At 38.2% G+C, this 288358-nt stretch overlaps 12 protein-coding genes and 1 long non-coding RNA gene across 24 annotated transcripts in view; 4 read left to right on the top strand and 9 right to left on the bottom strand.

The window, feature by feature from the left end:
- The first annotated feature begins 2709 nt into the window (after window positions 1–2709).
- Window positions 2710–27849, top strand: mcf2b (MCF.2 cell line derived transforming sequence b). The gene is made up of 26 exons (XM_084400495.1): window positions 2710–3093; window positions 4041–4160; window positions 4495–4611; window positions 4894–5043; window positions 5249–5373; window positions 5679–5793; window positions 14548–14667; window positions 14910–15101; window positions 15191–15382; window positions 15522–15693; window positions 15773–15861; window positions 15964–16049; window positions 16218–16284; window positions 17596–17711; window positions 17781–17850; window positions 18850–18942; window positions 19129–19221; window positions 19309–19434; window positions 21525–21746; window positions 22138–22230; window positions 22837–22915; window positions 23016–23067; window positions 24884–25086; window positions 25324–25430; window positions 25585–25697; window positions 27522–27849. Exons 1-26 carry the CDS (start codon window positions 3043–3045, stop codon window positions 27736–27738), a joined length of 3180 nt encoding a protein of 1059 aa, XP_084256621.1. The 5' UTR covers window positions 2710–3042; the 3' UTR covers window positions 27739–27849.
- Window positions 27850–31695: 3846 nt separating this feature from the next.
- Window positions 31696–35545, bottom strand: f9b (coagulation factor IXb). Its single transcript, XM_084400496.1, has 8 exons — window positions 35352–35545; window positions 34829–34998; window positions 34715–34739; window positions 34453–34566; window positions 33722–33856; window positions 33056–33363; window positions 32766–32889; window positions 31696–32431 (listed from the first exon to the last, which is right to left on the bottom strand). Exons 1-8 carry the CDS (start codon window positions 35416–35418, stop codon window positions 31842–31844), a joined length of 1533 nt encoding a protein of 510 aa, XP_084256622.1. The 5' UTR covers window positions 35419–35545; the 3' UTR covers window positions 31696–31841.
- Window positions 35546–36870: 1325 nt separating this feature from the next.
- fgf13b (fibroblast growth factor 13b) lies at window positions 36871–52026 on the top strand. 2 transcript variants are annotated; one of them, XM_084400756.1, is made up of 7 exons: window positions 36899–37170; window positions 37393–37535; window positions 40044–40211; window positions 45472–45582; window positions 45679–45782; window positions 46971–47169; window positions 50519–52015. In XM_084400756.1, the coding sequence occupies exons 2-7, from the start codon at window positions 37484–37486 to the stop codon at window positions 50653–50655; spliced, it is 771 nt and encodes a 256-aa protein (XP_084256882.1). In that variant the 5' UTR covers window positions 36899–37170; window positions 37393–37483; the 3' UTR covers window positions 50656–52015. The 2 variants fall into 2 exon arrangements, with proteins under 2 accessions (XP_084256883.1, XP_084256882.1); XM_084400757.1 differs by lacking the exon at window positions 40044–40211 and having other exon boundaries at window positions 36871–37170; window positions 50519–52026.
- A 12253-nt stretch (window positions 52027–64279) lies between these two features.
- Window positions 64280–67835, bottom strand: tmtops3b (teleost multiple tissue opsin 3b). Its single transcript, XM_084401243.1, has 4 exons — window positions 67279–67835; window positions 66010–66338; window positions 64780–65010; window positions 64280–64698 (listed from the first exon to the last, which is right to left on the bottom strand). The coding sequence occupies exons 1-4, from the start codon at window positions 67631–67633 to the stop codon at window positions 64468–64470; spliced, it is 1146 nt and encodes a 381-aa protein (XP_084257369.1). The 5' UTR covers window positions 67634–67835; the 3' UTR covers window positions 64280–64467.
- A 2543-nt stretch (window positions 67836–70378) lies between these two features.
- On the bottom strand, window positions 70379–74647 carry LOC311285069 (uncharacterized protein). Its single transcript, XM_084400498.1, has 4 exons — window positions 74615–74647; window positions 73236–73424; window positions 72750–73151; window positions 70379–71240 (listed from the first exon to the last, which is right to left on the bottom strand). Exons 2-4 carry the CDS (start codon window positions 73417–73419, stop codon window positions 71197–71199), a joined length of 630 nt encoding a protein of 209 aa, XP_084256624.1. The 5' UTR covers window positions 73420–73424; window positions 74615–74647; the 3' UTR covers window positions 70379–71196.
- Window positions 74648–74875: 228 nt separating this feature from the next.
- On the bottom strand, window positions 74876–81681 carry htatsf1 (HIV-1 Tat specific factor 1). Its single transcript, XM_084400497.1, has 10 exons — window positions 81583–81681; window positions 79829–79993; window positions 79529–79712; window positions 79230–79277; window positions 78889–79043; window positions 78104–78267; window positions 77701–77797; window positions 76319–76408; window positions 76096–76233; window positions 74876–75403 (listed from the first exon to the last, which is right to left on the bottom strand). The coding sequence occupies exons 2-10, from the start codon at window positions 79991–79993 to the stop codon at window positions 75137–75139; spliced, it is 1308 nt and encodes a 435-aa protein (XP_084256623.1). The 5' UTR covers window positions 81583–81681; the 3' UTR covers window positions 74876–75136.
- Window positions 81682–81981: 300 nt separating this feature from the next.
- Window positions 81982–91470, bottom strand: adgrg4b (adhesion G protein-coupled receptor G4b; the record flags this gene model as incomplete). Its single annotated transcript, XM_084400018.1, has 17 exons — window positions 81982–82133; window positions 82222–82386; window positions 82462–82563; window positions 82642–82922; window positions 83031–83136; window positions 83223–83491; window positions 83686–83807; window positions 83972–84075; window positions 84184–84229; window positions 84307–84432; window positions 84586–84666; window positions 86607–86775; window positions 87240–87444; window positions 87805–87914; window positions 90531–90654; window positions 90749–90872; window positions 91453–91470. 17 exons carry the CDS (start codon window positions 91468–91470, stop codon window positions 81982–81984), a joined length of 2304 nt encoding a protein of 767 aa, XP_084256144.1.
- Window positions 91471–91685: 215 nt separating this feature from the next.
- LOC311284584 lies at window positions 91686–92379 on the bottom strand. The gene is made up of 3 exons (XR_014626247.1): window positions 92245–92379; window positions 91913–92104; window positions 91686–91822 (listed from the first exon to the last, which is right to left on the bottom strand). It is a non-coding gene; the product is annotated as an uncharacterized lncRNA (long non-coding RNA).
- A 5292-nt stretch (window positions 92380–97671) lies between these two features.
- fhl1b (four and a half LIM domains 1b) lies at window positions 97672–107072 on the bottom strand. Of its 2 annotated transcripts, XM_084401055.1 has the most exons (6): window positions 106973–107072; window positions 101111–101285; window positions 99234–99408; window positions 98830–98999; window positions 98524–98710; window positions 97672–98422 (listed from the first exon to the last, which is right to left on the bottom strand). In XM_084401055.1, exons 2-6 carry the CDS (start codon window positions 101264–101266, stop codon window positions 98268–98270), a joined length of 843 nt encoding a protein of 280 aa, XP_084257181.1. In that variant the 5' UTR covers window positions 101267–101285; window positions 106973–107072; the 3' UTR covers window positions 97672–98267. The 2 variants fall into 2 exon arrangements, with proteins under 2 accessions (XP_084257181.1, XP_084257180.1); XM_084401054.1 differs by lacking the exon at window positions 106973–107072 and having other exon boundaries at window positions 101111–101422.
- Window positions 107073–107509: 437 nt separating this feature from the next.
- On the bottom strand, window positions 107510–118761 carry slc9a6b (solute carrier family 9 member 6b). The gene is made up of 16 exons (XM_084401307.1): window positions 118412–118761; window positions 114380–114579; window positions 114206–114283; window positions 113964–114040; window positions 113487–113599; window positions 113271–113376; window positions 112190–112331; window positions 111989–112094; window positions 110761–110849; window positions 110550–110663; window positions 110344–110455; window positions 110114–110267; window positions 109996–110026; window positions 109771–109856; window positions 108463–108568; window positions 107510–108334 (listed from the first exon to the last, which is right to left on the bottom strand). Exons 1-16 carry the CDS (start codon window positions 118683–118685, stop codon window positions 108041–108043), a joined length of 2082 nt encoding a protein of 693 aa, XP_084257433.1. The 5' UTR covers window positions 118686–118761; the 3' UTR covers window positions 107510–108040.
- Window positions 118762–119513: 752 nt separating this feature from the next.
- Window positions 119514–146667, bottom strand: synj1 (synaptojanin 1). Of its 10 annotated transcripts, XM_084401404.1 has the most exons (32): window positions 146555–146667; window positions 145510–145657; window positions 145187–145273; window positions 144526–144793; window positions 144126–144351; window positions 143362–143445; window positions 141174–141235; window positions 138805–138901; window positions 138479–138654; window positions 137677–137758; window positions 137437–137589; window positions 135425–135590; window positions 134685–134708; window positions 134141–134332; window positions 133421–133505; window positions 133071–133211; window positions 132795–132987; window positions 131535–131693; window positions 131302–131458; window positions 131059–131176; window positions 130615–130827; window positions 129743–129821; window positions 128646–128808; window positions 128362–128547; window positions 127889–127927; window positions 127514–127645; window positions 126563–126601; window positions 126196–126242; window positions 125925–126111; window positions 125013–125293; window positions 124566–124589; window positions 121678–123005 (listed from the first exon to the last, which is right to left on the bottom strand). In XM_084401404.1, the coding sequence occupies exons 2-31, from the start codon at window positions 145631–145633 to the stop codon at window positions 124569–124571; spliced, it is 3981 nt and encodes a 1326-aa protein (XP_084257530.1). In that variant the 5' UTR covers window positions 145634–145657; window positions 146555–146667; the 3' UTR covers window positions 121678–123005; window positions 124566–124568. The 10 variants fall into 10 exon arrangements, with proteins under 10 accessions (XP_084257524.1, XP_084257522.1, XP_084257525.1 ...); XM_084401398.1 differs by lacking the exon at window positions 124566–124589 and having other exon boundaries at window positions 119514–123005; window positions 135425–135581; XM_084401396.1 differs by lacking the exon at window positions 124566–124589 and having other exon boundaries at window positions 119514–123005.
- Window positions 146668–148650: 1983 nt separating this feature from the next.
- LOC311285003 (lysosomal proton-coupled steroid conjugate and bile acid symporter SLC46A3) lies at window positions 148651–158613 on the top strand. The gene is made up of 6 exons (XM_084400378.1): window positions 148651–148771; window positions 148950–149155; window positions 151653–152517; window positions 155268–155351; window positions 155614–155770; window positions 157367–158613. Exons 2-6 carry the CDS (start codon window positions 148967–148969, stop codon window positions 157461–157463), a joined length of 1392 nt encoding a protein of 463 aa, XP_084256504.1. The 5' UTR covers window positions 148651–148771; window positions 148950–148966; the 3' UTR covers window positions 157464–158613.
- A 44609-nt stretch (window positions 158614–203222) lies between these two features.
- Window positions 203223–288358, top strand: part of dchs1b (dachsous cadherin-related 1b) — a 93128-nt gene continuing 7992 nt past the window's right edge. The window contains exons 1-14 of the mRNA XM_084400623.1: window positions 203223–203562; window positions 214330–216153; window positions 273908–274096; window positions 275232–275463; window positions 275984–276220; window positions 277100–278146; window positions 279019–279206; window positions 279439–279535; window positions 279730–279887; window positions 282047–282896; window positions 284853–285092; window positions 286764–286889; window positions 287376–287585; window positions 287821–288358. The exon at window positions 287821–288358 is cut by the window's right edge and continues 329 nt beyond it. Coding sequence (XP_084256749.1) covers window positions 214351–216153; window positions 273908–274096; window positions 275232–275463; window positions 275984–276220; window positions 277100–278146; window positions 279019–279206; window positions 279439–279535; window positions 279730–279887; window positions 282047–282896; window positions 284853–285092; window positions 286764–286889; window positions 287376–287585; window positions 287821–288358 — 5915 coding nt within the window. The 5' untranslated portion in view covers window positions 203223–203562; window positions 214330–214350. The remainder of the gene's footprint in view (window positions 203563–214329; window positions 216154–273907; window positions 274097–275231; window positions 275464–275983; window positions 276221–277099; window positions 278147–279018; window positions 279207–279438; window positions 279536–279729; window positions 279888–282046; window positions 282897–284852; window positions 285093–286763; window positions 286890–287375; window positions 287586–287820) is intronic.

Genomic DNA, 288358 nt, shown 5'->3' on the forward strand with positions numbered 1-288358 from the left:
GCTTCGTACATTCCTTTTTTATCAACACTTGAATATGGGTAAGTTTAATAAAAAAAAGCAACACTGAGCAAATTTTTATGTCAAAGCCTACATCCAGATCGGATTCAGAACAAGGATCAAAACATAGATGAAGTAGATTGAATCCATCAACACCCCCAAAACTTCACAGTCCTGTAGCTCGTCCTGGGTTGGCATTTCATTCAGTAACATTAGGCAGTGATTTGCTATTTAATGTTGATGGTCGCGTTAGTTCACCTGTGTTTTTATCAGGAGAGTCTGTACTCTTTCAGAAGATGCTTAATAGCGTCAGAAGAGCAGGAGACCTCCAAGACGGAACAGAAGAGGAGGAGCTGACGGAATTGAGGAGCACCAGGGTGGAGCAGAGGAGCACCATGGTGGAGCAGAAGCAGGTGGAGCAGAAGTCCCCTAAGGTGGGACTGAAGGAGTCCCCTAAGGTGGGACTGAAGAATTCCCCCATGGCTGTTCTAAAGACCATGTTGGAGCCTGGACCATGACGGTACTGTCAGTGCTGGATACTACGGCAACACTGAAACAGAGCACAGAGAGATTATTGACGGCCTCAGTGGCCGTAACAGATAGGATAGATAGTCCATAATCAGTCTGCTTGGTCGTGACTAGGCAGACAAATAGTTCAAGAACAGCCTTCTTGGCAGATAGTGGACAAGCAAAGAGTTTATGGATGGCGTCCTTAACAGGGCCGACTGAGAGTTCAGATTCGGGCTCCTTGGCCTTGAAAGGGCAGACAGAGTTCACGAGCGGGCGCCACTACCTCAGGAGGAGCTGTAGCGGTTGCCATCGCCACCGCCTACTGGGGAGGAGCTGTAGAAAGTATGTGTTGCCCAAACACACAATATGGTGGTAGCCATCACAAACAGTGCAGAAGACAGTGGAAGTAACTTTGGGACCATCTGACTCGAGATGAGACCACCGGACTTGAGTGCGCTGAGACCACTGTGTTCTGTGACCACTTTCACTCTCATTCTGAAAGTCCAGAACAAAGATTTAAAAGCTTAATCACAGTGGCAATAAAGCCATGGCCCATGGAACATGCCAGGAACGTGCTGAGCACCATCCAGATCTTTGGGATCCTTAACATTTACTAAGGTCAAACTTCATAGGCCTGTCCTTAATTTCAATGACTGCACTTTCTAATGTACAAGTAAGTGTAGTGTATGGCTTTCTGTCTTCTCCATTTTAATGGCTATATGGTTATCAATCTCATCAGAGACATTCACACTTCTCACTCTAAAACATTAAAAATGGAAGTGGATCCGTGGACCATAGATCTATCAGGTATAGTGATCCGCTCCTGGCTCTGAGATGGACTGGGCAGCTTGCTTTGGCTCGGGGGAAGCTGGTTATATGTAACTATAACTATAATTATTTTATATATAACTGTAGAAACAAACAAGGAGATAATCAGTAACGGAGTAGGCAAAACAGGAACAGAATAACAGAATAGAAGTCCGCAATCGTGACAGTAACATGTATGTTTTGTTTTGTTCTGTTTTATTATTATGGTGTTTTGGTTACCCTGTTTGCCTGTCTGCCTGCCTGTGTTTCCTGTTTTGCTCTGCCTTGGTCAGACGTTGCTCTGCCTGCGCCACGGACTTACGGGCCTTCAGCTATGTTTCGTTCCTCTGCCCCTTCGGCTCCGTTGGGCTCCACCTTGCTCCTCAGTCCCACCAGCTCCACGTCAGTCCTCTGGCACCCTGGCTCCACTTCAGATGCTCGTCTCTGCGGCCCCGCCTTGGCCTTCATTGCCATTGGTGGCTCCCGGTCTCGTTGGCCCTCCGTCTGCAGCCTGGTCTCCTCTTCCATCAGCTCCATCTCCGTCAGTCATCCCCTTGGTGTCATCAGCCAAATCTTCACCATGGCTCCTCCCTCCCTCGACTTCACCGTGGGTCATCGTCCTGGCTGCGCTTTGGGTCCCCACCTGACTCCTCCTGCTCCTAGCTCCTCCAAACAACACAATGCACCGCCCTGGTCTCTTGCCACCAGCGCAACTTGGTTCTAGCCTTTTGCCTGCTCGACGTCCCCCTCCAGAGCCCCTACCCTCCCTCCTCAGTTAGACTGTTACGGTGCAAGGACCTACCTTCCTGGAGGAACGTGTATGTTCTGTTTTGCACTTCACTGCAGCAATGCGTGACACACAGGAATAAATTACATTTTAAAATATATTAAAATATTCACATTTATTTGTATAGAAATCTGTTGTTTTCATTTTCAATAATATTTTGCAATATTACTGTTTTTACTGTTTTTGATCAAATAAATGCAGCCTTGGTGAGCATGAGAGGCTTTGAAAAATAAAATGTTTTAATGTTTCCAAACTTTTGACTGGTACTATTATGGACATCTAAACCATGAATATGTTATATTACTACTATAATTAGGTTGATTTAGTCATATTAAATGGGATTTTAACCAAATAAGATAAAATCAGTTCATTTATAAATTATGTTAAATGTGTAATTGATTCATTTCTTATATTTGTATTAATTTTATTATTTATATTTATTCTATATTTATTAATTTATTATAAATGTAACATAATATCACACACACACAGTATTCATAATTTATTTATATATTTTTATTATTTATTTATCATTTTTGTATCACATTTTTAAAACAGGCCTATATTTTTATAATTATCGTTTGTGAGTGAGGTAATGATGAGGTGTTAGGTAGGAAGAAGGTATTTGGCCGAGTGCTTATCGACCTCTGTCCATGGTGCTGGATTTGATAACTCTGATTTGACTTACTCTTACTCTGATTCGAGTAAATCACACAAAAATGTGGTTTCATGGATTGATTTTGTTACGTGTCATTTTATAGGTGTGACAGTAATGAGCAGATAAGTGCGGTCAAGGTGTCGTCGCCACTGCAGCATCCGCTCTGCGACTGCTCGCTGCTTCTGCTGCTGCTCACAGTCCCGCAGACAAAGTGATGGAGGGAGGGAAGTTGTGAGGCTAAAAAGTGGGTCTACAGCCCCACGAAACGCGCAAATTAGAAACAATGGCGGAGGCTAATCCACTCAGGGGACTGCCCCGGATCCAGAGGGCTGCGGTAAGATGGATTCTTCTCTGTTTTGGACCGGGTTTTTACTGCAGAACTGACACACGCTATGCGGGCGCTGGGTGGGAGTCGTATGCTTTATATAGAAACTATAAATTAGATCACGCGCGCGTTTGTAATGTTAACTGTTAGTTATTAGCCTACTGTGATCATTATTGCAGTCAGCATTGGTTTGGTTTACATTTGAATAGTTATGTGCAATGATCGCCACGTTTTTAAACACCTGACCACGCTTTTAACTCCAATGTGGATTATGACTAACGCAATAATAATAGGCTACATTATAGACTTTTTTGGCTGTGCATATGTTTTATTGCAACATTGTTAACATATAAGTGGACATTTTAACCTCTGATGATTATGGGAGTCTAGCACAGCAATTTGAGTGAAAAGTGTGAGTGTCTCTGATGAAGTTTATTGATCATCAGTCTGTCAAAAAGGGAGAAGACAGAAAGCCTACACTTTCTTGTCAGCATTAGTAGGGTAACAGTCAACAAATTCAGCCTTGGATTTCCATTGACATTGATTGTCTTCATAGGGTCTGAAAAAAGTGCATAGTAGTTGCTTGTAGTCAGACTGAATTTCCTGCTTTAATCAGCAAGAAATGTGTTACAAAAAGCAATTGTTTTTTGCTTTGTAAAGGCTTTAAAAAACACACATTTTAATTCTAAATTGAGCTCTGTTCTTATTACTGTAACTTTTCTGTGATTACTTAATTACAATTTAAATATGTGCATCCACAGGGACATGTGGGTGTCTGACCTAGATTTCTATACATCTATGAACACATTAGAAGTGGGAAGATGATATACAAGCAGCCACATTGCTGTTTATGATTATATTACCATATTATTACTCTTTAAATCATCCTGAATTATGTGATAGGAAAGAAGTTGAACATGTACTGAAATTGATGAAATATCACATCTCTTCTTCAGATGTCATTCCCTGGACATTTGCATTTAGTTCTAGTGCTGAGGCCCAAAACCCATCTTCAGACCACTGGAACAGACCTCGGTTTCCGCTTCAGTCAGGACGACTTTGCGCTCAAGATGCCGGTAAGAGCTGATGAGAATCCTCTGTGGTACAAAACAATAGGTTTTTTTTTATGTATAGTGATGAGATGCATACCTGAAGTCTTGAACAGCAAAACAAACATCAAGTTGTAACTATAATATTGAGACCAGTCATTCGTTTTAATCCCCACTCATAATGTGGGAAAACATTTGCATCCATTTTTATTCAATCTTTATTTAACAAGGCTGTTAAAAGGCCATTCCACCCTTACGAGGTTAGTCTGCTTAACGAATGGATTATTAATCGCATTTAATTTAATTTTAATTAAATATAATGTGCTTAATTAATTCCCTAGCTATTTTCTGCCTTATTCAGATGATTATGCTGAGCTCCTTGTCAGACCTGCTTCGCTTCATTGATGAAAATCAGCTGAATACTGAGTTTGGTGGTAACCTGGAGCAATGCCATAGTGACTGGATAGTTCTGCGAACGGTAAGCTTTCTGATTTCAAGAAAGGAATGCTGTAACAAGAAATGCCATTATATGCTCACAAAATGGAATTAAATTGCAAAATATATGCATAGTATGTGTCATTATTTAATGCTGATAAGAGAAATAAATCAATTGCTAAAGGATATCTGTTTACTTCCTATTAATTCATTTAGATTTGCAACTATAAATATATTTATATCTGATTTTAGATAAGGAGGCTTTGAACTGTGTTTGCAATAACTGCTGAGTAATGCATATTTCTGTCTGTGCTGCCTCCTCCAGGCCATAGAGAGTTTTGCAGTGACAGTGAAGGAGATCGCTCAACTACTGCAGACATTCGGCACAGAGCTGTCTGAGATTGAGCTGCCTGATGACGCCAGTGGCATTGAGTACCTACTCAGATCACACACTGACAAATACAGACAGATGAAGGTATGGAGATGAGTCTCACAATTGAGTGGGCCTATTGTGCACATAAACAGTGGGGTGAATCCCAGACTTTCAATGTGGTTTCAGAATTGGGAAATATATTAAATATAAAACACAATGACTGTGTTTGGGGGAAAAAAAAGTAACATTTTTTAATAATTATTTAAGTTATGATTGAATAAGACATATGATTTGAAAACTACTACAGGATGACATTAGGTCAGTTATGAGGGATGGACGTCAGCTGCTCTCAAACCTCGAGGCCTCAAAAGCAATGGAAGGTGCTGCAGCAGAAGACAGAGACATCAGCCAAGACAAAGAAAGAGTGCAGAGGTAGCCTTCATACAGTATTACTCACCACCAGCAGAGTAAATCATTGTCAGCTCTTTCGGGTTGCTGAATAACTCTCCAAGGAGTCTTTATGTTTTTCGGGTAATCAAAATCATACAGTCTTTATTGCCTCTTTTAATTTTTATCCTCCTAGTATTGGATTGGTTGAGGCCCATTCAACTTCCTCTAGTTCACAATGTATTTTTGTGCCAATCATCAAAATGAACTTCAGCTTAGGCTCTTTGTGTAAAATTCAGGTAGGCTCTTTGTGTAAAAAAAAATCATCATGTTCCATTTGTTTATTGCAGGCTTGTGGCACAGTTACGGGACATGGAAATGGCTTTTGATGGCTTTTTTGAGAAGCACCACCTAAAGCTTCAACAATACCTTCAACTCCTCCAATACGAGCTGAGCTTCCATGAGGTACAGACCAGTGTTGGAGTAATGAGCTAAAAGTGTACTAACTTAACTACTTTAACAACACTGCTTTTGTAGTAACAAGCTTTTCCAACTATTCACAGTAATGCACAACCAAATGCTACATCGCTGTTTTGAATGTCATTGTACTTCGCATGCTACTTTGATCAAGTCTGCTACTGAGAGCTGAGGTTTAACACGATCTTTCGGGTCTCTCTATCATACTGTATGTAACGCTGGAAAGTTACTGTTAGTGAAAGTTAGCGATTCTGTTGGTCCTAAAGTCAGTGTACTCGCTGCTTTCATAAGATGCGCTGGAAGTCATTCTAGTAAACTGGTTTGTCTGAAATGGTCTACTTTCTCATTTGCAGCAATGGAAAGTCTGATTCATTCTACTGAATCGGTTAGTCTTAAATGATCCTTGGATAGTGTGTAATGTTGCTGTTTGAGCATAAACAACATCTGCAAAGTTAAAAGTTCAAAGCAAAGGGAGAAATAGTTCTCTTACGAGAGGTTCTCTCGTATTGCGTAAGCTAGCTTACGCTGCGGGAAAGTCTCCTTTCACGAGATACTGAAGCCAAAAATTATCCTAATTTTTTAAACTTTGTCAACGCAGTGCGGCAGCCTGCAGACCTAGGGCAAGCGAGTCGCGTGCCCATTGGCTGCTCTGCGGCAACTGCAGCAGCCTATGGCTGAGCCTTGCGCGTGACGTCACGTCCAATGAGCGCGCTTGGCGCGCTTAGTGCGTCACAGCCCGTCATTAGGGGTGTGGCTTAGAGTATATAAGCAAGGAACAGAGGCTGCTTCGCTGATTTCTGTCTCTTCAGCGAAGCTCTTCGCATCGCTGATCTCCGAGGAAGCCGCCGTTGAATCCAGCGACCAGCACGCCGAGGATCTCAGCCTGAGGACGCCGGCCGCTCGCCGCCTTCAGCCTTCCCTGCCTGCTGCGCCATCCGGCCTTATATCCTTTTCTGCTCTGTTTTGTGTGTGTGTGTGTGTCCGCCGCGACACACTTGCATCTAAAAGAGCGCGAGGCGTTGTTTCAAATGCCTCGCACATCCTGTGGCTCGTGCAGAGCCTCGCTCAGCGACGGAGACCGCCACGTGCTGTGCGCTCTCTGCCTGGGTTTTGACCACGCTGTTCGCGCTCTCTCCGAGGGCGGCTGCGAACAGTGTGAAGATTTACCGATGTCGACCCTACGGGCTCGACTCGCTAAATTCGAAGACACTCCATCTTCTCCGGCCGCTTCTTCCGGGCCACGAAAGAAAAAACGTCGCTCTCAAAGGCCGCCGGAACTGGACGCTACAGCTGAGCGCTCGCCGGAACCTCTCCCGCGAGCCTCGCTCTCTCCTTCCCCCCCACCCTTCTCCGACGCGCAGCGGCCGGCCACTGCCCGCACTGCCGTCGCCCTGGGGGATGATGCAGATGATGCCGCTGACAGCTGCTCTCTGCTCGCGTCTGACAGCGAGGAGTGGTCGGGCTCTCACCGCTCCGCCCCCTCTACTATGGAGTCTTCTCGAACCCGCGCTAGTGTTGACGCAGAGCTTCTCCGCCTCCTCACTTTAGCGGTCGAGAGAATGGGACTGGATTGGTCTCCACCTAAGGAGCCGGAGCCCAATCGCCTTGACGGGTTTTTTCTGCCTAGCCGCCGCCCTGCGCCTGCCTCTAGGTCAGCACCCTTCCTGCCTGAGCTCCACGCCGAGCTCTCTAAGTCCTGGAACGCTCCGTTCTCCACCAGACTCCGCTCGCCAGTCTCCTCGGCTCTCTCCCAGGTGGACGGAGCCGCCGAGAACGGCTATAACGGCATCCCCGCCGTTGAGGATGCTGTGGCAACGCACCTTTGCCCGCCGTCTGCTAGATGGCGCTCAAAGTCTGCCCTGCCGTCTAAAGCCTGCAGGACCACCTCAGCTCTCGCCGGCCGCGCTTTCGCCGCCTCCGGCCAGGCTGCTTCCGCCCTGCACTCAATGGCTATTCTTCAGATCCTTCAAGCCGACCTCCTCCGTGAACTGGACGAGAAGGGCTCGGATCAGTCTGCCTTTACCGATCTCCGCAGCGCTACGGATCTCGCGCTGCGCGCTACCAAGACCGCTGCTCAAGCCATCGGCAGATCCATGGCCGCGCTCACCGTCATCGACAGACATCTATGGTTGACGCTCGCGGACATGAGTGAGTCAGAGCGCGCTGTGTTTCTGAACGCACCACTCTCGCCCACCGGCCTCTTTGGCCCTGCGGTCAGCGGAATTGTGGATCGGTTCTCTGAGGTACAGAAGGCGTCGCAGGCGATGGACCTCTTCCTGCCCCGCCGTTCGAGCTCAGCCACAGGCCGCCCTCAAACTCAGCCTCCTGTGCGCAGCTCTAACCAGCGCTCTTCCAGGCCCCCCAACGCTTCGCAGCGGCGCCAGGGCAATCGCCCCAGGTCGCGCTCGACCAGCCGTCACAGACCGCCGCCCCCACGGGGCCCGCGGTCCAAGATCGCGTTGAAGCCCGAGCCCGCGAAGTCCTCCTAGCATCCGCAAGGAGGAAAAGATGGTTGAGTCCCGCTACGGCCGGACCGCCATCAAAACGCACAGCTCTGTCAGTCCCCTATGTTCAGGCTACTGCAGCAGCACACACCGCAGCCAACGAGCCAGTAATTACACTCGCTCGCCTGCACACAAACGCCGTTTTCACGGCGACCCAGATAAATCTCAAAAAGAGTATAAGTGCTTTAAGTGTAGAAAATGTGCCCACACCCATGTGCTCACTGCTTCACACAAGTGCAATCCCCATGGTAACGCGCCCAGAGCGCTCTCTCATAAAGCGGCCTCACACCGCTCGAGCACTAAATGTAGTAAAAGTGCCCACACTTCCGTGCTCACAACTACTCGCTGCTCGCTCTGTCACTCAGTTACCTCAAATTGCTACGGCTCAAGCCGCAGGGGTTTTAAGTGTAGAAAAAGTGCCCACTCCCGTGTGCTCACTGCCTCACACAGACCAGGTTCCCATGGCAACGCGTCCAGAGCGCTATCTCTTAAAGCGGAAACTTTCCGCTCGAGCATCAAGTGTAGGAAATGTGCCCACAGCCCTGTGCTCACACCTGCCCACTGCCCGCTCTGCCAGACAGGTTGCAAACCTCATAAAGCCCCCAAACACTGGCCGTGTCATAAGTGCATATCCCGCGCCAGCTCACGAGCACGCGCGCCCACTTTCAGACACCATAATCCCCACGCCGCCCTCGCGCCTGGGTTGTTTGACAGCAGTTCACGCTCCATCGTCCAAGATCGAGCTACTAAATTCTGCACAGTCGGCCAGCCCTGTTCTTCTGCCCTCGTGTCCGAGCATCGGCGGCGCGCGCGCCGCCCCGTCTTCTCTGATACAGGTTCCCCATCCCGCGCAACGCGGCGATCTGAACCCAGAGACCATTCGACCCCTAGCTATGCATGCAAAAGCATGGGAGGCTATTCAGGGCGCGTCAGAATGGGTGCTCAACACCATAAGACACGGTTATTCGCTCCAATTTGCTCGTCGCCCTCCGCGCTTTCTAGCGCAGACGGAAACGAAAGTGAGTTTGGAAACAGCACATCTGCTTCAAGCAGAGATAACAAAGCTGCTGCGAAAAGGGGCCATAGAACAGGTGCATCCTTCTCTGAGCGAGTCAGGCTTTTACAGCCGTTACTTCCTCGTTCCCAAGAAGGACGGAGCATTAAGACCTATTTTAGATCTGAGACATCTGAACAAAGCCCTCATGAGACGGCCGTTCAGGATGATTACAACCAGACAGATCCTCGCGCAAATTCGCCCAGGAGACTGGTTTATCTCTCTCGATCTGAAGGACGCTTATTTCCAGATCCAGATAACTCCCCGTCACAGGCCATTTTTGAGATTCGCCTTCGACGGTCGAGCTTATCAATACACAGTCCTGCCGTTCGGCCTGTCTTTAGCACCCCGTACATTTACGAAATGCATGGACACGGCTCTCGCTCCCCTGAGGAGTCAGGGAATGCGAATTCTGAACTACTTGGACGATTGGCTCGTTCTAGCGCAGTCAGAGACAGAACTTGTGTCTCACAGAACAGCGCTACTCGACCACCTGGAGGTTTTGGGTCTAGCGGTCAACTGGACAAAGAGCTCGCTCTCGCCCCGGCAGTCGATTTCCTTTCTCGGAATAGAACTGGACTCGGTGGCGATGACGGCCAGATTGACGGAGCAGCGCGCGCGCCGCATCCAGCGCCTCGCTGCATCCTTCAAAGAAGGCAACCGGGTTCCCCTGAAGGCATTTCAGCGCATTCTGGGGCATATGGCCTCAGCTGCAGCAGTGCTTCAGTTGGGTTTACTGCGCATGCGCCCGCTTCAACGCTGGCTGAGAACGCGCGTATCCCATCGAGCCTGGGCGACCGGCGGCTCGCTAATCAGAGTGACTCAGGTCTGTGTCTCAGCCCTGCAGCCCTGGCTAGCAGCCGAATGGTATCACACGGGAGTGAATATGGGAGTGGTCTCACACCGGAAAGTTGTCTCTACAGATGCGTCCAACCTAGGTTGGGGAGCGCTCTTCGAAGGCAGACCGGTCTTTGGCCACTGGTCAGACCAGGAGAATCTCCTACACATAAACTGTCTAGAGATGCTCGCGGTCGAGAAAGCGCTCATGCACTTCCTCCCTTTCCTCCGTGGTCACCATGTTCTAGTCCGCACGGACAACACTTCAGTAGTGGCCTATGTGAACCGCCAGGGCGGTGTCAGATCAAAGCAACTCTGCGCCCTGACGGAACGCCTCCTCGTATGGGCTCAGCACTCTCTGCGCTCTCTGAGAGCATCGCATGTGCCTGGCCATCTGAACGAGGGCCCCGACAGACTGTCCAGGGACAACGTTCCCCCTGGGGAGTGGTCTCTACACCCTCAAACAGTCCAGTCGCTGTGGCGCCGCTTTGGCAGAGCGAAAGTCGACCTCTTTGCGTCAATAGACAACGCACACTGCCCAGCGTTCTTTTCAAAGAGCGAGGACGCGCTGGCCCAGTCTTGGCCCAGCGGCCCGCTATATGCGTTTCCGCCAGTCTCTCTGCTGCCTCAGGTCATCGAGAGAGTCAGGAAAGCGCGCCACACAGTGCTCCTCATAGCCCCGTTCTGGGAGAACCAAGCTTGGTTCCCGGAACTCATACAATTGGCAGACTCAGCCCCCTGGCCGATTCCGGTGCGGAGAGACCTTCTCTCTCAAGCCCGCGGCTCGATTTGGCATCCCCACCCAGAGCACTGGTCTCTGCATGCGTGGAGCCTCAACAACTACATGCTGATCTACCAGAAGGGGTGATGAACACGATCATACAATCTAGAGCCCCCTCCACGAGGCGGCTCTACACGTCTAAATGGTCTGTGTTTAACAAATGGTGCACTACCAAAGGGCTCAATCCACAGACATGTGGGGTCTCACAAGTATTGTGTTTCCTTCAAGAGCTACTGGACGCGGGCAGGTCCCCCTCCACGCTCAAAGTCTATGTCGCGGCCATTTCAGCGCTCTCTGTGTCAGAGCCGGGCCGCGCATTAGGAAGGAACGAGTTGGTCATCCGCTTCCTTAGAGGAGCGAGGAGGATGAACCCCCCGCGACCCCCTTCGGTTCCTATGTGGGATCTTTCACTGGTCTTAGACGCACTGAAAGCACATCCCTTTGAACCCTTAGAAACTGTGGATATGAAATACCTCACGCTCAAAACCGTTTTTCTGATAGCACTGTCTTCAGTAAAACGTGTGGGAGACCTTCACGCGTTATCCACTAACGCTGCGTGCCTCGAGTTCGGACCTAATGACTCTAAAGTTATTCTCAGACCGAGGCATGGGTACGTCCCAAAAATTTTGGGCACTCCCTTCAGAGCGCAGGTCATTTCCCTTTCAGCCCTGCCGATTACTGGCTGCGAGGCAGATAGTCACCTCCTCTGCCCAGTTAGGGCGCTGAGAAGCTATATTTCGCGCTCCGCCGCCTTCAGGCGTTCAGAGCAGCTTTTTGTTTCGTTTGGTGGGCGCACCAAGGGTCTCGCCGCCTCGAAGCACACTCTGTCCAGATGGATAGTCGATGCTATCGCAGCTGCTTACGCATCTAAAACCTGCAGTGCCCCTTGGGCATTCGGGCACACTCCACCAGAGGCATGGCCTCATCGTGGGCGTGGTCCAGTGGGATTCCCATTCATGACATTTGTGCAGCGGCGGGCTGGGCCTCCCCCTCCACATTTGTTAGGTTTTACAACCTGGATGTTCCCGCTTTGCAGGCCAAAGTGCTATCAGTCTAAGTCTCGCGTAAGCCAGCCCACTGTCTGTGCGCGGGCTACGCTGCTGATTTAGCTCTACTGGTTGAGCTACACTGTATGGAAGTGTTAGTTGGACCGGCTGTGCCGCTCCCTGCCCCATATTATGTGCTTGTGTACTGTGGTATCTGGCCGCCCAGCTCCGTTTCGCGTTCCCTGGGCTTCCCACGGGATTCATTCAGGATGCTGGGCGCGCGCACGGCGTTGACAAAGGTGTTCCCGCAGCGTAAGCTAGCTTACGCAATACGAGAGAACCTCTCGTAAGAGAACGTACTCGGTTACTAACGTAACCTCTGTTCTCTCTAGAGAGGGAACGAGTATTGCGTAACCCGCCGTGCTCTCGCCACGAGCTCATTTTCGCTTCATGCGACAGAAACCAGCGAAGCAGCCTCTGTTCCTTGCTTATATACTCTAAGCCACACCCCTAATGACGGGCTGTGACGCACTAAGCGCGCCAAGCGCGCTCATTGGACGTGACGTCACGCGCAAGGCTCAGCCATAGGCTGCTGCAGTTGCCGCAGAGCAGCCAATGGGCACGCGACTCGTTTGCCCTAGGTCTGCAGGCTGCCGCACTGCGTTGACAAAGTTTAAAAAATTAGGATAATTTTTGGCTTCAGTATCTCGTGAAAGGAGACTTTCCCGCAGCGTAAGCTAGCTTACGCAATACTCGTTCCCTCTCTAGAGAGAACAGAGGTTACGTTAGTAACCGAGTACGTTTTTTTAAGGACTACAACAAAAGGCTGGTAGGGATTACTCAACATTCCTCCTGGGTTAGTGACATCACTAACCCTAAAATTTACATAAACCCCGCCCCCGGGAACACACAGTCCATGTTGAGAAGAGGAAGAGTTGTTGTAGTAGAGCACTTTTGTGAGTCTGCTCAAGCTGTCGCATTCGTCTTTTCACATTTATTGCAATACAGTACGTTACACAAATGCAATAGCATGTCACTCTTACAACAGTTCCCACACGAGCGATTTATAGATTATCATGACAGAATATGCTAACTAAAGACTTGAAGATAGTTAACTCGACATCAGCAACATAAATTCATCAACTAACCATTCAGAAACGTCCTGTTGCATTCTACATGTTGTCACTTCTTCTTGAGTCTCTCCATCATTGTCCGACTCCGGTTTGAACATAAAAGGCAGAACAGTTTTCTGTCATTTTAGTGCTTGTCTGCGTGAGGTAATCGGAGCTGCTAACACACATGAGATGTTGAAGCTCCGCCCTCTGTGCCAGGAGCAGCAGCTCATTTGCATTTAAAGGGACACACGAAACGATGCGTTTTTACTGACCCTCAAAAAGGGACAATTTTAGCATGCTGTAAAAAATTATCTGTGGGGTATTTTGAGATAAAACTTAACATACACTCTCTGGGGACAACAGAGACTTATTTTACATATTGTAAAAAGGGGCATTATACCACCCCTTTAATACTCATCATCAGACATCCAGCTGTCTGTGCTCGTGCTTCGGATGTGTGCACTCAGAAAAACATATATCAGAAGTTTAGACTGAGATGGCTTTAAAGGTGAACTAAGTAACTTTTTTTACCTTAACTGAACAGCTTCGGAGTCATTGGAATGGTTATATTACTTATTTCGGGTTGAATGGTGGTCGTTTCGCACCCCCCTGGTGCCCGTGAGCGGAAAAAACGCACTTGCAACTTTGAGCCGGCGGGCCACCGGCCGCCGCGTCAGGAAGTCTTGCGTGATATCAGGTCTCGCGATGTAAACAATTGCTTTACGGCCAAAAGAAATCTGCTATAATGCTGTCATTATTGCGCTCCCTCACGCTGTTCGAACCCGAATGAAGAAGACGTTTTAAAGAATGTCCCATCTGCTTTGATGACGTTGATCTACTAGCCTCTGGTGTTTGAGAATCACCAACGAGTTTTTACAACAGTGTTGTTAAATATCTATTCCGAAGCTGTGGGGGGAGCTCTAGAGAGAAACCTGCGAGCAAAAAGCGAGAATACAGCGAAGAAATCCCGAAGCTACTGAGTGCTGCTTTTAAATGCATGCAGATAATAAACTGTCATGATGATGAAGAACTGCAATGTCTTTGAGCGTGACCGTGATAGAGATGATAATCAAAAGCAAACAGATGTTTTAGTTTTTGGCAGAGTATTGAGGCAAGAGTTATACAGGCTCCGCCCTCTTCTTCTGCAGCTCATTTGCATTTAAAGATACATGCACGAAAACAGCATGTTTTTCCTTCCTCTCAAAAATGAAAATGATCTGTGGGGTAGTTTGAGCTGAAACTTCACAGACACATTCTGGGGACAACTGAGACTTATATTACATCTTGTAAAAAGGGCATAATAAGTCCCCTTTAACAGCTGTGGAAAAAAACACTTTTGAAATTTTACCAATGCCAAAATCCTCTATAATATTGTTGTGAAATCTTGAAATCTTGAATGAATGCAATATGAAATATCTGTCTTAAATGCATTTTAAAAAAAAAAATATTTTGTCTTTGGGCATAGATGGAGGCCATTCTGGAGAAACTCAGTACGCAGGAGAAAGCAATTGCATCTGTGGGGACAACAGTGGCCCAGACGGAGCAGCTGCTCAAAGACCTCGAGATGCTGGAGACCACAGCAGAGGTTTAACATTTTAATGATTAAACTATTTGACCTCTTCTTTTCTTTTTTTTCCTTTTTTTTTTTACTAGTAATCATTCATAGAAAATGAAACCTTTTTGAAACTGTGCTTCAGTTTAAATGCATCGCACACCACAAATGTTGACTGATGCTGATGTTGAGAGCTGATAAGGTGAAACATCTTTTGACCTGTATTTTAACTGATATACACAAGTGTCTGATTAATAGCTCTGCTGTTCTTGCAGGATGAAATGGGCCATGCTCAGATTATCATTCTACATGGGCACCAGCTTGCAACAAGTCATCACTACGCTCTTGCCCTAATAGTTCAGCGCTGCAATGAACTGAGGCATCACTGTGACACTCTCACAACAGCTCTGCGTGCCAAGCGGGCATCTCTCACACGCATACGGGACCTGCTGTTGCGGTTGGAGGAGGTATTAAATGCAAATGCAAGAACCTTGTAATACTGTATATGCATTTTATGCAAAGCACATACAGACTTTGCATATCTCTGTATGGGCAGACTGTGCGTTGGTGTGATGAGGGGGCCTATTTGATGGCTAACCAGCTGCTGGATAAGTTTCAATCCAAAGAGGGGGCGCAGGTAGCCCTGCGGGATATTGAGAAACTGATGGAGACAGCGCCCTCAGTCCTGCAGTCTAACCCGGGCTTCCTCAGTCTGGAGTTTGAGGCAATACTCACACCACAGCTGCAGGTACTGACACACATAGAGCACAAATATACCCTTTGAGACCAGTAGTGAAAATGCCCCTCTTATTCTACAGTATGTCCTTAATAATTTTCTATTGATCAAGTGCCTATTTTAAGTTCACCCCCTTTTGCTTTCATGCTAGTCTCAGATAGAGGCTGTCACAGAGAAGGTATCAACAGTACAGGGAATGATCCAGAGCAGACAGGCCTGTCTGAGAAAACTGGCTGATATTCAGGTCAGACCCATCCAGCTTGTCGCTCCAAGGCCTGAGAACTCGCCACGCTGCAAATCCCCTCTGTTCTCTCCTAAACACAGTATGTTTATCGATTTCAACTGCATTTGCTCATGGTGAACAATTGCCATCGGTCTGACTGTATCCTGTCTTTTTCTAAGGTTTTGATGTGAACTCCAGTTTAAGGTTTTCTTTTGATCTTGCACTCCCTGGTAAAAGGGCCTCACGGAAAGGTCCCAGCACAAAGAAGGTTTGGCTGACCGTCCTTGTTCGTCTCAAAATCATACAAAGCGCACCGGTTCTACTCGTTGCTGACAGCTTTAGGAACTTTTTCCTGGTTCTTGTACTGTAGATAGAGGTGATGCACGACTACGAGGAGAACCGCAGCTGTCTGTCCTACGGCCCCGATGGAGTTGAGAACCCTGACCAGCACAAACGGTGAGCATTTATGCAATATCTTGACAAAAAATATATGTTCACGAATCATGAATTCCTTCTGAAGCTCCTCTTTTTGTCTGTCTCTCACCAGTCTCTTTCCCTTTCTGTCCTCATCTCTTTCTTCCCCTCTCTCCTTTGTTACTGCCCATGCATCCCTCGCCTCTACAGTCACGTAATGAAGGAGTTGATTGAGACGGAGAGAATCTACGTGGAGGAGCTGCTGTCTGTTTTGCTGGTAATGTCTTGACCAAATGACCTTTAAATAATTGGTCTGTGCTTTGTTCTCCCACATCCCATTTCCATAACAGCTGTGATATAGCTGATGATCTTTGGATGCAATCATTTTGAATTCACATCTTTCCTTTCACACTGTAGTTTATAGTGTCACGGTGAGTCAGAGCCGGGTCACGTACATGCACGTTTTCTGATGTTTTCTGTACAACCATTGGTAGAGACTGCCATATAAAAAGAAAGTAAACTGTGATGGCTCTGATCACTTGGCACAATGATTAAGGGTGCAACAGAAATGAAAAGTGTACTATTATAGTGTAAGGGGATTTACAGTCAAAGACCAAGAACCAAAAATTATTAATTAAGACAAGAGTCAGAATTATAATAAATTAAAGATAAGTTTTACTAAAGATAGTTTGCAGTTTCATCAGCAGAAGTCAGCTTCAAGACTCAATGGAGTTCATAGGCCGCCCCGCTTACAGTTACAAAGATCACAGCAGTTATACCCTTCACCAAGGTCTAAGCTACGTCCTTGCTTCAGGTTGAATGATTCTGATTGGCTAAGAAATAGATAAACGTAGTAATTTCCACACATATACAGATAGACTGAGGTATATCTCCATGTATTATGCAGCTGACACTCGGACCCTGAAGTTAGGCACGTCGTGACCTTCCAGGTCGCAGATTTGGGTTGCTGGGCACCAGCCTGTCCAGAACAACAACTCAGTCAATCTCCAATAATGCCAGTGGTTCCTTAACCTGTAAACATAAAGTCTAACACACGCACCGACACACAGCTTTTCCAAGGTTGGATTTGGCCAGGCTCTAACTATGAACAGGAGAGTCTTCTCAAAACATCAAGATAATACGTTCTTTCTCTCAAAGAGAGGACACTTTAATTTAACTGGAAAGTAAGGCTTTAACTGAGAAATGGTCCCTTAAACTATAGACTTCAATGACCATAGTTGTCAGGGTACCCACGAAAAACAGATGTATGTATTGACATGTTAAAGACCTTTCTCAAACAAAACATCTTTCCCTATTTGATTTCTGGAAGCCAGACATACAGACATTAGAGAATACATGAAAAGAACATTTCAGCAATCACACTGGTAACTTTTATAACAAAGTAAAATCTCACAAGCCAGTCATTCAACTCATTTGATATTTAGAAGGAAAAATACTGATTAATACCTTGATTATAATCACTCATTAGATATACCTTTAAGCAGCAGTAGATTCCAGATTTTCACCTTCAAGAGCTAATAAATAATTATTTGAAATTCATATATTTTTTCCTGTTCCTGGGTGAAAGGGTTATAGGGCGGAGATGGATAACCCATCTCTCTCTAATATACTGCCATCTGTACTGCGAAACAAGAAAGAAGAGCTGTTTGGAAATCTGCCTGAGATCTATAAATTCCACAGCAGGTGAGAAATATGCCCACACACATGGATAAATAAACACACATTCATGCTGATCCTGTCTTCGTTGTGCAGGATATTCCTGCAGGACCTCGAGAGCTGCTTACAGTCCCCAGAGAGAGTGGGAGCACGCTTTCTGGAAAGGGTGAGAAATTCTGTGTCATACCTATGTAAAGGCATTTCAACTAAGTGCTTTTTCTTTGACATTTCTATTCATCAAAGAATCCTGAAGAAAAAAGTATCAAATTGTTCACAAAAATATTAAGCAGTGCAACATTGATAATAATAAGAACGATTTCTTGAGCAACAAATCAGCATATTAGAATGATTTCTGAAGGATCATGTGACACCGAAGACTGGAGTTATGATGCTGAACATCACAGGAATAAATTACATTTTGAAATATATTGAAACTTTTATTAAAAACTTAAAACTGTAACAATATTACAATGTTATTTCACAATATTACTGATTACTGTTTTTACTGTACTTTGATCAAATACATGCAGGCATTAGACTATACACACACACACACACACACACTGTAAATATAATTCAACAAACCTATGTATCTTTAATGACATATCATAAAGTATGAACAATTGTTCAGTAATGATACTGACACAAAACACATTCATTTTGATATGGACATGACTGAAAATAATGATAACTTGCTGTTTAGTAAGTGACTTATACAGTACGTTGATTCAGTCACACTGACTGAAACGTTTTTTTTTAGTTTTTTTTAGTTTATTAAAATAACCTGCTCAAAAGAGTAATTCACGGTGGACTTAAACTACACCAGTCATGTTGTATATCTTTGATTCACTAAAAAGAACTGACTCGTAAGAATCATTGGTTCGCAAATTGTTTGTTCGTGACTAGACTTGTCACGTTGGACGTTGTTTTTGCATGCAGGCTCTGATGACATCTCAACAGAAAGACATTTTTTGCCATCAATTTTTGGTACACTGCCTTTTATTTCATCTCATTCAATAGACTGTGAACTCACATTCACAATTCAGGTAAATATGATTTATTCTGCTGCGGTGCTGAAGATTCAGTAGTGACGCCTTAGAAAAGTAGTATAGGAACCACTGATCTATACCCTATAACAGTTCTCTTGTAATGATTTTTTTTGCAGAAAGAATATTTTCAGGTCTACGAGCGCTACTGCCATAACAAACCTCGCTCGGATGCCCTCTGGAGGCAGTGTTCTGATTCAGTCTTCATCCAGGTATTGATATGGATATTCTTTTTGGAATGCACACAACCATTCAATAACAATTGATTAAAATTATTACAATAAACAGCACTCACAGATATCTATAGGCATGGATAGTAAGTAGTGGGATGGTTTAAATCCTGTTATGAATTTTAAATCTTTTATTTTACTAATTTTATTTTCTGTTTTCTTATTTAGGAGTGCAAAAGGAAGTTGGATCATAAACTAGGGCTGGACTCATATTTGCTGAAACCTGTTCAACGTTTAACCAAGTACCAGCTTCTTCTGAAGGTGCTTAACCAAACCAAAACAAACCAAATCCAAAATTCCACATTTCCCCCAGTATTTTCACTAAGTGCTTCCTTTCTCTTTGATTAGGAACTACTAAAGCACAGCTCAAACTCACAGTATGCATCTGAGCTGCAGGGGGCGCTAAATGCCATGCTGGATCTCCTCAAGTCCGTCAATGACTCCATGCATCAAATTGCCATCACAGGTTATGAGGTGTGGCCAACAAATGAGAATGGAGACAGGCGGATTATTAAAGTGTGCCTATTATGCTATTTTAAAGGTTCCTAATTTTGTTTTGAAGGTCTCCAACAATATGTTTACATGCATCCAAGGTCAAAAAACAGCATCACCTTTTTTCTCACAGTGTCTGAAACGGTTTGATCAAGGATTCTGTCTTTGTACTCCCTGGCTTTCTGTGAGCCTACTCTGCTCACCCTTTGATTGGTCAGATGGCTCAGTCTGTTGTGACTGGTCTTCCGCTTAAAGGGATACTCCACTTTTTTTGGAAATAGGCTCCCGCGGAGTTAAACAGTTGAGTTTTACCATTTTCGAATCCATTCAGCCGATCTCCGGGTCTGGCAGTACCACTTTTAGCATAGCTTAGCATAGATCATCCGTCCTTCGGATGAGACGTTAAACCGAGGTCCTGACTCTCTGTGGTCATTAAAAATCCCATGGCACTTCTCGTAAAGAGTAGGGGTGTAACCCCGGTGTCCTGGCCACATTCCACCCATTGGCCCTTACCAATCATGGCCTCCTAATAATCCCCTTCCATTGAATTGGCTCTATCACTCTCTCTCCTCTCCACCTATAGCTGGTGTGTGGTGAGCGCACTGGCGCCGTTGTACTGTGGCTGCCGTCGCATCATCCAAGTGGATGCTACACACTGGTGGTGGTTGAGGAGAGATTCCCTGATATGATTGTAAAGCGCTTTGGGTGTACAGTAGTACATATGAAAGCGCTATATAAATGCCTCATTCTATTCTATTCTATTCTATTCTATCATTGTATCGGACCATTAGCATCTTTCTAAAAAAAATGACCAAAGAGTTTCGATATTTTTCCTATTTAAAACTTGACTCTTCTGTAGTTACATCGTGTACTAAGACCGACTGAAAATGTAAAGTTGCGGTTTTCTAGGCTGATATGGCTAGGAACTATACTCTCATTCTTGCGTAATAATCAAGAAACGTTGCTGCCGTACTATGAGTGCAGCAGGCGTAATGATATGACGCAGCACCTGAAAATAGGTCTAATAGGGTTAATAGGTTAGACAAACTTAGTCCCGGTCACGTTGGAAGTTACCGAGCTGGGGACTATTTTCAGGCGCTGCGTCATATCATTACGCCTGCTGCACTCATAGTACGGCAGCAACGTTTCTTGATTATTACGCAGGAATGAGAGAACTTTTCATTTTCCGTCGGTCTTAGTACACGATGTAACTACAGAAGAGTCAAGTTTTAAATAGGAAAAATATTGAAACTCTTTGGTCATTTTTTTGAGAGAGATGCTAATGGTCTTGTCCGATTCAATGATCTATGCTAAGCTATGCTAAAAGTGGTACCGCCAGACCCGGAGTTCGGCTGAATGGATTCGAAAACGGTAAAACTCAACTGTTTAACTCTGGGGGAGTTGTAAAATGAGCCTATTTCCAAAAAAAGTGGAGTATCCCTTTAAAGCGCGTGTCAGAAACGAAACGCCCATTACCATATATGAATTTCAGCTCCGGAGGCTTCCTCAGCACTGCATACTCAGTGATAGAAACAGTAACGATGCTGTCGGTTTTACTGTAACAGTCTCATCCTTTGGAAGTGCATGCAAAGTTGATTAGCACTCACAGTGCAGAAAGCAGCGTCTTCACGTCATGTCAACAACCCGAACCAAACTCTTTCAGGCCTCTGCTACAACTAGTGTTTGAGGTCGGGTCAAAGTAGACGTTGTTCGCAGACGGCCATTGAAGACAACATGCTGGCATTATGCTCAGTTGTTACAAAACTACGTAGGTTCAGGTTCATTCCTGACGACTCATTTCAGGCAGTTCAGAAGCGGTTCTTTCTGTTGGGAGACAATAACTCAATTTATCGTGCGCTTTGGTCTTTGAAACATTCAGACCTTTTACATTCACAAACAGCTACATGAAAGGTATCCGAAAAAGCATAATGGGGCATTTTAATGTTTAATGTTATCGTGACCGACAGTTGATGCAATATGTTTTTGTTATTAGAATATGGCCTGCAGTTAACTTTCAAACGTGTTTCTATTTGCATTCCCTCATTTGTCTTTTACGTGTTCTTTGAATCCAGGGTGAATTGAGTGACCTGGGCCGCGTCCTTATGCAGGGCTCCTTCAACGTCTGGATCAACCATAGGAAAGGCCCAACGCGCATGAAGGACATAGCTCGCTTTAAACCCATGCAAAGGCATCTATTCCTTCATGAAAGAGCTCTGCTTTTCTGCAAGAAGAGAGAGGAGAATGGAGAGGGACATGATCGGACAGCCTCGTACAGCTTCAAACACTGCCTGATGGTGAGAGAGAGTGAGAGGCCGTCCTATTTGGCATTTAAATATTTAATTGGACAGAATGCATGACTACTTTTGAATGACCATTAGTGTAGAAAGATGATTTTGGCAGCCAGATGGTGCAGTTACAACATCCACCATGCAGCTAACCAGCCAACTTTGACCTACTTTCTACACTTAAACCCATTTTTGAGCTTGTTGTGTTGCACTGATGTTGGAGTTAAGCACCTATTTGTTTATTCCAGCCCTATTTTAAGTGTGCTCAAAAAGATTTTTATGAAAGGGATTTTAGGCTTAACTCAAATTTCATTGGCAGTTTAAAAACCCACAAGGTTATTAAAATACTCCATTACTGAATTTCCAAGTGAGGTCTTTGACTCCTCTGTTTCATTTGCAGATGAGTGCTGTTGGTATCACAGAAAACGTCAAAGGGGATGTAAAGAAGTTTGAAATTTGGTACAACGGAAAAGAGGAGGTGTATGTTGTTCAGGTGAGTCATTTTATCAAGGTTAAAACTCCACAGAATGCAATGGATAAAAAGTTACAAGGGCCTCTGTCATCACTTATTAACGCCTCCTCAATACCTCCTCACAGTGAATGTTAATGTCAAGTCCTGAACGCAAATTTGTTTGTAGAACTTGCAAAACTAAATAATACTGTATGTGGGTTTTTAGATATACTGTACTTGAGAATAACTAATTAGCCATTTTTTATTCAGATTTCACATACGCTGCAGTCCAGAAGTTGTGAAATTACATTTAAAGTATGGGATTCAAAAGAAATTTGAAAACTGGAAATAAGTAAAAAGTTTTTGGTTTTAATAAAAGGGAAAAAAGAAAGAAAAGAAATGTATGATGTGTTTAGTTAATTACTGAAATCGTTGTGATGATTATATAGCTTGTAATAAAAAATAAATAAATAATAGAATAAAGTATTTAAAATGTTATATTAAAAAATCAGAAAAGATATATAAATAATATAGCATTATATAAATAAATACATATATATACAGTATTTAAAATAATTTTTTTTAAATAAATATATATATATAAAAAAAAGTATCTATATTTTGTAGCCTAATTGTTTTATTTTGCAGGCTCCAACAGTAGATGTGAAGATTGCATGGCTCACTGAGATTAGAAAAATTCTCAACAATCAGCAAAAGATTGACAAAGGTTCCTACTTTGCATCTTCGTTTATGTTAATATCAGTTAATATTGGTCTTGATTAAATCAGTCGTGCTTGGTGGGTCAAACTCTGCCTTCTCTTTCTCAGGTGATGCTCACCTGGATAGTGAGCAGTCATTATTTTCACCCTTGGGCGACAGGTGATCCTCACTGTATTCCCATAACCCCTCACATTGTTTTTGCAATCTCTTCCATAGCATGGATGTAAAATGTGTAAATCAACATTTGCATATGAAAGGATCTGAAACTTAGCACTTTAAACTTAGGTTTTATCTTCATAATTCATAATTCATAATTTATCATCACCTTCATAAATACTGTTTGCTTTGAGCCCATTTGCATGATGGATATAGTAATCTGTATCATACTGGCATGAAAAACACTCTTGATCTCCTCATTTTTGAAAACTACTCGATGGAAACATTGGGCTTGGACTTTGGAGAACCAAATGTAAAATGCTATTAGCAAATGACTGTTTAATAAGCATTATGAACTATTTTCAAACATTTAGGGCCCTATTTTAACGATCTGAAACGCAAGTATCAAGTGCGAAACGCAAGTAACTTTGTGGGCGGGTCTTGGGCGCTGTTGCTATTATACCGGCGGGATAAATGACTCTTGCGCCCAACGCAAATCTAAAATGGGTTGGTCTGAAGTAGCTTCATTATTCATAGGTGTGGTTTGGGCGTAACGTGAAATAAACCAATCAGATCGTCATCTCACATTCCCTTTAAGAGCAGGCGCGCTTGTTCCATGGCGGATTGCTATTATAACGGCGGATTTGCCAGGCGCACGCCAGGAGCGGTTCACAGCCGAGGAGACCGACGTTCTCGTCAGGGCCGTAAAACACAGAGAAGTGACATTGTATGGGATGGAAGAAACCCACCCAAAAAAGCTACGGTTAAACAGGCGTATAATAATTTGGGTAAATGTGTAAGCTAGATTTATGCCTATTTTTTCACATCTTCATGGACACAACAATGATTTCCCTCGTGTGTTAATATTTTTCCTTGTAATAATGTATGGTTTTCTAAAAATGAGAACTGCTGCGTCTGTGTGTAGATGAGATAAGCAAAGTGCATGCGCACTTTACATTGCATGCGCACATGCTACATTGATTATGGCCAAGCATGCGCCCTTAAAATAGCATACGAATAACATGCGCAACGCGCCATGTTTTTCCTGGTCAGTGGCGGAATTGTTTTCTAAACCTGGAAAATAGCACCAGGGAACGTTTGCGCCGGAAAACGCCTCCTCTTTGCGCTGAACCGCCCTGGGAGCGCAAGTTCATTTAATAATTTACCGACATGCGTCTGTCGAGGGAAAAGTCCGCTGTGCGCGGGTGCAAAATAGGAATGATACATGCGTCGAAGTACAAAGTCAATTGCGCTGGGTGCAAGATAGGGCCCTTAGTGTGAAGTTGAAGAAGTTCTAAGAAGCATTGAATCCTATTAATTTATCTAAATCCAGTTTAAATGTAATGTTAGTCTAGTCATGGGCTAATTAATTGGCTAATGTGCAAGTTTTGATTATTTTGATGTAACATTTAGGATACATTTTTGATGTGACAGACATATACTTCACCCTAAATGAATGCAATGTATATTTGTAATAAATAATAATTGTGTATTTATATAAATAAGTTATTTGCAGCACATGGTACTTTATATTTGGTTTTTCAAAACAATTTATTTGAATGTCATGTTGTTCAACAGAACAGGATTGGAGTCAATATCATGTCAACTCAGCTATTATTGAATATTTACTGAAATTTAATTGACTGACTTGAAATTACTCACACCATTAAAACCGAGTTTACTTGCCATTTATTTTTACATGTTGGCAACTGACCGCAGTCCTGTTCAAGAGTATCCTGTTTGTGACGACGTTTGATGGTTGTTGTTGTGTTTTTTTGATGCCCTTGTTTCTGTTCGGTTCATCGGTTGGTGGGGTCAGTGTGAGGCATATGTCCGTGTGCATGCCCTGGAGTTCCACACAGATCACTGGCTGCTCAGGTTGTTTTGATGTCCTTCCTCACAGCAAGCTCCAGGGGGCGTCCGTCAGCTCAGAAGAGGCCGATTCAGGCCGCGTGAGTCCGGTTCTGACAGACCCAGTCCTCGTTTCTCCACGTCCACGTCCCCCTCACAACAACCGTCGCAGTGAGTCAGAGGCCGTGGGAAGGCCATTTTCATTGGAATTATATCTGGTTGATAAGGCGCAGAAAAATTTACTATGCTATCGAACTCAATGGGTTTTTGGAATGGGATTTTTAATGTAATATGTAAATTGTGGCACATTTATATGTATGAAATTGAATCACGTAATTGCAATGCATGAAAGATTTACAATCCATATGGTGGGAATGTCATTATGGTTTGGCTGGTTGTGGGTTGCAGGCTGGCCTGGGACTTCTCAGTCAGTGGACATCTGTGAGGGTCTGGAAGACTGGACCACTGACATCTCAAACATCTCCGACTCTGATGAAGATGACGATGTGCTGCTGGTGAGCTTTGACCTTAAGATCTCGCTCAGATTCACAGTTATTTGGGGGGAACTTTTAATTGTCTAATCAAGTTTCAGCAATGAAGGATTTTGGGTTTATATTGTCTAAATGATTTGCTTTAACCTTATTTTATGCTGGCTTGCATGTTTTTTAGGTTCCTGGAAGGTATAGAGCAATGGTGGATCACTTAAAGTGCGGCAAGGATGACGTTATCGTCAAATGTGGTGATGTCATTCACGTGCTGCAGGAGAGTGCTATGGGGCTTTGGTGAGAGTCATTTTCCATTTTTAATTTATGCTTAAGTTGCGATTAGTCTTTTCTTTCCTATTGTGACGTAAATCTGAGTTAAATGGCTTCTCAAACAAGAAAAAATGTAGGTCAGAGTAAGCCAGATAAGGTTGACGATTTCCAGCCCAAAAGCTCTGCAAAAATATTCACAGCCAAAAGAATGTGATATAATTCAATTGTCATGGCAACCAAGGTTTATGAGGACCATTTACCTCCTTGAAAACTAAATAATGATGACAAAATAAAATTATAAAAATTAATCAATTTCCCTGCCAGGAGAACAATACAACAGGAACACGGATTAAGAAACTAACAAACTTTAACCCCTGCACACACCATAAAAGCCGAAAATGTGTCATTTGTGTTAAAAAAATTAACAACAATAATAATAATGCACTTTCCTTTGTGATCCGCTTTGACTTCAAAAAGAACTACAGTGCATCTCTCTTGAAGTGCACATTGTAGAACATAAAGCAGAGCTTTGAACAGTCAAAATGTATTAATCGTTGATTTAAATCTCTTTCAGCTTACGAGTCTAGACAGTTTAAAAGTTGCAGATGTCCAAAACTAGTCCCATATTCAATTTCTCTCAGAGTTATGGTTATATTTACGAAGAGCGTTCGAGTCATCTCCCACCACAGGTGTAATCCATATTTTTAGAGGGTCACTCTCCCACTCTTTACTGTAGCTACAACTTATGCAACTTTGAAATAGCAATTACTTGAATATACAGCTACAAGTTCAAAATCTGACCTCTTATTGAGCTAAAAACCCGTCACTCATGAATCATCACATCTGCCTGCTATCGCTCTTGATTGGCTAAAAGTGCAGGCTCAGCCGCAACATCAACACCAACCCAGATTTTGTCCTCCTGCTTAAACCAATTTTTACCCACATAATCAAATACAAAACTGCCCGGTTGGGTGGAAATCTGCCCTATGTAGCAACGCTGAGAGGGTGGGACTTGATTCTGTCCATCGTGAATTGATTGGATGGTTGTGGTTTGCTATTGCTGTGATGTCATGTGAGTGACAGGTTGTCCCACCCTTATGCATCATCAGAGAAGAGAAGAGATGTTGCTGCAAGAGGGAAGGAAGTTATTTGGTTAAAAAATTACAGAGGCACATGAATTTAAACAAATTTAATGATGTGCATGGATAAATAATTTTGAATAAATACTGTAATATTCAAAAAAAACAAGATTTGTCCCTTTTGATTTCATGGTGACTTTAAGTGCACCAAAAAATATAAGCCATGGTCTGATGTTACAGTTCTGGTCGATGTTGATAAGCTGATAATTTTCATGTTATTGTTTATAACTATTAAATGGCCAATATTAAAATACTATTTTGTCTAAATAAATAAAAACTAAATAAAAAACTAAACTTAAAATCAGTAGTTTTAAATGCTACTTGTGAATTTAGGCATCACAACATTATATGATTAGTATAAAATGGATATTCATTTTGAGATTACACTTAACAGTCTATATACATAAATTGGACAATATATTCAAATCTTTTAATATCTTCCATTAACCGATATGGTACCAAATACTGATATATTGCGCATACAACGCCACCAACACGTTCTTGCCTACTTAAGACTTAATAATTATTAACCCCCATTTATTTGGCTCCAAAATGCTGACATCATTTTGCATTATCTTCTGGAATATATATAACATTGATTCATTGCCCTCAGGACGAGAACATATTAAATAATTCTGGATCAATAGTTACGCAACAAGCATCACTCTAATTAACAAGTTAATGATTAATATCATGCTGTAATTCCCCACAGGCATGTTAAGAATTTGACTCGTGGAGGTGAAGGAAAACTCCCTGTAGATACACTTCTGAGAATGCTGGAAGATGCAGGCAGAAGTCCCTCCATTAGGTCGGGCAGTGGACTTGTGGTGAGTGAACTGTACAGGCCTAATGATTTTTGTCTCCTCCTGCTTAGTGTAAGTGTAATTGATGTTGGAAACAGTACCTTTATCATTAAGACTATACTCTAAAATGCAGCTTATACATAAATTAACGTTCATTAAAAATATGTTGAATATTTTATTTTAAAGGGGTCATGACATGCATTTTAATATTTTAATGTTTTTTGAGGTTCACTTGTAATGTTAAAGTTTTTTGGCAAAATTACTAAAACAAACAAATATATATGTGGAAAACCAATTATATTCGACCTTCATTCTGAACCTCTTTCTGAAATTACCTGTTTTAAAGCGGCGGCTCCTTTAAAGGGATAGTTCACCCAAAAATGAAAATGCTGTCCTCATTTACTCACTCTCGTGTTGTTCCAAACCTGTATGATTTCCTTTCTTCTGCTGAACACAAAAGAAGATATTTTAAAGAAGGTTGACAATTAAACATTTGCTGGTCCCCATTGACTTCCATAGTATTTTTTTTTCCTACTATGGAAGTCAATGGGGTCCATCAGTCGTTTGGTTACCGACTTTCTTCAAAATATCTTCTTTTGTGTTCAGCAGAAGAAAGAAAGTCATACAGGTTTGGAACAACATGAGGGTGAGTAAATGAGGACAGCATTTTCATTTTTGGGTGAACTATCCCTTTAAGGCTTATCAGTAAACGGCAACTGTTATGATTGGCTAACGTCATTGCATAGGAAACAATACAAACGCCCAATCGCTATTGTATGTGAGTAAATGTTTTGAAAACATAACTGTCATCAAAGCATTATAAAATCATTTACTTATGGATGGTTTGTGATGCAGCTGCTGTCAGATCCAATACAGTTAGCTGCTTCATCTTTCAACAAAAGTTTCTTTGCGAACTCTCCATTACACTGGTGCCTCGTTTACAAAACAAATAGCTACAAACAAACATATAAGTCTCCGACGTGATCCAGTATGCCATTAAAATAAACCATCCAATTGTTTCCGATGCTGGTATCCATCTGAAGTCTGCATAGAGACGCAAATGAGCTGTTTACTGCTGTTTGACTGGACGCGTCAAAGCGAACTTTCTTTCACTTTTCAAATTGCTTTCACTTTTCGTCTGTATACTGTATCCAGTGTAGACAGCATCAGTAATTACAATGGGTTCTATTTGACACAACATGACACTCACATCCAGTGTAAGCAAATGTCAGCCGTTAAAAGGGGTGGTTGATTATGATTTCACTTATCTAACTTTAGTTAGTGTGTAATGTTGCTGTTTGAGCATAAACAACATCTGCAAAGTTATGATGCTCAAAGTTCAAAACAAAGGGAGATATTTTCTTTTAAAGAAATCGTTTTTTAAGGACTACAACAAACGGCTGGTAGGGACTACACGATATTCCTCCCGTGTTAGTGACATCACAAACCCTACAATTTACATAAACCCCACCCCCAGGAATGCAATTTATAGATTATCAAGACAGAATATGCTAATCAATGACTAGAAGATAACTACACATAAGCTACATAAATTCATCAACTAACCATTCAGAAATGCTGTCTTCATGTTGTCACTTCTTCTCGGGTCTCTCCATCACTGTCTGACTCCGGTTTGAACATAAAAAGCTAAACGTTTTTGAAATTTTCAGTGCATGTCAGTGTGAGGTAAAAGGACACGAGCTGTTAAAGCTCCGCCCCCTGTGCCAGGAGCAGCAGCTCATTTGCATTTAAAGGGACAGACACAAAAACAGTGGTATTTTGAGCTAAAACTTCACATACACACTCTGGGGACATCAAAAACTTATTTTACATCTTGAGAAAAGGGCATTATACCACCCCTTTAAGTGACTGAATGCCAGTAGGCATGGTGTGATGATGTATAACTATTTGTCAATGTCTTGCTCTTGAGACAGTCATATGTATTTGCCCATGTGACGTCACAGATCTCCCAATATCAAAACAAGCCGTTTTTTGCTTAATTAAATAAATGCTTTGTTTATAATGAGGAGGATGTTTTAAGCTATGAAACTTGCATGATGTATTACTGGTACAAAGACCTCTTATATTTCAAAAGATGGAAGGTGAATTTCTCATGTCATGACCCCTTTAAAGAGACAAACTGATTCTTTTTATCAGACTTGAGCATACTGTGCTGTACTGCAGTAGAATTTTTTCTTTCTCTGAAACACTTTGGTGTTGTCTCATAGATACAGGAGATATAAACAGCAGGAAGCCCAGCAACACCTAAGTACATAAACCACATGTACAAAAAGCTCCCACCATGTGACAACCCTAAAGGCCATTACTGTCATTCAAGACTGAGCCCAGTCACGCCAGAACGACGCACACAAACAAACACAAAGTCAGGAGAACAGAGCCGCCTAGTCAAGAGAAAGTTTCCATCTGCCATCAGTGGGGATTGTGGATTATGTCGGATTTAAAGACAAAAAGAGACACCACCTACAACAATACAGTGTGGAAATAAAAGGAGCTTTGCGAAGCACAAACGTTACACTGATCCACTTCATCCCTGGAAGGTACCATCACCATACTGTGCCATAACACATGATATGAAACATGTATTTGTGTAGGTAGCACAGTATTTAAGTGTATTTTAAAACAGGAAGGTTTATAGCATGGCGTGTACACTTGACCTGTGAGAATAGCAAACTTTTTATCTCTCTCCTCAGATGGGTACAGTGGTTAGACACTTGTTTCAAAAAAGCCATTTAATGCTGGAATAGATACCAGCGCTAGTGAATGAAAGATGAAAGCTCACATCAGTAACTAGTCTATGTGCCAAAACCTAACATTCCTTTTTCAAAGAGTATTAGGTTCTTTTTTTATTATTCTGACTTTGCTTTTGGCATCAGTATTTCAGAAATATCTCAGAGAAACGTGCAGGAGATTATGTGAGGTGAAAACTTATAAATCACTATTCAGCAATGTGATTGCTTTATTGCTTCACTGTTATGCTCCAAAACATGCTGCTCATCTTCAGATGATCCTGCGTTTATATTCATATTTACTTTAAGTCAGATTAAATACGGCTGTTCTGGGCTATTTAGCACATCTTTTTAGTTTTCAAAGTAGTTTTACTGTAGAAATGGCATAACTCATTTGTTGATCTTTTGTTTTTCAGCACATTCACCATATTTGAGTTTTTGTCATTGAAATAAAAAATGTGCTTGGTGGTATTCATCAAAATGCCCACTGTAAGCTTGTCCATTCCATTATAATTTTTTTACTTTCTCCCTGTCCCTTCCTGCATTTACAATGTGCACTTAACTTTGTTACCCGCTTAGAAACCATTGAGGTGAATATGCAATATGTCATCTATTAGTTAGCCTCATTAAAAACTACAGTGAATAAATACACAACCGTTCAAAAGCTTGGGGTTTTAAATATTAACTTCATCCAATTCAACTGATTAAAAGTGGCAGTCAGGACACTGATAATGATTTATATTGTAAATAAATGTTGTTCTTTTGAACTTTCTATTCATCAAAGAATGTATCCATATATCAGAGTTTACGGTTTCCACAAAGATATTAAGCAACCAGCACAACTGTTTTTAATACTGATAATAATAAGTAATGTTTCTTGAACACCAAATCAGCATATTAGAATAATTTCAGAAGGATATCTGAAGACTGGAATAATGATGCTGTAAATTCAGTTTGGCCATCACAGGAATAAATTACATTATAAAATATATTAAAACAGTTGTTTTAAATTATAACAATATTTTACAATGTTGCTATTTGTATGGTATTGACCAAATAAAAAAACAGCCCTGGTGAGCTTTCAAAAAAATCTATCAAAATATTTTACCGACCCCACACTTTTGAAAGGTAGTGTACACGTGCATGTCATAAAGTTAAAAGGGGGAAGAAGAAAAACAGATGTGGTCTGAATGAGTTTCATGTGTACTTCAGTTTGAAGGACACGTCTTAAAGCCATACAGCAATAGGTGTATAATATGTACAGAGTTAGTAAGAAGAAAGTGGTACTGTATATCATGTATGAAAATAATTTCACTAGATGTACAAGCACAAAGTATAAGATGGTAAACTATATATTTTCTTGATTGTTACAGTATGTTTGTTGAATGATGACTAGTAAATATTATCTGTAGAAATGACTGTGAGCTCTAAATGATTCCAATGTGTATTTTTCTTCCAAACAAACCTGGAAAATGGCCTCATCTAATTCAAACTGTGTTGACCAACACTGGACATTTGTCCTGTTCTGATCCCAGTAATGTTACTTATCCAGTACATATATCTTGAGATGCGGGTGTAGATGCCATACTTTCCCTTTTTGGCGCACTCTTCACCCCAGCTGACGATGCCCGTGAGAAACCATGTGTTCTGATAGCGGGTGGCATGGGGTCCTCCGCTGTCTCCCTGACAGGAATCCTTGTGTACCGTACTGTAACCGGCACAGAACATGAAGCGGGAGATGGCGTCAGTGCTGCTGCTTTTGCACTCTGTCCGGTCCACGTAGGGGAGCTCTACTTTCTGAAGTGTTTTGGATTCGATGCCCCCGAACTGTAGCCTTCCCCAGCCGCTCACCAGGGAGTTTTGCGCGCTCCTGAGCAGGTTCTCTGTGAAGTCTTTAGAGCCCAGGCAGATGGGCAGGACGTAGTCTGAGAATTTAACGGGTCCCTTGAGCTTTAACAGGGCGATGTCATGATTGTAAAGACTGTGTTGGGAGTTGTAACGTGGGTGGATATGGTACTCCGCTATGCCGTGGTCACTCTCTTTTCCCTCCTTCTTTGAGAAGTCATGTTCCCCTAAAGAAATATAGCAAATCATTTACAAGATGCATGACGTCAGATTTGCCCTGAAAGACAAAACTGTTGATTGTTAAGAGTCTCTTAAATTAAATAAAAAGCAATGATAATAAATTAAATAATTATTGTTTTATATATATATATATATGAAATAAAACAATAATAAATGAATAATAATAAAACAAATAATATATAAACAGATAACATAGTAGTAGTAGTAGTAGTAAAAACAATAATGATTTTCTTGCTTTATATGTACAACTGCATATAAAAAATAAATAACATTATATAACCAAATAGCAATAACAACTTTGTGACAGTGTAGTTCTCTCACCCACTCTGATGAAGAAAGATCCCACCTTTCCTTCAACACAGTGGGCAGCTGTAATGACCCATTCTTCACTGAGAAGAGAGCCTCCACAAAATACAATCTTATTCACCTTTGCCAAAAAAACCACCTGTCAGAGAAAAAGAAAGATTGATATTAACATTTTTCCTCTATAAGGTTTTGTTCTGTGGATTTTTCGACACAAACCAGTAATTATGCCAGCCCTGCTTCATAAGACGAGGAGCAATCTCATGAATGTTTTATCTACACACACACACAATTCATCTCTTCAATACCTGCCAGGGAATCTCCCCTGGTGTTGCCTCATTGCCTCCTACAATGCGATGGCCAATGTTTGTTGCATTTTTGATAGTTGGTTGAGTGGGAAAGAAAGCCCAGGAGGAGTTGTTGTCCAGTGTAGGTTGAAGTGTGCCAGTGCTGTTCACTTCAGGGGCATCTGTAGGACTGGACTCTGTCATATTGTGTTCGGTTGTATTGACGTGATTGATGGATTGATTTTGATTTTCATTCTCAGCACTGATAAGGGATCTTGAGTTAAGAGTTTCAGCAATAATCTTACTGAGACGTCCACATGGGTATTGCCCTATAAAAATGCAAGTAGATGAATCAAGAGCCAGATTTAAAAACAAAGATCATGACTTTACAATGAAGTTTTCTCCAAACTTTTATAATGGATCCCCATTCACCTCTTCTGCTTCTCAGCGCAGACATGCATTAATCCACTTTCTAATCAACAAACCAACCCAAGCGTCTGCTAAAACATGCAATCAAATTCCTTTGAATGTAAATGGTATTCAAAATACACTACTGTAGTAGATGAAAGGTCATACTGCACAGTATAAGTAAAGCTTTGAGCTTGAAATACAGTATATGTCCCAGTGACAATACAGTGGCTTAATGCAGATAAATGGCATGTCATAATTGGGAATAGATTCCAGTACCTGTAGGTTCACATGTCCTGCTGTCCAGAGCCAATCTGTAACCCGCGGCACAGTCACACACTGCTCCATAAATTTTATCCACAGTGCAGAAGTGCATGCAGCCTCCATTATTTACATTACACTGTTTTGCCATCTCTGCACCAGACCAACCCATGAAAAACAACATAAGGTTTAGCAGAGGAAGACCTTAAGATTAACTATAGCAGGTTAAGAATTTCTACTAACGAGATAAAAAGGTGTATATTTGTATACATTTTATGATGCTTTCTTTTAAATATATATCTGAATGTGTGTGTGTGTGTATATATATATATATATATATATATATATATATATATATATATATATATATATACACATATATATATATTCACTTTTTTAATATATATATATTTTTTTATTATAAATTTTTTTTATCATATATATACACATTTATATATAGGCTATACAGTATACTGTATGTATTATTCATATATATAAAAAACAAAATAAATGTAATTTATTTTAATAAACAAAATATCTAATTTTTTTTTTTTTTTTTATATATATTAACACATACGTATGTATATATATATATATATATATATTTTTTTTTTTATCAAAATAAACACTATAACTAAAACTATAAAATAAGACAAAATATTTTGGCATATTTGTTTATAAATTATGTTGTCTGAACTAGAAGATACAATGTCAAATCTTGTAGATTATGAGCTCATCACGGATCTTACCTAACTCACAGTTCTTCCCACTAAAGCGTGCTGGACACCAGCAGGTGTATGTGCTCATACCATCATCACATTTCCCACCGTTCTGACAGGGATTCGACTCACACTGGTCTCCATCTGAAAGAGGAGAGGCCATGATCATTATATTATCAATACATTCTGTTATGTTAATGTAATGTAAAATTAACACACACTATGGACAAAATAAAGGATAGAAAGATACAAAAACGTTTTACACAGCACATACATCAACATTCGTACTCACCTATATAATTCCTCCAGAATTTCATCTGAAACAGAGTTTGGAAAGGTTTAAACTCATAAAGAGAGAGTCCTAAAAAAAAAATTCTTAGGAGATAAATGTGTTTATGCTACTCACGGTTTGCTCCTGGTCTTCAAAGACCTCTCTGACCTCCTCTAGATCGCAGCGCTCTTCATAACATTCCCTTTCCAAGTTAGCCTTCATCACTAACTCCTCCAATCCTGTGTTATAGCGTTTTTGTCTCTTCAGAAGAGACCCCGCCAGCTCCCTCGGCAGAAACACTGAAGCTACATACGCAACAGAGACACACTGAGAAATCACAAACGCCAAGGTCTGTTTCTAGGGCACAGATGAAGTAGTCTACAAGCAAGTCTACAGAAGATTTGGCAAGAGAATGTTGTTTTACTTTGAAAGGCTTTTTATGCTGAATTTGAACAGCTATTGAAGTCTGAGGCAAATACTTCATTTCAGTTCCACCATGATAGGAATGATGTCACAATTCATTTTTGGTTTCTTTTATGTTTTCTCACAACACAAAACATTAGAAGGCGTATGTTATATGATATATATATATAGCCTATATATATATATATGATTTTCAGGAACATACATAAACAAGATTATAATAATGTTAACATACCTTCAGACATTAGCCATGTTTCAAGCAGCAAAGTGCATATCAAAATAATGTGATAAATCTTCACCATTTTCTCTTTGATGATTTCCCTTCAGGCAGAAATCTTTCTCAGCATTCAAAATACTTTCATGATCTATTCCAAAGTTCAGGACATATCTGTTTGCACTTCATGCAAACAGATATCTCATCCGGTGGGTGTTTTTTTTTTTTTTTTTTTGTCTGCACCTGTAGTTTTCCTTGCATTTTACCATATATGCAGTTTGTAGTGTCATGAGAAAGCATCCCAGTGTTTGAATAATGCATTTTGTCACACTTCAGATTTCATAACATAAAAGTATGAAAACATAATATGTGGATTATATAGCCTAATCCCTGTGGATGATTATATTTGTATGGATAACCAATCACATTCCTGAGTCATTTCTGTCCCCACCCCCCGCCTGCTGATTCAAAGAACTCGGTTCAGACTTGGGACCCAGCAAATATTGACAAGATTTGGCTGACTAACACTGGCCTCATAACTGATGTCCATGGCTGCTATTAAGAAACAACAAACACCGACATTATGTGCTAAGAGTTGAGATGTACTATTTTGGCATGCAACTACACCTTCTATGACATAAACTCTTTAGTCGAAAAAATATACAGTCTGTATAGCATGTTTGTGCAACGTGTTCTCCTTTAGTGATTTATAGTGAATAAGCCAAAATAAATTTCCCAACAGAAACTAGGCCTACATGAATTTTTGTGTGACAGTATCTTGTGCTAAACATATAAGAAACCGGACAGACCTAGTTTAAAAGTTTTAAATATTTATAGTGCTCATATCCGACAATCCAACTTTAAAAAAAAAAGAGCCTCATCTTTTTTATGTAACAGGATTTGTGACTTCTCTCTGGCAGTCAAACAGGAAGTTTAAACTACATAATTAATGCTGCTCTTGGATGGGTGAATGAAATGGGAATTAAGGCTTTCTGGAGGTCAACTTTTTCTTTGGCATCTTAATAGATCATTCTAGGTATTCAATATGTAAAGATTTGATCTCAAACAATATTTTCACTCCATAGTTAGCCTACCTTTTCAGGCGAAAACGATTTAGAAAATTAAACAGGATGCCTTACTGAACATCCAGTGGGCTACTAATGTAAGTTATTTATTTAGAAAATGAATGAATGAAATTAACTAACAGCCTACTTGGTAGCCTAATGCCTCCACAATAACTGCATATTTTAACAACGACTTTTTGCCAAATTAAGCAAGTATAGCGTAAATGATAGCGAGCTAACGATAGGCCTAACGTTACCTGTTCAACTAATATAGGCATTTTCGTTTGTTTGTTTTTTAAATCATAGGTTAGGGTTAGGACCGACCTGTAGCTGCTCTTTAAACAAAACCAGCATGTCAATCAAAGAATGCGGTGAGTTCAATTAATGAATGGTCTTGCGTAAATCTACGTAATGTTTGTCAACTCGAGAGCATTCTGACTCTTCTGACTGAAGGGCGACGTCATGCGTCACGTGGTGAAGTTTGGGGACTGGGCTTCACAACGCGACCTCAATAGTTGCGTAGCGAGGGTGATACACCGCCATGTGGTCTGATTAATGATGTGTCAAAGCACATCATGAGCGCACGAATTGTAATATTGCAGACTGCAAACTGAACGACACTAAAACAGCTTGGGAAGTGGCCTTTCACGTCTTAATTTTATCTGAAGACTGTTGTGACAGTTTTTCCACGCCTTGCTTTTGCTGCCTTGTCTTTTGTCATAAGGAACAAAGCGTTATGCACTCCTGCCAGAAAATATAATAACGACCAGCAAACGGTAAGGATTCAGCAACATTACAATGCACTGACTAAATTGTTCATTAAATAGGCTTACATTAAATTAATGTAATTATCTGATGAGTGTGATTGTAAAAACATACAGAATTGATTTATTCTGGATAATGTAGAGTATTCTTGGATTGAAAATAAATTAAAAACATAATTAAAAAGACATTATACAATGGGAAATCGTTATGAACTGAGCTCTGGTTCCTTTAAGGAGGGGTTGGCCACTGTTAAATAGAAGAGCCAGTTTTAAATGATCGGACCGATTTGGTATCATCTGGAATTCTTCATCAAAACTGGGATCTATGAGCGGGAAAGCATTACTAAAGACGAAAGAAGATAAGGATGCAAACAAGGGTAAGACATCGCATTATTTTACTTAAGCCTTTTTTCCTCTCCATGTATTGACATAAATTTGGTTGTTTATAATTACGCGGAAAAGGCGCACGTTGGAAGCCATTGATAGTTCTGGTTATGCAGACGGTTACAATTAATGGGCCGCTGAAAGCATATTACACTGAAAATCATTAAAAATTGATTCCCTCGTCGCTATAACCGATCTATTAGGCATCTACAAAGAGAGTAACTTAACATTAAATTATAAAAAAAATAAATGTTAGCGATTAAGCTTAAGGATACGCATAACCAACAAGTGTGATGTTTATTTTGCGATCATATTTGCGGTGATGCGGTCACTTTAAATCTACTTTAACAGCTGAGCGCGCGCGCTTCACGAGAAGCAAAAATAGCTTTCCAGTCCTCTCACGGTTTGCCTAAAAACAACAAACGCTTCTTTTGATAGCAAGAAAACAATTATATATGTATTTATTTATTTTTTCTAGAGCGTGAAATACTATCCGCGCTTCAGTTCACGGATGTAGGCTGGGTACCTATTGCCATGGAGACAAAGAGGCGCAGAGGCTGCCTCATAAAAAATACATAACAAGCTGTATAAAGCAGATGTATTCTGTTTTTAGTGTCTACAGTGGTTCTTTCACTGGACATACATTGCATAACATTTTATATAAGGTCAACAAGCATTAAAGTGCATGCCTGATTTTTTGCGTAAATATGTGTGTTGTGTGGTTGGGTCATAAGTAATAAAGCTTCACAAACCCCTAGGAGGGAGCTGTAAATGCCAGTGCCGAGGATTATGTTTGATTAAACTGTTATGAAAAACTCATTAAAGTTTATTAAGTCATGGAAAAGCGAGGACCAATCTACACATCTACACTGAGGCCATGTTAAATGAGGGGTCATTAAAAGACACTGCTTTTAATTATATTTAATAGACCTTTGGGGATCCAGCCTAAATGAGAGATTAATCTTGTGTTGAGTTTTAATTGAACACACCGTTCATTTAGAACACCTTCATTAATTCTGGTCACTGTATGTCACCACTTGCGTCCATGTTTTTAGTTTTACTTCAAAGATACATTTTTACACTTAACAATAACGTTCCATTTATGAGCATTAGTTAGAAAAATACTAATACTATACTACACCCAGTTTCACAGATAAATCTTAAGCTATAGTCCCAGACTAAAATGCATGTTTGAGCTGTTTTAACTGAAAGCAGCTTGCACATCTTAAAATATGTCAGTGTAATTGTTTTGTCTCAAGATGCACACCAGTAATGTTTTTTTTCTAAGGCACGTTTATAAAACCTACTTAAATGTCCTAATTGAACTAAGGACTAAAGCATTTATTAATCTAACTTAATGTTAATTTGATCATTTACTAATATATTACGAAAATCAAAAGTTGTATTCATTAATATTATTATTATTTTATTATTATTATTAATGGACCTGAGCATGAACAAACAATGAACAGTTGTATTGTCATTAATTGATGTTATCAAAGATTAATAAATACGGTAACAAATGGATTGCTCATTTTTAGTTAATGTTAGTCAATCCATTAACTAATTTTAACCAAGTGTTACCGATGCATCATATGCTGTGTTAAAACTAACAACATTGATTTTCTATGTTGAAGCCTCAGTGATTTACACTTTGCAACCTCATAAAAGTGTCAGTGACAAGAATTCATCATACCTGATCTACTATATATACCCACATGTGTAAACAAATAATAATAAAAACATAAACATTTTCTAAAATGTAATTACAGGTAGGCTATATGTGACCCTGAATCACAAAACCAGTCATAAGTCGCGCGGGTATATTTGTGGCAATAGCCAACAATACACTGTATGGGTCAAAATTATCAATTTTAATTGTATGCCAAAGATCATAAGGATATTAAGTAAAGATCATGTTCCATGAAGACATTTAGTAAATATATAAAACATTTATTTTTGTGAGTGAATGCAGCAAAATCGCGAACATGAATGGACAACTTTAAAGGCAATTTTCTCAATGTTTAGATTTTTTTGTACCTTCAGATTCCAGATTTACTAATAGTTGTATCTCAGCCAAATATTGTCATATCCTAACAAACCATACATCAATGGAAAGATTATTTATTCAGCTTTCAGATGATGTATCTATTTCAAAAAAGTGAGAAAATACATTATTTTGGACCATTTGAAAAATATGTATTTTTTAGATACTGTGATGTGTTTAGCTTAGTAACTAATTTGTTTGTATATTTGTCATTATTGAAAACACTACAGTTTAAGTTAATAGTTTAAGAAATAGTGAAGAAGATATAGTGTGGTTATCACTAAGTCCAAGGCTTTACCACCAGATGTCAGTATCATCTTTCCAAATGATTTGGTCTCTTTCGGCCTGTGTTGTACGTGCACTGCTGCATGCGTCAGTATAGTGTAAATATGATTTCTATATTTTATCCTACCAGAATTTTTTCTAATACTTGTCGTTCTGTCACTTGTTGAAGTATACACAGTTCAAGATGGCAAGGAGTACATTCTGTTGCGGGCGGAGTCAACTCAGTCTCTTGCTGTAGATCAGAAAGAAAACTCACCCTTTCATAGTAAATGTCAAGAGCTCTTTTGCTGTCCATTCTGGAAAATCTTCGCTCTAAAGAAAAAAGAAAACGATGAAGGTTTGTCGAGATGAGAGGTGTATCGGTTCTGCCTGCCTAGCACCTTCAATGTTAATTTCACGAAAAAATAACCACAGACTATAGCCATAATATTGTTTTTATTATCAAATCCCACCAACATACAACCTAACCCACCGGAAGTAGCATGCGTTGTAAACGTTTAACATCGCAACGCATGCTATTATTTCAGTGCACGACGTACCAGTGCTGAATTAACTGTTTTATGTTCTTTCGGTTGGACTTTCTGTCTCTGAATAGTAAGGGAATGTTTTCACGTCTAGGCCAGCACAAGTTCTTGTTACTCCTGCATGTATACACTGACCCGACTGTATTTCAGACCCAGGTCTGATTTATTGTGCACTTAAGGAACGCTTGGGTATGATGATGAGCCCAATGTTCTCTCTCAGCCCATTTCACATGTTTTAGCGCCATCTTGTGGTGTATTTTAAGATCAGCTTCATCGGGGTGGGGTTGTTTTCGCCTTCTCGTCTGAAATGTGGCTGAAAATATAAGCACATCCAGTCATTAAAAAATAACCCAAAGAGATTTTTATGCCTTTGTGCCATACAAAGACTACAACTTTGTTTTCTCATCATAACAAGATCTGCTTAAACTACGAGGTTACTTATAGCCCTAATAAATTAGTTTGAGGCTTTATGGTTATGTTATTGCCAGGCTAATTCAATTCAGTTCCTAGATACAGAAACAACTGCAGTATATGTGTTAATAGCAGCACAGAAAATATAGAATGTAGATAAAAAGTGCTCCAGCTCAGGGTCCCTTAACTGTAAAGACATCAAGAATAGATAGAAGTCACTATCACCAGAGATTTGATGTGCATGAGTAATATAGAGACTGCATAAACATAATAGGATTACATAAAACACTTGTGTATGACAGTGACTTTGATATGATCTTAAACTCACATTGGATTAGTTGCATTTGATGAGCAGGAAAATATGCTTGGTTGTGTCACATGTTGGCCCAACACACAACAGGAAGGAAGGCCAGACTAATTCGATTCCCCTTGTTTGAGAAAAAAATTCTGTTTCCTCATTACCCTGATATCTCATTAGTCTCTCTCTCTCTCTCTCTCTCTGCTGTTCTGGACTGTTCCTAAACTCTGCATGGTTTTCAGAGCTTGTAAGCCAGCCAGATCTCTGACACTTTTATTTATCAAGAATAATATTTAGAAGTTCTGCTTTGTTTCCAAATGGGTTTTATTCATTGGCCATTGGAATCAATATACTGCAATCTGTTATTGACTATAAGATGAATATATAGAGCATATAGGGCTACATTTAAGTAAGTCCTCAGGTTTGTGATTAGGATTCATTCACAAAGGTTTGAGGGTGTTTGCTCGCTCTACCCTCTTCTCTCCTCCTCTTCTTGCTGTGAATGACCCTGAAGAGAATATTAGAGTTGGCATTATCTCCAGTGCATCTGATGAATCATTGATAAGGCGCCCTAAACACATAGTGGTCTGTGTAATAGGCGATAATGATCTGCTATGATCGCCGGGCTGTGCTCTTTTAATGGACAGAATACTCATGAGAATTAGTTGAAAGTTCGCAACGCCCTTTTTCTTGCTTTGAACACTGTGAAGAAGTGCGAAAGAATAAAAGTCATCCCTGGATGCCTCTGAGAGTAGGATGGCATTTCCCTTGAGAAGATCTGTATCAGGTACACTTTTAGATATCTGAAGATATCCAGTCTGGGGGCTTTCTTTAAAAGGAGTTTGACAAATGAATGAGATATGCATTTATGTGGATGGTGTGTTTGGGGTTTATTTGCTTGGCGTGGGTCTTCGGTGCTGTCCATGGTGCTGAAATCCACCAGTTCAACTGAACATCAGCTTGAGTGGCTCGGAAGAGCTTTCGAGTTGTTTCATCAAAGGAGGATTGCTGTTTTAAAAAACAAACCATTTTGAAAACTTGTATATTCGCTCTGGAAAATAATGTATTTTTCTGTTGTTCTTCAATGTAGTTGGCACCATCCATCCTTATACACTGTAATGTTTTGTTAGGTAATTTAAAAATGTGTTTGATGGGGTAACATCATCTTCATTGAAAAATATTATATAACCTATTATTTAACCTTATTTAACTTTACCTTATACAGTAAGAGTATTTTATGTAATATTATATATATATGTGTAAGATAAGTTGCTGAGGAGTTTTTGATATTTTATAAGTACAAAGCATGAATTTCCTTTAGTTAAATTTATATTTAAAAAGAAAAAAATAGTTACATATTAGTGAAATAGTTTTTTATGAATAAAAAGAATCTCATTTAATTAATGAGGAAAGATACATTCCCAGAATTCCCCGTTCGAACAATCTTTTGTTTATTATTTAAAAAACAGTTTTACTGCATTATTTTAATGACACGTAGGCTGTGTCGCACTGATGGTGTATGTTATTATTAGTTGCTGCAGAGGACAATTTTTATTAATTTTAAGTCGTTATGCGGCCTTATCAGTGTATTTTGCAGTAACAAACATATCGGAATACCACAAATTAGTTGATAAATTAACATTATAAATGATGCAGTTGTCATTGTAATGCTTCATTTAAATAATTGTATTTTACGGTAAAGTTCTAGCAACCACAGTTTTTTTTTTTGTAAACTCTTTAAAATAAAGGTTCCAAAAATGGGTTTTCGCAGCAATGCCATAAAAGAACCGTATTTGGTTCCCCAAATTAAACTTTCAGTGAGCAGTTCTTAAAAGAACAATTGTTTTTCTGACTTTTTTTCCCTATAAAGAACCTTTTTTTTTGCAATGGAAAGGTTCCACGGCTGTTTAAGGTTCTTTATGAAACCATCAGTGCCAATAGAGAACCTTTATTTTTAAGAGTGTATAAATGGTATAAATAAAACCTATTAATGAGTTGGATTAAATGTGGCACAAAGGCCACTCCTCATTTCAGGAGGCTCTAATGTTGCCTGTTTATACACGGCGGCTTGTTGAAGACCACAGTCACGTCTCTGGGGCCGTGCTGAAGCTGTGCTGCTGCAGGAGAACGAGCTGCTGCTGCTGCTGCAATACAACCCACTGTTGAAAAGAGAGCAGGCAGTCTGAAATCTCCGCAATACTGGATGTGGATATTTTTCTTTCATGGATCATTTTCCTGACACCAGAGTTTAGATGCCGTTTCCTACGCCTTTGAAATTCTATATTTTGGGCGGTCTTTGGGGAACGGGGACGGGGAATCTGTTGAGTACCTATGCAGATCTCCACTGCTGAAAACGAGAGCGCATCTGCAGGGGAAGACGATTAATCTACTCAACTTCAATTAAAGGCTGCATTATTGAAAGGCGGGGACCTCTTGCTGACAATTTTTCAGCACAATCCCCCACCCACCTCCTCGTTCTCACATAAAGACACTATTTAATTATTTCCTCAGACGCGGTGTGTTAACAGGTGCCCATTTTTCTGAATAAGCGCATGGCTTAGTAAAGCTTTGGATCATGGCACAATGGCACGCGTTTTTCTCTCAAACAAACGCGCAACAAAAAGGCAACATTTTCTAGAAGACAGCTTTTTTCCCCGGAGAGAAGAAGAGGAGCTGCCGTCCGGGATCTGCTGCACCATGGCAGGGCACAACAGCCGACGCTGAATGAAGCGGCTGTACAGGCTTCAAACCAAGTGATTTGTCAATAAAAAAAAAATGCTCTTTCTTCTGGAATGACCATTACGCAGTCCGTCATGGAGTATTGATTTTTCTTCCTCAGTGACAATGTTCTGAGCACACAGGACTTTAATATACACAACATATGGTCATTTTTAATCTGGGACGCGTCGCTACAACAAAACGCCAAACTGGCTACAGCCGCAGCGATCGCCAGCTCCCTCATTCGGCAGAAGAGGCAAGCGAGGGAGCGGGAGAAAGCCAATGCCAACCGATGCGCCAGCAGCCCCAACAAGAGCATAGGCAACTGCGAGAAGCCCAGCAGGCTCAACTTATTCTCACGCGTCAAACTCTTCGGCTCAAAGAAACGCAAGAGAAGACGGCCAGGTCTGATGTTATGTGTGTTCTTTTTATCAGACTTTACCCATGTCCATCAATCATCGTCATCATCCTCATCATAGTTAATACACTGCTCTATATTTAACTCCTTTACTGTACTAAGATCCGCTGCGCAGAGTAACAAGACAAGGATTTCACAGTCCACTGCTTTTGAACACTGGCTTCTCTCTGAGCTAGAGCTGATGTTGCAATATCACCAGGTCACACTGCTCCTCACTTCTTCTAATCTACACTATATCATGCAGTCTGAATCAGATTGGGCTAAACAGAGATCTGTGGCACTCTTTGGGTTATGCTGACTTTCATTTGATGGATTGCTATTGCCGATATTGAACATTTGTTGTTAATATGCTGTTGATATGATCACTGGCTGGTCTTTTACTATATTCAGCGTTTTATACTTTTTATTCAGCAATAAATAATAAATGATCTTCTTTATGAATTAATATAGTGGGTTTTTGGTTGGTAGGTTGGGTTTTTTGTTGGGTCACAGAAAATGTGCTTCATGAGGTAACATGCAGATTAACTAAAAATAAACCTTTTATTTTTATTTCAAAAATGATATACTCTGTTGAGATATTAATGCTCAAAGCATTGAAGATACAACCACTTTCAAGAGAAATCAGTACAAAACTAAATTAGAAATGCAATTTATTGTTAATAATAAATAGTAACAGACATAACAGAAACAAATAAACAGTAACTACTTACTTGACTACTATTGGTTTAAGTGTCAGATCAATTAGATATATATCTTAAATGTAACTGGTTAGGTGGGGAAATGGGAATTACTATAATTAATTGTCTAGAAAATTGTGACTAAAATGAAGTATTTTACAGCATCATCAAATATCAATAGCACAGAATTGGTCAACATTAATGGGATTTGTGCTCTCGTTGCTCTTTTTTTGTTGCATTTTCTCTTGTATACAATGAGGAAATAAAGTTTTGTAACTCATACATTAGCCAGAATCAGAATATTACAGAAATGCATGTTATATAAGCCATAGTTATCTATCACCTGAACACCGAGGCATGCTTGGCAAATCCCTGGGTCCTGTTGGCACCAGCACTCACTATGTTTTCACAATTCCCATTTTATGGTTTTCCAACAGTAATTTCTTGGATTTCACTTTCTTGGATGTTCTCTTCTTCTTCTCATGTAATGTGCTGTTGCATGTCCTCCCTTTCCCCCCTTCCTCCTAATATGTGTTGTATCAATTTTACAGAGCCTCAGCTCAAGGGGATAGTCACCAAGCTCTACAGTCGACAAGGCTTTCATTTACAACTCCAAGCTGATGGGACCATCAATGGTACAAAGGAGGAAGATAATAGCTATGGTCTGTTCACTACGCGAAACATGTTAAAACACGACCAAGCCTACACGCTTCTTTCCCATGGGTTCAATTCTGTTTTGTTGTACTGTAACTTCACAGCTATTTTCAACCTCATCCCTGTTGGGCTGCGGGTGGTGGCTATACAAGGCGTTCAGACCAAGCTCTACCTGGCCATGAACAACGAAGGCTACCTGTACACCTCTGTAAGTATGATGATCCCTTCATACTGCATCTTTGTGAGTCCCTCCTACACATTGTGGGCTCTTCTGAGTTCAGGGCAGTAGTAAACATCCCACATTTCGTCTCTGCCGCTCTTATTGGAGTTAAATCTATGTCTTAGACAGCATCATGGATGCCTGAGGACCCGAGCTGTTAACTTAAAGGTTGCAGGTTGGATTCCAGACAGCGGGCGATCGATAGACTGAAGAGATAATGAGATCCAACTCCTGCCCAAACACCATCTGCCTCTCTTATTTATCGCAGCACTGTATCGTGATCATATTCAAAGAAGAGATGGTGGCATATTTAGACATTCTTGTTAGCACCTCGCATCCACACAAAGATAATTCACACTTCGTATAATTGCTTTGTATTTGGACTAGAATAGAACGCTCTTGGGAGATGATGCATCATCATACTCAAGGTTTTCTGCCCGATATCTACTCCGCAGTTTTTAAATATGGAGAAATCACTATAATGCTCTAATGGATATTCTGTTTTGCGAGTGCCTCCCTCGCCTCTTTTTCTTTTGATTAAATGTGCTGTGGCGACATGAATAATTTAGTGCCGTGCCAATAAGTGCTTCTGTCAATTCAAAATGGACATTTTGCGCATACATTGCTGGCATTAAAATGCTAAAGATTTGGGTTTGTGTTTTCATTGTGCAGGAACAGTTTACTCTGTACCTTTGCATTTCAACTGTGTGTGGGTTCACATCTGACTGCCCACAGGAATAACTCAAACTCGCACCTATGGTCATGCTGGTATACACGTATCTCCTTGTTGATTTTGAGTGGTTGTTTTCCCCTGGATGAATGTATTGATCTGCAGGAATGAGTTTCGGGCCTCAGGAGCTTAATCGTAATCAATCTGAACCGCAAACTGGACGGGGCGGCGTGCTACCATGTTTAGACCACTTATTACAGTTCCAATCAGTGGAATTTACCTCCAGGTTTACAGACAAATCATGATGAGGTGTTGTGTGGATTTTGATGGAGGCTGGTCTGGACCATCTTCAGCTAAAATTTGTCTGCTCTCGCTTTCTTTATCTCCCTTGCACACTATTTTTTTTTCCCTCTCTCTTATGCAAATACTCCTCCACAAACATGTAAGAATAATTCTCTCTGTCTCTTATATCTCTGTTGTCTTCTCTGCCTGTTTCACTCTCACAGGAACACTTCACGCCAGAGTGCAAATTTAAAGAGTCAGTGTTTGAGAACTATTACGTGACCTACTCATCAATGATCTATCGGCAGCAGCAGTCGGGCCGAGGCTGGTACCTGGGTCTCAACAAAGAGGGTCAAGTCATGAAGGGCAATCATGTTAAGAAGACCAAGCCGGCTGCACACTTCATCCCCAAACCTCTCAAAGGTTCGTTTAAGTGTCCCCTGCACCGATCGCCAGGCTGATAGCTTTCTAAAAATATCTTCTTTAGATTGAGGATATATTGGCTGATTGTAGCACAAGCATTCAAGTAGATTTTCAGGTCGTATCTGCAGTCGTTTGGTGTTATTGCTTTATGAAAAGATGAAAATGCATGTGTGTTGGAAGCGCATGCTTGTATTGTACAGTTATATGGCATAACCTTGGTGTGCATAAGGGATGTCTGTGCTATTAAACTGGTTAAACCAGTATAAGCGCTGTAAACATGTTGACAGTTTAACAAACTTTATCTAACTTGCTCAGCAAATTCTGTTTAGGGTGCATGATAGTTACCATATGTTTTATCAGACATTTTATCGGACGCTGACTTAAAGTTAATCTTTAAAAACATCATGGGCTGGTTTCACAGACAGGGCTTAGCCTTAGACTATGCCAGGATAGCATAGGACATTTAAGTAGCTTTTATAAATGTGCCTTAGAAAAAACACATTACTGGTGAGCATCTTTAGACAAAACAATGGCACTGACATATTTTAAGATACGTCAGTGCAAGTTGCTTTCAGTTAAACAGCTCAAACAGTTTAGTCTGGGACAAAATTTTAGTCTGCATTTTAGTCTAGGGCTAGGCTTAAACCTTGATTCAGATAATCCGGTAACACTTTACAATACGGGTGCACTAATATGCATTCATTCATGCTTATGCACAGATAATCATGTGTTAGTGTATGACTCATGAAGAACTAAAACATTAATTAATGATTACTGCATCAGTAACTAATAAAGATTCTAATTGATTACTAGATTGAGTAATATATGAATTGTTATTAATTAAATGTGTCATAATGTATTAATTCCAACTAATAGTGTAAATTAATGCGTTAATTACCACAGTCATGTACTTCAACTTCGAATTGTCTTCTTTAATTAATCATTAGCTAATGATTTGCAAATGTATCATTATGTTATGACTTTACTTGTTGAGGCACATTAACTAATTGTTAAGTAATATGCCATTTTGGTTTTGACATCCACGCTAAGCCATGGATTTCAATTTCTAACCATCTACAACCATTAACTATTTATTAGTTATTGGCCAAAATAAGAAAATAATTATTGCATTAACTAGAATCTTAATATCAATCCCTTAATCTTAAAACATCGCTCTCCCATTGAGCTAATAGAGTAAACAGACCATAAAATTAGTAGTATAGCATAGTTAAGTATAGGCACAGTGGCACACCTTATTTTACTCCTTGAAGAAATCATTTTTCCTCCCTAAATTAAAGTGGTGCCTTTCTTTCTCAGAACTGGCTAAATCTGAGGGGAAATCAAAACCTGCAGCTGCTTGTGCACAGTCAGAAGTGAAGCTAAGATGACTAGACATTAGTCTGCTTGAAATGAGCACGGGTGCTCCATGCAGTTGGATTTAAAACAAAGTTATGTTATGTTATATTAGGAAAATGTTCAGAGCAAAATTATTCTTTTACTGCAATCAGGTGTTTTTGTGCTGAATAGGGTACTTACCTGGAACTTGTCAAATGATGATTTTCCGTTCCGACAAACAGACCGGAAGTCATTCATTTCTAATTGAGAGTATAATATGGGAGCTGAGTGAGTTTCCGATCATATATGGGTATGTGGAATTTTCGGTTCCGTTTTGATCTTGTTGAAATATTTGGACTTTTGCGGCTAGACCGTATGTGACCACCCAATCAGAATTCTAATTCTAATCAAAACTATGAGCACAAATGAGAATTACCAATATTTCTCCACCAAAACGTATTTCTTTAAAACGCCATTTCTTTTAAATGAGCGGTTATGAATAATTATGTCAGAAATAATTATATTATAATCATTAAATAATTATTTACATTGCTAACATATTTTTCTTTCAAACATATTGACGGTCAGTTGTTTTGTGTGGATTTATTCATACAATATTTATTCATACATTTATTCATTCATTCATTTTACCATGGTGAATAAGTGGAGGACGCAGGACGGCTACTTCACAGCCAGTTTGAAAGTTCCGTGTGACTGCCAAAAATGCGACAAACTTATGCAAATATCAGAGATGGGGTAGGAAATACTCTGAAAGTGTTCAACGTTACATTGCTGTTCAGCGCGGAACATACAGACTGCAAACAATTGTGAATCAGCAGTTTTTATGTTCTTATAAAGAGGTATATATACTGTATATACACTCACCTAAAGGAGTATTAGGAACACCATACTAATACTGTGTTTGACCCCCTTTTTTTGGCATTTAAACGATGCCCAATTGGCACTAAGGGGCCTAAAGTGTGCCAAGAAAACATCCCCCACACCATTACACCACCACCACCAGCCTGCACAGTGGTAACAAGGCATGATGGATCCATGTTCTCATTCTGTTTACGCCAAATTCTGACTCTACCATCTGAATGTCTGAACAGAAATCGAGACTCATCAGACCAGGCAACATTTTTCCAGTCTTCAACTGTCCAATTTTGGTGAGCTCGTGCAAATTGTAGCCTCTTTTTCCTATTTGTAGTGGAGATGAGTGGTACCCGGTGGGGTCTTCTGCTGTTGTAGCCCATCCGCCTCAAGGCTGTGCGTGTTGTGGCTTCACAAATGCTTTGCTGCATACCTCGGTTGTAACGAGTGGTTATTTCAGTCAAAGTTGCTCTTCTATCAGCTTGAATCAGTCGGCCCATTCTCTTCTGACCTCTAGCATCAACAAGGCATTTTCGCCCACAGGACTGCCGCATACTGGATGTTTTTCCCTTTTCACACCATTCTTTGTAAACCCTAGAAATGGTTGTGCGTGAAAATCCCAGTAACTGAGCAGATTGTGAAATACTCAGACCGGCCCGTCTGGCACCAACAACCATGCCACGCTCAAAATTGCTTAAATCACCTTTCTTTCCCATTCTGACATTCAGTTTGGAGTTCAGGAGATTGTCTTGACCAGGACCACACCCCTAAATGCATTGGTTGATTAGATAATTGCATTAATGAGAAATTGAACAGGTGTTCCTAATAATCCTTTAGGTGAGTGTATGTGTGTGTGTGTGTGTGTGTGTGTGTGTGAAGTATGTTCCAACATTTTATGTTATTTGTTGTTTTTCATTTTATTCTTTTTATTATATTCTGTTTTCAAAATATTTCTTCCTCAACTTAAAGGTAAAAGTAAAGGAACCCTTAAGGATTTTGAACCCTTACATTTCTTGTGATTCCCATCCCTAGTGCTGTGTAGACACTAATAGAAGGTATTGATTTACTAATAAAGAGACAAGCTTGCTAGAACCTGAACATGAGATTCATGAGGCCTGTTACTTGTGTCTCCCCATTATAGTTGCTATGTACAGAGAGCCGTCGCTCCATGAACTGACTGAGTTCTCCCGCTCCGGAAGTGGTACTCCGACCAAGAGCCGCAGCGCCTCGGCCATGCTCAACGGTGGCAAGACTCTGAGCCAGAATGAGTCGACATAACCTGCTGCTGTACAGCTGCTGGACTCTACCATCAACTAAACAGCACAAATGCGTTTACAAGAGTGCGGTGAAACCCTTAGCTGGTCGCTAGCTAGTGTTTCCTGAAATCACTGTGATGAGAACTGAAGTGCAAACCTACACTGTACAATCTTCTGCAGGTCAACCTCCTGAGACAAACAAACCAAGCCATCTTACTGATGTAGGGGTCTGCCTCCATTTGCGGTCGATCCCCGTTTCCGTGTGTAGCATAAAGAGCTGTGGTTCTCCCCCGTGGCGTTGTCGCAGAATCTTCTAGAACACCTACTTTTGTGTTTTGCTCCATTTCTTCTAGGGATGCCAACTCCATAGTGCTGAGTCAACTACAATATGACAATAGCAGCTTTTGCGACCCATTTATCGGTATATAGAGGCAGAAATCCCAAAGGTTTTGGACATATGATACAAGTATTTCAGCTCAGCTTTTTTGAGGCAGCGGTTCATTGTTGTGAGCTTTTTAGACAAGCCGGTTTGCTCCTCTCTTCTCTTTTTCTGTCTTATCAGCTCCCCCCCCCCCCCCCCCCCCACACCCCACACCCCCACCCACACATTGTTATTCTGCAAATTAAACAGATTTAGGGTTCGGTCTGTCTGCACACCAAAGATGCCATTAGTCTCTTTGTATTGAGGTAAGTCAATCTGTGTAATTTCAGCTCCCTCAGACTGCTGGTTGAGAAAACCACTGGAGTGAATGTCATTTAGTTAGAGGAAATGTATTCAGGATAGATAAAAGCTACTCGCTGTGCGTCCCTGCTTTTTTTTTTTTTGTCTGTTTATGCCTTCCTTTACTTCCCTTCTAATTTAAGAACCCAGCATCTTGGAGAAGTGTCAAATCAGAAAATGTTTAAATTATTGATTAACATCAACCCGGTAAGATTTCCGTTACGTAAAAACAGGGCAAGCTTTTTTCCACTCCTCTTTTTGCTAAACAAAAATGTAATGAAAACCAAGCAAGAGGAAGCTTCCATTGCTTCAACAGGGCTAAATCAGCATAAGGAAATAACTTGTGTATGAAACTTAATTCCTATAGTTCTTCTTTCTTGTCTTCAGTGGTCAGGCAGTAGCCCCTGGTTATAATTTTGATCAAAATCCTCTTCTGTTATATGTATGTATGTATGTATGTGTGTATGAAGCATATTTAATGCATGGGGGACAATGGACGCTGCATGTTGTGTAGCTATGTATATTAACTACAATATGGAACCATGTGCTCTAATGGATACTGGAGTCAAATACAAATGTATATAAGTGCATTTTATCCTGCTACTGCTACGTTTATTATATGTTGTACATTTAAGAAGCTGCACTGAATAAAATGTTTTGTATGTTCAGAGCACTCATGACGTTTCATAATAATGATAATAATTTGTTAGATTTATATAGCGCTTTACATATGGAGGGGGGGGGGGGGGGGGGTATCCTCAACCACCACCAATGTGCAGCATCCGCCTGATGATGCGACGGCAGCCATATTGTCCCAGAATGCCCACCACACACCAGCTTAATAGTAGAGAGAATTATGGTGTTAAGTGACTCTTCTTCAAAACAATATTAACAAAGTAAATATAAGAGTAACTGTATGTCGTGACAACCCTACATTAAAAAGCAAAACATTTACATATACAGATCCTCAGAAATCTTTGAATGAAGCATATTCATACTGAAATGAAATATAAATATGGAAATATGCATTAAATATGTAATATAAAAAAATGAAAGAAATACAAATTTAAGTATAAAATAAATACAAATTATCTTGGCATACTAAACCTGATATTTGTGTTTATGAGTGTTAGGAACAAAAGAGGTATCTCTTTTATGGCAGATATAATAACCCCAAAAATCTTAAATAAAATATATTTTCTCTTAATATTTTGCTTATACCTCGAATGTGACCAATATATCCCATTGCAAACTAATGTTAAAATGATCAAGGGTGACCTTAGTTTTAAACATATGGTACAAAAAGTGCAATTATAAGACGGCTCTCTTAAATACTTGATTCTGATTGGCTAATCACTGCAGATCATAAAGACTGGCTGACTGTATATTATTGTTTGCATTTATAATAACATAATTTAGTTAAAGTAACATACTGGGCTGAAGTTATCAGTAATATTAACTGAACAATATAATGACAACAGTAGCAAATGACAAAAAGTGTCTTTAATTACATGATGAATTCGTAGTTATGTACCAGTTTGTCAGTGCAAATCACACCCTTTACATATGCAGACTGTGACATTCAGAACTCCTCAGGAATGTACTCAATGTTCATTTTGGCACTGCACTGCATAAATAGTCTGAATTTAAACCATAGGCTAAGTCGTGAATAAACATCAGGTCAGCAAGCACAGTTTGATTTTTAAGTAGATAGTTCTACCTGTATTTATATTCATGAATTCATATTGATGAAGTCACCATGAATGAAGAAATTGATTTTGTTGTGCGTTGCTGGAGTCACTGGAGTGGTGTAATGAAACCTTGATAACCTATGAGGAGGCCATTGGAAAACCATCTACTGTTGTTTAATGTACTATAAATGGCCATCCAATTCAACTCTATTTAATTCAAATAATATGATCAAACCATTAAATAATGTATATAGGGATATTTTAATGGAAAAGCACTGAAAATAAAGAAGGCAAATTGGCCTTGCTTGATTGTGTTTTCGAGACGTTTAAAACGCAATCGAGCATTTGAGACAGACCAATAGTTTAAAGCAGCAGAGGAAAATGAAATGACAGAAAATAGCTTCAACTTTAATTGTTTTTGGCTGTTAAATACTAAAGGAAAAAAAAAAACCCATCAAAACAAATGTGATTCATTGACTCCAAAATATAGGAAAACTGATACACTCATTCAAGCACACAGGCCGGTCACTTCAAGAATACATAATGTGCCTCAATAAGCTCCTTGGGCAAATCTGGGATGGTTACATCATCACTAAGGCCATCAAGTCCTACTTTAATATTTCATAACCTGAAATGAATTTTTAATGAACTGGGCTTTCGTTCCCAATAAACCCAGTGAGATGGGATTATTTGCCCCTGGGAAAGGTGCTAAAGACTTTACATTCATTAACAGTCTTATGATTAAAATAGCATTACATGTGGTGGAGGGGATGTGACATCACCTGATTGGTAGCCAGATGGTGCCTGAACGAGAAGCACAAACTGACTGATATGGAAGAGTGATGTGGGATGGATAGATGTGTAGATACTGATGAAAGGAAATGAGATGGAGGAGTAAAGTTATGATGGACAGCTCAGTGCTGATCTGCCGTTTTAAAATCTGATTCCGAGAGCAGCACTCAGGAAATTGTGCTCGGTGTTGCACCAGTATGCAAATAATGAACGGAGGGAGACCAGACAAAGGTGAGTATAGGCTGAATTGCATGTATGGCTGAGCAGCCCCAGCTTTGTGCAGTCATGCATGGTCACTCTAACTCTACCACAGTCAACCTGGACTCTATAAAGGAAAGGCACGGCTCAGTGAGCATCAACTTCTTAAAATAATTGTATCGGCTATACTGTGGGAAATATCAAGTTCTACGGACTTCTTACATAATACTGGCAAACCTGCAGATACTAGAAAGTATAGTTGCAGGTCTGTGTTTATAGTTACAGTATAGCAGTGTGCTGGAGCAGATTTAAGCGTGAAGTTCCCATCTGTTTTGGTGTGTGCTCTGATGTTTGGTGCAAGTACTCTGATGTTGATGGAGTGCAGAAGAAAGGTGGGGCTGACAGCCTGTATCATCACTGGTTGCCATGGAACCAGGGAGGATTGGCCTTTTAAAGGTTATGGGACTCTTTAAAACCCATACACACACACACACACACACACATATATATATATATATATATATTATTTTTTGCTGATGAATGAGTGCATCTATGCTTTAGATTCAATATAGTCATATTTTATTCTGTCATAAAAGCTTTGAGCCAGGCCATCAGGAGAATCTGAAGGCTTAGGGCTTCTATCTTATAAATGGAGAGAGCAGGTTAAAAATGCATGTAAGCTCTGTAAAAAAAAACAACAACCTTGCATTGTTTGTGGGTTTGCTTTATGCATCTTTTAAAGTGTCCCTATTATGCTATTTAAAGTTTCCTAATGTTGTTTTGGAGTCTCCTACAACAGGTTTACATGCATCAAAGTAAAAAAAAACTGTTTCATTTTCTCATTTGCACATCACCACATTTTCAATGACTCAATCTCTCTAAATCCCTCCTTTCCGCGAGTTACTCTGCTCTGATTGGCCAGACAGCTCAGTCTGTTGTGATTCGTCTACTGTGTACAGCGCGCGTCGAAAACAAAAACGGCCATTGCCATAACAACGTCAGCTCTGCTTGTCCTGAGGCTTCGTACACCGCAAACTAAACATAGTAGCAAACTATGACGTCGATTTTACCATATCAATCCGAGCGCGAGTGCGATGATGAAACATTGAAAGAACTAGTAATTCAACCCGAACCTCCATCACAAGGACAACTGGAGCAGGACGTTTCTCAGTGACACACTAACGTTACTCAGTTTGAGGTACATTATGAGATGTTGCAACTGTAATTTCTAACCATCAGCATTATGAGCAAAACTATGTCCATCAACAAACCGATTATTTTACTTGTAAGTTACTTAATTATTTATCAATTTTTTTGCGTGAACATGTGGAAACTGTATCAATAACAGTGCTTATTAGCCAACGTGAATGACTGATGTAACAGTGGTAAGACAAATCTTGCTCCATGCTTAATCTTTCCTCAAAGTAGTGAGAACGATAAACAATCTGCATTAATAGACACAGTTTTGATTAGCAGAAGTATTTCAGTAAGACAGTAATAATGTGAGTTAACCAGTAAGCAGGATACCCACACAGTATAAAACTCAAAACTAAGTATTTTGAACACCATCTTTCAAGAGCAAGCGGTTTGCGAATCCTGCATTGAACATCCCGCCAGCAAAATAAAGGAAACACAGCAAGAGTTTAGGATTATATTGTTGTGCATCGTTGTAATGATGAACATGCTCGTCCTTGGGCAGTGAAAAACACTGGCTTTACCGTCACATTGTAGAGCACAGCGTCTTCTCGACATGATGCTATCCAGTATCCACAGGAATCAGCTGCAGGTTTGAGGTTCAAGTTTTCCCTTGTGTCTGCGCACGCAATAAGTGGGCGGGCAATATGCTAATGTTTCGTCTTGACTTCACAACGAAACGGCTTATGACTCGTTTGAAAAATGATTCATTTCATTGACTCAGAGTTGACTCTTACTTTTGAAAGACAATAACTATATATGGTGCACTTTCAGATTTTAAACTTGCAGGATGTTTTCATTCACTTAAAGCTGTGTTACACTACATGAAAGGTCATTTTCAAAAATCCATAATAAGGGCACTTTAAAAGCTTGGCAATGTACAGCTTCTTGTCTCAAACTCTTCTCTTGGGATTTATACACGCATACATACAATCATGCACATATGGTGGAAGACACCTCAATGTTAGCCTGGCTCCGCCCTCCTGCGTACTTCCACTCAATTTTATTTCCGGTCAAAATTTTTATTTTTGGCGGTCCAATCAGCGAACAGAGGGAGTGGCTGAGAACGATGACGTTGAGGTCGTGCGCTAGTTTGAGTTGTAGGGTTACGTCACGACCAAAGGTTAGCGATTGGTTATGGCAGATCCAGAGTGACTCTGGGCAGATCCAATAGTTTTAAACTTCAACAGAGTACCCACCTACAAGGAAGTTAACGCTTGTCAATGGAGAGAGGCCAGACTCTCTGTACAAATGAAATGTACGAGAGTCTGGTAGAACCAGGCTACCTCAATGTAGCCCCGTCGCCAGTATCTTTTTTTCCCAAGGTGAAAAAAAGCTTACAATGGACTATCAGTGCAAATATGACAACAACATTTTGTGACAATTTAATATCTAAACAGTTGGGAATACTCTATCTAGGTCCATACAGGGTTTAAAGTAGACATGAAACAGAAGTTGCGATAGTCTTTTCTTCCTTATTGTTATGAAGCGGCTTCACACATGAGAAAAATGTAGGGCGAGACTTTATTTTGTCCATCGGGAATTGATTGGATGGTTGGATTGTTGGATGGTTGTTTGCTTTTGCAGTGATCTCAAGTGAATGATGTCTTGTTGTCTTGCCCTTGCACCAGTAAACAAGTAATCAGAGAAGAGAAGAGTATGTGAGTACTTCTAGCACGCCACAATGAACATAGCGCAAGCCACGCTGTCTGATTCAAACGGCTCATTTGAACTGGTTTCTTCTTAATGAGTCAGTAGCAGTAATAACATTAAATGGCATGGCATCTTATGCACAAAAAAACATGGAACATGTCATTTTGTCATGTCATGCATGAGCCCCAGTGAAATACCGATGTACCCTAGCAAAAAACTTGTCTGACAACGGAGATTATCATATATTGACCTGATAATGACTTTCCAAGATAATATTTTAGCAATAATGTCATGCAACTCAATGAAGCAACTCTTTACTGCGCATGCAGCTTGTGAACAAGCAACACATTTTGTACTGCTTGTAAAGAAAATTTATCCAAAACAGTTAAAAATCTAAATATGGGGACACTTTTAATGGGTTTCCTACTTATGAAAGGCTAGAAACGCTTCTTGTAAAAATGATTGACGTAACGATCTTGAACTTGTTTAAAATAGTGAAAATCAACACAACATCTGTAGTGATAAAAGCAAACCAAACACCCATGCACGTATAATTCACACATACAACACTTTTTACTGCATGGGCTTGTGTAATATCACCATATCTTTCATAAATAGAATCCAAGGACACCTCCATAAGACTGACAGTGATTTATAGATTTCTCAGACTCTGTGTTTGGCTCAAGGTTTGAGCGCTGATGTGTGTATGAGCTCGGCTTTGGCACTCATTTCAACTTGATCGATCAGAAAACAGTCTGATTTCAAGGATAATACTGATCTCTAGAGCAAAGATGACAGTTTGATGATGCCATTTGACTTGATGATGTCATTCTATCAAAATTGGAACAGAGTGAACTAGAGACCAAATGGAAAGCAGTTGAACATGAATACAAATGGGAGAATGCAAAAGCCTTTTAAAGAAATATAGACAGGAACCTCCTATTCATTAAACCACAGGGTTGCGGTTTGTAATTATAAGAGGTCCATGCATCATTTTCTGCCTAAGCCGTGTTTACCACTGTGCTGAGATTGAAATACTGCCATAGATTATCTGACATGACAGGCCAAATTAATGTCTGTCGGTAATCATGCATGTGAACCTTTGCCTTGCCCTGTATAATTAATGACAATGAGGTTCATGAAATTTGCGTCGGGATAATGATGTCCAGAGATATAGGATATAATTTGATATAATACACAAATCACTCACATTATTGATTTAATTATGGCAAATACACCGATTGCTTTGTGATGCATTGAATGTAGATGTTAGGGAAAAACCTAGGACCACCTAATTTTGCCATTCATTTGGTGACCTGATTGCACTCGCTATGTGCGAATACAATGCAGGCTCACTCTAGCTCGTATCCAAGGTAAATCATCAACAATATCCTCCCTTACGTGTGTTTTAATTAACTAAAGACATCGTAATTGGCTAAAACGCATGCGCAGGTTACTTTGCTTCCTGAAAAAGCGTGCACCCGAGTCCGTGTTGCTTTCACATTCACGCGAATCGCGCCACAGTTCGAGTGCAGCTGAACTCAGACCAACTCCTTCAGGAGGTCTCGGGGTTCAGTACCCGGGTCCGCATGACAGCGTTCACATAAGCAATTTTTTATGCGAACTGTGCCCCATTCCGAATTAAACTACCAGTGTGAGAACGCCCTTATAGTTCTCTTGTTAGTTTCCCTGGTTGTTTTCCCTCTCCCCCTCACAAATTAACCTGCCTGCTGTCCAACTACTATGTCTGGAGCAGGAGGAGGACCACGCAATTCTCTGGAGGACCACACGAGAATTTTGGGATTTGACGTGCCTAACGGTCCAAGGCACGCCTCCCAAGAAACGGTCCTCGAGAGGATTTGCCGCTATTGTGGTGGGCGCTGGTGAATAATGGATCGGCTTTCACCACCTGCCCAGCGGAAGACATCACCAGCCCCACTCTGGACCCAGAGCCCAGCCAACCATCACCACACTGCATGGCTAGAGACTGCAGCGGTGCACGAGCCAGCACCAGTAACGAGGACTGAGCCAATCGCCCCGGAGCCCGAGGCTCATGAAATGTCTGACCAGTTGCGTGAACCGGCAACATCATGTGCTGCCGTGGGAGTATTAGTGGAGTACGAGGGAATGGGGGAGGGTGAGCTGAAGCTGGCTTCCACCCATTTGGCTCCATCTGGCTCCTCCTTCCCTCCAGCTCCGCCTCAGTCCTCTGGCTCCACCTCGGACTCTTGTCATCGCCGCACGTGGTCTCGCTGGCTCTTCGTCTGTGCCCAGGACTCTACTTCCATCGGCCTCGTCTCAGTCAGTTGTCCCCCTGGAGTCGTCTGCCGAGACTCCACCCAGCCTAGACTCCGCCGTGGGCCATCATCCAGGCTGTACTTTGGGTCCCCGCCTGGCTACTCCTTCTCCTGATTCCTCCCTGGCTCCTCCTACCATTATCACCACCCTGGTCTCTACTTCTGTCATTTTCCCTGGTTTTCTGCTCTCCACCTACTCTGCACCCTACTCCAGAGTCCCCTCATTCCCTCCTCAGTTGGACTTTTATGGCGCAAGGATGCGTTTTTCTCCTATGATCACCTGAGTGTTCCTTGTGGATTTATTAAAGCCTATTTCTGTCCTTTTTCGTGTGCTTCATTACAGCTACTCATTACAATGTTATTCTCACAGTGGCAGTAAATTATTTATAGTTCATTGATTCTCCCAACTACTTTTTTTTTTTTTTTTTTCCTATCTAAAAAAAAGCCTCCTGCTTACATAAATTCAGAAGGTCATCCAGGTTTGTGCAATTGCACAAACAGATCAGCCACTAGGCATGTACCTGTCACTGAAAACTGAGACCCACACAGAATTTGATCATTTGTCAGCAATTTTTTGTCAGCTGAACCTCTTTGATCTAATGTATTTACTTGAAGTAGCCCCTGAGATTTTAAGTTAATAAGTTTGATCAATGATAAAATTAAGTCAATTATAATAACAACAACAACAACAACAACAATACAATTAAGTTCACCAAACCTTGTCAGCACAGATGGGTTTTTCAGATCAACGTGCCATTCTCAGAGCTGAAGATCTTTTCTCATCAACTGGATTGCTGGCTAATTAGAGAGTGTGATGTGCAGTTCTATCTCTGTCAGGTACAAGCCAATTTCAGAGCCAGTCATACTGTGATGAGAACCAGGAGCACTATTAATGAAAGCCTTCCTCACATATATCCTGTGAACTTAATCAGCCAAGGCTAATCATAGAACCTGCACCATCTATCCTGACGAGCAGTTAAAAAAAGTTTGAACCTTTTAAAATAGTCTCGATAGCTTCCATCTAAGTCAATATTAATTCAATTCTGTCATTTGACAATATTTTACAGTGCCACAAAGGTTTTATGTGAATATTACTTATATTTAGTACATTTTGGGACCCCAATTGCTGTCAAATTCGTCCTATTGCTGACCTGCACAGGAGGTATTTTGGTCCTTTCCTCTATACAAGCTGTATCATAAATATTTTTGGATATCTTGCATATTTTTGGGATGCCTCAAATGGCCTTGAATAGAAATCATGCCACAGAATATCAATGAGATTGAGGTCAGGACTCTGACCTGACCATTCTAATATATGGAATTTCCTCTGTTTGGACCAACTCTGATGGTGATTTATTCCTTTGTTTAGGAACAGACACGTTGCATGACCCACTTTCTTTAAAGTTTCAGATCACAAACATCCTGGCAATGTGCTATACAATTGGAACAATTATATTCAAATGCCTGCAGATTCATTCAGTCATACAATGCTCTCTCGCGGTACATTGCCATTTAAAGAATCCTTTGACATGTCTTTACACTGACCTTTGAAAGGATAGCCAAGGCATGACTGGTGCTAAATTTTTTCTATTTGTGATCAATCTGCTTCAATTGAGACTGATGAAGCCCCAAGTCTTCAGACATCCTCTTGTAACCTTTTCCAGACAAATGAGCCTGTACAATTATTCCTATGTGGTTTTCTGAAATCTCTTTAGGTCATGCCACATTTCACTTGAATAAAATTCAGTGGTAACCAACTCTTTCATAGGGCAGGATGACATTTTAAAATATTTCATCAACATTTTCTCATAATTGTTAATATTTAAGTTCATGGGGCAGATATAAATTTAAAGGGATCCTATTATGTCCTTTTACAAAGTATTGATTTTGTGTTTGGGGTGTACTAGAATATGTTTACATGCTTGATTGTTCAAAAAACACATTCTTTTTCACACATTTTATATGATTACAGCACCTCTCTCCCCAGTCTTTCTTGAACGTGCTGTATAGTTCTGGTTTCGATGAAGCCCCTCCTTCCGAAATACGAAATGAGCTGTGATTGGTTAGGTGGCCCAGTGTGTCGTGATCGGCACAGATTGTTCAGGAAATGTCCCGCCCCTCCATAACTGCGAGTTATGCTCTAGTGTAAATATTAAGGATATGGCATTTCTTATGCATTATAGATACGATTTTTGTCGGAAAACTAAGGTAATACAAAGAATAGCCTAATCGTTAACAAAACCATAGTTAATTTTCCTAAGGAGCAGTGAACCATAAGCTCAACCAGAGCTTACAAAAGCAACAGAAAACAAGTTCTCCATAAAATGTGCAGCGCAGAGATAAATGTTAGGGTTATAAAGCTCAGGAACAGTGTTAAAAATCTATGTTAACCCCTCTAAGTTTGTCCGCCTTAAGAAGGCCAAACAAAGGTGTTTTAGAACCGGGGTGGGGTAAAAAAGGCATCTCTTTGACATAGTGGCAACATCTTTTCTAATCAGCTCAGCCAGGCCTCCGCCTCCTTTTTTTTGTGTATTCCGTGGGCGCGGATTATTTAAATGAGTAACATTGTGACTTCATAAGATCCGAAAAAAATAATTTAAAAAATCGCATTGTAGTCCAAACAAGCCGTTCGTTGTAGTTCTTGAAAAGTGGATTCTGTTAAAGGGATACTTCACCTCTGGGAAGATGAATGTGTATTTAAAATAGGTCATTTAAGTAGAAGAAATGTGAAGAAATTTTTGAATTTGGAGCTTTCTAGACTGAGAAAAGCCAGAAAATGTATTTTTGGCTTATGTGGATGAAAGACAACAAATCCCAGAATGCACTTGCTTCGCTGTCTTAGGAGGCCACGCCTACCGGTAAGACTACCGGAGACTACCGGTGAGTGCGCACTGCGCAGTTTAAAACAACAAAGCTAGCCTACGTGATGAGTTTGCGAGGGATTTAGAGATAGCCCAAAATGTCCGGGATTCGGCTTTTGCGTTCTACAGTCGCCATTCATTCATCATGTTTACTGTGGCGAGCAGGACGAGGCTGACGGCCGCGGGAGAACAGCGCGAGGCCGGTGGCATGATTACTGAGACGCGCCGGGTCTCCCATCTCTCACGGAGGAGCGGGAATTTTTCTTAGCAATGGTAAAACGCACATCAACCGATCACTTGTTTAGCGTTCATGTAAACACTACATTCAAATTCACCAATCGGAATGAATTCAGTTAGATTGAAACAAAAGGTGTGCATGTAAACAAGGAATAGCGACCGCAGAAAGCAAAAGCTGAATCCCGTACATTTTGAACGAAGTCCGGGAAAAGGAGGATGGTTACTTACTCAGCTTTCTCCTACTATTCAGCTTTCTCCACAGAACAAGAGCCTGCTAGCTTAGCTTCCAAAGAAAGACGGCTGACACTGTGTACATTCTGTGAGTGAGATCAAAGTCCTTTTAGGCAAGTCGTGCCACTCGGCCGCCATCTTGGCAACGCCTCTGGGCAGCTATTTCGGACTAACAAGACTAGGCTCCTATCTAAATGAATGGGCAGAGAGTCAGAACTGCACTTTAACTGGTCACCGGGACATAAAAACTGCATGTATAGAAACAGCAGTAAAATATGATAAAAATCGCTGAAAAAGTTTGATGACTTTGCCCCAAAATAAGGTTTAAAATGCCTTTTTCCCCACAGGTTATACTTTATACGCATGCGCAAGAGTTTACGACACCAACTTCATTTACGTCTCTATCCAGAATGCCGGTGTTGTGCAATAATCAATGTCAATGTTAAAAAGTTGTTTTAACTATTCATTTACATGAATCGGTTCAAAAGAGTCATTAGTTCGCGAATTGGACGTGTCATACGGTTGTGTGATTATCCCAGCAGTTAGGACATGGACATCCCACAAGGTTAGTGTCAACACAGAAAACATTAACGTTACATCACTGGATAGGTTTTTTCGTTTATTTAGAGAGTAATTTTATGTCAGCTGAATGTGCGGAATGCATTTCAGAGAAGATAAGGCAACGTATTTTAGCACAAATCACACCCAGCGGTAATTCAGGAAAAAAAAATCTCAGAATGCTTCACATGAAACTTCGGTCTTCCGACCTTTTACCATAATGTTGTTTTATTTTGATTAATACGCGTGCGGGAGAGAGAGCAAGACAGCGCTTAATTTGGAGACGGTGAAGTCTTGTTTACACTTTTGCCTGGCTCTGAGAGAGAGAGAGAGAGAGAGAGAGCGCGCGCGACCGGGGCGCTCTCTCTCTCTCCGCTGTCGCAAAACCTCAACTGTGCGCATGCGCCAGTGGAACCAGACGATAGGCTTAAATGTTTCCTGGCTTGACTTTTAAAAGCAGATGATTGGCTTACCAGCGGGAGGGGCGGGACATGTGCACACAACCGCCATCTTTGCCGTTACGGGTTTTCCTTATATAGTTGTATTGAGGATTGAGGAAGTGGCATGTCTCATAATAAATAGTCTCTGGTGAGATCCCACCCTGTATGGGCGGGCTGAAAACATGCGGAACAACGCCTTCTACTGCCTGTAGTCTTTAGCCTCTGTCCAGAAAATCCTCCGATGACGCAAAATGACGATTTTTGCGTCATCGGAGGATTTTTTCCAGACAAAAAATACATAAATCTCTTGTCTCAGGGGGATATGAGGGTGGAAAGCATGGTAATTCGAAAATACTACAGGTTTTCTACTAATACAAAGCTTAATGCTAAATCCTGAAGTAACCCTTTAAATAAAATATCTCACGTTGGAGTGGACTTTGAGCTTTGTAACCTTGCAGATCTTTTTTATGCTCTAACAGCAACATTACTCAATAGCTAAAGTTGAAAAAGTGGAAAAGCATAATAGGATCCCTTTAAAAACATTGAGAAGTCAATGATAAGAGATCACTGAAAGCAATGGAACATAAAATGAAAGCTTCAGACCTTTAGATTAATTAAAGTCATTTGCCAAGTTAAAATACTCTGTTCAGATAGTATGAACGAAAGATCCTAATACTTCTATTTTTTCATACCTTTGCACACCATAGGCATGACCTTTAGATGCTGCCAAGCCCAAGTTACATTGTTTCACGTTTGAACAAATACTGACACCTGGTGGCAATACCTTCATGCAACATTTACAAGAAATTTAAACAAATTAAATAATATCATCATTGCACAAAAACAAAACTTTGATATAATATATTTCTTATAAAACACACATTGAGTTATGTATATGGCAGTAAAAATGCACATAATGTTATTTCCTGTCTCTTAATATGCTTTTGCATGTCCAGCACTTTCAGGGAGAACATTGCACCACACAAACCAAAGTCTTATTACCTCTCTGTAGTGAAGCCCTTTGGGTCATTGTGGGGGTCCCAAACTTGTCTGGGCTATCAGGTGGAGAAGTAACACCATATGACCCCATAGGGATGCAGTCCTGTTGAGCACCACCTTCTTCAGTGTGAAGGGTGAGATGGGCTGGAGGCTCTGGACCGCATCTTACTAAAGCTATAAAGCACCTGTAGAACTGGCAATGAATTCAGAATTGATAGTAATACAAGTCTATAAGGATAATGAGGAAACAAATACACCTATAAGAGGCACATACCTGATTATTGAACAGAACGTAGACGATGGGATTCAAAACAGTGCTGCTCTTTGCAAGTATGGACGACACGACGCTGGCTGTGGGGCTGACAGTGCCAACGCTGAACGTGCCAAGCAATGCCATGACCCCATACGGCATCCAACAGAGCAGGTAACAGGACACCATGGAAACCACCATCACCAGCACGTGTGTTTCCCTCCTCTGCGCAGCTGTCTGATTGATCTTAGCAACCTGTGGGGTGAGGAGACATGCTTTGAGGTTTGCTTTTCAAGAACAACAGCATCAAGCTGTACATTTGCGTCTGGTTTGAAACACCACATGGTGTCTATGACCCAGAATGTTTGACAGAATTTAAAGCGTTTTTTTTTTTTATGTTTTGATTTAAAAAAAAAAAAAAAGCATTTGTTAAGGCCTACAAGAATTTGCTAAAATGCTCAAATCTGATCCAGCTGTGCATAGCCATTTAAAGGGATAGTTCACCCAAAAATGAGAATTCTGACATCATATACTAACCCTCACGTCATTCCAAACCCATAAGCCTTTGGTTAATCCTCGAAACACAAATTAAGAGAGAGGTTTCTGTTCCCACCATTGAAAGTCCAGGTAACCAAAACTTAAGACGATCCAAAAAAGTTCATAAAGGCGTCGCAAAATGAATCTATATGAATCAAGTGGTTTAATCCAAGTGTTGTGAAGATATATGATCACTTTATATGATGAACAGATTTAATTTAGGCTTTTCACATGACACAGGCACAAGCTCCTGTTTACAATGTGTGATGCACTCTATGTAAGTGTGTTTATATTTGAATAGAAGCCTAAATTAAATCTGTTCATCATATAAAGCAATAATATCTCCTCACAAGACTTTGATTAAACCATTCAATTTAAATTGATTTATTTTACGACTCCTTTCCATTTTGGATCTTTTAGGTTTTGGTTATGTAGACTTTCATTGGAGGGACAGAAACTTCTCAGATTTCATTTAAAAAGTCTTGTGGATAGTGAATCCATGGAATGACATGAGGGTAAGTCAATGATGACACAATTGTTTTATTTTTGGATGAACTAACCCTGTGAAAAGGACTTTGGTTCTGGACAGTAGCATGAAAAATGCTTAATTTATGAACAAACATTTGGCTAGAAAGATCGATAAGTCTTACTCGAAGAGAGCTCTTTATCAAAATCACTGCTCTCTTTCAACCTTTTCCACTTTCACTCTTCCCTCACCCCATGAATGGCAATGAGGATCTTCCCGTAGCAGTAGACCATGAGAAGAAGAGGCAGGAGCAGGCAAAAGACAAAGAGGCAGATGACGTAAGAAGTCGTTTCTGGGGAGCGATGGTTCCACTGGACTGAACAGATGGTGCCGGGACCCTCAAGACCATAACTGCTCCAGCCGAAGAGTGGTGGCGATGTCCAAGCGAGAGAGTACAGCCAGCAGCCTGTGATGAAGAGCCAGGCCTTCCTATAGTCAGACACATCCACCTTTGTGCAGCAGAGGATGGTACTGTAACGCTCGTATGACAGTACAGCGAGGGATACCAGTGAAACAATACCTGTTGATGTTGGATAAAGGTGGCCTATATGATTATCAACTAAATGTTTATTTTACCTTAATTTACCTTGATAACCATAGTTGCTGCCAAATTCTCTTTTTGAACTTTTATTAAACCATGTACAAATCTATACATCTCACAACAGAACAGAAAACATTTACACAAATATACTAGTGTAATCTGATCCCCGAACGAAATACTCTTATGAAGTGGTTCTTTTTAGTGGATTAAAAACACATAGACTAATCATGTCAAGACCCCTTAAAGGAATAGTTCACCCAAAAATGAAAATTCTGTCATAATTTACTCGCCCTCATGTTGTTTCAAACCTGTATAAATTTCTTTCTTTTGCTGAACACAAAATAAAATATTTTGAAGAATATGGGTAACCAAACAGTTGTGGGGCACCATTGACTTCCATAATGTTTTTTTTTTTTTTTTTTTTTTTTCATTCTATGGAAGTCAATTCTGCCCCACAACTATTTGGTTACAAACATTATTCAAAATACCTTATTTTGTGTTCAGCAGAAGAGAGACATTTATAGAGGTTTGGAACAACTTTAGGGTGAGTAAATGATGACAGAATTTTACATTTTTGGGTGAAGGGAGGCTCATTCCTTTAATATATATATATATATATATATATATATATATATATATATATATATTATAAAATACGGTTTTAAAACAACTTCACAGTATAATAAACAGGATAATATAACAACAATCAATGATGCAAACTCCAATTAACCAATTATTTGTAATAATTAATCAATCTGACTTAGCCTACTAAACCATGCTAGGCTAACGTTACTACTGAAATGAACCGACACCATTTCAATGTAATAACGTACAGTTATAGAAAGGATAATCATTACGATTTTTTTTTTTATTATCAGTAGAATGTAGAATATATTAGTTAATTAAATCTCAGTCTTACCGAACATTGCATTGGCAAAACCATACCACCTGCAGCCGTGAACTCCCGTCAGCCACCGGCCGTTTACAGACGCGGCGAAACTTAAAGGTGTGCCAAAAATACAAACAAGCATGTCGCTCACACAGATGTTCAGCAGTATCAGATTGATAGGAGTCCTCAGGACATGAAATCGGGCGAAGACCAAAAGAACAAGAAAGTTGTTTAGGAAACCGAAAACGAAGATTATTCCCAAACACACTGCCACTACAGTGTGTCCCGTGCGGCTGAATCCGGGCTGATCTGGAGTCGGTGTGTCCAGCTGGCTGCCGTTCTCTGAGGACTCTCTGAGGAACATACAATAGCGGACAGTAACCATAATAATAGACTGAATAGAGCACACCTGTATGCTGGAATGGAGAAGTTTGAGAATGGGAAAGTTAGTTGCACTCTCAGGCTGTTTAAATACCCCGTAGACCCACAGATCCCGTTCATTATCGCCTCTCTAGTGCCCCCCTCCTCAGGAGAAGAACGCGACCCTCCCGTCTTTAATCTCTCAGCTTTCAGCATAAACGCCACTCAAGCGCGCGTATCCTCAAAGTAGGCTATGGCAAGCCATTTATTCCTTAAAACGAATAATTTTTTTTTACTCTACTATATTTTTTTAATTATTGGTAAGAAATCCAGTAGTGACCAGGCCTTTTATTGTTGAATTTCGCTATTAAATTCTACACTGTAAAAAAATAGAAACGGAAAATGTAGCCTGGTAGGCCTAATTTTCTGCCAGGACATTATCCCGTAATTATACAGAAATGGCTGTTAACGCTAAAACACAACACTGAAATGCGTAATTCAAGATACAGGTAAAACACCTGTATATATATAAAATTAAAAAATAATAATAATAAAAAAAAATCCTTCATATTTATATAGTAGCCTACACTGTGCCCTATTTTTTACATAGCCTACTTTTTTTTAACAGTGTAGTAAGATTTGCAGTTGAACTATAGGTCGCCATTCAATCATTACACATAACAAGTAAAAAGGCAAATGTAATTAGTGAGATAAGAAATGTGACAAGTAACAAATGAGATATATATAAGTGTCATAAATACCTGCAGTGTTCAATAGGCTATTCATTTGGAGTAGATAAGAAAGTAACTTTTAGAATATTTTATTTAATTTGGTGAAACTGAAAAATACACAATTTACTACTGCATTTTATAAATTAGCCTATTTAAAAAATAAATACTAGTAGTATAAAAATATTCTAGTTAGTTTAAAGAAATAAAGGTAAACATGGCTTGCCACAATACCCGTGCATGGCCTACCTATATAGGTCTAGGGTCTTCTGTCTAAAACGGGAACTATTAATAAGGACTGACATACTGTATGAGAATGTCTCACATCTCTTAGGTTTCAGACATTATCTAGTCATTGGGATATTTAGTTTCATAGTCCATTTATTAGAGGAAAAACTAGTTTTTCTCGGTTGTTTCTCAAATGTGTTGAATACATGACAGATTTAGATTTCATGTGCCCCTGGCCTGTGTCCTCTTGGTTAGGCATCAGCCTGATTTATTTACTTCATAAGAGAGCAGGAAAATTAGGGCAGATGGGAGAGAACTTAAAATGTGCCAAGGCATCAATAATCGAATAGTGAGCATGCCGAAATGAAAAGTTCACCATCTGGTCCACTATAATGTACCCATTTTTGCTGTGAGATGAGCATTGCTTTCCACATTTTTCAGTCAAAATTAAACTAATTTACTTTCTAAATCTAATTTCCATTGCTTAAATGTACATTCTGTTTCATTTGTACTTGCGTCACATTATGCTAGTAAAATGGGTTACAAATGTTGCATGCTTACTAAAAAACAAGCTTCCTATAGCATGGTTGAGATTACTGCTAACAGTTAAATCAAATGATAAGATCATTAATTTAGTGTTCATTTAAATCTTTATTGAACTAGGGTAAATGCTTTGAGAACATCTCAAATTGTATTTTCTCATTCATTAACACACTCTGGGGATGTGAGAGGATGATGGGAAAGAGAAAAGCACACGAAGCAAGAATATAGTGCACTCACTGTAAAAAAATAATTCCCATGTTGGGGTTATAAACCACTGATTGAACCCAAGAGAGTTAAAAAGCCTTCAGTTCTTATTCAGATTCTCATTCTCAAACCATACAGTAGAGTTAAATGTTATAGTAGTGAATATTTCTTAATGATTTATATTTATGTATAGTCACATATCTTAAAGTCTTGGTTACAAAATAAGCTATTGAACATTTCCACCATTGTTGCTCAAAAAAAAAAAAAAAAAAACATACTCATTGAACACACATAGATTTTTTTGACAATATTGTCACACTATGAGAATAAAAATTGCCTCTATAGTATCTAGTATGTTTTCCAGTGTGTTCAAAGCTATTAATATGCTGACCTAAGATACATTATTTATCATTTTGCTCTAATTCTTGAAAAATTAGCAAAGTTGCATTCAGTGGCTCTCTATAGTTATAACCCCTTTAAGTTTTGTGGACAGGCAAACGAATGACTCTGTTCTCCTAGAGTCTCCCAATGTGTTATTAGCAGTAATTGCAGTTTTACAGAGATGTGGGAGTAAGTGAGCGTGAAAGCCTGTCCTCGTGCATGTCCATACCCCACATCCCCTGAATACACGCAGAGCAGAGAGCACTGCAGCCCTCTCCTGCTGAAGCTGGTGTATTTATGAATGAGTGGAAGACTAATGGCCCATTGGCACCTTTGCTCAGCAGACATTGTCTCCCACTTCTGGACCAACTGAAACAGCAGCACGTGAGCTCACAAAGATGTGTGGGTGGCCTTGAGTCTTTATCCTCAAAGAAATGTCTCCTTACACTGCAAATCAATGCTTTAAACAGGAGAGACAGAATGCAGTTGACTTTGAAAATCAGTAAATTGCCTTTAAAAAAGTAAATATAAAGTAAACATATAAGTCTAATTTACTAATAAACAACAGACTGTCAACATTTTTAAATCATTCATAATTCTGACAGGTCATTCTGACCTGCAAAAAATCAAACGTCTCGTTTAAAAAGTATGTAAATGTGTAAAGTAGATACAAAAGGACTATATTTATGTGGGATTTATTAAACAAAGGGTCACATGTCTAATCGGTCTGAAAATAGACTACTGTATACTATTCTTGGAAATATTTGAGGAAATTCATCAAAAAAGCTTTTAGCTGTTTTGTCATACTCATTTATCAAAAGTGAGGGACTGTGTGGCAGGGAAATACATCATTGCCTGAGGAAAAAAAGTGTGAAACGGTTTTAAGAAAACAGGTTTGTAAAGATGAAATTCAAGAACATTTGAACAATTTAGAGGAAATTTATTTTTGGTTTGCTCATGTCACATTCAGCATTGCATGAACCATGCTTTGCTTTCTGTGTAACCTGCTCTAAAGAGTTGAAACAATTGTACATGCAGTTTTGAAGGGTCCCCGAAAGTATGAGGAACTTTTCAGAGAGAAAAGTAACTATATTAAATATATTTTTTCAAATGACAACAGTTTTTTTTACGGCTTACAGTAAAAATATGAACTTTCAAAACAGCATATAATACAAAAAGAAAGTTTAGTAAAACTATGATTGTGTTACAAATCATATAAATAGACTTTACTTCCTCATTCATCCAGCTAAGAGAAGTGAACTATTTCCAATCAGGTTTTTTCACTTATGTCCTATTATAAGATGGCGTATTCACATGCACACGGCTATAAGAAGCAATTAACTGCCATTCATCTCTGAGGAATGTCTGACACCATGAATATAATGGTTTGAGTCACTTTACCGAATGTCCGAAAGCATTTTTAAGCTTACATAATAAAGTAAACACAGGCAGTCTTATGCTGAAAATGTATTTTCGTCATACTGTACAGCCAGAAATCTCTTCTTCAATACCAGTACAAATCCTTATTGATTTCTGAGACAGGCACACCTGAAAAACACAAAATAATACAAATAATCTATCCACATAAACAGACAGAGTAAACAAATGCACTGCATGTTAAGCTGCATCCGAATATGCATAAATCCCTACTATATAGCTGGCAATAGTGTTTCTTTACAAAGGGACACCGCCAACTACTGGCCTGGCATACATAATACAGTACAACAGTATGTGTAATATATAGAACATACTTTTTTAACAGTCATGAAATTAGAATAAGTAATTACTTATCCAAAGAAGCTACTCAGAGATTCAGAAGTGACAATCACATTTAAAGCAACTGTAAATTTTTCATCAATATATATCAGTTTCAAAATCATTCTTATGGTACACCGACTTCTTTCACACGATACCCCCCAAAAGTCTGGTGAGAGGGTACAAAATTCTGTGAAACGGGGGACTGATTTACGGCAGTAACGTTACCTCACGTCACACCAACATATCAATACGAACATCGTGGCAGAGGCTAAGGGCACGTTTACACGACAACTATGTATAAAAACGGAAAGGTTTTTCCTTTGCATCCTTCGCATACAGACGACAACATTGTCAAAACTATCCTTTTTCACACGGATCTGTGAAAACGACGAAAAATGCTGTATTATGTATGCCAGGCCAGTAGTTGGCGATGTCACTCTGTAAAGAAACACTATGCACCTATTGACTGAACACAATACAAATGTGCATGATGTCACCGTTTTCGCAAATACGCATTTTTGTAGTTTACACAGAGACGATAACTGAATAGTTTTTAAAAACTTGCACTTTGAAACCCATTCTGAAACTCTAATGGGCCATTTACACTACAGTTTTCAACTAAAAACAGATTGTTTTTCTTTTGTGCGTTTTGGCCATTCATTTACACGACAACAACGTTTTGGGTCCTGAAAACACAAACTTTTGAAACCGATACAGTTATCTTTTACATGTAAACTACAAAAACACAAATTTGTGAAAACGGTGACGTCATGCGCATGCCTATTAGGTGTTCAGTATATAGGTGTTTAGTGTTTCTTTACAAAGTGACATCGCCAACTACTGGCCTGACATACATATATAGCATTTTTAGTCGCTTTCACAGATCAGGGATCTTTACTTTACTTTATTGTTTATTTTTACAGGGAAAATGCACAATTAAGAGTAATTGCACAGTGAGAGCACATGGATTTAAAAAAAACAAATAATGAAGTGCACAGATAAATCATTTACAGTACTGCAAAAATTCATTAAAAAAGAAATAAATATTTCGTGCCTATATAGGCAGGCCTATTTATACATTTTTGGTGAGTAGCCATTTAACACCGATAATGTATATTTAGCATTGCATTATCACAAAACAAACCCCTTCAGGGTTATAAAGGCTGATCTAATCATCTGTCTTAGTTTATTTTGCGCTCAAGAACGGCAGACTTTTCATTATCCCTTACTTTACAATGTATACCCTTGCATTAGATGCATCTGTGAACGAACAGTTAGCAATGGCATAAGTCGCAGTACCTGAATCTAGGCCGATCCTGCTTCCAGACACATCTTTAAAGGCCGTCCCAGAATTCCACTCTGGTCTGGTCTCTGATTTTGAGAAGGGAGAGATCATGTTGCCCCCTGTTGGGCGATCCATTTGTAACAGATTCAGGTAAGAGCTGGCGCTGCCCTCAGCAGCCATGGGCGGTTGGTAGAGTATTTGAGGCAGTTCAAAGGCTGTGCTCTGTCTGGGTGGACAGGGCCAGAGGGAGGATGAGGATGATAGTCCTGAGGGATTCACGATAACTCCCTGGGATGGAGATGTGGCGTCCATGGATGTCAATTGGGTCAACTTTGAGGAGCCAGAAGAGTGTGTGTACTTAGATGTTAGACCAGGAAAAGCCCATGGTGATGGTGATGATGATGATAGGCGGGCATCTGACATAAGAAAAGCATATATTTAGATGATTGATTTAGATAGATAGATAGACTGATTGATTGATTTACTGGCATTTAACACACCAGATTTGGGAGTCCTATTGCTTTCCTTGGCTTTAGTGCTGAGGTCTTTTGGTGTGGTGGCTTTGTTCAGGGCACGGAAGAAGTGCTCATCCACGGCAGTGTTGATATCACCTTGATAGTATGTAAACAGCTGAGGAGAATCTTTACACTCCTCTGAGTGCTCTAACAGTCTGTCCTCCATCATCCTGACTTAGGGATACATCATTTATTATTTTACAAAATGGGTTTCATTTATGTCCCCCATATACATATGTGTAGAGTACTTAACATTGAAATAAATCTAGCATTTTGTCTTTATTCTCTCTAATTTATTAATCATAAAAAGAATGAAGTTGTGCATCAACCCTATTGTATTTCCCCTTTTAAAGCAATTTACTGTCCCATACATTAAAATAAATAAATGGTTAACACTGTAATAACATCAATCTTTCAAAAATAAACTCTACAGTTAAAATCTTACGACGTCAACCCTGTTACAATGATTTTGTATAGGAAAATTAAGTGGATATTAATGGATGTAAATATCAGCATTTAACTGATAATGTGTTATTCTTCATTGAGCACAACGCTTATACTGTTAAATGAAACTGTAAATCTGTCGACCCTGGTACCTTTCTAAAGGCATGACTTTGATCCAATATTACGGTCGTTTGAAAGTTTGGGGTCAATAAGATTTTTTTTTAGAATCATCAAAAGTGATGGTAAAAACATTTACAATGTTACAAAAGATTTCTATTTTATATAAATGCTGTTCTTTTGAACTTTCTATTCATCAAAATTCCTGAAAAACAATGTATCATGTTTTGCACAAAAATAAAACCATGATAGCACAACTGATTTCAACATTGATAACAAGAAATGTTTTGTGAGCACCAAATCAGCATATTAGAACGAATTCTGAAGGATCAAGTGACACTGAAGACTGGAGTAATGATGCTGAAAAGTCATCTTTGCCAGAATAAATGTCATTTTAAATTATATTAAAATCAAAAATTTAATTAAATAAATGTGAGCCCTCTTTCAACAACATAAAAAAAATCTACCAACCCCAAACTTTTGAAAAGTAGTGTATATTAAATTGTATGAATGTAGCTTGAGATGGCAAAGTACAGTTTATTAATATGTTAACATTACTTATTTGATAGAAATCTGGACAGTGCAACAAAATAGTTGAGGAAAAACAAACGAAATGACCCATTTCATATAAATAATCTCTTATTTAGACTAGTTATAAACAGAGAACAGCAAAAGATTTAAAAAAGACAAAGATGAAACCCACATTTCTAAATAGGTCGGCACTCCTTCCTCAAACTGAAACAGGACTTCAACAGCATTCAGAAAACAAATCAAATCCTCGAAACATTCAACACGCTGCTTACCGAACTGAATCCAGCGCACATCTAGCCACCGATCGCACTAAAACAAAACCAATGTGAGACTTTGTGCGGGAGGTTGTGCGCTGAGAAATGTGCCCGAGCGAGTTGAACAAGGTCATCTCAAACAGATAACATCACAGCTGTCATTACGCTTACACGGAATTACACTGGGCTTGTTTTTTTTTTTGTTCCCATATAAACCAAAAACTTTTTCTGTGGCAAAGTTGATAAGAAACGTCTTTTTCACAAAAGCAAGAAACAATGAAGAGGTCACAAAATGTGTTTTTACTATAAAACTATTAACAGAAGTTCAAAATGATTCGGACGGTGACACACATTAGCATGAAGGAAAGTGATAATCACACAAATGATTATTTGCAGTTACATTTCCATCATTGTCCCCCAAATTTTGAAATGGTGAAATGCACTGGCATGTCGTGGGGACAATTAAAAGGAAACCACTGTATATTGGTGTTGAGATGTTTGAGCAAGAGACATTAAACAAGTTCTGTTTTCTCTCCACATCTACGCATCTTCATCATCACTTCCTGCTAAACTGCTATCGGTCGACAGCATTCCTCCTTCCTCCTTGTCCTCCTCCTCATCTTTCCCCTCCTGCGGTTTTGCGGTGCTTTCGTTTGTACCCTCCTCCTGTTGAGTCGGTTCTGCTGCTTCTTGTGTGCTGGAATTCTGTTGTTCTGCTGCTTTTGAAGGGTCCGCTTTAGATCCGTCACCCAGGAAAGAGGACCAGCTTTTCAGTCTCTCTTCTCGTTCTCGTGAGGTTTCCTCAACCTGTGTGACCAGAGCCAAAAAGTGAGGCAAAAAAGCAGAAGAAAATAGAACCGATTTGAACATTTAAGTTTACATTTTATAAATAATAATATTTTATTTCACTAAACATTTATTTGATCTCAAGTAACAATTTATGGTTTAAGTTTTCATTAGTATTTATTCATATTTTGAACCATTTTATTTTAAATGTAAAGTTTTAGTATTTTTGTTGTGTATTTTTGATGTCTATATAGTTTTTAATAACTTTTATTTCAGTTTTAGTGCGAGTCATTTTAGTGCATGCAGTTAAACTAAATGACACTTAAATTTATTCATTTTTTTTTTATCATTTTTTTTATTTCAAGAAACACGCTTTTCTTTTAAATGGTTTTAGTTTTAGTCAACTATACTGACCCTGAAACTGACTCTTTTAACTTTCTTAATATACATCTCTGGTCTAATTGTGCATGTGATTACAAAATAAAAAATGTTTGTGTTGGTTTAGTCCATGTAATAACTTTCCTTTTCTGATGACATCATGTAGGCCGTGCAGACTGTAATGTTAAGCCAAACAGCCAAATAGCTATTTAGAGACTGTTTTAGCAAACCCACATTGGGTTTGTATGCAATGCCCACTTCTCGTGATTCAGCAAATTCCTGAATCAGATCGAGGAAGTAAATTCTGTAGCCTTAAAACAGGCTGAGTATTTTACCTGGTAGTCAGTTACACCGTCCCACGGCTGTGCTGATAGTTTCCTCCCTCCAAACCAGCGTCCATTCAGAGCCGCCTGACACATGTCCGCCTCGTCAGGTTCCTTAAAAGCCACGGATGCCACTCCATCGGGGTGCCTCTGTTTCCAATGGAAGAAAGCAAAGAGTTGAGCATAAAAAAAAGTTGTGTAAGACATAAATGTTAAAAAGTAAAAAAGGACTTACGTCAAAGATAATGACCTTCTTCACTATCCCGAATTTCTCACATTCTGTCCGCAGATCATCTCTGTACTCATTCAGAACCAAAGGATCCTCCTGCATGACACATATGGTGCAGCTCTTCAACACATTTTTTTGTTAAATGTTTGGACATTTGATTACATTTATATTCTTCATTATTTAAAAAAAAAAAAAAACCATTTGATCTAAAGGCTTAAAAGAGGCTTTGTAGACAAATATAAATGGTTGGACTGAATAATGAAGGAAAAGCAACCAAACAAGTTTCTAAAATACATGTGACCCCTTTTCAAATATTTAAAAAGCATCCCAGGATGCACTTCATGATGTTTGTTGAAGTTTTAAATGTCCAGAATGTGCAGAGCTGGAATCTAGTACACTCTTGAAGAAGCTACAATTTAACATGGCTTTGATTTGTTTAACATTTGCAGTCAATTCCTATTAATCTAACTTCATATGTTTTGATCCCTTGCTATTATTTTAAAAATGTGAAAATAGTAATAATAAAGAGTGATTAGGAGTTTCTAAATGATTAATGGGATAGTATACACTACTGCTCAAAAGATTGGGGTTGGTAAGTTTGCTTTTGCTCTCCAAGGCTGCATTTATTTGATAAAACACAGTAAAACAGTAGTAGTGACATAATATTACAATTTAAAATAACTTAATTAAAAAAAATGTTAATTAATTTAAAATGTAATTTATTCCTGTGATGGAAAAGCAGAATTTTCAGCATCATTACAGAAATTAAATTAACGATGTAAAAGTATTCACTGAGACTTTTAATCAGCTGAATAAAGGTATCCATTTCTTTTAAAAAAAAATCTTACTGATTCCAAACTTTTGAATGGTAGCTCAATGAAACTTTTCAAATGGTAGAAAATTAGCCATAATTGAGGCCTATATTATTTATAGCTGAATCACAAACATAGTTTTAGTTCAATCTTAGTATCAGTCTCATTTCTTAAACACAATTAAAAGATGTAGAAAGCATGAGGATCCTAGATTTGCGGATCCACACCTTCATTCCTGGCTGCACCTACTTCAGGAATGCAGACAAACCTGCCTTGAGCTCTGATGCAGAGACGTTTCACGGGTACAGAGAAACTCAACAATGCCGTAGCTCTAAACTGTTCCTAACCAAAAGCATTTCTTGAATACCGGTGCAAGGCTAAACATATTCTGTGCTGTAAAAAGACAATTCTGTAGATCTGGTTTGAGCTGCAGCAATTTTACAAATGCTCGTTTCCATGCAGATGTCACTCAATGTAAAGTGTTGCCAACAAAATGTTCTATTCAATAACATCTACAATATGTTCAAGTGTTTCTTCTGGGTGTGTCGGTATGTTCAATCTGAGATTGACTCTTACCTCAAAGTCACTGGGATGAAACATGTTTTGAATGATGAGAACTTTCTCATGCCTTTTGCGAGCGTCCAGGGCCTTCTCCGGCCTCCAGTCCAGCTGCCTGATAATCATAAATGACAAGTGTCAGTCGTGTCTACAGCAACACAAAAAATATTATGCTGATTAAGAAGAGCATTGTCACACTATGTGTCAGAATTGACTACATAGAGCAGGGGTGTCCAATCCTGCTCCTGGAGGGCCACTGTCCTGCAGAGTTTAGTTTAGGCCTAGTAAGACCTTGATTATCTGGTTCAGGTGTGTTTAATTGGGGTTGGAGCTAAACTCTGCAGGACAGTGGCCCTCCAGGACCGAGTTTGGACACCCCTGACATAGAGCCACACAGGATTCAGCTAGAAAAGGTTTGTACTTTTGTTGCATCTGGAGCTTTTTGCGGTACTCTTTGTTCTTTTTCTTCTTCTTGTTGGCGTCATATTGTCCTTTGAGCTCGAATCGCGCTGCCTCCACGTGCAGTCGGTAGCCCCGAATCTCAGACTCATCCAAGAGCCGCTCGGCAAGAGCCACAGACTCTTTCTGCAGGGAATAATCAAATTAAAATGTTTGTCTACAAATGATATAAATACACATGATGTAAAGCATGTTAAACCGTTTTAAAACTAAAACTATTCAAAATAGTATTTGTTCTTAGAAATCAAGCTGAGATCAAATTAAATATAAATATTAGATGAGAAAAAAATCTAACAACTTAATCTAACAACTAACTAAAGTAATATAGGTCGAAGATGAAGTGCTAAAATGACAACAACTACAAATAAAAATAAATACATACATACACACACACACATATATATATATGAAGACTTCAGATGCAAAAGCCTCTAAGTGCCATCTGAAATTTCTTCTAAAATGAGTATTTTTATCAAGCTCGTAATTATATATATATAATTAATGCCAAATCGAAAGAGTAAAAAAATAAAATAATAATAATAAAAATGACAAAAGCACATAACAGAATTGCTTAAACTAAAATCTAATTGTATAAATGAAATTATACAAATAAAGGCTAATTCAAAATAATAATAAATACTATAAATAATACTAAAATAACACTGCACGTCAAACGTGTATGTGTTTTTATTTGAAATATATATAGAATATTTACATGCACATGATCATAATGTTATAATGACCAACCTTCAAGTAGCAGCAAAGTCCATCTCCTTTTTGGTTCCCATCCTTGTCCTTGTAGAGCTTGATTTTATATTCTTCTGTGACAGGATCACGCATGATAATTCCACATTTGGACATAATCTCCACAAACTCATCAGGAGTTATGTCTAGAGGAAGACCTAGCAGAAAGACACATGCACTGAAAAACACTTCATGAACTGAATAGCTGATTATCAGTTCTTATTTAAACCAACCAACTGATTTAAAAAGTAGATATGGCCACTAGAGGGAGTCATACCAGTATTTACAACATGTAAAAAACATGTAGTAATCTAATCGAATCTAATAATGAGGACATTATTTACCTGTCACATAAACATTTGTGTTTTTGTCCTTTTCAACTTCAAACCAGCCTGTAAAATACAATACATATTTGTTAATATAGTTAGAATACAAAACATTTATGTCAATTCACCTTGTTTTATATAGAGCTTTATACAATACAGATTGTGTCAAAGCAGCTTAACAGTAATAACAGGAAAATAATGCATTTCGGCTGATCAGCTGAAGTAAATTCAGTGTTGACATTGTAAAGATCATCAATTATTAAATTAGTTACTCTATAAAGCAGTTATTAGGTAAATGATTATGAATATCTTCTAACCTGGGTCTGCTTTTCTTTTCTCTCCTTTCTGAGCGCCTTCCTTAGTTTTGTCCAGGTCCGAGCCCTCCTCCGTCTTCTTGGGCTCCTCTGGTTCGGCGGGAGGGGCCGCAGCAGACGGATCAGGGGCCCCTTCCTCGTTGAATCCATAGTTTGCTTGATATGCAGCGATGAAATCATCATTTATCTATAAAGAAAGCAAATAACATGAACTTTAATGCGGAACTTACAGCGAATCAGCTCTGATCGGGTTATTAAAACAGACATTGTGTAAATGTAGTATTTTGTTTGGTAATGGGAGACCTTTGGAAACCATGCTCTCTTTTCATGGTCCCAGTCGTACGCAGTGCCGTCTTCTGGGTCGACGTACGTGAATGGATCATCTCCACCCGCTTTCTTCTGTTCATACAGCTGCTGTAAACGGAGCTGCTCGTGGAACTCTTTATTACCATCCGAGTCCCCGCTCATCTACAGAAACAAAGACAAGATGGAGATACTTCACTGAAGTGTGCCATTTGGGACAGGGCCATACTGATGGGTTCATATGAGGATTGCTTTGAACTTAAAAACTTCAGTTTATCCTTCCAAAGAGATGCATTTTGTAGCTTTAGTTTCACCAGGTCATCCTAAAGTTTTTAACTTGCTGTAACTCCAAATAGGAAATCAGTCAGTTTTTAGTTTAGAAACAAAACTTCACTAAACATTTTGTAGCGCCTGACATCCAATAATCACAATGCACTTTGCTACTTTTACTGTAGAAATTATAGTACAAATAATGATTCATGTAATCGCTCAAGCGGTGACTTTCAAACACCGGAATAAAATAAAACAGATGGTAAACAATGTTAACGTTACAGTTACATCAGGAAATCTATTCACTGATCATAACTCGTTAGTTAACAAGAAAGAAAAAAACTCTAGAGGGGAGCATTTTAATAAATATATGCATTAGATTACATATTGATTATTTTTTTACTTAACCTATTCATTCATTTTTACATATTTATCATTCATCATTTGAATATTTAATGTAGGTTATTTTTAAATAGGCCTAAATCTGTCATGAAAATAAGTTAGGCTATTACTACCATCGTTTAAATCACCAACAAATTGTAGAAACATCATTCTGTTATTAAAAAGTTGATATATAAAAAATGCCTTACGTGTAGTTTTAATGTTTTTACAACTCTGTATTATTTGAGTGTTGGTTATTAAATACATTTGATGTATCACTTGATTATTATTAAAACTGTATTTTCATTTTTGGTGTCGGTTTTCAGACATGTGAATCCTGAATTTTCATGTCGGTGCATCACTCGTATAAATGTATTTACACAGGAATTTATAAATGTATTTTACAGTTCATTGCTAAACAATGTGATTCATGTGCATACTACCAGTACCTAGTTTTATGAATGTAATTTAATCTGCAAATCAACCTGACAAATTACATAAAATAAACTTAAGTAGTATAGAAAAAGAAATAGATATTGAAATCAATGCAGGTTACCCCTTTCCCCCGGTTGTTTTAGTGTGCCAGCCTAGGATTTTTACTGTCCCCCTTTGGCCACCCCATTAAAATGTCCGGAAGGCGCCACTGTCCACTACATCTGGCCGCTTCTTCTCCATCCTCGAGCCCTTCGCATTGATTACTCTGATCGAAACCGTTTGACGGAGGCACAAAGCGGACGTGAGCCGAACCGTAGTGTTGCCAGTAGAGACTAGTAGATTCATGTTTTATTATCGAATGCCGGATTCGCTGTGGTACAATGAGCAGGCAATAATATAAAATAATAATATATTTTTTAAATAATATAAAATAAATACAGGGCAGCGGGAATTCTCCCGGTACTCGCGGTGGCCAGTCCGGGCCTGGATGAGACAGAACTAACGTTAACCCACATAAATCCGCTTATGCCGATCTGACGGGTGAACAACACAACTGTTCCTAGGCTTATTTAGAAAAACAGCACGGTCTACTTTTAATATATGAGGCGAACAGCAAAAATGCACACCGTTTTAATGTTCAAATTAAGAAAATATAAAAGACAACCCACCTTTTCCAATGCTGTGCCTACAAAACATAAATGTTGCACTTCCGAGGGTAACGCGCATGTCCAACACTGTACGTCTTCCGGAATGCAATTGTCGCGCTTGTGTGTAGTTCCGCCTTAAGGTTTCTCTCAGTACTAAGCTTACGATTTTCATTCATATACCATTTTTAGACTTTATTGCAGATTTATTATGGAAACTTACAGGTCATTCCACATTTTTACAAACAAATCATACATTTACATAATTTCCGTTTAAGATAGTACAGCATATGATAGGATATAGTTTTCAACATGTTTATTTGTTTATTTATTTTTCTGAAGAGCCAAATGTCACTTTAAAACTGAAAGTTTCTAGAAAAATGCGTGCTTTAGTACAGAGCAACAAACAAAAAACAGTCACATTTATTTGGAATAGATATCTGTGTTGAATCCATTCTTCCATGGCCTTGAAGGAAACTCAAGCCCACTTCCTGTGGCAGGAGATGCATCACGGGGAAGAACCGACAGTCCCGCCCTGGCTCTTGGTATTACCAAACTGTTTTCATATACTAATCCTACCACAGGAAAGGTTAAGACAAGCAAATGTAAAAGATTTGAACATTATAGCATCAACAATATATCTTATTGGTAACAACATCTTACCCAGGTCAGGTCTTGTGATGGTCACCTGACGTTGGCTGGATTCTGAGGAAACCGTTGAGCTCTGAGTTGAATTAGACTTGATGGATCTCACGGATGCCATGAAGGGAAACGTATTTGGTGGATTGGGTTTGTGTTTGGGAACCACAGTTGCAGTTTGGCTCCATTCTGAAAACAATCACAAAGTTAGTGCTTGTGCTTTCCATGATGATTAATATTGCGAGGAAGAAATTTGTGCTTTACCAGAGTATTCCTGCAGCTTGAAAGCTCCGCAACATAAATGTATTCTCCATTGCTTCCGTACGTTTTCCTTCATGAGACAGTGGAACACAAAAATGAAGAATCCTGGAACAAATCACAACATAGAATATTAGATTGGATCGTAAAGCTGAATCTAAATCAATTTGATGTGCTCTTTCTCACCTTGAAGGCTGTTCAGTATGGAGAACAGGTAGAGGAGGAACACTTTGACAGGACCCCAAGCGAGAAAAGCCACAGACCAGGTGAGACCCAATAAAAAGGTAAGGCTCGCCACAGCCCGCAGGTCTTTCCATATCCCACTTCGGGTGCCAGCAGGTTGATTGACTTGCATATTTCGGATCTGGATCAAAACCACTAAGAAGATGGAGCCATTGCACAGTAGTATGAAGGCTATGTAGCTCACTACTGACATGTAAAAAACCACATCATTTTGTATCCAGCAGCTGAAAAAGAAAGGCATGACAATTATTAACTTACATTTGACACTATAGTAAATTTGAAATGTTGTTCTGTTACGATTTTCATGCTAAAACCCATCCAACTTCACTTACAACATTTCAGAATCATCCAGTGTCATTTGGGAATCACTTATGGTGTTCATGCCATATGCATCTCTCTTTATAGCCAGCACCATGCCACATATAAAAAGTGGAATCCCTGTGCAAAGACATAATGGCTGTTAAATGAATGAATTGAAAACATAAATCTGTCTCTGAATGTTTTAATAAGCTTAAATCTCTCACCCCAGCCAAGCAGGCAGAATTTCAAGATGTATGAGGGCACATACACATTGAAAACTTTGACCAAAGCAAAGTACATATTCACAGCCCCCAAACCCATCCAGGTAAAGGAAGTCAGTAAGAAATAGTGTAAGGTCACCGCCACAGCAATGCATAGGCCATAGATGTCAAAAGAAGAAATCCAGGAATTCAGTAGGAACACCAGGTTCAGTCCCAGCAATGCAATGGACAGGTTCAACAGAATTTTGGCTGGGTAGTCTCTTCTTAACTTCCTGTATTAAGATGCAATGCATCCAAAGTCAATGGCAAAGAAATGTGACATGAAAAATGACTTTTAAAATATAAAGTTTATTGTAAAACTGTTTGAATAGACATGACAATATGGCATATCCATTGTGGCAAATATTATAGCAATGCATGTATGCTGCAATGCCATTTATTAACATAAAGTATTAAAGCATCTTACTCTAAGAGGGTGTATGTTAGCACTGTGATCCCAAGAAAGCATGAAGACACTCCACAGCCCATGTATGTAATAATAGTGAGGATTCTTTCATTATTTTTATCAATAGGAGTTCTGGACACGTCCTTAAAAAAAAAACAAAACAAACTTGGCTTAATACATAAAATATTCAAATGCTATTTGAATCATTATTATTTATAAAGCCAACATATTTTATATATTTATTGTATTATTATTGTATTTATATACTATTTTTCAAACTAATAAAGTAATTGTAATTGTGTCGCACCAGCAGCACTCCAAAGTGGGTCATGTGGTCACAAAGACAGGTTGTGTAATATTTGCTGATATTATACGTCCAGCACCCCTTTGGACTCCATCCTCCATATCCATCTAAAACAGTACATTCATAAATCCACCGACACAAATACACTTATGAGACATAGCACCCAATGTGTGAAGAATTATAATGTATTCATTCATTTAGTACAAGTGACTTGCCATTCTTATTGAAATCCCAGTAGACACACTGGACATTCTGGTCCTTCTGTCAAAGGTAAAGACAGTTGATTTTTTTCTGCCAGTGTTTTTTAATTTCTGGACATTTCTAAGAACTCCACTTACTTTCTTAGTTGTTAGATGGCGCAGAGTGACTGCAACATACTCTTTTAGGTTTTCAATGGGTCCTGTGGCATTAGTCACACTTGCAGACACCACATAAGTGTTCAGTTTTTTCATATCTGGGTCTTTCTGTGGGAAATTCACAAAAAGTAGCGTGTCAAAATAGTGTCACAAACACACTGTAAAATGAACATCTGCCTCAGTAACTGAACTCACCTTTGTTTGAAAGAGAGTTGGAACACCATAAAATTGAAACTGAATACGGGGGCTGGTATCGTTTACGATTGGGAATTTGTCTTGTATTTCAGAGGGAAGAGAAATGAAGGCCACTGTACCATGAAAAGGCTCCTGGTTGATATAAATCTATAGAAGAAAAACATAAGATTTGATCATTGTGTGACTTTTAAGATGTCTTACATATATTATTCATTATATTTGGTAGGAAAAAGTATAAAATAGAAGCATCTCAATGCTTGTGATGATGATTAATATATTATTTTACATAACGTATTATATTATATTATGTATTATGTAAAGTTGTTTTCAATTTTAATATATTTTAAAATCAGGGTTTCTGCAGGGTTTGGTCAGTCAAATTTAAGACTTTTTAAGACCTTTTTATGACCATTATGATTTAAATTTATGACCTACATGAATTATGAAAAATTAATTAAAATTCTTTTCAAAAGTTTTTTTTTTAATTGACTTTCATTGAAAGTAACAAGATGTATTATTTAAATGCCTAAAGACAGCTCCAACGCCTTCTTACCCAGTGTGCAATATGCTTGATACTGATTATTTGCAATGGGCTTGAGCCAACTACTAAACACACCATCATTGAGCCATGGCTCGTTAAATGTACACTTTCCCATTGTGATAGACCGGGAGATTTCAGTTCGGGCTGGGCAATATGGCCAAAAACAATTAACACGATAATTGTTTTATATTAGTCAATATCGATAATTATCACGATAAATGTCAAATCTTTATTTCTTTCAAGTTTAAAGGCAGACTGTTGCTTCTAAGTGAAAGTTGTAGAAACCAGAGCCTTAATTGTGGTTTTAAACTAACTTTACTCTTTATTGTCAGAAAATATAATGACAAACACTTGCTAAAACAGGTGAACATTTCACAAATCTGAGGTAGGACATTCAAACATTTGTCATTTGTCCTTAACAAAATAAATATCTTTATTGGGAAAATAATTACTTAGTTTCTGCATGTGCTAATAGGGGTCAAGTCTTGAAACTTGTCTTGGTTTGTGTTGCCTAACTTTGATGGCACGTATCTTCAGGAAATGTATGAAAAACAGCAGCCTAAATACATTATTAAATACTGTAAATATTCCATTAGTCCTTTAATACATTATCAGCACTAATAATATAATAAAATTCAATATGTATATCCCACATGGTGCAGTTAATATCACTAGGCTAACGTGACAGTAAATCCATGGTAAATGACGGGAGATTGTAGACGGAAAAGCCTTCTGACAGTTGTGCAGAGTTTCTCCTGTTGGTCAGCGCTGTTTCATCTGCCTTTAAACTGGTTTAAATCACTGAGACAGTGTGTTCTTCGCTGAATTCAAGCGCTTCTCACTGGATCTTGTGACTGAGACCGATCAGAGTAAACGCATCAGTTCTATTGAGCTCGCGCTGCGCTGCCGTTTGGACTTTGAGCCGAGCGGGTAAATGGTCCGTGTGGCGCGCGTTTCAAATGAGCGTTCCGCTTTTAGCGCATTTAACCTGTGCATTTAACATTATGCCGCCAGCGCATTTTCAGGGGGAAAAGGCAATGGTAGAACCAACGAATGAACGAGCATATCAATTTATGACGTGGCTAAATTAAATTTATGACCTTGTATGGAAAATCCGGACGTTTTTATGACTTTTTATGGCCTAAAATTCTTATTATTAAATTTAAGACGTTTTATGACTTTTTATGACTCCGCGGAAACCCTGTAAAATGTAATGTATTCCTCTGATGGCAAAGCTGATTTTTCAGCATCATCGCTCCAGTTTTTAGTGTCTTATGATGATCCTTCAGAAATCATTCTAATATGCTATTTCTTATTATTATTAATGTTAAAAACAGTTGTGCTGCTTAATACTTTTGGGGAAAGTTCAAAAGATTTATTTAAAATTGAAATCTTTTGTAACATTATAAATGGCCTTACAGTCACTTTTGATCAATTTAATGCACCCCTGCTAAATAAAAGTATTAATTTATTTAAAAAAAAAAAAAATATATATATATATATATATATATACTGACCTGCAACTATTAAATGTAATTGTGCTCACCTCAGGGTTAAAGCCTTTGTTTGCGGATGAGACTCCAAAGGTGAGGTTATGGAAATTTTCTTGGTCAATATTGACCACTGATATTGCCATGGTAGAAGCTGTTAAACTGACTGTGTCTCCATTGAGCCCTACCATCTGGTCTCCAACAGCCTCTGTGATGTTCAGAATACTACACAAAAACAGGAAAGGATTTTCTGTTTAAATGGAAAGTATAAAATATCCCTGTAAAATCCTCACATAAAACATCAGACCTAATTGAATTAATATGTAGTTACGCACGACACATTTCACGGCCAACCACATCAATGAAATAATTTACTATATTTGTTTTATTACTTTTACTGTGTAATAAAAATCAAGCAAATATATTAAATAAACATTCAATGTCACACACACCCACTGATTTTTTATAATGTACAAACTGTATATTCTATCTTACACTATCCCTACCCCTAAACCCAACCTTTTGCTTTTCAAAAAACATCACTTAGTATGATTTATAAGCTGTTATCTTCATGGGGACCAAACAATGTCCCAACAAGGACAAGGATTTCGAATATCGCAATCTTTGTGGGGACATTTTGTCCCTATAATGTAGAGTTTACCAGGACACACACACAAACACACACACACCTGTTGGTAAAAGGTAGCAGGTCGCTTTTAGACTCCAGGATGTCAGATGTGATGTTGAGGATGACTCCTCCCAGCGGAGGTGTGATCATGCTAACTTTAATCACATCGGCTAGTTTATTCAGTATCGTTGAGAGCTCGTGCTCATCCAGATATTTGCTCTCATGTATCAAGTCCTTAATAATGATCAGAATATCTTCTGCATTGACTAATAGGGAAAAGCATAAGGGAGTGTTTTGAAGAAATGCGCATATAACATAATATATCAGGATGATATAGCGGCTAATGTGTTAAAATAGATTTCTACACTCTTAAAATTTACTTATTGGCATTAATGGTTCCATGAAGAACCTTTAACAGCAACAGAACCTTTCCATTGTACAGAAGGTTCTTTATAGTGGAAAACAATTCTTTAGATTATTAAAATGTACTTCACACATTTTGGTTCTGGAAATTTTGGGAAATGGTTCTTTTAAAAAATGTGGAACCCAAAATGATTCTTCTTCTTCCTTCTATTTACTTTAACAAGAAGCTTGTGTATCTAATGTGAATTCTAAGAAGGGTTTACCATTAGTGACTGTAATGTTCTCCAGATCTGACACACTGTTGACCACAACCTGACACTGGCCCAGGTCTGGAGACTTCCAATGAGCATTGTTAGAGTTTGCATCCAGAAAACTAGGGAGACGGGTGAAACAGTCACAATCAATAAACATATCAAACCATGAATTATTTCATTTCATCAAATTCCTCTAATAATTAGTTCAGAGCTGCCTGACTCCAAGATACACAACATTATATGATGCTCTTCAGGATCAGGGTACCTGTCTATCTGTTTTATGGCTGTAAATAAACCTGAAACGACTGGAACATTGTTGAAATGCAAGAGATTGTTTAACCTCTGCAAATGAAATCGATCATACAAACAGTTCTGACGTTAATGATACCACCATATGGAACATACATATGTGATTAATTGGTTTACAGCAGCCCCTGTAAATATTAAATCAAATGGCTTCCTCTTTTTAGAGTTGGTGATTAGGAGCAACAACCCTGACAGTGGATTTATAGACAGATCATAATCTGTAATCAAGGTTTCATTAAGCAGAAAGGCAACCATGAACTGGCAATGTTATAATGATTTAATGCAATTATTGCAATATGATCAAAGATTAAGTTGCTGTGCCTCTAGTGGCACCAAATGAAACCGCATTCGGTTGTTAGAGACAATGGACCCTATTTTAAAGGAACACGCCGACTTTTTGGGACTTTAGCTTATTCATCGTATCCCCCAGAGTTAGATAAGTCCATACATACCCTTTTCATCTCCGTGCGTGCCGTAACTCTGTCTGACGCACCCACCGCTAGCCTAGCTTAGCACAAAGACTGGAGGTAAACGGCTCCAGCTAGCATACTGCTCCCAATAAGTGACAAAATAACGCCAACATTTTCCTATTTACATGTTGTGATTTGTATAGTCACAGCGTGTACAAATAACAAGGTCACATGAGACACAGCCATCTTCTAACCGTATACATACTGGGAACTATATTCTCAGAAGGTGAAGCACTGCTACTTCTGCGGAGTGATTTACTCCAACTCTCTGCTCCTCACCACAGGGCTTCTCAGGTGCTGCGAGCAAATCACTCCGCCCAAGTTATTTAGTCACTTATTGGTAGCAGTATGCTTGCTGGAGCCGTTTACCTCCAGTCTTTGTGCTAAGCTAGGCTAATGGTGGGTGCGTCAGACAGAGTTACGGGATGCACAGAGAAGTGTATGTATGGACTTATCTAACTCTGGGGAATGCGGTGAATAAGCTAAAGTCCCAAAAAGTCGGCGTGTTCCTTTAACTATCTAAGCACATGGTCTAAAACGCACGGCGCAAGTGCACATAGGGCATGTCCGAATCCACTTTTGCTAGTTTAACAATGGGAAAAATGGTCGGTGCGCCCAGCACATGGTCTAAAAGGGTTGTCTCTATATTCTCTTAATGAGTAATGGGTGTGTTTTGGGCGTAATGTGCAAAAAACAATCAGAGTGTAATTTCCCATTCCCTTTAAAAGCCAGTTGCGCTCGCGCCATGGCGGATTCGCTATTTACATGGCGCATTTTACAAATGGAAAGACTGAACGCGTCTCCAGAGCACAAACGGATTGCTCGTGTGTGTATTTGTCTCAAACAGGAACCCCTTCACTGCAGACAAGCTGAAATGGGCTAAAATCTTCGATTTCAGTTTTTCTCTCTATGGATCTCAGCATTTTTTTGATCTCAGAACTTTGGAGAAGTTCATTTATTCACAAAGGTGGACAAATGTGAATGTGTTGGGTTTTTAAAGATTATTTTGATGATGACTTTTACTCCTATGCTTTGGAAAAGATGGAGGAGTAGACAGTCAGACATTGATAATAATAAGAAATGTTTCTTGAGCAAAGAGACTTTAACATTAAGACACTTAAATACTTCTTTTGGCCACCAGTGTACATGAATCCAACAAATTTTTGGAAATAAGTGAAATTATTTTGAAGGTGGGGTTATGTGTCATGTATTGTGAAAACTGTGTTTTGCCCTGTGTTGGACATTTCCTTTTTGACTGCTTAATGTATTTATATTCTGCAGTTTTATGAATGTAATGGTTGATATTTCATTATAATAATTGTATAAGCTAAACAACCAATGCCTCTACAATCATTTTGTCAAATGCTAACGTTTTGTTTAGGATTTTATGTAGGCCTACTTTTTTTTTAACAAGGTGTGCAGTGAAGGACAGCACATAATGTGTTAATTTAACATGTTTACACATCTTTGTGCTAACCTTTCTGACATATTTACTTTGTTAAAATCATTAACACAATGAATGAGTTAAAATTAACACAAAACCCTAAACTCACCCATTAATGTGTAAAAATTGAACACATCATTTCCAGCATTGGCAGACTGTTTATTTTGTGATGTATATGAAATGTTTTAAATAAAAAAAATGGTATTTTGTAATAATTTTGTCTAATTGATTGATTTGAATGTCAGTAGTACTTATGTAGGATAATTTCAAAATTATGAAATCTAATTTATATTTAGTACAAATAAAAATAATTACAGTAGTGTACTGATTAGCTTGATTTTTACAGTAATGCACAGTAATACTGTAAGTACCATGTAGTTACTGTAAAACTGAAATACGGTTATGGTACTGTAAATCAGTGTTGCCAGTAAGTTACTGTAAAAAAAACCTTGAAAAGTCTAACAGTGTAGTGCTGCAGAAATTACACACTTTACCATTAAGCTTCATGCTCTTACCATTCCCTATATGCTGTCTTTTCAGGGTTTCCTTTACAGGGGAGTGAGCTGATGCGCTGAACCCCAACTTGGGGCCATTTAAAAAGCCCATGTCTGGTGTGATGGTTGTGTTCAGGACATGGCCCTGTTTTTGGAGATGAAGAGAGTTGTACTGAGAATGAATCATGATCTGATTCCCTCATCATCAGATTTTTTTTTTCTTCAGATATAGCACATACCAATATAAGAAATTACAATTTCCTGAGGTTGGGCATCCAAGCATACTGATCCACTGGTGTATGGTTGCTCCAGAAGCCAGTGAATCTGTTTTTGTGTGTCTACGATGTTTGAGGAAGTTGTTACCTGAGCATGAAAGACACAGCTATGGCTGGGAACAAGCCATATCAGATAACCACATTAAATCATGTTGTACGTTCATAACAATTATTATTCACTATTGTTTACTTTTCTTAAGTTGCTGTTGAGATCTTGTAATAAAGATCTCACCTTGTTTTTGATACCTGGGTATGCTGTGAAACAAATGAACAAGATAATAGGAAATATAGTTATTTTGTGTATCTAAGAGAAAGATTTTCAATTTCCATTTATTTGCATAGTGTATATTAGATAGATAGATAGATAGATAGACAGACAGACAGACAGACAGACAGACAGATAGATAGCATGTACCTTTCTAACCACTTTGGATGATTTTGTTTCCACACTGCAAACACAAATCAGACATGCATGTTTAAAATAAAATCAATAATGTGTCTTGGGATTGGGTCTGTTCTCTGCAATATAACAACAAGACTGACTAACCTTCGTTTTCGTGCACGTTTTGAGGAGGTCACGAGTTTGAAGTGCAACACAGATATTCCTTTACTAGAAAGAGTTTCATTAAGCTGTAATAATGATAAAAAACACAACTGAGATATGTTACCTGTTTCCAGTTTGACATGTCTGGATAAATTCAGGTTTATTTTGTTGAGATCTTACCCAGGTTTCAATTATATTCTTAGGTTCACCAGAGCCATTTATAGTCACATTGACGATGACATTGAAATAACTATCTATTTACAGGACAGAGACATTATTAAACATGCCACACTTCACAAGAGCAGTAATTGTAAAAAAAACTAAAACTAAATGATATTGTAATTCTTTACCTGATATTATTCCATCAGGTGAAACTGTAGAAGAGCATGTAGTTGTATTTAATGTAAGGCTTGTGGAGGATAAAACTGTTGTGTCTTTAATTGTCGAGGAACTTTCTGCCAGCGTCGTTTCCATGAATGGTGTGGAGATAGTGACTGTTGAAGACATGTAGTGAAAAACAGTCAGAGAATCCTGTGTCTATCTAGAATTGCATATGCATATTACTGTTCTGTTTCTGTACAGACTTGTTTCAGTGGAGGATGAAACAACTGCTGTTGTTGTTTCCACTTGTATGGGTGTTGTACGTATTGTTTTTGCAGTAGTCAAGATTTGAGTAGTCACAGGCATCGGCTGAGGAGTTGTGGTTTTTAGTGTTTCAGTTGTACGAGGCAAAGATGACGTCGCTTTTATTGTAGTTGTGTCTGGTAAGAGATCCTCTAAAGAGAGATCAGATCATTGAAAACATGCATGCCTGCACTGGTACTTGTTAGATACATCAGAAACATGCTTGACCATGGAAAATTGTTGATTTGAATGGAGATTATGCTTTATTTTCTTGGAGTACTATCTGATTTACCAATAGGGTATATGAAGATGGCATCAGGACTTGTGATTATTTCGTAGTGGTCTATTTTGTAACGCTTGGCAAGGATCTCAGAGAGTTCATCCTGAATTTTTCCTACATCAACGCTAGGAATCACATTCAGGTGAGCCAAACAGTCAAACCTATGAAGAAACACAAGAATGACATTATCAGTAGTCAGTCCGCTTGTGCTATAGGGCGACATTTTTCAGGTGTTTACTTAAAGATAATTGTTAAATGCGTGATAATTTCAATATACAAAAATAAATGTACGAAAAGCACAAATGGTATTTAGAAAACTCTTTCAGATTGTGAATATCATTTAGAGGTGAAAAAGATGAGGTAGATAAAATCCTCACTGGCTGACTCCAGGACTTGTCGCCAACAAGTTCATGGTTCCCTCCTGAAGAGAGAAATCTCTTAGTTAGTTTGATGAGCATGCAGATTTTTATTTTGTACAGATAGTCTTAATGCTACTGACGCACCTCTGCATTTCTACTGGAAAGTGTGTGTAAGCTGTAGAAAGACAACAAGAGTAATTTTAGATTCAGGCCTGAAAACTTTTGTACTGTGTTTAGAGAGATATTACAAGATCTCACCCTACTAAAGGATGCACTATGACTCTGTGCAAATATATAGTCCTCCGCAATTTTACCTCTCCCATTACATGTGTCAACTTGGAGAGAGGATAATATACAAATATTACTGACATTTTGTTATGTACTAATAGCAGTAAAAATTCAATATGCGTTTTGTTGTTGCTCACCCACTGATGTGCAACTTCTCTAGCATCCTCAGTGCTTGTTTTGCTTCCGTCTTCACGAAGGATGATAAACACTAATTTTACTTCATAATAATGGCAGTCTGAAACATAGGAAATTGTGTGAGGCATAAAAAAGACCAATAAAGGTGGCATGGCGTATATACGACTGTAAATATTGAATAAGACACAATTTAGCAAACATAATTTAATTTTGTTTGTATGGACATAATTGAATTACTTCAGCCAATACGTACTAGCACTTTTCATAAATAGGGAACTCTGTTGTACTCCATTACTTTTGAAAACATTTTTCGTGGCCCTATTTTGATAATCTGTTGCTTAACATAAAACTAACCTACTATCATAAAAAAGTAGCGAAGAGACAATCAAGTAATATTAATCCATTTTCTCATTTTACACAAACTGGACTGTTGATTTCGTAATACACGAGCGTTCAACCTTGTCCCCAGAAAAACACAGAACGTTCCCCTAACGTTCCCATTTGGTAATTGTTTTTGGGAACCAAATAAGAACGTTCTAGGAACGCTCTCAGGTTCTCTTTTTATAACCTAAAGAGGACGTTCCCAGAACATCCCCTGCAGGTTTTTTTTTTTATTTTTTTTTATGACCAAACGCTCCACGTTAGAGACCTCAAGGCTGTGACCTCTTCACAAATACAGGGCATCTTATCAGAGCAGACGGACAAATAAATGACCGTTTCTTTGTTTTTTACAACCAGTAAAGTAGAGTAAAAACATAGTTTGGAAGATTTCTTTTTTGGACATTCCCATCAATTATTATTTTATTTCATATATATTTCAATATTTTTCACAGGGTACCCTATTTGTGGAAAGGGCCATACAGTATATATCCTATCAATAACAAATTTGGTGTGTGCATTTTTGCCTCTTACCACACTGTTGCGTATTGTCTTCTATAGGCTTGCAGTGCATGACATTGTCCCAGATTTGTTCATCCCAATGCAGAACATCCCCATCAGTGCAGGTCAAATTTGAAATGTCCTCAGCGCTGCGTTCACGTTTCCACACCCTGAACAAACTTAAACTGCCCTTCAGTTCTTTTCCTGTTTCAATGTTCATCTCGCCATTCGAAAAATTGTGGGCCACAGCTAAAGTCAAAGTGCCACCTGCGGCCACACTATGGTAGTCAGGGTACAGAGCCGTTTCTGTAGACTGTGCCTTTAAGTCCACCTTGGATCCATTAACATAGACTTTTGGCTCAGTCATAGACTTGGACCAGGTCATGCAAACCGAATGCCAGTCTTCAAAGGACACCACGGAAGATTTGGTCCAGACTCTTCCAAACATTATGATATTTAGGTCTGATCCAGAGCCCTTCATCCCTAGCTCTATGCGTGTCTTATCAGGGTGCAGGTACGTGAATGCGGTCCACTGCGCGCTGTTGATCTTCCTCTTTATGTTCACACACACGCTGAGCTCTTTCAGGTCAGGGATTTTGTGTTCATTTTTCAGCAGCCAGTATTTACAGTCCTTCTTCATGAAATCCACCTTCTTCCCCCACAGACTGTCATATTTTACTGAACCTCGGGTGTAAAATGAAATTATGTAAATCACAACAAATCAACAAAACATCACAAATTGTGAATGTTAAAATATTTTGCGCAACAATAATACCTCCATTCTTGATTGTTATTATACATAGAATGAGGACGATGAATAAAGCCTTAACCTGTTTATTGCGTTTTTCCATTCTCCACCTGACAAAAGGCGAGAAATAAAATTACACATAAAGATAAAACAAGGAAGCAGAAATGGTTTATTTCTAAGACAGTATCAAACTCCACTGCAAACGGTCTAAAAGAGTTTTGTCAGCATTTTCCATACAAACCATTTATCATTTATTGAACATATTTCAATTAGATAGATACATACATAGATATTTCAGTTACAAATATCAATTATTCAATCATTCTTGTATCTTTATGAAGGCAAAATAAAATTTAGATGTGACAGAATGCAAGCAAAATGAAACAATAGTTACTCACCACATTCAATATGTGCTAGTGTCAAATTTCCATGTAGGTAATTTCTTCATTCAAGAGAGTAACTGTACATCAACATATATGTTGATTGATGCGAAAGGTATGACCATGAGAGAGATCTTGTGTTCATCTTTACAAGTTCCCCTGTCGTTCTATTGAGTTATTCATTAAGCTCATCGATCATCCACTTATTCAGATTATGACCATCTTCATAAAGCCAAGTGCAGCTAAATGATCAGTACGTATAGTTGTTATATGATTAGCAAACAACAGCTGCAACTTTGAGGTTAAGTCTATTTGTACAATTTCTCTCTCATATTTGCAAAATTTCATAGCATCGATGTAAACATATGCAATAAACCTAGAAGTACTTGTTTTTGCCAGCCAATAAATCACTTATGATAACGTCAAAATTCAGAGAACTTTATCCATGACGGTACTAATTGTAATACCAATGCTCTTGAGCTCACCACTGTATACCCTTACGAAAAAGAAGTATACTTAAAGTTCATTTTATGAAGTATATTAAGTAATGTTCAAGTATATTTTTAAGTATACATTATGTAGCAAGTATACTAATGTCAATATGTACAAGTAGTAAACTTGTAAGTGTACTATTTTAATACCGCTTGGGACTAAATTGGCCCACTTTTAGTATATAAAAGTATATGTTTAAGTGTACTATAAGTGTAACAGTAGTAAACTTTAAGTGCACAATTAGTTCATAATTACGTTTCTCATTTGTACTGCAAGTGAACTTATGGGTATACTAGTAGTTTACTATTTTAATACTTGTAGCAACTTTGACGTATACTCTCAGTAAACTACTTGTTTAGTAGTTTTATACTGCAAGTATACTTGCAAGTTTTCTTTTAGTGTACTCTCAGTAAACTACTAGTTTAGTAGTTTTATACTACAAGTTTTCTTTAAGTGAACTTAACATTATACTTATAGTTTACTATTTATATATCATTTTTGCACTTGCAGTAGGCCTATACTGTTCAAATGTTATTTTTTATACTTGAAAAATACCTTTAACTGTACTTTAATTTTAAAAACATTTTATTAGCTTCATGCATCCTTTTTTATCAACACTTGAATGCTGGTAAGTTTCATAAATAAAGGCAACATTTTAAACAAAAAAGATGAGAAAATCTCATTTTTGTCAAAGACTACGTGCCTTGATAAGATTCAGAAACGTGATCAAACACAGATGGAGTAGATCGAGTCGAACACCCCCAAAGCCTCACAGTCGTTTTCTCTTCATGGGTTACGCTTCATTTCATTTGGAAACATTAAGCAGTTTGGATTTACAAGCTGTTTAATGTTTGATGATCACGTTATTTTACATTTGAGTGGGCAATCTTCTATCACTTGTTTCAGCTTCTTCTTCTCCTGAGTTATGATCCGGAGATTCTGTACTAGAAGATGTGCCATAGATAGCGCCCCCTCCCGTATAACAGTGAAAACATGGATAGCTGGAAAATTCAGTCAATGGAGGGGAAAGAGTAAAGTAGAATTAAAGTAAATTCCTATGTGCACGACCAGTGGACTAGCCCAGTGGTTCCCAACCTTTTTCCTTGCCCCTATTCTAGGACCCTAGGTTATTAGTGACAACGCCACCACCTTTCCCATACTATGGACATCAATGAGAAGTCATACAGGGTGAGGGTGAGTAAATGATGACAGAATTTTCTCGTTTGGGCGAACTATCCATTTAACTGAGATTTGAGTGTTTGCAGACGTTAAGAGGCTGTTCTGTCGACCTTGATTCATTTGTGATTTTGAGGTGTTCAGTTTTATTTCGGCTTAGAAAAATAAACATGTCATTTCTCTCCTCACACATCAACTTTTTCTTGTTTTTCACTGGCATGTCTCTTATACTGTAGGTGTTGAGGACTAGTGCGTATGTCAGTGCAAGTTGCTTTCAGTTGAGACAGCTCAAACAAGCATTTTAGTCTAGGGCTAGGCTTAAACCTTGTCTGTAAAACCGGGCATAAGACTTTTACTCAAGTAGAATTGGAATTTGTGACTTGTAACATAGGCTAACATCTATCCAACAGCGCTGAAACCATGATGTCTGATCTGAGTTAGGCTTACAAAACACATGAAATTTTGACACCATTAATATAACTTAATATAATTTATTTAGCTAAACTGGTAACATTGGTGTTCTATTGTAATTCAAAACAATATAAAGTAAAATGAACATTTGATTCTATAGCATGTTTAAAAGGTACACTCTCAGATAAAAAGGTACAAAAGCTGTCACTGTGGCGGTACCTTTTCAAAAGGTACACCTTTGTACCTAAAGAGTGCATTTAAGTCCCTCAAAGGTACATATTGGTACCAAACGTGTACATATTGGTACCAAACATGTACATATTAGTACCTAAATGGTACATATTAGAACCCTTTTGAAGGGTACTGTCCCAGTGACAGCTTTTGTACCTTTTTTTCTGAGAGTGTACAGTTAAATTAACAAAAGACTTTTATCTAAAAACAAAGCATATTTTTGAGGTTTTTAAAGCCTGCATACTGATTTATCATTTACTAATTCTAAGCTACATAATGCCACTAGATGTCGCTGTTTTGAAAAAAACATGATTAATACAAATGACATAAGCAGTTTTTTCAGAATCTCAACTTTATTTATTTTTTCTCAGATGATACAAAGGTAAAATATGTATTTTTTGAATGTTAGTCTACAGTAAGGAGAATGTGTAAGTAACGAGAGTGACAAAAGCTATGCATTTTCATTTTTCCAGTATTGGTTTTTATGACAATTACAAAAAAGATATAAAATCACAAGGAAGCAATCTAAAAGATACAGAAACCCATAGTACTGACAAGTTCAGCAGCCACGATTACAAGCTGTTACAGATTTAAAAGTTATCAACACAAAGCTTCATTTGATACAATGAAACAAGTCGTTCTGAAACACAGATATACCGGTCATATGTCTCAAACATCCTATCTCACAATCCTTCCTGAGACAAATGGGCCTTCGGAAAGAGAAAGGATAAGTTTTCCCATCAAAGCCTCTAGGTAAACGTAACATTTCTCACAGGAAATATCAAACTCCCCTCATAAAGAAGCCAGAACCAACATAACAGAAGCCTTTGTCAATACTTCAACATATTTATGTGGGATTTCTGTATAAATTCAAATGAATGCTGAATTTTTTTTTCTGAATTGATCTCTCTTTTTGTCTCCACGGTGAGCAGGCGCTTACAGTTTCTTGGAGCAGTCAGAGCAGTAAATGTCTCCATCGCGAGCTACAAAGCGCTTGTCTGCCAGGTTAAGAGAGCACTTCTTACAGTTAAAGCAGTAATCGTGCCAAGAGCCGCCCTCGTAGTTCACTACGTTCGTAGCCTTGCCAAATCCTGTGGGATGATTTATCTGTCACTTTAGTTCAAGTCAAATACACAACTTTCAAGAAGAATGCATAACGTGGAGAATTGTGTGTCTGTGTGTGGATTCAAACCTGTAATGGGATTCTGGCAGCTGCTGCATTTCTTCGCCACTGTGCTTTTGTAGCAGTCCACACAGTAGACCTTTTCCTCGTGGGAGGTGAAGCGGGTGCCAGCCAAAGGCTTTCGGCAGGAGGAGCACACAAAACACTCCGAATGCCACGGCTGGTCCTGGTAATTCACACCTCCTGTGGTAATGGGCTGGAGGACAAAACATGTGGAAGCAATAAAAGAACATGTTTTGTGTTTACAGAATATCAAGAAATCAACCACTTTAAAAGTGATCCTTAAAAATACATTCATTCTACTAAATCTTTCACCTTCTTGCAGCAAGCGCATTGTTTGGCAAATTTCTTCTCGTGGCAAGGGCTGCAGTAGATGTTGTTGTTCTTTGTAATGAAACTTTTGGAGCCGATTGGCTTTTGACACTGATAGCAGGTGAAACACTCATCATGCCAGGAGTTGCCTTTGTATTCCACATTCTCAGTGCCTGTATCAAACACATTAGAGAGAAAAACGGAAAGTACAGTCGGTTACACATGAATATATTATGCATACAAAGGAAATGAATTAAACAAGAAATATAATGTCAGTTTATGTCTTTATTTTATGTTTTAGTTTATTTAATTAAAGCAACGTGTGCTGAGGCCCTGTCTTTCAGTTTGCCACAGTGAAAATAAATATTTGACAATGATTTATTGATTTATATACTTTTATATTATACCTGCCAGGATGGGCTTGTAGCAGCCATGGCAGCGAGGGGCGTCCTCACGTGAGCTACACGTCCCACACAGGACCCTGTCATCCTTGGAGGTGAAAGACTCCTTGGCCAGGTTCTTATAGCACTTGGCACATCGGAAACAATCCGAGTGCCAGTACCGCCCTTTATGGTGAAGCTCCTACACAGAAAGGACTGAGACTGAGAGATGTACACACATATACAGTGCAATGCATAAGTGAATACACCCATGCTAAAGTTGACTAAAAAGAGGAATAAAAAATCATATTTTGGAAATTGAACTTAATGCCTTAATTTAAAAAATGAGGAAAAATCCAACCTTTAAGGACACCAATTTTCTTTGTGAATGAATAATGTATCGTAAATAAATAAATGTTCTTCCTTAAAATACATGGTGCATAAGTGAGTACACCCCTATGTTAAATTCCCATAGAGGCAGGCAGATTTTTATTTTTAAGTATTTTTTTTTTTTTTTTTTTAGGATACTATGCATCCTGATAAAGTTCCCTTGGCCTTTGGAATTAAAATAGCCCCACATCATCACATAGCCTTCACCATACCTAGAGATTGGCATGATTTTATTTCAGTTAGCCTAATAGCTAGTTTGATTTGCATTGAGAGATGATCTTATGGAAAGTACTCCATGCCAATCTCTAGGTATGGTGAAGGCTATGTGATGATGTGGGGCTATTTTAATTCCAAAGGCCAAGGGAACTTTATTAGGATGCATAGTATCCTAATTTTTTTTTCTAAAAAATACTTAAAAATAAAAATCTTCCTGCCTCTATGGGAATTTAACATAGGGGTGTACTCACTTATGCACCATGTATTTTAAGGAAGAACATTTATTTATTTACGATACATTATTCATTCACAAAGAAAATTGGTGTCCTTAAAGGTTGGATTTTTCCTAATTTTTTTAATTAAGGCATTAAGTTCAATTTCCAAAATATGATTTTTTATTCCTCTTTTTAGTCAACTTTAGCATGGGTGTATTCACTTATGCATTGCACTGTAATATAACATGATATAATAATATTTTGTGAAAGTATATTTATATATAAATATACATTATCGTTCAAAAGTTTGGGGTCAGTACGTTTTTTTTGTTTCAGCAAGGATGCATTAATTAATCACAAAGTGACAGTAAATAGTGACAGTCTATTTCATCAAAAAATCCGGAAAAAGTTTCCAAAAAAATATTAAGCAGCACAACTGTTTCCAACATTGAGAATAAGAAATGTTTCATGTGACACTGAAGACTGGAGTAATGATGCTGAAAATTCTGCTTTGCTGTTAGAGAAATAAATTACATTTTAAGATATACTAAAATAGAAAACAGTTTTTAAAAAAAAAAGATTGTAATAATATTTCACAATGTTACTGATTTTACTGTATTTTCTTAAATCAAATAAATGCAGCCAAAAAATTCAAACATCTTACCGACCCCAACATTTTATAACGGTAGAGCATATATTATATTATAATATATATATATATATTAAAAAAAAAAATTTCAGTTGATTAATTAAAAATATTATATAAAAAATAAAAATTTAAAACATGAGAAATACAAAACATGTATGTATACAGTAGCCTATTTCTACTTTTATCTTGACTTCAAAGCCTAATTTATATAGCTTATTTAAGTTTTTCTAAACTATTACATTAGTAGCCTATGATAAGTGCTCTTATCCGACATTGACAGATATGGGTGAGAGCTATAAAGCATATGTCAAGTTTAATGTCAAGTGCACAAAACACATCAGACCAAGATTTCAGCCTTTTGTGGAATTTTAACAACAGAACCACCCATAGAAAAAACAAACACACACACACACACAGATCATATCACGCGTTACCTTAGACTCGGTGCTGATTGGCCGTCGACACTCTGTGCAAGTGTTGGCGCAGAACTTGTCAAAGCATCGCACGCAAACTGGTTTCTCGTCTTTCCTCACGAACTTCTTTCCACTGAGGTCCTCGCGACAGTAAAAACAGCTGGAACGATCTGCCATAGTCCCCCAATAAACCCAGCTGTGAGAAATAATAACAGCGGTTACCTCATTGTTAGCATAAAATTTGGTCATAAAAATACATCATGATGAATAAATGTAGAAAAAAAGAAAAGGAAAAAAGAAAAAAAAGTTCAACACGTCCCACGCCCCCTCATGTAACTAACAGTGTGCAGAGTTTCCTCAGGAAACTGAGGTAATTTATTGATAAGATAGTGTTTGTTCCGTTTTCCCTTTGGCGGAGGGGCCAAATTGTTTTGAGCTGTTATGTAACCATAGGCAACAACACACAGCACATGTTTTTTATTGTCTTCAGTTCTTATCTTGATCTGATAGCAGGTTCAGTTCAGTTGTAAAGCAGGTTAGCAGACAGGCACACAGGCTGAAAGTAAGACAGATCCTTCTTTCAGTATGATAGGCCTACATCTCTTCAGTAATGATGATGAAGCAGTGCACTCGTTACACACATTCATACCTAAATCAAATGATCTAGTGAACCAGCCAAGGAAATACAATACAAATTGAATTCGTTATGAGATATTCGATTATAAACGAATGCCTGGTTTGAATTACATATTATTTCACTCGCCAAAACAAACGTCATTGGGAACTTTCCCATGTAGTCATTAAAAATGAGGGCAGAACACTTCCTGGGAATGAAATATTAACTTTTGTGCAAACGCTTCAAGCGAATATGTGCATGTTTTAGTATGCGGGCACACATTTGATCGCTTTGGTTTATACGTGCTGAAGTATGTCTGGTATGCATGTGGTGAGATGAGGAATGTTAACAGTTCTTTAACAAAGTTTGAAGAGGGAACCTCTCATTCACTTTGCAGTCAGCTCACATATCTGGTTAATTATTTAGCATGCATCAGTTATGAGTAACTTCTAGGTGGGTTGTCTGTCAAATAACTAAAGGCTGTGGTATGACATATTTGACTGATCTCTACTGAGTCCCAAAAGCGGAGGAAAAAAATAACACGTTTACTTTCCTGTCTCCTTTGCAAATGTAAACTCTAACTAACATCCTTAATGGGTATGGAGCCGGAAAATCCCAAAGTTTCAAATTAAACTGGGAAAATTGTACTGCACAGTCCATAAATATGTTTTGCTCAAGTTCTAACATCACTGCCAAAACCAGAATAAACTCTATGCCAATTTCTATCTCACTGACTTTTTCTGACCAGTGGTCCTGCTAACACATCTAAAACCAAATATCCCGTCCATGTCTGTTTTAGACTAGCAGAAGTATTTTTTAATGGACACAGGAGAAGTATCTGAACTGTAATGAGGCTTAAATATGTTGGATACTGTTACAGGACTTGGCAAAAGTGGTCTTGTTTTTCCAGAAAGTTCCAAGACTTCCGAAATCTGCTGTTCTTCATGATACCTTTTCCAGTTCTGTGCTTCCTGGTCAGTTAACTTTAACGACAGACCAGATAGACATTTGGAGATAACATTTTAGCTCAGTTCTAACAGCCACTCAGCAAAGCTCATATGTTTTCAAATGGGATTTATGGGAGAGTCAAGTAAGGACAGAAATGAGGAGGAGAACAATGTGAACCAGGGGCTGGATACACAAAACATTTTTAAGGATAACATTTCTCAACTATTATTTTCTTTGTATTTTCCAGCTCAAGATTAAGAACATTTGTTTTTCTGAAAAGATCTTTTTTAAATATTATTTTTAGATTATTATAGATTATTATTTTATTACAAAAATATGTATTTTTATTTATTCATTTTTCAAATGTTCCTTAAAAAATGAAAGTGAGACATTATTATGCGTCATCATTTTTAGTAACATTTTTATTATTTTTAAGAATTGTTTATCATTAAAAATAACAACTTTCATTATTTTTCCTTCAGATTTTCACATCGCCCACATAAGAACGCCACAGCACATGTGCTAACCACTAGGCCACAACTTAATTTACTTGTTAGAATTAATAGCAAACAGCTCAATTCAAACAAATAATGAGCAAAGAAGGGAACCCGCTAAATGGGTCACAGATAAGTGTGAAAGGGGGCATTTTTACAGACGCTGATGTAATGGCGAACGGACAGACTCTTGTTTTAGTCAAATATTTAATGTGATCTCCAGGGAGATGGCAGACTGTTGAGACTGGAATCTGGTTTCAGGATGACCTCATGCACCAGCATCTGGAACACAGTCGGGCGAGCGTAGCAGCCAAAGCAAACGAGGGGAAGAATTGGAACAGTCACGCTGCTCGCGACCCATTGGTTGATGCGATATGAGGGAACTTGAGAGCCTGTGAGACTTCAGCTGAAGAGAAAAATAATATGGTGATACGGACCGTGTTTTTTCCTCCTTTATGCTGCTTTTGCATGCATTTAACGAGTTATTTTTCTTTGCAGGCCCACAACGGGGTGCGGTGCATACGATGAAGGCGACCAAATTAGAAGTTGGGCAATGACATCACCTGCTGGTTAGCTCAAAAATATCACTTTTACAGTAATTACTGCATTCGCAAACCACACACATGAGCGCACTTGTGCATATGCTCTAACCCAAACAGAGAAAAATATGTTGGATGAATTGGTTTTTTAAATGCATTTTAAGGCACAAATGGTCCTGATTAGCAAATGTTGGTCATCTGAAATATGGTAATGGAATCAACCCTGTTTTACAGCTGGTAAAATTGAGGGGGTCTTGGTAGAGTGCTATTGTGTTGGCATGATCTACTTGCTGAAGAATGTGGCAAACGCTTGGAAACAGGAAGCCAGTGAAGTGGCGGTAAGAAGAACAGGCGAGACGGCTGGCCAACTGTGTAACCCTAGTCCTCTTGATCTGCAGTCCTAAATACACTAAGAGGAAACTCAAACAAGACTACCGTCCTTCTATAGGGTTAATCTGGGGCCACATGTAAACCACCATATAATTACACTGATGCCTTCATAAATTCATTATAATTTATAATGTTTCTCTTAAAGGGATCTGGCTGTAACAATAGGCTATGTATTACATGGCGTGCTGGAATACTTTCTGATTGGCCAGTCACTGGATTTTGCAGTCAAAAGTACAATTTAGTGCAACAGTCGTGTTCGGGAAGTAAAAATCCTATTAATTTTCTCCATAAGGGAATTGATTTTTTACAATAACTTATAGGACCTACTGTGAGCTATGAGGTTGTTAATCAATGGTATATGCTTTTATAATGGTATAGTGGAACTCTGGGTAAAAACTACATTACCCATGATTCTGTAAAGAAATCTCCACCAATCAGAGAATCAAAAGCAAATTTCTCGTCCTCTCCCATGAAGCACAAGTCAATCTCACTATTCTCTCAAAATACTTTGTATATATACAGGACATAATCAACATCTTTAAATCAGTTATTTTATATTTCTCCATTGTTTTTAATTCGATTGTCATTTGCAATGCTTCATGGGATTGTAGTTCTTTCCCCCACTCAAGCCGTTAAAGGGATAGTTCACCCAAAAATTTAAACTAACCCATGATTTACTCACCCTCAAGTCATCCTAGGTGAATATGACATTCTTCTTTCAGACGAATACAATCGGAGTTATATAAAAAAATGTCCTGGCGCTTCCAAGCTTTATTATGGCAGTGAATGGCCGTTTCTGTTTAAGTCCATAAAAGTTATTCTATCCATCATAAAAGTGCTCCACACTGCTCCGGGGGGTTAATAAAGGCCTTCTGAAGCGAAGTGATGCGCTTGTGTAAGAAAAATATTCATACTTAAAACTTTGTAAAGTAAAATAACTAGCTTCCGGCCAAACGGACATACAGATTCCACTTAACGCCTATTCGTTATTTTACGTTTCCAGAGAATAATAATAAAAGCTGTTTATTATCAATTTTAAAATCAGCCCTGTGGTGTAAATATCACCCTTTACACTCTACGCAAACAGTTTGTAATATTTGTTGTAGGCAGCGCTCACTGATATTCATCTGCCTTTATATGCATAGTCAAATACACAGAACAGAGGGATATGAAAAACAGAGTATCAATCCACTGAGTTCTTACCTAAATGTTTCGACATTTGCAAAAATGGGGAGGAAATGAATCACTTTTCATCTGACATTAAAGGGATAGTTCACCAAAAAAATTTAAATTCATTATTTACAGTACTCACCCTCAAGTTGTTCCAAACCTGTATGAATTTATTTCTTCTGCTGAACACAAAAGAAGATATTTCGAAGAATGTCGGTAATCAAACAGTTTAGACGGTAGCCATTTACTTCCATAGTATCTTTTTTCCATACTATGGAGGTCAATGGGGTCCATCAACTGTTTGGTTACCGACATTCTTCAAAATATCTTCTTTTGTGTTCAGCAGAAGAGAGAAATTCATACAGTTTTGGGTGACAGAATTCAAATTTTTGGGTGAACTATCCCTTTAAGGGAATGTCAAATGCTTCACAGGTCCCCACTGTGTTTTTAGTAGCAGGAGAACACAAGATCATTTCACGGACGTTAAACTAGATCTGCATGGATCAGACGTAAATTAGGAACAGAAAGATCTGTTGATGGTGATGTCAAATGTTTTTGATTATCATTGTGTACTCTTTAAGAAAACCCTTTGTTATACAGTAATTGCAAAGGATTTATTACATTTTTTAGGAAGTTTGTTGCAACTGGCTCCTGAATCATAATCAGTCATGAGGCAGTGACTCAAACACATGAGATCGTCCATTCACCCTTGATACAATACAATACTTGTCTTGGGATAAACAGGGAGTTTGGCTCCAATTTTAAATGTATGTTATGTCAATACTTACTGTTATTAATTTATGGACTATTCATAAGGTATGCGACCAAACTTTTTAAAATATTAAATACCTTAGTAATAACACGCTTAATTCAGTGTCTGTAAAGACACATCATTTCAGCCAGCAAAAGGTGTCAGAATGGGAAAATGGTCTGATATGATTTTCCTGTGCATTTTACTTCTTCGGAATGTGCAAAAGATAATGATAGAATTATGGACATCAAAGACAGATATCAGATATTTATATCGCTCTCATGGGGTGAATTCCTTTCTGCAGACAATTTAGACAAACTGTCCAGCAGAGTCTCTCAGCCCATCAGTCCATACCTTAGACATGTGGCTAGATCTCTGGAGTGAAAATCTTTAATAAGAAACAGATTTCAGAGGCTGAAAGAACATGCAGAAAATCCCAGCAGCCAACGCCCCATTACTGTACTTACATTAGTGCACTTCATTTTCAGACTCACTGGTAGATCATAGGTTAATCAAAACAGCATACTGCACATGTAAGGGTAGGTTTTGTCTTGGACAGGTAAAATATTAAACAGCGAAACCATTTTGAAAATGTGAACTTTTTTCAAGAGTATAATGATGGATGTTTGTTATAAGTCTTGGTGGCAGGTGAAATAAATTCCTAAACACTAAACTGATTAGAATATTTTTTGAAATCACGAAAATTATTTTTACATTAGGCCTATATATATATATTGAAAATATATATTTGATTATTTATTTATTTATTTAAATATGAAAACATTATTTTGCTAAAATTAATAAATCTGCCTCTATTATTTGATGTTTTTCTTAGCATAGGTCTTTGCATGTAGGCAGAATAGCACGTTCTTGTGACTCTTGATTAAGAAAACGTTCTTGTGGTCCTATTAAGAAAACGTAAATTTTGCTGCTTTGTTATCCTCAGTTTTTAACCGTTGAGAAAGTTAAACTTACCTCTTTCTGTGGGACACGGTGCTCTAAGTGTCTTGTCCACTGCAGCCACAGTAAAAGTTTCAATGTGTTTTGCACTTGGTTCGGTTTTGCGTTGGTGGGTTGTCGAGAAGTCTTAGCTCATAAATATTAATTAGGCCATGCTAACGTTCATTGGTAGACGTCCAATGGCGAAATCTTTCTTCTTAATATTAATTAGGTAAAACTGGCGCTGCGCAATTACCATCTAATGACGAAGATTTGGCTCATGAATATTAAGATATTTTAAGATAAATCACAGGGTGTGCGGGTTTTTATTTATTCGCTGCAAAAAACAATCAAATTAAGATCCAACAGTTTCATTCTATGAAAAACGAGCCTTTTCCATTATCAAAAATGGATTTAAAAGCCAATTTCTGAAATATCTTCAAAATTCCATCGGGCAGTATGTCTAGCAATTTCTAGAAAGCTACGTTTAGCAATATGTACCTGTTAAAATACGAAATCGATGGCAGTATATCTTTTTAGTAAATGAATCAATAAAGATGACTGCACTCAAATAATTTGCAACACTGGCTTAAAAAGTACATAAATCCTCATTTATTATAGGGTCAAAGGTTACGGAAACACTTTGAAATAAATCACTTTTTCACAAATATGAACCTCTTTTTTGTAAATGTTAATGAGGTAAAGATGAGCCACAGGAAACACCAGGAAACAGGACGGAGGCACTTATTAAAATAGATTTATCCACAATTGACCCACAAGTTATGTATGGCTTTGAAATGATCCATCAAGACACATCAATGCATTCACAATAGAAGCAGACGTTCAGTCTGAGCTACATACTACTAAACACAAAATTTATTTAGAATCTTTTATGGCACTTTTTTGTTTTTCTTGAGAAATTAGGAAGAAAACAGAAGGATTAGCCAACACAACCATAGTAGAACAGTGTCTAGACAAATAAATAAATATTAATGGCACAAAATTATGAACCAATAAAAGCATAAATAAACATTTAACTTAATATCTCAGAAAGAAAAAAAAGCATCACTTAGAGAGCAAGAGGTCAGCAGCTGTCCGGCAGGCTCAGACTCTGTGGCGCAGAGGGTCCGACAGAGGCGGGGATGGTGGAGGAGGAGGAAATGATATCAGCGGGTCTGGATGCTCTTCTGTGGGGAGGACCAGACGGGTGCCTCCGAACGCAAGCTCCCTGTCGAGAGGATCATCTGACGTTCCTGCTAGTGAGTAAAGACCAGCCTGGCCTGTGGAGGTGGTGGGCATGCCATGGGCGTCCGTGCTGATCGTCATGTCACTGTACATAAAACCATCTCCGTCATTTAGAATCAGCTCTGTGTCCTCATCATGCAACTGACCGGCGTTCTAGAGGTGGGGGAGGGGGGAAGAAAATCCATGATTTGCACAATTCAGAATACACTCATGTGCTCATATGATTTACACATTACTACACTGTAGCATGAGCCAAAAGCAGCTATGGTTCAATGGTTTACCTCATAGGCTTGTGAGCTGGTAAGACAGCGCGCTATTGGACCACAGCAGGCCGGCAGAGTGGTAGTGAGAGGAGGCCCGCTGTGTGTGAGGAAGGGTTTTAAATAACTGCACCACTTCATTAAGGAGTAAATGTGATTTAAAATGACTTAAATAATTATACTACTACTAGTTTTTATTAGTTATACTGTTACATATACAGGCTGCAATCATTTGATCAAAAATACAGTAAAAACAGTAATATTATGAGATATTATTTCAACTTAAAGTAAATGTTTTCTATTTGAATATACGTTAAAAATTTAATTTATTCCTGTAATGGCAAAGCTGAATTTTCAGCATAATTACTCCAGTCTTCTCATGATCCTTCAGAAAGCATAATAATATGCTGCTCAAGAAACATTTATTATTATCATAACTATCAATGTTTAAAACAGCTGTGCTGCTTATTTTTTTATAAATAGAAATGACAAAAGAACAGCATTTAGTAGATTTTTTTGTAACATTATAAATGTCTTTACTGTCACTTTTGATCAATTTATTTGCATAATTTATATACTTTTTTTTTACCATTTCATCCACACTGACATTTATTTCTATTTTGTTCACAAGTTATTTATATATTGTATACCAATTTGCACTTCTGGTAGGATATCTCAAATTATAATAATTATACAATAATCATTATTGTGAAAAATGAAAATTCTAGGGCAGTGTGTTCATGAGTGAATTACAGGGGGGTCATGAGTTGATGAAAAGCTAGTAATTGATCACAAAAATGTAACCTTATAAATCAAAACACTTCCTAAAAAGAAAACATTATTCGTTTACCTGAATGTCATGTGACTACAACTGTAGAGAATGTGTCATTAGTGAATCCCAGATGGAAAAATGAAACCTCGATTTACATTTTACAGTTGATCATGAGCGCCCTCTACTGTTTAACATGCTGTACTGAAGACATCCCCCTTTCACACAGAGCCTTGATCCCAGAAAATTGCCATAGAATTGTTAAGAGTGTGCCCTGTGTGAACAAAAGGCAGGACCAATGCCATAAGGGTTGTAGTAGTGATGACGCTTGTGTTGTCGCAATGACGCAGTTATCATGTGATTCTTTGACCGGGGGTTTTAACACTAGCATTTTCACATTATAAGTGTATTTTCTGGACTTTCTGTGTGAAAGGGGCTATACTATTGGAGATGTACAGTGCATTATGGTTGCCTAAGATTGTCAAATCTAATATGTAGGGTGCAAGCAAGGGTGTAACAATTAAACGTTGATAGAACTCGGCAGAACAACTGAAGGATACTTGTGGTCAAAAGTGTACCACAGTCTGAACGGCCAGGCGCTTTCGTGCTTGGTACTTCTTTGTGTCATCCCATCTGGTGCTGTGACCTATGTGAGCAAAGAGAAAAAGACAAGAAAGTTAATACAGCCTGTTATATTACCCTTATGGTACAGATTTGTACAGTAAATATTTGAATGTTAAACAGCGTTTTTTCTGGCATTTCCAGCAGACATGAGTAGAACTTACAGTATTATCTTGATCTGTGTCCACTCCCACTCTGTGGAAAGATAATGTCATTTAAGCAACAAAAAACAAAAAAACAAACAAAAAGACAGTTTGCTTCCAGAATGGAAGTAAGACTCACCGAATATGCATGAGTGACAGCATGGGGGTCGTCCCGCCCCCACAGACCCACACGGTGAAGAAAACGATCAGCAGGGTTGTAGAAAACATCATCTGCCTGGCGTATGTCGCAGTGTCTCTAATTGAGAGGGCAAAGGTCATAGCCCCTCGGAGACCTGTGAGGTCAGCATGACATCATGAGCAACAGAAAACAGAAACAGAAAGTATGCACATTAAAAAGTAAGGTATTACCTGAAAACATCATGACGTGTTGGAAATTGGAGGCGATTTTGTTCTTGCGGCCCAAGTTTACCAGGAAAGACAAGGGGTAGATGTTGGCCGCCCTGCCAAGAAATATAGCCAACTGGCAATGAAAGCCACGGTCAAGGATAATGTGTGAATGTTTATCCATACACAATTCATGAGTACAGCACAAATACACTGCTTCAAAAGGATACAAATGCACCTATGATGAACAAGGGATTGAACACATGGTGCTGGAAGGAGAAAAGTGTCAAGCCCATGTAAGAAAAGATGAAGTTTTCAGCCAGGAAATTCAGCAGCTCAAACAACTATTGGGGGAAATGGAGGACAACACTATCAGTATACCAATCTTCAAAGATGTAACACGTTTGTACAGTTGTTTGAGGGCTTTCGAACGCATGTTACCTGTTTGGTTCTAGTTTTGGATTCAGCAGAAAGGTTGTTGTATGTATAGTGAGCCTGAGTCATGCCACAGAAGAGCACTGCAACCACACCTAAACACAGAAACAACGAAGATCCTTTTAGTATTATTAATACTATCTACTATTATAGTATTTATTAATATGCTGAATGTTCATTTTAACTTTAGTTTAAGTTTTAGCAATTTTCTTGTGCTTTTGTCATTTTTAGTTCTTATTTAGCTTTAATTCATTTTGATTTCAGTTTTAGTTTTAGTAATTTTAGTACTCTAGTTTAAGTTTTCATCAAGTATTTATTTTTTGGAACTATTTTCAATAGTTTTAGTTAACAATAACACAATTGATTCAAAATATAGGTAACACTTTAGTTTAGGGTCCAATTCTCACTATTAACTATGCATTATTAACGCTTATTACATGGCTTGGTTGAATTCTAATGTAGAATGCTAATGTAGAATGCCGCTAAGTATAACACACCGTTGCCATGAAAAACAGAGCGTTGCTATGGATGCAGGATTCTAACCGTAGAGACGGAACGGACTATTTTCTTTAGCGGAAGCAATACAATCGTTTTTAAATCAATAAACTCCTTATAAATCAATATTTTGTGTCAAATTATTGATTTATTTGGTGGGTAGCCATGTAATAAGCGTGATAATGTAGAGCGAGGCGGTTGTTATAGCGAATACAACCCCTTCAGGCTGATTCAAGATTCAAGGTCCTGATCAGCCTGTCGGGGTTGTATTTGCTATAACAACCGCCTCGCTCTACATTATCCCTTACTTATTGCATATTACTAGGATATTGGCTGTTTATTAGTACTTATAAAGCTCATTTTAATGCCTTATTCTGCATCCCTTAATACCTAAAAATTAATAACTACCTTACAAACTATTAATAAGCAGTAATTTGGAGTTCATTGAGGCAAAAGTCGTAGTTTATAGTTAGTTAATAGTGCGAATTGGACCCTAATCTAAAGTGTGACCAAAATATAGTTTATGATGTTTATAAATGCTAATGTATAGTCAGCCGATCATTATATTGCAAAACAGAGATATTAGAGCACTGATTGATTAGAATCAAGTATTCCTGTAACAAAGCAATTTTAGAGAAGTCACCTGTCTGCATAAACCAACAGTATTAACTTTATGTCATTATGTCATATGCAGCATGTGGCTAAACAAAGATTTCTATCATAGGGTTGCCATAGTTACCTGTGAAGCCGCAGGCTTCGGCCAATAGGAACGTACTCCAGGACATCAGGAAGAAAAGGGCCGTTTCCAGCAAGGGGAAATCTCTCAGCCTGGTGAACTTTGTGACCTAAGTAACAGCACATATTAATACATCAACTACCTTAGATGGGTTTAGACTGATTATTTTGGCTAGTTATGTAAATGACGCAGATATAAAGATACCAGAGCAGTCATGACTCCAGTTGCAGCCCCCATTGCAAAAGACCCACTGAAAAACCCTAGAAAGACACCCAGAGACTTGAGCAGGGCACTGCCATCAAATGTGTGACGATTGTCTCCTTCAGGCTGGTATGCCACTATTGATCTGTTAGAAGGTGTGAAAGATACTTTTTCATATTAAAACAAGACATAGCCTATCATGATTGACTGAACATGTTTACAATACATAGAAAAGCTTGTGTGCTTGACATAACTCAAAACATGGAAATTAATACTTTTATTTAGCAAGGAAGCATTAAACTGATATAAAGTGACAGTAAAACATGTCACAAAAGAATACTATTTAAAAAAATAAAAAAATTCATCAAACAATTCTGAAAAAATGTATCACGATTTCCATGAAAATATTAAGCAGCAACTCTTTTTAACATTGAAAATAATGATAAACATTTTTTTAAGCAGGAAATCAGCATATTAGAATGATTTCTGAAGGATCATGTGACACTAAAGACTGGAGCAATGATGCTGAAAATTCAGATTTGCCGTCCCATTTCTGAATATATTAAAATAGGACACACTTATTTTAAATTTCACATTACTGTTTTAACCATAACCAAAAACCTCTGAATGGTGGTGCAAACAACCTGTTTATTCTTGATCTATTAAAAATTAATAATTTACCTTAAAGAAACAGAAGTACGGCTACGTTCAGACCAAAAGTGGCCCATTTTTTGCTCATATGCGACTTGAATCAGTTTTTTCATGACAGTGTGAAGAGCACAAACCACATGGAATCTGATCTTTTCTAAATCAGATACAGGTCAAATGTTTTGCAATGCAACCTCAATCTGAACAGTAATATCGGACTTCATGAGACTTTTATGTCAATCTAGATTCGTCACAATTCTACGCTGATGAGAGTCACTCCAAAGATTTTACATACCAGAAGTTCTTTGCTCACTCAATGAATATGGAAGACGGCAGTGAAGTTGAGCTGTTACACTGACTAACTAACTTATATCTGTGTAATTTAGATTTTCTGAACGCAAGAATATATAGCCCTGATGAGTGTGCGTGCACTCACGACGACAGGACGATGGCCACAGCATCATTGAGGACGCTCTCGCCGAACATCAGCGCATAGAGATCCACGTCAACTTTCAGCTCATTGAAAATGGCCAGAACAGTCACTGTAAGAAATTAAAAACTCGGTTATGAAATCATTCAAAGTGAATTTTAATATAGCTAAATATATTAAATATAAGAGCTCAGTGTACTAATTTTAAAGCAAAAACAATACCTGGATCTGTAGCAGATACAATAGCACCGAAGAAAAGGCAGTCAGTGAAAAAGAAATCCCCTCCAAGCTGACCGATGGCTTTCATAAACACCACACAGCCGTACATCACCAACCTGCACAGAGGACATTTGACAAAACCAACATAAATTATATAATATTATCTTTTTTCAGTCACATTTTAGTTTAGGGTCCACTTCTCACTATTAACTACGACTTTTGCCTCAATTAACTCCTAATTACTGCTTATTAATAGTTAGTAAGGTAGTTGTTAAATTTAGGTATAGGGTTAAGGGATGCAGAATATGGTTAATGCAGAATAAGGCATAAATATGTGTTTTATAAGTACTAATAAACAGCCAATATCCTAGTAATATGCATGTTAATAAGCAACTGGTTAATAGTGAGAATTGGACCCTAAACTAGTGTTACCCTTTTTTCATAGCAAAGCTCTTTTATTTTTAAAATATCATCACTCACCCTGTTACAAAGCATGATGTCAGTGTGCCCACAAAGGCGTAGGAGAGGATAGACCCCAAATTTCTGAAAAAATGCCTCTGATAGTTAAGATGAATAAAAAAAAAAAAGATTACTAAAAATGAAACAAGCTAATCCACATCAGTCATTGATAAAAGAGACAGAATTACTGATTAAACAAGCTTTTTTTTCCCTGATTATTTATGTATTTTGTGATTTTTTCATTAGGATAATCATATTCTTACTCGTTTGAGACTGTATCCCGCATGAAAGATGATGGGTGGAAGCAAAATGTTGAAGAAAACCTCAGGATCAAAAGTAACCTAGAAGTGTGAAAACAAAATCCCGTATACAATATTATACATTCACATCCAGTAGAAGGAACAAACAATATAAAAAATTGCAGGTAACATCAGTACCTTCCTGAGCATCTCTGCATTTGGCACATCATGGCCCTTGCTGTCCCGCACCTCTCCTTTCAGGCTGTACTCGTATAATCGTCCACTCACGTTCACCAGGATGGTGGTGGGACTGCTGTTCACGGCACAACTCAAGGTGACGTCATTGAAGTCCTGTGGCGAATGGACCGCAAAGCGCAGAATCACACCCACAAACAAACCTGGAGATGAAAAACATATACATCAAATAGTGTTTTAATACTCATTATGTTAAGCAAAGCACATACAGAGAAATAACAAAAGCAATTATTTATCATGGTGATCATATTTTCTACAAGAATACCTATTATTACAATTGAAGTAAACCGGCGACAATCAGAAAAATTCGGAAAGCTTTACCATGTATTAAATGTATTAAAATATAGAAATTAAGTCTTATATTTAAGATTACATTCAGATTTAAATATTACACAATAATTGCATTAAAGCTGCAGTCCGTAGTTTTTCCTCTTTGTCGCCATCTATGTTCGAAATCTGCAATTGCAGTTATTCGCGGAAGTATAAACTGTACGTGGGTTGTGCCGAGTCGGCACGGCGCGCATGAATCCAATGTTTTGAGGAGAATGTGCGGCTGTCAGTCGCCGCGCCGATGTGGATCCTGTCATTCGCAATCACAGATTCTACTTTTTTAAGTATGACCAACATAAGAATTTTCACCGGAAAATGTCATCTGAACAAGTGAGTAACATCCACTTTTTTTCTTACCAAACTAAGGGAAAAAAGCATTGCAGTAAATTGCGCTGATTAACGATCGCTTATCATATCACGTCAAACCGTGCAAATTATACTTTGTTCTCAAATTGTTAATGTTAACAACATCAGCATTGAGTGACTACATTTAATGCCCTTCCGATATTTATCCTTGTTTTCGCATGGGACCGGTTGCAGTCTCTTTTTTTTTCCAAAGTCCGAAGTCTTTTGCGTTTTTCAACGGGTGAATCTCCAGTTGTCACTGGTGATTGTCATTTGAACCTTTCTGGACCCGCCATCAAATTTATAAGTTTAATTACATCAAGTGCTGTGAGAAAAGGCTATAAATCTCAACCTCCAACATCCTCACACTCATTAGCCTATTAGCCAAGACACCTTCTTTATGTGTACAGATGTGACGTAATGACGCAACGACATGCTCGAATTTCCCGTGGAAATCCACCAGGGGCCCGTTTCAATAAGGAGGTTTAACCAACTCTGAGTTAAAACTTGAACTCTGAGCTGACTTACCCTGAGATGGGAAACTCTGAGTTTTTGGTTACAGAACAGCTGAAATGAGTTAGTTCAATTAACTCTGAGTTAACTGACTCTGAGTTAAGCGCGTGCACCACAACTATAAAAAGCCATTATCAATGGAGCGCAGATATTATGAGTCACCATGGCAACAGCGCCAGACAAAAAGAGGAATTACTGTTATACAGTGTTGGGTGTAATTAATTACCAAGTAATCTAAATATTGTGATTTAATTAAAGGGATAACTCTTAATTCTTCTGTAGTTTAAAATAAAATCTGATGTAATTACATTAAATAGGTTACTGCATAGACTAACAATTCTGTATAAAACAATAGTGGATTTAACATACATTTTTAAAAGGTATATTTTTTATGTAACCTTCTCCCTCTACACACTTTGGTCAATTCAAGAATAGTTCATGCAATTGTATATTGTTTATTTGAAAGCATTAAAAGTGCAGTTTCTTGTCTCTCCTTGTATTGTTCAAGTGGTTGAGGTTGATATGGGATTTAGTAATTAATTAGTAATAAGTAGACCAATACTTTCTAAAGATAGTAATTATTACATTAATCTAATTACATTGTTGAAAATAACATTAATAACTATTTTAGAGTAACTTGCCCAACTGTTATAATATCTGAGGTGAAACTGGAAGAACAGTATGTTATTCAACCTAATTTTAATTTTCATGTGGAGCAATCCTGCAGGCATTAAAAGAACATGGCAGCAGCTGAAAATTAAATATAAAAACATAATTCAATCAGGTAAGGCTTGAGCATATCATGGGTGAAGGCTACCTGACTTCACAAACATTTGACTTATTAAATAACTAAATAGCATCCAGTGTCTAGCAGTGCAGCAGCATTTTTGGTTGAGGGAATTCCTGGACGGACTTCAGAGCCAGTCACTCCCGAAGATCCAAGGGCCTTCATAAAATGTAAGAGGTTTACATATGTGTTATTTTTTAGATAGGCTATTTTTGATATTTCCATTTATTTTACTTTGAGGTTGGGTTTTTTGTTGGTCCCAACAGATTCTGATGGTAATATCTGTCTTTTGGAGCCTCCTGTCCCAACAGAACCCCCGGCAGTTGTAAGTACCAGAAATTATGACAAATAGTGTTATAAAGTGCACTCGACCAAATGCTCATCTTCACAGGACGATGAGGATAAATAGTTTCTGCTGCCACAAAGAGGCCTACAGAGGTAATGTTAATATTATGTGTCTACACATCAAACAATCTACACATTCAGATTTTTTCAAATATTTATGTGGATAATCTAAGTTTAAATCTAAGTATAAACGGGTATTCTTATCTCTCCCTCCGCCTTCAGAGTGTGGAAGAACAGCTAGAGGACGGTCCATCAACTTCTGTTGCACAGATGAACAGTTCAGTGATTTCCAGTAAATGCCACAGTTTAATTCTGTAGAATTTGTTTAGAACTGCATTATGTAACTCTAATCTACTACTGTGTTTTCAGTTGCCAGTTAAGGAGTTATATAGACTTCATCTTATTAAAAAAAAAAAAAAGAAAAAAACTGTAGTAAAAATAGCAATATTTTATTTATTAATAAAAGATTAATTTTATTAATAAAAATGTACTGAAAGAATGAATGAGGTGTTTAAACACCGCTTCCCCTTTAAAAAAGGGGAGGAGACCGATAGAAACTCTGGGTTTACCGAAGAAAACCTGCTCCTGACCATATACTGTCTATGCTCCTGACCAGGTTAGGTTCACAGAGTAAGTTACCATGGTAACTGACTCTGAGTATAAGTTACCTCTCTTTCAGAAACAGGCTTGACTTACTCTGCTTTCTCAGGTTTAACATACCTCACATTCTGAAACAGAAAACTCAGAGTTTCCCTCATTTCAGGGTTAACATACTCAGAGTTTTCACTTAACCTCCTTTCTGAAACAGGCCCCAGTACCACTGGTATTAAAAACATTATTACAAGTTTACCGTTTTGAATCGAGCTAAGGCAAGCAGATAGTTTTGAAAACTGGCTGGTTATGCACTTGCTCAAAAAAATTATTTTGGATAATTTTTAACCCAAAAAAGTTACGGACTGCAGCTTTAAAATAGACTTAAGATTATTACTTTTATAAATTAATTAAGACTTACATTAAAGATTTAAGTATTAAGTAAACAATAATTGAATTAAAAATGGATTTAAATGTATTAAAATATATAAATGAATTAATACTAATATTTAAGATTTCAATTTATATAAAAGTATTTATTACACAATAAATGCATTAAAAAGACTTAAAAGTATTACATTTATTAAAATATAATAAATTAAGACTTAATAAAATTTCTTATCTTAAATATATTACGCAATAACTGCGTTAAAATAAATTTACAATATTACATTTATTATAATTATTAACAATTACAATTAATTAAGATTTATATTTAATATTATTAAAAACAGACAAAATCTTAATAAAAAACAGCTTATATAAATATATAAATCTGGCTAAATTGCGCAGTTTTGTAAATCTGTCAAAACATGGACATTCTTTATTTTACATTTGCCCCATATTAACGACTTACAGCATTGAGATTACACTGGTTGTCATTGAAAGTAATTTTTGTCATTGTATTTATTTATTTATTTTTAGCAGCATTGCAAAATAATTTATTTAACAGATTGACAAGTACTTTGAGAACATTAATGAGCTCATGCACAATATTCCCGGTGCCCTCCTACACAAGGTTCCTGAATGTGAACTTGAATATGAATACATCAACTAAATCTCACCATAAATCATAGCCAAGCCCGTCTCATGCAGGAACCTGAAGCGGCGGTGTTTGAAGAGCCATATCGTGAGGATAGTGAGTGTGAGTAACATGATGAATATGAGCAGGTTGGCGCTGTCCTGCCTGTGGCTCTCCTCCGCTTTCCTCTCCGTCACCACATTTACCATGTCCATATTCTCAGCCAGACTAATGACAGCAAAGCACATCAGGCAGAGTAAACGGGGAAGCATAAAAGCCCCTGACACGGAGGTGCGTCTTCTTTGACATCCCATCATGGCTGTTTATTATGAGAGACTGGTCTGCCGTTCAGTTCAGCGCTGCCGCTGTTGATGCGATGCACGGTGTGAAGACAGCAGCAATAACAACCTTGACAGAACCTGCGCCGTTTGACCGGAAGTGTTATATTACAAAATAAAGGACTCTTAAACGGTTTAATACGTGTCATGTAGAACAACTGTATAAAAATATAATCCCAAATTGGGGTAAACAAAATACTAATATTACATGTAAACCAAAAATAAATAAGTAAATAAATAAATACATATATATAGCAGTATAGTGCTAACATACTGCTAACTCAGTACTGTTATTAAAATTAGAAATATTTAAAAACAACAAAAAGTAATAAAAAGCACATAACAAACGTACTAAAACAAATTACAAATATAAAAATAAAAGGTAGCTCAAATATAAAGATTAAAAAATAATACTATAATATAGATTAAATAACTGGCCTATAACACCTAAAAAGGACGTTTTTCCTTTTAACAAACGGTCAGTGAAAGGCAATTAACCCTCAGAAAAAAAATCTCTATATATTTAATCCATAATAAACTTCGGGAGGTCAAGCTAAGTAATATGAGCTTGATTTTTTAAAATAATTTTCGAATTTTTGCAACTGTTATTAAAAGTTTATGTACAGGTTGATTTGTGTGATTTTGCACATTTCGAACAACCAACATTAAATAAACACTCCAAAACATTTCACAAGAAAACATACTCATAAAAGCTTTGCAGTAATATACTGCATTATATATATACACACACTTTTGAAATACTTTGTCATGTAATAAGATCTGATGCATCCAATAATAACAGTATGATTCATGTTGAATTACATTTATTATTGCATACATACAACATCAATTGCTCCATACATAAATGTGCACTTTTGATATGCACTTAAATTACAGATCGAGTACTCGTTACTGAATTGCAGTTTTGTGGTTTGTGTATACATACATATAAGGTTAATACCACAGACTTTTGTTCACTACTGGGCTAAAAGCTACAATGGAACGTTAACTTCACAAAAGGAGTTAATTCCTATAAAATCTTGCTTCTTTTTAATAACTAGCGCCGGCAATGTCAGGTTCAACGCTTCCATTACATACAGAACACCTGAACAAATCACTTCTAATGCCTTTGAATGTTAAGTGGTTACACTGTGTTTATCAGGCATCAAAAGAAAAATAGATATAGTTTATTATCCATAACCTGATACTTCTCTTTATTCTGGAGATGTTCACAGTTAGTGCTTTGGAATGCATTTTGGAATGGATTTCTCATGCATTAGTACACATAATCTTGCTGGCTGGCTTTCTTCTGACCCCTTCCTCAACCAAACCACAAATGGAGACAAACTTTTCAGTGCTTTCCAGGTTCAAAAATATATCTGTAAGCTCAAAGCCAAAATATGTTGCTCAACACACCCCAGGAGAACATTTGAACAACTGTGCAGATGTTAAATGTGTACCTAAAATGTAAACAAGGAACAAAAGTACAAGTAAAATACTGCTTTCCTGAAATCCCTACACTTTAACCAAGACGGAATCATTTCACTATGCCCTTGAAGGACATTTAAAAACCTGCATAATATGAGTAAACCAACTGCACACATAAAATGCCAGTGCCTGAAGGCTGACCATTCACCCATAATGCATCATTACACAGTCCAGAATGCTATACAATCAACAAAAACAACTGAGGCTGAACCATTTATCCCATAAGAATCCAATAAACACTTCTTCAAAATGTCTAAGGCATTATTAAACAACATAGGATGGTAGCTTTAAATATTATGGCATTCATAATCAATCTGTGTGTTCATTTAACAGTCTGTCTTCCCCTCAACATTATACCATACTTTATACCATAACAAATATATTTCACTAAAACAGTTTGAAGACATAATGCTATAATGACTTATAACAAAGATATCAGAATCCCTCAACATGACGACTCAAGCGCACTCACACGAACAGCTAAAGTACACAGAAACAGACGTCACACTCCAAAACACAGCACAGTATTCCTCCGCACAACAATAAATAGATTTATCCACAACCTGTTCACCGAAATTAAAAAATAATATATCATTGAGCGAATAAGTACACATTGCACTAAAGAAAGCATGACCGACATCCTGAGGGAGGAACCCACCAAATCAAACACACACACACTACACATTTGTTTAATACAGCATTTCTGCCAAGAGCTTTGGATCAGAGGAGACTGAAAGCACGTGTATATACATTGTCGATGAATGAGAGGGCCACTGTGACCCTCGCTCGCCCTCTCCGCGCAAACCTAACATCTCAAACTTTTGCGTTTGAACGCCTAGAGGACCGAGCTCTTCAGTGCACTTTAGATATGGCATGTATATGCTGCAAATATAAACACAATTCAGACCTACTTTAAAAATGTTTCCCCCACTAGGAAGACATATAATCACTATGAATATGTATAGAAGATATATTTTGACAAGCTAAGCACATTGGTCGTGCTACACGATGCACGGGGTGGGAGGGGGTCTTTTCTGTGTACACAAAAATTAGACCCTCGATTTGAGTATGCAGAAAAGCACAGCAACTGTACTGCACACACCACACTCTGAATCTTAACATAGGCAATAGAAACTGGTGAGAGATACATTCATAATGAGATAAACATCAAAAAATATCTTCGCTCACTGACAAGCCCATTTAACGGATATGATGGCGTAGAACAGGTCGGACACAGCCAGGCATTTTAAATATGTGCGTTTGATGATACGTTAGAATTGGGCTACAGAATAAAGGGATATTTCACCAAAAAGTGAAAGATCTATCATCATTTACTCACCTTATGTCTTTACAATGCTGTTTGACTTGCTTTCTTCTGTGGAACATATTTCGAAAAATGGTTTTGTGCGTATAATGCCAAATCATTGGGGTCCAAAACAACCCCATTGAGATCCATTGAATGGGCACATTTTTTTTCTTCTTCTGTTTTCTGACATGAAGGTGAGTAAACAATGAAAATGCAACAAGATATATAATTTAATATTTGTACATTTTTTACATCTGATTAACATGTAGTTTGATGCTGAATGATTTGCGGGCTAAATGTTTAATATCTGGCCATTGAATTGTACAATTTTACACACATGTGTGTGTATATGTCTATGCAGGTTAATTTGCAAATGACAGGTTCTCTGACCATTATTTTAAAATCTAAAAAATCATACTGTGATACATCTGCTTGAATTTGGTTTCCTATCTGCATTGGGCTAAAATAAACAGCCAGATTTCTTTCTTTCGTACAAACAGGTCAACATTTCCACCACCGCACTTTTATACAAACCATACACGTATAGATACACAATAATATATTCTCCATATTTTACATACATGTTCTCCGCTGTATCATCTCTCTGTGAATTCGTTTCTGGAAGGGATGTGGGCGTTTTTGATGCTGGTATTAGTCCTGGTTGGGATCGGAGGGGGGATTGTGGGGAACGTAGAGGTGGGAAGCGACACCCAGTTGCTGTCCATGTCAAAGCCTGAGCTGGGGAAGCTGCTCTGGGGTTGTGGGAAGGGAAGGGATGAGGCTGCGTTTATAAGTGGCGGGCCGGTCGAAACTGCAGATGGAGCCTTTCTTAAAAGGAAGTCAAAGCCTGAGCTGGGGAAGCTGCTCGGGGGTTGTGGGAAGGGAAGGGATGAGGCTGCGGGTATAAGTGGCGGGCCGGTCCCAACTGCGGATGGAGCCTTTTTTAAAAAGTCTGAATCGTCATCAAAGGTGACCCACTTTTGGGTCTGTTTGGTTGGGGCTGCTGCTGTAGCAGGAACTAAGGATTGTTGTCTGGAGAAAGATGTTGGAAGAGTGGAACTGTGCACCACAGCCGACATGGCCCTGTTCAGGCCAGGATTGGCCGCTTGGGCCTGATGCTGGGTGTAGAAATCAGGTGTGAGTGATCGGCGAGGGGAGGGCAGCAGGTTGCCGGTGAAAGGGTTTGTGCTGTTGGGTCTGGGTTGGGCGTCTGCGAGGAACGGACTGGGGGATGAACGGAGGGACTCCTGGGATTTGCTGCGTGAGGTGACGGGTGGAGACAGGAGACATGGAGCGTTACTGGTGTCCGGAGACGAGAATAGGGAGAGGGAGCTGGGCAACGTAGAGGAAGAAGAAGAAGGGGAGGTGGTGGATGAGGATGAGGATGAGGAGCGAGGGAGGGAAGCGGAGAACGATGCGTTCTGGAAGAGGGACTGGCTGTTAAGCATGTCGAAGGGGTCTAGTTTCCATTGTGCTTCTCTTTGGACTCCATTCATGCCCTTGGCCTGGGGAAAGAAAAACACATAAATCAAACTTATGACATGATGAGAAGCTAGAGCATATTGGAGTTTTAAAGTCAACATGAAATCAGATTTGATTGTATTAAATTGTCACACCTTGGCTGTTTGAACAGTAAGTGTGTATCTTACTGTGTGTTTTATGAAATGTCATAACACTAACTTCACTGAAATAGTAACAATGGGGGCTTTTGCATTGGAGGAACCTTTTCATAGTTCCTAGAACTAATGGCAGCAGTATCTGCTTTTTGGCGTGTTCACACTGCAGGAACTGGGAACGATTTTAGTTCCAGGAACGCCTTTTGGAGGAACTCATTTAGCTCCTAATTCAGAGTAGGGTCTAATCCAGCACAATAGGAACTATCAGTGACGTAAGTGTACACTGATTGGCCGAACGCACGCAAAACAACTGCACCCGCCATTTAAAAAAAAAGCTGTGTACACTCACAGATTATAGCCTATATATTTACTCCACAAACTAACTCTATGAACATAAAGTGCAGAACAACAGTGGTAGATAGGCCTCTTAACTTTAAGGAGAAAATCCAATGCAACTTTGAGGGGACCAAGAGAAACATGATTATGTATTTCTGCTCAGCTAGCGACATTGGGCATCAACCACACGGCAAATGCTTATACTTTTTCATATACTGTCTACTTTCTTTCTTGTATAACAGTTCTATCTACTAACGTATTAGGTCATTTACCCCTCCTAAGCTGCTAAATAATAGCCCAAATGTTAGGGGTCATTTATGACCCAGAACAGTAAAAATGCTACTTCTTTTTATTTAAATATAACTCTAATTTCCCTCAAGTCGTAAAAATTCAATAATGCACTTATTTTAGGTTAATCAGATAGTAATTCATTAAATTAGTACCAAATTACTGAATGCACCTTTTAATAACCCGTTTCATTATTACAGATGTAAAATGAGTTGAAAACCCATGTTGATTCATGTTGACTTTTCATTTTAAACATTGTGTTTGTTACAATTTTTGATAAAAATCATGATGACTTGTTGGTTAAAACATAAATGGTGCAATGACAGACATCAACATAAATCGAAAACTAAAAGATCCTAATACTGTTTTATTAAACAGTCTATTATAAAACAAAAACCAGCATTATAAAACCAAAAGACAAATATGATTAGTGTGCAAGTCTACTAGAATTGCTTAACCTTGTCCAAGAAACATTGAAAACAATTATAACAGATATCACAGATTAAAAACAAACAATACCCACAACAAATACTGGATGACACTTTCCTTGAACCCCCCTGTTGGAAAAACTTGATAAACCTCATAACCAGGTCATTTTTTATATATATATATACAATATTATCAAGGGGTTCAAGTTAAGTTTTACATTATAATTTTCTGACATTCAAAAAAAAAAAAAAAAAAAAAGGTAAAATTAAAGATGGAAAGGGGAAAAACCAACTATAACATGGAGGATCCTATATGTATGAGCACCCCATACATCGTGACTACAGGCTATGGTGCCATGAAGACAACGTGAATACTAGAAATTACTTAATCCAGTACCTGTCAACCTGAGGATTGCTCCTGCTAGTGAAAGAGAAAGACACATGCATCAAGAAGAGCGAAACATGACTATGAGAACTACCTGAACGAAGTCGTTATAACTAGAAAAGTAAAAAAGAAAGAGGAAGAGGAAGAGGCCTTGGATTATCTGGAAGAGGCCTTATTAACCCCAGGATGGGATCTTGTGGGTCCTTAGAAAGGAAAAAATGATGTCCGCACACTGAAGTTACAGCTCCATACATATATACATATACATATACATATACAGGCTATCTTTTTTGTCTTGCACCTGAGCCCGGCTTGGGTTTAGGATGTGAACACGTTCTTGTAATATTTGAATCTTGTGGGTCTTTGCATCTTTGAAAGAGTGTTGATCTTTATCACAATTAAATATAGGGCTTATGATCTTGACATCCATGCAAAAGTGAGCAGAGAAAGAGGACTAACCTGGGTTGTAGGAGGAGGAGGAGGAGCAGACTCAGGTGGCAGTGTGTGAGCGGACCGGCTCCGGGGTGGAGGCTTGGGAGATGCCAGTCCGGGCTGAGGGGCGGCAGCGGCTCCAGCAGGTGCTTGGGGGGCCGGCTGAGGCACCAGAGGGGCAGGGAAAGTGGGCTGCATTGGTAGAGGGAGCTGGGCTTGGACAGGAGGCTGCACTGGTGACATAGACTGAGGCTGCATGGGTGATATCATCTGAGGTCTCATGGGACCTGGCAGTGTGGGGGGTGGACCTAAAAGACAGACACACAGTAGATGGTTAAAGATTGACATATATCTCAATTTTGTATAAAATCTCATATAAAATTATATATACCGTTTTAAATACTAAATTAAAGTGCCCCTATTGGGCTATTTTAAAGGTTCTTGCATCCAAGGTCAAAAAACACTTTAATTTTCTCATAATATTCATTGGACATCACCTCGTTTCTCAAAGAGTCTGGAAACGGTTAGAAGATTCAGTCTCTCTAAACCCCTACTTTCCGCGAGCCTACTCTGCTCTTATTGGTCGGATGGCTCAGTCTGTTGTGATTGTTCTATAGCTTTCAGCGCGTGTCAGAAACAAAACGCCTATTATCATATCTGAATTTCAGCTCCGGAGGCTTCCTCAGCACTTGATACACAGTGATACGAACAGTAACGATGGCATCGTTTTTTCCGTATCAATTCCAGTGCGAGTCCTCATCCTTTCGAGTGCATGCAATGTGGATTCCCACCACAGAAAACAGCGGCTTCTCAACATGTCGACAACAAAAACCAAACTCTTTCAGGCCATAATAGGGGCTGAACTTCAATAAGAAATGTATATACAAAAATGATAATATAAAAGTAAAATTAATTGGTAATTAGAAGAGTTTAACGAACCCAGAGGCAGCTCGGATGGCTTGCTTTGGGGTTCAGCAGTGGGTCTTGGTGCTCCGGGGTGATTATCAGGTGAAGGTCGAGGGGCCCCAGGATGCACCTCTGCTACGGGTCTGGGGGCCCCGGGATGAGCAGGAGGAGGAGGTCTAGCCTGAGGAGGGACACTGATAACTCCTGCTCGAGGTGGAATCTAAAGCAAAATCATAATATTTAACACGATATACATCTTATTTTTTCCTTTTTTAATAATATTCATGTCAATTAGCCCACCCACCGGCCTTGGGGCGCCTCCAGGGGCTGATCCAGTTGGTTGACCTCGACCTGAAAAACAGCCGATGCCATAATCAAACATTCAGTAATAGTTATAGAAAATATGTTTGTGAAAATATATGAAAATCTATATTTTGAACTTCAGGTCCAATTCAAATGCCAGTCAATTAGTCTATACTAAAAAACTGATGAACTGATAAACTTAAACAGATGCCTTAAAAGAAAGCCGCTCCTGTCAAGAACGTCAACTAACTTTTTTAGCTCTATTTTGTTAAAACGAGCCCGAGGCTTGCAAAATCATGGCATGATAAAGGCCCAAATATGTCCGTCAATAAAATTTTCTGTCACGGATGAGCGAGACAAGAACTCACCAGATGCATCTGCACGTGCTAATGCTGGGCTTTTTTGTCCTTTTGTCAGCATGAGGGGAAAAGTTATTAAAAAGTTTGGAATTATTCAAAATTAGTTTTGTAGCACATTACAGCCTTCAGCTAGGGAGAAAATATATTTGACCAAGCAGATTCCTTACCTGATGGAGAGATCATTTCTTTCTTTCTCTATTCAATTACAAAAGCTAATTCACCTAATTCAACCCAGCACTTCACACTCGAAAACTAAATCAAAATCATTGGAACAACTGAGACTTCATGCACTGCAAGATGGTTGACTTGAACACCCCTGCCCCACATAAATTAGTCTATTTCTGTTAGCAAGTGCAGGAGGTCTCAACTGACCAGGAGGTCACCATACACAAGGACGAACACTGCAAGAATCTTCTAAAATCTACATTTCTTTCAGAAATTACCTTCATATTCAGTCAGAACAAACTCTAGATTGAGAGGCTCAGCAAAGCCTTTGAAAGAAAATTCAAAAATTTGCCAAAAAAAATTACATCATGAACAAAAATACAGTTGCAAAATTGATTTTTACAAACAACAAAAAGCCAAAATTACAACGAGGCTCAAGAAAAGCATATGAAACACTACCAAACAGAGCACAGAACTGCATCATAGTGTATTACATTCGAAAAAGTTAGCCAGACACTTTTAATATCTAGGCCAACTAACTAACCAAACCACAACATTATGTACAGCATTACCTGCTGAATCTTTCCTAACAGGTGTAGTAGAGCCTCCTTTAGAACCATTGTAAAATGCCAATGAAAAAAAGTGAAAACATAGTATTTATAATGTATTGAACACATTTGTTTGGGCGTTTCAATCCCAGGAAAAACTTGTCTCATTTGGGTTTAACTTCTAGTGAGAACAGATCAGAAAATTGTCATGCCTGTGTAAAAATGAACAAAGACTTCATAGCTGTACCTGAGGGTGGCGGTGGGCGCTGTGGAGGTGCAGGTCGGGCTGGTCGGGCATTGGGGCGTGGAGGAGGGGCGCGTTTTGGCTCTAGCCCCTGTGATGAAGGAGCTCCAGCTGGCTGACCATCAACCGGAGAACCTGAGCAAACAAAATTAAATTAAATAAAAAACACATCTCATCATCAAAAGCATCAAAACAACAGCCTGAGAGATTTAGCTCAGCCCACAGCACTGCAAACCACATCGAAGCCTTGAGACACACACACACACACACACACACACACACACACACACACACACACACACACACACACACACACACTCTAAGAGCTCAGGAACCATTGAAGCACATCAGCAACATATCTGAAACAGCACTCTTTACCTGCCATTTCCCTTATAATGGATGCTGGGCTTAATCCTCCTTTTCGCAGTGTAAAAACAAAGGAAAATTAATGTACTGGAATTTTTGGTCTTCAGGAAGGGAATTTAAATATTAAGATATATTTTTTGCTCTTTTACTTTACTAATATATATATATATATATTTTTTTATGTTTTTGAAAAAAGTCTCATATGCTCACCAAGGGTGCATTTATTTGATCTAAAATATATTGTGGATGGATATAATGATATTGTTACATATTAATACAATTTAAAATAAAAGTTTCCTTTTTTTATATAAATATTAAAATATATTTTTTAAAAATATTAATTTATTTGAAAAATAAAAATCTTACTGACCCCAAAATTCTGAACTGTGTCCTTTCCTACATTTTACTACATTTCATTTATACACCAAAAAAAAAAAAAACTGATATAAATACAAATGTTGAGTAGAGTCAAATATTAGCACTACCCTGTGGTGGTCCAGCTGTGCGTGGGGGGGCTCTGCTGGGCCGGATGGGGGGCGCAGGCTCTCCATGGGTAGGAGAGGGGCAGGGGCTGCTGCGTGGGGATGGGTTTGGGGATGAGCTTAGATCCATGCCCGCTCCAGGCTGCAGGTGCTGGGGTAAGATATCTTCAACCTCCTCGTCCACATCACCTGTCGACACAGCAGTAAAAATGGAACTCCATGCTGACCCGTATTTCCATTGGTTCATGTTGCATTTTGGAACCATGTAACCCGAACAGATGCCATACCTTCCATATCATACTCTTCTCCCATGTCAGAGTTTTCTGCCAGCAGAGTGGAGCTGGTGGATGTTGGGATGCTGCCGCAGATTCTCTCCACACTCATTTCTTCCTCTAGACTCTTTATCCAACCAGGACTCCTCAGACGGATGTCTATGGTCTTTCCATTCACCTGCATATGGACATAATGAGGGACGATTAGATTACCTGTCATTATTATGATATAGTATAATGCATTTCTGCATGTAAATTAGGGGTGGGAATCTCTAGGCACCTCTCGATTCGATTCGATTACGATTCAGAGGGTAACGATTATCGATGCATCTTTTTTTTTTGTGACTACTTGGTACTTTTAAAGCAAAGTATTTATGATGACCCATACAGAATTTACTTCCAATACTTCCTATATTCATTTTATTGAAATCGCAAACAGTTTTCGTTCAAAAATATAGAATTATGTACCAGCAGCTCTCATACAAACATAATGCTTGTGGACTTACGCATATTCTGAATAATTAGTAACATACAAAGCCACTCTTATGCACAACTAAATAATAAAGAGTTATGACTTGAAATGTTTGCTGTATACCACAATCAAAAACAGCTTATACAAAAAAAGTGAATGAACACTGATACATACTCTGACTGTGGAGGGCAGTGTAACGTACGTATAACAGATCGGTTTACAGCATATTGATGTGAAAACTAAACAATACAGAAAGCAGCTCTCATACAAAAAAATACTAAATAGGTCACAATGAAATTGCCAATTTTCCATACGTTAGCTTTTAACGAAGAGGGTGCCGTTCAAATTTGGCGCTCAGCCATCATGCGCCTCTGTTATGTGCGCGCCTCTGTTATGTGCACGCCACAGACTGTCTGCGCACTGCACGTCCGCTTTAGAGTTCCGCCTTTTGCGTCAATATTACGTTATTAGAATTTCGGTCTTTTTTTTGAAAATCAATTTTTGACATTTGTGAATCGATTCAGAATCGTCCACGTCCGAATCACGATGCATCCAAGAATCTATTTTTTTCCCCACCCCTAATGTAAATAATCATTTTTTTTTTTTTTAATGAAACTTATTGTACAGTAGAGTCACTTACAGTAGAGGCACTCAGAGACAGAGCTGCCAGTGCTGAGTATCCCTCCAAAAATGTCACCCACATTTTCTCTTCAACAAACCTGTTCAGGAAAATAATAATAATAATTGCTCTAAAGTTTGGGGTCGGTAAGAATTTTTTATGTTTCTTAGGCTCACCAAGGTGGCATTTATTTAATCAAAAATAGTAAAAACAGAAAAATACTGAAATATTATTAGAATTTAAAATAACTTTCTATATATTTTAAAATTGTAATTTATTCCTGTGATGGCAAAGCTGAATTCACATGATCCTTCAGAAATCATAATAATCTGCTGATTTGGTGCTCAAGAAACATTTCTTATTATTATCAATTTTGGAAAAGGTTTGTTTTTTCTGCTTTTTTCCCATGGTTCACCCAAAAATAAAACTTCTGTCATCATTTACTCACCCTCAAGTTTTTCCAAACCTGTATGAGTATCTATTCTTCTGTTGAACACAAAATAAGATATTTTAAAGAATGGTGGTAATCAGACAGTTGATGGACCCCATTGAATTCCATCTTAAGAAAACTATGATAAATACTATGGAAGTCAATGGCTACTGTCAACTGTCTGGTTAACGGTAGCCAACAGAAGTAAGAAAATCATACCGGTTTGGAACAACATGAGGGTGAGTAAATGATGACAGAATTTTCATTTTTGGGTGAACTATCTCTTTAATATTTTTGAGGGTGGACAGAAAATATTGAAATGTAATAAGAACATAATAAAATTTCTTAACTGTCACTTTTCATCAAATTAATGAGTATTTAATACATTTAATTAGTGTATAAATAAAGTTATATAACAATCAAATATAATAATAATTTAATTTTACATGCAAACAATTCTTACCTGATAAGAATAACCTCGCCAAAATTAGCAAACTTGTCCAACAGGTCGTCGATCAAAGCATCATCAAAGTAGTCATCAGGACCAGAAGAGCAGAGAGAGACGAGGATGGTTCCATCAGGTGGACCCTGCAGGGCGATCACGTCCTTATACACCTGATGTCTGGCCTCTGGGTCCACCTCAAGTACGTCCATGTCTATGATGGCCACCACAGGCCTTTTGAGAGACAAATGTTAATGGAAATAGAACTGCGGTCCACAATGTGATTTAACTGTCCAATCATGATCATTGTGGTATTAAGAACAAAGATAGACTTGAATTTTTATATTTGAACAATTACTGACAATAAAAAAAACATTAATGGACAGCCTCCTGCTGTACCTCTGAGGCCCACTGGATGGCACTAAGCATGTTGTCAGTTTAAATCCTGAAAGTTGGCTCTCTCACCTGTGATCAGAGGTTTTGAGCTCTGCTCTACCATAGTACTTGAGCTCTCCAGGGCTCCATGGGTACTGATCTTCCTCACTCACTGGGGCTCCTACTACATTCAACTCCAATTCTTCCGCTGTAACACACACACATACAGATTTAGTGAAAATTTAAACTTCAACTTACATAAGCGTGAGCTGTTTTATACTGCATTTAAAATGTGGTTGTTGGTTAAGGATATATTTTTAATTAAATTCTCACCAGTTCTATCAAAGTTCCACTTTCTTCTCTTCCACAGCACACGGTCAGTCCAGGCCGGTGTGCGGCACTTCTCACTGGTGTCGTAGTCCTCCGAAAACAGGTCATATTTGTAAGTGGGGGCAAAATCCAGCTTCCCTTCAATAAAGCCTTTGAAAACCTGGAATATGAATAAAGTAATGTAAAAAAACAAACAAATACACTGCTGATATAGCTGTTTCCCCCTCCTAAAATACCTGTCCAGCATTCTTCTGCTCCACCAGTTGATCTCCACCGATCAGTGAATCCCAATTCTGCTGTCTGATCAGCTCCTTCACCTCTTCATTAGGAATATTTATTCGGTAGTTGAAATCTCCACACCAGAATACATAATCATGGGAGTAAAGGAGACGACCCTAAAACATAATATATAAAAAAATTATTAGTATTTATTAATGATACACATTTAATATTTTTTGTATTTATATTATATAAAAAATACAAATAAATAATAAATGTATATTTATATTAATATTTATTATTATGTATTTAATATTACTAATAACATCAATATTACTGTATAATAAACAATATTATAATTGTTTTTATTATTTATATTATATAAAAATAAATATAAAAAATATATTGTTAATGGTTCATTATTATGTACTTAAATATTAATACTACTACAACTAATTAGTGCTGTCAATCAATTAAAAAATGAACTAATTGTACATTTTTCTGTAATTAATCGCACCTAATATTTAAAGTTTTTAATATATTTTTATATTGTAATAATTTCACATTTAATCTCCAAATTAATGTAGAAACAACATAAAGACAGCATATTTTAAATATTTGATCTAACAGGTAGGAAATATCCAGAAATTAAATAAAGTTATCAAACACTTCACAATCTTCACTGCATCATTTATAGATTAAATATAGATTCATTTTTATTAAAGCTAAAAAAAAAATAGTTATTTTGTTCTTTGTTCTCATTAATAGGCAGCAGCAGGTTTATGAGGCTACTGTCACTTTAAATCCAGACGCACATGGGATGAATCTGACACATCCATTTTCTGACAACCCTTGATGTTCATTTAACTAATTTAAGACTACTGTGTACTGTGCTTACGATGATACTCGACAAAACGGCCATTTTGGCATAAGTTTGTGTTGTTTTTTCAAGTGTGAAAGAGAAGTGGAGATTCAGAAAGGAGATTCACAGACAGGACGCCTGTACTGCACTTAGTTCTCTTCTTTGTTTTATCATGCTGGAATGGTTTAAAAGCATTTGCATGAATAAGAGCGTGATCACATAATGTAATGCTAGCCAAAGGATGACGAAAAACAGATGCTGCGTTAATTGCATTAAATATTTTTAATGTGTTAAACTGAAAAAATGTATGTGTTCATTTTGACACCCCTGCTACTAATATTATTATTATTATTATAAAAGGAAGAAGGTGGTGATCATAACCTGAACAGAAGTTTTTTACATCATAAACGATTACCATAGGGAAGGTCAGTTTGCGTGCGATTTCATTGTAGTCGTCGTTCCTCTCTTTGACCTGTGACTGGCCAGCGGCAAAATGTGAGCACACGAAGCAGATGCTAGTTGTGTGGAAGAGCATGCGAATAGCCACACCTCCTTTATTACCAGTGGCCCCGCCCATGCCAGTCTTCACTGTATCGACAGCAACGTCCCTATTATAGAACAGCAACACATAATATGAGAACAGAGAAGTCATTTAAATCCTCTTAAATACTTGAAATGATCGTACTCCTACCTGATGAACGGTGCATGCTGAGGGCGTATGAAGACGAACAGACACACACCCACCAGCTGCTCTGAGGCCAGCAGCACGTATCTTTGATCTCGTGAGATGTTCTTCTGCAGTTCTGCAGCCCACAGCTTTTGATTAGTGGTGCTGCCAGGGAAGAAAGAAAAGTTAAACAGTTGTCAAAGGAACAAGAGCATGACGATATCACAAATAAATATTTAACCTTAAATGCCGATTGGAACAAATGATTACTGTGTAGCACATTCCAACCACTGACCACAGGAAATGCTGTTTCCGCTTATTATGCAAGTACAATCGGTGAACTTTGAAATCTCTAACGTCAGGTTAGTTCTTACCTCGCGCTGACAATATTGCCGGCATTCAGCTCCACCATTTCCTCAAAGCCGATAGCAAAGATGTCCACGGGGTTGGATTTGCTATCTGCATGACAAAACAGTCCGAGACTATGATATAAGAAGCCACTCAATTATTTTCACTAGTTTCATTAGTCATTTAACTGACAGATATTAAAGAGGACCTATTATGCTTTTTTTACATTTTCAACTTTTGTGTGTAATGTTGCTGTTTGAGCATGAAAAAGGTCTGCATAGTAACAAAGCACAAAGTCCACTACAATAGGTACTTTCTATATCAGTATGCACTGTTTCTGAACACTGTTTCTGAAGGTGTTGTCGCCATATTCAAGAGATACTATTTTTTCCACACTGGATCTAATGCGTTTATGGTAAGGGCCGTGAAATTTCCGAAAGCTGAGCAAAGCAGTTGACCAATCACAACACACTGATTCAGCCAACCAATCAGAGAACATTGCGCTTTTCCGAAGGAGGGGCTTCATAGAGACAGGAACTAAACAGAGCATTACTGACAGACTGGGAAGAGAGGTGCTGCAACAATTCAACATATGTGAAAAATAAGGTGTTTTTGAACATTCAAGCATAAAAAATTATTCCCAAATACAAGACTTTGTAAAAGGGCATAATAGGTCCTCTCTAAATACACAGCAACCTCATTTCCCTTTGAAGTATCATTTGCACTGACTTTGCATCAACACGTACCCTGGAATTCTGGATGTCCGGCCTTCTTAGGAGCATCCAACAACCAATCATTAAGTGTGTGGTTACGAAACGCAATGCTTCGGAATTGCTTGCCCCCGTTCACGTTCCATGTACCCACACACACTCTGATCTTCTTGGGTCGTGTGTACTTGTAGTAGTTCTGACACATGCCCAGAAGCACTCTGGGAGATGCTAAAAACAGTAAGACAAATTCTTATCAAAACCTTCATTAAAATGATTACTGAGTACTACAGTTGGATATGAAATAATACCTTAGACATGGAACTAATGGCCAGAGCGCACAAAAGAAACTATAACGCATATGACATTGACCAAACCACTATGAGACAGATTAAATTCTGTCCTTGAAAGTTGGACAAAATGATATATTGTATTTAAAACAAGACTGCACAGAAAATTAAAAGGATGATAAAAAGATAAAAACACGCAGTACAATGTCAGAGGCGCCAAAATAAACACAGAGTTTATGACACATGGAAACATAAACAGTTATGGATTTATGGCTGGTCTGTGTATACTGTACCTGACTGTAAAATGGGCTCAGAGACTTAAATCGTAAGCATTAAGGAGAAAAAGAAAAAGAAAGGGAGAGGGGGAAGAGAGAGGTTAACAGTTAGCCGTTAGAAAGATAACAGCATTAGTCCTCTTGTTCAGAGCTAATCTCGCACCCAAAGCAGACGGGAGCCGCAGATTAGCACGCTAGCATGAGGAAACTCATTCAGATCCAAATTCACGCGATGAAATCAGTCCACTACAGCAGACGGATCCCAAAAACCATGACCACAAACACAAAAAAATGGTGCCGAGCATGTTTGAATGTAACCAACTGTACCTGAAACAGTAAAGTCTAATAAGCATTTACCAGGTATTTTAAATATTGAATATATTTATATAATTAATTATATAATATTAGTATATTCATAACATATAATTTATAATATATATATATATATATATATATATATAAAATAATAATTAAACAAAATATTATTGTAAATTATTGTAAATCCTAAGTAAAAATAAAAAAATAAGTAAAATTCTCATAAAACACAAAATAACAACATATTATAGCACAATAAACACTTGATAATTAATACATTTCCATAATTATTAACTAATAATGGTACTTATGTTCACTACATGGGCATTTTTTATCCCCACATTCCAAAAATCGTTTTAATACATTTTTTGTCATTTTCGCAGCCATTTTCCCCCCAGAGCCCTGGTTTATTTCAGACTAGAGTGTGGTGTTGTAAATCATACCATAAAGGCTGCTGGTTGTGAGAAGGGCTCGTGCTTTATCTGCCAGGTCACTGTTGAGGGTGCTGCCCAGTCTCAGGATGTCAATGGCTTCCTGTTTAGAGCTGTCAAAGAAGTTGTTCTGAATGGTTCTGGTGACTGAGCGAGCGCCGTCTTTTAGCTTTCCACCCTACAGGGAAAAAACAAATAAATTAAATAGTTAATATAAAACAGTTAAGGGCTGGAAAAACAAAACAAAACAAAACAAATTCAAACGAACATCAGAGCAAAACTTATACAGGGATCCAGATTGCGGCTAAACGGTCGCACCTTACTTTTAAACCTAAACCCGTAAACCTTTTTTTCCTGCTGGTGTGACTAAATTTTGTTAGAGTTGCACCACGTTTCACCAACTGATGCTGCCATTTCTGCTGCATATGAAAAACATCAAATGGCAAATTAAACGAAAGCGGAAAGAAACCGCACTTTTCTGTTTGAGCTGCACAGCGCATAAAGTTTATCAGCTCGGACCAATATTAGACAAGCTCAGAACTGGTTTACTTGCGGGCCGATCTCGATCAAGTGACACCGTTTCTACACTGCGCTGGGAGATCCAGTGAGAAAGCATTTGAATTCACCGCAGCATTAACAGCATCGCAGCGAGATCTAGTGGGAAGCATTCAAATTCGGTGCAGAATTCTCTGTTATAAACCATATCAGATCAAACAACACTGACGTGGAAACCAGGAGAAGCATTGTGCCATGAACGAACAAGTTAAAGAAGGCTTTTCAGTACACAAATCACCAACATTCACTATGGATTTAACGTACTAACGCTAACTGCAACCATGGTATTGTGGCAGAAACAGTCGAATGTTTTTAAATGATTCATTTCAGGGTTCGTTATTTTTTGTTCGTTCAGGGTTTATGTTATTTTTAATGTGATGACCAAAAATAAAAAATATACAATTTTTAGTAGCATCTCAACTCAAGCTCAGCGCTTTACTGTCAAATGTGCATTTCCAAGAAATAAGCATGCGCTATTATTAGTTACTGCACTTATTAATGCAAAATAATAGTAATTTTATGATTAAATTATCTTTATGATGAAAAATCCCCCCACCGCTACCAAATCAGGTGCTAGTGCCATCATCTGTAGTACTTAATGGCACCGGTGCTACTGCTCTCAAATGTTAGACTGGAGCCCTGTTATATAAAACAATTTCTGTGATTAGCTAGATATAGCCTGAGGTTTGAGGCCTAGCTGGGAGAGGTTTACAGGCTTTTATGGTTTACGGTCTGTAAAGAGGCCTTATTAAAGTTGACAGCACTGCCAGCTTCAGTAATCTCTCTCTATTAACACAACAGAACGGACACAAAACAAAACAGAGCAGACAAGATAAATACAGCATCACAACTCAAATCGACACAACTGGCTACAGTTAACTTACCGAACAGGAAGAGGAACAGCCATAGGAAAGCAAGAAAAAACAGCAGACACATGAGTTAAGACAACCTTAACTTAGACAAAACTTGAAGTCCCCTGAGGTGAAAATTAAGCTTTTAATGTTGTTTAATTGTCTATGTGTCTACTGTGGTGTTTTAATTACAAACCATATGCAAATTCACAAGTCAACACCACTGCTGAGTATTTTCTCCTTAAAACTGCAGTGAACCAAAGACAGAATGCGGTTTGAAATCACTGGTGTTTCTGACGTCACAAACTACCTTGTAACCAATCACATCAACGTGTGATCGTCAACAAGTGGATCTGGTGTGAGTGAGTGGAGGCGGGCTAATTTGCATATTCATAGAACTGCGTATACTAAATGAGGCAAGGGTGTAGAGTTACATTCAAGCTCTTTTAAGGCATGACATAAATATATCATGTTGGTAATCAAAGATGAGTTTTAAGGGATACAATTATTGACTACATGGGGACTTTAAGGGGCAAAGATCGCACAGAAATGACCATTTTCAGCTCTCCAATGCCTTTTGTGCTGCATTCTTTGCATGTGTTACAAGCTGACACGCACCTTAGCCTTGCCATCCAGAGCGCCAGTGCCTGCGTAGATTTTGCTGACGGAGTCTCCATTGGTGGACCACATAGAGCGGAAGACCTCCTGAAAGCGAGCCACCAGCTGAGGCTTCTCTGTCAGACCCATGTCTTCCAACTGTTTTGGAAGCATCTGGAAAAAAAAGAGACATATTATATAATATAATAAATGAAAGACAAGAAAAATGTAAAAACAACTATAACTGTGTTACAAATATACCTCAAGTGCAATGAAGGCCTGGACACTGTTCGTTCGGTCTAAGCAGTCCAGACAATTGGAACGAATGGTTCCAGTTTGACATCTGTGGTGAACACAATTGTGGTAGACAATTTACTCAGCTATTTTTGGTTATCACCTTAGCCAATTACTTTGTAGACCCTGAATTTATTGAAAGTGTTTTTTTAATGACTTGAATATTGAGTAAATAAATATTTAAATCAAAATGTAAATTATTTTGTAATTTAAATTTAATTAATATTAATTTTCAGAATCATAAATTGTATTATATTCCCAATTTTTTTGTCAGCCAAACCATGTTGTCAAAATATTTACTTGAAGGTCTCCCTGAGCTTTTAAGTTAATATTTCAGTAATTTAACAACACATTGGCAACACATTTTTCACAGTTCTTTGATTTCAGTTAATGGTCACACAACAAGCAGGTAATTAAATAAAATATTTCATATTTTTTCATCAAGCGTTTTACTTTGATGTTGTTGTTTTAAATGATTTTTTCTTTTCTTTTAATCTTTTAATTAATGATTAGCATTATAGACTCACAAAATAACCTGTAGTTTCCTCAAGAAGCTGTTTGTGAAACCCTGTATTATATAATTTATTATACCATATTACAAATTATTTTACATTATATTGTGCATATATGCATAGATAAAAATGTCACATTATTTCTGCTTTAAAGACCCCAGTGGCTGAAAGAACAAAAAAAATATCATGCACTAGTTATTTCAAGTCTTTTGCTATTCTTCCACAACCAGCAGTGTTGGGACGGTATATAACCCCACCTCTGGATGCCGGCCTCCCCTGAGTAGTAGAAGAAACCACATTCCTCCAGAAACTTGCTGATTTGAGGTTTCAGGTTAGTGTTGAGCTTGTCAGTCTTCCCACCTTTAACCATCTGATGATAGTCAAAGTTCAACATTCTCACAGCGTGTGCATGTTCCGAAGCTTTCAGGTGACTCTGTGGGCGAAGACAAAGAGTCTTTACATAGTAAAGAAAGCGGAACAACCACTGTGGTTTTGTCATACTTTAGAGTATTGAAATACATCGGAAATAAAGTACTGTAGCCCGCCAAACCGGATTATTTCCACCCAAAAAAAAAATAATCACCTGGAATGCTTTACTGAGCATGTGTTCCCCCTCCTTCATACCCAGCAGGTTGATGATCACCTGTTTGCCATACAGCCTCCTCAGAGCGCTAAAGTGTCTGGACAGGAAACATCACACAGTGTTAATACACATTCATACACATTAATCGTATTGAAGCGGAATAAATAACAAATGTTTATCTACGAGATGGTCCTCACTGCAGAACACGAAATCCAGGGGGAGGAGTTGGACCCAACTCCTCCCACCTTGACCTTACATATACCTAAACCTACCCATCTCCACCCCCTGATCCCTAAACCCACCCCTAAACCTACCCATCTCCACCCCCTGATCCCTAAACCCACCCCTAAACCTACCCATCTCCACCCTGATCCCTAAACCCACCCCTACACCTACCCATCTCCACCCCCTGATCCCTAAACCCACCCCTAAACCTACCAATCTCCACCCCTTAGATCTGGATCCAACTCCGCCCCCTGGATCTCGTGTACTGCAGTGAGGTGCTACTGTTATCTACAACAGCAATCCAATGCTTCAAGAAAAATCAAAGGTGATTTAAAACAAAAGAAGCTCCGGAAACAAGCGATCAATAGATCATTCATGACGGAGGGTGAGAAATGAAAGCCACGACAGTGTTGTTTGCATCTACTTCTCATCACGACCTGACTCAGCACTCCAGGGAACAGAGCAGTGACTCATGATGAATAAAGAATGTCCATCATGCTCAGCGTGAGGAGCCAGGGCTGGATAAGAATAAATCCTCCCACATGTTCAGGATAAGATTTTATCATTTTAATCAATCTATTCATTCCTTTAAAAAATCATATGAAGAGATTGTGTTGATGAAGAGGGAGGACATCTTAAGTGACCTTGACGAGGTCATGCCGTTATTAACCCGTCCCAACGTAACAGATGCTTTAAAACTGGCTCACAAATGCTGACCTTTTTTAGACTTTCCATTTGATAAAAAAAAATCGATTTTATAAATAACAAATGTAGCATTTTTAAATGTATTATGTTTTGAAAATATTAAATATTGTGTAAATAAGTGTTTAAATTAAATATCAATTATTTATTTATTTATTTAAATGTAATTTTTCACATTCTTATTGCCAATTAATCGATTATATTAATTTATATTATATTACAGAGAGTTGTAATAGAATTAGTTGAAAAACAAACATTTGCACCCAACAAGAAACCATACACATAAATAAGATACATTTCGGTTTAAATTTGAGTAATTTTGCTATGTGCTTTTGCCATTTTTATTATTTAGCTTTAATTCCCTTTTATTTCAGTTTAGTTTCAATCATTTTAGTACTCCATTTCCTAACTTTGCTATAGCTATATATATATATATATATATATATTTTTTTTTTTAAAGCTTTATTTCAGTTAATTAAAATCCTTTTTTATATTTTAATATATTTATTTTTATAATACTTTAATTGTTAAAATATTTTTCATAAAACACTGAAAATGTATTAAATAAACAAATAATAAATTATTATTTTGATGCAATTATTTAAATTTTACTCTACATCATGTTTTTTTGGTCCCATTTTGTATTAGGTGTCTTTAACCACTATGTACTTGCGTCAAAAAACGAAACAAACAAAAAAACCTATGTACTTGTTGTCTTTGTGTTGTATTGGAAAACACTTTTGCTACTATTGAGATGGGATTAGGTTTGGGGTGGGTTAATGGGTCAACAGATGTAACTACAGATGTAATTATGCAGGTATTTTAACAACAAGTACAACATAAAACATGTATGTAAACAATAAGTGCATTTTATTACATTATTAATTACTGTAAATGTTAAGTACATAGTAGTTACTTAATCTAATGTGCATTATGTTTTAGATATGATTTTTATGGTCAAAGACTAAGTATTATTTTACAGTTGGGTTTACCGGTACTTTATAGAATGGGTTTCGAGATGTTTATATTAGGTAAGGGGCTGGACATCTTACGCTTGTATTCAGAACTTCATGCTATCAATGCTGATGCCATGAGCGGTTTGCATTTATGAGACAGCAATCAGTCCTGTTAAAAAAGTTCACCTTTTAAATTGTGCCTTGAGACCCCCTGTAGCACTTCATCCAGCTGTTGTGCGTGTAAACGCATCTGATCGGGGTCTGGTAGACCCTAATTGCACATCGACTAGTTAAAAATACATCCTTAGGCATGGCTGAACATTCCCATGATCCAAATTGTGGTAAATAACAGGACTGACTGAAGCAGGGCCTGCACATCACAAATGTCCGCTGGATTGCTTTCATCACGCACTAATGTTTGGGCTCGAGCCAGAACAGCTGGATACTGGCGCATGCAGCACCAGAAAGCAGCGGAAACTTAATTACCTCTCAAAAGCAGGTGCGTTTGCTTCAAAACCTCGGGACAGCTTAACACGGTGGGATCCCACCTTTGTGGAAAAAGAAAGAAAACACAAAAAAGGAAGAACTGTGAATGGTTTCATATTTGGTGCAAGAGGAAATTAAGGTGGCAGAGGGAAGGAAGATGAGAGAGACAGGGAGAAAAAGACAACACAGGCCTGTCCCGCCTGCTGAGTAGAGCTGCATTTGAAGATATGAAAAACATTTGCTGCAGAACACAGTGGTGGCTCATCAGTTATGATTTCATAAGCTCACTGAAGACTGAAGATCTATCAGAGATACCGATCATACCAGGAAACGCATGAATTTTACAACCTGCCAAGACAGTCATAAATCATGTTTTAGATAGATGTTTGAGCTTCTAATGTTGGCTAGTTTCAGTTATTCCTAGTAGCAGGAAACCCCTTTCTAATAATGGTTTCCTATCTAAATGACATTTGACCAACTGCTCTCACATCTTTCAGTTTAATGCATTACGTTCACACCAACAACCATAATAGGTAAGCAATACAGAGGACAGGCTTCTTATTTCCTGCATTCTCATATAAGGTTACAACTTTAAATATAACTGGTTCCTCTTCCTGCTATTTGATTGGTTCATGGTGTCTTCTAACTAGGGTGACTGAACTGTCCTTTTATTGTTTGAATTTTATGCCTTTTGTATCATTTATTTTCACCCAATTTATTCCAAAATTTGCAACTAGGGGTCTTCAACAAGTGACCTGTGATGGTGCTGCAGTTGGTCTGTCAATTATTGTTTGATCTCAAACTAATCTTTGTGAAAAAAATGAAGACATGTTAAACAAAAATCCAATTAACAAAGTTAACTTAAAGCTAAAACAAGTTAAAGTGTCCCTATCACATTGTTATTTTATCATTATTTATATACTATAATAGTATGTATTAATATTTTGAATTAGCTTTTGGTTTAATATTTCATATTAATATTTACAGTTTTCATTTTAATTTTAAGTTTGTCATTTTTCCAATTTTTTATGATCTTTAATTTATTTTATTTCAGTTGAGTTTTTCTAGTTTTAGTACCTCAACTTAACATTTCTAATATTTCTTTATATTTTATTTTTTCAGGTTTATTCTAATTATTGAAAATTATTTAATATTTTAAGTTTTTAGTTGTTTAATGTTTTATTAATGTATAAAATAAAACAGTTGATTATTGGTAACTATTTTTAATTCAATTTAATTACATTTGTAATATTTAAATATGCTATTTTTTCCCCATCAAAATGTAAGAGATGGTTCCTATTTCACCTCCAACAAGAGGTCCTTATAGGCTGAAGACCCCTGGTTTAGAGCTGGTGTGGGACATTTATGCTTTAGATTCAGTCAGTCTGTGCAGAGTCCCACCCAATTCTGTGTGTTGTCTCCGCAGGTCCCTGCCATTAATATTTCATACATTCCGAATAGCAGCAGAGATGAGCTCACATTACCCTGAGCTTTCTGGGAGAAAAGAAAAAAGTATCACGTGGCGATACTACTTTCATTATTTTGCTCTTAGTTTTGCAGACAGTGAAGATAATGGACTCCCTTAACCAATACCACCACGGCCTGAAATGACACAAAACACCTGTCATTCAGGTTCTGTGCAAAGCTTTGAAAAAACAGCTCAAGAAGGGTCACCTCACCAGCTTCCCACTAAAAGCAGAGATACATCTATGTATCATCTATGCAATGTCAGAGGAAAGACACGGGCATTTCCAGACCTGCTTCCTGGCATCTTAACTTGATTTCGCAAGAAGGCAATAATACATTTATCCGAATCTGGCTCCTTTCCAAAATGAATCTCGGTTTAGGTGCAACTTTCACCGACTGACATTGCACAAACTCGTTGCAGTAAAGAACAGATCATCCACCAGACAGAACTAAACCTTCAATATACCAGCTGCTGGTTCCCATGTAGTCCTTTTGGCTCTCGACTTTGATTCAGCTGCAACAAAATCCCCTGAAACGAGTGTTTCTGATAATATGAATAAAGGGGGGTCAGCACTGGTGGTGTGATGAAGTGGAAACACAAGAAAATAAGTTTGTTATGATGACTCAGCAGGGGCTTGGAACTCCAAAAAGCTCAGTGCAGTAGAGCCCAATGCAAATATTTTGCAAGCATGCGTCATATTGATTCAAAGCTTTATTGTACCTGAATTCCTGGCTGCTCCCAGAACAGTGGTATTGACCCTCGGATTTGAATGAAGGAGGATACTTTGTCGTCAAGGAAAATAACCTGTAGGGAACACAGAATTAGAAAAAAAAAAAAGTATTTTATTTTCAATGAATACAGTGTTTAAGTTAAAAAGCAAAGGTATTTAAAATCCAATGCATGGAAGTTAGACTGATGCCATGCATGGGAGAAATTAAGAAACTCATAAGTAATACCATGGTGTATATATACAGTAGTCAACATTTGAAATGGATCACCTTTCATCAAAGTTATACATGAATTACAACAATACCCGTTCTTGTCTTAGGACAACTTAGATTAACTTTTTTGATCCACTTCAAATGTTGCCTACTATATATATATATATATATAAATATAAAGCCTGGCTAGCCCATAGTTGCTCATAGGAATATTTTCAGACATAATTACATACTTTTATTAGGTTTTGCATTTGGATGTACATTTAGACATTATCTTTATTGTGGCTGAAATGTAGACTGTACTCCAAAAAAATATTTTTTTGTACTTCTCATATTTCCTATGGTGGTCATTTCTGACCAGAAATATCTCAAGTGAGACTATTTTTGTTTGTGTTTGTGTTTGTGTTTATATATCTAGTGCCACAAAAGTAACCAAGATTTATACCATTCTGATGAAGTAAAAAAAAAAAAACCAAAGACCACCAGAGGGTTAAGGAAGTGTGTTCAATGGTCATTCACAGGTAACTCATATTGTTGGCATACCTGCTCTGTCTCCACAAAGTTGGCCACCTGGCCGTCGTCATTTGTGCCTCGGACATTAAAACGTGTGCCTGCTCTCTCCGAGCTGAGCCGAGAGATCACGCAAGCTTTGGCCTGTTTGTGGCCAGCGTAGATGGTCCGGATCTCCACACCACCACACATCAACCTCAGCAGCCAGTCATCACAGTTCACCCCATAATGTTTGAGATGGAGATGGAGGGACTGATTCCTGTGAAGATTACTTTTCCATTATAACCATTTTTTGTCTACTGATTGAGTTCAACAGTCCAAATAACTGGAAATATTTTGCACACATAAAACACTAAAAAATAAATGTTTGGAAAAAGATATATTTATATTAGATCAAACGGACCTTTGAGGTTACAATCTGAAAAATACCCACCAGAAAAAACGATTGTCAGATATGTCTTCTCTGAACCTGCGGTGTGCGTTCAAGCTGAGGTCCAGACTTACTCCAGTGGGGGACCAGGCAAAATAGAAGTTCCCAGAGTTTAAGATTTTCCTGACGTCAGCGATCCGGTCCTCATCTGAGGGGTCATTCTTCAGAGAGACGAAGTCTGTGCCCGTTACCCGAAAAACTTCTGAATCCTGGACTTTTCCAACTGAACTGCAGCCTGTTGCGACCACCAGGCTGTGCAGCATAGAATCTCCTATGGGAGAAGAGTGAAGCGGATTCAGAGAGCAGTTCGTAGCACATTCACATATTCAGAATGTGAAGAATCAGACACATATGCTTCATCAACTTAGTTGAATACTGGGGTGGATGACTCTCAATGTCTATGCTGTTTTCAGGAGATGACAGTGAAATATATTACACTTGCAAACTCTTGACCTTGTAGTTACACTGTAATTAGTGACTATCTTTGTATAAAAACTGGTTGATAATATGTTGTGCATTTTCCTTCCATAAATCTTGGTTTTGCAGTGCATTTTAGTGTTTTGGTGAGATTTACACTTAATCTGGCGACAGGGCGGATTTGTATTTGTTATGATGACAAACACAACGGAGAGAAAAAAAAAAAAAAGAGGCTGATAAACTGTACCAAGGTTAAGACGAAGAACTCCCAGTATCCCATAAGCATCCAGCATTTTGGTGTATGCCGTTTTGATGGTCTCTTTCTCTGCCGCCGCTGGGGATAACATGAAAACATTCACTTAAAAACCACATGTCATATTTGCAGATGATTTATAGACTCCAAAACAGTTATATGCAAATAGACAATATTTAAGGCATTTTTTTTTTTTTTTTTTTGCATCTAGGAAATTCTGGGAATCAATGCAAATCAAAGTTTTAAACAGGTTTAACATTTTTAGATTTAAAATAAATAAAAAGTGAGTATTATAAAGGGTGTGAGGACAGTCTTACACAGTACAGCCACGGCTCCAGACTCAAACATCAGGCATTCCTCTCGATTTCTGGTCTCCACGATCACACTGTATGGAGGTGGATCCAGCTTATGATAAATACGATAACCTTTACTGAATGCCATGGCTCGACACAACCTGTTTCAGTCCTGAATAAGAAAAAAAAAAAAAAAATCTTTTCCTTTGAATACATACATATCATATGAAGAAAACACCGCAGGGGTCTGGTAAACATTCGAACCCTCAAACCGCCTGCAAGGTGCATCAAATGTCGCATCATGCAACCACGAAAACACACAATTCAAAAGTGTTTTATGACTGCATCCTGTCATAAATCATAAAAATAAGAGGAAGGAAATAAACTGAGAGGACTGCACAGTCCGTGCTTTCGATATTCTTCTTGCTAAAACACACAAGCTTAATATAAAGAGCAGGCATTTTCAGCGCATTATAGGGAAGACAACACGATACTAACAACATGTTAGTTATGCTGTCAACACGACAGCAAGGGATGTACGTTACGTTATCATGAACACAAATCCCTTCAAAGCCGAAGCAACGAGCTAAAATGTCCGACTCAAATGAAACAAACCATGCAGAAACAGGATGACAGGTGCTCATCACAATGCCACGCCACATACAATCAGATTTGCAATCTAAATCTAAAACATGTTTACAATTCAAGCACATACAGACTCTCTAACCTTGGGCCACTGTCTCAGTGTGAAGCTGAAGGTTAGTGCACAAGATATTAAAAATCATCCGTATGATAACTAGACTGAAAAAGATCAGTTCTCGCCGGCCCTGGGTCTGTCAAAATCAACAGTTAAGACAGACTGCCAGCGCTAAACGCCTTTATCACGACCAGCCCTAACGGCTAACATTAGCCGGCTAGCTCTCCATCGCGTTTTTTAAACCATATAAACTGACATTTTACTGATCACAGCGCGGTAATGTGTTCGTGTCTACGTTAAAGGTACAGATTTAATATGTCAGTATTTATTATGCATTTATGAGGATGCTTGATAAAGAAGAGGTTTGTGTACCTGTCAGAATTGTGTCTGTCTTCCCCCGGTTGGTGGTGATAGTATACGGCGAGAAACAAAATGATTAGCGGGGCAGGTAGTTCAAGCACAGAAATACAACCGCAACCTAGAAAGGACAACTGGAGAACTGTGGTAAAGCCCAAAACCGTTTCCGGGGCCTCAAGCTGACCGCTGATTGGTCATATTTGTGTCATGTGATGTAGGAAACGTCATAGACTGCACCCTTCGAAGTACACACAAAGAAATACACACAAATGAACTAGCCTATGTTGAAAGATACAGTACAACTTACCGAAATCAAATGTAGCCTATATGCCTATTGCCTCATACATAATATTGATAAATCCGTGTTTTTCAACCGCGGAAAGCGGTCAGTAAAACAGCTGGAGAACAATGTGTCACATAACGTTACATTAACCAAAAAAAAAAAAAAAAACATTTAATGACCATAGCACGTTAGTTGGCTAGAACAAATTGTATTTTTAATTTTATAATATATTTAGTATTAGAATAAATTAGTATTTTGCTAAATATGTGCACTATTACATACTATATTTTTACTTATGTCATTAAAATATTATAAAGTTGTTATTAAAGGCTAATAAAAAAATGCATTATATTTCATTTGAGTTGTTATTTTTTAACATTTAATAATACCAGCTGTTTGTAGCCTATGTTTACAGCATTAGGTGAGATTTTCTTTACTGAGAAAAATTAACATCTACTGTACCTAATATTTATCAAAATGAATCGATATTGAATCAAGATCGGAATCAAACCACAATGAATTGTGAAATTTGTATCAAAGAAATAATAAAATAAATAGCTACCAGTCAATGCACCATGTAAACATAGTAATATGCTGTCTCTAAACTTAATGAAATTGTTTAGTTAGGCTACCAAATATTTTGACAACCACAAGCCTACACTTATTGTGATGCAAGATTGCAAGCTAAACTCAAAAGTTGGCAGCCCTGCTTTATTAGCTCTTTTGTTACCATTGTTGGATAAAGACTTCATATAGACCCAGTTGCATAGAAAATAAAGGATTGCTTCTCGAAAGTGACAAAACAAAACAAATAATTTTAAAAATAAAGCTCCAATTTTATAAGAAATCGTTTATTTAGCACCTATTTGTTTTATTTCTTATTTTATAAATTTTCTTTTAGTCATATGTATGTTATGTTTGGTTATGGATGAACCCATTGCTTTACAAATTACAACCCATAGTTTGTATACAATTGTCGAAAAAAATAATAATACTACAATAAGATTTTTCGTTATAACGTAGGCTATATTTTTACTTTGCACAAATACTTATCTAAAGTAAAACCAGAGGTAGTGATTCTCATTTTTGACTATACACAAAAAAATCGGTCATTATGAGCCTTGAGGCGCCCCCTTCAGATTAAAACTAATTAAAGCATTTTTTTTTTAAATGTCCACGTCCAGTTTTATCAGTTCAGTCATGTATAGACCCTTCCCATTACGTACGCCTACTCAATGTTACCATAATACTTGCAAAATGGGAATACAAATGACTACAATGTAGTGGTTCTTCCAGAAAAAAAGAAAAAGAAAAAAATAATACAATGTAAATAATAATTTACATTTTTTTTGTTGCTTTATTTTGTTTAAAAAAAATATCTGGACGACTGGGACACAAACAATGCTTGTGCATGAGCAAGAATCATACGAATGCCTAAGGTTTGTAATAACACAACAAATAGACCTGTGTAAATCTGTGAAAATATCAAGATCCTGCTAAATAAATAAAGCAAAAACATAAATAAGTGAATTCATTACCTTACAAAAGCGTTCAGAAAAAATATATATTAAAAGCAATTTTAGTTCCAGCAGTTGTTAGGTCGTTTTAAATTATAATATACCAAAAGGTGCAAAACAAAAATGCACATTTAAAGGGTCCAAAATACCATTTTAACCCCCCTCGCATTTTCACGACTATTCCCGCCCATTGAGGGTGATTGGCAGCTTCACCAACCAATGACAATGACTTGGATTTCAACTGACCAATCAAAATCTCAAGTGGAGGAAACAGGCGTTTCATAATATATTGCGATCAGTCATGTTTCATAAACAAAACAGAGAACATTGTATAACTGTCACAACGCTTGCAAAGAGTCTCAGAAGAAGAGAGGAACTTCTGTTGCATTTATATTAATGAAGATATACGTCCTTAATCTGTTTGCATTGTTCGTAAGTAAACTAGACTGGTGACAGTCCATGTGTTCAGCAGTTGACAGTTTTATTTGAGTTGTCATGTTGCTAGGAGGTTGATGGTTAACCAGTTTAAGAGGTTTAACCAATTATGTTTGGCTACAATTAGCCTGATCATGTGGACTGATGATTGTCTGTGTTCATCTTGGCTTTGCAGCACACATCCTCGACACTATGAAGAGACTGTACTTTATCGAGCCGATCGTCGCGGTTTACGCGTTTGCCAGTTTTATGCTGTATCCTCTCATACAGCAGTATGTGTATCGCAGACTGTGGCTGGAGATCACAAACTCATCTTACCCAGTGTCCAACGACACTTCCCGATGCGCCGACAACAGCAGCAACCACACCAGCCGGCAAGAGGTAATGAGTGGTCACATGAAAATCTGACATAATTATTCAGAAATTTGGATCTTAAGCCATGCTTGATGTCATTGCATTATATAGCAACATTTCAAATCAAGAGTTGCTAGAGCTTTTCTCATAACTAACATTCTTTAGCAGTTGCTTGGTCCCAATATGTTTTGGTAACACTTAATTTGAATGTGTCCTGGTTACATTATGTTACATTACTATTGTAATAATAACTATAATGTAGGCATAATTACATGCAACTAGTCCTAAACCAAACCCTAATCCTACCCTAACCCTAGTACATGTAGTTAAATATTATTCCCCTCAGGTCCCACAGGTGTCTAACCGAGCAACCACAGGTTCGCGGCATTATCTGAATTGGTGTTGTCATGTGATTTTATGCATTTTTTTTAAAGATAAAATAAATATAAATATGGGTTATATTTAAATAAATATGTATTTATCATTTATAAATATATATATAAATAAATATACATTTATTTAGGCTCACTATAAGGCAAGACACTTATTTTATGCAGTATTGGGTAAGTTACTCTGAAAAAGTAATTAATTAATTAATTAATAGCTACTACTTACATCTTCTACAGTAGAATTAGATGTACCAATTACCTTCTCTAAAAAGTATTGCATTAATTATTAGTAATTACTTTCTAAATCCCATATCAACCTCAATCAATTGAACAATACAAGGATAGACACAAACTACTCTTTTAATTCTTTTAAATAAATAATATAAAATTGCATAAATTCTTTTTGAACTGACCAAAGTATTTAAAGGGGGAAAGTTACATTAAAAACATACATTTTAACATTAGACATCCACTATAGATTTATATAGAATTATTTTATAGTCTATACAGTATTTAATGCATTTACATCAGAAGTTACTGTAATAAATTACAGAAAAATGAAGAGTAATCCCTCACTTTTTCAAGGGAAAAGTAATTTAATTAAATAGTAACTGTAATAATATTACTAATGCATTACACCCAACTCTGATTTTGGGCTTGTTTTGTCAGACTCGTTTTTTTATCTTTTCTTGTGAAATGTATATCTTGAAAAATATGCTATCTTTCTTTTAAATAAATGCCTCTTGATTTGGTATTATCTGATTTTTATTGTTTTTATCCATTGTTATCCTATGACATTCATGGGACCAAAAATAAAATTTGGTTAAAATTTGGTTAAAATAAATGTTAATTTAAATTCATTATCTTTTGTGTTTAAATGTTTTCATTTGGTGTTTTAGCAGAAGATCATTTGTAATTACACTTTTTTTTTATGCAAACAAATAACACACATTCTAACAAATATGCATGAAAAAGACGATAATCATATTAATCATAAGCTTGCAGAAAATAAATAAAACCAAACTTTTTCAAGCAACAAAATCTTGTTCTTCTTGAACAGCAAAATCTTGTTCTTCTTGTTCTACCTAATTCTTTCTAAGTGTAGTTCACCAGTCAACAGGAACTTCCTTTTTCTTCCAAAATAAAATAATACGTTTTTTGGCAGAGATTAACCCATATGAAACAAACTGTTGTTGTACCAAAATAAGTCTAAAAAATTCTTCAGAAACTCAAAATATAATGAATATAGGATCTAGTTCAAAACACATGTCCAAAGTATCTAAAAAAAAATCTAAAATTTTGTTCCAAAAACTTTGTAATTTTGAAACCATAAAAATAGCAATGACACAAGCTGGCATCTAAAAATGTACATTTGTCACATAATGACACTTCTGGAAATATTTTAGTCAGTTTACACTTGAAATAATGAAGCCTATGAAGTACTTTAAACTGAATAAGACAATGTCTTGCATTAATGGAACACCTATGGAACTCCTTTCCAAAAATGCATCCAGATACATGGGAGTAGCAGCGACATAATTAGGAATGTAAGACTTCACAAAGTCTCTGATTTGAAGGTACCTAAAGAAATTATTGGAAGGGACAAATTCATTATCTTTTGTAAATCTGTGCATTTAACTGTGCTCTCTGCCATTCGGTTCATTGCTGAACATTCTGAATCTTGACTGTTGTCCATGGCAACACTGTTTAACAGACCGGAAAACATCCCCGGAAATGTTTAATTTCTCTTCCCATAGAAAGACAGAACCTAATAAGTTAGTGAATACCTAAATAAGAGGTAAACTAATAACTCAAATCAATATTTCATGTCCATTATCGCAAAAATAAAAAAGTCTTGATCTCACTTTCAGGGTTTATTTTAGTATATCCCTTATACTATATAGTGTACTGTGAGTAACACGTGTTATTGTTTTAAAGAACCGTCTGTTGTGGTGTAGTTTTGGTCATTGATACCTAAGCACACACATCTGCGTTTCATTTCCTCTTTCTTTCTTTCTTTTTTTTATAGCTGTTCTTTTTTGGACCAGGAATTGCTTCAAAAGATACATAAGCAGCAACAGAGTTTTGTACGGATATCTGTTTTATTTATTTTGCTCTTCTTCTTTTTTTTTCAGGAGGTGCAGAAAGCAGCTTCTCTGTTCTCTATGTTCAGTGAACTGTCTTCCTTGATCCCCAGTCTCATAGTGACCCTCCTGCTGGTGGCCTACAGTGATCAGCGCGGGCGAAGGATCACCATTATCATGCCCCTCGTTGGGTCTCTGATCTACACGCTTTCATTCCTGGCCGTCTCCTTCTTCGAGCTAAACCTCTATCTCCTCATTGCCGCCTCTTTTGTAAGTGCCCTCTTTGGTGGTATCAGCACCATGCTAGGTGGCTGCTTCGCCTACGTGGCCGATTTATGCGTGGACGAAAAGCAGAAAACCATTCGCATGGCGGTGGTGGACATGATGATTGGCTTGTTGGCGGGTGTGGCGTCAATCTCCACTGGGTACTTCCTGCACGCGACCGGTTTCAACTGGCCTTTCTTTACGTCAGCTGTATTTCAGGTGGTTAACTTACTATACGCCATCTTCCTTCTGGAGGAAACCAGGGTGATTGACAGTTCAGAGACTGTGTCTTGTTGCCAAGCCCTGAAGAAACTAGCATGTGGTATCTACTACTTGTTTTCAGGAGGAAGTAGTCGAAAAAAATGGGTACTTGTGCTGCTGATTGTTACATTTTCCTCTGTATCTTTTGTCAATACCGGGGGTTTGTCCATGATCACACTTTATGAACTCAATAAGCCGCTGTGCTGGAGCGAGATCCTCGTGGGCTATGGCTCTGCGGTCAGCACCTCCATTTTCATCACTAGTTTTCTTGGTGTGTACTTGTTCTCCCTCTGCCTGCCTAACACAGCCATCGTCCTCATCGGGATGCTGTCGATCGTTATAAGCATGTTGATGACGGCTTTCGCAAAGACTACGCTTATGATGTTCCTCGGTGAGCATGCACGTTTACACTAAAATGTTTTTGGGGTATCTTATAAAATTAATTGATTATGGCAAGAATAATATATATATATATACAGTAGTCAACATTTGAAGTGGATCAAAAAAGTTGATCAAAGTTGTCCTAAAACAGGAACGGGTATTGTTCAAAATTCATGTATAACTTTGATGAAAGGTTTTGATCCACTTTAAATGTTGACTACTGTATATATATATATATATAAATTGATTTGATAGCACTAATAAATATACTGTATATGTATGTGTGTATATTCCTTTCCCATTATCAATTTGAAAAGCACTAATAATTTTGTAACTAATAATTACTAAATAAAATAGCATAAATAATTTAGTAAGTGAATATCCATTTTTCATTTTCTACATGAAAATGCTGTGATGCCTAATTTCACTTAAATTAATTGACTTTAGTTTTTAGTGTTTTTGTTTTTTAGACAAAATAGTATAACATTTTAATATCTATTTAATTTTTTTTGGACTTAACATGAAAATAATTTATTGTACTGGCCATCATTTTAATATTGCTACATCCAAATTTTTTTTGAGCCTTGCATTTTTGTTTAAAGTAAGGCTTACAAGCATTTAGAGCCGAGAATGACTAAACCTTCAACGATGAATTAATCACATAATCACAATTTATATGTGTGTCTTATCTCACAGCTCAATTTTGCTCTTAATATACTGACTGTAAAAGTGGTGTGTATATATATACAGTGAGGAAAATAAGTATTTGAACGCCCTGCTATTTTGCAAGTTCTCCCACTTAGAAATCATGGAGGGGTCTGAAATTGTCATCGTAGGTGCATGTCCACCGTGAGAGACATAATCTAAAAAAAAAAATCCAGAAATCACAATGTATGATTTTTTAACTATTTATTTGTATGATACAGCTGCAAATAAGTATTTGAACACCTGAGAAAATCAATGTTAATATTTGGTACAGTAGCCTTTGTTTGCAATTACAGAGGTCAAACGTTTCCTGTAGTTTTTCACCAGGTTTGCACACACTGCAGGAGGGATTTTGGCCCACTCCTCCACACAGATCTTCTCTAGATCAGTCAGGTTTCTGGGCTGTCGCTGAGAAACACGGAGTTTGAGCTCCCTCCAAAGATTCTCTATTGGGTTTAGGTCTGGAGACTGGCTAGGCCACGCCAGAACCTTGATATGCTTCTTACAGAACCACTCCTTGGTTATCTTGGCTGTGTGCTTCGGGTAATTGTCATGTTGGAAGACCCAGCCTCGACCCATCTTCAATGCTCTAACTGAGGGAAGGAGGTTGTTCCCCAAAATCTCGCAATACATGGCCCCGGTCATCCTCTCCTTAATACAGTGCAGTCGCCCTGTCCCATGTGCAGAAAAACACCCCCAAAGCATGATGCTACCACCCCCATGCTTCACAGTAGGGATGGTGTTCTTGGGATGGTACTCATCATTCTTCTTCCTCCAAACACGTTTAGTGGAATTATGACCAAAAAGTTCTATTTTGGTCTCATCTGACCACATGACTTTCTCCCATGACTCCTCTGGATCATCCAAATGGTCATTGGCAAACTTAAGATGGGCCTTGACATGTGCTGGTTTAAGCAGGGGAACCTTCCGTGCCATGCATGATTTCAAACCATGACGTCTTAGTGTATTACCAACAGTAACCTTGGAAATGGTGGTCCCAGCTCTTTTCAGGTCATTGACCAGCTCCTCCCGTGTAGGTCTGGGCTGATTTCTCACTTTTCTTAGGATCATTGAGACCCCACGAGGTGAGATCTTGAATGGAGCCCCAGTCCGAGGGAGATTGACAGTCATGTTTAGCTTCTTCCATTTTCTAATGATTGCTCCAACAGTGGACCTTTTTTCACCAAGCTGCTTGGCAATTTCCCCGTAGCCCTTTCCAGCCTTGTGGAGGTGTACAATTTTGTCTCTAGTGTCTTTGGACAGCTCTTTGGTCTTGGCCATGTTAGTAGTTGGATTCTTACTGATTGTATGGGGTGGACAGGTGTCTTTATGCAGCTAACGACCTCAAACAGGTGCATCTAATATAGGATAATAAATGGAGTGGAGGTGGACATTTTAAAGGCAGACTAACAGGTCTTTGAGGGTCAGAATTCTAGCTGATAGACAGGTGTTCAAATACTTATTTGCAGCTGTATCATACAAATAAATAGTTAAAAAATCATATATTGTGATTTCTGGATTTTTTTTTTTTTAGATTATGTCTCTCACAGTGGACATGCACCTACGGTGACAATTTCAGACCCCTCCATGATTTCCAAGTGGGAGAACTTGCAAAATAGCAGGGTGTTCAAATACTTATTTTCCTCACTGTATATATATATATATATGGTGCACTGCATATGTGAAATTATGGTGAGGATTTATAAAATTAATTAAAGCAAACAGCAGCTGGTCCTGGATTGCAGCGACCTCACATATCTTATCACATTTTATGCAATTATTATATGTACAGTAATACTAACGTTTGCTCAATTAACTTCTTTGATAACCGTCTGAACACAATTACACTCGCAACTGTACTAAAGAGTTAATGAATTTCATTATCAAATATTATCAGTGATCTGTTCTATATGTTGGACCTCGTTTATTTTGGTAAATTAACTACACATATTAACCCAATATGAAGTAAAAGTCAATGTGAGCTGTAAATTTGTAGCCATCTAAAACTAGCCTTGTTTGTTTAGTTCATGTGAGTATTGATGTGTTTGCTTACAGTAAGGATTCCTGCTATGTTTGCCATCATGCCGTTCCCCATCATGCGTTCGATGATGTCAAAGGTCGTCTCAGAGTTCGAGCAGGGTGAGTGACTCTCTGAATATCACTGTTCCAAAGCAAAACTCCTCATTCAGCTTATTCATGCTGGTGATAAGAGCCCTTCTCTGCTCAAGACATGTGTTTTTGTGTGACTATGCACCGCAAAGGCATTTAAAAGGCAAGTGGTGTTACATTTAAGAATCCTTATGTGAAATGTAAATTAAAAGTAGTTTTGTTTGCACTTTTACCCTGTATGCAGTCTTCCTTTGAAAAGACAATCATGTATTTTCCTTGTTTACCCTCTCAGGAGCGCTGTTTGCCTGTGTGGCTTTTATGGAAAACCTGTGCAGCAACGTGTCCTCTGCGGTTTTTAGCAAAATCTATGCGGACACTGTAGCATGGTGTCCTGGCTTTGTCTTCCTGTTGGGTGCTGGACTCGGTCTCATTCCCATAGGTCTACTGGGGTAAGAGCTGCTCTGAAACATAACCTGTTACTGATCTTTATAGAATGCTGAAATGTCTAAACCATGCACTTTAAAATGAGTGCTGATTAAATTTGAATTTGAATTTATTTTTATTTGATCAGGGACAATGCACAAAAAACATTAGTCTAAAAAAGAAGAGATGTCATGTGCCAGGTTATAGGAAAAAATGCTAATTTCCACCCGCAGTCATTGGACAGGTTGATGTTATACTTACTTAAATAGCACTTTGGGTATGAAAAAAGCGTGTTATTAATACATGTTGTTGTTATTATTATTATTATTATATCAAATTAAAGCATTTTATAGAGGCTTCATAAATAGGAATAAAATGTATGTCATGTAATTATTATAATTTTTTTAAGATCCAGACATTACTTGGTTATCCTGTTACTGGCAGATGCCAGATCTTCTTTAATCACTTATCACTATGTCTGTAAAAAATCTGGTTACTTTTTAGTACCGATATTAAAATTCTACTCAATACCAAATAAGCATATAATTATTTTCACTTTAGGGCTGAACATGTCTGATGTTAAAACTCTACGCTTTTATGTAAACTTTGTTTATAAATTAAATATAAAACACTAAAAACTGAACTCAATCCATTTTAAAGTGCCACTATTATGCTTTTCCGAATATGACCTTTCTTGCATTATAATATAGTTGTTTGTGAATGTAAAGTGTCTGCAAAGTTTGTAGCTGAGGGCTGGAAGAGTTTGGTTTGTGTTTTTATCATGAAGATTCATTTGCAATGCAAATTCATTTTTCATGCACTTCCAAAGAATGATGACTTGCACTGGAATTGATATGGTAAATCTGCATATCAAGCACTGATGATTCAGATAATTCAAATATGGTAATAGGCATTTTGTTTCCAACACGCAACAACAGACTGGGCCGTCTGACCAATCAGAAATCGTTTTCAGACTCTTGAGAGAGAGAGAGAGTCATATTGTGAGAAAATTACGGTGTTTTTTTAACTTATTTGCATGTAAACCTAAGGTAGGAGACCTCCAAAACAAAATTAGGAACCTTTAAAATAGCAAAATAGGGGCACTTTAAATGCTACAAGTGATATAGGCATACAATATGAAAAAGAATTCTAAAGATTACATTTGATATTGGTATTAAATTATTAGTGTTTGTTACCTTTATGTGATTATTAGATGGCGGTAAAGATAATCTAAACATAAAAATATAGGAAATTGGCATAAGCAGTTAAATATCCAATATCAGCCAATACCAATACATTAAAAATTAGTGCTGCTATACTGTGCATTCCTACTTAAAAAAAAAAAAAAAAATTAATATGACTGACTACCACAATGTCTTTCTTATTTAAATTATGCTCAGTTTTGTTTCGTATGATATGATTTTAGGTCAGGAAAACACCTTGTTGGACCCGTAGGTCTTATTCTTAACCTCTAAGCATGGTTCTGTATTTCCGTGAACATAGGCTATAGTTCCTCATTTACATTTCCTCTTTCCCATTTTGCATCTGCTGCTTGTATTTGTTACACATGAGGGTGTGTAGTTAACAATGCTGATTCATTCTGACTCTGTGTCTCACTCCAGCATACTTAGGTGTTTCCATCCACTGGATTCTAATGACACTCAAGCACTCTTATCAGAAGATGGGACTGAAGCTTCAGACGACCCACCTGTAGCTTAAATAACAAAGGAAGTTCAAATACCTCAGTCATTCACCTCGATTCCCCTGTGTGTTTCTTTGCTTTCCTCATACCGACACAGGGGGATAAACTAAGAACTGGATACAACTGAGCACATGTGCAACTGAGCACTCTGTTCAAGCCAAAAGTCTGTTTCAGTCACTGCCATTTAAATGCAGTATATGGTAATAGTGGTTTTAGGGAAGACCACAATAGAAGGGAACATAACTTTATATTTCTAAAGGGAAATATATTTTATAAGTATAATGTAATAATAATTTCAGCAAAAACTAGGTTTGCATTTCTTAAAGGAAATATTAGTAGCTTGCAAGGCTGCAACAAAATAGGATTAAAGTTTAGGGTACGGTAAGTTGAGGTTAAGGCTTTGGTTCTGTGTCGCCCGCAAACAAGAATCAATGCGTATTAACTGTGAAAGACTTCAATAAATGTTTAAATCTATGCAGTGCAGACAAGACCAATCACAATTCAGTATGCAAATAGATGTGAGAAAGAAGACCAGTCAAATTTAGTATGCAAATTTTATAACAATGAAATCATCACTGGCAATTTTCTTTAAAGAAATGTATGATCAAGGTTTGTATGTTATTCTGAATTCATTAATTGCAGAAGTGTATTACTTGGAGATTTAATGTTTAAGAAATATCAGTACATTGCTGCCTTGCAAGTACAGTAATTATCTAAAGTTTGGACTGATGTGCAATACGTTCTACGTGCAATCTACCATTCAGCTTTTCTGAGCCTGTTGTCCTGTGTGGAGTGGTGGTAAATTGCTGTGGTGTGATACACATTCTATACTAGGCTACTCCAAAAAAACATGTAGAAAAACAAATCGATTGGTGTAGATCTGTTTACTTTGTTTGGAGGCTTAGCAGTGGAAAAAAGGGATTTTTGAGTACTGGGTTGATCATTCAGATTTTTTGTACGTATGTTTTTTGTATGTATACCCCATACTTGTGCTCCTACACTGGAACTACCTTGTTCAGCACATGCGCAATAGGAAAGCATACTGCACTTACTACTGAAACAAACCAGTCCACCTCATTTATTTACACAAACATGCTCAAATGTATAGAAATTCAGTATGGAAACAAAGTTTTTTTTTTATTATGAATTAAATTGCTATAAATCAAATGGCTGCTGCTTTGAGTTGGTCTGTCAATTTTACAGGCTTTTACCTCTGATGTGTTACTAGGAACATACTAATTCTGCTTTCCAGGCCTGGATAGAAATTATTATTATTTGTTATGATCAGCTAATTAATTTGCTAATTTAGTGTCTGTCTGCCAAATTAATTAAAATAAATTGACTAGAAAAAGCTCTTGAAATCACAAACTGGAAAAGTATATTCAATAGTTAGAGGATGTGGGAACCCTGCATGTATACCACTATTGTCTTAATTTAAAGTTTTTGTTAGATAAATGTTTGTATTATTTGACATTTTCTGTGCGCTTTATCATCGTGGCCTGAAGGTGGCAGTATAGACACATATATAAATACGGCAGACAGAAGGTAGACGGAATCTCATACTAGCGTAGGCTACTACTCTTACTACTTTTATTTACCTTATCTTTCTTTAGCAGAAATAGTAAGAGTAGTATGCGGTTCCGAATTCAGCATTTATATGTCTAAGCAAACTTTGAATTTGATCAATTTTGAATTGATTGGTTGTTTAAGGTCATTAAAAAAAAATCATACTTTTATGTATCCTACACTCATGATAGGTTACATGATTTTTTGTTAACAAAATATTTTTTAAAGATTATAAAACAATTCGATTTTTAAATAAAAAGTAACAGTGGAATATATGATGCAATACATTTTTGTTCTGAGAAAAATAAACAGTGTGAATACACAATGGAAATTTGAAGGGCCCAAAAGTGGTGATCAAAAACACAACCATTCCAAAGAAAAATAGTGTGATCCTGTGTATAAAAGCAGAAATCCACTGACGTCTGTCCTGTCACACCTCCCTGTGGATTTGATTTCCAAGCCCCCTCGTGACGAGAGGTCATAGATCTGCAGATCTTCGTAATTGTGCAGTCAGAGTGTCTGCCGGGTGAAAGTATGACAAATCTGAAGTGGAGGGGCGGTGGGTTTCTCTGGTTTCCAAACTGAGACTCCACATGATCTACCTCACCACAGACTGCCGTCTCCCCCACACCCTCTGTTTATCTCCCTCTCTCATTTCTCTATTTTAATCTATGTATTTCTTTTTTTGCTTCTCCCCTTTCTAAGCACTCTCACCATCCATATACAGACACGTTTTGTATTATTTCATCTTTATTCAGATGCACACACACACATCCCTGATTCACAACCCCCTGAACTTCTTGTGGCTGGCTTAACCAGATAACACTCGCACCCACATGCCACCCAGGGATGAAAAGCATCCACGCTCCTAACAAACAGTTGGACCCTTCCCTTAACGGACACATCTGGGGCTTGTTGGACACAGATGTTTCTGCAGGCCCACGCCCCACAACAGGGGTTAGAGGCACATGCTTGTGTCACATAAGGTAATGTGAACACTTTTTGCAAGCACTGCAACATACACTTAAAGGGACAGTTCACCCCCAAAATGAAAATTCACCCACACACTTAACCTCACGTTGTTCCAAAACTTGACTTTCTTCTGTAGAACATAAAAGAAGATATTTTAAGAAATGTTTTTGTTTCTGTTGTCCTTACAATTTAAATCAATTGTCACCAAAAAAAAAATCTTCTTTTGTGTTTCTCAGACATCATACAGGTTTGGAACCACATGAGGATGAGTAAATGATGACAGAATTAAAAAATTTCCGACAAATTATCCCTTTAAAAGCAGGACTGTGTAATATTTACACCAGTACCGTCACTATCTGATTATGCATACTACTTCCCTATTATATAGCAGGCGAAAAACAGTGTGTGAAAAGAGTAGAATCGTAGCCTACACGGATGACTTACTACTTCAGGTGAGATTCTGAATTGCACATCTAATGGACATTTTAATAACCCATGAGGCCAGTTTTGTGAAAAGCAGTGAAGCAACACAACTGACACCTTTAAAGTCACATGACAACAAGGCAGATGTAAACTGATACGTTCAGATTACATACAGCTACCAGTGACATCAATTTTGTGATTTGCAAAATTTGTTGTTTTAGTATTTGTAAATTATTTTTGCACATTTTTCTTTGCTATACTGAAAAACAATGATAAGTATTTCATAAGTTTTAAAGGCTTCTTTTGGCAAAAAAAACATTCAATATATGCAAAGAATGATGATTTACAGCAGGGGGTTCTCAACCCTGGACCTCGAGGGCCACTTTTCCTGCAGAGTTTAGCTCCAACCTTGATCAAACTCACCTGCCGTTAGCTCTCTAGTAATCCCGAAGAGCTTAATTAGCTGGTTCAGGTGTGTTTGATTAGGGTTGGAGCTAAGCTCTGCAGGAAAGTGGCCCTCGAGGCCCAGGGTTGAGAACACCTGATTTACAGTGTTGACCTTTCTTCTTCATAATCTCTGCAATTCTGCATGCTGGATATCAGCTTCTGGGCCAAATCCTGACTGATGGCTATCCATTCTTGCCTTATTAGCGCTTTGAGTTGATCACAATTTGTGGGCTGCTTGTCCACTCGCTTTTTGAGGGCTGACCTGCAGGTTCTCTATGGGAATACGATTCAGGGAGTTGCCAGGCCATGGATCCAAAATGTAAATGTAATGATCTCCGAGCCACTTCATTATCACTCTTGCCTTGTAACATGGTGCTCCATCATGCTCGAAAATGATCATCAACAAATTTTTCCTGGATTGTTGGGAGAAGATGCTTTTGCAGGATGTTTTGATATCATTCTTTATTCTCAGCAGTGTTTTTTGGCATAATTGTGAGAGGGCCCATTCCCTTGGATGAAAAGCAACCCCACACATAGATGGTCTCATGATGCTTTACTGTGGGCACAACACAGGACTTTTCTTCTCCAGACAATCGACTTTCCAGATATGCCAAAGAGTCGTAAGGGGGCTTCACCAGAACAAATAACTTTGCACCTGTCTTTTGCTGTCCAGTCCTTGTACTTCCTGCAGAATTAGTCTGTCCTTAATGTTTTTCTTGGAGAGAAGTGGCTTCTTGACACAAGGCCATTGTCCAAATGTCTTTGCTAACTGTGGGGCACAAAAGAAGCTGTCATGACAGTGTGAAATGTTAAAATGTAGCACATTTTGATTGGTGTGATATGGTGTGAGGCTCCAAATCTACCTCAAACTCTAAACCTATACCCTTAAAACCAGCAACGCACTACTGTAGGCTACCTTATGCGAGAGAGAATGTAGAATTTTAACATTAAAAAAAAAGAAATAATAATTAACAACTCAGGCTCAAGTAGAAGTCAAGAGGCATTGAGTAAACCTAAAGAAGATAGACTGATATTCTCCAGTGGTGCGTGTGTGAAGCTAGTAGTCTGTGGAACTGTTGGATTCTGGCAGCCGCATCTGTCTTGGACACTTCTCATGCTCTGCTGGCCAAAGGATTAAGTGTAAATACATATTCTGAGTAATGACTAGATAACTGCTGTAGCGTGTTTGCAGTATTTTACTATTGTGATTTATATCTTGCCATTGGACGGGTTCATCCACTACACCTAGATCAGAACCAGGACAGCTATGGAGAGTGTCTCGGGTCACTGAGAGCGTGCCAGCGCAATTCACAGAGAAATTCTCCTCTGCTATTTCTCCTGAAGGCTATTTGAGTATAGTGAACTCATTTTCATGCTCAATAAACCAGTTTGAGATGATTTGAGTTTTGTGACATGGCACGTTACCCTGCTGGAAGAAGCCATCAGAAGATGGGTACACTGTGGTCATAAAGGGATGGACATGGACATACTAATGAGACCAAAGTGTGCCAAGAAAACATCCCCCACACCATTACACCACCAGCAGCAGCAGCCTGAACCATGTGATAGGATGGATCCATGCTTTCATGTAGTTCATGCCAAACTCTGACCCTACCGTCTGAATGATGCAGCAGAAATTGAGACTCATCAGACCAGGCAACATTTTTCCAATCTTCTATCCAATTTTGGTGAGTGTGTGCGAATTGTAGCCTCAGTTTCCTGTTCTTCGCCAACAGGAGTGGCACCCAGTGTGGTCTTCTTCTGCTGTAGCTCATCTGCTTCAAGGGTGTTCAGAGACGCTCTTCTGCACACCTCGGTTGTAACCAGTGGTTATTTGAGTTACTGTTGCCTTTCTATCAGCTCGAACTCAGTCCCTTTTGTTTCCCTTTAGCTGAAAGGTCAAAACTTTGTGTTTTTTAGTTCTCCTGTCGCTATTCTCTTTGCTCTCCCCATGTAATTTCTTACAGGCTTGTTTGTATTTAGCTGACGCTCTAGCAGTGGGTGAATGCTTTGTGCCTCACCCATAATTACAATGTTTCAATGCCCTGCAGCTTTGCTCTGTGGGAGGGTGAGCTTCACTTACTGTAGCTCACTATATCACTGCAAAGACAGAGAGGATACTACGTCTGTGTCTAATAATTGTGTAATTGTGTGTAATTGTGTGTTCTCAGTATACATCTGTTGCATGTAGCTAGCAATTTATCTTTCTTAATGACAAGATACTATAATTTTGTATAATGTTAGTTAAACAGAGCGCTTATATGCGACCATTGACACTGAAGACTGGAGTAATTGTGCTGAGCATTCAGCGTTGATCAGAGGAATAAATTACCTTTTAAAAGTATTAAAACCGAAAACATACTATTTTTTTTAAATTGTAGTAATATTTCACAGTACCATTGTTTTACTGTAGATTTGTATATATCCTCCAACATTTCTCCTTTGTGTTCACGGAAAAAAGAAAGTCCAACAGGTTTGGAACAACATGACGGTAAGGAATAAATAATGAGAGCGAATTTCCATTTTTGGGTGAACTGTCCCTTAACCTAACCATTTTGTCCAGATTTTATTTATGCAGCTCATGTTTCAATGCCAGCAATAAACTCACCATGAAAACCAGCACCATCTCACATTGCCAGAATATGTGGAGGGTCCTGTTCCTTGCTTCTGTCTCCCATCTCCTCTCTAACCACATTGGTACAAATTGACAGACTATTTATTTTCAATCTCAAATATAGATCAGCACGCTACGTTTCAAAACCACAGGCCCGGTCCATCATAGGCCCGGCTGTCTCTACCACTCAAACCCAATCTGAGGCATCTCAAGGCCAGCCCACCTCTGCCGTTCTGCCCCAGGAGGAGTGAGTCTCATGTGGACCTCAGGTCAGTCCAGGCACAGCTGCTTCATCTCCTCTGACAGGCGACATTGTGCTGCCAATCCAGTCCTTTTTATAACGCAGAGGAGGAAACCATCCAAGGAAACCTTTCGTGTTTTGAGAGCATTACTTTCTTGATGTCTCAGTTGTGGTTTGTATTTAGGAGACTGATGAAATAATTTGTATGCACTGTGCAAAAAGATATAAAGGTAAAATTTGAATCATAAGCAATGCAGAGGTGCAGGATGTAATAGTAGAAAGCAATAGAAACCAATGACAAATTATGTCTGTGCTTTATTTAGGTGAACGTGATTTCACCAAGTACAACATAACTCAGTTACACTCAATGACGCTATGATCTACTGTAAATGCTGTTTATGAGCAATATATATTTAAATCTGCAATATTATGATTCACAGCACTCTTCATGCACAACAGTCATGAAAAGGTTAGTGTGTCAATCAATAAATATTTAATTCCTATCCCGTCAGTGGGACCCTTCATGCTACGTGCCATGATTTCCTGCTTCATCCATACAGTTCAATTCCTGCTCAGCTTAGGTATACAAAGAATACAATCCTTAGGTTAAACATTTTTTTTTTTTTTACATGTCTAATATATATATATATATATAAACACAGACACAGAGTGTTGGGAAGGTTACTTTGGATAATAGATTACAGATTACAAGTTACCTTATTTAAAATGTAATAAGTAGTGTAACTATTTCAATTACTTTATTAAAGGGATAGTTCACTTTGAAATTAAATTTTGGTATGTTTTAGCTTACCTCAAGGGTATCCAAGATGTAGGTGTTTTTGTTTCCGCAGTAGTTTCAATTTTGATATTTTTAGGTCAAACCGTTCTTGTCTGTCAGTCATTTAATGCAGGTCTATGGTCACTGTCTCAAAGAGCATGCACAGAGTCCAAATTAAAACAATTCCCCATCGTAAGTACACATTGATGGCCTAAGACACGAAACGAGCGGTTTGTGTGAGAAAACGAACAGTATTTATATCGTTTTTACCTCTTATACACAGCCACGTCCAAATGATCTGAGGGCGCGCGCGCATCCTGGTGTGTGAAGTGTACGCAGACTGGTGCATAGATATATACACTAGATGTCGCCTTAAAGACATTCGTTCCAATGAACTGCCGTAGACAAGGCGACATCTAGTGTATATATCTACACTGTAAAAAATTTGCTGTAGTTATGCAGCTGTTTGCCAGTAACTTACTGTAGATTTAAATTGATGTTATTTACTGGCAACAGTTTGTTCAAAGTTAAATGAACATTAAACATTAACAAGTCTTTGTCTTTACAGAATAAAATTATAAAATAACAATCTAATGCAAAGCATTCTGGGAACCAGAAATCTTCATCAACCTTTTTCAGTTTTTTTCCTTCAGATTTTGGTTCCCAGAATGCTTTGCATGAGGCTGTTATTTTAGTTTTATTCTGTAAAGATAAAGACTTGTTAATGTTTAATGTTCATTTAATTTTGAACAAATTGTTGCCAGTAAATAACATCAATTTAAATCTACAGTAAGTTACTGGCAAGTAGCTGCCAGTAATACTGTAATTTCTACAGATTTTTCTAACAGTGTATGCACCAGTCTGTGTACACGTCAGATCAGATCACTTGGACGTGGCTGTGTATAAGAGGTAAAAACGATATAAATACTGTTCGTTTTCTCACACAAACCGCTCGTTTCGTGTCTTAGGCCATCAATGTGTACTTACGATGGGGAATTGTTTAATTTGGACGACGGGGAATTGTTTTAATTTGGACTCTGTGCATGCTCTTTGAGACAGTGACCATAGACCTGCATTATATGACTGACAGACAAGAACGGACCTAAAAATATCAAAATTGAAACTACTGCGGATGCCATTGAGGTAAGCTAAAACATACCAAAATTTAATTTCAAAGTGAACTATCCCTTTAAAGATTACATTTGATCACTTTTCTAAATTTCTAACAAATGTCTTCTACTGTTAATCACAGGGTAAGCAGGGTTAACCTTACTGTAGTATTCAACACAAATTACTGTCAGACTTGAATTAAGATGATAATAATTTAATTTTAAAGCACAGCCATCACAAAATCAGACTTTATCACCACCTTTTTGCTTTGTGATCGTTCTGAGGTTAAATACAGACTTATGGACGAAATGATTTTTAATTTCCAGCACTTATAAAACATTTTTATCACTCGCAACTCTCAGACAATGTTTTTCTCCAATGTTTAAATGTTTTTCTCCAATTCATGTTGGCCACAATTATTGGCACCCCTAGAATTTTTTATGAGTAAAATGTCTCTGAAGTATATTCCCATTTAAAATTTCTTACCGCACCAGGGTGACTAGGAACATTAACTTGTCCAACTATGACTTCTTGTTTCACAGGAGTATAAATATGAGGAAACACAATAGCCAAATTCCCTTAATCATATATCACAATGAATAAAAGCCAAAGAATATAGTTCTGATGTGCAGCAAAAAGATTGTTGAGCTTCACAGAATAGAAAGTGGCTGTGACAAAATAGCTAAAGCATTGGAAATTCCCATTTCCACCATCAGAGCAATAATTAAAAAGTTCCAATCAACTAAAGATGTCACAAATCTGCCTGGAAGAGAACGTGTGTCTATATTGTCTTAATGGCCAAAGACTCTTCAAATATCACAGATGGAAAATAGCAGAGATTACTTGAGTCTTGGGGTCAGAAAGCCTAAAAAAATGTATCACCTACATCACCACAAGTTGTTTGGGAGGGTTCAAGAAAAATCTTCCTTGCTCAATATACAGAGGTGGACAAAGTACACAACTTCCTTACTTGAGTGAAAGTACAGATACTACTGGTCAAATATTACTCCGTTACAAGTAAAAGTTGTAAGGACCGATTTACTTAAAGTACAGAAGTATTTGTTTTTAAAAGTACTTAAGTATCAAAAGTAAAAAGTAAATTGTTTTATTATTGTTTTATTGTTGCATTGTTGTATGTAATACTTACAGTACCTTATGCCTCTGAATCTATGCCTGCCTACCTACCCTCATATCAATATTGAATTTATTTCTAGAACTCCGTTCCAGTAGTGGGATTGAATGTGAGATTGAATAAGTGGACTCAATAATGTTCACAATGTAGTGTCCTCAAATAGTCCCCTATTTAAAGTTTTTTGGCTTTTAGTATGAATATGTTAGCCTTACTGTTATCTATATCTATAAGCTAGTGTGCTCAAAACAATGACAAAATTCGCATTTAGAAGACCAAACCCAATGTTGAAAATGAAAATCAGGTTGATGTCAGAATCCAACGTCAGATTGATGTTAATCTCCAACGTTGGACGGACATTGTATTGTTGTTGAAAATGAAAATCGGTTTGACGTCAGAACCCGACGTCAGATTGACGTCAACCCGACTTTCATTTCCAACCAAAATCCAACGTCTGTCCGACGTCAGGTTCTGATGGCAAGCCGATGTCGGGTTCTAATGTCAATCCGACTTTCATTTCCAACCAAAATGCAACCCCTTGCAACCAAAATCACCCCCTGACTGACATTACTACTTTCTACTCAAGGACCTTGACAGAAATGTAGTGAAGTAAAAAGTTTCCAGAAAAAATAATACTCAAGTTAAGTACAGATACTCAAAAAGTGTCAGTAGGCTACTCAAGTATGTACTTTGTTACTGTCCAGCTCTGTCAATATACACTCACCTAAAGGATTATTAGGAACACCTGTTCAATTTCTCATTAATGCAATTATCTAATCAACCAATCACATGGCAGTTGCTTCAATGCATTTAGGGGTGTGGTCCTGGTCAAGACAATCTCCTGAACTCCAAACTGAATGTCAGAATGGGAAATAAAGGTGATTTACGCAATTTTGAGCGTGGCATGGTTGTTGGTGCCAGATGGGCCGGTCTGAGTATTTCACAATCTGCTCAATTACTGGGATTTTCACGCACAACCATTTCTAGGGTTTACAAAGAATGGTGTGAAAAGGGAAAAACATCCAGTATGCGGCAGTCCTGTGGGCGAAAATGCCTTGTTGATGCTAGAGGTCAGAGGAGAATGGGCCGACTGATTCAAGCTGATAGAAGAGCAACTTTGACTGAAAAAAACACTCGTTACAACCGAGGTATGCAGCAAAGCAACACTGTAAAAAATTTCTAACCCTCCCAAATCAAAAATTTCAAGTGACCGATAACATCTAAATTTTTCAATTGGCCCAAGTGAAATTCTGTAAATTATAAAATTAAATTTACAGATTTTCACTTGGGCCAATTGAAATTTACAGAATTTCACTTGGGCCAATTGAAAAATTTAGATGTTATTGGTCACTTGAAATTTTTGATTTGGGAGGGTTAGAAATTTCTTACAGTGAATTGTGAAGCCACAACACGCACACAATCTTGAGGCGGATGGGCGACAACAGCAGAAGACCCCACTGGGTACCACTCATCTCCACTACAAATAGGAAAAAGAGGCGACAATTTGCACAAGCTCACCAAAATTGGACAGTTGAAGACTGGAAAAATGTTGCCTGGTCTGTTGAGTCTCGATTTCTGTTGAGACATTCAGATGGTAGAGTCAGAATTTGGCGTAAACAGAATGAGAACATGGATCCATCATGCCTTGTTACCACTGTGCAGGCTGGTGGTGGTGGTGTAATGGTGTGGGGTATGTTTTCTTGGCACACTTTAGGCCCCTTAGTGCTAATTGGGCATCGTTTAAATGCCACGGCCTACCTGAGCATTGTGACCATGTCCATCCCTTTATGACCACCATGTACCCATCCTCTGATGGCTACTTCCAGCAGGATAATGCACCATGTCACAAAGCTCGAATCATTTCAAATTGGTTTCTTGAACATGGCAATGAGTTCACTGTACTAAAATGGCCCCCACAGTCACCAGATCTCAACCCAATAGAGCATCTTTGGGATGTGGTGGAACGGGAGCTTCGTGCCCTGGATGTGCATCCCACAAATCTCCATCAACTGCAAGATGCTATCCTATCAATATGGGCCAACATTTCTAAAGAATGCTTTCAGCACCTTGTTGAATCAATGCCACGTAGAATTAAGGCAGTTCTGAAGGCGAAAGGGGGTCAAACACAGTATTAGTATGGTGTTCCTGATAATCCTTTAGGTGAGTGTATACAGTGAGGAAAATAAGTATTTGAACACCCTGCTATTTTGCCAGTTCTCCCACTTAGAAATCATGGAGGGGTCTGAAATTGTCATCGTAGGTGCATGACCATTGTGAGAGACATAATCTAAAAAAAAAAATCCAGAAATCACAATGTATGATTTTTTAACTATTTATTTGTATGATACAGCTGCAAATAAGTATTTGAACACCTGAGAAAATCAATGTTAATATTTGGTACAGTAGCCTTTGTTTGCAATTACAGAGGTCAAACGTTTCCTGTAGTTTTTCACCAGGTTTGCACACACTGCAGGAGGGATTTTGGCCCACTCCTCCACACAGATCTTCTCTAGATCAGTCAGGTTTCTGGGCTGTTGCTGAGAAACACGGAGTTTGAGCTCCCTCCAAAGATTCTCTATTGGGTTTAGGTCTGGAGACTGGCTAGGCCACGCCAGAACCTTGATATGCTTCTTACAGAGCCACTCCTTGGTTATCCTGGCTGTGTGCTTCGGGTCATTGTCATGTTGGAAGACCCAGCCTCGACCCATCTTCAATGCTCTAACTGAGGGAAGGAGGTTGTTCCCCAAAATCTTGCAATACATGGCCCTGGTCATCCTCTCCTTAATACAGTGCAGTCGCCCTGTCCCATGTGCAGAAAAACACCCCCAAAGCATGATGCTACCACCCCCATGCTTCACAGTATGGATGGTGTTCTTGGGATGGTACTCATCATTCTTCTTCCTCCAAACACGTTTAGTGGAATTATGACCAAAAAGTTCTATTTTGGTCTCATCTGACCACATGACTTTCTCCCATGACTCCTCTGGATCATCCAAATGCTCATTGGCAAACTTAAGACGGGCCTTGACATGTGCTGGTTTAAGCAGGGGAACCTTCCGTGCCATGCATGATTTCAAACCATGACGTCTTAGTGTATTACCAACAGTAACCTTGGAAACGGTGGTCCCAGCTCTTTTCAGGTCATTAACCAGCTCCTCCCGTGTAGTTCTGGGCTGATTTCTCACCTTTCTTAGGATCATTGAGACCCCACGAGGTGATATCTTGCATGGAGCCCCAGTCCGAGGGAGATTGACAGTCATGTTTAGCTTCTTCCATTTTCTAATGATTGCTCCAACAGTGGACCTTTTTTCACCAAGCTGCTTGGCAATTTCCCCGTAGCCTTTTCCAGCCTTGTGGAGGTGTACAATTTTGTCTCTAGTGTCTTTGGACAGCTCTTTGGTCTTGGCCATGTTAGTAGTTGGATTCTTACTGATTGTATGGGGTGGACAGGTGTCTTTATGCAGCTAACGACCTCAAACAGGTGCATCTAATTTAGGATAATAAATGGAGTGGAGGTGGACATTTTAAAGGCAGACTAACAGGTCTTTGAGTGTCAGAATTCTAGCTGATAGACAGGTGTTCAAATACTTATTTGCACCTGTATCATACAAATAAATAGTTAAAAAATCATACATTGTGATTTCTGGATTTTATTTTTTAGATTATGTCTCTCACAGTGGACATGCACCTACGATGACAATTTCAGACCCCTCCATGATTTCTAAGTGGGAGAACTTGCAAAATAGCAGGGTGTTCAAATACTTATTTTCCTCACTGTATATATACTGTATATTGACAGAGATGAACAGTTATATTATAGTATTATTATAGCCGATATTATTCTATACTATTTTGTCTAAATAAACTAAAAAATAAAACACAAACTAAAATTTTTTAAATACTACAAGTGAATTAGAAAGCACACACAAATGTACCATTGGAACAATGAAGAGTTTTCATTTTTTGATGAACTATGCCACTATTCAAAAGTTTGTTTGCTAGAAAAATACTTATTTTCAAGATAAACCAGTTTTTCTTTACTGTTTTTCTTTACTGCAACAATGATATTCCTTGAAGAACATATAGTTATGCTTTTCATCATCTTTTAGCACAAGTTCATTGCATAGGCATGTTGGCTGAAAACTGCCCTGTTGTCATAAACTTTTTGGATTCGTTCAACCCTTGACACTCTCTCCCTCCCATCGTCCATAGATCTAATGTGTATGACATTTTAAACCATGTAAAGTCTGTTTTGTCTATGTAATTACCAGGGAATTCTACTGGAATAATGTCATGACTTTAGTTCCAGAACTAATTACTGTACATGATGATGAATAGTCAGGTTTTAGTGAAGCAGTTGACTGTATACAGACAAGATAAGGGCTTTACTCCTATAAAAGCATTATCGCACTGCAACATCCTCCCTAAACATATTTCTGATGGCTCCACTGTCTCAGTCCCACGCTCTGATTTGTAAAAACTTTGATGTGTAACAATAACAGGTGTTATTACTTGATTATGAAAGAACGTATAAGAGCTTGTGTGATGGACTGTTTAAAAACCTTTTCAACATTCTTTCTGAAACCCACTCTGGCTTTTCTTGTTTTGAGGATGGTTAACCTTATAAACCTCTTCAACAGCTGTCTGATTCACTTCCTACATCGGACAAACTCCAAGGATGTGTCAGCCTCTGTATAAAGCTTGTCTTTGAGTAAAACAGAGGAGTTACCAGCTTTGATATCTGATTTATTGCACAGCAGAAGAATTTGTCCCCCGCCCTTTAGTTACCAGCGTTTCGCTTTATATTTTATTCCTGCTGGTGGGTTGAAGAAATGTGACGAGGAGAGAAATGATAAATGATGAGATTTGCTTCCGCCGCCTCGCTAAACTAAAAGTCATCTATGCATATAGAACGGAAATGTTTTGCTTGTGTTCAACATGTGGACTGGACTCATATGGCGCACATACTTCGTCGAAACATATGCCACCTAAAAAACAACACTGCCAGATTGGACCCTTTTAAAATATCAATATGCGTTGTAATGTCAAACTTAGATGAGAAAACTTTATTCATTATAACTTATACAAAAGAGAGAAAATTATTGAAATAAAGAACTAAATTGCTTGACTGAGACAAACTGGTTTTGCAAAATCATCATATGAAGTCTATTGGAGATATAGAGTGTTCACAGACCGGTTTTGACATTTTCAACCGCTAAGCTAGCGGCTTAGCGACTATGTATATACAGACCCTTTCCAAAAAATTAGAATATCATGTAAAAGTTTATTTATTTCCATAATTCCATTTAAAACGTTAAACTTCCATAGATTATAGATTCAGGGCCCACAACTTAAACGATTTCAAGTATTTAGTTTATTTGTATACATCATTTGGGCTTCCAGCTCATAAAACCCATGAAAACAGGATTTCAAAAAATTAGAATATTACATGAAATCACACAGTAATTACACAGTGATACCATGGTCATTGAACCAGGTTATTTTGGCAGTGTGGGCAGGTGCAAATCCTGCTGGAAAATGAAGTCAGCATCTCCATAAAGCTTGTCTGCTGAAGGAAGCATGAAGTGCTCTGAAAATGTCCTGGTAGACGGCTGCGTTGAGTGGACAGCACAGTGGACCAACACCAGCCGATGACCAACACAGACTGTGGAAACTTCACACTGGACTTCAAGCATCTTGGATTGTGTGCCTCTCCATTCTTTCTCCAGACTCTGGGACCTTGGTTGCCAAATGAGATGCAAAATTTGCTCTCATCAGAAAAGAGGACTTTGGTCCACTGTGCTTTATTAAATCCAGAGTCAACGCAGCCGTCTACCAGGACATTTTCAGAGCACTTCATGCTTCCTTCATTTTCCAGCAGGATTTGCACCTGCCCACACTGCCAAAAGAACCAAAACCTGGTTCAATGACCATGGTATCACTGTGTAATTACTGTGTGATTGCATGTAATATTCAAAAAAATTTAAATCCTGTTTTCGTGGGTTTTATGAGCTGGAAGCCCAAATTATGTACAAATAAACAACTAAATACTTGAAATCGTTTAAGTTGTGGGCCCTGAATCTATAATCTATGGAAGTTTAACGTTTTGAATGGAATTATGGAAATAAATTAACTTTTCCATGATATTCTAATTTTTTGGAAAGGGTCTGTATATCTATGGTTCCAACCTTGTAACTTTGCGATGCTATTTGCGAGTGTTTGTTTGAACTATGGTATCGGGATACGGCGAATCGTTGAACTACGTTGGTAATGATTGAACTAGCGACCAGTTGGCAAACAATGCTTTCGGGAAACGCACCCCAGATTTGTTCAACTGTCCATGATCACAATACATACTTTTTCCAGTAGCCTATAATTCATTCCTATTCACAATAGTTTAAGCCACAATCTAAAGCCACAAATATGAAGTCTATGTTTTCCTATATGATGCCACTTTTTGAAAGATGATGCCATTGAGGAACTGGCATTTGTCAAATTAATATTTGACCTACCTTTTTGTGCTTTATTGTCTCAGATACTTTTACATTGTTTATATGATGTTATTTCATAAAAACAGTTAAATTAAATAAAAAGGAGATATTAGGCTACACATTTTTTTTAATGGCAATGTCTAATCAAATAAAAAAATTTAATTCACCACTGTTGACGTAAATATGATATTAATTCAGTATTATTAGAATTGCCCTCGCTTTGCCACTGCTTGTACAGTATTTCCGATAAACAAGTCCCCTAGTATTATATTTCTTATTTATGTTAGTTGCATTATAAACCTTTGGCAGTGAAGGGCACGTGGAGGAAGAGCTCAATGGTAAACTTTGTGGATACTTAGTTTCCTGTTGTTTATAGTAGCCAGGCCAGCCTCAATAGAAAATCACCACTCAAACCACACATCCATCTAATTTCGGATGAATATGGGTGGATCTAACAAAGACATGGATTGCGTGATGCTTTCATATACGCCTTTCCTCCATGTGATGTGTTTTCATTGCCTGACAATCAGTCCTGTGGCCTAAACGGCTGTCTCACAAGCGCAAACCAAACAATGCGCCCCGCTCAGAAAATCCCTGCACCACAGCAGGGCACTGGAGATGTTTCCTGCTCTTCCAGAGCGACTGTGGCCACATCATCAATGCCAGCTTGCCGTTTCGGTACTGTGGGGTTTGACCGAGACAAACTCAGTTCCACATAGTCAAAGTATTGTGGTTTCTGATGGCCCTCCATTCCTGATACTGTTCCTGGTTCCACCCAAAGTGGAAAACTATCAACCACACCCTGAACTGACCCAAACAACACAGCACGGCATCATGGGAACCACCCCGGTGCACATGGCCCCACTTCCGGAAATGCCTCCCACAACTTCCCAAACACACTCACACAGATATTAATAACTTTTACCCGTTTTCCTGGTGTCAGAAGAGCGAAATGTTCCCTCTCAAACACATTTCCTCCTTTCCAAGACGCCAAATTTCTCCCCCCTCCTTTGTTGCCTCCTGCCTCTGTCTGTGGTTTCCTTCCAGTAGTGCAATAATAATAAGCTCAGCATTTCCCTTGATGCACCTGGAGCTCAACTGTTTTACTGACATGCTCTGCAGGATGGGTTTATAAGAATAAAAGAAGAATTACACAGGTGGCGATCACTTTAGGCGGTCCAGTCAGCCAAATCTTTGTGTTTTGATGTATTTATTGGTGTTCGTGTGAATCTATCATGTCAGCATGAATCGAGCACTCAATCAACAAAGGACCATATCAGGAGCAGATGAGGTTTTCATCTCACCATCAGCCTCTGTTTGATGTTTATCGGACAGCTGTGAGTGAGGACACCTTAACCTCCTGCCAGATCCCTCTCTGGGTTTTGGCAGTTCATTCTAATAGAGAGGTGAATAAATATTGACACTTGCTGTGAATTCCAGGGGTTCCCTAACTGATGTAATGTTAACACTATAAGAATAACACAAGATGCATTAATTTTTCTTTATTTTGGCATAATTTTTCAGTGCAAGATGCAATGACTCTAATGGTATATTGGCTTTGATACTATCTATAATGGTTCTAAAATGATCATGCTATAATTTTTCCAGAAAGATTATGTTTCTATTTTGCTGATTACATTCAAATAGATTTTCATTGTATAACTTACATCAGTTTCTTACAGGGTTGTGTTGTGTGCCATTGAGAATTGAATTAAGAATGCTTTGTGCATCAATTTCAAAATGAATTGAAATTCAAAGATATTCATTTAACTAATTTTTAACTAGAAAAAAAAAAAAGCTTTAACATTGTTTGAAAGTTTAAAGATCCTTGAACTTGGATGGATGGATGGATAGATACTTCCCAGTGTTTCCCATTTCCCAGAATGCGACTGTTTGAAATGCAATCTGATCTATCCCAGAACAAAAAAGCACCCACACTGTAAAAAAGATATGATCAATAATTTATAACAACATGTGTTTTTACATGTTATTTAAGCACTTTTCATCTTTTTTTACAAGTTATACAAGATTCGGTAACACTTTAGGATAATGGTCCGTATTAACAAGTATGCAGGAAGTAATAAGGGACAGTAGTACTGCATTAACACCAAACTTAATACTATTAACTAATATGGAAGCAATATTAACTAAGCAGTAAGTAATATCTAATTTAGTACAAAGGTAGTTCCTTGGTAGGTATTTGATTATTACTAAAGAAATATATCCTCATTGAGAACTACTTGTGAACTAAGAAAGAATAACCAATTAATTACTAATCATAAAAGTAACATGTCTAAAAAGTTAACAATTGTGTTTTTTTTTTTTTTACTTTTAACATGGTCATAACATTTCAGAAGCTTGTGCCTCAAATGGGTTCTTTGTGGAAACCAGTTTATGAATATTATATCCCCCCAAATACATTAGCTGGTTGAGATTGTGACTACTACTCTTGCCAAAGGATGTATGTATGTTCTCTGTTTATTTCAAACTTAAATATAGAATAATACTAATAATGATAATTTGTTTAAAATTTTAAATAATTAGGAAGTGATGCTGACACTCATGATTGGATTAGTTCACTATTATGAGCTCTATTGAGTGTCAGTTCAATATGTCTCAGACTCCAAAGACCTACCTTTATGTTACAGTAGCCGCCTGAGGAGGACTTCTCTTTAGGATATGAATATAAACATTGATGTTCTCTCGTCAAAAACAATTTGCATCCTTAATGAAGAAATTGGCTGCATTTGTTGCGATAAGCGCAAAACCACATCTTCCAGATTACAATGTTTGTTAGAATATACTAGTGCCTCACAGAAATTTATGCATGTACAGTATGTGTCAAATATAAAATTAAATTACTTGTGAAAAACGTTAACTCCTCACTAATTACTCAAGCGTTACCTTGTCATCCCGCAGGAACTACTAGTGATGTGGCCCATTATTTTAAAGTGAAAAACATGTTAACTCCTCACTAATTACACAAGCTTTACCTTGCGTTAAGGTAACAGAAGCGTTAACTACTAGTGATATAAAGTGTTTTTCACTTTAAAATAATGGGCCACATCACTAGTAGTTCCTGCAGGATGACAAGGTAACGCTTGAGTAATTAGTGAGGAGTTAACGTTTTTAAACAAATGATCATTATTAGTATTATTCTATGTTTAAGTTTGAAATAAACAGAGAACATACGTCCATCCTTTGGCAAGAGTAGTAGTCACAATCTCAACCTGTAGCTAATGTATTTGGGGGGATATAATATTCATAAACTGGTTTCCACAAAGAACCCATTTGAGGCACAAGCTTCTGAAATGTTATGACCATGTTAAGAGAGAAAAACCTCCCCCACAATTGTTCACTTTTTAGACGTTACTTTTGTGATTAGTAATTAATTGGTTATTCTTTCTTAGTTCACAAGTAGTTCTCAATGAGGATATATTTCTTTAGTAATAATCAAATACCTACCAAGGAACTACCTTTGTACTAAATTAGATATTACTTACTGCTTAGTTAATATTGCTTCCATATTAGTTAATAGTATTAAGTTCAGTGTTAATGCAGTACTACCTATTACTTCCTGCATAGCTACTTGTTAACTATGGACCATTATTCTAAAGTGTTACCCAAGATTCAACTGTTTGTTTGTTTTTTACATCAGTTTAATGCAATTTAAATTGAAATGATTTAAACATCTAAGTTGATTGTACTTAAAAATGTAAGGCAGCAACTTTTTTTTACAGTGGATAACAGGGGTCTTCAACTAAAATTGCTTGAGGTCCAGTAAATGAACCCTCCTCACCAGCCGAGGTCCGGACAATTATATACCTAAAAATATGAATTGATGGGTTTTACCAGACTAAAGAAATGAGTGTAGATAACTTTTTTTTTTTTTTTATTGAACAAAATATAATGTTATGGATAAACATGTCTTTTCATATGTATAAGCAGCCATAAGTGATCCTTCACAAAACTGATCTATTTTTAATGCTGTTCTGTTATGTCCTTTAAGTTGATTTGGTACAAAATATCTGAATTCAACCAGTAACAATGTCTGACAAAAATATGATAAAGGAAACTGTGCAAAATGCCTTCATCTCTAAATCTGCACTAAACATACATTAATTTCAACATTAACAACTTAAAAGGAAAACTAAAGTGCTTTTTTCGGCTGAACTGAGATTAACAATCACTTTGATGTGCCTGATATAAATGTGTTTTTATTAGAAAATAGCGGCATTTATTTATTTCATTATGTCAAAAGGCTTCGCGGTCCGTATGGACGCATTTTGCGGTCCGGATTCGGACCGGAGTCCGCCAGTTGGTGACCCCTGGTGTATAAGCTCATCAGGAACAATAGTCTCACACAAAATGGAAAAGAGTGTAATATGAAAGCCTCGTTCAGATATTAAAATAAAACAATATGTAATGTTCCTACTTGTACCAATTTGTTGGCAGCACTAAACGCAAAAAGTGCCAAACCTTTTTAACAAGTCTCAAACTGACAAGGGACCCATGCGATCAGCAGTGCGTGTCTCTGCCAAAACGACAAATAAAAGAGAAGAGGAAGGGTGGTCTTTGAACGAAGAGAGAAAATAAACTCACACTGGACAACAATAGCTGAATATTTTTACATTTTGGTGAGGAAAGCATTGGACTTTGCTTATTAACACATGAAAAGCATGTGCATAGGATGAAGTGTTTCTTGACTCTTTTCTGAAATAGTGTTGTTGACAATTTGTTGGCAATTTTTTGTGTCTGGCTAGATGTCGCATTCTTTCCTTGCACTGAAACTCACGGTCTCAAAATGAGTTTCACAGTAAAATCAGTCAATTAGAAGTGAAGCCTTCACAGTTTACTGACTTTATGCAGCCATTTTTTGGTGTGTGCAGTGTCCCGAAATATGTTCAGCTGATATTTTTAGTTTGTCAGCATGAGTGCGTAACCCAGGAGTGGTCAGCTTCTGATGTGTGCATGGCCTGTCGCTGTATTTAGAGTGAAAACACCATACAGCATTTTACCAGATCATCGCACACTATCCCCACTGCAAATTAGAGCCTGTGCTGTGCCCCGGCTTTTTAAACTTTCTTTCTCCGGTGCTGTTAAATGGAAACATGTGGCAAATCCATATACAAACACACAGTGCACATACAAACTCATGCATGCACACAAATGAAGTCTCATGATTGCATAAACAGAGACACAAACATCATGCCTCAGTAATGAGTACAATCTTTTATTTTTCTTGTTAAATATGGTTTCTGCTGGATGTGGATGCAATTTCTGTCATATCAAAGATTTGGAAAGAACATGAGAGTTGCTGTGAAATGAATTTCCAAATTTTCCAAAAAGGTAACAGTGCACAGCCACCCACTCTGAAGTGTTAATCAATTTTAATGCTTGGCTGCTGCATTATATGTCAATTAACAGTTGCCTTAGGGAAATAAAAATCATTACTCTGAAGTATGATTGAACAAAGCCTACATGTCATATACACCTAGGATAACTTGAGGGTAAATCATGGGTTAATTTTCATTTTTGGGTGAACTAGATTTTAAAGGGCAATTAGCACCTAACAGGGTGGACTCGGTTTGAGGGACAAAAGTTTATTGGTTTCACACATCATTTTTTTTTTTTTGATTTTTTTTTACGCATAACCTTCGCTACGGTTGCGCCTGCTGTCCACACATAGGCTACTCTGGATGAATTTAGGTACTAATCTTAGGTATTAATCATTGTGAATTTGTGTTAATTGGGGTATTTTGATGCATGGAAAATCATGTGGCATGAAAGTTGATAAACAGTTTATGTTAAATATCCAGTATTGTTTCATAGGGAGATAAAATCCACCAAACTACACAGGAATGACCTGAATGTGTGCACAAGTTGCATGCACACAACTTTTATGGTACTTTTTTATTGTACTTTTTCAGGGTTCTCAAGTTTTATCAAAAGCTTGGAGTGAGATCACATGCGGTTAGGGGAGGAGCCCTAATGGAGTCCCGCCCCCGCTCGTCCCCGCCCCCCAATTTTACCCATTGTTCATAATTAACCAGCACAAATTGAAATTATAACAATTGGTAAATCTGATAAATGACAGAGCAATTCATCACATCAAATATACTCTTTAATGTTATATTTCAAAATTACAAATATACAAAAATTACAAAAATATAACAAATTGCTCCAAACAGTTTGGAAAAACAAATGTATTAAAACATATTATATAAACACAAACTTTTATGTTAGATGCGATTAATCGATTTGACAGCACTAGTTTAAACATACTTTTTTTTTTTTAAATGTTTGTTGTAGTATATATTTTATTATAGTGTTTTTTTTTTCTAATATACATTTTTGAGTCATGAATAATATTATCATTTTCTTGAACTTATAAAAACTCTGGTACAATGCTAATTATTATCTCAAATGGTAAAATATATTTTTGCTTTTTCCCTGACATCTTTGAAAAATACAAATGCAATGGCAATGATTAATGTATGTTTTGACAGGATATAAAATATTACCCACTCTGCTTTAATACATGTAGCCTTAATGTAACTAGAAAGACTATTAATACAGTATAATATATAATTTAAAAGAAAATTAAGAAATACATCTTCATTCCTTCCCATACCCACTAAGATTTCCCTTAGTTTCAGATAACGTAAGCTAGCCAAACTGAGCCAAAGCTTCTGGCCTGGTTGCAAAGTAGTTGTAGAGTTTTTGATTAATAATAATGTATACGATGATGGGCTATATATTAAATGTTCTAGCCTAAAAATGTTAGACGAGCTTTCTTCCAACTTACCTTCTCCAACGTGTGTTCGCACGATGTTCTTGGTTAGGCTACCTAGTAATGAACGTACGGTGGCCGAGAATGTTCCGTCAACTTCCGTGTGTCTAACGCAATCTGGCCGAGATACGTGCTGGCGGCAGGAAACTTCACTTTGTGTGCCCGCGCCTCGTATACAACGTTATATATAAAGCTTGCAGGACAACTTGGTTGGCATTGCCTTTTCAGCGTGAGAAATACACGGTGTGGCGTGTGAGCGTGTAAACTGGTTGAATTGCGTGTGTCTCACGGCCAATGCGTGAGACTTGAGAACCCTGCTTTTTTGACATTTGGGAGCTTAACTGTGTCCAAATTTGTGTTGTCACAGGAAAAAATCATTCAGGTTTGGAATGCCATGAGGGTGAGTAAATGATGACAGAAAGTTCATTTTTGGGTGAACTATCCCTTTAAATATCACTTTTTGTTCTGGCCAATTTACATATTTTATTTATATATTTGAATAATGGCCAAATTAGCACACACACACAAAAAACCTTAGCATAACAAGAAACAAAGATCCAAGTTTCGTCAAAAAACCTCTGGTGAAATTATTCACATTAGGCATCGCAAAGGAAAAACCAAGTCCTAATTTTTAATTGTCTTATAGGTGTTAATTCAATTCTCAGTAACACTATGTACAATTCTAGCTCAGTAACCTTAGAGTAAAATGTAATGCATACGTGAAAGTGAAGAAAATATGATTGTCCTGAAATGAGGCTGCAAAAAACACGGCTGGGATTAAGTAGGTGCTAATGACAATGGAAAGGTCACCTGGTCCAATTAATGTGCTTTTATGGGGCTGAGTGAGACTTCTTTTACTATGATGTTACAGTCTTTGAGTGTGTGCGATCTCATTTGCTGGTGTGCTAAAGGAACACCTTCAGTTCTGCCAGACTGAAGTTCACTCGTTCTTCAGAATCAAAGGACTCGGTTTTGGCAAGGTGGCTGTGCTCCCTACTGTGTGCTGGTTCTTTAGTCCTCTCACTCGAGCTGCAGACAGGCATCAATCAAACCTCAGCCCGGGGCTCTTGCCATGAGAGAGAGAGACTGAAAGAGAAAGCTAGAGGAAGAATGAGAGATGTGGGAGAGAGTATAGAGCAGAGGTGATTGAGAGCTGGCTTTCCTCGCAGGCTTTTCTGGCATCTCTTAAACATATCAGGCGAAACACTCTCAGTCATGCCAAGATTCTCCCCATTTCCCATGCTGGTGTCCTTCACAACCTCCTTTTGCAGTCTCCCTCTCTCTCTGCTGGGTACGGGGCCAGGTCAGTGCTCTTGTCAGAGCCAACTCACAAACACTTCATGCAACACTCTGAGTGCCTTTAAAAATGTATGCTTTCTGTTGAGTAATTACAGTTCAGCACATGTTGTGAGGTCATTTAAACCTGTTCAAGCAGTAAATTTGCAGGGGTGCTGTGAATGATTTTACAGTGATGACAGATACTGTATTGTTCAGAACCATTGTAACATCTCAGATAGTTTGTTTGCTGTTGTGTTTACTAACCTCTAAATTAGATTAGCAAAATAATTCATTAATAAATAATAAATAAATAAAACATTTTTAATTATGATTTAATTATGAATTGTAAATATGATATAAAAAAACTAAATTATGATTAAAAGGTTAATTAGGACAACATGTTGGCTTTTTGTGTCATGCTATAATTTTGACTTTTAATATCATAATTATGACTTATCTCATGAAATTGACTTTTTAGCTGTCAGTTATTACCAGTTTTCTTAAGTGGTGGAAATGGGCTTTCATAAACATAACAGTGGTCAATTGTAAACTACACTCACCTAAAGGATTATTAGGAACACCTGTTCAATTTCTCAGTAATGCAATTATCTAATCAACAAATCACATGGCAGTTGCTTCAATGCATTTAGGGGTGTGGTCCTGGTCAAGACAATCTCCTGAACTCCAAACTGAATGTCAGAAAGAAAGGTGATTTAAGCAATTTTGAGTGTGGCATGGTTGTTGGTGCCAGACGGGCTGGTAAACTTACAGGGCCGGTAAACTTACAAAATGTTGCCTGGTCTGATGAGTCCCGATTTCTGTTGAGACATTCAGATGGTAGAGTCAGAATTTGGCGTAAACAGAATGAGAACATGTATCCATCATGCCTTGTTACCACTGTGCAGGCTGGTGGTGGTGGTGTAATGGTGTGGGGGATGTTTTCTTGGCACACTTTAGGCCCCTTAGTGCCAACTGGGCATCGTTTAAATGCCACGGCCTACCTGAGCATTGTTTCTGACCATGTCCATCCCTTTATGACCACCATGTACCCATCCTCTGATGGCTACTTCCAGCAGGATAATACACCATGTCACAAAGCTCGAATCATTTCAAATTGGTTTCTTGAACATGACAATGAGTTCACTGTACTAAAATGGCCCCCACAGTCACCAGATCTCAACCCAATAGAGCATCTTTGGGATGTGGTGGAACGGGAGCTTCGTGCCCTGGATGTGCATCCCACAAATCTCCATCAACTGCAAGATCAACATTTCTAAAGAATGCTTTCAGCTCCTTGTTGAATCAATGCCACGTAGAATTAAGGCAGTTCTGAAGGCGAAAGGGGGTCAAACACAGTATTAGTATGGTGTTCCTAATAATCCTTTAGGTGAGTGTATATTATTTTGCACATTTTGTCATGTTGAATGTTAAATTACTTTAAATGACAACAAAATGACAACTTTAAAAGGAACAACTGAAATAAATATATTGCTTAAGTATTTGTCCCTTAACTCAGTATTGTTGAAGCTTCAAGTCGTTTTGGGTATAATGCGACAAGCTTTGCATATCTGCATTTGGCGTTTTTCTGCCATTCTTCTCCTCAGATCCGCTCATGCTCTATCAGGTTGGACGGGGATCCTCAGTGGACAGACATTTTCAGGTTTCTCCAGAGATGTTCGATTGATTTTAAGTTTGGGCTATGGCTGGACCACTCATGGACATTCACAGAGTTGTCCATAAGCCACTCTTGCATTGTCTTAGCTGTTGTGTAGGGTCATTGTCCTGTTGGAGGTTCTGAATGTTCTGGACGAAGTTTTCATTAAGGCTTACTCTATATTTTGCTGCGCTGAGCTTTCCCTGACGAGTCCCCTAGTCCTGGCTGCTGAAACCCCCCCCCACAGCATGATGCTGCCACCACCACACACTTTTCTCCCATCTACAGATCATGGAGCTCAGCCAGAGGAACCATCAGCTTCTTGGTCACCACTCTAACCAAGGCCGTTCTCCATTGATTGCTCAGTTTGGCAAGGAGGCCAGCTCAAGGAATAGTCCTGGTTGTTCCAAACATCCTCCTGTATAGCCGAAACAAACTTTGTTGCATTATTTTCCTGTTATATCTGCTTTGAAACAATCTATATAGTAAAAAGCACTAAATAAATAAAGGTGACTTGACTTGACATTAAGGATTATGGAGGCTACATGCTACTGTGAACCTTCAATGCAGCAGATTTTTTTTGTAGTCTTCCTCAGATCTGTGTCTTGACACAATCCTGTCTCTGAGCTCTACAGGCAGTTCTTTTGACCTCATGGCTTGGTTTTTGCTCTGATATGCATTTTCAGATTTTAGACCTTTTATTGAGAGGTTTGTGCCTTTCCAAATCACACCCATTCAATTGAATTTGCCATAGGTTAACTCCACTCGATATCTAGTAACAAACTGGAATTGTGTGTGTGTATATATATATATATATATATATAAAGGGCTAAACATGTCCCTAAATTACCCTTTGGCTGTGTACTTATGTTTTTTTTTTAGAGTTATACCATTTACATCAATTTACTGATCAATCCACATCATAGCTCTTAATCTCTCAGAAAACATGATGGCATTAGAGGAGAGATAGACAAATGAAAGGAGTGGAAGGGACCACAGAGTGTCAGCTGAACGGATGATCTAGACAAATGGGAACCACCTGTGGATCGCTGTGGTAATTTCTCACACTGTACACTGAGATGAAACATGGGATTGATTATTTAAACTACCCCTCTGAACTTGCAGTCCCTGGGGTGTTTTTATTTTTCAACCCAAAATGATCTCAAAATTAAGAGTTTCAGCCACAGACACTTTTTAGCAGAGCCAAAGAGATTATCCTCCAGATTTTGGCTCAATACTTGAATGCTTTTTGGCTTCCTCTCTCGGCTCCTTTTCCTGCCCCTCCCAAAAAACTGCAGCCCCCCCCCCACCACAAACAAACGACCACAGAGCCACGCAAACAGATCAAATGCTTATTTATAGTTTAGTCTTCACTTTTTATGTTTAAAGACAAGTATAAGTTTACAAAATCATTTTTTAAAGTTCTTAATATTTAAAGGAACAAGTTAAACTCTACTGACAGCATCTGTGACGTCTTTTATCACAGACAATAATAATTCGCTCATTCCTTAATATATGATAAAAACAAAACAAAAACCCTCATACACTTACTATAGAAGTTTATAGATCAAGTGTTATATGCAGCATGTAGTATAAAAGCACATAATTAATTATTTCATTTAAAATGTTATTTAAGCCATGAAGTTGTCCTTTGAATCAGGCACGTGAATCAGCGGACGCTTTGGGTGCTCGAGCCCCTGCCCTTTTTAAAAACTAATCAAAAGTGCCCGTCTCAAACAAATATCAATGATAATATTGTGGTCAATAAAACAAAATGCATTTGATTATAATTAACATGACAATGTGTACAAAACTAAAGTACGGTAACCTAAATGCACGATTATTTTTACGGTTCTGTTTACGAGGTGTGGTTGCCATAACGCGTTGCTATGGGTATTGCTATTATGCTATGGGTATCAATCACTCGAGTGTGACTGTCTTGCTTCGGATTTGACTGAAAGGGTTAGTTCACCCAAGACAGTGGCTCAACCAAACGTTTATCAAGCAACGAGAATACTTTTTGTGCGCAAAAATCCCCCAAAAATAACGACTTTATTCAGCTATTCATTTTCTTCTGTGTGGGCCTCTGACGTGTGTTCCCGTAGTGTAACAGCGCAGCGCTTCTGGGTTGTACGTCATAACGTAGGCTTACTATTGGCCGACGCTGGTCATGTGTGTGATGCATGTGATGCTCACACAGAAGAAAATGAATAGCTGAATAAAGTCGTAGTTTTTGGGAGGGTTTTGCGCAAAAAAAGTATTCTCGTCGCTTGATAAACTTACGGTTGAGCAATTGTAGTCACTTGGGACTATTTTATATTTTAAACATTGTCTTTACTAACTTTCTGGGCCGGCAAGTTTCAGTTACAGAGAAGCCTATGGAGGAGTGAGACAGCTCTCAGATTTGATCAAAAATATATTAATTTGTGTTCCGAAGATGAATGAAAGCATTACGGGGTTGGAACAACATGAGGGTGAGCAATTACTGACAGAATTTCCATTTTTGGGTGAACTAAACCTTGAAGAGGTCAGTCTCCGTTTTCGAAGGTCGAAAACTCCAGAGTAGTATGTGTGGACGGCAGGCGCAACCGTAGTGAAGGTTATGCGTTTTAAAATGAAAATGCACTGGTGTAAACATATAGGTATTCCACAGTCTGCTCGGGAACCGATGCTCTCGAACCAAATATGGCTCTTTCAGTGAGTAGGCCTATATGGCTTGACGGCAATTTTTTTAACTTTTTTTTTTTTCAATAATAAAAGGTAGTGTGTAGATTCAATTAAAAATCAACATATTACATATTTTAAAATATTACATAATTCAGCAGTTTTTTCTTTTTTTTCTTGAATAAATAATTTTTTGGCATTCTTGAGTGTATTGTGGGATAATAATTTTCTGGGTTTGAGAACGTGAACGTGAGATGCAGCGTGCAGTGCAATGAAAAACAACATAGGTTCTCTAGACCTGTTTCAGCAAGACGCATTCCCAGCAGTCAAAGAAAAACATGTGAGAAACGTCTCTTAAATGGTCATTTAACAGCAACTATTTTTATTTATTTTTTATGGTAAGCAACATGCGGTCGATTCATAGGCTATAGCGTTTCTGTAATAAGAAGACCATAATTAAAGGTCAGATAACTCTGAATGAACATTCTATTAACGTTACTGGAAGAACATACAGAAATATACATCTATATAATGAAGCATCTTTAAAGTTCTGAGGTAGATTTGAAACTGCATTCAGAACTACATGGGGATTTATACAATGTTAAATGTGGTCTGTGTGAAAGTGTGTGTGTGTTGTCTCACATACACATAACATGGATAAAGGACCAGGTGGGCCAATGTGTGTGTTCTAGGCCTATATTTTATGTCTTATTGCCACATCATAAGACTGTGAGACCTCTGACCACAACAAACTCACTTGAAGTTTGTGATCATTAGATGTTTTTTTGGAGAGTGTGTCTACCAGCTCTGTTAAATGTCCCATCATGCTCAGTAAATTGACAGACCTCAACACATGCCCCCCACTCCCTCTTTCTCTCACTCACACACACTCACACTCACACTCACACACAAAGTTAATTACAGCAGAAGCACAGAGACCCACATCATAAGAGCCCAATGTGCAAAACCAAAACTGGGAGCAATTCACTGTGATTTAGGGGGGAAAAAATAATGAAACCATAGGACTCATAAAATGGCCACCTTTATGGTTTTTATGGGATCTGTGGTGATCACCGAAAGAATCTGAATATTTTCATGTGGAAATTGTAGTTTTGTGTAATATTTAGAAATGGTGTGAAATTTATTCTGAAATACAAATCATAATAAATGACTGGGTACAGAGGAAATACTTATCTGTGTTTCGTTTCATACTGGCTTGTGGGTTTATTTCATGTTTCAAGAGTGGATATAATTGTCAGATCCAAGTTCTACATCTCGAACCTTTTATCTGACAGCTGTGAGCCATTACGTTCAAATCAAACATGTCGAAACATTTTTCAGCTATTATTTCCGGCACATGAATCCACACAGACACAGAATGGTGCTGTTATTGTTAAAGGTGACATCATGAAAATTTACTTTTTCCATGTTTAAGTGCTATAATCGGGTCCCCGGTGCATACCAACCCAGAAAATGTGAAAAGTGACAACCCAGTAACTTTGTTTTGGTAAGCCTTACACTGCAAGCATGTCAACATATCAGCCTATCAGATTTCGCTCCCCTCCTGACACAAAGGGATCTTATTATAATATTACCACCCCTTAATCTGCATGTTTCCATCCAAGGGGCCGCCATTTGGTTTACAGCAGTGAAACCAGTTCTAATGCAATGGCAAAAGTTCGAACAAAGCCTGCAAACTGTTCTGTCGCTGGCTGCACAGACGAGCAGAGAACACTATTTAGAGTCCCAGCCAGCCTCCAATGACACAAGAGTTAGTGGATTCATTTTATTTTCAACGGAAATCTACCAGAAACAGATGAATCAATGTAACTCCACAAAAACTACATAAATATATCCACTAACCATTCAGAAACGTCCAGGTGCAGTCTAAAACTTGCAACCTCTTCCTGAGTCTCTCTTAAGGCTACACTCCGCTAATGGTTATTTCTAAAATTGCGTGTTTTGTTATTGTTTCCGAAGCTAGGTTAAAGGAGCAGCAGAAGCTTATTTGCATTTAAAGGGAAACACACAAAAAGGAGCGTTTTTGCTAACAACCAAAAAGGGGCAAATTTCTGCTGAAATTTCACAGACACATTCTGGGGACACCATAGATTTATATTACTTCTTGTGAAAAGGGGCATAATATGTCACCTTTAACTAAAACAGAAGCGATTAAAAATTGTTTTCGATAATTGAAATAAAACTGAAATTAAGTTTAAGTCTAAGTACTAAAATTACTAAAACTGAAATCAAAATAAATGAAAGCTATACAGAAATATAAAAAGCAATAAAATGATAAAAGCGCATAAAAAAATGTGCTTCTATTTCACTGTTCCACGCCACCAGAGGCAGTCAGTACATTGTGGAAGGAGTCGCGTCTCGCTCATCACATCAAGAATCTCGTATTAATTCAGTCACACGTGACTTTTACCGATGACGTGTTGTCATTCTTGTGAAGAGATCTCGCTCGAGTGTACACAGCTCTTTGGTTGGCGTTTGCTCCCCGCTATAACTGTGTCTTCTGAATGCAAAACAACATTGAATTCGTTGTTGGATTCGTTATTGGATTCACATTGGATTGTTTCGGACCCATTGGTTATCCATGGTCTTCACTAAAGGCTGTGTTCCTGTCAGAGGAATTGAGGTGAGTGTCTGCATTAGAACTCATTGGTTAACCAGGGTTCTTGTTTACCATGTGTACATATTTGTTGCCTTCAGTTTGTTACCATATTCAGCTCTGTTAATTAGCACAGTGGTTTATCAAGGTTTATTTTCTCAACGTGTAGGTGTTAGGGCTGCCTCAGTTCAAAATGTATCAGCACCAGCCAGAGCCAAGGTTCAAACTGGTAGTAAGCATTCAGCTGAAGGGCATCCAAGGAAGAAACGGACCACCTATACAATACTATCCAATCAGGTGGCTGAACTATCTAATTCAAGCTCTGTTGGCGATTTCATTTCCTTCTGCCACTCAGAACGTAAATGAGGAAATGAGGGGATCCGTATCTACCTTCTCATTGCCCAGGTTCGAATCAGCAGCTGAATGTTCCAGGGAGGAGCTGGACACCTTTTCTCTAGCAGCTTCGGATTCATTAAATACTCATGAGCAGAAGCGTTTTGCACCTTTAGAGGAGACCTCACCTTTACAATCTCAGTCTCAACACTTGCATAGTGAGGAGGGCTCAGGTCTTCAAGGTGCTGGGTCTTCAGTAGTGTTCTCGCTGCAGGACACTATCAAGATGGTCCATGCTAGGTTGAATTTGGACCCACCTCTTCCTGTGTTGGGTCCTTCAAACCTCTTTCGTCATCCGGTTGCACGGCCGGAGGACTTCCAGATACCTAGCTGTCATGACTTTACTGAAGTAATGTTCTCTGCGTTTCACTCAGCTCCGTCATCCAGGCCTGATCGAGTAGCGCGCACACTGGCAGCAATGGCTGAAGCCCAGGAGAAAGGGCTTGGTAGCATTCCTCTTGTAGAGCCATGTATTTCTTCCCTGGTATCTCCAGATGAAGCCCTGAAACAGGAACTCCGCTGCCCCAACCCGGAGTGCAGGCAAACTGGTGACTTATTGGTGCGCATTTATAACACTGTCTCAGGATTGAGTCGTGTGGGGAATTCAGTGGCTCATCTGCTGCTGGCGCTCCATTCTACCATGTCTACAGCAGCAATAGAATACTGAGAATACTGCATCAGAGCCGCTTGACACTTCTCTGCAGGCCTTGGGATCGATTGCCTTCTCCAGTGGAAATGCTCTTGGGCTTATTACGCAGGCCAGGTTGCAAGTGTGACTATCTCAGTCCAAGCTTCCAGAGGCATGCTATAACAACCATTGTCAGTTACCTCTAGTGCCTGGTCAGGTTTTCGGTCCAGCTGCTCTGGAGGCTTTTGAATGCAACAGAATCTTGATCTCTGCATATTGAGCGCAGTGTGACCCACCCTGCACTGACTGGACACCGGATGCCCGTTCGTCATTCAGCTTCGCAACAGTGTGGACATGGGTAATATTACAGGCCGCCAGCACGGGTAGTATGTACCCAGTGGGATTTGCGAGTGGTGTTGGACAGTCTGTGCAAGCAGATACTAGAAATCTTTCTATGAAAACTGCTTTCCTTTTAGCCATAACATCAGCAAGAAGGGGCGGAGAGTAACATGCTCTGTCTGTGAGTCCGCAGTGTCTCAGGTGAGGGCCAGAGGGCAATCAAGTTACACTTTGGCCAAACCCAGCATTCCAGCCCAAGGTATTGTCAACTCAGTTCACAAATCAGCCTATTCAGCTGGCGGCGTTTAGAAAGGAGGACAAGGCTTTCCAAGCAGCCCAATGTCCCGTTCGTGCATTAAAGCAGTATGTGCTAAGGACTGCCTTATGGCGTACCACGGACCAGCTATTCGTCTGTTTTGGGCCCGGCAGAAGAGGTGCACCCTTGTCGAAGCAAAGGCTCGCTTACTGGGTAGTTGACACCATTGCTGAGTCTTATCGTTTCACAGATCATACTATAACCTGCATCTGTTAGGTATCATTTGACTCGGGCTTTGGTTACTTCTTGGGCAGCATTGCGTGGCGTGTCCCTCTTGGAGATATGTGCGGCAGCCACGTGGACATCACCTTGTACGTTCACACAGTTTTAAGGGCTTGATGTGGCCTATGCCTTTGATTGGCTCAGCTGTGTTGATATAGCTGATATATAGCTGATATCGGAAGCTGATATAGCTTCCGACACATCATCGATCAGTCACGTGTGACTGAATTCAATACAAGCTTCTCAATGAGATGCGCGAGACGTGACTCCTTCCACCATGTACTGACCGTCTCTGGTGGTCTTCCATCATTCATAGAACCACGGTTATGCAAGTAACTCGTGATTTTTTGTCCTGTTTTTGCAAAATTCTGTGAAATGCTTTGTAAGGTGTTGACAGTTGCCAAAATAGTACTATATTCTTATTAGCTTAACCTAATATTCAATGTAGCTTAACCTAATATTCAATGTGAACTTGCAGAGGGCGGGAGAATAATAGGCGTTCGATGTCCTTACATTAGTGTTATCATTATGACATTACAGAAACAACATTACCGAACATCCAGATGCATGGATGAGGAAAGTTCTGCACAGCCCCGTTCATCCATATGCTGCCCATATTTAATTACACAGTGTGTGAATATACAGCACAACTTCCTCATTCCATGTTTCTAACAACTTTCTATCTTTTGTTCTATGCTCCTTTCACAGAGGGAGAGGAAATGAAGAGTTATAGAGCTGCAGGTGATCTTTCCTGACCTACACAACTTTAGCCATCCAGCTGGAGAATAATAGCAGAACGTCAGGTCAGTTCAAGGTAACGTGGTCAATGTCTTTCACACCTGCTATGATGAAAAAATAAGTTAATGGCATATTGCAGGAATCTCTTGCAGCAACTTCTCTTCTCTGATGACGTGTTTACTGGCATGAGGGTGGGACAACCTGTCACTCACATGAGACCACAGCAATAGCAAGCCACAACCATCCAATCAACACCCTACTTTTCTCTTGTTCAAGAAGCCGTTTCTTTGGGAAAGAAGAAAATATGGTGAATAGGGAAGAAAAGATTATCACAACTTCCCTGTCATTCCAATTTTAAAGCAGATTTCACATTTTAGGAATGAATCTTCAGAGGCCATTTCTGTTATAGAATTGAATACCTTAATTTATTATATCTATTCTAATTTTCTTCTGGGTTTTAGATCTGCAAACTGAACAGCTTTAAAATGAGGCTTTTCAATCACTTTCAGCGGACCTCTGTTTTACACTAAGTGACAGACGGACACCAGATGTTAGAAACCTCCATCTATGGAGATGACAATGCTGTGAATATTATTAAAAATGATATTTTAACACACATTATTGGTTCTTCTTTCACTGCAAGAGGCATCTGGTGCTTAGCAATGAAGCAGGATTGATCTTGCATGTTGACCGCATTAAATAATTCAGCTTGCTGCTCTTTGCTCACAATGAGAAACATTCAAGAGAATCTCATAGTGTTTGTATTGGTTTAGTCATGTTCTGTGGCAATGAGTTTGGAAATTTGATTTAAAACCCTGACGACATTGAAAGTTTAACCAGGGGCGTCATGCACCTATTTTAAGACATGACCATGAAAAAACATGACCAAAGACCAAATGACCAAATTTTGAAACAACTAAGTAAAACGTGTTAGTCTCATATAGGCCGATAATTTTAACATATACATTTATGTATACATATATAATTAAAGGGGACATATCATGAAAATCGGACTTTGTTTGTGTTTAAGTGTTATAATCGGGTCTCCGGTGCATCTACCAACCCAGAAAAAGTGAATAGTAACTTTTTCAACCCAGTAACTTTCTCTGCAAGCATGTCAAAAAATAAGGAGATCAGATTTCACTCACCTTCTGATATAGGGGATCTTATTATAAAATGACCACCCCTTAATCTGCACATTTCCACCCACGGCGCCGCCATTTGGTTTTCGCAAGCGGCAACAGTGTTACCAGTTCTAACGCAATGGCAAAATTTCAAGCAAAGCATTCAAACTGTTCTGTCGCTGGCTGCACAGACGAGCACAGAACACTATTTGACCAAAAATTGTCAAAGCTGTCTTATAAAGACCTCAGGGAACAGTGCCAACTTGTGTAAAAGTTAAACATGACGGTACATGCAAGTCGATGAGATGAATCAATGTAACTCCACAACAACTAAATAAATGTATCCACTAACCATTCACAAACGTCTAGGTGCAGTCTAAAAATTGCAACCTCTTCCTGAGTCTCTCTGTAAGGCTGCACTATGATTATTTCTGAGATTTTGGATGATTGAGATTCGCGTGTTTTGTTATTGTTATGTAGTATGTAGTATCCGAAGCTCATGTAAAGGATCGGCCCTCTTCTGAACTGTGGCGGGAGCAACAGCTCATTTGCATTTAAAGGGACACACACAAAAATGGCGCGTTTTTGCTCACACCCAAAAAGGGGCCAATTTTACAAGCTATAATAAATGATCTGAGGGTTATTTTGAGCTGAAATTTCACAGACACATTCTGGGGACACCAGAGATTTATATTACATCTTGTGAAAAGGGGCATAATATGTCACCTTTAAAATGTGTTGGTAGGTGACAACAAGTGTCTTTTTTGTGTGTTGTTCAATTATTAATTCATAAATAATAATCTCTGCGCGAGCAGGGTACGAGAAGGTATGCAAATACATATGTTAACAGGTAGGTAGGACATCCTATTATTTCATTCGGACCGAATGCTATGATTGGACAAACTATTTTTGGCCCTGAGACTTCCACTGAATATATATGTACATTTTTAAATATTTAGACCACTTCTGTTATTGATTGCTATCAGGATGTGAAGAGAGTTTCAACCAGTATAACAAAAGACTACCTTACCTTTAATTCTTATTTATTTAAATATTAATATTGAATTTATGAATTGTAAGAATTATATTTATTAAGAGTTTTCATGCTAGTTATTTCTTCTCAGTCATATTTTAAAAAGCACCTATTTATGTTGAACTAATTTAGAGTTCTCATACAATTTACAGTTTGACAATGAACATCCAAAGCTGAATATAAAACCAGGGTGTGCTTCTGTTACAGGATGCTGGCAGTCAGTATCTACTCCCCAGTCATTCCCAGAGGCAGAGTGCACTGCTTGACCGAACTCTTATGAGCCTCAACGTTGCCATGGGTCTCCAACAGTCACGTTTAATCTTGATCGAGCTCTCTTTGTTTGTTATTTTTTGCCAGGGACTTCCAGCCTTGCCATAGAAACCCGATCTTACGTGGTTTCTGGTCTAATACATAGTCGAACATCACTGAAATAGTCCATTGCATGATAATTACAGAGGCCGCAAATCAGAGGTCCCTGTGATGTGGACGGCTAGCTAACCTCTAAGTGGTACAGCAGATCTCCCAAATATTAAACCACTACCTTGCTTTTCCATCCTGGGCTATCTGTGTCTAATGATGGGAAACGCAGTGGTGTATCAGTGCGACTTTTGACTCACGCCTGCTCGTGTCGTGAAGAAGCCAACAAGCAGACTCACACTCTTCCACAGTTTAGCTCACCAAACACTCTTCATCTTCACTGATGTGGGAACAAAGATTATAATTATTAGACTTATAGAAATATAATGGCTGGTTGTATTTGTTCCATGGTTGCCAAGAACGGGGACCAAAATGTACTGTAACCTCGAACAATCATAGAGAAGCACAGCCAACCAGTGGTTGCATTTGAACTGAATTTAACGGCTGCGTGTTCACAGATGTTAGCTGCAGTATTAGGTTCTGTTGAGGACAAACTGTGACAGGAAAATTAATTTTGAATCTGTTTTGAGAATTTCCAGGCTAATGTTAATAGCTTTGTTGCTATTTTGCTTCCATTTTATACATTTTCCCAGAGTTTGCGAAGATGCATTGGTAAACGAAAGACATGAGAATCTGTTTCCCAGAGCTACAAGTTTTCCAAATGAGTAAAATAACTGAACCAATGCTTCTAGATTTTAGAAGTAGAAAGGGCCTTATTTAAAATATATATTTTGAGGTCAAAGCTTGAGTTAATGCATTTGTCCAAATATTTGGTCTGATTGTTCTAAATGAGGCAGAAAATCCATTGACATAACTGAGGAGATCTTACTGTATCTACAATGGATGGCCTATTTACATTCTTTTCCATCCACCCTGCTTTACTGTCTTACAAATCTTCTCTGTCAAGGGTGTACTTGAATGATGAAACAAAAGTAAACATCTGTTGCAGTCTGAGCACTTTAACTGGATCTCACAGTACACTGTGAAGAGACATGTTTTTTTTTATATGTTTTTTTAACTTCTTTTTGGCTGATTGCACCTGTTTTACTGTAAACTTACCATGCATAACATGGTATTTTGATCTTAAATTTCAGCTGTAGGTTGTGTCATAGCTTTAGACCTTTTTCTTCTGTGTAAAGAACTGCTTGTATAACGTGTTTATATAGAATGTTCCCAGATTTATAAATATATTTCAGTTTAAATAAGGAAAAAAATGATTTGTAGATTTGGCAAACAAAAAGCAATTCCAGTGCATTCATGGTACATTTGATCAGTAGTGTGTTCCCTGTAAATCAGACTACTTTGGACAATTGTTCCATATCTTGCATTCTAATTCTTAAAAAAACAGATGAACAATCTCAATCTCATAATTGATGTGTCCTTATATTTGACCTGTTTTGGGAGCCAAGTCACTCTGCAGTCCAGCAGACGGGTGAGTTATCACATTTTCAAAATTGTTCTTAACCCAAATCCAGCACCATTTCAAGTTTCACATTGTTTTGGCATGCGGCTTTTTTTAATGCACTTTTGATTGTTCCCACAATAATGCCTATAGCAGAATACTGATTTATTTTTAATTTTTTAAACAATTGGTCGTTGTCATTACATATTTACATAATTAGTTGTTGTTCCATTAAGTGAGTGCAATAGACTTGTAAATGAGTTGTGAGGATGGGATTTTGATTCATTTCAGTGACTCGAATCTTTTGAATCTGTTTAGCAAAAAGATTTGTACTCCAGAAGTGTTCAGTGATTCATTCACTAAGCCACTAATGATACTACATCAGTAGGTGGCGACGTGTCTTTTTTGTTTCATGACCGAGTCATCAAATCATTCATTAAATAACTGTTGTTAACGACCAAAACAATACTTTTTAGAAGTCTACTAAAAGATGCATAAAACTGTGTTTAAGCATCATGAATTTTTTCCCATTAATTGTTTTATAGATTTAGTCAAAAACTTGACTTGCCTTTTATTAATATGAAATGGACAAAAATAATAGCCTAAATAGTTTTAATAGCACGCTTGTTTTTACAGCCACATTTTAATTGCCTATGGTTTTTACACATTCTTTCACAGATTATTGTAAATACAAGTTTTCTAGTTAAAAACTGGACATGTAGAGTACCACTGGGAAGCTCAAAGGGATAATTTTGAGACCCAAGTTCCCGAGTTGGGCGGGCCATAAGCTTTAAACATGGCGGAGAGGAGAATGATTGCTGCTGTGACTGATATTCTTAGTTTTTCCACAACAGCTACTGTACATCGCCTTGTCCTTAAAGTAGTACATATCATCATATATGAATAATCATTTGAAGCGTATTCTATGTTTTACACAGCGAAAATAACCTGTATTTGACCAAAATGAAAAGATTTTAAATGAAAAGATTTCTGGATCCCTCCATAGACAGCTATAAATACCACTTTGACACTTGGTTTAGTCCAAATTTTCTGAAAAGACTCACTTGCTTTATATGATGAACAGATTTAATTGGCTTTTATTCACGTATAAACATTGATCAGCGAACATAAACAGAAGCTCAATTGTTCTTGCTTGCCGCGTGAGAACAAACCTCATTGGTTCTTGTGGAAGCTTAAACGTGCTTCGTATACGAGAATAAACCTCATTGGTTATTGCTGAAGCTCAAACGTGCTGCGTAACACACAAGAATGAACCTCATTGGTTCTTGCAGGTCAAGCGAACATGCTTGAGCTTCCATTTACCACAACCGATGCGTGCGTTGATGAATGTTTATATGTGAATAAAAGCCTAAATTAAATCTGTTCATCATATAAAGCGATTGTGTCTCTTCAGAAAATTTGGACTAAACCACTCAATTCACATTGATTCATTTTATGAACTTTTTTAAGCGTAAAAGTGGTAGTTGCTTTGACTGTCAATGGAGGGACAGAAATCTCAAAGATTTCATTAAAAAATATCTTCATCTGTGTTCCAAAGATGAATTAAAGTCTTACGGATTTGGAACAACATGAGGATGAGTAAATGATGACAGAATTTTTATTTATGTAAAATTTTTGGTTGAACTAACCATTTAAGAATGGTACTATAAAAGCAGCTTTAGAATCACTTGTCGGAAAGAATTTTAGTCTAACAAGTGTCCATGTACAAGATAGACAAAACCCTCCATGTGCTGTCCAACACAAACGTTCTTCACTGTGTTTCAAGTTTTCCGGCCGAACAGATACTCTCACTGAGACCTCCGCGTGGTTCACACATCCTTCCTGAAGTTCAAAGGCCAGGCACTACTGTCGGAAATGGATGAGCTGAATGATTTGGCCTCCTGCATGAACGGAAGCTGTAGCAGAATCATTTCCACCATTCTTGGGGTCGAAGGACAAACATCTTTATCACCGAGGCACAACAATCTGCATAACAATAAACAGGAAGCAGGTGAGATATCCATTTGCGTATTTTCTAGCACTTGACCTTCCCCTCCTTCCCTTTTTTAGCCATTCGTCATTTTTAACGTGCCAAAGCTGAGAGAATGGCTGAGGTGGAGGATGACTTTACCATAGATTTTTCAGTAGATACTACAATTTCATTTAAATGCCATAATGGAAAGAATAGGCTCATAAAAGGGGGGAAATAAGGGTCCATGGAAATGACCCCTGCGTGTGACCTTGCAGGACCTTGTAGAGTCTGGATCTGCTTCTTACAGAGTTCTGTTTCACTCTTGGACTGATAAGAAGCGATTAATGCTGATAAGAAAACAGCAACACAATACTGGAAGGGTGAATTTTTAGCATATGATGCCAAAACTGCATGCAGTCTTTGTGTTCATGATACACACATCCACCTCTTTGCTCACACACAATCCATAATCATGCCACGCCATCAACACACACATTTCTCACGCACATACTACTGAACATGCACAAACATACAATCCAGAGAAATGGAAGGAGGCTAAAATCATACCACTGCCAAAAAATAAAAAAGCCACATTTACAGGACAGAATAGCCAACCTATCAGTCTATTACCTTTACTCAGCAAAGTCATGGAAAAGATTGCTTTTGAACAAGTTTATAAATATTTTTTTTCTAATAGGCTGATCACCAAGTACCAGCATGCATATCGAGAGGGTCACTCCACATGTACTGCTTTAACTCATATGACCGACAACTGGTTAGAAGAAATCGATGCAAACAGATTAGTAGGAGCAGTGATGTTGGATTTCAGTGCAGCGTTTGACCTGATAGATCACAAAATACTGCTTCAAAAATTAGAATGCTATGGTTTTACACCTTCGTCTCTGTCATGGATGGGGAGTTACCTATCCAATAGGAAGCAGCGGGTGTTCTTTAATGGTCAATATTCATCTATTAAGACAATACATTGTGGTGTGCCCCAGGGTAGCTGCCTTGGGCCTTTGCTATACTCGATTTTTACAAATGATTTACCTTTTATTGTGAAATATTCAACTGTTGTCATGTATGCAGATGATTCCACACTGTACTGTTCTGCAAAAACTCCTCATGATGTTTCAAATCTATTAAATCATGACTTGCAGAATATAAGCAAGTGGGTAAAAGATAACAAATTAGTCTTAAATGTAGACAAATCAACATCTATGATATTCTGGAAAAGATCAAAACTAACTAACCAGCCCCTTTTGAACTTGTCAGTCAATGGGCTGCAGCTAGGACAAGTGACGCCAAGTGTCACCTTGGATTCTTACTTGTCTTGGTCAGCTCATATTGATGGAATGATAGTTAAAATGGGGAATGGTATTGCAATGTCCAGAAAATGTATGTCATATATTCCTATGTCCATTGCTAAACAGGTTGTCCAGTCTCTTGTTTTGTGCCATTTAGAAAACTGTCCAATTATATGGTCGTCTGCATCACAAAAAGACTTCGTAAGCTTCAAGTGGCACAAAATAGGGCAGCGAGGACTGTCCTCCAGTGCTCTCTTAAGACTAATGTGGCCCTGATGCATACACGCCTTTCTTGGCTCACAGTTGACGACAAAATCAAACTACGATTAACTTTAATATTGTGGAATGCAGTATTTATGAAACAGCCACAGTTTCTCTCTGAGCAGCTTGTTTTTGTAGGAAGTGGATACTTATATGCCACCAGGCAGGCAATAGGTGGTGACATAAAACTTCCGCTTCCCAGGACAAATTTTCTAAAACTTACATCATTTTACAGAGCAATATCTATTTGGAATCGACTCTCTGTTTCATCACGCAGAATTCAGAACAAATACAAATTTAAGAGGACAGTAACCCAGGAACTGCTGCAAATGACCTCGTGAAAGCTGGAAATTGTCATGTTCTTTCACTTCATAATATTTTGAATGTAATTACAATGTTTGAATTCTTTTGATTGTAATTTGTGTTGTTATTGCTTTGTGTAATTTTATGTTGTGAATATTTTAAAGAGGACCCCAGGAAGATTAGCTGCCATTAAATGGGCCGCTAATGGGGATCCTAGTAAAAAACAATAAAAACAACAATACACTCATACAGAATAATTTGCTAGTCTAAAGCTGTGGTGCTTGTTTTAGCGTAATGTTGAGTGACTAGGCACAATGCAGAGGAAAGGCCAAGTGTTGTCAAGAGTTTGTTTCTTTCCCACGATGCTTTCCACAGTCAGGGCACCACAAGGAAGGAAGCTGACGGTGAGGTTTGTCGCCTTGGCAGAGGCGGCCATGTTGCTCTCCCCATGCACACTGTTGGACATAAAGTAAAATAACTCATAGGAAGTTCTCAGGATTTTGCACTTCCTGTTTTCAAAAAGGCAGTTTTGACATACAATACAGGGCAGTACAGTGATTTCAAAGACTTGCTTATGAAACGCTTCATTAATTTAACACTGTTACACTTGTCTTTCAATATTATGATTCCATTATATGTATACATTACCATTCCAATTTTTTTTTTTTTTTAAGAAATCAATACTTTTATTTAGCAAGGATGCATTAAATTGATGAAAAGTGACAATAAAGACTTACATTATTACAAAAAAAATCCTTTTCTGTTCATCAAAGAATCCTAAAAAAAATTGATCAAGGTTTTCACAAAATATTAAGCAGCGCAACTGTTTTCAACATTGATAATAATAAGAAATATTTCTTGAGCACCAAATCAGCATATTAGAAAGATTTTGTAAGGACACTGAAGACTTCAGCTTTGCCATCACAGAAATAAATTAAATTTTAGAATATGTTAAAATAGAAACAGTTATTTTACATTGTTATAATATTTCACAATATATATACAGAGAGAGAGAGAGAGAGAGAGAGAGAGAGAGAGAGAGAGAGAGAGAGAAATGGAGTCAGAGAGAGATATCAAATGCTTATAATTTAGATATTATGTAATATGCATAAGTTATTCTTTCACCACATGTGAAAAAATTGTGAGTGGATGCTCACAACCATATGCAGCATGTTAACTACTTATCCATCAATATGTCTGCACAGGAGTGAGAAACGGATATAAATGAAATCCAAAGTCAATGCATAAATATCCGCAGTGTAGTGTATCTTGGACTGACAGAATCTCCCATGAGTTTCTCTTCAAGAGATCTGTGATTTGAAAGCAGCTGCTTCATAAAATCTGTCAGTATCTGCACAATGGAACAAATATCCTTACATTTGTTCAACCTAGCAAATTTGATAGACATTGTACGTCTATAAAAAGCCTATTGAATAACATTTAACTGCTACAGTATTATTACTGGATTCTGAACATGCTCCTTTGCATGCTTTTTGTAGTTTCTATTACTGTATATCAGTTTCCTTCCCTCCCTTTAGACCTTGAACATCTTCTCATGCTTACACACACAGCCCAGGCCTAATTACATCATCTCTTCCAACTTATAAGCAATAAGAATGAAAAAACACCAACGAAGATCTCATTGCTTTGAATTTGATTCTTTTTATGTGCATATTCACACACACATATCCACACAGAATTTGCACAAAGGCTAGAAAGCAGTTATCAGATCTCAAACATTTTTCAGTTTGAGATGTAGTATTAGCAAAACCTATTAGATTTGACAGATAAGACACAAATATAGTCATGACGTTTTCATGATGTTGTGTTGAAATAAATCTTTCAGGATTTGATGAAAAACAACAAAGACTGAATTTATTGAACTTGTCAAAAACTGTGAAGCTGGTGAAATTCCAAGGTTTCAAAAACACTCTAAATGTGCGTATTAAATTCATTAATAGATTATGAGAAGTAAATGAATACATGTGTGGTGAGGCTACAGTAAAGGCCTTGAGTTTGCTATATTTTGCCATTCAAAAATAAACTTATACTCTGACTTGAACTTAATGGTGCATTCAATTACTTCTGGAAACTTGGAGTTGGGAAGTCTCTTTTGGTAGAAGCAAGACGGCAGTGTACCATTTCTCTACTATTTGTACTCTACTTCTACTAAAGAATGTGCATCAGGTGTGTTTTTATTCAATTCATGAAGTGTCTGTAAATTGAATCATTATATATGGTACAATACTACGGTGTACTACTAAAGCTTTTTATGCAAACTTTTGAAAGTTTATCTGTTATCATCTCCACGTAAACTACAATAACAGGAATTTGTGAAACTGGTGATGTCATATTCTGTGTTCAGTCTATAGGCGTGTAGTGTTTCTTTGCAAAGTGACATCGCCAACTACTGGCCTGGCATGCAAAATACAGCGTTTTTAGTCATTTTCAAGGACATTTTTTTTCTGTTTTTAGTACATCGTTGTCATGTAAACGTACACGTACATAGTTTTTTGGGGGGAAAAGAAACACGGGCTAAAAGAAAGCCCACTCGTTTACAATTACGACCTTGTTCATGTGTGTTCAACTCGTAAATACAATCTCTCTGACATGACCTGAATGCACTATAACTTCATAGACTCTCATTGTCTTTAAAGTCCAATATCTGACCACTGTAGAAAATAACAGTAAAGGCTGTTATGACTTTGTGAAAAAATACATCATTTCCTCTACTCACATTATGGAGAGTGACCTCATCCTTTATGTTTTAGGGAAGAAAGTGTGAACTAGAATTGTACCAGACTTTTGGCTAGAGAGGTAATGTCGATCGACAGAATAGGGAAATTATTCAGAGTTTGAATAAATATTTCCATAAAAACATAACGTTACTAAAATGTTTTCCTATGTAAAATTAATAAATGTCCACAATTTCAAGTATCACACACATCAAAAATGTCTCGGTCCAAGCCAGTGAAAAGTCTGTTAGGACAGCCAAACTCGGTCTGTGTGAATGGCGCTGGCACCTTAGACAGAAACCCTTATTAAGTCTAAATGAGCCATGACAAAATGACCTCACTGTGATTGGACTCACCAAAGCTGGGACATTAAGCTCAAAGATTAAGATGGCTTGAGCAGGAGTCTTTCACAAAGTTTCAGGTACTCATGTCCCATTTCTCCAAAAGATAACAACAGCATTGGTGGGAAATCAGCAATGGAAAAACTTCAAACGCAACATACAGTACAGCTCCACATGCGTAGGTTTAACTCTGTGAAATTACATTTAAATTGAGTTTGTGTGTTTTAGTATGGCTGGGAATTTGCATGAGCCTCTATTGGCTGAATTGTATTGCATCTAGACATAAAATCAGAGAAATAGAGGCTGATATCTGAAGGTTATGAACAGAGGCCAAGTGTGTCCTAAACCTTGTGGGGAGCCTCTCCCCAAACGCTCGCACACGAGAAACGCAACGTCACCATCTGCTAACACTTAGGAGCGTGTATCATGAGTTTTGCGGTAAAGTCTTTTTACAACAGAATGGAACTGCAAAGAAATTTACATATAAGATGATTGAATGCTGATTTCACCTCAAGGTTTATAAAGGACCTAAATATTTATGCGCAACATTCAGATTATAACTCTGGAGAAAATGGAGAACAATGAATGTGATATTTACAGTAAGACTCTTGGATAAGAACACAAATTGCACCTTTTAATTTCCGAGCGTTTGAATTGTTTAACAAGGAAAGACAGTGTTCTCTTCTGCAGGTTTGTATTCAGGCAGCAACCCATCTCTCTACTTAACGCTTGGGTGCAGTTGGAGGGGGGTTGACCTGAAACCCAGGTTGATAAATGACCTTGCTGTCACACTGATTCTCCTGGTGCTGCTGTGCACTGAGACTCCATCGGTCTGCGGGGTGCACGCCCATGCTCCCTATACTACAAATAATGTCCAGCAAGGTCTATCCACTCACAGACATTAAATAATATGCAATGCTAATTTATTCTAAATCATTAAAACAACCATCAATCTGCAACCATCAATGACTTGTAGGTTTCACATTCCCAACCTCTTTTTTTTTGTACGCCCACATCCCCAAACCTCATATATGTTGCTCTATATATATATGAATTAATAACTGTTAGGTTGCTTACAATAACACTTAGGTGTTTTATCTTATATAGCCCTTAATATTTAATATTCATACATAATTGTATATATATGAAAACATATATTGTGCATATATGAAAATGTAGTCTATATGCAAAAACATAAGTTACATACACCATCAAACTACATTGGAAGAAGGTCTAGAATCTGGTTCTTTGTCTTAAAGCCATTTCTCCAAGGTAGAGCATGGTGGCACTACAGTCTACAGGAACTAGGCTCTTTTCCTCAGTCCTCCTCTTTTTTCCAATGCTCCCCCTTTTGTACCGCTCCCCACGTGTCGAATATATTAGCAACCCAAATTAAGAGAGGCCGGGCCTGAGGTGGGTGTCGGATTTCACTCGCGGAGGTGTGGTGTATCCACAGAGCGTCCAGTCCATGCAACATTGGATGCTGAGGTGACCGTTATACGGAGGTGCGCGTTACTATTAACACACAGAGGCAATCGTACGATATCCTGATCCCGTTTGGTGAATGGAATAGTGAATGCAGACCCGCTCACACCTGAGAGGCTATAGGCTATTATTTGCCGGTGAAAGCAAGGAGTATCTGCTTGAGTATTTAATCTCTTTCCCATGGATTTAAGGCTGATGTATTTATCTTAAAACAAAAACGATCCGTTTGAGGCTGGGAACGGGCTGGATACATCTGCATACAAATTGGATTTGAGTGAGACAACGGATGCTCACAGACAGCGGCGGAGCTCGATCAGATGAATGTAAGAATCAATGTCGTTATCCTATCTTTCACTATGATTTAAGACAGTCTGCTTAACACTGATTCTGACACCTCAAGGGTTTGCTCAAGAGAAAACGTTGGGGGGCTGCACGATTTAGCCACATTTTTATTGATCATTCATATATCTGTTTGAGCAAAACCAAGCGCTTCTTTGTGTAGCCTATGCAAGAGTGTGGTTTCATTCATTTTCTTTTACCCCGATGAAGTGACTGTATTCGTCCGCGTATTTCATGTCAGCTGGTTAAAGCATGCAGCTTGGATGCGTTAAGGACTCAAGCAGGAAAATTAATGTTTCCTAAATGGACCAACAAGATATCGCCTCTAGAAACAATTTAAGAAGCTAAACCAACCAAACCAAAAATGAACTAGACCTAGCCTACTTAATGTTTAGTTAATTTACAAGTTGAGAATTGATATTCTGTTCAGGTGTATTTCCGCAGGCAGGGTGCAATGGGGGGTGGGGGTAGTGGATATAGGCTATGGTTGTGGAGTCTTACTGGGGTGAATTCAGGTTGATTCTTGCATGACACTTTTTTTTTTTCCAGTCATCTCAATGGCAAAAAGTGTCCCAATCAATCTGAATTCACCCTACCAGCATATTCAACAGTTAGACGGGTAGGCTACACTTCCACGGGAGTATTCAGTGGCTTTTTCAAACAACTTTTCATTAACAACAGAAATTGCGTTTCCATCAGCAAAAATTACATCAACAAAAGTTTTGATAAATAATTACAGTAGGCTTTTTTTTTTTTTTTTTTTTGCTGCAAAACAATTAGGCCTGCTGTAATTAATCACTTTATTAAACATTAACATAGCCTATCGCAGGCTATAGCCTAGGTTATAGCCTAAAAATAATCAATTGTTAAGTCTTGAGTTTACACGAGGCAAACTTTAAAAGCCTCCAAACTCCAAAAGCCATATAGGCCAATAGAATTTAGGCTATTAGAAATAGTTGACTCTCAAAGTCACAACTAATGCAGTGGGTATTTTTAAACATCCACGTTCAAAGACGTTTTCTGATTGTACTGTCGGCACATAATCATTCATACCTTCACCCAACCAAGTATACGGTCTTGGATCCCATATCTTCACTAAACATGGGATTGCCAAGTGCTATCTATTCCTCGCACATAAATTGAAACGTTCTCAGTAAATGATCAAGTGGAGATCGGTTTCTTCTTGAGCTGCGAGGCGTGCATTCTCCAAAAACAGACTCCCATTTTTAACAAGAGACATATGTTTGAGTTTTTGTAGGATTACCAGATTTTTTTTTTTGCTCTCTTTTATCGGTGACTGCGGCTACCGGACGCGTAGCTATAGTATGTGCCTGCACGCAACGTAACTGCACGCACCTCACGGCATCAAAGCATGCCTATTATTTAGGTCCCTCATTCAAACTACACAGGCTGTAATTAAGTATCGTGAGCATGTAGTTAAAATAGAAGAGAGCAGTTCACTCACTCATGTGTGAAAGGCATGTAATAGTGGTGGAACTGACAGAAGTAGCACTGAGGGGTTGTGTGCACTGAGTACAGGAAAGTAGATGCTACGTGACTGCAGATGTGTAAGAACTTAACAATTTTGTTATGGGACCCCACTGTTGAGTTCTGTGGTGATTGCTTCAAGACTGCACTGCTTTAAAATCCACTTCCCTCAATGTTTTGCTGCGCTTAAAGAGTGATGAGACGGAATACAGAACTGGGACTTTTCACTGATTGTGTCACTGTATTAGTGGTAGGGATTTTTCAGTGACCTTTCTGGAGGTTATATCATTACGCCTTTAGGTGGCAGCAAGCGTTTTTGTAAATGATGAGTATATGAATCATTCACTAAACCGATTTGTTAACCAAACGCTATTACTGTGTGTTGCTTGGAGACACGCAACAGTAAATCCTGCTTTAGTGGTATTATTAATTAACAAAGTAACTAGAAATACTGTGACTGAAATGTAAGTTACTCAATATTAACTTCTTGTTTATTAAATTGTAGAGTAAAAACAATCACATCAGTGATATTCGGAACACCACGTCTGCTCGTTTGATATCGCTTAAAATAATTTACATATAGGCTACTCATGTCAATATTTTAGCGGATGAAAGGTCGAAAACACTCAGGATTGTGGCGCTGTTCTCCTGTTCAATCTGCACAAATCTGTGCGTAGGATTCAGCGGACGCACGGCTATAGAGCCGTGTCAAAGCGTACTTCACGGCAGTCTATGACAGACACCTGTACCGTTGATATTAATAAAACAAAGATCGATGTTCAATAGACTGTGGGAATAATACACTGTTCAATACACTGTTGGTTTCACTCAGACGCCATGCATTCATGAGTGCTATTTGTATTGTAAGAAACATCTGTTCATTGGACATTGGCCTGTCAGTCATTGATTGACTGTCAGTCATGATTGGACGCGAGCTCTCGATTCGGCGTGGTTTTGAACAAACGGTGATGTACATAATTGAGAGTCACAGCGCATATAATTTCAAAACATCTCACACGGAGAGCTCGGTTATATCATAGGCTGTAAAAAAATATAGACGTAGTGTCCATGACGTCACCCGTAGGTTTCTGAAGAGCATTTTTGAAGCCCAAAGTGGGCAGTGCCAGCCGTTGCCATCTTGGCAGCGCAGCGCGTCACTCCCGGATATCCGAAAATGGGTAAAGAGGTGGGATTAGCTGAGGTGACTAGCCGGCTAACAGACAGCAGACAAAAGGCTAGTAGTGACAGCAGCGGCAATCCACCTGTCACTAAAGTGACCACGCCCTTAATTATGCAGAACTTTAAGGCTAAATATAATTTAAACGGATGAGTTATAAAAATATACAGGCTCTGCTGTAAAGTTGGGCATATTCACATGGGAGGTATATGGAATTGACTCTCTTTTGGAGCCTGTCTCTAGCGGCCAGTCGATGAATTGCAGTACAAGTCACTTCCGTGTTGGATTCAAGAGAGAGACCGGAAGGTTGCCGCTTGGGTGATAGTCAAGTGTGTTGTGAATCGTAAAACAATTCAATTGTCAATTTATTGTCAATATCTTTAATACAATTCTTTATCATTACCAAATAAAATCTAAAAATGATTATGACTCTTCTGGAACCTCTTTTCCTGCATCACAGATCATAGCTGATGTCAGGAGCGCAGGGCACATGTGCTGCCTCTGCGTGAGACACGTTATAAGGCAGTAAAAGAAAGACATGCCCAGTGAGGGGGAGTCTGTTCATACTGTTGCCCATCAACACTTGGAAACTGATCAGAGGCAACCATGGGGGGAGAGGAGCTGTTTGATTTAATTAGAAGAGAATAGGGTGTGTGTTTCAGTTGGAGGGGATTTGAAACCACTCGTGACCACCGCATATTGCATGAGGATCATTTGTGCAGCTTATGTACTTGCTATTTTGTTGAATGATTGCTATTTAATATGAATGTGTATTTGCTACCCTTTTTTAAAGACATTGAAACTCTAAGATTAGAAGTATGGTCTGAACTCTTTGTTGGTCTAGGGGAAACCACGATTAATCTGTTTCCTGCAAACGGCGCAGTCGGAAAGGGGAGAAATAGCCCCTGTGCTGAGTGATTTCCCTGTCTAGATGTTAGATCTCAAGGGTGTATATCCATTTCTCTTTCCTTATGCTTTTAATTGAAGCCTTATAATCATCCCAGAATTGTTCTTTAGAGGAAACGGTTTGCGTGTGATTTTATACACTTGCCTTATAAAAAAAAGAAAAGAAAGAATGAAAACATTTCATTTTTGAAGTTATTCTTGGATGTGCCACAGATCAATTCTCACTCCTCCCTTCTTTGAATGGATGAAAAATATTCAACCTAATAAATATATTCAACCTAGGCTTGTTGGAAATACATGCCTCTACCTACATTTTTGCAAAACTTCAAAAACATACCTACAATTCACTGCTGTTTCCAGCTGAAATGAACTCTAGTTGTTCCTTTTCACATCAATTATGATTACAAGGGCAGATTATCAATTAATAAAGACTTCTTAATTCTTAATTCCTTGCACAATACTATTAAGACCTCTAAACGCTTAGTGCGTGATTTGTAAATACAGTTTGATATTTGCATCACATAATCAATTGTATGGCTTTTCTGACTTGGTAAACTTGCTCAGTAGCTCACCTGGTACAGCACTGCACTTGCGATGTGGAGTGCTTGGGTACAAATCCTAAACAAATCACTATTAAAAAGCTTGAAAGCAAGCTAAAATGATCTCACTTTTGCTTTTGTTAACACTATCAGTTCGATTTAGAGTATGTGTTGCGTTGAGCTAATACCTTTTAGCACTATACATTTAATTTCCTTCAACTGCCGCAATGTGTACAACAACCAACATAATAAAACATTTGCCAGATTCACATTCATCTGTTTCAAATGAAACTGAACATGCTTTTTAATGCCACTCACTGGACATTTCACTTTGAAAGTGTCGTGAAACACGTAGGAAGCATAATTTAGCTGAAATGTCGCCACAAACACTTTTTCCATTGAGTCTGGGTCGCAGATATAAAAACCAGACCTTTTTTTTTTTATATTTACATACTATTCTAACTTACGTTACACTCCAAGATAGGTGTCTAAAACACTTTTTGTCTGTGTGTAAATGTTCTGTTTTTAATTAGCTTACCTAACGGTCTCTATTGTTAGATTTTGGAATCGGCTCCCTGGCACTTTGGTTAGAGCCAAGCCATTATATCTACGCGCTCCAGCGGCTTTTCTCCTGGGAAAGGTTTCTTTTTTTCCATCTATGAAGCATGTTCTTGCTAAGTCATTTGACCAGTTGGTGATCCACTCCTCTTGAGTGAGGTTGCTATACGCTTTCAATGTAAGTGGTTACTGAAGTGCAACATTTAGTCTTTGCTCTTATTTGTGTGCTTTATATTTAGATACTGATAACAAGCCAAACCAGGCTTGTGAGATACCTGAGCTGCTCATTCACTCAGTAATAATATCATTGAATCATTGAGAGCTTCATTCTATGTCTAAAATCCCTTGACAGCATATTTATTCAGAGTAGCAAACTTCAGCATGGTGGCACTGTGGCTTTGTGCTGTGTTTTACCTCTCATGGCCAGTAATGGTAGTTGTTCTCAAGCATCAGCACTGTCCAATGGACTGGAAATACGCATGTTTGAAGATAAGGTCCGAGTTTGGACAAGTCAGTGTACAATTCTACTGAGGCACAGGTCCTTTTCCTTAATAGAAAGGTGTTCTGGGTGTAGGTTTTCTGTAATTCTAATTTAGACAAACATTTGTTTTATACATTTTAACATTAACTTCCCCATAGTCTAAGGAGTAAAAAATATTTTGGTCGTTTTTATTGGTCACGTAGTTTCTTATGAAATTGACACATTTTTAGTATGTCATTAAAATTTTATATTAAAATATTCCACCCTAGTATACAGAATATTTTAAAATAAATGGGCATTTCTTTTTTCCTTTCTTTTCTTACTTATTTGGTTTTATCATCGGCATATTTTTTTTAAATTTCAACATTAATTTCAACATTTAATTAAACATTTTTTGATTTAATATTTAATTTAATTTTATGTTATGTTAATGTAAAATGTTCTGTTGTGATACATATACTGTACTGTGTTACAGCGATTTAACTAATACGTTTAAATGTTAAACCATTCGAAGAGCAAAGCATTTGTTTCCCCCAGAGATTTCAACATCTGAAGCAATTAGATGTCAGAGATGTTTTATCTCAAGTAGCCTAATACCCAGTTTAGTGTGTACAGTGGGACGTGGTGCTGTAACCTGGGAGACATGGGAACCTGATATGTGGCATCTCAATGTTCAACGTTTGTTAAACAGTTCGTCACTGCTTATTAATAATTCAGGGAGCTTGTCTCTCTCACAGTCTCTCTTTTCCTGTTACATCCCATTCCTCGAAAAAGAGCATGCTGTACACCCGACCCCGATCATAACAGGGAGACCGCAGGTTGTTTTGCTCATTCACTGAAGCTTTCTCTTTCTTAGAGCACATAGTGTGCTTGGCAGGTAAAGGCAAAATGTTAATCTGATTAAAATATTTATTTATTTATTTAAACATTGCAAATCACTCAGGGAAGAGGTAAATAGCAATTTAATATATATTTTTTTTAACTTGTGTTGGCATAATATGGTTCACATCTGTTTTGTGAGAGTAAAAGTCGACTTGAAATGGAATATTGTGACTTATATACCTGAGTGAAACGGCTTTTGTAATGAGAAAAAAAAGATTTTGTTCTTGGGAATTTGTTAGATTGTAGGAAGTTGGATATTGCTAACTAAATGGAGGCAAATCTGAATGCCAGTTTGCCATCAGTTGTGGAGGATATATAGCCCCACCCTCTGCCGAGACATACCTCATGAAGAGAACAGATGGCAGAGATAAATCTTTTATTATAAACACTGCAACATTCTGTAAAAATTGGAATTGTCGATTTTGATTACATGGTGACTTTAAGACAAGTTGGACTTTTAACAACCTTGTTTTGGTTTACGACCTTGTTTTGTCTTTGGTTGGTGAAGGGTTGAACATGCAGAGTAGTGTGTAGGGTGTATCAATCATCAGGAAATTCTTCTTGAGGATTGATTTAAAAAAAAAATATATAGTACATATTTTTTATTACAAAACCATGCATTTGTTTTTATATGAATTGAATATTAAATTCAATCCCATCCATCCATCCATCCATCCATCCATCCATCCATCCATCCATCCATCCATCCATCCAATCTAAATATTGGCTAATAATAATAACATAAATAAAATAATTAATAAATAATAATTATATTACATAATGTATTATCTATATATATTTACGCTATTGCAATATATAATTATACTGCATAAAAAATACTAAATATATTTATAAAACTTAAAAAAAACACTGTAGCTTTCACTAAATTAGGGTTTACTGATGATTATGAAGGGAACCTGTGTTTCTGGGGTGGCTAGCATGAGAAATGTTTCATCTGAACTTGTGGGGTCACTGCTTTAGCCCAAACCTTGTTTTTTCTGGACTTGCCTCTGATTGGAGAAGGAAATTTGGAAACATTTCTTCCTTGCATTTTTGCCACATTGACAAACTCCATATTTCCAGTTACTTTCTCAGGAAACCACATATCCTATTAAACCTGTGCCACAGAGAGACCGTAAAAAACCAAACTAGTATGTGCTTGTGTGGAGAGAAATGTCCGGAAAGCTATATTACACCAGTTACTTAGGATTACGTCATTGTTGTCCAAACTGGGGGACAAACTTTTCATTCACTCACCTGATGATGGAGGTTGTTTTTACTCATGAGATCTTTCCTCGGCCCATGTTAGTGTGTTAACTGAGAGATTTATCTTTTCCTGGGGCTGGTAAACCTCCCGTGAACCAGTGGCAAATTCTCTATACGAGATTTAGAGTTGGCATTGGTTCCAACCTTGAACTCACTCTTGATGTCTTAAGCTGTTTTGTTTAAGTGCACTGAGGGTCTTTACACACTGAAGAAATTAGTAGTAATTGCCCTCAGAAGTGTAATCTCGGCCTTTATTCAAACGCGGTACAGATGACAGCTAAAAAGCGTGTGTTGGCTACCATGAGTGAGTCACTAGTAAAGCATGCTGATAAGGGATTTTATTGGATCTCATATCTTTAGGGTTTTGCAAATGTACTGTATGAATGGCTATCTTTGTTGAGAATTAAGGTTTCTTTGAGATATAGAGTTTTACAAGTATAGTGCAGTTTCATACCGGCACACAAATAGTCTCAATCAGTGGTTCTCAACTGATTTTGCTTCAGGATTTTACATTGGACATATATAAAACAGATTAAATTTAGCCTTGTTTTTTTCCCCTCCTCACAACTAGTCCAATAAGAATCTAAGTTTTCATCCAAAATAACCCCCACATTTATTTTACTAAATTACTTTATGGCAATATTATAAAGCATTAGCATCTGCAAATACTCTTTGCATTTTATTTAATGGATGCTCAGTGACCTGATCCTTCTTTGTTCATCTGTCACCTGCTTCCTCAGTCTTAGCGTAGCTCAACTGCCATAAAAACCAACTAAGCCAGTCTCATATCAGTTGGAATCTTTTACTAAGACCCGCCTGCCACCTTCACCGTTAAATCAACCAACTCCAGCATTTTGACGACAGCTGGACGGCTAAAAGCAGAAAGCCCAAGGAGGTCTGGCACTGTGGTTGTCTAAATACTGAAAACTGAGCGGGAGTGAATTCCATACCCATTTAGCCTGCGGAAACTGTGGCAACTGCTCATCCGTATTCAGTCATTTCAGACCCATCATAAGCATGGGTTTTGGTGAAAGATTTCTCATTCGTCCCTCAAATAGAGCCAAGTTTCTTAAAATGATATATCCTACCCTGCGATGGTTTCTGCATCATTTTTATAGTGCAACATGAATATGATCACTCACAGTTTGAATGTTCCAATGCTTCTAACAAAAGTAGTTAGGCTATCAAATTAGTTTTAAGATACAAGTTTGAATGTCCATAGGAAGATTCTTAAATCTCTGCGGTCTAACATGGCGGTGATCTTCGGCTCTGTGCTGCTGCAGAAACATTGTATAGGACAGCCGGCCCCCCCACAGGTTTTCCTCAGACGCCTCTGTCAATCACTCAGTCTGGCCTCTGTTTATTCGGAGGGATCGTGATGGAGAAACCGTCAGCTCCACGGGCCCCCTCGACAACCTTTTTATGCTATGTATTTTAATAAGCCGTTAAATATAAGAATGAGACACATTGTGTGGCAATGCATCGTGGGCCTCCATGATCTCAGAATCTGTTTAAATTGGCTCAAAGTGGCCCCCAAGTGCCCCACAATCTCTGCTACTTTCATTAGAATGAACATAGGGCCTGCCACACTTCACACAAATACCTATAGGGGGTCCCCTGATCCTAAAATTGTAGGTTTGAGGTTTTAACCCCAAATACAACAGTTTTTCTGTCCTATAATGATCACTTAAATTGTTTCGACAAGATTTGTTTCAGATCATCGATGTGATGAACAGAACAGATAGTCATTGCTGTCTTTGTCCTTGGATATGCAATTTGTGTGTAAGTGTGCCCCCCTTACACACGTCAGGCTAAGGCCGTATTAGAAATCACATGTTAGTGAAGGTCGCAGATAGTTGATTAGGACAGACCGCATGGAGCCCTGCCGGTCAACTGTGTTTGTGAGGATAATTATTTGTAAATGCCTATCATTAGTGGCACAAAATCACTTGATGTGTCATACACAACACATAGGACAATTGGTTCAGACCGTAGACATCTTTGTGATAGACAAAGGTAAAAAGCATTACTTTTAAATCTGTTCTACTCCTTTCATAAACCTATTGACTCATTGTGGCCACTAGAGGGAGCCTGCTTGAAAAGCCTTGTAATGAATGAAAACATTCATGTGGTTTTATCTGGAGGGCTTCTTTCTTGTTAAAAAAATGACACTGAAGTCCAGATTCAATATTTCTTTTTGTCCTACAGTGAGTTCTGTGCATCTCACTGGAGAACTCTTAAACAGAACTGACAAGGACAAATTGCATTTGTAATCCAATTATGATTAGAGACCACAACAGTCCACAGTGATGATTTGCCATCATTATGCATTGAGGTTTGGATAATACAGACTTTACCAACATATACTCTACTCAGCGCAAGTGCAAAGACTCCTGAGGTTTGTTGTGATTCCAGCCAAAGAAGTATAATTTTCTAATTGTGCTAGTGTACTTCTTCAGTGGCGTATAAAATATCATCCGGAGTCTGACCATCTGTAGCAGATTGCTTCACAGAGGATTCAGCCTTCACACATATGACAAGAGAAGAGATGCTTTCCAAACACATGCTCCAAACTCCTGTCTGGCCTTTTTGTCTGAGTAATGTCTTTCTGTCTGCTCAAAATTTGTGGCTAAGTTTGCTTCTTTAACATGGCTTTAAAAAAAGAAAAAATTTCTTAAAAATCAACTACTGGCTGGTTTTGGTTTGAACTGACTGCACTCAAAGGATGAATAACCTGCTAAATGAATAAATGTACTCGAAGAATATTATATGTCAACATCTCAACTAACCGTTTTTTTAACATGTTTAACATGTTTTTTAACTAAACGTTTTTTAAGCTCCATGCGGTCTGTCCTTAACATGTTGGGATTATAGTGGCAAGCAAGAGAGGCTTGTCCTGCAATCTGGTGACCACCCTTTCAAATATGAATGATTCTATGGCACAAGTCTCTTTTGTCAGTTGGTTGACTAGGTGGCCATATTCACAACACCCTTGGCAGCTATTTACTGTACAGTTATGCAAGTACAGCTGTTACATTACATTCATATAACATCTCAAATCAGGAATAAAATTTGACAACAATGGTATAAAAATTTTTAGCTTTTTGTTTAGGTTGTCATATTAAAAAAGTCTGATCCAGCTAATGGGCGTATGAGTTCTAGAGTAAACAAACAGACTATCTGACAGCATCATAGATACATGGGAAATAGATGCGTGTGAAGTGTATTTTGAAAAGGCATAGTGCATAAATAAGAGCATGTACAACATCCACATACGTTTTTACTGCCCTGACTGGGGAAAGCCTCTCCTTTTTGAAGCAAACACACCCCTTTCTCATGCATTCCAGCTGTTTGTGAGAGACAGGAATTTGCATTGATCTGCATTGGTATCTATGTCATAATGTTGTGATGTGTAAATGTGATTGTGACAATCTGCTCCCCTCCTGTTTTGCAGGTGTGAAGAAACCTTGGCACGATGACTCCGTTGAATGGCTTTGGGAAAAACACATGTGGACAGTTCCGGATGTGGGTATTCTGGAGGCTAAGGATGCTTTTGGTGCTTTGTGTAGTAGTGGAACTATTAACAGTAATGGTCAGCGGAGAGGACACATCAGGTATTTTAGAGCTCCAATTAGATGAGGAACAACCTGCAGGGACGATAGTGGGCGACATTAGCGCTGGTTTGCTACCTGGAGTTACAGCCTCACTATACTTCATCTCTGATCATGAAGGCACCGGCATTGGCAGTGATCTCCACATCGATGAAACCACAGGCATTATCAAGACCGCCAGGCGACTTGACAGAGAGGAAAGAGACCATTACAGTTTTATAGCTGTCACTATGACAGGGTTCACAGTCAAGGTCTCAATCACTGTAAATGATATCAATGACCATGCCCCCACATTCCCTAAGAAGAAAGCCTCTTTGAAGATCCCAGAGCAAACAGCGGTGGGAACTAAGTTCTCTCTTGAGCCTGCCACTGATGCGGATAAGGATCAGCTTACTGTACAAGGATATCAGATTAAAGAAGGCAATGTAGGACAAGTTTTCCGACTCGAGACCAAAAGAGCAGCAAACAAAGTCCTTTACCTTGACTTGGTAGTCAATGGAGTCTTGGACCGAGAGAAGAGGTCCTCCTACTCCTTGGTGTTGGAGGCCTTTGACGGTGGATCTCCAAGGAAGACTGGACAGATGACACTTGACGTCTTGGTGCAGGATATCAATGATCACGCTCCGATTTTCAACCAAAGCCGTTACAGTGCCATCATCTCTGAGAGCCTTCCTCAGGGCAGTAACATCCTGCAAGTTTTTGCAGTTGATTCTGACGAAGGAGACAATGGCCTTGTATTGTATGAGATAAACCGACGGCAGAGCGACCCGGATCGCTACTTCGTCATCGAACCTCGCTCTGGGATCATTACACTCAATAAGCCTCTAGACTACGAGGTGAGGAAGGTTCATGAGCTGGTAGTGCAAGCCAGAGATAATGCGAGCCATCCAGAGATCACCAATGCCTTTGTTACAATACATGTTAGAGACTTCAACGATAACCAGCCAACCATGACCATCATTTTTCTCAGTGAGGACGGCTCACCCCAAATCTCTGAAGGTGCTCAGCCGGGCCAGTACGTTGCAAGAATCTCTGTCTCGGACCCTGATTATGGCGAGTACTCCAATGTCAATGTGTCTCTTGAGGGAGGGGATGGGAAATTTGCCCTGACCACTAAAGACAGCATCATCTACCTCATCTACGTAGACCAGATTCTGGATCGGGAAGAGAGGGATTCTTATGAACTTCGTGTCATGGCTACTGATTCTGGAACCCCACCGCTTCGTGCAGAGTCCTCATTTACGATTCATGTCACCGATGTAAATGACAACCCACCTCTCTTTGACCAACAGGCATATAAGCAGACCATTCCAGAAGTTGTCTATCCAGGTAGCTTTGTGCTGCAAGTGACCGCGAGAGACAAAGACCACGGTCCCAACGGTGATGTCCGCTACAGCATCTTACCAGACAAGAAAACGCACGCCAGTTGGTTCACCATTGACCCTGTCACAGGTATCATAACCACTGCAACCAATCTGGATTATGAGAAGGACCCAAAGCCAAGTTTCAAAGTAGTGGCCACTGATGGAGGGCGACCCCCGTTATCCTCCACTGCTCTGGTAGAAATAGACCTCCAGGATAGTAACGATAATGAGCCAGTGTTTGGGAGCAGCTTCTACAATGTTTCAATCAAGGAGAACACATCAGCAGGGACCTGCTTCCTTGAGGTAGGAATGATTATGTTTTCCTTTAATGTTTTGTACCTTGTTCACCTACTTCACTTGTATTGTTTCTGTGATTTGTTTTTCTGTGATTGTTTTGGCCATGATTTTTTTCAGGTTTCGTATCATTAAATGTAACATTTGATTTGGGCTCGGTATTCATACCTATTTCCTGATTCAATTACATTCTGATTCACAAGCTAAATATTTGATTCCAATTTGATTTGATTGGGATTGATTTGGATATATTTAAGTTATAATGACAATTTTGCTTATGTGATGGCATCTAATGCTGTAAAAGATACAGTGTGGTTTTTCAGACTAATTCAAATTGGTAACTTATAAGAGTGAGTTGTTTGTTGTGTGAATTGAGTTACGGTATACTGATTGCACATTTTTGCTTCAGCAATTGGTGAATTAATTGGAAAATCAAGATTTTTTTTTTTACCCTGCCCTACTTTTGACTATAGCAATCCGATATGTCTTAAAACAAGATTTAAAAGTATTGTGCATATTTGTTTTGGGTCTTTTATTTAGCTTGAAAGATCCATGGTAGTTGTGGAGCAATAAAAACTTGTAATTTCACTCACCAAGACAATTTGTAATTATGACATAAGATTAGCAGATTTTATCCTCTCATAGAGAATTGCAGAAAGCTGCTTGACAGATGGTAAAATTGTGCTTTGTTGTTCTTTTGAAATGTTGGTTTAAGTCTGTTGCCATGATAATTGTTGTCACCATGTGGCAACTGGGCCAACTGTGTTCTCAAGCTGTTGTTACCCCTATGGGAAAGAAATGAAAATCAGGGCATGCTTTTTTCCCTAAAAAAAAATTTCGCCCAATAATAAGCAATTCCAGACTTCAAAGGACCTCCGTAATGTCAGTTTCCAACAGAAGCATCTGTTGAAAAATACCCTCCAGAACAAACTTTTTAGATAAATACTGGAATTCCACATTGTTGCTGGTTCATTTAACATATATTTGGAAAGAACCGCTGGTCACTGTTTGGTGGAATTTGGTATGTGGGTTTGCAGTATGAAGAAGAAGTAGGAGAGTGAATGAAAGAGAAGAATAGAGAAACAAAGAGAGAAAAGAGGCTTTGCCACACACATAGAGGGATGCATAAAGTCAGGAATAAAAAGGAAGCTGGAAGTGAACAATATACTGATCGGCGAATCTTGGAATGAAGGGGTTATGAGAAAGTATTCTGTGAAACCAGAAGATATGCAAGTTTAGCAAAAAGCTGTTTAAATGTATCAAAACATTATCTATTTAAATCACTCACTCAACACAAATGACATGAAAAAATGCAATGGTTTTTCTGTTGAATGAATCTTTTCTCATTATTAGTCAACATTCTTTCAACTCATTTCGGGCAGCACAGTTGGTTTTTCAGTACCCTTGTAGCAACTTTCTTTCCAGCATATTTCCCTTTGGTCTCACTGAACCAGGTTAGGACACTAGTATGGGTGTTATTTTTGATCCAGTGCTCAGTAGCAGCAGTCCTTATGGCACCAGGCCTCACATATTGGCATGTAATACACCAAACCGGCTGTGGTCACTGGTTCTGATCCACTAAGACACTGGACTCGGCTTGCCTTAGTGGTTTTCTACTCTGGACATTGTAGACATTCGGCATTTTTATAAATCACTATTTGTCCCATTCATATTTGTATTCAATTTGGAACTTCAGAGTGCGCAGCACTTCAGGAAATTTATTAATAAGACCAAGGGGCAAATTCACTGTCGCTATTTTGCACAAAAACATTAATCTTATTCGTTAACCACCAGGTTAACCAGGCACTAAATGCACTAAAATAACACTATCATTTTTTCTTTTTATGTAAATTAGGCTCATGATAGATTTTGACTTTGCTCTGTTTGTGTGGCACAATTATTAAATTGTATTTAATAGAGATGTTTGTGTACATTTTTCTGTTGATCATGGCTGTAGCTATTCATTACATGATAGATCATATTTTTATATCCAAGATGGGGAATTGCATTTAGAGTTTGCATAATTTTTCCTGAGATATCAAATCGCACACTAAACCATCACTGACAGCATTTATCAACAAATGCATTATTTCTTAGTGAGTTTGCCCTTCACAGAGAAGGGATTTATGTTTAATCAATGATAAACTGCTGATACATAATATACATTTTTAGCACACCTCAGAATAAACATGCATTTGTCTATAGGAATTTTTTAGACATTGATTAGCAGTCTTGAATGACAGATTGGATTGATGAATGTATATTTTTAATAGTTTAAATTTCAACCACTATCCCCCAAACACAAACACTCACGGCTAGTCCAGTCATTTCCTCCAAAAACATGCCTGTTTAACTAAGCTTATCTGTAGAATAGAATGGTGTATTATTTACACACTGCTGAAAGAGAAAACTGCCTTATATTTGTATTTCGGTTTCCTTTCTTCTCCCGAGAGTAATTTCTCATGGAAGCAGTCTGCTCTAGTTTTCTGTTCATTGTTCTGGTGATCCGACAGATTTCGTGAGTAGGGCGCCCAAACCAAACCCTGTTCGGGACAGTCCCTGTTAAAGCATGTTTGGATAAGAAGGACCCTTCTTTATGTACTGGACAGAGGTCTCTCCACCCAATGCGCTCATGTATCACCCGTTAGGCTTTTCCATTAGTACTGTTACACTTGCACTTTTATGCTGATCTCAGAGCAGATTTTGTTCCCATTGTATGAATCCTAAGTGTAAAAAACTGATTCCAACTTGGTGTACATTGTCCACCCATTAGTAAGACCGGAGATCAATTCTCTTCACATCTGATAATAAGTCTCTCACTGCTGGTCTGATGCATTTAAAGTGTCTCTTACGGTGGTCTGGAACATATAAGTTTAATTCAGAACAAATGAGAGAGAAATGGACTTACACCCACTCAGGACAAAATATAGACATACAAATCTTAAACTGTCATCAAGAGTATATCATTCTTTCAGGATGTGCCTTGATTACTTTCACATTTAAGAGAAAGCTTAGTGTTTATATGCTCTTCACGAAGCGAAAAAGATCTTTTCCTGAATCGTGCCTTGGCAGCTCAGGGTCATGTTGAACTGGACAGCTCTTCAGTGCTTAAAACAATTCATTTGTATCATATGAATTTATGTACTACGTATTTCTATTTGGCAGGGTTGCGTGTTTATGTTCACAGGTGCAGCTAGTGTTACATTTCCCAAATTAAACTGTAGAAAACGCTTTTCTTCACCTGTTGAAGCAATTGTACGCACTGTGGTGTTTAATGGTATTTTGTCCTAAAGACTAATCATGTTTAATAAACCGGGCATTGGAGCACATCTGGACTGATGCTTGTAGAGGAAGCTACCTGGGGAACAGCTTCCTGTAACATAAGACCGGCCCCCTGGTGGGGTCACATTATAAAGTGCCCCAACGGAAACAGGATCCAGACTGTGACTACCTACACATAGTCTGTGTCATTCTGCAATAGAGCACACAAACCCTTTTTGTAGTTGGTAAATGGTGATAAATGTATTGAATACCCATGTAAGTTGCCCAAGTGCTCGAGAAATCCTCCTTGAAATTCCTTTTTTTATGCTCAATAAAGATCTTTCCATAAGGCACAACAATTAGTAAAGTTATTAAACAAACACTTCACAGGTTTAATAAATGTTTTCAATCTCAAATATGGGTTGAAATCTCAGTCCTATGAACGTGGGGTGCCAGAATGCCTTATTTGTTTGAATTCTCACCCCATATGGCCTGTGGCTTCAGCCTTTTCTTCATTTCCTCTACCCTGTTTTTCCAGCATTGCATTATGCAATATTTTGGTTCCTTTCACCCTCTTTTTAGTGAAATACTTGCACTATCCTGTTTATTACGTGGCTCTCTTTGGAATGCATGACTCTGATTGGTCAATTGCAGCATTCAGCAGTCAATGATATCGGTATCATATTGGTGATCGGCTGTTAAAGATTTTTTTTCATATTGGTCGATGTTTTTTTTTATACGTATTTTATTGTGTGTGCTCCAATTTTTCCGTATGTATGTGTAATCAATAAATTATATATATATTATGGGATATACATTTAGTGTATATGTATGTAATTTAAACATTTAACATTTAACAATTTTTGTGTGTGTTTTTAATTTATTTAGATACAATTTTGTAGAGTTTAGAGGTCATTATATAAAAAACAAAATTCAGAATCAAGTATTCCAGAGAGCTATGCACTCCTAATTATTAGTCTTCTCACTCCTCTGTCATTCCTTTTATCTTCAATTCCGTTTGATTTCCTCACTATTCCTTCATTTTTTTTCTCTCTAACACATTGTTTGCATCATTTCGTACTACTCGTGGCTGTTCAACCTTCTCTCGTTTGCGTGCCTGATGTCCACTGTTGTTGTCTCGGAATAAAGCAGAGCAGCTGTGGCTGTATCTGGTGACATAGTGTTGAGACTGGCAAGCTCAGAGGTTTCTGGGGGCAGTGTTGCTGTTTAAGATCAGCTAATTGAATTTCATGATGTGTTGAGATGACTATTACCATGTATGAATCCTTAGGGTCCAGAAAGTTGCTGTTGGAGAGTTGCTTCATGGGACAGCAGGTGGTTGATGGCTTTAGAGGTGATGATTCCTTTGGGCGGTGAGCTCAGCATTGGGGATAATTTTCCCAGAGTGTCATATTTGATATAATTAGAGATAAAGTTGAAAAGCAGAGATGGCCCATCATGAATGTAGGAACGTGGAGGCCATCTGGTCTTTATCTGTAGAAGGTTAGATACGAGATGGTTAGATAAGATAATACATTATAGTCAATAAATTCAGCTTCAGTCAAGTCATAAAGCTGTCATCTGAGAGAACAAACAAACACAGCAGTAACAGGATACACAAGTTTGTTTAGCGTCTCAACAATGTAAATCTCTTTAAACACTCATATTTTTCCATTGTTCATTTGTCTCATCAGTATTACAAATGTTCCTGTCACAAAATCTGAAATGTAGACAACCGCGATTTTCCACTGTTGTGTCTTGGCCTCATTATGTCTCACATGTATTATTCTTTGTGGTCAAAAGGAGATTTCAAAGCAGCATTTCTCAAAGCGTCAGGGGCGCCCAGAGCAAATCGGACGAGGCCAATGATGATAATTCACCAAGTATGAATAATTCAATTCAATTTCATATTTTAGTAAAAGCAGACTTTAATCTTCATAATGTTTCTTGGCTTAGTGGGCTGTAACTTTGCCTCTGTGATATGGTTTAGTGTGGGAGAAAACTATTTTAGTGTATCATAATCGTGCATTCATCGCTTATAGGCAAAATTAAGAGAAACATCCTGTAGATTTTGCTTTAAACTTTGCAATTTTTTCAGCTGTGAGCTCCCACCCTCATGAAGCAGTGCTCAAACAACATATATATTTGACTATTTTGCAATAAACAAGTTTCTTACTGTATTGTCATTTTTATTTGATTGCATCATTGACAGTGCTTTGTGTGTAGTTCATTGGCTCATGAAAGATGTTAAAGGGGTGGTATAATGCCTTTTTCACAAGATGTAAAATAAATCTCTGATGTCCCCAGAGTGTGTATGTGAAGTTTTAGCTCAAAATACCCCACATATATTTTTATATAGCATGTTAAAGTTGTCAGTTTTTGAGGGTGAGCAAAAACGCACCATTTTTGTGTCTGTCCTTTTAAATGCAAATGAGCTGCTGCTCCCGGCACAGAGGGCGGAGCTACAATTGTAGCTTTGATTACCCCACACAGACATGTACTGAAAATTTCAAAAACTTTTAGCCTTGTATGTTCAAACCGAAATCAGACAAACATGGAGAGACTCAAAAAGTGACAACATGTAGACAACATTTCTGAATGGTTAGTTGATGAATTGATGTAGCTTATGTGTAGTTATCTTCTAGTCATTGATAAGCATATTCTGTCTTGATAATCTATAAATCGTGTTCCGGGGCGGGGTTTATGTAAATTTAAGGGTTAGTGATGTCACTAACCCGGGAGGAATATCGTGTAGTCCCTACCAGCCGTTTGTTGAAGTCCTTAAAAAGGAATTTCTTTAAAAGAAAATATCTCCCTTTGCTTTGAACTTTGAGCGTTGTAACTTTGCAGATGTTATTTATGCTCAAACAGCAACATTACACACTAACTAAAGTTAGAAAAGTGAAATCATTATGTGTACCTTTTGAGATTTATAAAAATTGTAATGAAGAAAATGACTGCGAAAAATATATATATATATATATTTTTTGGTCTATCAACCTGAACTGAAACCTGTTGATCAGAAGATCATTTTTTATTGCTCATCAGCTGTAGAACATCATTTTTAAAATGATTCCAACTATATTGTTCTTCTGTGTTTTTATTATAATTGTGGGGTGGACTTTGCTATTCTCATAGAATATTCAAACTTAAAAGTTATCGGTATAGTTATTGTCTTTGGTGTGAACGGGTCTTAAGACTTTGAAAACCTCTTTTTTCAATACATAGAGACAGAGTTATATATTAAACTCATGTTAGTGTTGTAATGTCAATTTCATTGAGCTCACCATGCAGCTGTGATAAAGTATTAATTATTTAATTGAGATTTCAAATTTGGTGTAAACTTAAAGTATAATAGATTATGTACCGCTAAACACTGGAAGCTTGTAACTGTGCATTCACATGGGGCGTCGGCGTCAATGCTTGACGGAGGGCGTGACTGAACTGACACGACCGTCATAGTGACAACAGCCAATCACATTACTTCCAGCTTTACATAAAGGCTATCTGACTGGCTGCCGCCTGCGTCGGTGCTTGAAAAGTTGAAATTTTTTAAACTTCTGCTGCAAGCAACGCCAGCCACGCAACGCAACACAATTCACCCATTCAAAGTAAATGAAAGCCGACATCTGGTGTGAATGCACCGTAAAAAAGTCAAAATGTTATTAAAGCTATAAGCTAGTTCACCCAAAAATACATTATTTTCTAACCGTCATGTGATTCCAAACCTTTCTTACTTCTGCAGAGCCCAAAAGAAAATATTTTAAATAAATGGCAGAATCTTAATTGAGTGAACTGTCCCTTTAAGAATGCCTCAACAAACACCCCTCAATCTCTTCCCCTCCTGCCATCTTCTGTAGTTCATATCTGCTGAGCTAGTGTAGATATATCCATGCTGTGCTGCACAGAGGCAAAATCTTATCCAGTCAAAGAGCCTAATGAGGCTTGAATAAAAGTGATTATATTTTAATGAAAGGGCAAATTAGAAGAGGTGACTAGAGATGGGTAATTGCACTCTTCAGCTTTTATTTTACACATACAATACTCACATTCACTTTCTTTCACCATGTGTCACTCCTTCCCTGTCAAACCTTACTTTCTATTTCAGACTACAGTTCAATCTATCGTGTCCATCCTCCAAAATAAGCAGGTCTCTCCCTCCCTTTTTAAGCTTTTCCCATAAAAAGAGCTCAGTTAAATGAAATTTAATTACAAAGCTACTGTGCGCACCAGACTCAGCCAGTAATAATACCCGCTGTATTGATTTAATGAACAGTCCAATGCGGTGAAAAGTCCATTAAAGCCCGCGGACCTTGAACCACAGCATGGCGGCGGTAATCTCTATAATCTTTTGCTCACTCCACCTTTACGTTTCTAAACAACTGCCTTTATAAGCCGATGTGCCAATAAACTGGGCACATATGCACACTGTGCCATTAATTGTGGTCTTTCTAACCCATCCTTGCTTTTGCAGACTGTCAGGCACCTAGATTATCCCTCCAACACACCCAGTAATCTTGCCGTCACCCTGGTGGTCTCTTCTCTGACCTCCATCCCGCACGGTTGATGCTCTGCCAGCTTGTCTTTGTGGGATCTCGCCACTTTCTGCTACTCATCGAACCCTCTGGCCTTCGCCCTCACTCTCAGGACTGTCATTTCCCTCCATGTGTTGCCATTACATAATGCCCTGTCAGTATTTTTAAGGTTTGTTTGCATTACATTTAAGAGGCTGTACATTAACCTGAGGTTTCTGTTTGATGGGAAAAGGAGCTTACTGCATTTTTCCAAACCTCACGCTGAGTTGATTCATCTATCCTTGGCAGGGTTTGGGTAAACTTGTTTGAGTTGGCATCCGAGCGTGGTTCTGCGAGATTTAACTTCGTGGAAGAGACTCTGCAAGCCGAGGAGAAAGATATGGAGGTGCTTCCACTCAAAATTCACACATTGGTCCTGTTTTTTTCCCCCCAAGCTGTCATACTTGCTCAGAGTGACTCATAATCAAGGTCTTGTATTCAAGCCAGATCAACTCTCAAGTACTGATTTATGTGCAGTGACTATCCAAATGATCTTTTGTAAAGTTCATTGCTTCTTACTTTACTTGTCTCCTTCATAAGGCAAAGAAGCATAGAAATGTTTGGAAATTCATCCATCAGTCATTTTTTCAGCTAATTTGATGCTAAAGTATTTTTATTCTGGCTACAATGGCTTTTTAATCTTTCTGTAGCCAATAAAGTTTTTGGACTGCTTGCATATTCGTTCCAATTTGCGTGTACCGTATTCGCTCAGAGCGGTGTGACACAAATGTTACAATGTGTTTCTTATCCTACTGTTCAAAGCGTTTTCAGTTGGCATGGTCCTTTCTTTTCCAGTCCACGTTTGTTTCAGATCAAGAAAGGACGGCCTCTGTAGGCCTATTGAAAATACCTTGGGCTACAAAGCCTGGAAAAATAAGATTGCTGACCTCACGGTCTCTGTCAGTCATCAAACTTGTGCGGGACGCTTAAAAGTATTACAGTGAATAGGGGAGTGAGTTCCAGTAGCTCATTTTGGTCTGTGTGCACCAGGCTTTATGTCTGCCGTCACTCGGGGCCTGGAAAGAAAGAGACGTTCATTTGAATTCATAATGCTTTTTCAGATGGAGCTCTTGATTCTCATGGCAAGTCTTAAGCCCTCTTGCAACTACTAACTAACTAACTAACAACACAGGTTGCTCCAGAGGGATGTTGTAACTTAAAAGAATATTGGGTTCAGTACAAGCATAATATTGATTGCCAAAAATATATTTTTTGACTTGTACCTCATTTTCTTTTAGTGTTGCTTACATTTAATGCGGTTCTTTTGAACTTTCCATTCATCAAATAATCCTGAAAAAACATATCAAGGTTTCCACAAATGTATTAAGCAGCACAACTGTTTTCCACATTGATGATAATAAATGTTTTTTTGAGAACCAAATCAACATATTATAATGATTTCTGAAGTAATGGCTGCTGAAATTCTTATTCTTATTGTAATATATATATATATTAACATAGAAAACGGTTCTTTTAAATTTGAATATTATTTCATATTACAGTTTAACTGCATTTTTGATTAAAAAATCCAATAAATTTACGTTTTTCCTCTCCTTTTTTGGTAGTATTCATAGTTTTAGAGTTTCAGGATTGTTATCATGGCAAGAAAGTTGTAAAATTGGACATAACTTTAGACAAAAAGTTAGAATGTGTTTTATCCACACTAATATCATGCTTACGCACATATTTTTTGCGTCATGTGGCTGTATATTTGAAATAGTGAAAAATTAGAGGGACAAGTTGAAATTATTGTTATGTTTTGGTAAAAAAAAAAAAAAAAATCCCGCTATTATCTCACAAACACAACATTACCCCACAATTACTTTTGATTGAGCTTGTACTGAACCTGGAATAGTCCTTTAACACAGTCCCATTCTGTGGAAAGACGTTCGTCCAGCTGTAGGCCTGTGGTGATAACGATTGTCTTCTACACCCCAGGTGATGATTTTGACCCTAGTTCAATGGCCGTCTATGCTGCGCTGATCCATTCATCATTGTTTCAGTAGCACGCACTGCTCTGAGCTCAAGTGTTTTGCCTCGGGATGAGTTTACCCCTGGAATGCAGTGCACTCGTTGCTTACAAGGAGAAAGCGGATATGAGGGCGCTTTGTGATTGCAGTAGAACTTGACCGGATCATCTGGCTCAACTTGCTCCACCTGCAAGCAGAGATCATTGATTTCTAATAAAGAGCCCTGCACCCCTCATAATGAGGTGGAGATGTTTCTTCGGCTCCTTTTCTCCTAAAGATTGTGTAAATGGGCCAGCGCTGATCAAACAGAAACATCTGAATGATAAGATCTCTGGACTCTTGAATGTTCAATAAAAGCTCTCAGCTGTCTTGCGGAGAGGCTGTGCCATTATTGGATGGTTTCCAACTAATCAATTCATATACAGGAATCAAACACGGATCATTCGGATCCAGGTGCTGAGAAATAGCAGCAATGTATCCCTGGATAACCCTGAATCTGCACCGACTGCCAGATGGTTGTCCCTGAACTGTTTAAGAGTGTACTCATCTTATGAGAGCTCTTATGAGTAGAAGTAAGAAGAAGAGCAATGATGCAGTTAAAGGCAACTGTTTATGAGACAAGTCGATCTGGGAGTTTTGTTTTGGTTGGCTGTTTACACTTTCGTACAGTTTGTACATGCACTTACACCCACAAATTACAACCCCATTATCGGCATAGTTGTGTGTTCTACAGCAACAAATAATGATAAATCAGACAATCTGGGAGGCTTTCACTCGCAGTTCAGATTTTCTGGGTCAATGACATGATCATGGGCCCTGTCTTGCACCCAGTGCAATTGACTTTGTACACCGACGCTTGTATCATTCCTATTTTGCACCCGCGCACAGCGGACTTTTCCCTCCACAGACGCACGTCGGTAAACTAGCAAATACATTTGCGCTCCCGGGGGCGGTTCAGCGCAAAGAGGAGGCGTGTTCCGGCGCAAACGTATTTTGCAGGTTTAGAAAACAATTCTGCCACTGACCAGGAAAAAACTAGTCTAAAGTCAGTGGTGCGTTGCGCATGTTATTCATATGCTATTTTAAGGGCGCATGCTTGGCCATAACCAATGTAGTGTGTGCACAACGCACATACACTTTGCTAATCTCATCTACACACAGATGAGCAGCAGTTCTCATTTTTAGAAAACCATACATTATTACAAGGAAAAATATTAACATACGAGGGAAATCATTGTTGTGTCAATGAAGATGTGAAAAAATAGGCATAAATCTAGCTTACACATTTACCCAAATTATTATACACCTGTTTAACCAAAGCTAATTTGGGTGGGTTTCTCCCATCCCATACAATGTCACTTCTCTGTGTTTTACGGCCCTGACGAGAACGTCGGTCTCCTCGGCTGTGAACCACTCCTGGCGCGCGCCTGGCAAATCCGCCGTTATAATATCAATCCGCCATGGAACAAGCGCGCCTGCTCTTAAAGGGAATTTGAGATGACGCAACAGCAAATAGCAACAGCGCCCAAGACCCGCCCACAAAGTTACTTGCGTTTCGCGCTTGATACTTGCGTTTCAGATCGTTAAAATAGGGCCCCTAGTGTAAAACGTGCATATTTCTTAGAAATGTACTCTTTGGATTAATGTTGGTTTGAATCTGAATATGAGTGTACTGTACACATCTGAATTATTATTTTCAAAAATGTTTAAAAATATATTTTTTAAGGTACAAGTATTTAAAAATAAAATAAAAAATATCTTGAATTATTAATGCATAAATATCTTTTTTTTTTTTTTTTTGGAGAGTTCCTCCACATGACATTTTACCATCTGAACAAACCTTCATACAAACGTGAAATTATCTGATATACTACTAAGATACTAAGATTATACTAATTATTCTTCTAAGAAATAGTAATAAAAGTTCTTGCCAAACTATTTAAAGTTTTCTTTTCAAGAAATATAATTTTACTGATATCATTTCTTTAATTAGGCTTTTTTTCCTGTCATTATCATATCAGAACAGTTGTATCACCCTGACTTTATGCTCCCCCCAAAAAAATCTAAATGAATTTTAATTCAGAAATTAAAAACATGCACATAAAAGTATTTATGCATGTATGTATGTATGCATATGTATGTATATGTGTGTGTGTGTGTGTGTGTGTGTGTGTGTCTGAGAGAGAGAGAGAGAGAGAGAGAGAGAAGAGAGGGAGAGAGAGAGAGAAGAGAGGGAGATGTCGGCATGTGGTGTGAGTTATTAGCAAGGAATTGTGCCAGTAGTCATGGTTACCATGGCAATCCGACAGCGAAGAGGAGGGAGGTGGTGTATGTCTGTGGTGTGATTTTGTGTGTGTGTGTGTTTGTGTGTGCGCGTGTCGGCTTGTGTGTAGGGGTAGTAATTTGCTTTCGGCTGATGGTCTGGTTGGCAATGGTCCCTTGTGTCCTTTTTTAGACATTTCTGTTATATGCTTTTTTAAGTGTGTGTCTGCAGGTCTGCTTTATGTCTGCCCAGGCTCCCCTCAAGGACATGAGAAGTGGGTTAATAAATTATAAGTGTGATCCTTTGTAAGTAAAACTTGTGCACAAGTACACACACACAAACACACACACACACACACACACACACACACACACACACACACACACACACACACACATACACACACAAATACGCAACGATAAAATAGCCTTTCGGTGTGGAAACAAAGCCACTCCCTACCATCTCACATATCTTCTTGGGTTCTCTATCTCATAAACTACACACTCTTATCGGGCCGCCTGAACCAGAGAATTACATGACAAAAGAGAGTAAAATGGAAGCAGACAGTCTGTGGGCAGTGAGCCATGCTGGTATCACACTGGTAAAGAATAACACCAGCTCTCCCCAGAGATCTCCTCTCTACCAGAACAAAGAGCTGTCCCTTCCTCCAGAGCTCCTTCACACACAGTCCCGCCTTTCCACTGCCCGTCATCTGTCTCTCCTGGTTTGAGGGATCATTTTGAGAAGAAAATAGATCTTTGGCTCAAATGGGAAACATTTAAACATGCAATTCTGCACAAGATAGTCATTTTATAGTGTTGAAATTTAAATTCCATAGGGTAATTGTTGGCTGGTATTCATGTGGATATTCTTGGAATGTTATGTTGCAATAGATATTGGTTATAATTGTGATTGGCGTCATGTTATTGTACCTTGGTAGAGCTACACACACACACATTTATTTTTTATTTTTTATTTACTTGAATCCATTTCCCCTCAAACTCATACTGTACGTGTGCTTGTATTGTGTTGTCGAAGGGTTGCTGAATGTGGTTTGTGTGGTTGTTAGTATCAGTATCAGCCTGTGAGTCTACATGCAAACGTGTATCTGGGTGACATTATATACCGGTAGGTGTGAAACAATTGCTTAACTGTTGCTGTGCCTTAGATAATTATCATGTCTAATTATCATCATCTTGTTAAATTAAGCTTCTGTAACTATAGAAGATCCATACTCATAATTAGCTAAAAGACAGCTTGAAATCTCTGTGGAATCTTTCAGTACCAACAATCTGATCAAGGACAATTTCTTTCATATCCAGATTAATAAAATAAACAGATATAGATATATGATCTGATTGTAGATTCTGACTTTTTGTTCAGCAATATTTAGTATAATATGTTTAAATATATATATATATATATATATATTATTTTTTAAATAATATTAATTAATATATATATTAATTAATATTATTAATATTTATTTGATATTATTCATTATTTAAATAATAGTAATAATGATATAAATAAATTAAATAATATTTATATGATAACATTTACATATTTAATTATGACCATTGAGGCATAAAAGAAATTGTGGGAAATAAATAAAATGTACACTTTATCATCATTACTTACCATTTGCACCCTTGCGCTCCACGTATCTGCATTTGTCATTTAAAACCTATATTGCAACCACTATTATCCAGAACCTCTAACTTCACATCTGTATTTCCATGTTTCTGTAATATATTTATGCAATTCTCCCAGGTCATCACTCATAGCCCATAGACACCCCCCTGAGTCATTAACACTTGTCTCCTGCATGCATTTTCACTGTATCAAGGTCATATTAAAATAGGCCGGTTCTTCGCCATCCACAGGCTGCTAATGTGTCTCCTGATGATCAGACCTATGATTGTGATTTGTCCATTGACTGAAACTGGCTGTAATTTCTTCACATAATATCCATTGAGTAAATGGGTGCCTTGTTAATTATTCTGGATTTGGTATTGGCTGTGTTTCACAGCATACGCGAAACAAGATGTCTGTTCCTCCGTGGATCTCATGGATTTTTGATCTGTAAGGGTAGTGGAGTGTAACGTCTGGGGTGATGTCTGATGTCTACCAACCAGATTTGACTGAGTGGTTGGTAGAAAGAAAAAGGAGAGGAAAAAAAAATGACTAAATGGGACCATTAGCTAGGTTTAGCAATCTTGTTACTATGGTAACAGACACCCATGGGATGGCAGGTGTAGGGAAAGAAAACTGATGCAAGCTAAGGACAAACAGGATGTCGGAATGAAGGGTGATGGACTGACGTGCAGTGGTGTTGTTTGAAAATCTTTAATAGACCTTCATCAAGAGCACCATCGGAACAAATCCACTATTCAATTGTGCACTTTTACTCAACTGTTTATGCATGTATATCACTACATGCACATGCGTGCTATTTCGTTGTTTATGAAACATCATGTCACATGGCGCCTGGAAGGTTATTGATTGTTCATAATGATTTAAAACTGGTTATTCAGGCAACAACTCCTTTACATCAACACTACTCTGTGATCCTACTTGTGGCGTAATCAAAACCCGTAGAAATTGTTTGACAAACTAAAGGAACCCATAAACCCATTTTTATTTACCACAAGGGAAATTGGCCTTAATCCTCGGCAGCCTTATTTTCCACCGTATGAAATCTATGGAGGGAATACTGTACCTCCTGCCACACAGATGCAAACCATTATGAACAGCTAAAGAGAGAGCAAATCACTCCACCACAACCTGCAACAAAAAAACAATGAAATCATGTAGACACTCTGAGCGATACTACAGTAAGTCCATCCGCTTTCCATAATCAAAGAAGTTTGGGTTTACAATCATTCTGAGAGCAAAGCGTCCCATCTCTCTCCCACCCCACCCTGTCTCAGAGCTGTGGAGTGATCTAATACAAAGCCCTTTGTCTGGGCGGATAATGATCAAACAAGCGGAGGGGATTTCTTGCAGGATTGGTCTCTGTTATATTTTTACCCCGACCCAATTAAAACACACACGCTGTATGATCCGGGAGATGGCGTAACGGGAAAATCCAGTCTGAAGTTGGAGAACACAACTTCCTCACTTTCATCTGAATGTTCGGTTCTTCAAACAGCAGCCACTGATGCTTCATTTGGTTTGCAGGAGCTTATAATTATTTGATGAATTTTCATCTGTTCTGACTGCATTAAGTAGGGATGCGCAATATATTGGTTCCATATTGGATGATAATGCCGATTTTTCTTTTAATTTACCTGATATTTATTTGTGCATGGTCATTTATTTCTAGTAATAAATAAAAAAAGTATATATTATTTATATTATATTCATAATTATTGTTAATAATATAAACAAATGCATGATGGTTTAAAATACATTCAAATATAACACTTATTCTAAGCTTGAGTCTGGCAAGCTTAGAAGTAATTCAAAAAGAAGGGAATGTAAAACTTTGTTGATTGCTAACATGTACTAAATACCGAAAGGAAAACATACAGACTTTGATGTTTTTATCAACCTATGCGTAATGGTTTCAGACTTTTAGCTTTTCTAATCTGAATAATGGCGCTATCGCAGCAAGGCTGATTCTAAATGGAGCGGTGGACGCCAGTTAAGTCAGATGGTGCCGTAATTTTCGAACTGGATTACCTCATCTGTTAAGGAATCACTTCCTTCCTATGGAGATCTCAGAGCAGGAAGCTAACACCTCATGCTGATCAGAGATACGCAGTCTGGACCACAGTGCTGTTTCGATGCTTATCGGCAATCAAAAAAATTTGCATTCCTAATAGGAACATGCATTGTTATACCACAAACAATATAATGAGGGAATTTAAAAGGTGAAACTGGGAGCTCACCACCATCTGGATAGTGTTTGGTGGGAAAATATTTTTGTAGCTGTTTGAAATTTTAGATTTTGAGTGAATAAATTTTTTCCCGGCCTCCCCTGTAAAAGAAATCTGCACATGGTTATTATTTTTTTTTTTACAGGCTGTCATTTTTATCTCTCTCGCAAATGCATTTGTCACTGTTGCGCTGCAGGGGAGAGAATAAGAGGAGACGAGACGGGAAGAGTGGTGAGAAGAAAGAAAAGGGAATGAGGGGGAGTGCAGTGTAATCGTTCATTTGTCTTTGGTTTCTAACCTCCTGGCTCTACAGATAATTGAGTTGAACAAAGGCGCGATTTGACAATGCATCATTAGAAATTTGTTGTCGTTATTTTTTTTAAGTGCCATCAGACCAAGACTTAATGCTTCCAGTAGGGAAATGCATTATGAGTGACTAGTTTCAACAAACAACTAGTTGATTAATGAAGTTAAGCAGTTTTAGATTTCTGTCTCGGGAGTTAAGTTGTTTATATTAAGTTGTTCCGTTACACTTCGTCATGCGGTTTTTGAACGCAAGAGCATTCCCTTCTTTACATGCCATGTAATAATCCATCAGTAATCAGATTGATAGCTCAACTGAACTGAAAAGCTTTCATGTAAACACCTCAGTAGATCCAATTGAGCTTGACCCATAGATATGAAATAATCAGATAAATAGAAAAAAACTAGGCATATAAACTCTTGAATCTGACTATTTTCTCAGTCGTATTCAAAAATACTTGCCGCACATGTTCAGTCCAGTGGTACACGTTTTTACATCTTTCGTTTTACGTGAGGACAGACACTGCACTTCCACAGAAGTTTTGTTCTGAATGTATATAATGCACATTTATATGAATATTTGAATCTGATTTGAATGTTTATGGTACATAAACGGTATTTTTGGAATCTGCAATTGGATTGAATTTATTCAGATTGATGAAAATGGGTGCATATTAGCATACCTATGGTGTAGTGAGGTGAATCCAGAATTAGCCTAATCATCCAAGGCTATCAGAAGTCTAGTTGTTCAGGCAACCTTCCAACTAGTTTATTTTAAAAATATGTTATTTTGCCCTAGTTTTTAGACTGAGACTCAGTCCAAGGTCACCTTTATGTGTTTCTGTCAGGTCTGGATAGCATCTCCATAAGATCAAGACTCTAATTCTGGCACCTAGAACTGTTTATCCTGCATTTTCTTGTTGGTCTTACAAAGGTGACGACAGCAACATCCAGAGTTGTTAGAATGAGTTTAACCCTGAGTTCCTTTAGACCTTTGACCCCTGAAACTAAACTAGGCTTCTGCTGGTTGGGTGTAGGGTCAAATCAGAGCAGCTTCAACAGACCAGAGTCCCTGGGTAGGTTATTCGTTTTTAGTAATATGACCACTGACATAATATAGCAAGCATTAGTAAAATAATGAATCAGGCTGCTGAGGAACTTGGGAAATATTGTAGAGTCACACAATAGCCTTGCTCCCTGTAGTATTTGCTCTGAGTTGGTGAGGCAGCCTTGATGTAGCACAATGCAAAACTGTCCTCTCATCCATAGCCATTATAACTTGTCGGATAACATTATTCAACAAGAAAACGGCACATCATCTCACGTCAGTGCTGATGTAGAAGTTTTGGTTTTCTCTGAATCTCCTCCAAACTGTCTCATCTTCCTTGAATCACCCATTATATGACTTAGTCATGGAAAAAAATCCAGACTGTTCCCGGCTGCTGTGAACCCTTGTGATAGTATTCTCACAAACCTCTCCCATCTCCAGCCTAAACAAGTCAGGTCTATGAAGCCATTTGCCCTTGTTTAGCTCTTTGATGTCGCTGGGCACTTGTGATTTATTTTAGGCAGCGCAGTGAATATGGCGATCTCAGCATCCCTTTAAGCACATAATGTCTCCGGAAGGAAATCTGGTGTGAAACGTCTGTGACATAACACATCTTGAAGTGTCGCTTAGTCCCTGGATGTTCGGTGTGTTAGGCCGTGTGTCCACCAAAGCGTTTTTTTCACGCTGAAGTGATAATGGCTATGGATGAGAGGACAATTTTGCATTGTGCTACATCAAGGCTACCTCACCAACTCAGAACGCTCAGCGTTTTTTACAGGTCGCAGAGAGTTGAAGAATGTTCAACTTTGGGTAAAACGCAGCGCTCATCACTGTCACTTTTTACCCAACCGTCCAATCACAGTGGAGGAGGGGCGGGACTAATACCACACCGGCCAACCGCCACATCAACAGATGACGACAAGAAGCATAATAACAGAACAAAATAATTTAAAACAAGAGCCATTGTATCAACACAGAAACAAAATATGTGTAAAATGAGATAGTAACACATTCGCGGATATTCCAGCTGGCTAAAAACGCTTTGGTGGACACACGGCCTTAGTGAGATGACTTTCGTCACGTAAACATCGCAATCTTTGTCTAAAAGACTGCTGGCGGTTAAAGGACCCTCGTCATATGGTAACAATCTTTTCTCAAGCTGTTCACATGGCACCAAAGTCATATTCATCCTAAATTGTCTTTGAAATATTAAGAGGGTGGGCGGCTCCCCCGAGCTAAACGTTCCCCTAAAATGGAAAAATGCCACACGACCTCTTTTTCAAGGTAATTAGTCTTTTCTATTTATTTGCATAACAGACAACCAGGTCCATGGCAAATTTATGTTTTATACATCAGACTCCCCATTTGTCTCATGGACGTGGGCTCCGGCGGTTTAGATTGAGTGCCGGACCCAAGCCCAGAACGCCTCTTGGACCCCTGGGTGTTACTCCACAATAGTGCCCTTGATGTCAACCGGTGAAAACGGCTCTTAAGTGGAATGGCTTCTTTTTGTTCTTAAGCTGAATTAGTTTTTATGTTGAACTGAAAAGAGAACCATTTCAAGTGTAATAGTGATTGGTCTGGTTTTGTGGGGTGATGTATGGAGTGAGGCTTCAGTGTGTGGCAGAGCTTAATTTATGTGCCCTGTCTGCCGGTAACCATGTGAGCTTGAAAGATTTCCATCCTTCGCTTTCCCTTTCAGGGTCTGGGTTTAAAGATTAGGAGTAATATTCATCTGGGTTCTTGTTTTCTTTCTTGCTGGCTTGCGTTCTTCCGTCCAACTGTCTTTCTGTCTGTCTTGTTGTATCTGTCTGTATGTCCTCCTTAATTCTGTCTTTTCTTTCTTTCTTTCTTACAGATCATCTGTTTATTTCTCTGCTTGTGTGTCTTTTTCTGACTGTCCTTATGTCCTTCTTTCTTTTTTCTGTCTTTCCGTTCTTCCCTTCCTCTATCTTTCTTTGTCCCCCTTCCTTCCTTCCTTCCTTCCTTCCTTCCTTCCTTCCTTCCTTCCTTCCTTCCTTCCTTCCTTCCTTCCTTCCTTCCTTCCTTCCTTCCTTCCTTCCTTCCTTCCTTCCTTCCTTCCTTCCTTCCTTCCTTCCATTTTGTCTTTTTAACTAACACTTCATTTTAACAGCCTATGTTTAATCCAATACTTCATAATTGTGGTTTAGCGACCGATGCCACTCAACATCTGGCCGTGAGGACGCTGGCCATGGAAATGGCAGTATTGAGCAGGCCAGCATGCCCCAGGGGATTGTGGGATGCTGAATGTCTCCTCTCAGCAGGAGGAAACGAGGAGTGTCTAAATAAAGCCTGTTTAAATGAGTCATAGAGAGTAGCATTGGGAGATTTAGCCCCAGTAAAACCCATAGAGCTGACACAAGAGCACTACAGGTGCTCAGGAGTCCAGACAGACACTTTAGGGCTTTCTTTATCTATGTAAAATTAAAGTCCAGAAAGTTCTCGTCTCAACTCCAGCTGACGGTTAGGTGTAAACGTATGTTCCTGTACATTAGTCTCCAGTGATCTAATTTGGCCTAATTCTTGGCATGACGAGTGAAAGGCAAAATATATTTGCTTTTGTTGGAACATATGTTTGAAACATATGCTGCCATTATATTTAAGGTTTGCAGTACAGCACTGTATGTATGTGATGCCAAAACAGAGTCCTGGGATTTGAATCTGGGACTATTTTAAGGTCAAACTGTGGCGATGTAGAGAAGCTTGGCAGCTAGGAATTATCAGGTCAGTGCTTGATTTAAGAGGAAACTTTTGGGTCTGGAGTTTTACCTTACCTGTTTGTGCACCAGCGGAAACAGTCTCAGTCTCTAAATTACACAAATGTAACACTTTTAAATGTAATCTTAACAAATCTCAATATCCATTTTCCTACTGGACATCATTTTCCAGCATTTGAAACTATTGATATTAGTTTTTAATGTTTCAATTATTTAGATATGCTTTGAGTGTTTTGAAAAGTAACATGTTCCATGGTGTAGACGTTCAGATTTTCTGAAACAAGAACTTTATCCCTTGTTTTCCATGGTGTGGATTTTTTTACTGGCGTTGTTTTAGGGAGACAGATTGAAGAGATCTATACTGATCCGAAACCTTTCTGGTCGAGTTGAGTTTGGCTCAGTCAGCCTGGACAGACCACAGTTTTCAAGGTAGGAAAAGAGAAACATTTCCAAGCGGTAACTGAGTATTTATGGAGCAACCGTTTCCCTTAATGTATCCTTAATGTAGTGAAGACTTTGTGTCTTTAGGCAAGGACCTTTTTGGTTAATTTCTTGAGTCTCTCTAACCATACAACTGGTATTGACCATGGTGGTCCGAATCGGGAAGAGAGTGTTGAGTTACTCCATTACTCCGTTACATGTCTGCCAACATTGTTGAAATAAAAGCGAGCGATCCAAAATAGTGCCAACAGTGAGGATATGGATCTTGTTATATAGCAGATCAATTACTTCTCTTTCTCTTTCTATATTGTTTAGTATCAGATCCACAATAGCTTCACATCACTGTTGTTAACTGAAACATGCCAGGCCAGTTATTGCCTCAAGCATGGCAGAGCAATATCAGATTTCCCCTTTTGGGAAATTATTCCGATCGGTCCAGTTTGTCATCAGCAATCTGTAAAGACGGAAAACTGGACAGAGGTCAGGTGCCCAAATCTGGGCAGTGTTACTCAAGACATTTAGCAGCCGGCTTTAAGTTATAACTCTACCTGACAGATTTATCCTATGGGCCTCTTTCACTTTTTCCCCTCCACATCTCTTTTTTGCTCCACATACAGTGTTCATTTGTCTCTTTTTGTCTGTCAGGGAATTTCAGGTGTGATGGTTTCTTTGGCACACCATTTCTGGTGCTCCTTTTAATCAGTTCTTCCACTCCTCCTCTCTCCGGCCTCCTTCATCCATTACTCCTCCGAGTGAGAATGAGTCAGGCAGCTGTTTCAGTGGTGGAAATAAGGCTTTGAGATCTGTGTGAAGGTGAGAAATGACTAAATGTTGTGCTTAGTTACTTCCCAGAGGGACTATCCTCTTTAAACTGAACCCTGCTCAGGGAGAGTGGTCAGTTTCTTTAGCCACAGGGAGTGTCTATCTTGTTCTCTCTCTCTTTTTCTTTTTCACACAAGAGGATACCATGACGGTTGATTAGGACTGAAAAGAACTGAGCGTGACCATGTTTTTTTTTTTTTTTTTTCAGAGGTAACCTTAGAGCTAAAGTATTCCATGAAAAAGAGATCCTGTCTGCTTCAGTGCTTCATCAGTGTAGATCTGATTTGATTTCAAAGAGTTTTTATGGTGATTTACAATTCCTGTTGCCTATACTGTGAAGCTGTGGTTCTCGACCTATTTTGCTTTAGGATATTGATTTTACACATTAACAATGGACCGAAAGTGGCAACCCAACACAATATCAAAATGGTTTATTGTACTAAACTAACAATAATGTTTTTTAAAATAAAAGCTATTTTTTTGTTTTTTTTTGTCCTAGATCAGCCAATGTTTCACTACTCTGAAATTGTACCCGCTTAGCCTAATTGGTGTTCATTGAAAGATCTGGGGCTGGTCACATCTTCTGCCAAATCAGTAAGCTTTTAGCTACAAACCCTGTTTTCATAATGTCTACCTGATCAACAGATTGCTTTGAAAGCTGGATGTTGAATGCAGTTTAACATGCCCGTAATGTTTGAACCATTGCTAAACATATGTGAGGTTTCTGTAATGAAATGCACATGCTAGTTTTTGACCTTGCAGTCGTGCGTCACGTGAAGCATCTTACTAAATGATTTGACATGCAAGTCACAGTCTCTTATGTTAAGCAGATTTCTGCTGCTTGAATCCAGCTGGTGATAGATACATTTAGATGGTTAGCGATGAACCCCCATGGAAAAGAATGACAGGCTGGTCACTAACATATTTTATACTTTGACTAGCTTAACCAGCGAGGCTTCTTGGTCAACCAGCTTCACCAACTAAGTTGAACACGATGGCTATGCTGGTCCACCAGTCACACTCAAATCAGCACAAGTAAACTTATATGGATAGTGAAGGATCTCATTTGATGTTAAGAACATTTTCCATTTTAGACTAATCTGTTCAACACGTCAAATGTGTTCACCTGTTTGCGATATCCCACACTGTTAGTAAAAAGGTATAAAATGCCAGATTCACTGTAATTGTGTCCTATAATTTTTTCTAAAAATCTTCAGTCTGACACTTTGAACATCAGTAGTGGATTTTAGGTTATAATCTTGGAAAGGAAACTAATGACGATAGATTCAAATATGAATGTTAGAGGTATTTGAGTGCCTTCTTTTATAATTGTAGAATTCATAAATCCATAATCGCTGAAATGTAGACCCATTTGGCCCATTGGATGTTGACAACCCATTCTGTTCAATTAAACTAAGGACATTTTCCATTTAGTTCTCCATTGGCAACATCGCGTAATGGGAAAATGTGCATTATTAACAACAATGATCTCATTCCTACATGCTCTTTATGCATCTGGTCTATTGGTTAATTTGTTTTCTCTGGGTTATTTGAGAAAATTGTTTTAATTGCTACCCTTAAACCTCCAACTTTAACTGTTGTTGCTCAGCTAAACTGAGCGAGGGCTTGAGAAACGCATGTTAAACAGAAAGGGAACAGGGGACGGGGGTGAGGGGGGACTTGAGGGCCCCTCTCCTGTTTCTCCAGAGAGGGTCTCTCTTGGCAGACATGTGTAAATATCTTAACATGTCTGTTTTATCAATCTGAGGCTCTCCTCACGCGAGGCGCTGATTGGAGACCCAAGGCCATCTGTCAAGCCTGGATTTCAACAATTGGATTTTGTAAACAAGTCCGCTGGGCGCTAAACACTCTCGCTCCCAAACGTCAGGTACTGGTACATACGCAGAGATCTGTAGCTTAAACGTTGCAAAGAAATTAGAATTAATCAAGAAAAATAATAGTTTAACTCCAGGGGGTTTGGGTTTGATTTAGGGTTAAGTGTTTCACCTCTCGGGTCGGCAAATGGCAAGAGATAGCAGCTAAGCTCTTTCCTGGTGATCGAATTACAATCACAGTTTCAAGGTCAAAGGCTAGAGGTCAGAAAGTGAGCACAGGAATGCAAAACTATGCCAAAAGAGTCAGTTTAACTTGAACGATTCACAGTACCTAGCCACAAATCAGTACCAAAGACCCTTTTCTGCTAAAAACCTTTCAGTCTTTCAGTTAGCATGACAGCAGTGTTTTTGGGTCAGAAGATGCCATTCATAAATGACTCCCTGCTGCTAACATGTCTTTAAACATGACTGATCCTAATAAGGACCATTCTTTCAGCACAACTGAATCCAATCAGCTAAAGTGCGACGTGGAGGGGAGGCCAAACAGTTTTGGCTGGGCACACACTCTCTCTTGCTCTGTATAACTGAGAACGGCAGAGGAAACTCAAGCCTGGCCTAAAATTAATCTGTTTTTGTTGCTTGTTTATGAAGTGCGTTCATGTGCAGATGGCGTCTGGAAGCGGTCTCTGTTTTGAAACCTAAGATATGAGTAGTGGATTGACATTGCTGTCTTGTTTCTTTAATGTGCAGCGCTCATCTCTTTTTTTCTTCCTCAGTATGGCATAATTGTCTTCCCATAGCGAAGGTTTTGCTCTTTGAGCAGGACCCATGAATCTTGGACGCGTCTTATACAGAACAGTGTCGGGCTCAGCTGTCATAACTTTGTGACTAATGTAAACTGGAATGCCGCAGCTGAGCCATAAGCGAGTGGAGCGGAGAAAAAAACAAAAACAGAACAAAGTAAAAATTAAACAAACAGATGTAGAGAGAGACAGAGAGCATGTGAATGCCGGCATCATCGGGCAGTCCCTGAAAATGAATCAAAACGTTTATGGCCCACATGAAATGATTTGATTTAATTAATGTGGAAGGTCATAAAAGGGTTCCTTGATGTCTGTAGTACTACTCTGAATGCATTTCAGCCTTTTAGCATAGAAAGAACAGTTTTCCTGCTGGTTTTCACATTATGTACTGTGAGAATGTTAGCAAAAGAAACAAAAAAGCAAAATCGTTCTTTTTAAGTTCAGGCTTGGTACCCCAAATGGTACCCCAAATGCAGAGATGTAGGAAATGACTTATTACAACGCTTGAATACTTGATTATAATTGGTCAGTCACAACATTCAACATTTTTGTATAGTGACCATTTCACGGATTTCCTACAAAGCTATACTTAAGTTTAATGCTTCTCATATCATTCAGTGGTCACTTTCTTTTCACATAATTCTTTTTAGATTAATAATAACAATTTAAACATCTGCCAGATCGATAGCAACCACGGAGTTTAGAGTGTTTTATAATTTATTACATTTAATAAAACAGCCACAGTGACATTTTCAATAGTTTGTTTTTACTAATTTTATTTTATTCTAACTTGAATGGAAACATCTATTGATACACTATAGTAATATATAAACAGCTAGAGATAAAATAATTGGTCACTGTTATTTAATTTCATTTATTTTCATTTAACATATATATATATATATATATATATTTTTTACAAATATTTAATTTAATATTTTCTTTTATATTTCATATTCCCCATATATTCCCCATATTCCATTATTCCCATATTCTCTTCCCTTTTTTTTACATATTCCCCTTTTCACAACATGGATGGAGACATAGCAAATTATACTAATTTCTCAATCCTCAACACAGTTTGAAGTCGACCCAGTCAACAGCCTCCTTGACTATTTGGCTTCTCACCTTGAGACGGGCCTTGACTGGCGACAGCTCAGACATCTTGTGTGAGTGTGACGGGGGCCTGGGAGAAAAATTAAAAAGCATGCGATTGATTAAACTTCTTTGTTCCTGGAAAGAGCCCTTCTCGGACACATACACAGTCCACTGACTTGTTTTCAAGCTTGAGTGTTCCAGTCACTCCTTTTTTCTCATTTTACTGCCTCGGGGAAGGCACCTCATCAGCAGAAACCTGAAGAGCTGTGCTGAGCTCATGTCATTGATTTAGCACTTCGGGTGCTGGCCATGCACTTCTAAAACACATCCTCGATCAGCCTCTCGAGGTAACACGAGGATAGCGTTTGTTGTTTTTTGGGGGGTTGTTTGCGTTGGTGTTGCGGTGGTGGGATTGGACTGAGGTGTTTGCTCGGAAAGCCATTCGAGGGCACATTTAACATCATGAAAACAAAGTAACCACAAATTGTCAAATGAAGAGAACCATTATGAATGTTACACTATGGAAATTATGGCTTTGACCAGTCTATATTTTCCATCTATGGCTTTATTGACCACATTACAGGCTGATGTCATACATTCAATCACTCGATTTCAAAGGTCTGCTTTCAGATGCCGCCACATCCACCCTTTAACCTCCAGAATCCCAGTTGAAGGAAGCCAGATGTGTTTGCAGCGGCATCTGCGGCATGACTTGCGCCATTACCTGTAGCACAAAACACGGACTTTATTTGTCTCATCAATTTCTCTATTCGTGTTCACAGCCTAAACCCTCTGACCCCAGTCTCCACTTCTCTGAGAACACAGGTTTGGGGTTTTTTTCAACCATGTGAAGGTTATTTCCCCTCCCTCCACGTCAACACCATTACACAAAGGGGAGGCCTGGACATAAGATCAGCAAGAAGGGTAAACATACTCGAAACTGCAGACTCTCTGGAAGCCCGAAGAGCTAAACAAATAGACTATACTCAACACACCATCCCAGCAGGCCCTGCGTCTGCTCACGTGTCCATCGGTGAGACTAGTGTGTTCTTGAGTCTGTGTACGTCTTCTTTTATAAGCACGTATTAATCATCATGTGTGAATGTTTATGTGCAGAAAGTCTTGTGATGCATAATACACAAATTAATCTCTTTATTGCTGCACCTATCTTGATGCTGACATCATGCTTAGATAAGCAAGTATGTAAACTGTTTGGAAAAGTACTCATAGATTCTCTTCCCTCTTGGGAAATTTCTTCCCGTTTTGCTGGTTTATCTGTCCACTATCAGTGCAGTCAGGCTTGGGCATCACTGAGGCAGCACATAATGCTGCTGACGCTATCTGTCCATGGTAACCTGTCCGGGGGTAACGGTCTCCCAGGGTACGGTTTCAGTCAAACGCTTCAATAATTAATTGCTCTTCTTGAGCCAACGTTGAAACATTCAGGAGGCCATAGATTTTGTGTCTTGGGAAAGCAAAGGCATTTTAGGAAATTGCTATAATGAGCTTTGCCTCCACATCAGTCTGTTTTTTACACTTTGTGAGCGGGTGAGTTCACTGGAAGACCATGATGATCTAATGCAGATCTGATTCTGTTGTATATCTCTGTAGAGCTGAGTACATCCAAAATTCTTGTTACTGTAATGTGATTTTGCTTAATGATTTGGACTGGATTAAAGGCAGGTCACCAGAATTTCTAAAACTGGCAGGACATTTGTGTTATGACACTAGCAAGCAAAACAATACCATATTGTCTGAAGATATATTCAGTGTGTGGGTGAATCTCACAGAACCATCTCCAGGTCATGTTTTACCCTAAATTTAACACTTGGCAAGTGTCAAATGTGAAAAAAAGCCATCTACGCTGGCGAGTATATGAAATGGCGTCAATCATCAGTTGACCGGTACATTTTTTATGGATTCTAACAATAGCTATGTTTCCATCCAAAGTTATGTATTTAACTTTGCGCAAAATTGGAATATCACATAAAACATTTGCAAATACATTTTCCCCCCACCCCTAGTATATGATTAATATTACAAATAATTTGGTTTAATTTAATTAAAAGAAAATAATTTAAAAATGTATATCTAATGAATTTATCTATAATGAAATGTATTTTGCAGTGAGAATTTGGCGAGGAAATGTGCTGAATTGTCATGAAAATCATGTTACAATGCAAAACATGATCTGGAAATGTTTTCTTGAGATTTCTGTGACACAAAAACAAGCATGTTCCTCATCAAGCCGATTGCATTAACCTCTCATACATGTGTGCCTCAAACCTTCTTGAGGTGTACAGACCCCATGTGCTGGTGATTAGGTATGAGATTGCACTCTGACTGAGGGTGAGGAGGTCAAGTGTGCTGCAGGATTCATGGCTTAACTGCTGCATTCGTTCTGCTCTCCGGCAACTGATAAATCCAATAGCGCTGACCCTCAGCTTACGCGATTGATTGGAATGTGTCATGCTGCGTGAAACGATCTTCCTTTGTAATGGCATTCTAGAGTTCAATCCTTCACATTGACAGATGCATTTAAACATCAACAGGCTCCATAGGCATCTTGACACCGCAGGTATAGGAATGCCACACACACATCAGTTTTGCTTTCACTACAATTTCACTTTGCCCCCACTGATAAATTGTGCAAGATTCTTTTCCCTATTGCTCTTGTGTTGGTTGATGACCCAGCACATTTCAACCCCTGCGGCGTAAAGAGAGAAATAGTTGTTGAGGTGCTGTAAAGGGAACCCTAAGGTCACATTGAAAGGCTGTACTAGTACTGGAAGATCTCTCCGTAACATTCCAGTGACCTGAAACTCACATTCTGGAAGCCATTACCTAAATTTACCTCAGTATCAAAGGCTTTTCTATCTTTTTTTTGGGTCTCCTGTCTGCTTTTTAGTGCACTCCCCAGCCGGCACAGACGCAGCACTGAAGTTATCGCCTTTGGATCATCTCTACACAGTGCACGGTTCAGTGATTTGAATAAAGTACTCAAACTCAAGTGGAAAGGAACAATGAGGCTGGTTAAGGTAATTTGGCTGTAAGAAACAATGGTGCTTTTCCTGTTTTTGAAAGCCGAAAACGAAAAAAAAAAAAAGTTCAAGATGATGTGTAATCCATTTCACAACACATTTTACTTTTTGCAAAGTGATGTATTTCCAATTATATGTATTACCGTATGTAGGGTAAATGCACACATATACACCTATTTTAACACACCTACAGTATAGCATTCATGTAGAATACAGTAATATTGTGAAATGTTATTACAATTTAAAATAACTTTTTCTATTTTAGTTAATTATGTAATGTAATTTATATCTGTGATAGCAAAGCTGAATTCTCAGCACCATTACTTCAGCCTCACATGATCCTTCAGAATTACTTTTCTGTTTTTGGTATTCGCAGTTTCAAAAATGCTTTTAAAGCTAACACTCAGTGCTGTTAAAACTTGTTCAGTGAACTTCTCTGCTACATGTTGCATTAATTATAGACATACTCAACATTTTATGACACATGGCCGGACGTTACCTCACAATACATTGAAAAATGTTGAGGTAAATTAAGTTTTGTTGCATTCAAACATGCAGACAGCATTCTTTGTTTGTTTGTGGTTTTGTCTATTATTTGATGTTCAGAGAGAGTTCCTGTCATTCAAAGCAATGTGGTTTCATTGCCAGCCTCCTCACATGGATGTAGTCAAAACAAGTTACTGAAATCATTACCGTCAATCATCTCAGAGACACTGGCCAACACTGACACATAAGCACAGTCCTCAATATCATATTTACACCCTATCAAGAAATCAAAATCACATGGATTTTTAATTCCTCATTACATGTCACTTCTTTTTTCTTCTTCTTTGTTTGCTGGTGTTTAGTTATCATCTCTGACTCATTCACGTCTATCACAGTGGCTTATCCAATCAAAGTGACGCCCATTCATAGTAGTAACAGCCTGAGCACTTGGCAAGCTCACATGGAAGAAACCATAATATGCCAAACCCAGAGAACAGTCGTGCCGTATAAAACGTCCCTTCACCCACACAAAACACTGTACTTACATGTTGCTTTTATGCCATAGTCTGATTGTAAAATAATTTGCACGTTTTTAGTGAAGATTCACGTCTATGAATCTACTTATGTGTGAAATTGGATATGAAAAGACCATTGTGGACTAAGACAAGTTTAATATAGTCTTAAAAGATGCATTAGCCTTGCCTTCTCTTTCATGTACTCTGTGAGTATGGAAAAGCCATGTTGTTGTTGTTGTTAGTTAGCATGTACGCTTACATTTACTCAAACATGGCAGTGTTGATCCTAAAAATCCAACAAATCTTCAGTCAGAAAACATTTAGCTTAAAAGTAAGCATGAAAACCTCTGTTAGCATCTGTTTTAGGGTGTGTTCATACTTGGCAGGTTCGGTTCGATTAAAACAAACTCTGATGCGATTGCTCTGCTAGTGTGGTTCATTTGAATAAGTGTGAAAGTTGCCATCTGGTGCACAACAAACAAGTGGACCGAGACCCACCTTTTCTATGGTGCGGTTTGACTGAAATACATGCAACATGGACCAAAGACATTTAAACGAGCCTAAAACATCGTGATGTCACAAGATGTGACCCTAAAAAGGACATAATGCTTAAGGATACGCTGCCCAGTTCGGTAAAGGCATCAGAACTGCCATCTCCTTGCAGCAGACCTTCATTTGTGTGTGCTTTGGAAGAATTCCTGGTGCTGTTTTAACTCCTTTACACATTTTATAAGCTTTTGGTGAGTTCTTAGCTGGTTCTACAGTATGTACGCACATACAGCAAGCACATTTAGCCCAACACACAGCGTTGTTTTGCATGTTCGGTAAGTTCTGTCACAAAATACACTTCATAAAAAGCTGTTTTTTTGTTTTGTATCTTTAGGTTTGATGTTATAAAATTAGCGAACCATGACTAAATGTATCATTTTCTTTTTGGTCCGGACCAAAAGAACCAAGAGAACCGAACTACAAGTGTGATCACACCTTGAGGGTTTTAGGCAAGTAAAGCTTTGACAGTAATCTCAAACATATTGAGCCATGGTTGGCATGTTTTGTGATTATTTTTTATAGCATCAAACTATGAAATTCTGATATTTATTGCGCTCTTGTAATTCTGAGTTATGAGGAAAACTGACGTCTGGACACATTGTTTCTTCTGTTTTATGATACTTTTTTTGTATGGCAACAAACTTTGACAGTTTGCCATTCAGGTAATGCGTCTTTGCCTCTGAAGTTTATTATGTTCGCAACACATGAGCTCAGTGTTTCCGCATTGTTAAATTGATATTTGTTGGGAGCCAAACGTAATGTCAGCTATATTAACTGCATTACAACAATGATTTTGCCATCTGTGCTGTTTGCTCTTACAGAACAGCAGCTGTTCTTCGCTGCCAGGGGAAATATGAAAAAAAAAGGGGAAGCCCATTGCATTATGAGATAGTGTAACCTACCGGTTATTAAAAATAGATGTTGGAGAAGATATAAGTGCAAAGTTAATGTTTCCTCAGTATGGTTAGAGCACTGAAGAAACTTAAAGGAAAGAAAACAGCCTTGGTGCTGCAAATGAAGCCAGTATCGCATTATCAAAGCTTCCGTTCTCTCTCCACCAACAATAGACACCTTTTCCTGGTTTATTACAGAATTTCCTCCAAGGTCGCAGACTTAATTTTTTCCCTTCTTCAACATTTGTGAGGTACCACAGGCTTTCCTGAATTACTGGTTCCTTAGGTATTGCTGTAAAGAAGTCAATTTCCGCACAGCACTTTTAAAAAGCTAAGGCTCATGGGTGAATTCACCTAGTGGTACTTTTTTGGAGAGATGTGCGTTTACATTATGGAGTAGAGCATTATAACTGGGTTCCCTGTTGTAATTTAATGTTTAAGATTTTTATTTTAACATTATTATGTGTGGTTTTCTTGATAAAAGATAAAGCCGTCTTATTTTGAGGGAAACAACCATGGTCAGTTAAAGGAATTCTGTCATCATTTACTCACTCTAAAGTTGTTTCTTTCTTCTGCTATGCACAGAAGAAGATGTTTTGAAGAATGTCGGTAACCAAACAGTTGATGGACTCCCATAGTATTTTTTTCCCTATGGAAGTCAATGGGGTCCATCAACTGTCTGGTTACCGACATTCTTCAAAATATCTTCCTTTGTGTTCAGCAGAAGAAAGAAATTCATACAGGTTTGAAACAACTTGAGGGTGAGTAAATTACAGAATTTTTATTTTTAAGTGAATTATTACTTTAACATCAACACATCAGAATGAACAAAAAACGCAGGCTGTTTTCAGGGGCCTGGAATGAGGTATATATGTGTGTATATATTTTGTCGGACAGACAGGAAGAGAGAGGTGGTAGAAGAGGTAGAGATATACTTTGCTGACACGGAAACGGGAGAATGTCGCCTTGCGGCCCCACATTCCTCTAGGAATCTCACAATCGCACTCCACAGGTCCTGGTAAAACACGCAAGAGTGATAAGTGAAACTCTGACACACATGGGTAGTGGCTCACACACATAACAACTGGGTGGACAAACTGGCGCTGTTGTACTCAGACTGTGCTGCCCTCAAACTTCTTGCTTGTGCCAACACGACAAAACGCTTAACTATTCTGTAGTCGGGTATGATCAGTGTTCGAAGTCACTTCCGATATATTCCCAATATACATTGAAAAAAGAAACCATTTTCGCTCAGAAATGTCTCAAATAATTACGAAGAATCATCGCTTAACAAGTGGGTTTGACTTAGCAATATTGTTTTATAAATGTTATAAACACAATGACAATGCCAAACCTGTAAAGTTCCAAGTTGTTCGAGTGACGTTTGTAGGGTAGTTGTTTTTTGGGGTATTTTGCAAAACTGCACCATGGATTTGTTTATTGTTCCATGAGAGAATGATGAATAACTTAAGTCTGTGATTCTGTCTCGGATAAGGAGAGGTCAGAGAGTTGCTTGGCCAAGGCTACACATGAGCTTAAACAAACTTGCTGTGTTGATCTGTTTATACCTTGACTGTTCATCTACAACACAAAGGTTGCTGGGTTGATAACGAACTGGGCCTGGCAAGAATATTGTGCCTCATTATGAGAGAATTATTCCCATAGTGCTTTGTGGAAAATATTTGGTAGAACACCAACAATTAAATACAATTTTGTGAAGAAAATCTAAGCCATTATTTGATAGAAATCTTGTCCTTTTTCCCATATGCATATATTCAAATATACAAGACACATGAAGACAGGTTTGACAAATGTATTGGTTGCAATGTGTCATATGACCAATTGCATTTGAATACACAAAAATGCAAATGGAGATATAGGAACTACAGCAGATTTTCAGTCAATGTCTTATTCACTAAGAGTGTATTTTGTGTGTTCAACAGGTAATTCTACAACTTGGCTTTAGCAAACCAACTAACATGGTATTTACAGAAGAAGCCTCTATAATGTTATTAGCCAATCTAAAATCCTGATTTGTTTGATAGTTGTATTTGATTGCAGACACTATTTGCCGTGTTGATATGTGCAAAAGACTGTAATGAGAAAAAGTATGGTAGTAAATGTCTGCGTGCATGTGTTTAGAGAGAGGAGATGGCTGGGGTATTAACTAACCTCATGCACATAGAGGCCATTGTGCGCTCTGGATTTGGTGGCTAACCCAATCTGACGGCCCGGTTTAGAATAGGCCTGCAGGGAACCAAGTGTTTAAGGTAGAAATTTACAAGGCTGTGTTGTTTCTTCATCCTATGCTAGCCCGTCTCTCTGGAGAGAGATGTTGAAGCCACCCCTCCACACCCCCTAGTCTCCATAAACGTCAGTCGCCTCAATCTCACATCCTCTGCAGTAAATGTAAAAGTTTTGAAGTTCACAGAAGTTGGCAGTTATTTCCTCAACATTGTTTTATTTGACTGTAGCGACGTGAGAACCGTCTGAAAGTGTCATTCGGAGTAAAAATATTGTCGAGATATATCGTTTTGGGCGTTTGATATTGAGATCAATGAATTATCTAGTGGAATGTGCTCACATTTGTTGTCTTCAAAGGGATGGTGGATGTGTTCAACACACACTCTGTCATTTCTGGGACATTAGTTAAACATGCATGCTTATTGTCACCTTGCTCCAGAGGTCACAGGTCAGACCCTGTAACTGGTTGGTATGCAACTTGCATCTTCAATTTCAGAAAGCTTTGGGGTTCTTTGTGACTCCTTGCTTAAAATTTGTATTCTTTGCACATGTGTACAGCGCTGATTTAGTGGAAATGTGATTAATTGGAAAGATGCTTCCATTAGCCTGCAATAAGATGTATAAGCATTGTTTTATGTGTTAGTGTTACTTAAGGGTGTGCATTTTTTGATCCGATCAAAAGGTTTTTTTCTTTCTTTTTTTTTTCAAAGGCACTATTAAAAAGACATCATGGTGGTGTTGACAAAAATATAACCGGGGCAAAATATGGTAATATCATATACATATATATATATATATATATATATATATATATATATATATATGGTATTACCAATGAACTAGATGAAGAAAAATGGAGCCAAGAATAGGTAACATTCAGTGTTGTTATTGTTAACTAAACTACTAAAAATTAGTTTATTAGATGAAAAATGTAAAAAAAAGGAAATGAAAATTAGAAATGTTGTCTTGGCAATTAACTGAAAAAATAAGTTGAAGTACTAAATTTATTAAATATTAAAAATATATTTAAGCCAAATAGAAATATATATAAAAAACAAATACTGATGACAAAAGCACAAACAAAATAACATTTAAATGAAAACTGAAAATATAAAAAAGTCATTCAAAATATTAAAAATACTAGTGTATATATAATAATAAAATGACACTGGTAACAAATTGAATTTACAATAGTGTTTAATTCATTAGAATTAGTCAATGTAATTGGTATCATGAGCAATTAACTTTTAATTAATACTTGAAACTATAAAGCATGTATTAAAATAATAATATTAAAATACAGCATTTATTAATCTAGTTTAATGTTAATTTACTTTTATAAACATGCACAACACTTCAAGTATAAATTAGCAATAGTTGATGTATTATTGACAAACATTAATTAACAATGAACAATATTTATAAATTAACATTAATGCAGATTCATAAATGCTGTTAAAAATGAATTCACTGGTTCGTGATTCGTATCTGTAAATTAGCTAAAGTTTGCAAATTGAACCTTATTGTAAAATGTAATCAAATAATTCATTCAAATTTCTAATATGTTGCAAAGTGAATGCAACTCCTCACAAGTCAGAACTATTTGAGGCTGTGTGTATTTCACTCAAGCTGAAGAAAGAACATTAGGGTGTCTCATCACGAGTTCTCTCGCTCACACACTTTTTCTCTGCCTTTTATCTCACACCCAGTGCTGAGCTGAGCTGAACATGACCCTGCAATAGACTGCCAGCTAAGCTTGATTATAGGATCTCTGTCTTTTATCTGGGGACTCCGTAGGAAAAAGAGAAGTGGCAGGAGTCAGAGAGAGAATGTATAGAAGAGTTTTGTAGTAATGTCCTTGTAGAGGTCAGGCAATTTTCAAAGAGCCGGTGTTTCAGAGAGCTGGTTTCTGCATTACAACATGACAGACGGCAGGGTTTTATTTGGGAATGGACAACTAGAGAGTTTCATCCTGAATCTGAAGAGAAATATACAATAGCTTTGATTATGGATGAAACCATTCAAGTGGAGTTCATGGACGTGAGGTAAATATCTAGACACGATGCACGAAAATGCTGACCAACACACACAGACACTCCCACAGGGTCATCCTAGGCTGGACATACGTGCTTCTTGGGAGTCAATGAAGGGGCAGACGGAACACTCAATTCCGGGTGTTTTCCTGGGACAGGAAAAGAGGTTCACAGAATGTACAGAGCAGTGACTCTTGGAAGGAAGCATCCATTTGAAACATGCTGCTTTGTCTTCTGCTTTTAAGCTAAATATTAAGGAGATGCAGAGCTGTTCCCATTCACAGTAGCTTTGTTTTCACAGGCGAAACAGTCATAACAGGCAGTTTTGGAACAATACCATCAGAGACAATTCTTATCAATCTGTTTTCTTGGCCTATATTGGCAGAGTGTTTGGCCTGTGAGTGCAGATGCTGGGCTTAAAGACTAATAATGCCTTTTTACAACTATTTGTTTTGCAGCAATATTAAAGAAATATGAAGCAAATGCAGTATGTATGTCATTGGATTTGAGCACTTGGTAATAAAGGATTTGTTGCATTTATCTTGGAAAGCAGAGGGAGCATTATGTGCATGCTGAATATGGGTTTATAAAATATGCGTACTGTATATGGGTTTATGTATAAAATAAGAAACAGCTATTTTCATTATATTATATATTCATAATATGAGCTCCAATTCGAGATTCATTATTTTATTAATTAATAAAAAATAAATAGTTTTTAGGAATTCTTTCATCCAAATGCTCATAGTGATGAACACCTCCAGACAGCCGTCCTAAATACTGAAGCGTTGCACTTAATGGTCCAACTGATCTGTTCAGAGCCCACCCTGAAACCCAAATCCAGTTTATGGAGCTTTGATCAGCTAATCACCTTCCTGCTAGCCCTGTTTGACCGCACATATCATGTGACGATGAGAGCTTTGCACCCTGACTACAAGTCTTTTATTTAGCTGGCAGTTCAGAGGCCCAGAGGCGCAGTGATTTAAAGATAATCTCGTCCTCCTCGGCTTATATTGGCACACAGAACAGCTCAACTCTCTCTCATTTTTCCAAAACATATTCCTTATTTGCATCCCATGTGTGGGAATGTGTGTGAGAGAGTGTCAATCCATGCGCATCTCCTACCTCAACAACACATCATCTCCTGTGTACGTCAGTGACGGATCTAAAGGAACGAGTTCAGTTAAACCGTGCTGTGGGGAACCAGCAGGTGCGAGAAACGAACATCCACCCAGTATGGGTCCCGTCCCGGGAGGTGACTGAACTGGGGGTCCGTGTTATGTCTACAGGGTTTGATGTGATGGCTGGCTCTGTTTGCAGTGTTGTAACAGATGTGTTTTGTTATAATGGGACTCATAAAGCAACAGTTTTGGGAAAGGATTAATTCTGAGGTAATTTAGTTCTGCTCTCTGTTCAGGAATTCTGGACTGAACCATGTGAAGAAACACTTCAGCGTGAAGAGGCTTTAATTTTCAGTGGATAGGACACGGCCCACGGGCAGCACTGACCCTGATGAGAGCACGTTAAGGACTGCTACACGTACTTCAAACAATAGGACTTGTAACGCCAATTATTCGTGCCTGTCATGTCATACCAAAAATATGGCAGTTAAATGCCACGAGGATATTTAAAATCTACAAGGGATTTATTGGTTCAGAGTTGTGGGTGTGATGTACTGGGATGGTATCTTTTGAGTTAATCATAAATGTAAGAAAACAGACAGTGCGAGAGCCTCAAAGGCATCTCTTGAAATTGAGGTCATGATGATGTCATGCTCCTCGTCTGTTTTATGACACTGACTTTCTACAGCTGGAGAATTTAAGAGCTCTTCTCCCCTCTTCTCTCCTCTTCTCTCCAACTTCCATGTTCCTTCTTTGGTGAATCTAATGAAAACTTTCATGAACACCAAAAGACAATAATATGTGACCCTGGATCACAAAACCAGTCACAAGTAGCACGGGTATATTAGTGGCATTAGCCAACAATACATTGTATGGGTCAAAATTATAGATTTTTCTTTGATGCCAAAAATCATTAGCATATTAAATAAAGATCATGTTCTATGAAGATATTTTGTACATTTCCTACCGTAAATATATAAAGGATTTATTTTTGTGAGTGAATGCAGCACAATCCCGAACATAAATGGACAAATTTAAAGGTGATTTTCTCAATGTTTTGATTTTTTTGCACACTCAGATTCCAGATTTTCAAATAGTTGTATCTCAGCCAAATATTGTCATATCATAACAAACCATACATTAATGGAGCTTATAATACATAAATATTATTTATTCAGCCTTCAGATGATGTATACATCTCAATAAATATACTTTTATGAAATCAATATATTAATCATTTTTATGAATATAATATAGAGGTGAAAAGTTGTAGCAGTTCATATACACTCACCTAAAGGATTATTAGGATCTACCATCTGAATGTCTAAACAGAAATCGAGACTCATCAGACCAGGCAACATTTTTCCAGTCTTCAACTGTCCAATTTTGGTGAGCTCGTGCAAATTGTAGCCTGTTTTTCCTATTTGTAGTGGAGATGAGTGGTACCCGGTGGGGTCTTCTGCTGTTGTAGCCCATCCGCCTCAAGGTTGTGCGTGTTGTGGCTTCACAAATGCTTTGCTGCATACCTCGGTTGTAACAATTGGTTATTTCAGTCAAAGTTGCTCTTCTATCAGCCTGAATCAGTCGGCCCATTCTCCTCTGACCTCTAGCATCAACAAGGCATTTTCGCCCACAGGACTGCCGCATACTGGATGTTTTTCCCTTTTCACACCATTCTTTGTAAACCCTAGAAATGGTTGTGCGTGAAAATCCCAGTAACTGAGCAGATTGTGAAATACTCAGACCGGCCCGTCTGGCACCAACAACCATGTCACGCTCAAAATTGCTTAAATCACCTTTCTTTCCCATTCTGACATTCAGTTTGGAGTTCAGGAGATTGTCTTGACCAGGACCACACCCCTAAATGCATTGAAGCAACTGCAATGTGATTGGTTGATTAGATAATTACATTAATGAGAAATTGAACAGGTGTTCCTAATAATCCTTTAGGTGAGTGTATATATAATAATAATAAAATAATTATTTATTTATTATATATTATATAATTATATATATATATGTGGATTTATTAAATGTGTTGAAAAATGAAATATCTAAGAAATGCATTCATTTCTTTGTGGTTGTTTTGGCGTTTGCTGTAAACACATTTGCTTGGTAATAAGAGTTGGCAGTCGAGGCATCATTTTGTGGTTTGGTCCTCAGGGGACCTTATGTTAAACACTGGTCAGACAAAAGCTTCCTCTCTGGTCCTGATTTCTAATAATCATTAGCATAGAGAGAAGACCATCTTAACAAAAACAAATCAGAGGGCTTCAAAAGGCTTCATTTTTGAGAATTACTCCATTTATGTATCCTCCTAATATGCAGACACCACTTGGATCAGTCCGCTTTAAGGTTGAGCGATCCTGCGAGGACAAGGTCTTGATTTAACGTTCCCTCTGACGTTTTCTGCACCCGCGCGCACATACAAACACACGTGCGCTTACTCATCTCTCTCGCTCTGCTCTCGGCCCGACTCTGTACGTCCCAGCTGGAGCCTCACGACCTTTGACCCGTACGCTATCTTGCGCTCAGCCGGCGTGTTTTTCTTGGCCATTCCCAGTGCGTTAGGTAGCCAAAAGTGAAGAAAATAGAGTGCAATTGGGACTAAGCTGGTGTGTGCTGTCTGGAGGATGTTTGTGTGTGTGTGTGTGGGAGGGTGTGCGTCTGTTCCTGCGAGTGCTTTATGATATGTGTGTACGTCTTGAAAGTTTTGTTATGGATGCATAAGGGTGCGCAGGAAGTGCTGTACCACTCTGATAATTTATGACCCGTTTTCCACAAGGGAGAGACTTAATTATGTGCTGAGCATGTGGTGTAAACCGTCGTGGTTTGCTTTGATCGCGTCCGTCCGTGTCCAGAGGCTGTGACTATGGGCTTCCTAGACAAGGAACGCTTACGTCTGGGCAGCTGGGATTCGCTGACAGCTTTATTTCAGTTTGTGTGCCCCTGCTAAGCTCCTCGGAAATCTTTTCTCAACAACAACAGGGCACCCCTGAGGTAACAGGTGCTTTACAAGTATGAATTCTCCCCCCCAAACCCCCCATTTGGAGCATATCAGAGGCGCATGTGTGAGGAGGTGGGGATTGATCGGTGTGCATGTGTGCATTTAAGGGAGGGCTGGGGGTCTAAATGCTCAGATCTAATTATAATTTATAGCCAGAGAGAAAATGAGTTCAATTACTCTATAAAATCGACTGAGTGTAGAGAGAGAGAGAGAGAGGGAGAGTGATTTTTACTGCTCAAAGGTTGTTCGTTCATGGCTCAGGGGATTTAATTCAGTTTTCAGTATCAGAGGTTTCTCCTGAAAAATAGCCATGAATCAATCAATAGATAACATACAGTAAAGGCCCGTTCGAACCAAGAACAATAATTATAGAGATTACTATAACAATATTAGCATCCACACCAGTGAACGATATTGTTCTGGTTATTCTAAGTGCTCACTGCAGTTTTGTTGTCTGCTGCTTTAAATGCTCTTTAAAAAAGAATGAATTCAGATTTTTAACCACTTTCAGAAATTTTTTTTTTTTCCAGCTGATGAATGATTCCAATGGTATTGTTTTTCCGTGCCATTATCGTTATAGTTGTGGCTCTATTTAGAATGATTTTTAGTATATTGTTAGTCCTTGGTGTGAATGGGCCTTGAGAGTATATACAGTAGCTATAACATTGTGTATAGCATTAGGGATACAAAATATATTAGTGGTATTTTTTAAAGGTCCAGTATGTAAAATAGGCTGATATATTTAAGCCAATAAAATAACCAAATTCTAAAATATTTTTAGAATTAAAATATAAAATTAAAATGTGTATATATTAGGGCTGTGAAAAGATTAATCGCGATTAATCGCATCCAAAATAAAAGTTTGTGTTTACATAATAAATGTGTGTGTACTGTGTATAATTATTTTGTATATATAAATACACACACTTGCATGTATATATTTAAGATTTTTTTTATATATACATATATATACAAATATTTACATTTATATATGATATAAATTATATGTTAATATATACAGTATATACATGCAAATATTTCTTAAATAAATACATGCATGTCTGTGTATTTATATATACAAAATAATTATACACAGTACACACACATTTATTATGTAAACACAAACTTTTATTTTGGATGCGATTAATCGCGATTAATCTTTTCACAGCCCTAGTATATATATATATATATATATATATATATATATATATATATATATATATATATATATATTTAGATAAATATAAAATGTAGAATTCTTTTTTTTATTATTATTTATTATTTTCCATGTTCTTCCATCCATCCATCCATTTAAATTTCAAATTTCAAATTTGTTAAATAATTGAAGAATAAGAAATATTATTTTCTGCAGTTGTACCTGTTTTAAAATGTATAGCTGTTTTCCAGTGTACATGATTTTTGGTGTCATTTGAATTTGATGAGACATGTTTGAGTTTGCACTGAATTTTCTGACTTGATAGCAAACTAGTGTCTTGGCAAATGTGATCTCAGTAAGAGAAATTGTTGAGACCTCTTCTGAACCTCTAGAGGAGACATGTGAGATTGCTGAGGGCAGAAAATTCTTGGGACTAAAGTGAAACTCTCCATTTAATCTCATTGCTGTCACTGAGAAACAACTGAGATATTAGAAATCCAATTTGTTGTTTTTCCTCTATCCTATGGGGAACCCTGACCTGCTTGGAATGTGGTCTGAATAAACTGCGGCTGGTTTTCTCTCTCCGTACCATCTCTGATTCCATAACTCTATCCGTAACTCCTTTCTGGTACAAGATAGTTCAAATAAATAATGCCTTGCTTGTTCCACAATCAGCGCAATACATTAAAACACAGACCTTCAGTAGTCTAAAAGGGGATGTCTTATTGTTTGAAACTGTTTCAAGAGATCTCCCATCTCTTCATCTGTCTCTCCTTTTCTCTTTACTCCCCAAACAGTCTTTCCTATATTTATTCACGTCCTCCAGTTAATGTTCCCCGGGGTACTGATCGTTGATTCATATTCACACAGCTCCTTTGGGACCCTGACTGAGATTTTAACCCTTTACATCATGTGTTATTATATATTATGATCAATAAGTCCAGAATAAACAAACAGCGCTTCTATTTCCACACCTACAAAGGTCTTGATCGGTCAATGCAGTGTAAATCAGGTTAAGCGAACTATACTGCACCTTTACAAAAACAAAATCTAGTTATTGTTCGACTGAGAGCAATATGTCACTTTAACCTTGGATTTTGGCGGCTTACACAGTTGTCAACTATCAATTGGCCGGCATTTATTGTGATTTCTGTGGTCATAAAAGTGTGCGTGAGTCACCTTCTACAATCTGCTGCATGTGTTCACCAGGGCCTAATTCAATATGGCTTCCATTAGTCAGATTGGAGGGGTTCTGCTCAAGTGTTTTTCAAGGCCTTAACACTAAGCAGAACCCTCAAGGGAGGTGCCTTTTCTCTCCCTTCCCCCCATTTTAGCCTTCTAATCACCCTTTTTCTTCTATTTTATCCCCTTCTCTGTCTTTCTCTCTCTCTTTCTTTCCTCCTCTCTCTAATTTGCATTGTATAAGTGAATCTTGACCAACATTTTTGCCTGTGACCTTTCTCTCAACCTTGTTAAAGCATGGATTCATTCACGCAATTTAACTTCCTTCACTATACAACGAACAAAAGAAATACAAAATGCAACATTAATGATATGCTAGCATTGATTATGCTTGCAATTTATAAAAATGGATCAACATTGTGAATATAAGGATTGTTAGAGGTGCTTTAGAGGTGATAAGTTCGTTTAATTTCCATGAATAAGTTCAGTCTGTCGGTGTTAGTGAATCAGTTCAATCATTTATTTGCATAATCGCTCAAAATGTTCACCAAAGGCTCTGTGTGGCATTTTGAAAAATAAAAGCATTTTGTAACTGTATGTTAAAAATGTTTAGCCTATATATATAATGTTATTTATAAAATATTAAATAAACATTTAAAAAATACAAATATGGAGATAAAATGCTAAATACATTGCTATTGCTCAAATCTACAGTAAATTAAATTACAGTAAAGTACATATTGCAGTTTATTTTTCTGTGTTGTTATATTGGTACATATACATTTATTTATTAAGATTTTTGCTGTAACATTTTGAACAAAAAATACATTATATTATATTATATCATATTATATATTGTGTGATATTATATTTTTGGAATAAATTTGTTTGGGGGTCTGAAAAAGTTGTATTTCGCTATCTTGCTCAACCTTACATAGTTTAAAGTACGTTATAATGACATTATATTTTATATGCAATTTTTATATTTATATTATTTCTGAATTAAGAAATAAGATGGTATGTGCAGTAGGTCTCCATGTTGTAAGCTCACATCGAAGGGCATTTCGCAAAAGCAGAGCTTTGGTTGTGAAATTGTGTTGAGTTTCATATCAAGACTTATTAAAGTAATTTCTGTCCCAGTCAAGGAGCAGAGAAACACACGACGATGCCTGGAAAACTCACTTGCAACTCAATGACCAGCCCTTGAACTGACCTCACAGGTTATCGTAGGTGGTCCCATGACTTCTGGAAACTTAAAGTTGTGTGTTGATGTATTAGAAAACCAAGAGGAATTCCAGGAATGAAGTGGGTATGAATCTCAAAAGTTGGTCGGTAGACATTTTTCTTTTCTGTGGTGATACTATGGGAGCAAGGTCAAGGGATGTGGTTTTAAATGATTTCCATCTTTCATGGGCCTCAGTCATGGGGTGGTGATAAGACTTGAGTCATTAGCTACATGAGATAGGAAAACGATGTAGAACTGACCTGCTCGCTCCATACTTCGGTCTGTGTTGTTCGGGTAATTGATTTCAGGCCTCAAGATGTTTTTTTCTTTTTTTTCTTATGGAGCTTAAATTTGACTTATGGAGTTTTCATTTGTTTCTGAAAACGCTTGGCTCTGAACATTCTGAAACATTTCTAGTTTGTGCTCTACAGATCATGTTTAATTGACTCATCCCAGTGATTTGAATCTTTGCAGTCAGTTCACTAAAATGGTCACTGAATCGTGCAGTGGCCCTTTCTTCAGGTTCATCACCAGTGTGTGTTTTTTTTTTTTCTTTCTTTTTTTTTCTGAATCATTCACTCTCTTTTTTAAACAAATCGTATTGTCCTTTATTAATTGATTTGTCCCTTCAAAATGGTTTCGAGACTGCAGAAAGTGTGTTAAGTATCATTTTAGCATCAAAATAAATCTATATTTTCCCTCTCCATCACTGTAAAAAAAAATTACATCCCCAAGTCAAAAATTTCAAGTGACCGATAACATCTAAATTTTTCAATTAGTCTGACGTATTATTTCTCATTGAGCCAATGTTAACAGACTATTGCAACAAGAATTTCACTTGGGCCAATTGAAAAATGTAGATGTTATCGGTCACTTGACATTTTTTATAGTGATTCTTCAACTTTTAGGCACTGACTGTTAGCAAGCTATAGAAAAAAATGCCACAATTATAGCATAAATAATACTTTCAATTATGTCTTTGTTACATTTTTGCCTATTCGTAATTTGTTTGCCTTGTTTTGAACAAGATTGAATCACAAACTGACCAAACATCATGTCTCTTGTTCAGACAGATGGAATGAAAAAAAGATTCATAATGGATTCAAGAAAAGTTTTTAAAGAATATACAGTGTACACTGTGATTATTCTTCACAGAAAAGCACATTATATTGAAATCCATGCTCTGATCAGATGCTTTAGGATTTTTCACTCTCATTGTGTTCCCATAATTCTCTCTAATGAATGCGAGTTGCCCGTTCCCTCCTTTCACACAGTTTTCATTTGCAATGCTCGAATGAAACCATAATCTCATGACCTCCCTGACTCATAGGTGCCCTGCTAGAGTTCAGCACTACCTTTGAACTCGCATGGCACTGAAATGTGTTCGATGTTTCACCCCAAACTTAGCAAGCAAGTGTGAGTTTGTATTACAAACTCACACTTGCTTTCTAAGTTTGGGATATGGAGATGAAGCCAACATGTTACAGCTATCCACAGTTTAATGAGGTCAGGCAGAGTCCCTGACCCTCTGACTAAAGCAAGTGACATCATGCCTCAGGATATCCCTCTTCCTAATTGAATTTATTTGCTCCTATGAAAAGAGATGAGCGGAGGCCACAGAAGTTTGTGCATGTGTTTTATTTAAAGATAACAGGTGGTCTCTCATTGTCTGGCTATGTGGCATGTGTCACAGTCCAAATGAACAGCTCATTTTAGATGTAGTGAAAGGATTGCGTTTGCAGCTTAGCAGCCAGGGGTCAGGGGTCGACCAAGCGGCTGATAAAGAACTGGACGACATCTTGCTGACCTATGACCTTGACCCTTAAAAGGTCCACGGGCCATGACCGGAGGCAGTGTGTGTACCTCTGCAGGTGGAGTATGTTACGTTAGTGTTAGTTAAGTTAGTTCAACATGACAGGATATGTCAGCTGATCAAATTTGAAACAGATTTGTAATAAAAAATGAAAACTCAAAATCAATGTAAAACAAAATGGACCTGGTTTATACTTTCTCTGAATGAAATCCTTCATATTCTTTAATCATAATCTTCAGAAATCATTCTAATATGCTGATTTGCTTCATGTTGCTCATTACATCACATTGCGGAAGTAAAACGTGTATAGCAGATGGCAATTCACATTGACTTATATTGGATGTTGTTACAAAAGATAACAACAGTGTGATAATAGAATTCAGCTTTGTGACGTCCAACCCTTGTTTTTCATGTTTGAGGACGTATGCTGAAATTTAAACCATGTCTGATCAACTGTTTGTCAGCCATGGTTGAAACTTGTGACAGGAAAAGCAGGACTCTGCCGTAATCAATGCCAAATGTGACTGTCAGCGTATTTCCTCTCACAAAGTGGCTTCATGCCTCATGAATACTTGTATGTAATTTGTAAACTTACAGACGAGTGTGTCTCCCATCATGATTTACCCTGTGGCAGAAACTGTTTATAGCAATGACAAATCTTGCTTTTATAGTCTGGGTGTCTGGAACCTCAAATTCACCAACTTTGCCACGCTCTTGGTTTTGTTTATAATCACTTTTTAAAGAGATAGTTCACAAAAAATTTTTTTTGGTATATTAGAATTTAATTACCCTCATGAGGTTCCAACCCTGTATTACTTTTGTTTTGTGGAACACATAAAAAGTGAGACATTAGAAAAATGTTTCAGCATGTTTTGTCCATACAATGGCAGCCAGTGGGGTCCAATGTTATTTGTTCATTGACTTTCATTGTATGGATAAAAGTGGTTGAACCATTCTTCAAAATAACTTTTTTTGTGTGTTCCACAGAAGAAAAGAAAAGATTTGAAATGACTCGAGAGTAAGTAAATGATGACAGAATGTATAGTTTTATGTGAACTATCCCTTTAAGAAGAATCAACCCAGAGTTGTGGTCCAGAAAAGAATGCACTTTCTCCATACAGTCCTGCAAATGAAGGCCAAAAAGTCTTACAGATACTGTAATGCTACAAAAACCTGACATACACATAAACTTTTTCATTTCTTCTCTTGGGGTTCAGAATGATTTACCTGAGGCCTGCATACCTTAATAACTCAATAAGCTTAAAGACTCCTGGTGCTTTGTGCGCTTGAGTTCAAGTGATACCGTATGGAGAACAGGTCCATGTTTTGGGGGAGAGCACAGTTTGTCTGCCCATGTTTATGGGGCTTTGACAGCTCATGCTTATCCACTGAACTCCCCCAGACCGGAGAGGATGTTGAGTTATAGCTCCGCCCCTTTTCTTAAACCCCTTCCCTTCCACTCTTACTCAGCCCATCCTCCCCCATCCAAAAGAGCTGTTGTGAGGCATATGACTAAGATACTGCTGTCACAGTGGCGACTGCATTGAAAGGCATTGTAGGTTATATATTAGGGTCAGTTTATGCTGCACTAATGTTGTTTGGGTTTCGGGCGGCCTTGTAATCAAGACCACACCATCCGAGAGGAGACGGAGAGTGGGGAAGTTGGGATGATGATGCTATGTTTCTTCCCTTCTTTCCCTCCTTTCTCCCTTGTTTTTCCCCTCCATCCTCATTCCCTTTTCCTTAGGGCTGGGATCACTTAGTGTAAGAGTGTTGAGATGTGAGGTTTGTGCCATTCAAGGTCAGGGGTCGAGGGACGTATTGGAAGAAGAACAGCGTTCTTCTAGTTTCTGGCCTGTGCTTTGACAGCATCACTGAGGTAATATCAATAAATCAATGGGCTTGTACTCATATTATGGGCAGGAAACTACTGTGGGCTTCAAGTATAAGCAATGTTTTCATTGAACTATGTTTTTTTTTTTATCCCAGTAGAACATGTTCCTACAGTAGATTAACATTCATACTTTCATCAAGACATTTATATCAACCAATCAGTACTTTAACACTAAAATCACAGGGATTTGACTGCTTGATAAGAATATCGTTGCAGAAAATCACAAAACTAGTGTTAAGTATAGATACCCTGCTTGTTAGCCTAGTTTAGTGAAGATACCATTGACAGTTTGGTTGTTGGGTCAGTGTTCAACCCCATACACAAAAGAAATATATTTGAAATATATTTTCAGTATATATTTGGGATATATGCAAATATTTGAAATTGGCCCAATAAATATATTTCATACTTATATTTCATATATTTTTGTTATATTTCAGAATATATTTCAATGTATTTTTTTCTGTATGGGTCCCCAAAAATATATGTGGCATATATTCCAAATACATTGAAATATATTCTGAAATATAACAAAAATATATGAAATATAAGTATGAAATATATTTATTGGGCCAATTTCAAATATTTGCATATATTCCAAAATATATACTGAAAATATATTTCAAATATATTTCTTTTGTGTATGGGACATACACTATTGTTCAAAGTTTGGGTCAGTAAGATTATTGAATGGTTTTGGTTAATCAAATAAAATACAGTAAAAACAGTAATATTGTGAAATATTATTACGATTTAAATAACCGTTTCTATTTTAATATATTGTAAAATGTAAATTATTCCTGTGATGGCAAAGCTGAATTTTCAGCCAGCATCATTATGCTAATATGCTGATTTGGTGGCCAAGAATCATTTCTTCTTGTTATCAAAGTTTTAAAAAGTTGTGCTGCTTAATATTTTTGTGGAAACAATAAAAAAAAAAGAAAAAAAATTCAGGGTTTCTTTAATGAATAGAAAGTTCCAAAGAACAGTATTTCTTTGAAATACAGTATAAACCTTTTGTAACATTATACCTGTCTGATTCATTTATAATGATCAATGTAATCAATGTAATGTGTCCTTGCTGAATAAAAGTACCAATTTATATTTAAAAAAAAGTACAAAAGTACATTTCTAAGAACTTAACACGTGTTTTTAAAAATACATGTGCTAAAAGAAGTCTTGCTTGTCCTAGACATTGTCATTGACCCTGTTATAAAATAGTTTCCCTTATGTTATCCCTGTACATTATAAGAAATATTTTCCTTGTGATTACATGCTCCTCTCTTGAATAAGTGGTAATGGCATTCTAGATTTTTTTTTTAGAAGTGCTACAATCAGTGTGCATGTATAGATGAGTGTGCGTGCTGTCCAAGGCCAGAACCGATGAGGAAACCGTAGCCAGATCTGGGAGAGCTCTTGCCTCTCTCACATTCATTAGAGGCCTAGCGGGGATGCTAATCAGCCTGCATTTAACAGGATTGGTCCCCAGGCTCCATCAGAACAATCACATGAATCCACTTTACAGTGCCTGGGATAGTAAGGTAGATGTGCTCGGGTGCATTTTAGGATACATTGTTAACAATTCATACAAAAGACAAGTGAACGTATAAGAGGAAAAAATCATGCGTTTTCTTCCAACGCATTCTGACTTTGCCAGAAAGTTGGAAGTAGGCAGAAAATATTAAAATAAAAAAGGGTATTGTGATGTTCCAATGAGCACATCGCCCCCTAAACAGAGCACACCACCGTTTCCAAACCTCAGTTGCCAAAGTAGAGGAACAAATTATGTATAACATGTTTGTGCTTTTCTCGTCTGTGTACATACTTCTGCCATGAAATACAAATTGAAAGCAACCAACATGAACACTTCAAAAGCATACACAAGTCTGGAAGGAAGTCCCAGGCCAGATCCCACAAACTTGTAAAAGGAAAATAAGACTCTTGTGGCATCTTGCAAAAGCTATAGGGACCCTTTCTTCACTGTAAAACCACTAAAATACAGCCTTTTATACTCTCCGTAGTGATGCATAGCTCGAGGCCTCGAAGCGAGATGCTCTTGCCCATAAATTTTCTTAAAGGTGCAGCGTGTTACACAAACAGCACTGAGTGGAGTTCGCCAGTGTGGTTTGCAGTTGTTGAGACATAGACCCATTGAGAAAGAGAAGTGGTTGGAATCTGTCTGCTCTCATCTGTTGCCAGTTTAGAGAATGTTCTGGATTGTCCCTGGTCCATCACTGTCCTACTTAATTATAGTTTTCTCACTATAGTCAATTTCAATGACAATGTGTCCTGGAAGTAATGAATTTTCATTCACCAAAGAGTCTGGAAGCATTTCTCTTTCTTATATGGTTTGTCTCTGGGTTTATGTTTTTGTATTCCTAATTCCCCAGCTTACTCAGATTCGCGTAGCATTTTCGCTGTAGTACAATGCGACCTTAGGGTACAGTATGGGTACAGAGAGGCAGGAATACTACATTATAATTGTCATTTTAGTTAGTTGTTTAGTACAGAGTCCTAAAGGGACATGGTGATTAAAAACTATATATGTATATTTGATGGGAGGAAAAATGTATTTCAATGCTTTTGCATTCTCTCGCAAAAGTTATGCATTCTCCCACGAAACTTTGAGTTTTGCGAGCAATGCAATTTCTCAGGGAAACGTAAACATTTTGCGAGCAAATGGATAGTTTCTCGGGACACAAAACATTTGTGAGAGAACGCAAAAGCGTTGATATATTCTTTTTCCTCCCATCTCATATATTTTTTACTTCACCATGTAACTTTAGGGGCTCCGAAAGGTTTGGGTCCCAAGTTAACACTTAACAAGTTGCAAATGCAAAAGTAGGTTTTTATGATTTTTATGGATTTGTTAGAATATGAATGTTTTCTTCCTTCTCCATTATGGCCACACAAATGTAGAATATTCCTCACATTAAACCACCAAAGAGAAAATATAAGGGATGCCATGTCTATATTATAAATATAGTGCAATAGTTGCAGTGGTTTCTAATGGCACAGTTGTGTTTCTCACTATCAAACTGTTGGTGTAAGAAGAAAAACTTGTTGTTTCATATTTTAGTATTATTATTATACCCAAACTGTCCCACACATTTTTGATGGGTATCTATTCTAATAATTACCCTTAGCCAGGAGTGAATCAATGAATCAGTGAATCAAAGTAATCAATGAATAGTCAATGTGCTTTGCAGTCAGCTATTTAGTAAAGCATCAATGAACAGAATGGTTTGCTATCTCATGTCTGGATTAAAGAACAGCTTCAGGTTTGCTCCAAAATAACCACCTCGCTTTCACCACTTCTTATAATAGACCTCATATTTTAGCAGTGTCATATGAGTGCCAGACCAACTTCCTCTTTGAACTGCCATTTGCCATAGTGTGGGAGGTTCTGGGTCCGTCTGGCATTCATAACACCAGATGCCAGTTAAAGGCTCCCATTAATATGTAAGACTGATGGTGGTTGGTCTGGTTGTCTCTGTGTGGTGGTTAATGATATATTGAAAAGATATATAAATATATTTTAAAAAAGAAATTACAGTTTTCTTTCTTTCTTTAAAAAAAATATATAGTATGACAATTGAGTGGTGTGGTACTATCTGGCCTTCATAACACCATATGTCAGTTAAGGGATTCCATTAATTAATAAGACTAGTGATGGTTAGTCTGGTTTTAAATTTTCTCTGTGATGGTTAATGATATGTTGAATATGAAATGTTAGGGTTTTGATTTACGAGCTGTATTTATCTTGATCCATTATTCATGCTGCCAAGGGAACGGACTATTTAAAATATTTAAATTACCAAACCAATCCATATTTACAGAGTCCAGACCCTCCCCTGAAGGGGAAAAAAAACTTGTTAGATCTATGTTGAATCATTACTTTTTGTAAATATATTTAAATATTGATCTAAAGATCAAAAGTGTATAAAATTCTGCAAAGTAGTCCTGATTTTTTTCTTTTGAATAAGATTTTTAAGAATTTTTCAACTGTTTTTGCCTATACATAAAGTCAATGAGCCCAATGTTATTTTGGACCCCATTGATTGTCATTGATCCCTCACTGTTTTTTTTTTTTTTTTGGCTGAACTATCCATTTAAATAAATCAATGAATAAGTTAATAAGTTGTTTGCTGTGCCTCACAAATGCACAAATTCAGAGAGTTTTCACTGTCTGGATCCCTTATCCAGATCTAAGCATAGGTCTAGATACATTAAAACTGTGACATACATGAGAGTGCTTGGAAATGATATCATCTTCAATCAAACATACTGCCACTCACAACCTCATTGAAAAGGACTGGCAGAAAGGTCACGGTGAAGGAAAGGACATCTAGCTTAGCTCTCAATTAATCACATCCAAAGCACTGCTGCTTATCTTGATATAGACCTGAGACATTGTAGTAGTGGATTTCCTCAGTTTCTTTTACTTATTCTGACCCCTGCGATTTTAAAAGAGGCAGATTCCCTTGGGAACGAAACGAGAAATCGGAGATTAACCAGGTGATCTTGAATTACAGATATCAAGGTTGTGTGCATTAGCGAGAAACTCTATAAGTTTGCTGAGCCATGTAAAAAATAACACAAATTTGTCTGTTGGACAAGCAGTGACCTGTAATAGATCTGTTGTCTTATCTGAAATTGTTTGTATGAGCCTGTACTTGGGTCAGTGGGTTCATGTGCATTTGAAACGGATGTCTTGCCTTCAGTGTTTAAAAAAAGAAAGAAAAAAAAAATCATGTTAAAAATGCAGATAAATTACAGTATCAGCCTCTTGACATTGGATGCTAGCAAAAGATAAACTCAAAGATTAATAATGTAGACCACATGTTTGAGACTGTAAGCAATGTAATAACAAACTGTTTATTGCACTTGTAAAATTGCGGTGACCCTGGAAAAACCTCGGACAATTTTGTGTTGTTTGCTCTGTAAAATTCACGTACATAGACATTTGTCAGCTTGAAACAACTGAAGAAACCACTGGAATTTAGGAAGTGACCATGTACAGTATAATGCAATCACTTTCAATCAGTGTGTTATTATATATATTTACATATTATAGATCTTGTTGAATGCTTGTGAAGTTGTTGAGTGAGTTTGAAAAATAAATCTAACTAAATGTCCCACACTGGCGAAGTTTGTCCTTGTCCTAGATGTACTTTTTTTTAAGACTGTGGAGTGCAGTGGGGCGACATCAGGCAAAAGAACATTGCACATTAGCTGCTGTGATAAATTCAGTAATGTAAGTCGAGATTAATATGAACTAATATGAAACTGCTGTTTCATGACTCGTGATTTATTGTGCATGTTTTTGAGAGGCTTCAGCGGAAAGAATCTACTGTACCACAAGATCATTCAGTATATGCAACTCTTCAATTACAGTTTTGCTCCTCTAATCTGGTTAGTTACAGAAGTGTTCATCCTCCTGAGAGGTCTGCAACCCAAGAAAGCCATGAATTACGGCATGTGGTGTTAAGTCCTACTTTCCGGGAGCACTGGTCCCAAGAGCAGCTCTGGATAGGGAATGGATGAGTCTCTACGGCAGAGCACGGCTTCATCCAGACAGAATTATTGCAATACTTTTGCGCAAGTCTCTGATTAAACTGTAGAGTTTGGTAATAGCAGAAAGACTAAGTGGTGTTTGAAAGTTCTGTTTGCTTGTTGTGGGCTGAATGTGTCTCGACACTATTGATCTGCTGTGAAAAGCATGGCGAGTTAGTGATTTGTTTCTTGTGACATTGAGAAACCCTCAGTGTCTGTCGTTTAATTTATTGATGAATAAGGGATGGAGTGATGCAGATGGGAATTCTGGTCAGGACTGTCAGATTGATTGATGCCAGAATGGCCGATGGATTCTTGCATGTGTGCAGAAATACTAGACAGCTTTACATTTAATTGGCACTGATGAGTGTGCAGAAAATCTTGGCGGCCCACTTTCAGTCTTTAGACTCGCTGACCTTTTTCTCTCTTGTGAAGTGTACAAACTCTGTTCGGATGTTCAGCTGATAAATAAATACATAGATTTTATATTATAATGTATCATTTATATTTATTTATTATTTAATGATTTATTTGTGTAATTGTTAATACATTTAAAAAAATAAATTAGTATAATTTTATATAATATATATAATTTATATATCATTTATTTATTACAAACACAACATACACAGTGTATAATATTTTGTGTGTGTAATTTGTATTATTTGTTTATTGTTTTAAAATTCCATTCCATTATTACAGAAACAGAAAATATTGTACATAAATTGAATTAGTTTGTATAATATTTTATATGCATGTACAATATACACAAACAAAATATACAAATTAATTTAATAAATGTAAAATTTACGCAAATAATATAAATAATATATAATTATATATGTAATTGAAATAAATATATATATAATAATACAATTTTAATTTAAGCTTATTGACTACATCTGATAATGTTCTTTTTATTTATCTATCTACTTACTAGTTTTATTTATAACACAAATACAATAGAAGATTTTAAAGAATGTTTCAACTGTTTTTGTCTGTATAATGAAAGTCAGTGAGTCCAATGTTATATTGTCACTGTATGGACTAAAACATTCCATATATCAATATCTCTTGAGAGAAAATAAAACAGGTTTAGAACAAAATAATAATGAGTAAAAATAAAGAAATAATTTTCGCAGCAAAGTTGCATACAGATTTTGTGTACTGTCCGAGAGTGTGAAGAACAGATGTGCTGCTCTCATTCCCCTGTCAGTATCAACTGTTTCCCCGCAGATAAGACCTCCACCCCTCAAGCCCCAAAAGGGGGCGAGACGCCTCACCGGGCCCCTTAATGCTTTTCTCACCTGCGACCTGTTTATTGGAGAAGGTTTCTTTCACGATCCCAACCGCACAAACACACACATTCAGTTGAACCCTCTAGCCCTTCATGCCCCATTACCACACACACCTGATCAAATCATCCACAGCTTAAACACAGTCTTGATGTTTGAATCTTATTGGATTCCTTTTTTTCTTATTCTCTAATGCAGTATAAATGATGGGCTCTAGTCCTCTCTGAAAAAAGGGATGGTGTAGAGGTCATGCTCACCAGGTGGGCTAGGCTTGTTTCTATCAGCGCCCTGGGACTAAAGTCTGGCTACCACAGCGTCCCAGGACGAATCATTATCGTAGATGCTTAATCCCAGCCACTTTACCCAAATATCCCAAGAACACAGGCGTAGGGCTTTGATTTGTCAGAAAGATAGTATTTCACCACACGTAATCCCAACAGGAAATAACAGTGATAATGGTAAAAACAGATTGAAAAGAGTTGTGGTGGTCTCATTCAGTTCGAGATCTGGCTCTGTCAGCGTCGGGCTCTGGAAGACACGTTCACCTGTTGTTTTATCACTGCACACATGAGCCATTCCTGAATGGTTCATAGAGTGCACATGGGAATGCATTGTGAAATGTGGACCGCATTCTCTGAGCAGGTGTTTTGATTTTGATTTGTTTTAAAGATTTTAAAAGTGACTTGCTCTTCCATTCTTATTACCGTAATGCATCCAGAATTTTTCCGACTTTTTTTGTAATTCCTATTGTAATACTGTAATTTTTAAATCAGTTTATTTAAAAGTCAGTACAACAAAAACTACCATGACATAAATATTTTACAATTTATATTATTTATGGAAATAAGCATAATATTTTTGTTTTGTTTTGTAAAATATATATATGTTAAAGGTAGCACAACAAAACTATATCTAGATAAAAAAATAAAATTTATATTATTTATAATAATATACAATATTTATATTTATTTATATTTATAAATAATATTTATATTTTTGCATTGCATTGTTTTATTTGTATTATTTAGTTTTTTGCATTATTTTAATGAGATTTTTTTTTTATCTTTTTTTTTATTAAGGGCAGTATTTCATGATATATAAGTTTTATACAATTTATTTTTTAAATAAATAGAGCTTTTAAAAATATATATTTAAACAAATTAAAAGCAGTACAAAAGACCATCATGAGAATCAAAATATTTCGATATTTTGAACTTATATTTTTTCATAACCAGAATAAATGCCCATTTACACCAAGAGCGATAACTATAACGATAATGATAAATATATAGTTCTAAAAATCTTTTTAAATATAAAAGTGTAGCACACCACAACTATAACGATAACGGTACAGTGGAACGATATCGTTGGAATCACTTTCAGAACAATTTTTCCAGCTGATGAACAATAAAAACAGTGACAGCCAATCAGACTTCATCCTGCGTTAAAAAGCTCAAACATTTAAAGAGGCAGAGGACAAAACTCAGTCTTATCATCCGCTGTTGTGCATGTAATATAGTTATCATCGTTAGAGTTATCTTTACAGTTATCATTCTTGGTGTGAAACGGCCTTAAGATTTTTTCCAACCAGCACTGAATATTTAGGTAAGTTGTGCTTTTAACAGCTGGCAACCGGACAGGACAATCCTCTTGCGGCTTTTATACTTCCTGTTTTTACAAAATATTATTATTGGAATGGATATGGGAAAAAACATCAGGATCCATAAAGAAAAAATAGTTTTTACCTTGCCATTTTGGCCAGATTTCACATCCCAGATTGCATTTAAGAACAGGTTTTTGCAGTCCTCATAAATGGCAGCAAGGAACGTTACGAAACTTCTTCCAGAGCCAACCATATTAAATATTTGCAGGCCCGGCAGAGTCAAAGGTCATTTCCCCTTAATGTTTTGCAAGGAGCCCTTTGTTGTGTTACAGGCACTAGGGTCTACAGGTCTTTATGGAGTTGATGAATGGGAAGTTTTGTGGACCACCAGAGTAATATTGTTTACAGAGAGCATCATGGTGGGAGAGGGGTCACAGCATAAAGCAGAGTTGAGGGGTCGTGACCTCAACCTTTCCGGTAGCAGGAGCCCTGTTGAGGAGCCTGAGATTCTTAAAGGAGAACTCCGGTCAATTTTAACATTTTTTTGTACATTTGGAGTGCTGTCAGTACAGAGAACAACGACAAAAATCGGTGCTGCCTACACTTGTTATCCTCGTTTTAAAATTTGCACCCTGTTGACTTCAATGGGGCAAGTTTTAAACCTGCTTTTAGCCTCTTAACATCCTTGATGTGTCATTACAAGTGCACAGGTCATGTGAGTGATTCCTTCGGAGTGAACGCGGGTGAATCTGACTGCAGTAGATGTGAAAAAAATATATAAAAAATGATGTTTATTCAGCCAGCGCACATACCTGTATTTACATCCTGTTTTCGGTCGAAGTCCACAGTAATCGATTGTCGAGTTCACGCGCATAGGTTTAGTACCTATGATCACGCGCGTGAACTCGACAATCGACTACTGTGGACTTCGACCGAAAACAGGATGTAAATACAGGTATGTGCGCTGGCTGGATAAACATCATTTTTATTAATATCTTTCACATCTACTGCAGTCAGATTCACCCGCGTTCACTCCGAAGGAATCACTCACATGACCTGTGCACTTGTAATGACACATCAAGGATGTTAAGAGGCTAAAAGCAGGTTTAAAACTTGCCCCATTGAAGTCAACAGGGTGCACATTTTAAAAAGAGGATAACTCGGTGTAGGCAACACCGATTTTTGTCGTTGTTCTCTGTACTGACAGCACTCCAAATGTACAAAAAAATGAGCTCAATGTTAAAATTGACCGGAGTTCTCCTTTAAGTTCTGCATCTTCTGTTTTTACCATGTCAGGACTGTAATGTGAATCAGCTGTACAGCTGCAGTTATTCTGGCGTGACAATAAGAAGATCATCTGTGGTGGCGTGTGTGAAAATGTGATTGCGTTTTATGAGGTCAACCGATTTACTAGCTTCAAAATAGCAATTTTTTATAAACTATAATTCTTCATTTCACGGCTGTGAATGCTTGATTCTGAGAGATCAGTTGCTGCAGCAAATAATTTTTTGTAATGACCATTAAACTGTATAATTGTCTGTTTTACCATGTTCATTCTGTAGGCCTAGTCTTACCTTCTACATAATGAAATAATGTCATATTGAAATGTATTTCATTCTATTTATTTACTTACAGTATTTGATAAGTAGCTGTGTAATAAGAAGGATTACACACAGTTAGCTGGTCATTATCACAAAATAAACCTCTTCAGCGTGATACGAGTCTCCTGATCCCCCTGTCTGGGTTTATATTTTGCGATAATGACCAGCGTACTGTATATTATCCTTTACTTAATATCTTCTTAATGGTTGAACTGTTGGAGTAGATTTTGGTAGGAAAACATCAATTGAAACAGATTTTTCCTGATATTTCCAGGTCATTAGTAGTATGAACTTGACCTCATCTGATTCAAAAATTACATGGGTTTTCACAAGTTTGTCTTTCCAGCTAATGGACAGTCTTTGGTTAAATGCTTTTCCTTGTTTTAAGGGTAAAATCAAGCTCTAAGAATCAAGCTTGCACATGCAATGTAAAAAAAGAGTGTTCAGTCTTAATGAATAGACAGAACAGCATTTATTTTAAATTTAAATCTTTTGTAACAGTGTAAAAGTCTTTACTGTCACTTCTGACAATTGCCTCCTTGCTGAATAAAAAAGTGAATTTAAAAAAAAGAAATTTCTTACTTGCCCCAAACTTTGGTAGTGTAATCAATCCTGACTCCTTCTTTTGCATCCAAAAGATTGTGTTTGTCCCGATCCAGACCGTCTCTTACACATTTTCCGATTGCTTTCCAGCCTTTAAGTTGGTCATATCACCAACATATCATTGCAGAGAGGGCAGGATGCCCAGACAAACAAAGGCTTTTATGATTTGTGGAAGCATAGAGGAGAGAGATCCAAGACATTTTCCCTTTCCTAGCCTTCAGCAACTGCTGTAACAGTTCCTGCATCCTCCTGAGAATATCCCAAATTCTCTCAGTAACATTTGCCCCTCATGAAAACAGTGTTTTCAGTACTGTATGGCTGCATATGGGATGTATTTGATGAATCTACGCTTCTGTCCTCACATTAACGTTGCCATAAATTGGCTAAAGCCCCTCCTGAACTCGAGGCCAGATTTTTCCACCTATGGCGAAGCCCAGTAGCTTCAACCAGTTATCTCCACCTCATCACTTCTTAGAGTCTCCATCTCTCAGCAACAGTGGCCCTCTTTCCATAGACTTTTACCCGAGCATTCAAGGGCAGGGAATGTGAATCGTAGAGAAGAGACGCTTTTCTCCTTCTCTTTCTGCCTTCTCTTGTTTTCCCACTCCACTGTGAGAGATTGATGAGACAGGTGCGGCCAAGAACAGACCAGCTGGCAGTAAATCCATGGTACAATCAGCTAGAGGACAGAGAGAAAGAAATTATAAAGGGATGGGGATTTATGTCTGGAGTGTCTTGGTTATTTAACGGGGCTATACCGAAGTCTCAGCATTTATTGATTAATTATTTTAATGAAAACATATTAAGACCTCTGAATCTTGTTCTGCTTGCTCTCTGTGAAGACTAGGGTTTATGACATCAGTCGACTATAATTCTGACAACGTTCTCTGTGTTTGTGCTCCACAGGTAAAAGCAGATGATGCAGATGGTGGGTCATTTGGGGCCATCACGTACTCGATTGGATCCGGGCCTGCTAGTGCTCCACCCAGTCAGTTCAGCATCAATAAAGAGACTGGACAGATCTGCACCAGTGTGGCTTTGGATCGAGACGAAGGATCAGACAGTTTCGACTTCACTGTCACTGCAACGGATGGGGTGAGGGAATTATAAGGCCTGAAATTTGAAGCTTATAATTTTATGAGAGCAAACTTTTCTCATTTGAGAATGAGAAGCTGTTCTCATACTTCTTATGGTCGTTTTAGTTGTTATATTGTAAAATGGTTAGAAAGCTTACCTTTATATTTAACCAAAAGGTTATATATGTATATTAGATGACAAATTTAAACTTTAAAAACTAAAACTTTAAAAAAGTGCTTAAATTACTGAACTAAAACTGAAATAAAAATAAAATCTATATGGAAGTATTAAAAATGACAAAAGCACAAAACAAAATGACTAAAACCTAAATGAAAACTAAAATTATAAAAGAATATATTAATAAATACTATAAATTATACTAAAATGGTCTCATTGTAGCCCATATTTTTACTTCTTCTTTTTTTTTTAAGAAAAGGAGGGACAAGTCATTTAAAAGTATTCAATAATTTTTGTGGTATTCAACATTATGCCACAAGTACTGTCGATTGAACTAAACCTCAACCCGCAATATTCCTTTAAGACCCACATTGTATGTTAGTGTCCAAAAATGTGAGACCACTTGGAAAAATGCTGGTCATTAATACATTTAATATGCTTTTTAACTGTTTGGGGAAACCTGATCCATTTGGAATTATATACACTGCCGCTTTAAGAGTTGAAAACCCTTTAAAACTCTGATTAAAAAAAGACCATTAGTTCTGTTGTGTAGCACCTAGATGCCCAGTCACTCAGTTCTTTCTCTCTCAGTTGCCAGTAACAACAGTCATGAGCTCTCTAAATGAAAAGGCAATAAACCGCAGTGTCTCAGGGGCACATTTCTGTACATACACACACACACACACTCACACCATTTCCCTTTATAAGCTTACAGCAGTGGCCCTTTTTGTTTCCCATTTCAATTATTAATGCAGCCATAAAATGCTCCTTGTGAAGAGAGCGAGCAGGCCGACTGCAGTACATACTAGCTCACTGGCCTCTCTTAACCTGGAAAGGCAATTATATCCCACTGCGAAGTATTCTTCTGCATTATTACACACAAGAAATCATCAAGATTGATTCGATAGTAGTGTGGCAGTATCCACAATCCTGTCGTCGTTATCGCCAGTAATATAAAGTGATATTTTCCCTGCAGGGAGGCCTTACGTCCTCCGCCTATGTGAAGGTGTCACTGGTGGACATTAATGACAACAGACCTACATTCTACCCGGTGAACTATGCCGTCAGCTTGAGCGCACAAAGCACACCCGGGACCTCCGTTGTCAGGGTAACGGCCCACGACTCAGATGCTGGTGCAAATGGTAAAGTGACATATCACACTGTCCCTGGTGGAGGATCCAATTTCTTTACCCTCAACAAGGACACAGGTAGGTCAATAAAATGAATTATAATTAATTAAATGAATATATAAATATATATATTATATTTTAATTGGTTGAATTATTCCTTTAATATAAATTTAATTCAATATTTATATATGGTATATATAATTATACAACGTATATAATATTCTATATTATTATTATTGTTAAATGTAATATATGAAATTAAATTTATTTTAAAGGAATAATTCAACCAATTCTCAATGACTTTGAAAAACATGATTTTCAATGTATGACTTTCTACCTTGTGTGGAAAACAAATTATAATTTTTTTTCTATTCTTTTGTGGTGTATTCTTACTTTTAAGGTGATTTTTGAGAATTCCCGTAAAAGTTTTGGGCCTTTTCAGTATCCACAACCTGCTGTTAATTCCAGTAATCGCTTGTTAGATTGGCTGAATGAAGTTGCTCATCCGTATCCTTATATTTCATATTCACAGTCTTCAGGGCCGATCATAGCCTATATCTCGTTTTATTCTATTCTCACTGCATTTTTTCGCTGTTAGGTGTGATCTCTCTGTCACGCTCGCTGCATGGAAAGGCCAACTCCGTCATCACTATGGTGATCACAGCACGGGACGGAGGCGGTCTCACAGCACCTGTCAACGCCAGAGTGAACATCAGCGTTGTGGCTGGCTCAGTAGCGCCCCCAGTGTTCGAGCAAGCGCAGTACTTCTTCACCGTATCTGAGGACGTGCTCCGGGGAACCGAGGTTGGCGTAGTGAGAGCCAGCGGCAGGAATGGTTAGTTTCAGCATTTTCCATGTTCCATCTAAAATAAGTAGCCATGTGCTGCTGCATGCTTTCGCATAGCTCTGCTAACCTCAGTGCTTTGGCTCTCTGAACCATGAACTGGTGTCTGTAAGACAGTCAAGGGTGCGGAAAAGCCTGATCGCGAATATTTTCACTCTCGCTGAGCCAGTTGTGCAAATAGAGCAGCAGCTGCTGCGTGAACCTCATTAAACAGTCACATCCATCACAGATTCCACTCTACCTCATGTTGCTGGAAATTATTATTTGTTGATGCATATTTTCTGATAGCACAGGCATTTCGTTGGGATGTTTAATGAAAAATAATGGGGGATTCTATAAGAAGTACCTGTCTGTACTAGGGGATCACAGTTCTGGCTGATACGGAAGTCAATAATTATTTTCATGTTATGGCAAATAACTGATAAATGACAGATATTAAAATGTGATACTATTTTGTCTAAATAAATGGTAAAGTAAAATACAAAAAACTAAAACATAAGTGAATTTAGGCATCTCGTCATTATAATGTACAGTATGAAAAATGTATATTCATTTTGAGATGATAAAGACACATTTAATTAAATTAATAACATTTTAAAGATTAACTTTAAGTGAGTGTTCGATAATGGAATCTTCCTAATGTAATAATTGGGGGAATGTGAAAATATGGAAAATTTGCATGTTAAATTAACAGTATAATCTGATATATCCAATATAGAGTAGTGTAATAGTTAAAGATCTGGGTTTGTAGGGTCTGAAGAGATGATCCATGAATCATTACCAATAATTCCATAAGAACATTGTCCTTGTAATGAATTTACAGTCGCTTTAGATTAAATCACTGCTTATCCCATCACTCTCTCACTCCAGGAGTCTCTAAGGATGTCACCTACACTATCTCTACTGGGGATCCAGATGGTTATTTCATGGTAGATCCGGAAACTGGAGCACTTAGAACAAGCCTTCCTCTGGACCATGAGTCACGTCCCTTTTTCGACTTGGAAATTCAAGCGCGCAGCGGTTCCCCTCCAGCTTTTGGAGAGACGCGTGTTCGGGTCACCGTAGCCGATGTGAATGATAACGCTCCCATATTTTTCCCATCATCCTCTGAGTCTCTGCTCCTACTAGAGGCCACGAAAATGGGTACTGTTGTGTACCGCGTGCAGGCTGAGGACCGCGACTCAGGCCCTAATGGACAGCTGAGCTTTGACCTGATGACGGCCGGAGGGCAGCGCACTTTTGGCGTGGAGCGCAGCAGTGGGGAGATCCGACTAATTGGGAGTCTGTCGTACGACAGCGTTCCTCGCTATGACCTCCAAGTGATCGCAAAAGACAGCGGCGCGCCTCAGCTTAGTGCTACGTTCAGCCTGGTGGTCCACATCCAGGCGGAGAACGACCAGGGTCCCGTGTTTGACACGATGACCTACCGCGTGGAGCTGAAGGAGAATTCACCACTCAACACAAACTTCTTACAGGTCCGGGCACTCAATAGAGATCCCAATGGAAATGGAGGGTCGTCCAGAGGTTCCACGCCATCTTCCACACTGGCTTACAGACTCCGGCCTGATGGGGACGCAGCAGGATTTGGGATCGCCCCGGACAGTGGTTGGCTGTTTGTTAAGAGCGCTTTGGATCGAGAGGCCAAGGATATCTACCTGCTGACTGTGCTGGCCACGTCTGGAAGCGGGCAGATGGGGAAGACCGGCAGCGCGACGGTCAGAGTTTCTGTGACGGATGAAAATGATAACTCTCCTCGTTTCTCTCAGGAGAGGGTGTTCTTGGCAGTGAGAGAGAACTTGCCTGCAGGAACTGGTTTTGGGAGGGTGTCTGCTACCGACCGCGATGCGGGTCTTAACAGCCGTCTTACGTACAGACTACTTCACACGGACCGATACTTCCAAATCAATTCACAGACTGGTGAGTTGGAACACAATTCTGACCCTTTAATGTCATTTGACATTTACACATTTAAGACATTTTCTAGATGAGGGTCTTTCAAACTTTTTGATGCAAAATATTTTGTATTAAAAAGGCATGTATAAAGACCCATTTATATTGTGAAAGATAGGGGCAAAAATTGGACAAATATTTTTCTATAAAAAAAATTCTTCCCACCGAATTGGTGTAATGTACATAACTGTATAATGTACTGTTAAATGTATACAGCTCTAAAGAAAAAAAACACAACTATGGCTATCAGTAGACTAAAATAATTATGATTAGGATTAATCTTATCTCATCTCAGTCATTTCCAACGGAAACATTTTCTTTTTTTAGAAAGCAGAAAGAAACTGTTTTTTTGTGGACTCCTTAGAACCTTCTGGGTCTGGTTGAAAATCCCTGTTGTAGACTATATACTCTAACTTTTGACCATAAACTTTAGAAAAATTAGCTGTGTGTTTATGAATCCATGAATATTTTGAATACATTTTTTATATTTTGTATTAAGTATGTATATTTTACATACTTTTCCATTTAATTTTAGTGTAAGTAATTTTGTTGTGATTTTTTTCAAATTAATCTAATTCAATTTAATTTGTTTTTATTTCAGTTTTTATTTCATTTCAGTTGTTCAGTTAACTTTTCAAATTGTATATCAGTTTTTAAGTTTAAGTTTTTCATCTAATATTTATGTTTTGTTTTATTTCAGCTTTAATTCAATTTATGAAAACGATTTTAGTTTTAATAGATAATAGTTTTAGTTTTACTTAACAATCCCACTGAAAATCAATTGCACCATTCTAGACTGAGTACCGGTATTCTGACTAACTCCCAAATTTCATGTGTAGGTGAAATCAGTACCAGGGCAGCTTTGGATCGTGAGCACCAGTCCAGTTATCAGCTCATTGTGGTGGTACAGGACAGTGGTACACCTCCACGTAGCGCCACCGGAACAGCCCATATAACCGTGCTGGATGAGAACGACAACGCGCCAGCGTTCAGCCACACACAGCCTGGCAGGGAGATTCTCATTCAGGCAAGAAACAGACTGGCACAGACTATATTCAAAGCCTTAAATCAGTGTCATAACATAGGTGCTTGTGTTTATTAAAGCAGTTTACACATCATAAAAACGTCATTACGTCTATACATAATATCTTTCAAAAATTGTTTATGTGACCTTGGATACATTCCCACTCTTGAAGTTGTTTGTATCAAGTATAAGCAGCCAGACTGTGCTGTTTAAAAACTTGCTTGATGTTTTCCAGGTTCAGGAGGGTCTTCCTGCCGGTTCTTTATTAGGAACTCTTCACGCCAAAGACCCAGATGAGGGAGAGAATGGCACTATTTTCTACTCATTATCAGGTAAACAAGAGTCCAGAATATTTCCTATGTGTTGGGTATTATTATTGCCAGAGGATGTTTATGCAAAATGTTAAAACTGTTAAACGTAAACAGATGTCCTCAGTTATCTTTGTGCCCAATATGATGTATTGTACAGCTAATTATACTACCATATTTGTCTATATTTATGCTTCCATTTGTCCTTGCTTTTAAAGGCTCCAGAGCAGAACGTTTCTCCTTGAACCCAAATACCGGAGAGCTGCGCTCCTCTTCCCCCCTGAGGAGAGCTGAAAAGGCAGAGTACGGCTTCACTGTCACTGCCTCGGACCGTGGAGCTCCATCTCAGAGCTCTTCAACTGCCTTACTTGTACAGGTGAGACTATTTTTTAGGTGGTTGCTTACTGGATCAAGTCATAAGCCTACCCTTAATCATTTTTTATTTAGTTAATCTGCCGACGTATTAAAGAGGCCATATTATGCCCTTTAACAAAGTCTTAATTTAGTTTTTGGAGTCTACTAGAACAAGGTTTTCATGCTTGAATGTTCAAAAAACATTCACATATTTTACATATTTTACATTGTTGCTCTGGGGAGCGTTTCCCGAAAGAATTTGCCAACTATGGTCGCAAGTTCCGTCATTATCAGCATAGTTCAATGAGATGGTGTTTCCCGAAACCATAGTTCCAACGAACATTCACAAACAGCATCGTTGTGTGGTTGGAACAACAGCTCTCGGGCTGTGGTTAAGAGCATAGTTTCTTGTTTGCATGACATGTGGACTTAATAAATCCTGATCTTGAGCAAAATGAGCAAGCTGACATTCAGTACAATCTATATCTTTTGTTTCAAATACAAATGTCAATTATGTCTTTTAGTTTCTCTAGAGCACTTTTTAAAGAGTGCATATGTGCTCTAGTACACAAGAACAAGCCTATGATGCCTATGAGCCTATGCCATGTCTGTAATTTATAGCAAAAAATCTAGCATTAATTCGATCTCTAATGGATTCACTATAAGTTATTACTCCTCTACGCACTACCTGTGTGACATCATTTACCAACATGGTTGAACGACAAATTTGCGACAATACGGTTTCGGGAAACAGTCGTGAATAGCTAGTTGATTTCTTCAATGATGCACGAAGCAGCGAGTTACGTCATTGTACGGGAAATGCACCCCTTTTTAGTTTCTGTCTCTATGAAGCCCCTCCTTCAAAAAAGCGCAGTGTTCTCTGATTGGTCGGCTGGACCAATGTGTTGTGATTGGTCAACAGTAAAAGCGTGTGTCGGAAATGTCACGCCCTTTACCATAACACACTACTAATGCAATTCAACCAGGCCTCGTCCCTTTTTGCATATGCCTTGGGCAGGAATTATTTAAATGATGAATATTGTGACGTGTACGTTCCCAGAAGAATACTCAAGACTACAATCGAGGCATTTTCTGGGAGTTCAGACACAGCGCCTTTGACTGTTCCAAACTATCATCATGCTCACAGTCCCCTGAGCTGTGGTATCAATATTCAAGAAGGGAAATGAGTTGTGACCCGGAGGCCAGCTCCTTTCTACACAAACACCTCAAAACTCCCAGAATTACTTCCTGCTCCAGAGGAACGTACTGTAACAGAAAACCATGTATTAATCCCAATGTTTAGCATGGAACTGCGTGAAACAGACATGTCAAACTATATCTTTGACAATAGGATAATTTCCATGGCTTTTCATTCCAATGTAAAATAATCCGGATTCTAAAGAGTTTATTCTCTGCAAAATTATTCTTGTTGGTTTTTTTTTGTTGCAAAATATCTTTAGTGCTTTTACAGATGTGATTTCAAAAAGGGAATTGGAGGCTAATTGTAGAGTGTGCGGTTGCATGCAATTTCTGTACTCCCTGTTTGTATGGGAAAGATGAGAGTAAGGGAGAAATGGAGTGAGAGAGAGACGGGGGAGAATGCACCTTTGAATCAAGTGTTCCCAGATGGCTCTGATGAGGCCCAGCTGTGGTTCCCCATGATCAAACAGAAAGCTGCAAACTTCGGTCCCCTAACACGGTAGCGCTAACGCCGATACGCTCGCACCACAGAACTTTGCACCAGAGCAATCTATCTCGAGATAATATTTTACATACCATCAGTAATACCATCTTCATTTTGAAAGTCCAGTGTACTTTGCACCTAAGACAGAGCCCAGAAATGGATCAACGTCAATCCTTCTGTTGCTTTCCTTCCTGTGATCTGGTATGTGTGTACTGTGTTTTTTTGTGTTTTTTTTCATGGGGATATTAATATGAAAGGCTTCCCCTGTCAAACATTTTCCAGCTCTACTGTACTTCAAAGACATGGGAAATGGCAAGCAGGTTCATTCCATCTTATTAGTTCAGTATTGTGCACTCTGTTGACATCTAAAACAATGAGAACACACCTATGCGTTGTAAATTGTGGAATACTGTATATATGGCTAATGATGACAAATAATCCTCTGTTTTTACATTTTACATTACATCTTCTAAATTCATTGTGTTCCCAATCTGTAGGTCATTGGCTCCACAAGGACCCCTCCAAAGCCCAACACCCTATCCATGACCCTCAACTCAGTGGAGGGTGCCAAGCCAGGCTCTGTTATTGGCTCAGTTAAAGCACATGACCAACATGAAGTGAATTCAAACGGTCAGGTGACCTACCTGGTAGTGGGAGGCACAGATCATGAAGGAACCTTTATGGTTGACCGTTTGACAGGAGATGTTTACTTGGCTAGAGAGCTGGACTATGAAAAAGGGTCACGGTATACTCTACAGATCGAGGTGGATGATTTCTCCAATGCCTATCCAAACACTCACATGGTTCAGCTGGAAATCAATGTGCAGGATAGTAATGACCACGCACCACAGTTTCCAGAAGATCCTGTCACTATTGTTATTCCTGAGAACATACAAGCCGGTTCCTCCATTTATACCTTCCAAGCTACTGATAAAGATGGTAGTGGCCCCAACAGTGAGGTACGTTATTCTATCCAACAGCGGTGGCCTGACAACCCAGATCTCTTCAGTCTAGATCCTGTCACAGGAGTCTTGAACCTGGGTCGAGAGCTAGACCATGAGGAGACCTCCAGCCTGTTCCTGGTGGTCCATGCCACGGATTCAGCCTCGGACCCCAATCAGAGACTCTGGGGCTCGGTGACGGCACGAGTTTTCGTCACTGATGAGAACGACAATCCTCCGATCTTCAGCTCCCCGACTGCTGTTAGTGTGATGGAGGATCAGCCGGTGGGCTTTGTGCTGCTTTATGTCATGGCCCGGGATGCGGATCAGGGCGAAAACGGCAGAGTATCCTACAGGGTCCAGTCAGGAAACACAGCAGGACGGTTCGGCCTCAGCCCGAACAGTGGTAAGAATCATTACTTCTCTCTCATTCGCTCAAAGCCAGAAGCAATTTAGCAGAACAGATCAGTTTCTTGAAGGGTTTATTCGTGGGAGCACAGTTCTATTTTGGCCCATCGACCGCACACTCTTTGATTTGGCGTTGGAAATATGCATGTGTTAGTTTGAAATTCCTCTCAACCTCCCAGAATATGACCATTTACAGCTCACGCAAAATTGGATTAAATTGACAAAATCACCTAATCGACTGAACATCTGTAGATGATTTCCCTTCCATTATTGTCAGATGGTTTATGGTGTAGGCTAGTGTTTAATTTCTGTTCTAAATCAGGCATATTGTATATACTGTATACTATATATTAAAGTTGGGTTAAAGCGCACAATAAAGTCACTGCTGATATTAACCAGACACTAAGCAGAAAGTCTTCACACTGTTTGGACTCTTTAAGAAAGAGGTCTAGAGATGGACGTTAAGCACAAAACCAGAGCTACCGTATCCAGAAGCAGAAGCCAGCTCAAACATCTCAATGATGTGTTTAAAGCTAGAGTGTGTTAGGTGGACTATAAATAAAAAAAAGAGGCCGCACACAGACTTCTCACAAACACACAATAATATTTCGCAGTCAGCAAACAGTCAGGCTGCCATATCAACCACAGGGGTGTGTTTATCCTGGGTGACCCTCGCTCGGGGTCTTGCTGATGACAGCAGTGCAGAGAGGTATAGCTGGAAAGGATCAAAAATGGATCCATGACAACAAATTTCTTCCCTGGTCTTCATACCAGCAAGTCAGCAAAAAACGTAATTCTCAAATTCCTTATAGAGAGTGCAGGAGCTAAACTGAGGAGAAAAACAGAGGATGAATAAAGCTAAAATTTATGTCAGACTGGAGCGGATATTGTGTTTGACTTCTATGTTGTTCTATGAACAAATTTATGTTAAAAAAAGGACCAGCAAAGATGAATTATTCCTTGAAGCATGTAAAGAGCTCTAATATACTTGGAGCTAGCTAGCATCCCTATTAATCTCAGTGGTATTTTCTCAGCTGGCAAACATATTATATTATATTATATTATATTATATTATATTATATTATATTATATTATATTATATTATGTTATTTCTTGATAACAGACCACTGCGAAGTATAAGACACCGTTGCCATGAAAAACAGAGCGTTGCTATGGATGCAGGATTCTAACCGTAGAGACGGAACAGACTATTTTCTTAAGCGGAAGCGATACAATCGTTTTTAAATCAATAAACTTCTTTTTAAATCAATATTTTGTGTCAAATTATTGATTTATTTGGTGGGTAGCCATGTAATAAGCGGGATAATGTAGAGCGAGGCGGTTGTTATAGCGAATACAACCCCTTCAGGCTGATTCAAGACCCTCTGATCAGCCTGTCGGGGTTGTATTCGCTATAACAACCGCCTCGCTCTACATTATCCCTTACTTATATTATATTATCATTAAATTATACAGCTACTTTTGAATGGCCATCATTGGAGACACAACCTTTTTGTCCACATAGTTATGGCATCCACCAGTAAGGACTAACTGCTAAGCTAACCGGCCAAACTTTGTCCCCCTGGGTAATACCCTGTTTTTTTTTTTTGTGGTAATATTATGGTATCATCAGTATTATGCTATATACTATAATATTTCCATTGGATAACATCAATATTGTACAGAAACAGTACTTTTTCTATTTGTAATCTCCACATCATTTGTTGTGGTGGGCTACTTTATGTCATGAATGATCTCCTATCCTCATCAAAGTTACCCAGCCACATTCAGGTAGCTTAAGATATTGTCTGGCATGTACATAATTAAATATTACAAATATGCATGGTATAAAACAGAACAGCTCTCTGACCTCGGTCACACGTCTCCAACCACAGGCTGTGCTGTGAAGCGTGCAGCAGATCTACAGATGTTTTTCTCTTCTCCTCTTCTCCAGGCTCTCTCTCCATCCTTAAACCTCTGGATCGTGAGGAGCAGGAGAACTACAATCTCACAATTGTCGCAGAGGATCATGGGATACCCCAACATTCCACCACTCAAGTTCTGTCTATACAAGTAATTGACGTAAATGATGAAGCACCGTGGTTTGAACGCAGTGAGTTTGAAGCCCAAATCAAAGAGAACCAGCCAGCAGGAACAAGCATTCTGAAGGTCTCCGCTTCAGACCGGGATCATGGTGAGTGATTTATTTTTTTTATTTTTTTTATTCTGCAATAATCCATGTGTTAAATGTTCCTTTACTATTGAAAAGAATCACCTGCATTGTTGGGTATTTCAACCTTTCAGATATTCATGACCTGTGTCTGAAAACTTTGCCATCTGGTTAAAGCAGTTATGTTGAGTTGCAGTGAGGGCAGTGTTTTTTTTTTTTTACTCTTCCTGTGGAGGGTATGTGGGACTCATTCTCAGCCTCCTGGGTTTAGTGAGAGAGTATGAAAGAGAGATTGTAAAGACATTTTTCAGGAAGCATTAATTGAGCAAGCAGGTGCTCGTGCCAAAGCTTGCTAACTTTGCACGCAATCTGGCACCCGTGTGTCTTTAATCCATGCTTAACACTTGTGTGGACCACTACTAATGAAACCGGTCTTAAATCCGAGATGAAAAGGTTTGACCCTGAATATTTTGACATTTGACATTGCACTTCTGTTTTAATTCAAATCAGGTCGTTCACAACTTCTTTTACATCTTCTAACTCAGAATGAAAGGAAAGAGGTTTCGGTTGATTGTTACCAGTCACAGGCTGTGTTTGGAATAGCATTCTTATATACTACACATACTAATAATTGATCTGACTGCCAAAAGATATTTTTACACAAATTCTAAATAAAAATTCCAAAAATATGTCAAGGTTTTGGTAAGGGATGAGGTAGAGAAATAAGCTTTTGTTGTTATAAAGAATAAAACAAAAAAATCATTAATCCTTCTTACAAAACATGCTTTCGTCTTAACCTGATCACTATGGTAAGCCTATTATAAGTGTTTATTTTATAGACCTAGCGGGATAGTTTTGGCGGGAAATTACGTTACATTCGTCACCCGTCTGTGCATGTCTTGTCATATCCGTAAATAGAGAAAATTTGCTCTGGCTACTGTGTGGGAGAGGCATAGGTTAGTTGTCACAACGAGCGAGAAAGTTGACATGGAGCCCGTTAAATCTCAAACTGTTAAATCTTAAATCTCTCCGAGGATTCACAATTTTTTTTTATAAAGAAAATGTCGAACAGAGGAGTGTTTGCTGGCAAAAAGAGACTGAGACAGAGCTCGTAATAAAATGAGAATCAACACTGGCTTGGCGTGAGATGTTGAGAACTGAGGGATTTGAAATGTTGTAAAAGCGATGCAGAGATGAAGTTTATATTACTCAACAGGTGAATAAGGTATTTTATTGAACAGATAAATTTCCATATGTAGCTCTCTAACAGAGTTCATAGTAAAGCATTATCTATTGCGCTGGAATTTAATGTCTTCAGCTAGTCAGCTTAAGATATTTTCCATCTAAATTGGTTATATCTCTTAAGCCTAGTAGTGAATGTTTTATGAGCAGTTTTGTTTTTCTTTTAAAAAGTTACATAGTGTACCTTTAAATTATTTCTCTTTTAAATAATACATTTTGTAAATGTAATTTATTGTCAATCTCTTAGCTCATAACTGGGAGCCATTCACATGCAACCTAGTGAGATCATGTGGCAACAATGTAGTATACTTTGAAATACTTTGAAAGGTTTCACTTACTAAAAGATAGTAGGCAGCATGCAGTGTTTACTGTGCAGTATTCAGTAGATAGATAATAAGCTAGTATTCGATTATGATCAGAATTATTGATTATATATTTCTGTTTTTGTTGCAGGCACGAATGGCTTAGTGATTTACGGTGGTCTGACTGAGGATGGATTCACAATTAATCCAGAGACGGGTGTGATATCTGTCACTCAGGTTCTAGATAGGGAACTTCAGGACCACTACACTGTAACAGGTACATAAACACAGCCAGGATCTGCACATAATATGGTCGAAACAGTGTTATTTTAGTATTATTTCTATACTATACTTGTATTATTTATTATTTCTATACTTGTATTTAAGATTTTTTAATTATTTTAATTTTGGTTTTGTGCTTTTATCATTTTACTTAACTTTTTAAGTTTTTTTTTCCGTTTTATTTAACTTAAATTAAAATTCTAAATGCTTTGGCAACTAACTGAAATAAATAGTTTTTATAAAGTTTAAATTGTAAACTGTGTAAAAATTTTCATTTTATTTGATTATTTTAATGGTAATGATGATTTCAATTACCGAAACGTTAACAATTTTTAGTTAGTTTTAGTTAACAATAACAACACTGGCCTGAAAAAGTATTATGTGCTACTATAAAATATCATTTTATATCATTATAATTTATAATATTATCAAAACTTATACTAAACTTAATAACCCTCTTTATATCTTTTGTATATGATAGTGTATGCAAAAGATGGAGGAATACCCCCTAACTTTGCCAAGGCTAAAGTGCACATCTCAGTGCTGGATGAGAATGATAATGCTCCTGCTTTCGGGCGGCAGCATTACAGTCTGGAAGTGCCTGAGAACCAAGAGCCCGTGGAGCTGTTCAGCCTCAAAGCCACAGACCTGGACACCGGAGAGAGCGGACGACTGAATTATAAGATCACTGGTAAAACTTTTGTTTTGTTTTTATTCTGTACAGAGAAATCTGTAGAAGAAGAGCTTTTACAGTGGATTACAAACCAGATTTAGAGTGTGTAAGTTAACACATATTGCATTTTTTAATTATCCGCGGCCAAGGCACGTTACTGTTTTTGCTCACATTGCAGACTTGTTTCTTATAAAAACAAGACCCATTCTGCTTGATTATGAACAAATGTTTTGTTTGTGTGTTTCCATTCTAGCTGGCGACCCAGATGGTGACTTTCGACTTGTCGGTTCCTCTGGAGCTCTGTCTACTTCAAAACCTCTGGACCGAGAGCGGAAGAACAGTTATTCCTTGGAAGTGGTGGTTCAAGATCATGGCAGCCCTTCACTGAGCAGCACCGCCACTGTGGAAATCTCGGTTCTTGATGTAAACGACAACAGCCCCAAGTTTAGCAGCAGTAGCTACACCGTCGATGTCTCAGAAGATGCTGCTGTAGGTTTTGGGGTGTTGGATGCAAAGGCCACAGATGTGGATGAGGGCGAAAATGGGCAGATCTTATACTTCCTTAGCCAAGAAGCTAAAGGTGCATTTACAGTGCATCCAGACACGGGGCGGATCACTACCACAGCACTTCTGGACAGAGAGAAAAGAGCTTCTTACACCTTCCAAGTGTATGCTATTGACCTTTCACCCGCCGCACCTCGCAACGCCACAGCCCAGGTAAACGTTACCATACTGGACGTCAACGACAATGCACCATTCTTCATCCAGGACCCACTGATTATCAACGTGTC

This window comes from Rutilus rutilus (assembly GCF_951802725.1).
Source record: "Rutilus rutilus genome assembly, chromosome: 25".
NCBI classification, from domain to species: Eukaryota; Metazoa; Chordata; class Actinopteri; order Cypriniformes; family Leuciscidae; genus Rutilus; species Rutilus rutilus.

Coding starts and splice junctions, on each gene's coding strand:
- mcf2b (XM_084400495.1), top strand. CDS start 3,043: ATGGCGGAGGCTAATCCACTCAGGGGACTGCCCCGGATCCAGAGGGCT. Junction 22,231..22,836: donor AGGAGGTGTATGTTGTTCAG/GTGAGTCATTTT, acceptor TTTATTTTGCAG/GCTCCAACAGTAGATGTGAA. Junction 25,087..25,323: donor CCCTCACAACAACCGTCGCA/GTGAGTCAGAGG, acceptor TGTGGGTTGCAG/GCTGGCCTGGGACTTCTCAG.
- f9b (XM_084400496.1), bottom strand. CDS start 35,418: ATGGTGAAGATTTATCACATTATTTTGATATGCACTTTGCTGCTTGAA. Junction 34,567..34,714: donor ATTCTGGAGGAATTATATAG/GTGAGTACGAAT, acceptor CTCCTCTTTCAG/ATGGAGACCAGTGTGAGTCG. Junction 32,890..33,055: donor CAGGGGAGATTCCCTGGCAG/GTATTGAAGAGA, acceptor TTTCTCTGACAG/GTGGTTTTTTTGGCAAAGGT.
- fgf13b (XM_084400756.1), top strand. CDS start 37,484: ATGAGCGGGAAAGCATTACTAAAGACGAAAGAAGATAAGGATGCAAAC. Junction 45,783..46,970: donor AAGGCTACCTGTACACCTCT/GTAAGTATGATG, acceptor TCACTCTCACAG/GAACACTTCACGCCAGAGTG. Junction 47,170..50,518: donor CATCCCCAAACCTCTCAAAG/GTTCGTTTAAGT, acceptor TCCCCATTATAG/TTGCTATGTACAGAGAGCCG.
- tmtops3b (XM_084401243.1), bottom strand. CDS start 67,633: ATGGTTACTGTCCGCTATTGTATGTTCCTCAGAGAGTCCTCAGAGAAC. Junction 66,339..67,278: donor TTTTGCCAATGCAATGTTCG/GTAAGACTGAGA, acceptor CAACATCAACAG/GTATTGTTTCACTGGTATCC. Junction 65,011..66,009: donor TCCTCATTGCCATTCATGGG/GTGAGGGAAGAG, acceptor CTCACCCCACAG/GTTGCTAAGATCAATCAGAC.
- LOC311285069 (XM_084400498.1), bottom strand. CDS start 73,419: ATGATGGAGGACAGACTGTTAGAGCACTCAGAGGAGTGTAAAGATTCT. Junction 73,152..73,235: donor CAATAGGACTCCCAAATCTG/GTGTGTTAAATG, acceptor TTCTTATGTCAG/ATGCCCGCCTATCATCATCA. Junction 71,241..72,749: donor CAGGATCGGCCTAGATTCAG/GTACTGCGACTT, acceptor TGTGTTTTTCAG/GTGTGCCTGTCTCAGAAATC.
- htatsf1 (XM_084400497.1), bottom strand. CDS start 79,993: ATGAGCGGGGACTCGGATGGTAATAAAGAGTTCCACGAGCAGCTCCGT. Junction 78,268..78,888: donor GACTTTGCTGCTACTTGAAG/GTTGGTCATTAT, acceptor TATTCCCTGCAG/AAAGAGTCTGTGGCTCTTGC. Junction 76,234..76,318: donor AGAAGGTCATTATCTTTGAC/GTAAGTCCTTTT, acceptor CATTGGAAACAG/AGGCACCCCGATGGAGTGGC.
- fhl1b (XM_084401054.1), bottom strand. CDS start 101,338: ATGACCAAATTTTATGCTAACAATGAGGTAACCGCTGTTATTATTTCT. Junction 99,000..99,233: donor CTACAAGCCCATCCTGGCAG/GTATAATATAAA, acceptor TGTTTGATACAG/GCACTGAGAATGTGGAATAC. Junction 98,423..98,523: donor CTGCCAGAATCCCATTACAG/GTTTGAATCCAC, acceptor ATCATCCCACAG/GATTTGGCAAGGCTACGAAC.
- slc9a6b (XM_084401307.1), bottom strand. CDS start 118,685: ATGATGGGATGTCAAAGAAGACGCACCTCCGTGTCAGGGGCTTTTATG. Junction 113,377..113,486: donor TGTATCTGCTACAGATCCAG/GTATTGTTTTTG, acceptor AATTTCTTACAG/TGACTGTTCTGGCCATTTTC. Junction 110,268..110,343: donor ACACGTCATGATGTTTTCAG/GTAATACCTTAC, acceptor CTGACCTCACAG/GTCTCCGAGGGGCTATGACC.
- synj1 (XM_084401396.1), bottom strand. CDS start 145,633: ATGGCATTCAGTAAAGGTTATCGTATTTATCATAAGCTGGATCCACCT. Junction 128,548..128,645: donor AGAAGAGTATGATATGGAAG/GTATGGCATCTG, acceptor CTGTGTCGACAG/GTGATGTGGACGAGGAGGTT. Junction 126,112..126,195: donor CTGGAGGCGCCCCAAGGCCG/GTGGGTGGGCTA, acceptor ATTTTGCTTTAG/ATTCCACCTCGAGCAGGAGT.
- LOC311285003 (XM_084400378.1), top strand. CDS start 148,967: ATGAAGAGACTGTACTTTATCGAGCCGATCGTCGCGGTTTACGCGTTT. Junction 149,156..151,652: donor ACCACACCAGCCGGCAAGAG/GTAATGAGTGGT, acceptor TTTTTTTTTCAG/GAGGTGCAGAAAGCAGCTTC. Junction 155,352..155,613: donor CGTCTCAGAGTTCGAGCAGG/GTGAGTGACTCT, acceptor TTACCCTCTCAG/GAGCGCTGTTTGCCTGTGTG.